Here is a 243,478-nt window from a genome sequence, read left to right on the forward strand (position 1 = left end):
TGACGATCTGCGAAAGGTCGCTGGTAAGAACTGGATGCGACAGGCCGAAGACAGGGTAAAATGGCGTATATTGGAGGAGGCCTATGTCCAGCAGTGGACAAAGATATAGGCTGATGATGATGATGATGATGATGATGGGCGATCGTATCGCTTACCATCAGGCGAACGGCAAGCTTGTCTCGACATTCAAAGCAATAAAAAAAAACGTTACTTTTCGATGCGTTAGGTCATTATAATTATTTTAACACGCTAAGAAACAATCTTGTCATATGGCATAGTTAATTCCGTAACTAATAAAAAAAATCATAATAAATTAAAAGATATAGATAAATAAAATCAATAAACAAAAAAGCAAACCATATCCATTTGACAAGCTATAAAAAATTTTGAAGTATAATTTCATTGTAAAATTGGAAACTACGCTAGACAGAGTTTTAACATTGTTTAAGATTTGCGATTAAATTCCGAAACTGCTTTGAGTTCTAACAACTTGTTCGGCGATGTGGATATTATATTATAAAATTAATGTATGAAATATTATATTCTTTGCATTTTTTGATCGGAAAATTTCCGAGTAGGTCACATCATGTTTAGTAAAATCTATAAACATATGAAATTCCAGACAAAAAAGCTTTAAAGTAATAAAATCATACGTTGCGGTTGCATTAAGGCCATCCCCGGAGTAAATTGGTTGGTCTCTCCTATGTGAGAGTTCGCCTCGGTAGGTACCACCGCAATGTCTACTTCTGTCGCCAAGCAGCAGTGTTTAGCCACGGCTATGTTTCGTTTCAAAAACATTGTAGCTAATGTAACTACTGGACATAATAAGACTTTAATATGTCTTAGGATATCGAGCGCAATGGAATACCAAACAATACTTTGTAATTTAGGGTTTTGAATGGTGTTTCTACTGTTTATGGGCGGTTGTATCGCTTACCATCAAGCGAACGACAAGCTCGTCTCGTCATTCAATCTCAACATTTTTTTCTATATTTTAGAAATTTCGAGTAGATAACTTCTAAAAATACGTTTAACGCGACGTTTTGCTGTAGGAAGCACCTTTACGTCTCATTGATATTATTTTTTTACATACATTACATATAAAAGCTACACTCATCACGATTGTACTTAGATACAAATAAACAATTACGATAGTAAAAAGTTGGTCGATTAGTATTGTTTTTGTCAAATTTATGATTTATTGCTACGCGGAAAAAAAAAGAAATTTACATACTTTTTCATGTAATGTAAAAGATATTACAAACAGCAATATAGTTAATACCTATCTTTGCATACAATAAATTTCAATATATGTGACTATTTACATAATATTAATAAACTCGTCGGTCATTGGAACATCGCTTGTATGTTCCACAATTAAATAATCCCCAGCTCCCAATTAAGCTAGCAACACTTTGTCATTCAAAATCTAAAATCTGATCTGTTTAGAATTAGAATAAGTCAAGTTTGTGCTTGTGTTACATGCAGCTTGTTCTAAACTTGTTAACAACAAACAACTACCCAACATACATTCCACATAAGGTAAGACGTGAGTTACCTTCGCCGCAAATACTTTACAAATTTTAATGACCAATACTGTATATTACTCTAACTACCTTATAAGAAGTATTCCTTGTTTCATAGTAAGTGTAACTAAATCCTTAAATGTTTACTCAACCTACATGTACGTATTCACTTTTGAATAAACTTCCTTCAAAGACCTTTCCTCAATGCTATGACTTCTTCAAACTAGGTTTAAAAAAAGTTTGTAACGATAGACTGCGGCTTAGCTGAGCCCTGACATTACTGACGTTTATAGACGGTCTAACTTCGAAGGCAAAATATAAATAAATAATTTACATTATATACCATCAAACTGTTATAAAAACATATATTTTGTTATAAAGATGAACCATCTTCAGGCATAATACATTGTGGTGGACTGACAAAAATTTACGAAGACAGAAACTACGATAGTCTAAGACCTTTTAAATTGTAACTTCATAATACAAGTAAGTAGTAAGTACATAATGATTACTATAACCGATAAAACAAATTTTGTCTATCACATAATTTTTATTGACCGTAAAAATCTATTTAGGTCTGAAATGTATATTTTTCAGCATAATATATATCCAATATTTTTCTTTTTTGTTTGTTGTAGTTTAGTAATACGGATTCGTTTATTCCTTTAAAAACTGAGATACATGTCAATACTCCGCGTTTCCAGACGGTGTTAAACCAAGATAAAATTAAATGTGGTGTCTGACACCACAATCCGTATTTTGATCTAGGGAATGAAACAAAACTAAACCAAAACTAAACGTTGGCGGTCAAGTAAAAAATGTGCAAACTCATTTTGCGTAAATAAAAAGGCACTGTTAAATTAATGTGTCTACAAAGTTTTATATACTACTTTGTTATTATTTTGTGTGGCTTTTAGCGAAGTTTTGGACTTTCTGTTTTACAATCACGTTTCGTAAGGGAATCAATTAAATACAAGGATATCGACGAATGGTGACAGTTAAATTGGATCACTTAGGTCACACTCAGCTATCTATATCAATAAGCCGCCTAATTCTCTTCTATTTCTGAATTCGAGAATAATTATAAACCAGAAGACTTCTCCTTAACGAGTTTGTTAGCGTGATTCCTCCTGTATTAAATTATAAGATTGGCATTGAAACAAGACAGTTCACGAGATCTACATTCCAAGTTTTTAATTGAGGCTTAATTTACTAATTGTTAATTTATTGAAAACTCAATAATTGTAATTACTTTTCTACCAATTTTCCCTCGATATTATGTTTTAGTTGAATCCATATTCCATAACGAATGGTATAAACGGTTAATAGTAGAGTCTAAGTATAGCTATAGGGCTTTAAATTTTGCTATTTTTAGATTTCAAACAAAGCCTCACCTTCCATTTCATTTCCATTATTTTGTGCCTATCCTAAGGTGAAAATGTTACCGTGATTCTTAAGGCATTGTGGTTATTGTTGGAGAATAATGTACACATAATATCGAATGAAACCAACATAACCGTTCCCCTGGCCCCCTAAGTGATGGTAACAAAGCATTTTTACCCGCGGACGAAAAAAGATACACTTGTCCAATAATTGGAAACTGATTCAGCGTACAGTCTGTCACAAAAGTAGATGAAAAAATACAAGTAATTTTATTTTGCTTTCTAAGTACTATAGAATTGTTCTGTTATTTATTTACTGCATCTTTCGAAAAAACAGTAAATTAAATTCCACCGCGTTTACTGATAACAAAGTAATATATTGCTACTTTTGTGAGTAAATACAGCGGGAATAGTTAGTGTAGTAATTAGTGCGGGTTAGCATTAATCCAACCTTTTAAAATATTGAAACTGCACTAACACCTGTTAAGAAGTATTTAATTATAATGCTTTTATATATTAGTACATAAATTGCCAATTTAGCTTAAGAATTAACTGGTAAATTATCTGAAACCAACTATCGTCTATTCTTTCTCGCGTCCCACCAGTTAATACCTTTGTCAATTTCTTTTCGATTCAAACTCAAATTTCAACCACCAACATTCTAACCTTTATTTTCAGATTAACTGTGGTGCCAGAGTATTAAAGTTGATAGTTAAATTAATAATAATATATTAACAACAACGTAGGGGTTTATAAAACTGATCGTAATAATTTATTAACAATTTATGGACTTCTGTATATTATTTCCTTTTAAAATTTTACACAATATCCATGAATAAAGAATAAAAGATCCGTTCACTACATGCTTGTCGAACATCGGTGCGTACACTCGGACCGTAAATAATAATTGAATTTCAAAGCAACTACATTAAATAGTTTGCAAAACACAAAGTACCAAGTAAACAGGATAATGAGTGCAGCACGCGAACTTCCTAACATTGCGTTATACGTGAAGTGAAGGTAAGTACATTTTCTTACCTGATCCACAGTATACAAACCTAAGATAGTTTAGAAAGTGCTGGTGTACCGAAACAAGCAGATTAAGTTAGAATATGCAAGTTCAACGCAAACTCTATGTTAATTTATTTACAAACCTAAGAGTGTGAATTCAGATTAGTAATCGATATTAGTCGTGTAAAATTCACTGTCCGTAACGCTTTTACAGGTAAACTGAAATATTATATTGGTGCGATATTAGCCTAAATTCTTAAAAGGAACATATTAAAAACTTTCCTCCAAAAACTAAATATTAAAATGCATTTATACCGACAGTATTACCAATAATGCAGGTCATGATAACAGATTTTTTTTTTATTTTTATTACAAACCTAAACTAATTCAGATTAGCTCTCAAAGCTGATATTTTTCATAATTCTGCGCAGCGCAGAAACTAAGTAAATATAGGCTTTGTATCAGTGGTGAAGGGTCCATACAACCCGATTCCTGCCGGCTTCCCTTTATGTAGAATATATGTAGTATCTAATTATCATTAGAACGATTTACAGACCGCATTCATGCACATTAGTACCTATATATAATGACGGGTTCCCCTTTTGGGAAATTTGACCTTTCACTACTGTTATGTAGATACTATATGCAATTGTGAATCGCAGTTATGCGAGCTAAACTAAACTAACTTGCTTAACTCTTAGTTTGCAACCTACATAAGTATAAAATAAAGAATTATAAGAGTAAAACAAAATTCGCTACCACGGATTTCAACAATGCATAATGAGAATATAACCAATATAACCACAAATAGTAACCATACAATCTCAAATGACTATACGCGCCGAATACCACGCCATCATATTAAAAAGTTTACAATAAATATATCGTTACGAAACCTGACATAATAGTCAACACTCAAAAATGAATTTTAATACTCTGTAATAAAGTATATTTTAAATTTAACGAATTATGTTTGAGAATTGTGTTGGTTACTAGATGACTTTGCGTACCTACGTGGCTTATTAACTACAGTTGATTGCTGTGGAAAATTGGATGGGGAGTTGCATACACACGGCAATACTAATGAACGATACTCACATCGAACCTCCTGTACAGCAAAGGGTTTTAAAAGGGTACTCGAATCTATCTAATTGGAAATGAATTGAACAATCACAGATACCAAATGGATAAAATATAATAATTGGATAAAATATTTAAGTGTAAAAGACTAGGGAGTAGTTACATATTGATTTTTTTCGAACATCGCAGGCCAAATAAGTATAACAACGTTGACTATTTAGTACTAACATTTAAAATACAATTTAATATTTTACTCGTATTCAAGACACATGAAAATTTTAAAATTATGGTCCTTTAACGATTTTTTTTTTTACTTAAACAGAGAATTTCCCATACAAATGAAAATTTCAATTTAATAGTACCTCGAAGAGATTTTTTTGTTTTAAACGGAATGTCCCTTAGCACACGAAAAGGTGTAGTTATATTTAATTCCGGTAGGCATACCCTTTTTCACTTACCGTAGCCTTGTGTCAGGCTTCCTTAACTACAAATACTATATTATATTTCAAGGTAAAGCGACTTCAACCCATTATGAAATTGGCCACATTGGTTTGATGCGTACAGGCGTCTTTTCAAGTAAGGAAAAGAAAAATCGGGTATCTCACTATGACCTAACACCTTTGTATTAGACGACACCACGATGCGTAAACCGTTGAATTGCTTTTGATAAAATTACGATATATTAAGTCTTAGTTTCTTGCCCAATAACTATGTAATTATTGTAGTTTTTTTTTAACAAATGTATATTTTTGTATTTAAAATGATCTTGTATATTCAATTTATGTACGAAATCGATTTACAAAACCGAGCTCTTCGAATTATTTTGTGTGATTCTTCGAGTCAATCGGACCAGTGCGCCAAAACTGTTAATCCACTTACAGGATTAACGAGTGCTTCCATTTCACCACGAAATTCACTAAAGGTTTCAAGTTTGCTTAAGATTTTTCCTGTTGTATTTTGTATAATTATTAATTAGGCATCGCGCAGACACTGTCACTTTATTGCTGAGAAACACTACACTACAGCTTCGACATTAATCATTTTTAAAGTTGCTGATACAACACCCCGTTTTATGATAGTGTAGTGTGCCTTATCAACCTGTTGACGGTGTCTGCACGGCATCCTTAAAAGCATCTATTTGCTGCTATCATTGCAACATATTTATTCCACATCTTAAACAAAGCAGCTAAAAGTTTTGTAACTGTTAAAAAATACATGTATACGCACATGTATAAACATTTGTTTAAGCCAAGCAAAATTTCGAATAAAATTAAAACAAAATGTATCCGTCAAACGATGTCGGAGAGTATTACTCAAGGTAAAATAACAAAGCATTTAATTATAATATACTTTTCGTCTAACTTACATAGGCAGCGCTTTGAAACGTTTCTAATTTGACATTTTATAAAAAGAGGTCCCTAATATAAATTGCTGAATGTCCCTTTGTGAAGGGAGAAACAAATTCGAGGTTGGCACATACTTTTTCATAAAAATTATACGTATTTCAAGCTTGCCAGAGTATAACAATGAACATCATGCAGAACGCTAATACTTGGGTAGTACTTATTCGATTAATATCGGAAAAATGACAAGACTACGTTTAGATATAGCGGAAGTCGCACAATAAAAATTAAGTGAGAACGGTGCTATAAGCCTACGTGTTGTTAGATTTTCTGTCTGTGCCTGACTGACAGTCATATTATCCTTCTTAGTATTAGCGTCGCGCACAGTCGACATGTTGTAAAGAAACATTAGAGTCATATGAAAATAAAAGATCCTTCATCACTTACTATATTGTAGTGTGTGGTGTTTCTTGACAAGTTAGCAGCATCTGCGCGGCGCCTTACAGCGTGGCTGCACGTCCAAAACGCGCAGTCTTAGTAAGAAATTGAACATTGTCGAAGCACGTACAAGTAACTAGTAATTAGAACCGCGCGAATCCAGGTAAAATGCCGGTTTCCACAGAGTCTGAACTAGCAGCTTTAAAGTCATAATAAAAAAAGATTTTATTTATTATTGAGAAACTGTATTTTTCTTCGTAATATAATAGTGGCGGAACACAAAACATTAAATGATGTGAAAGAAAACAACATTCTGCAGCTTAGTAGGCGGTAGAAGCCGGTTTGAATAGCAATTCCAATTAACGCTGACAAATAGCAAAATACAAGCACCTACTGTTGTTAAACCGAACGTCATTTATAATACAAAAAACTAAATACGCTACTTTAATAATCAATAATTACCTTAAACCGCCTCGTCAACACCTTTACCTTTAAAAAAACAAATTGAATGAACGTTTCTATATTCGTATGTATTCGTACAATTTGTATAAATGTGTATTATGTTTTATATATAACAAATATCACAAATTACCATGTTAAGCGTGAAATGAAAGAAGCTAAAGCGTAAAAATGTGTCGTAAAGCAGTGCTCGCATGTATTATGCCGGTACTTATTACACTCCGTGATATAATGTTGTATTTTACGAGGCGTAAAATGAACTGTTATCCGAGTATCCGGTTTTTTGTGTGCGGTATTTGTTTTTGCTCATGATTTGAATGTTACCATTCCGTCTATCAACTATTTTTCTATGAATATATGTACTTATTATTATAAGTAATTACTTACTCTGTAATATCAACCCAGTCTGAGATAGCAACAAACCAATTAAAGCTCTAAATGTAGTAAGTTGAAACTATCTCATTATTCTCCTTACGATTGTGACAAAACCTGGACAAAACAGACACGTAATATTTCATCCGGCCAGCTAACGTGACGTGGAGGGTAACTAGCCCATTACAGACGTCATCACTAACAAAGGGTTACCGGAGTCAATTAGCCATCGAAAACACCGAACCGTGACATTTAGAGCCGCAGGGTGGAGCTCTATTTGTCATTAATTTAGGGAATGAGGTGACAGAAACACAGGCGCGGCTCGGGAACAAATTAATATCACCATTAGATGACACTATACAAACTCCATTGCTATCTATTTCACTTCGACAACTCCAGAAGCCACTGATTGGTCGTGTCAATGACTCAGATATTAGTTTTAAACTCCGCTGATACGGTCTTCCACGTTCCATTTAAACTTAAGTTTTAACTTTTGTTAGTTCTAAGAAATTTCTATCTTGCTTAATCAAATTACTTAAATTAAAAATGAAGATGCAATGTTTCACGTCTAGACAAATAATACCTTATGCTCAGTTTTAATCATCTTAGCGCTTAGCATCTTTGCATTATTAAATTAAAAGTAAATGGGATAAATGTAAGTTTCCATCAGCCATACTAGTAAAAATACTGTGTATTTTATCAAAGTAAATTAATTTTTATAAATGTTGTCTACGTTGAATCCGTCTATACATTTTCAATATTATTCATTAAATACTTTTGAAGCGATACTAAACACTATTATATCAAAATTAATTTTGTAGCTCAAACAAACGACCTGATTATGTCCGTTCAATTTCACATCACGGCATAATGTGTAGACGAGGATACTAGTGGAAATCACTCACAAACATTAATTAGCAAATTGAACCGAAATCAGTTGACAATTTATCATGCGGAATTTCACACCGCAATTGCAATTGCATCCGGGCGGCAAGTAAATAAAATCCCACAGTATCCGGCACCAAAACTGCACACAGAGGGATGCGTTTTGGCACAAATTTTGCATAATAACCTTTTGAATGTTGGCTGCAGGGCGTGAAACTGCGAAATGCTGCGTACATTGGGCTCTTATTATTAAAACCCCCATATAACCCACCTATTTTACTTTAATATTCCGTGTTTCGTGCTAAAAATGTAATTACCCTTTATACTTAGTAAGCGGCATATTTGATCGAATGTGGACACGAAAGCAATTTATTTTAGGCACCAGAGTGTCCGTTTATCATAATCTAATTTCGCTGGATTTTAATAGAAGAATAAATTATAATGGATAATAGTACCTAACAGACATTCTGCTTTCGATTCGGCTACGTACGGAGTATGTTTGTGTTTTTATTACTTTATACTTGAAATATTATAGAATAAACTATAAAGAGCCAGCTATTTATTGTTTCTACTATTATCGCGGTAGCCTGGCATGTGTATTTTGGTTTAATGGAAAACACAAAATACAATAAATTCTATGACCAAATCAAACGCTTTAATATATATTATGCGGATTTGATTCTGCTGCACTGGACAATTGTGGGTATGTGGTATGCAAACCATGTCGAACTGTATAGTTCATCACACATACAGGATAAATTGTGCAATTTCACGTGGTGTGTGAGTTGCTAAAAAGTTAATAAAACTCATCATGTCCTTAAAAGCTGATGACTTAAGCAGAATATTTTATCATTTATAGCAATATACTGTGTATATTATGACCATTGTCATGCCGATCAGGAGCGTGAGGCAATCTTTAATCCAAAATGACTACGTAAAATCTCAAGAATTTTTCGAGAAATATAGTTAATTCCACAGTCTTTTTTTATAATATATCATAACCGAAAAAAAATAAATCGATGCAATTTAAGTTGTACATTCGTTCGTATCGATATCTATGTTTCCTCCATTAGACTGACATCAGCCTGCTTTTATAACATTAACTCGTACGTTCTAGTCTAGTATGTAGGCTATTAACAGTATATAATAGTTATTGTAAATAATAGCACTTAATTTTAAAAACAGTACAGTAACAGCAATATTTCATGAATAGCATTTAAAAACTTGGCTACGGCAAATTGTTCCAATCACACAACATCATTTGATCTCTTGAAATTAAACTTAGGTAAGTGCGTTCCGCACGATAAAATAAAATTGCACATTGGGCTATTCGTCACTTTGAGTTTTAAGTGTATTTTTTCCTACAATGTGATTTAATTGGGATTTAGAGGGGAAAATAACGTTGATAGGTCTTAACAAAAATCTATATCTACCAATATAAAACTATTAGAAATGGAATTGATGTAGTAATCTAAAAGACCGCCCTACGCGATAGTATTAGTATACCCTAGGCAATTTATTAAGACTTCTTTATTTAATCTCGCAAGTTATAATTTTTGTGGAAAACTTCACAAAAACTTGGAGATAAAGAAACAAAACAGCGGAAAGCTTTTTCATACTGTTATCAAAGGCCATTATCTTTTGACCTGAAAAGTGGAATTATATTTTGTTTCTTCTTATAAGGAGTAAATAAGTTAGCAAAACCAGAGACGTAATGTAAAAGTTACCTTCAAGTGGTCCTTCTTTCCGAGACTTAGTTATTAAGCGCCTACCTAAACAAGATTTAACCACAGGAAAAAATGCAAATATCTCGTTTGAAGGAGGAAAGTCATTTGAGAGAAATTCTCAATTACGAAGCATCTCTATATATTGTACACAGTATTCAGTCAGTAGCCGGTGTTCGCTTCGTGTAGGTATATGGCACGAGGTCAACCCACTGTATATTTTTTGCGATTCGGACGCTTTTAATTAATAAAAATGGTAAATATTATGAGTGACATTATTACGATACGTATTTACATGACATCGAAATTAAAACGAGCTCTCATTTCCGTTCCATCCATTTGCTTAATGGACTTATATGGCACGGGGGACTTTCGCTCAACTTTCATCACACTAAAAGCAACGTACGGAAAATGCCCTCAGATTAATATACTTCATAATATTTTCACTTTATGTGAGTTACGTGAAATTTCATTCTAGATTTTTTTGTGTGTATAAAAACGAAGTGCATATTTTAATGTATAAACATATGAACATGATTAAAACGTTCAAGCGTTAACATTGCATGACAAGTTGCAGACTGTTATGCTTTAAATTAACTTTGTCAACTTGATGCATACAGTAATATCGCTCGCAGATTCAGCCATCAATTATTATTCAACGAAGACTCCGTGTACAGTCCCCGAGGTAATCTCTAGTTTCACGCAGTAATGTTTGCAAGACGCCGCCATTGTCATTAAATCAATAAGCCGTCAATTATAATCTTAGCGTCTGAACGTAAGCGTTTCTAGTTAATTGATAACTTCTACGTATTAAATGTTTGTATTCTAATATTAGTTTCCGACGACAGTTTATGGTATATAATAGTAAAAAAGGAAATTAAATAAAGGTCGGATGAAGTTCATGCTTTATAATTTACTAACCTTTGCTCGCGGCTTCGATCACGTGAAAATGTTTCACGGGAAACGCCCCGCTATATATTTTCCCGGAATAGAAAGTAACCTATGTCATTCCCAGAGTTCCAAGCTATCTCCATAGCAAATTTCATCGAAATCTGTTGGGTAGTTTTTGAGTTTGTCGCATTCAGACAGGCACACAGATAAGGCGAGGACTTTGTTTTGAACATGTCCGTCATACGTGATTGTTGCGTAACTTTAACCGTTTACTCAGCATACACAACGGATGCTCTCAAAAGGAATAATTTGTCCCCGTTTTTCATCGTTACTCATTGATGCTCCGTTACTATTAGTCATAGCCTGATGTTATATTACGAATACTTACCATACTTGGGATGTACCAAACCTATAGTGATAAGTGATATCCCTCCACCGCCATAAAACCAGGTACTATTCCATAACCCGCAACGTATAGCACGATGTGTTGTTGTTGGATCTCTTCAAACGTAAATAACAAATGGGAGAAAATAAAACTTTTCTACCTCATCCTGTTTATATCGAAATTGTTAAGTGAGATTACACAGACATAGCTATGGGTAAGTGAATATACTACACAACATTATATAGTCGAGAAATTTCCAACTTTGTATTTTAGTTTATTTTTATATAATACATTATTATAAGATCAAACTGCGGCTAAATTATTTTCTCTCAGTTGTCTGAAACAAATATTTTATTTTCACAAACACACAAACAAATATGTTATTTTCAATTCATTATCAGTTAACAATTTTATCGTATTCTGTTCTTCCATTATGGTTAGCAATAATAGTAAGTTGATAACGATCATACGTAGCATAATATAATAAATTATACCATGCGTAAATACGCCACAAATTTGTCTTTAACACTGCCAAAAATCATCTATAAATAACAAATATTTTTACCAAAATTCCCGATTTTAGTTTTCAATTTCTTTTTATTATTTTGTTGTTAATTGCAACTAATCTAGTTTGTGTATTTCGGACTGAAAGTATAACGTTGCCGCTCCGACAAATTCTCTTCGTATAGGTAGTAGTAGTGGCCTTAGGGCATGTAAAATTAAAATTACTTTTTATCAATATTTATTTTTTTCGAAACTTACCCTCTTTATACCTCTATGGTTAGAATAACTTAAGGTAGTGTTGTATACAAAGAGAAAAGTATATATTTTCAATTATTAACGTAATGACAAAATAACCCTATATATATGGGTAAATTTTTGTTATCCTGACTAATATGCCTTTATGGATATGTAAAAGTAATCCAGTTCCATTTTTGAACATTTAAGAGTCCCAATATGCTTTCAGCTTTCAATCGCCTGAGATCTCAGAAATTTCATGTCAATGCAGGAATCGTACTCCACTATTCCTTTGCCGAAATGAATGCACCAAAGCTATTTAAATGTTTTGTGGAAAATAAAGTCCTTACATTTTAAGTCACGGCTAATAGTCATAATAAGATCTCAAAGTATTCTAAAGCCTTTTTAAATAAAATCTCTTGTATCTATAATGATGATAAACATCTAAAATCATTAGTGTTCAATTTCTCTGAAGTCAATTCTCTTTATGTTCATTATAACATGGTCGAAGAAAAATAGACCATAAAGTAAGTATGTACCTACTGACTGCGTCGTTTTACCCGTTGACAACATACAAAGGAGGTTTTCTGGATCAGTTTGTGATAAATGAAGTGAAACGCAAACAGTGCTCTTTCTCTTTCTTACAGCTTCGACGTGATATTAATCCGCCATTTGAAAGGACGTAACCATAGTTGTAATAGCCTCGTGACCACATCTAACAGTAATCCTTTCAAGTATTAAACTCTCACTTTAATATAACTTGAACAATGCGGCGACCCATGGCACAGCAGTAACAATGGCGAAGTTTTCGTTCTAAGACTCCGTTTTATATCTGCCCGGACCCTTTTGTTGTTCGTCGCTGCCAACAGCGAAGCGTCTCGTATATTTGTGCAAAACCCTTGTTATTATGCCAACACAACTAATTTTAGGGAAACTTCTCGCTATGTCACAAATTGCGCCGCAACAGTTGAAGAACAATATTAGCAACATAGTTGGGATAGATCAGCGAAATGTATTGTCAAACAAGGGCATGAAATAACAATAGAATATTTGGTGAATGTCTAAACTGTTATAAGATATAATGGCTTAGAGTTAGACAAAACAACTTTATTTAATTAGTTAAATTCAATTTTGACAAACCCGTACATACCATTTAAATAAGAACATACATATACGCAACCATAACAAAAATTGAACAGTAATACCAACACGAAGATGTTATCTACTTGATGTCAGCGGCAACAGATATTACGAGGGACTTCGCTTCTACAATATTATTATAACTGAGAAACCACTACGCAGACCACATACCTACCTCAGTATTTATCATATTATGGATATCAAACCTACTGTATTTGTAGGATATTCTAGTACTTTTGGTTTCTGTAGAAGTAGGGTAAGTTATGTTAGGTACTAGGGATAGCTGTGTAAAACTAAGTACAAGTAACAGCTTGCTGTAAAAGGCCTCTATGGAATTATTATGTACTACATGTCCTATCTCCATGAAGACGTTTGACGGGCAGCTTGAGATCTTTGTCAAGGCATTTACTATGCTAGTGCATGTCTAGATGTAATAGGAGACTCGATAGTCTCTATTGAATTTACATAGAGTTTTCGGTAAACATAGGTTTTGTAGCACTGGTCATAGATCAATAAATCAGGTGTTTAAAGAAGTCTTTTAATCTTTCCTTTTATTAAAAGTTCCCACAGATATAGCCTTTCCGCGATAGAATTAATTCTCAGTCAATTCTCTGGTAAGCAAATGTCAATTTTTTTCATTATGATTCCTTTTTAGTTTTTTTTTGACAACTGTTACAATGTACGGGATTAACAATGAATTTACGGTAGTATCATAATTTTTCAACGGACGAGTATGTATAAATACTACAATACATACAATAGACTTCATATTGTCTATAGATTGTTTTATTTTTCTGCCCCATCAACGAACTGATAAATCTCCCCTCTACACTAAAGCGGCGACAGCCTAGTTGGTTTTGGAACGGACTGTCGAGACGAATGTCCGCAGATTCAAAACCCAAGGGCACACACCTCTGACTTTCTTAAATTATATGTGTATTCTTTGTGAATTATCGTTTGTTTTGACGGTGAAGGAAAACATCGTGAGGAAACCTGCATACCTGACAAGTTCTCTATAGTAATTTCAAAGGTGTGTGAAGTCGACCAATCCGCACTAGGCCAGCGTGATGAACTAAGACCTAATCCCTCTCAGTAGTGGAGGATGCCCGTGCCCAACAGTAGGACAGTATATAATATAGGGTTGATATTACACAATATTATTTCATATAAAAAACGATCCGTATTGAAAATATGCATAAGCATACGTATACTTTCCTACATAGTCACTTCCTTCGACAATGAACATTTACACAAACGTTCATGGTAGAAGGTGACCTTACACCAATTGTTAACGCTTTCTTATGTTTACACGAATGTTAGACAATAAAATAAAACTATTTTGCGGATTTTATCACGGTTTTTTATATTATAATTTTCTCCCAATGTTTCAAAGACTTTGCAGCCTTCGTGTGTCTAGTCCGCAGCGTGACGTTGGGAGAAAATTATAAATAAAAAAACTGCGTTTAAATCCACAAAATAGTTTTATTCTAATATAAATTTAAAAAAATACGAAGTATTTTCCATACTTCACCAATAGAAAAATTTTATCCTATAAAATTCGTAGTACCCGATCAAACAGGAGCCAGATTGGAAGAATAGACAAGTGTCCACTTTGTCCGTCACCGCTGGTTATTCTAAACAATACTGTCTAATCCAATGGTCTAATCACATTGTGGTCTAATTAGTTCACCCGTTAGTATAGTCAATATTCCTCGAAATCCATGGACCGAAATATAAGCTGATAATGATTATGGTCTGGGCTGAGGCTGCCAAATACGCTTAATTAAATAATCTTGTAATTTAGTATAGGGCCTGCCTAACAAATAATTTGTTGATAGCCTTTGGCAAGTAGTAGTCACGGTAGATACCTACCTAAAACTCTTTAAAGATATGCATTTGCTTTATATGACCGCAAATTCCCTTTTTAATTAAAAATAAACACCATAAAAACAAATTATAAAGAATAATATTTGAGAAAACTTCTTAAAAGGCAAAGTTTCAACAATTTTCGTTTAATTTAAACATAACCAGACCAATTTAAACAAAGCAACAATTTCGTTTTTCCTTGGATATTATTATGTATTTTAAGTTGAAAATAGGAAAGTTTGTGTGACTTTTTACTCAAAATATCCCATCGGAGGCTTGAAATGGCATCTCCATACACGCTTCATTGTCTGGGGCGTAAATTAGATGGCCTAGGAAAAAGAACTGTCTAGAACATTTATGAATCTCCACTTAACCGAATATCGCTTGGATAGATATATCTTGTGTAATTGAGATATCTACAAAATACTTTAAAGTCTATCGGACATGCCTATTATCGTATAAAATCAGCCGTCCTTTACTACATGCAGTCCACCGTGTGGTCAAACGCTGGCCACATACCTATGTCCTCATGGTTCTATTCATTTATCCAATATTTATGTTTACGACAAGTTCATCTACTTCGTATACACTACCTTCCAATTCTAAAGTTTCTCCACATATTCTTCCTCAAAACAACATTTCCTATAGATATTATTAAAATAATATTATCGATTAATGCATAATTATAATCAAACGAGTCAATTCACAAAGTAAATATCCAGGTAAATTTTCGTTATTCAAAGGTTTTATTTTATTGTTTTTCTCGGGTAAAGATACCTTACCATCCACTCGGCAAAGTGAACCGGCATCCGCCCAACTTCGACAACTTTGTCTAATTAGTCGCAAAACAAACACGATCATAGAAATTGGGAGCTGGAATAGCCTTCATCATAAATCCCGTTTACATTGATTAAACCTGTGTCGGTAATGTAAAAATAATATATATAATGCATTTATAGACGTGTATTCAATAAAAAGTTCTACGGTTGATCATTAATAGGTTACGTCGCAACCAGTATAGCCGCTAGAAATTTTGATAGTCGATAGAATTTGTCGAAGATTTGTCTTAAATTTTCATACCGAAAACAAGCACAAAAATTAAAAACGTTACTTATAATGATCGTCAAACGTATGGTCTTGTCTTATATTATCTTATCTTACTAATAATATAAATGCGACAGTTTGTGAATATGTTTATATGATTGTTAAAAGTAAAAGCAAAACAACTGAACGGATTTGTATGAAATTTGGTACACATATAGAACCATGTCTAAAGCTACTTTTATCCCGGAAATTTTAGTCCATTGGAAATCATTTATTTTTTTTATTGACTTTTAAAGCGGCAAAGGCTTTGTTTGCACGTGAGCAAAGCCGTAAGCAACAGCTAGTAAAAAGTGAATATATAACATATATAACTTTTAGTTACAAATATCAGTAAATAGAAAACGACGTCTGTTATATTAAAATTCTCATTCTCATATTGCCTCCTTTCAGTTGCTTTAGCTCTGTAAAGCGCGCGTTCACAACATCTCGCCAAGTGGAAACCAATATCGCGTTGGGATTGGGAAACTTCCATATGTACGTTGTTTATTAAATTTATACCGTGAACTAACAATTAGAATTCATATTCTGTCTCAACTCCAAATGACTTTGTATTACATATTATACCCGATGGATCGAACTTACGGCTTTTAGTTTCGAGCTTACCTATTTACCCTGAGACCTGGTTTGTGTGTAATAGTTCAGTACTACGCCTTATTGTTGGTGCCCTAAAGAACCCATTTGAAGTACTAATTAGTTATACAATCAGAACCTCATCTATTGCTCGACTCGTTTCTCCTACGCTGCTTGAAATCTTTCTCCAAAGTAAAAGTCCCGCTGTTCATTGTTTCTGTTTACTTTTTATACTCTATGTTGATACGTCTATCTCTGGGTTCAATTTCATTTAAATGTCCGGAGTAGTTGGTTGTTTAATCGGTAACAAACGTCTAAACATTCAAACTTCACAAAGTTTTACACTGAGAATATTGGTAAGGATAATACCTAACATGATTATCTCTGCACCATCGTAAGATTTACTGGTAGGGAATTCTTACGGCATTAAATCAGCCTGTATACATTTGTATATGAAGTGGTAAATAAAATAAAAAACATAGTAGAACAAAACAATCTGTGTTTCGCTCCTCGTGTATGTTTTTGGTGCTGTTCGCATCATACTCTATAGTCGCTTTCTGAAGCCATCGCCTAAATTTTACTAATAACATTTCTTTATATGTACTTTTCGCTATCATTCTTCCCAAACGCTTGTCTCATTACTCAATAAAATGTAACATGCTCTCATAAAGTGATGTCGTAACACAATATTGAGTGTCATGTTCAATGTTCAGCTCAAAAGACACCAAAACGGGTTCATGTTTTGCTAAAACTTGTCTCTACCCTGGATAATAACACAGACATTTAATGATTGTAATTATAATAATATAACATACTAAGATACAGATTACTTTAAAACACAGGCGGCAAATATGATATTTAAATTTCTGAATAACAATCAGTTACTAACAAAAACTAGTCATCAGCCTTTAAAGTTGGGCATGTTATATTTAAGTACCATTTGATAATAATTGCACATCATTCATCATCAAGTGCAGTTGTTTTTGCTAATCGATTCACATCAAACAACGTAATTCCACCACAGAAGAAAAGACGTATTAGTGAGACCTGAACTATTATATGCCTGTATTTTGTTCTATATTATTTTTACATCAGAATAATGGGTAAGTTATAAAGGATTTTATATTATAATATTATATCATAATAAATCCAAAATGACGCGTGCACTGTGCGTGAACTCTAGAAGCGGCTGGGATATCAAAGCCATCATAATCCGCATTAAATCCGCTCGTCACACAAATTGTCTGTGTATCCGTTAACTTATCTCTGATAATGTTGAAAACTCTGATGTTTTAGGTGATACTTTATCTCACTTTGCAAAAGTTTCGTCCGCGAACAAGATTAAATGCAAAGTTTAAATTAATTCTAGGTTCCTGGAAATCATTTTTGATGCTTTACTATATTTTGACGTAAAATGTTTTTAGTAAACGTCAAAAAGTTTTATAATTATTAATTTATTTTCATATGCTTTGACGCGAAATTAGAGAATCTAGTGAATACTTCAAATAGGTGCCGCTTGCCAATACATCATACGTGGTCTTAATCCAAATGATGAAATGACAAGGTTCATACAAAATTATTAAAAAGTCATATGTACTTCATGTTTTATAATATTTGTTAAGCTAAAACTATAAACAAGAATAAGTTTCTTGTTTTGAAAAATGTGTGAAACTATATCTTTCATACCTCATATAATTGAAGCTTGTACTACTATCCAATTTACCAATTAAAATGCATGTAATAATGACATTGTAGGCAAAGCAGACGCATAACCAATGCATCCACTTTGCCCCGACCTAACTTTATTTATTTATTTAAAAGGTATACTAACAGCATACATATTAATACAGTTAGTTATACATAAACAATACCATAAAGGTACAATAGCTGATATACATGTCAGTAATAATAAGCATTTACAAAAACATAACGAGTTATATAAACAAAATATTATCATCTAATGATAAAATATATTACTTACTTTGTTCAGTATATTACATTCCATCTAATGTTGTAAAAACGGTGGTCTTGTCACCGTATTAATCCCACGAGGTGTTTTTTGTGTCGAAAAACACGTTAAACTCAACTGTGCGGCTTAGGAAGGGAAACCAGATCGTCACGGTTTACAGATCAACCTTAAATACACTGCCACTAAATCACTGAGGACATCGTTTTCAAAATTAGGTCTAAAAAACCTAGAATTACAGCCAAAAATGAAAAATATTAAACAAAAAAAAAGAATTTATAGACTTCAATTTAGGATTATACGTCATGGAAACATTATCTAAAATTATATAAATCAATGCTGATAAAATAGCGAACGTAGCGATCCGACAGAACCACCGAATTGAAAAACAACCCTAAATCCTTTATCAGTGAGGCACACGCCTGCTTTGCCATCCAGCCCGTGAATTTCCATACACTTATCGACGCACCACGCTTTATTGAAAGCAATACGACCGCAAGAACATAAATATTTATGATTGAAGCAAAAGCAATACTTGCAATATTAAAACATTATTATCGAAATCGCATTGATGGCATGCAAATACAGAACAATATTGCAAAATGAAATTAAAACGATCACTTCTGCGAAACAAAACTATAAATATTTATAGGATCTTAATTCAATCGATGATGCCGATGATGCCTTCGTTGAAAATAACTACGTACAATAACAATTCATTTTTTGCAAATGGTGCAAAGGAAAATGAACATTGATCCATTGAACCAGTGACCGATCATCTATTCATCATCAGACTGTAAAATTAAGACTAAACTTTTCATTTAGAAAAGAACAATGTAACAAAGTCCAAAAGGTCCAGAGACACAATAAAACAAGTCCTGAAACGATTTCAGTATAGTTGCTGTTCGCTAATTGAGCACAGTAATTGTTGAATAAATTTGTTTGGACAATAAAGACGCTTAAACTGAACTATGACCTATTGTCGAGGGTCCAAATTGCTAATTTGACCGCGGAAATTTAATTATGCATGCCGTCCGCTGCGGAGGGAGCGAGGGGTGGCCATAAAGGGGTGTCACAGGCAGGCTTGTTTATAATGTAGCAAGTAATGTGCAATCCTGCCTCGCTACTGCCGCCGCCATGTATTTAACTTTTTATTCTACTGAACGAACTTTCACGGTTCACAGCCGCTTTGGGAGGAACATGTCAAATTTTGAAGCGTCGGCTTGGATGCCAACGGGTTTACCGCGTAATCATATTTTTAATTATAACAAATAAGGTTTTAAAACTTTAATATTCAGCCAACTATTACATTTTTATACTATTTAATCGACAGTTTGGATCGGCAGTTGCTCTATATTGACAATAAAAAATAATAAATATTGTCACTTCCATAAAGCATAAGCATATAGCATTTAATAAATAAATAAACTTCGTACCTCAATTATATTCTAAAAGTTAAAAAACCGGCCAAGTTCGTGTCGGAATCACGCACCGAGGGTTCCGTACAAACCTGTGGGCATATAAATAAAAATTAACCCATCACGAAAATCGAGTCATAGTTATGGTATTTTATTGTAAAATGAAATCCATAACATTACATTTGGAAAGCTGAAGGCGCATAAGTTAAAGACAAAGGTCTAAAAAAAAGAAATTTTCGGAATTTTTCCTTTATATGTGCTATAAAACACTACTCCACACCAAATTTCAAGATTCTAGACCGATTGGCCTTTAGGTTTTGATTCCCTTGCGAGTAGTTGCGAGTTTGAAAATATGCAGCTTATATTGCTGTTTCTTTCGGTTGCATTGACATAGAAGTTTGATTTTGTTACAGCTTAAAAGTATTATAAACCTAAGTATTTGATATGAATTTTAATTTAATACCTCTACGCGTCAAATGAGTCTTGACAGACGGACGGATGGACGGACAACAAAGTGATCCTATAATGGTCCCATTTTTTCCTATTGAGGTATGGGAATCCTAAAAACTACGATATTAATCAGATACTTTATTGGAAACTTGTTACTTTACTGAGGCGTTCATTTTATTTATATACCTAGTCTTAAGGGACCATAAAAGTAAAACTGCACCCATTTTAGATCAAAATCAATACCGATGGTGGCCAAACAGAAACACAATAATCCCTTAAGTGGTTGTTTGCTTGTTCTGCACTAACTGTGGCACGCCGTGGCACTCTTGTGTAAAGTTAATCACTTGTCTGAAGAAAAATGTGGTTTCACTTAAAAAGGACCATTCAATTAAAATTAGTTACTTTAATTCTAAATCAATCACACCATATTTATCGACATAAGATACAATATTAATATATTCATACAAGTCTTTACGAAATTATTTCGACATACACTGTTTGTTCCGATGATTTTTTCTATTTCCAGGTTTTTAGATACGGCGGTCCAGGTTATTTTTACAAGCTTTTATTTAACTTTCAATGTATATACCATACGTATGTGTCCGTTTCAAAACTTGCAAATGAATTTTAAAGGAATTATCTTGAACCGGTTATCGTAAAATTTTGCATGCACGTTTAGTTTGGATAACAATGCATGGTCGGTTAGTGACGTTATTCTCAATCCACTATGTCAGACGGTCCAAGATGATGGACAAGTTATATTTTGTGCACGCCCATGGTATCGATCTCAAATGAAATGACTTGCTGAGAAGAATACAAAAATAAAATGGCTTCACTTTAAATCTAATATGGCAGAAAGCCGAACATGGCCGAATAGTAATTTTTTACGCACTCCTATAATGTGGGTAGCAAATTAAAGGATGTGCTGATTAAAAATGATTAGTAGAGACCATTTTTAAAAACGTTTATTTATTGGTACTTATTATGTGACATTTCCTTTCGATAGCCATATAACCAAGCAAGACCATTAAACGGAAGCACTAATGACGTGTGAATACTATTAACCCTTTCAACGTGTGTTTAGTGTGAACCCATACAGTCTTGATACATTTGCAATTTGCATGACGTTAATAAGCACATAGCGTCAGACAAAATCCGCTCATTGCATCTAACAAAACGGAACTATATAGATATATTACTACTACTTCTCCTCTATATATAGCTTACGTACGAACTTATATTATATCTGCAACGAAGATTTAAAAATGGGAAAATAATAAAATTGTACTGTATAAAGCAGTCGTATCGGATGATATTGCGCGCAAAATGTAGTACAATACGGACATTTCCATTGTATTCCAGCATTGGAGAATAAATAGCATATCCCGAAGAGTTTCCAGTGTTATCTATACTAGTCACAAGCAGGTCAACTCAAATAAGCTGTTTTAATTTATCTAAGAGTGTTATAGCGCTAATAGACTTAACTATAAGAGCACATTTTTTTTAAATATCAAGTACACTCAAAAAATTATTAACGGTAACTATTTAGAGATGTTATTGAAATGGTATTTGGTGTGTTTATTGCTTTATGCTAACCAAGTTCTTGAATTGCTTATATATGTTGTTTCTTTTATAGATTATATTAATTTTTAAATTTGTTAACTATTATACCTTGATTACATAAGCAGAAATTTTTCAGTGTCATACTATTATGTCTGTTCGTAATAAGTGTATTTGTGAATGTTGGTACATCTTTATTTGGTAAGCACATAAGAACAATACTATACTAAGAAAACTGAACTAATATTAATTGTATGTGTAAACTATTGATGTTCCTGTGTATAATAAATAAATAAATAAACGGTATTTTTCAGTCGAAAACAAGATTTGTTTTTAGGTAAGATTTTTTATGTGGGACTGTTGTGTGTATGTAGACAATAAGTTAAAATATTACAATATTTAATTCCAATAAAAAAAATATTAAAGCAGACGCAATGAACGCAACGCCACTTTGTCGTGCTTCAATAAAAATGTTACATTCATTATCACTTCAGGTGATTAACTTAATTATTAAACGTCTAAATCAATATACACATTTGTTAAACCAAGGTACGTTATGGACAGCATTATAAGATGATTTATATAGTTAGCCCTGATATACGCATAATTTTAAAATATTCACTATCATACAACTCTTGTGCACTTTACCTAACTACTTACATGCACACGTAAGCAAAATGCAACCGAACCTGAGCGACCTAAAGAAGCTTAGCGTCACGGGAACTCTCTCGCTCACCGCATCCCGCAAACAACGTTTTAAGCTGATTATGACGTATGTATGTGCCGTACATGGTGCCACTGAATTGAATCTACCTCTTAGGATTAAACTTGTATTTATCGCCGACATCAGAGCAAATTATTAAACTCTAGTTAACGAGAAAATTTATATAGCTTAAACGCTAACAAAATGTGAAAACCTCGATAAGACCGCCTGTAAGTGTATTAATTAACTATAATAAATTGAAAATAATCTATCAGCTTACAATGTAACATCATAACTCACATTGTAACAAATTGGAAGCCTGAGGAAAATATATGTATGTCAAGTTGAAGTTAACTAAAAAGTCTACTTGAGTCTCATGAAGCACTTTCAGGATTCTCTATTTGTTTGGAACGATAGCAAATCTGTAGTCTTGGTTATAAAATATTGATCGATAAAGCCGCACGGACCTCATACTAACAAGTTAATTTAAACTTCTGACGCTTATCTGACATAACTCGACGGAGGCTAATAATAATATTATTTATAAAATTGAAATTCAATGCTTTATTTAAATTCTACAAAGAAAAATCCATTGATGTCGGCCTAAACAAAAATCAAAATAACATTAGTTGTTAAACGGCACAGGCGAATTCGAAACGCGTTTGAACATAGAATAATGGGTAGTATAAAGTCGCGATCTGGCACGTAATTGAAAATGAAACGTTAAGATGTTTATAAAAATTCCACTTTACTGCGAAGGTGTGAACGAAATTGGGGTCCTGTTCTACCCATAATATCGTATGCCCGTGATGCGGCAGCTTAATAATAAATTCCTTTGTGCAAAAGGAGCAAAAAATTAAAATTCCTTACGAGTCCTAGGTTCTACTGCGACGCAATTTCGTCTCTGTTTGAAAGGATCTTGCATGTCATTGGCAAATTCCGCTACATATTTACAAAATTTTTGATGTATATACCGAATTGTGAATTTCTAAGCGAATGGTAATTTGTTTCATTTTATTTCAAAAATAAAAACTCCAATATTAAATGTAATTTTGTTTACATACAGAAAATGAACAAGTAATCTTATTGCAAGTTTAAGCTTATATATTTAGGTACTTGATTATGTACATACCTATGTACATCCGAATGAATCAAAAGTAGGCTCCTGTCCTATGGCTTCACGTCGTCTAGGGCTGTCAATACCAGCAAAAAATACCAAGAATTAAAACACTCATTTATTATTTAAAAAAACCTGTGGATATTAAACAAAGAAATATCTCCAATACCTTCACGTAACAACACCTGCAGGGCTTCGCCGAACTCCACGTCTGGAATATTAATTTACATTCTATTTTTACGATAAATAATATTTTTATACATTTCACTGAACTGTATATATTTTAATAAATATGGTTTTTAGATGGAGCAAATATTGCATGCAATAATCATCTTTTGTATATGTCAAAAGGTTCATGTATATCAACGCAGGTTCTCACCACTGCGCATGTTCAGACTACAAAATTATTTTCTTGCTTCTTTCTTTCGTCTATCACAGGCCTCTGGAGGATATTATAAAAACAACCTAACGCGCTAAAAATAAGCCTAATGTGAAAATGTGACCTAACACAATATATTTTCATAACGACAACTAATATTACTATTCTTATAATTTATGTGTCGGACAGATTACGTCGAACAAATGTTACTTTACTTTAGCTTTCTATGCAATAGCAATACTTAAGTACGTATTATGGTCAAGCAGTATTACGCAATTAATGCTGTAAAGTGTACACAAAACGATTCAGATTGCCTTTACCACAACCGTATAAAGTAGATCAAGTCAAAACAGTCTCTATGGAAACAAAGCTGTGGTATTTTAATTAAATATAAATTTTAGCACCATCTTATGTAATATATAAAACGTAATAACCATAATCATAAAACCAAGACCCGTGACATTCACCAGGACACTAGCCACTATTAGTATTCGTATCTACATTTATATTAATAGCAGCCTCTAAATCTATTTGCGCTCAACGCTAGAGAATTACAGGTCCATTAGGTCGATTACATTTGCAGAGTATTTTCTCCCGACCTCCTTGCTAGACGACCGTTTAAATTAAGACTACCACGCCAAGTTCATAATCCCATTGCTCACGTTGTCTTTTGCAAACAGTCGGTGAATTTTCATCTTCCCTGGTACGGCACTTAAATAAAAATTTACAAGTTTCATGGCGCGCGAGCTTAACTAATGCATTAATGTAGTTACAAACTCCCCTCGTTTCAGGAAATTACTTCCAAAACGAAGTAGGTATTCGTTAAGAAATTAAACAGTACCCCTTTCAAAGTAAATCTCTGGATGTAGGAACTTTATTTGGCTGTTTAAGCGTAAAGTTTTACTAAATTGGAGCAATATAAAAATAACCACACAAAAACGTTTATAAATGTCTATATTCAAATTAATTTTATAGTAATGGAAATATTCAACAAAAGATTTGTAAGAATAAAATTTGCACTAAAATCACACTGAATGTAAATACTTCAAAATGTGTCTGAAATAATCCGAGATTTGTCATTTTCGTTGAAATTGAATAGGATTTTCATGTGACAGAAATTTAAATGGACCGCTTCGTGGCACCGAAACTAATATTTTTAAATCAATTTTGAACTTCGGTGTTAAATCACATTTCTACTCCTCGAAGAAATAGTACCTCACGTGTTTGGAAGTGGGGTCGAAGTACTCGTTGTTAGGTAGATCTAGTGCCGATAAAGCCGATCCGAAGTAATGTCTTGTGAAGTTCAGGGCGTCGTGTGGTCGCAAAAGGAGGAGAGCCTGTAGATAGTCGCGGATCGTGCCAGTAAGTGCCCCGCTTTCTGTCACATATCGTCCGCCTTCCGATGATCGAATGCTCTGAAAATGGCAAAATTAAACGGTTGCTAACAGTTTATCAATGAAAACTTAGAACGTTAACCAGCGTTGGAAAAAGCTCCGCAAATGCATCAATCCTTGTCAAATTATTATAAGGCTTTGTTTTTGTCGTGTATAATGTACAATCGCTTAATGTTTGCTTCGTTTTTAACATGGAGTATACTGTATTGTAGAGACTAGTAATTTAACAACTATCTAACATTAAACTGCATAGAACATAGCTTAGAGTTTAAATTTTAAAAAATGCTGACTATTCCACTGTTCTTACGCATCTAACCGCCATTTTAAATGTAGAGGAAAATAGATAAATTTGATCCGCAGTAGTCAAATAACAAAAACTAATAGCTGAATGATGGATGAATCAAGTCACTTACGAGTATATATATTACACGTTCAATAATTTTATTTACCCAAATCACTTAATTAATTTAGTTCTATTTATCGGTAGGTATAATAAAATTTTATGAAACGTTTTCATATTTTTTCATTTACCAAATAACATTAAATAAGTGAAAATAATTTTTAATTTCGCCAACAAAGTTCTTGACGGATCATAAATTAGTACTGCGCCCATAATTTCAAAACATTTATTGTAGCAACTAAATTCTTAAACAAATATTGAAGAAACTTGTTCTACTTAAAAAAGTTGTGAAATTCAGCTTAAAATTTTGAATCCTGAGTTCGGCCTTATGGTCCTCTTTTATTTGATTTATTGTATGAAAATTTTGCAAGTAATAACTTTAGTATTCTACCTTCTCATCAATAAGCATTTTTTATCAATTCTACTATAACTTTGGCATTACATTACTGATGATAATATTTGCAAACTTTCCAAATAAGTACTAAAAATCAAACTAGTTTGACTAGTAAAATACTGCCTTAAAATCGAGACAGTTCACAAAATAGCTTGAAAAGCTTCACCTATTGTCACTGATTATAATTAAAATGACGAACAAACACAACAAACCCAACCACATACCTTGAAGTCCAAGTAATCTGATAACAGCTGGAGATCGTCACGCCACTTATCACGCAGCGGGGCATGAACCTCGATCTCATCCTTCTCAGGCACAACACGCAGAAGGGGATTCAAATGTAATATGTAGTTTGTATCAGCCCACTCGTGACTCACGATGTATCCTTATTTGAAAATATCACGTAAATTGAACGCATTCATACGAAACTTCATAAACCTCAGATCCTTGTATAAACAGGATTGTTCGATAAATGAATTCACATTTTTATATTATTGTAGTTGAGTAAGATTGAAATTGTTACTAAACAAAAAAATAGTATCAATTATAATCTTAGAGGAATCTTTATTCTTACTATTATAGGTAATCAATTAGCACAACGCGTTTGATGTTTTGAAGTTTACAAAATGTAGTACCATGCAATATTCTGTAAATTCAGAGCCTTCGTTGGTATCGATAGTGTATATGAGCATGCTTTACATCTACGTGCGCCACTGGTAAGCGGTCTGTCCGTACCTATAGTGTTCAGCAATTTATAAAAAGACTTTATTTCATCAAATATCATTCCGAGTACTGTAGTAATAATACATTTAATAGTATTGACAACTCTACGTACCTCTGAGAGTTAAGACGGTTAAAGTTTGATGAATGAATCCAGAAGGCGCTATAATGTGACGCTCCACCTTTACCACAAACAAAGGCTTACCATTCACAATAGCTTGACTCACTCCAAGACATACCTCAAATCAGAATAAATTTGCATTTTAAACTCACAGCAAAGAGGTTATATAAAAAATTTACGAGACTACATAATTTTATAGTGATAGATCAATTTAATCCATCAATAGTCCTATAAAAAAATATATATCACAAAAATTAAAACATTGAAAAATTTATTATACTTTACAATAGCAATGGCAATGCAAATGGCAATTATAATAGTTTAATTTTATTTTACAGTAGCTCTATCCGATCACGCACCCATACCAACTGTCATAAATTGCGACCTAAACAAAACAATCTTCCAAGATGTTTTTAAGGCCCTAGCTTGTAGAAATATAAGTTCCGATTCCTATTTTTTTCACTAGCTGCATTTTAGCCTTGAAATGAACTTTACTGCTGGTTAAATCGCAAATAAGAGTTATTACAGAATTACGAAGCAAAAATTACATGACATGCTAAGTGATTCTCAACAAACAATGAAAAACCTACATTTGTTAAGCGGACAGATTAAACTACGCAGCTCATTAGCAGAGCAAATTTGACGTAGTTACAACTGAACGTTATAATATTCTCTGGCAATGTGCTGCCTCAGAGATAATGAATAATTTTATTTGATGTTAAACAATCCTGATTGATTGCAAGATAATTAATTCATTCCTTGTTAAATTGTAATAGTCTTATTTGCCTACTTGCTAAATTGAGCCAACTGGTAATAGGTATTGATAAAAGTTATAAATTGAATTTTAATCATCGTTGTATTTCGAGTTTTCATTCATACCTAAAATCTGCACAGAAATAAAAAAAAATACACCTACGTTCATTTCTAATAATTTATTGATGGCGATCTGACGAGGCTATAAATTCGCCAATTGTCACACCTGATACGAAATTGTATAGCGCTGAAATATTATCAGTGAATTGTTCTCTACAACAAGATAGGTTCAAACAACCTCTACCCAACGAGAAATGGGGAAAATACAAGTAACACAACACATCAAATAAACTTACATAAATACTTTCGCAAACTGTCCCGTCCATTAGCACAGTCTCCGTCTTGATATTGCCTCTGTACCTGCGAATACCGAAATACCTAAGTAGTACCACGTTCGCACCTTCCAGTAGGAAATTATGTGCGGCTTCGAAGGTATGGTACAATCGCCGCACAACGTGTTGTTCGCCGCAAATACGCGTTACTTTATTATAGTAGCCGCTTTCACATATTGCTATGTAATTTCTTCGTTCTTTTGTAACATGTTTCTTTGTAATGTGCCTTAAAGAACAAACGTTGTTATTACATCTTTCTTGTTACAATAAATAATGTTTTTCGGAAAATATAATACTAAATAATTATTCCAGAAATTGTCTCATTTCATTGCTTGTTGAATTCCTGAACAAAGCAATCGCAAGTAATAATATTGAAAAACAAACGTAAATGGTCTGAAATTGGAATATATGGCTTATAATATAAATCATAAATTAAACCCTGTGTCATCAATAATCTTGGCGGTCTTAGGTTGCATTATGCCCATGTTCTATGTCAACCCCTACTGAAATACAGGACGGAATGTATTGCAAAGTATAAGATTACAACATCAACGCCCACTTAGAAAATTCACCTGTGTATAAATTACGAAGAAATAATGATTTCTTATGTTTACGCGAATGTTAGACATTGAAATTAAACTAATTTTCGGATTCTATTGCGGTGTTAGTATTTTATTTTCTCCCGACGTTTCGAAGACTTTGCAGCCTTCATGGTCGCGGGGGGGACTCACGGGGGAGAAAATAAAATACTAACACCGCGATAGAATCCGAAAATTAGTTTAATTTCAATTACGAAGAAATATTGTCTATATTGAAGTTCGTGGTTATGCATAATATTTCTTACTCAATTCTGCTTTCCTCCATTGTATGTAGATTAGTATCTAAAATGCTGACTAATTTAGACCCACTTTTAGCCCCTTCCTTAGAAGAATGCGACACAACTTGGACAAGGAATCTATCTTTATCTTCTCCGAGAGTCTCAACGCAAATACTTATACCTGTAATAAAAGGTTATTCGATATCTGATAATTTCTTTTAACTCCCACATTCACATAAGTCAAGTTATTTGTACCTCCAACGGAACTACAACAGTCTAAAGAAGGTTTCCTAATATTCTTTTTATATGGAGGGGCTTGAATTCCGTGCACTACACACACTTCTTCGTCCGGTTTTTCCTCGTTGAGTCCTAATATTTTGACTTTTTCCAGTACTGGTTCCTTGTAAGATATCTTATCATGACGTCCATAACCATAATCAAAATATGTATGTTTTGGATCAACTGTATGACACCAGCGATAGCCATGCTCGCCGGCACGCACTTTTTTTAAAGTTCTATCTTCTTCTTTTTTAACCGCGCATGTACACACGCCATCTTTGAGTCTCTTCGGCGTAGTTAAACAAGGACATTCCTCCGACTCAACATTTTTTATATGTGTATCGCAGATACATGGTTCTGTACAATCACAAATAGCAAAGCATTTACAATTCTCTGGATCACCACAAGTGCAAATTACTTTTGGAAAACATTTGCAGTTTTCAGGGGTATCAGCGTCACATGTACACATTTTTTGTTCCGCACAGCTGCAAACAGATTTCGTGTCATCGCCTAAACAAACTTTTTCTTTACTCTCAGTCGGCTCACAAATACACGGCTTTCGAATATCACAAACGCATACAGTCTCACATACGCATGTTTCACTTTTTAAACACAAGCAAGGAGGTTTCAATTCTATCTGTTGACAATCGCATGGCTCGTCGACTTTAATAGAGTTATCTGTTTCAATTGCATTTCCTTGTCCTCCTTCTCCATTCTCAGATGTTTTTTTAATATCTACCTCGTATTTAGGTTTATGTTTACAAACACAAATGGGCGTTGGAAATTTACCAGGAAGACAAACACAAGGCTTATTGACTTCTTCACATACACAAGTAGCGTGCATCTTATCACCAGGGAGACATACACATACATCGCTACCTTTACAAGAACATGTCACTTGCGGTTTTCCTTCGTTACAAATGCAGATGTCGTGCAATTTGGCACAAGTACATTCTTCCGCAACTGTTGCTCCACACTTACATGGCAATTTTACAAAACATGAACATTTTCCCGTATTGTCTACATCACATGTACAAAAAGTAAAATCTTGGGCAGCGGGATTAACTTTTGGCATGCCATCTTCTATAAGTATGCTTGCTTTACTATCTTGGGAAGGAAGCGGCTTATTGCAGTCAGGAAAGAAATATATGTGAAAGTCGTGCTCTTCCTCTGCGACTTCTTCCTGAGCAACCGCTTCCTCTTCAACATGATCTTTTACTTCAAACACTGTATCGTTTTTTACTTCCTCCGAACTTTCACTCTCTGTACTCTCATAGCATGACCAATCAGAATCTGTTGACTCCGTTTCAATGTCGCCTTCATAATGACCACAACTTATAACAAGTGTCTCACCAAAACATATTTCACTTTTTATGTTGTCATCTATCAAACAATATAATAGAATTAAAAATTCACATTTTTATCATAATAAAGATAATAAAAAGTTTTGCTTGATATATAAGTAATCTACCTAAGAAAATGAGAAAAAAATAGTGACCACATCAACCACCAGCCTTTAATTTAAATTGAACAGAGTGTAATTTAATTAATGTTGTGCTCTTACACTACGCCCGTGTCTTCATGTTATGTCTGCCACATGAACACGAGAAATCGTTATCTTGAACTAACTGTTCATACACTAAGGTACATCTTTATTCTATCTCAAACTAAAGTGGGATTTTAGAACGTATGGGTCACGGAAGTGTTCAGTTTAATTAGAAGCAATTTCAACTGATTTGTTTGATCGTAAAGGTTTTCTCGGGGCATAACTATGAGGTTGGAACTTGCATTAATTGAATACTGCAACTAAAGTGACTACTATTTTATTAGTCTAACTCATCGCAACTTCAGTTTCAATGCCTTACCTATATCGAAAGGAAGTTGCTTTCCCAAATCTATTAAAGAGACATTGGGATTAAAAGACATTATGAAGATTTATTTAATTTTTTTTTCAGTTTTCGTATGTTTTATTTACACTTTCTTTTGACATTTAGTGTCGAAGAGTATTTATGTCCTTATTTAATACTCCTTAGTCAATGATCAATACCTACATACTTTTTTCGCGAGGACATTGCAATATTTAATTACTCACCTTTATACGTCTGTGAATAATTTCAACTACCGTGTAGCTCAAACCACATGATAATACTATTTTGGGATCACCGATCTTACGGCCCAGCTACCGAAAAAGATCGATGAGCATTGGGTTACCGTTAGGGCATGCAATCCGATAATCTATAATCGATAATTTATCGGTTATCGGGCCATTTAAGAAGAATGATAAATATCTGAAAAAATTCCGATAAATATCGATTATCAATATTTATCGGAAAAAAATCCTGTAATGCCTCGATTACACTAATTTGAAATAATGCGCCAAATAACTTAGCCTGTAAATATAAATATGAATTATGAGAAATGAATACACTCGAATAAGCCGTTTTTATACACTCGTATAATGGTGATTATTCGTCTGTACTCAATATTTAACTTCGATGTAGGTTGTTAATCGTAATGTAGAATTACCTTAGAGAGTCAATATAGTCAATAGTCAAAAGGGTGATTTTATTTGAAATACAAAAGAGTGTTATATTATTATTTTTATTTCAGTATATTAAGTATATACTGCTCAAAACGGGATTGGTTCGTTGTGACAAGGCGCGACGATCTTGTCATTGGAGTCCCGCAGACGTTGGTCTCATTTCTATATATATGGGGTTCCAAGGACCTAGTTGAGTTCAACGCCAAGAAAACGCAAGTGTGTGCGATTACGTGAAAAAGATTCCCCTTTTCTTCTTCCCCAATCTTCAGGATATTTCATTCTCATTGTGGAATGGCCTGCGTATCCTCGTTGTGGATATCCGATGTGATCTGAATCCAGGTGCATCTTTCATTCTCGATCAACTGTATCGTGAATTCGCAGTTATCGAATACTACTCGCACCTTAGGGCCGGTTACGCCTAATACTCACTCGATGCCTTAGATGGATTGCAGCGGTAGACCATCTGAATAATGAATGATACAGACGTGACGAGCAACTAGGAGTCGCTGCAGTTGCGAAGAGATGTCGCTTCTCTGAGCGCGTTCTACCAACTGTATCATGGCGAATCATCTGACCAATTGTTCAATTTGAAAATCCTCTCCTTTAGAACTTCCCCAGCAGAAACACGTGTACTGGCATGTGGAGCTACAGCTTGATACATCACGACCCGAACGCATAGATTCACCAAAACTTTTCTTTGCCGCAAAATCTGACTTTGGAATAGTTTGGGTGGGCACGTGTTCCATTCTTCCTATAATTCTGAGTCCTTCAGCCGAAGCGTGAAGAAGCATTTTAGTAGGCCAACATGATTTTGTGAAATGGTATGAGATAGCCATTTATTGCCATACTTTATCTGGACGGCATCGCGCTTACCATCATTTGCAGTGCAGTCACTTTGCCGTGCCAGAAAAAAAAATAAAAAGGTGTTTATACTCTGTTGGCTACTTTATTGAGAACTACTAATAAAAAACGCCATCCCCCTTTTCATTTTTAATTATTCTTCATTGTTTATTGGTCACTCAGTTATAATTAAAACCTTAAAAAAAAGTTTAATTCTACTTTAAAGTATTATTCGTCCGATTGGTTTGAGCAATACATAACATAAATTACACGTTTGGCTATAGTAAAGCGAAAAAAAAAACAAGTTCTTTATTTTATTTTAAAAACCGATAATAATCGGTTTTATCAGAAAATAAAAACGTAAATTTTTTTTTATCGATTATCGAAATATTCCGATAATTGCATGCCCTAGTTACCGCTGTGCTGAATCTCAAAAACTAGAAGTAGAGAGTGGAACACAATCGACCGACCAAATGGAGCAGGTCAATGGAAGATCTCAATTGATACTAATTTATTCCCTACATAATATATGTTGCCTGACATCGCAAAGTTGAAATATTTTTTAGAATTTTGTATTTTGATAAAAGTCTTCTTCATCTCTTAACTACTTATTCATAGCTAAAATGTTATAACGTCTTGGATTTTAGTAAAGTAACGCTCTGTGATTGTAGCCCATAAATTAATATTTATGCTACTCTTTACGCCGAAAATAAACTATACACTAATTTTAAAGATCACCTAACGTATTTGGAACTTAATTAATCGTAAATATTACAACAATTAGAAAGAAAAAGTCACTGTCTGTAAACGCTGTAAACACAAATGAAGCTAAAGTACCTAAAATTGAGCTAAAATACATAAGAGCGCCTTCAATTTGTCGCGCGGCTGCAGCGCGGCAAGCGCGCGGGAGTAAAAATATGTATTCTAGCGACATCTTAAGACGTCATTGTCAAGCTCTAGTATAATTACAATTAACAAGATGGGGACACAAGTAAAACGTACGTAATAGTACAGGGATTATATTATTATATTTTCATAAATATATTAATAATTTTTCTTTTTTTATCTAAATAATAAAAACAATTTTTTTTGAGCTTACAGTTTTTTAAGCCGTCTGTTGCAGTTGTAATAGCTTAAACTTATATAACACATTCTGCATGTCACGAAACGACCGAACGATCGACTTGACAGATGATGTGGCCTAACGTCTTGTGAATTTTATAAAAATAATAAATTTTTAATAATTATAATGCCAAAATGATTGCATTCTATATTATTTCATTTATGTTATATATATCGGCTTCATTGGGTCGATTTCCCGATAAAGTGTATTGTGCCAATAAGGAATGCAGCGGTGAGTTACCATTCTGAAATCATATGCCAATCAGTTTTCGTGTGATAACTTTCTATTTTAAGTATTTTTATGATACTTTTATTTCAGAGCCGATATCAAAAGCTAGAACATCTCTAAACTACAATAGCCCTGATGCGGAACTTATATCTTTCCGTGCAAATTCTGAAGCTATTATATTCATGAAATCAGCTGGTACAAATGCCGACTTATGGTATGCTACTATTAACGGAAAGACTGGATTTGTTAGCAATAGATTCTTAAAAGAATACAAAATTATAGAGAGGAAGCCGCAGTTTATTTTGCCAATTGAAGAAGTTCAAAGAAACAGTCAAGTTCAGCCTGACAAAGTACAAAAGGCTCATGAAGTGATTGAAGGCACCACAATATACACAACCGAAGCTGATATTCAGACTTCCACCACAGAAGTTCCAAGTGAATCGGTATTAGTTGAAAATAACACACCATCTTTTGATAAAGAAACTGTTAAACAAAGTTTACATGAGAATGAAACTAATGATCAGGAAGGTCAAAATGATAACCATGGCACTGATACAGTTGAAACATCTGTAAAAACAAATGAAGAACAACATGTTAGTCAAGAACACACTGACAGTTTACCTGTTACAGATGAGCAACCGCTTGATAAAAATGTTTCTGACAACAATCTGTATGATTTGCTTAATGATGGAGATCAGGTTCAAGAAGCGGTGAATTCTCATTCAAATCATCTCAACCAAAATGTGAATGATGTGGAAGATGCCAATAATATTGCTCAACTAGAGAACAGTCCACAACCCAATAATGACAAATCAATACTTCAATCGGAACATCAACATACTGTATCACAACCAACTGTAAGTGATGTCATTACTGATACTTTATCTGAGTTATTATTAAACAAAATTGAAAATGTAGGTCAAGACCCAATACCGGCTATACCCTCTGAAGGAACAACTAAAGAAGAAGAAACAGTAGAAAACAACCATGAATCTATAGTAATTCCTGAAAATGTTTCAACCCCACAACCAGATCTATCTACTACAGCTCAAAATCATGTACCGGTATCTGAAAATGTTGAAAATATTCAAGAACCAACAAATATGGAACCTAATTATGCAATAACCCCTGATTCAGTGAGTGATAACAAACTTCCACCTTCAGACTCTGCCATAGAACCTATTCCAAATGACACTGAAATAACTCATCAAGAAACTGAAATAAATGATGAAGATCTCAGTGAAGAAAATAGTTATCCTGAGAGCTCTGAAGTTGACAATCAGTTACCACCTGCTAGTGACAGTAGTAATCTTAATAATCATGTTAATGAAATTCCAACATCAAATGATGATCAACCTATTACAACACAAACTATATCACCTATTTTCAATCCTGACTTTGGTACATTGCCTCCAATCTTCAGCCAAAGTGCAGAAACATTGCCTCCTGCTACTGAAGTTCCTTATGTTCCATCAACTGAACATACCACCCAATCCAGTATGACTTTAGAAGAAAATAATTGGATTCAAAATACTGAAGACAGTGCCAAAAATGATAAAACTATGGATAGTCAAGAAACAAATACAAATGATGTTTATACTGTGACTGAATCACCACCTCTGGTAGATGTTCATGTTCCTGTTACTACTGAATCACTACCTACAGAAAATACTTACGTTCCCACTACTGAACCATCACTTACAGAAGATATTTACGTGCCCACAACAGAATCAACTCCTTTAGAACCTGTCACGGAAACTTATGAAGAACCAACAACAGAATCTGTGCCTGAAAATGCTGATGGTATTTTGTCTAATGTGTATACAACAATCTCAGAAATGTGGTCAACAACAACAGAATCACCTGAAAAAGTTTACAATAAAGAAGAATATCCACCTTTTGAAAAAGAAAAAGTAGATGGTGAAGAGGGATTTTCAATATTGAAATACATAATAACTACTTACACATCAGTCATGGGGTCCAATGAACAAACAAAAGCATTCTTCCAAGCAACTGGTGAGTACATTATCTCAAAACTTATATGACATATACTGTTAAAGGGCTCGTTTTTCTACACTTTGCCTTTAGAAGGGTGGATGATGTGTATATGACATATAGCCATATTAAGAACCAAATAAAAATATATTAATTTGCATTAACTAGTTAGACCTTAATGATAAAGTAAGTAATACTTTCATAGATATGAAAAATCTTTTTCCAGCCTTGATTCCACAATGATATTTTTTAAAACCTTTCCCACCATAATCTACTTTATGTTTTAAGAACTCATCACTATTTTAATTGTTTTAGTATCAGCTGAATGCATCATATTTTATAATAATTTAGTCATTGTAATTATCTGTTGTACAAACCAATAGTGTTATTCAATACAAATATTCATTATGTAATCTACTTCATTAATTCAACATTGACTAACCAGACAATACGGCTTAAACTAATTGCTCTAGAAGCCCCAGATTTTATACCCAAATTCTTTATATAATGTAGACAAACAACTACAACTGGTTTTGATAAATTATTCTACAGTTTCTTTCAACTTATAGCTAGTTTTTAGAATTTATATGAGGTAACTTGCATATTAGATAATATTATAGTAGAATATTATTGATAGAAAAAGCTATGTTGCTAAACAATTAAAAACTGATAAAATTGTGCAACCACTTCTGAAAATCAAAGTATACCTACATTATATGATTACTTGCATTATCTATTATTACTTATCAATTTCATCATCGAAAAAATGAAGCTATTCATAGCTTGCTGCCATATTAAGGACTGCTGCATTAAACTATAAATAAAGTATTCTTTAACATTGATTACAAAAGTTATGTTATAGCTGTATTAAAATTAAATCAAATTTCTTCATGCATATTACGATGCCAATATCAAAGAGTAATGAATGTTATTTTCATTAGAATTATGTTCACCTGTAGTATAGTACCGGTTAGTTTATAAACACACAAGGCATGATGTTCATTGTGCAATATGCTTTTAAAACAAAGTATAAAATAAGATAATATTTCTTTATTTCTTGTTTTGGTAACAATTCAAATTCAAATTATTCAAAGTATATTTATTGTGGTACACAGGTAGGATTAAGGTGTTATACATAATATTACAGTACAGCTATGACACGCTATAATAGCATTCAACAAATATGTTAGTGATTAGAAAAAATAGGGCTTTCATATTAAAATCTGTATACATCTATCATTGTTATATTTTTATACCTCTCTATCGCTTTTATGCCTCAAATAGCCATTACAGACAAATACAGGGTTTATTGGTAAGATGGCTAACTATCAACCAAATTACTTATTATTTATTATTAATGAGCATTATATTATAAGCTTAAAAGTATAAAATGAGTTAATTCCACACAATAAAAAACAGATTTATTTTAGTTTTTTGCATTCTATATTACACATTACAAGGCAAGAAAAATATAATAGTGATGTGATATTCAAAGTAATATAATATGAGTAATTCCATGCGATTTTGTCCTTCAGGTGACACATGCTTAGATGGAGCATACCATGATGGTTTCGGCAATGATAACCAAAATCGGTTGCTAACATTCCTGCTGACTTCGGCTATGTCTGTCTTACTCTTCACTTTGGGATATTATTATATTGACAATAAAAGGCAGGACAGCCGACTTATTGGAACAATCAATTCACTACAAAGGGATTTACTTTTTTCTACAAAGGTCAGTATTTATAACTTTAAAATATTACAAATATTTATTTTTAGTCATACATATTCAAACTTCATGTATGAAATCATAAGTGTGCTAACCTAAATAATATATCATGAGGGTAGTGAAACTGGGCTGTGTTGTCTTAATTATAATTAAATTACAAATATTTGTTACATCACAACGATAATATAGTTATTGGATACCTAATACAATAGATACTTTCCACATATTATTATAACCTCTGCTGACCATGCTGATATAAATGTTTTCATATTATGTTTATAAGATCTAAAAATATGTCTTTAATATCTGGGTTTTAAAACTGAAAGTGTTGCTTCCTGATACCCAAAATTTCTTATCTCTCGCTATCTGTGAAGTTGTTCTCTACTCTCTAGTTGCGTTAACTACTTTGGCTTTATATTACATGCTGTATCTTGTTATGGTATTTTAAGTCTATTCTAGAATATTATGGTTCTTTATTTTACAATTTTAAATTTTATTACTGTTATGTAATTTCAATTAAATATTGTAGGAGTGTGAGATCCTTAAAGAGGAGCTTACATCTACTAAAAGTAAACTAGCTGGCATTGAAGACAATTCGTTTGGTATGGACGATATGGTGCAATCATTAAAGGAGGAAATAAATGAATTGAAGGCGCAAAATGAAAGACTACGAAATTCTTTAGATGACAATGAAAAACTGTTGAGGGTATCTGAAAATACTGCTGGGGAATTACAAAATACCCTGGGTGAAGTTGAAAACACTCTTAGTGAGCTCTTGTCTGAGAGAGCTAATTCTGAAGAGCAAATTGCTGAATTGAATGGTAATATTATAATGCTTATATTTTTAATCCAAATGCTTTACTGTAAGAAACTATTACTAGGGAGACTTAATTTAATCTAACCAATACACTTCCCTGGTCTCATACATTACTACATTCAAGAAAGACAGGCAATTTATTTATGAGACTAACTAAACGTAACCTTTTCATGTAATATATTATTTATTAGAGAAAAAATCCCTAAAAAATAATTATATACATTTTAATCATTGAAATATATTACACATATACAAACCTCATATAACCAGCACATTGTGTTAATTATGTAAAAATTTATCCTTGTTTAAAAAGGAAAAATTTACTAGACTGCCAAAGGAGGGTAATATTTTTTTCCATAAATTTCAACATTACCTTAATTAAATATGATAATTAAAAATTTGTTATAAAATGCCCATTTTTGGTTTTAGGAAAAGTTCAAGCTTTTGAAGAGGAATTAATTTCAGTGAGTCGTGATAGGGACAACTTCCAACTTAAATACGTATCAGCCGAAACAGCACTGGAAGAAGCTAAGAAACAAGTGAAACAACTTGATGAAAATAATAAACAATTTACAGAAGCAAAGAATACGATTGAACTGCAGAAACATGAAATTAATGCCTTAAAAGTAAGTTTGAGTTATAAATTATTCATTTATTATAATGATATATGTAATGCAGTATCCTATGCTCGGTAATGTAATTAGTGAGGTCATGTTTCTTCTGAATATAGATAGTTAAGGGGCTTTCCAAACGGCAAACAAAATCATTAGTCATTCAATTGTTTATAAAAATAACAATGTATATTATAGCACTTTCTCGTTGCTATAAAGGCAAAAGCAAGGCCTCACTGGCAGTCCCATAAAAAAGAAAAATATTTGTAATGTGTTGTACACATATTTAAACTTTTACTTTTTTTAGGAATGTTTTTTAATTAGATACATAGTGATCGTAATTCTCTTTAGATGTATTAATCCTTTAATTCGTTTTTAAGGATGCTATTAAGGAGTTAAAGAGCGGTTCATCATCAAATGAAGACGCAACATCCCTCATCGACCACACTGAGATTAAGGCAAAGTTGTCTAAAGCTTTGGAAGAGAAAAACAATTATGTGAACAAGTATGAGGTATGACTGACTCTTTTTTTTTCATTTTATCAAAGATTTTCTTCAATAAAAATTTAGTACACTTACAGTTTTTAGACTGTTAGGAGATAATGTGTAAAGATATTAATTATTCCCGACAAGGCAATGTCACTACTTACTTGAGAACAATATTGGACTTGTATGTAATATTATCATTTATAACAAGTTATCAACCACAGCTTCTATTTCGTATTAGCAAACATTGCTGTGAAGCAATATTTAAAATATAATTTGTCGACTCATTTCACAACAAATTTTGATACTGTTTATTAAATACAGAAAAGCTTTTTGTAGAGGTTAAATTAGATTTTGTACTGTTTTATAAAAATAATATGCAATATCAAATGTACCCTAATAACTGTTTATACACCATATATTAATAGAAGAACCTATGTAAACAAATTGTTTTACTATCTCTTCATCACGCACGCACTACGGATAAATAACATCGCTTGACTATTAGCGTATAGTTTTTCATTCAGTCGCCAATTATCCCCGTCAAACTTGAAGAATTGGAAATTGTATCTTTTTTTGTTTTAGAGTATAATATATAATATTAAATATATATAAATGTTTTTATATCCAGATAGAGCATAAAGAACGGACGCGTTTGAGTGAAGAGTTACAAATAACGCAGGAGACGTTACGTACAAGTACGCAACAGGCCACTGAAGCGAAAACCAGGCTGGAAGTCCTAGGCAAATATTTCCAAGAACGCGAAAGTGAATTATTGAAGTAAGTGAATTATTATTTTACAACTAATAAGTTCGTATTAAACTCGTTATTGTGTTATAAAAATATTTTTTTTTTTCTAGGGAGTTGAGTGCAAAAGAATCCCTTTGGCTCAGCAAACAAGGCGAATCGGCTAGCACTGTAGAAAAAATAGAATTATTACAGCAAGAAGTGCAGCGATTTAAGTAAGTTTATAATTTCGGAATTATTTTGTAATGTCTTGCTTTAGTTGTGGCGTAGTTGTATTGCGTTTGCGGTAGAAGTACTCTGAGGTTTCGAGTCGAATCAAAAAAAAACAGTGACTGGGTTTTTCCATCCTAAAAATTACTCAGTCGCAGATCTGAATCAAGAAATTAGCGCTATGAGAATCCCTATGTTTCAGGAAGCACGCAAAGCCATTTGTCCTACGCCCGATTTCTGCTTCTCTCTCTCGTGAGAGTAAAGGAACATAGAGTATACCTGTGTATTGCGAACACAGTTGTGCCCTAAAATACGTAATCTCCTGCGTACTTTTGATTGGCCGCCGTAGCCGAAATTCATTGAGGGGAAATTTTTATTTCTCAGCGGGGTATTTTTTCCTGAGAGAAGAATTTTGAAATTAATTAATTTGTCTGAAAATATAGGAAGAACTAACCACTAACTTGTTCGAATTCCGACGAAAATACTTAGCATCTGCGCATCGCCTAAAGCAGTGTAAATGATGGTCGCAGGGAGAAGTGCGACGCGCTGACCCTGGAGCTGGCGGAGGCGGAGTCGGCGCGGCGCACGGCGCTGGGCGAGCTGGAGGCGCGCGCGCACGCGGCGTGGCTGGACGCGCGCGCGGCGCGGCGCGAGGCGGACGCGGCGCGCGACGACGCCGCCACGCTGCGCCGCAAGCTCGCCGCGCTCTCCGCGCACTCCGCCGACGGCGCCGTGTCGCCGCACCACAGTGAGACCGCACACATACACCGCGCACATACACCGCACACATACACCGCACACATACACCGCACACATACACCGCACACATACACCGCACACATACACCGCACACATACACCGCACACATACACCGCACACATACACCGCACACATACACCGCACACATACACCGCACACATACACCGCACACATACACCGCACACATACACCGCACACATACACCGCACACATACACCGCACACATACACCGCACACATACACCGCACACATACACCGCACACATACACCGCACACATACACCGCACACATACACCGCACACATACACCGCACACATACACCGCACACATACACCGCACACATACACCGCACACATACACCGCACATATACACCGCGCTCATCGTCGATCACGTCTTGCTCATTTTCATTTTACATAGTAATCAAAACTAGTAGAATTAATTCCTCACTGCATAATTTATTTTGAAGTTAGTTAAATGACCATTAGGATTCATTACAAACTACCAAATGTACTTAGATCAATAAGTTTAGTAATTTATTGTAATGTCAACTGAAGCACTACATTCTCATTACGTCAATTTTCCTTAAGAGTCCTCGAAGCTCGCGCTTGGTCTGTACATAATATTACAACACATCCACAAACATCCACATCACGTTTCGTCCCACAAGAACACCGAGACAAACTAAATTATTCAGTTTTTTAATATCATTTTACTATAATTATTTTCAAATTAAAAATATGTTCTTATTTACTACCCACTCACCACTGGTCACTAAATAAATTCATTTTATTCTCATATCCCAAAATATTAATGAATTCAAATAATTTGTCTCTGATTTACAGATAATTTCCTCATGAACTGTAAAAAAAAACGACATAAATAATAAAATAAAGTAAAAAGACTATAACTAAAAAATAAAATAAAAATCATAAGATTTGCGACAACATAAAAAGAAAAGAAAAGTTGCCGCAACACAAACGGCATAATTTTGACAAAATAACAGTGACTGTCACTAGTCACTACTGGTCAACGAAGACACTGGCCTTTAATTAATGTCTCATTCTCAGAAATAAACTACCCCCTCTTCTAAATAAAATAATTAATGCATGTTATTTCAAAATATTTTTTTTGCAGAAGTGGCATCGCCTCTAGAAGGCAATGAGAACCAGGTGATACCACCTCCGCTGCCACCACTAGCGTTCCTCCCACCTCCACTATTGCCACCGCTGCCGCGTCCACCGCCGCTTGGCAGGTTACCATCTCCCCACCCACCTAGGTAAGTTATTGTCGATAAAACTTACATATAATATAAATACTTCACTCGAGACTATTTTATCTGTTTTAATCAATATGGATACCAACAGCTTCCTTTATCCTCTTTTAAAGATAATTGCTGCATACATACCTTGCGTTAGTCAGGCACTTGTTTACCAAATTAAGAATACCAATCATTTATTCTGTTTTCAACAAAGGTACAATGACAGGCGATACTCGCCGGAGAGTAGGTACTCGCCGGAGAGCAGGTACTCGCCCGAGAGCCGGTACTCGCCCGGCACCACTCGCTACTCGCCCGACAGTCGATACTCGCCGCGGCCACGCCGGTCGCCTTACTCACCGAGATCCAGGAGACGATCACGGGAAAGGTAACATAGTCTCCTTCTTATGGTATTGGCTCTTAATATTTGAACAATTCTTAATTATGATGGATAAGACTTTAGGACGATAGCTGGTCTTACTGCCAGACAAGGCTCGTTCAATCGTGCAAGAATATGTTGAATAGAAGTAGCACGTTGTTCGGTACATCTCAGGATATCTCGGTTTGATTCGATTCTTTTATAGATTATCACTTAAAACTGGCTGCATAAATAGCTGCCATTTAAAAATAAAATAATTTTATTTGGCACCAACTAAATAAATATAATTACAGATTTTGGCATCTCCTTTTAAGTATAGCAATACTTGTTTCAGGAGACACTGCTTTTCCATATCCATTAATTAAAATTTAGGCAGTTCCGATTACGATTAAAAGAACATGTCCGTTTTGTATAGGCGCTAGGTTAATTTAATTTAATTTAGTGAACTGTTAATGCCAATAATATTTTTATGTTTGGTATTTGAGTGGTATTCTTGTTTTTTACCCGTTAATAGAAATGAAAATGGTTGATTAAACTTCATAACACTTAGTTTTCTAGGGCAAATAAACAAAGATAATTAAACAACTAGCACACTATATATAACTGTATTAACATTATAAATGTATATACTTGTGATAATTTAACAGATATCAGGAGGGAAGAGGGTCGCGGTCGCGCAACATACCCGACACAGAGACCGAATACCCTTCAGATAGCCCGTCGCGGGACCCGCGACGGCGAAACAGATACTCGAGGCATTCTGGTGAGAATAATATTTTTATTGGTATCGCAAATATTCTCCCGTAAATTTTTAAAGTATTTTCTCTGAATAAAGTAAAAAAAAATATCTTATATTTAGCACCAATCACATTAGTAGTAGGTATACATTTTAGATATGGTTTAAGGATTACGTAGATTATCCCGTACAAACAACATTAAAAGCCGGTAACTCTTTATGGTCATGTAGATTACATTTGTTCACAAAGTTTTCAAACTAAGTCATTTTAAATTGTACTGGTTTATTACAAGAATTTACTTTTAACTTACATTAGCTAATATTGATACTTAGTTTAATATACATTATAAATCCATGCCAAAAACATATTTGAATTAAAAACTTACTATATTAATTATTAAAATCATTTCAGGCCCAAGTTCAGCATCGGGATGTTCATCAGAGTCAGATAAATAGTCTATTGTATTAAAATTAAGGTACGAATATCCAATGGACTTCAAGATAATGCTTGCGATAAAGCTAAAAGAAATGCTGGTGGTTTTGAATAGTTGAATTGCCTTTAAGAAATAAAAATATAAGAAGCTCACACACGTTTTTTAACCACCATGAACGCGAGTGAATAAAACGCACCATATAAAAATATGCCATAAATGACTAACGGCCGTTTTCAATAAATAATCGCAATCTCAATCTTTGATCCGATCTCAAGAATAAACCATTCAAAATCAGTCATTTATAAGAACGTCAAAACAACTTTGTTCTAATTGGACCATTTTTACAATGGATTAAAAATGCGTTTAGAATCGTTTATTGGAAACGGCAGTAAATACATGATCCAAACCCTCGTAATTTCCGTTTTATCAACGCCATTGTTCTGTGGCTTAGATCAGGTAATTGTTATCTGACAACTACGCTCATTTGTCGCGGTGTATTTAAATAAATTAATAAAAACTGTATATCATATAAGATGCATACTAGTGTGTGTAAAGAAAAACAACTAAGGCGTGTAAAGAAATGTAATGTAATAATACTCTCGCCCGTATTTAACAATATTTTAGACCATATATCCAAAAAAAATATACTATGTGAATAAGGCGGATGTTATATGTTATCTTATGGATTAGAATTCTCCTAAAATTTCGGGTTGGTGAGTAAATATAGTCATAGGACACAATAATTAATTTAAATGGACATTTCGGATGCTTATAGAAAAAACAATTTCCGTTAATTCAGTAAATAAAAAACAAAAAACGCTATAATTAAATTAACTAATTTTGAGATGCTTCACACTCGCTAAAGAGGCAGTGGCTACATGATTGAAATTGTGCTGTCAAAGTATTGTTCATTTGTAAAGTTTATTACTTGTGTACATAAATTTGTCTCTAAATTGGCTTTAGTAATGTACTAAAAAAAACTCGTTTCAATTTTATCTCTGTGTTGCAATAATGCCATGAAAAGAAATTTACAGTTTGAAGGCATTAGTAACAGAGTAGTTTATCAAAATAGGTTGCGGTTGACATAAACTTCGATACTTTACGAATTAATATTAACAATTAATTATTAAAAAGATACAAGTCTGTATAACAACAACAAAAAGCGTACACCTGGATGAGTTGAAACATTTCAATTAACAACTGAAGCTATGTTTGAAGCTTTGGATATAGCCAAATATTTGTAAAATATAATGTACCTGATTCTTACTTAACATCTTTGTAATGAAAAATTACAGATGTTCCTATTATCCACACTAACAGGCTCAAAAACAGACTAAATCGGTATTGAAAAGTACTTACGGAATACACAGCACACGTAAATATGCACTAAGGGACAACAAATCATCTAAAATAAGTAAAATATTTATTCCAGACTTGTCATTAAATAGTTTTGTTTCTTTAATTTATTGATGGCTTGTTTTATACGACTAGGCAGTTAAATGTAATATAATTTTTAGAATATTGAATAAATAAATTTTATGAATAAGTTTTTTGATATTTTTATCACCGATTCTTATTTTATAATGCCATTAGTTTTTGTCATCTTAAGGCTTTTTAAATTATTTTTTTATTTAATAGGAAATTTGTAAAATAAAACTATTGTAAATATATTTTTATTTTTTTTGTAACATAAATGACTAATGTTATTTTTTTGTATCTTGCAACTTATGTGATTATAAGAAGATATAAATATATAACTTTATTTGTTGTAAATTTATCTCTAGCAGGTATAAAAAGTCACAACAGTTTCACAACCTAAAAAAAACTGTAGATCATGGGACGACATTCCATGGGACATAGGTGCTTGGATCTGGTTCAGCAAGCTGAAAAAAAATTGAATGACGTGATGTCAATCTTCAACTTGAATTTCTTAGAACTACTTTAATAGCTGGTTATTATCAAAAGACAGTAATATGTTCAATTCCACTTAATATATGTTGGAAAGTGTACTGGTTGGGCGGTCGAAACATCTTTACTTTTAAAGCACCGGTTATGCCAATAAAGTCTTGAATTATCTATAAGTATAAATTGGGTTAATTTACTAAAACAGTTAGTAAAACAACGTGTACCTTCTTTGTGATATGGTCTTCACAAGCCATGCGGATACGCGGCGCAGTGGCGGGCGCGTCTAAACGGAATTCTAGAGGCACGCCGGCGTCCGCCCGCGCTGCCCTGATCGCTTCTACGATCGCGAAGAAAGCAGACGACGCCAAAAACAGCGGCGGCTCACCCACAGCCTTTGGAGACGGTACATTTTTTATTCATGGGTATCGTAAACATATGGGTCGTAGAAAGTAAATTGATGTAGTAATAAAAAAAGCATGATTAATATAGGTATGTTTACTTCTTGGTTTAAGTAAATGTAGACCATCTTAGTAGATTTGTACTATACGTATGATTGTATTAAAAGAACTTAGAAACCAGGACCTCCGACGCCGGAAGTCTAAGTGGGTTTTTGAAATACCATTTTCCTGATAGAAGCAGACGACCGATATTCGATAAACAAAACCAAATCTCAGACTGCATGCTAAGAAATTGTAGGTATATTCCAACCACAAATATTGGAACAGGAAAAGGAAAAAGATTGATGACAAAAACTTACCTTAGAAGAATATACAGCACGTGGATTCGGAGCGCCCTTAAGCAAAGATACATTGAACTCCTGGGGAATATCTCCAAAACCAGGTATTTTATAAGCACCGGGTCCTCTCGAATACAACGTTCCCGTGGGGGAGTAAATTAATTCTTCTATAGTAAATAGACCATATCCTTGTATAAACGCACCTTCTATTTGGCCAATGTCTATGGCGGGATTAATACTTTCTCCCAAATCCATGACGATATCCGTTCTGATAACTTGATGATCGCCACTTAGACAATCGATTTCCACTTCAGTACATGCTACACCGAAAGTAAAGTAATTGAACGGTTTCCCTATATTATTTTTGAAGTCGTATCCGATGTCAGGCGTTGCGTGAAATCCAGTTGCCGACAAGCTTACTCTTGCGACGTATGCCGCGGATACCCAATCTTCCCATTTTCCATTAGGGTTCTTTTCTTTGAAAGGTTGAAGACGTTTGACGAGGGTCTGACAGGCTTCTAATACGGCCATACCGTTCAAATCGGAGCCAGCGCTCGCTGCTGTGGCTGAAGTGTTAGGCACTTTGTCTGTAGATGTCTCGCTAATGTGAATTTTAGATACATCTATTCCGAGAACACGTGACGCCACTTGTATCATCTTTGTGTGTAACCCTTGCCCCATTTCCGTGCCTCCATGAGATAACAGAACAGAGCCGTCTACATAAATAAGAACCAAAGCACCAGCTTGATTCAACAGTTTTTCCGTAAATGCGATACCGAATTTTGTTGGTATTATGGATATTCCGCGTTTCCTCCATCTGTGTTGCCTGTAAAGAGTTTGTATTTTTAATTTGTAATACCTTAAAAATATAATGTAGCTTAATTATGCTGCGGATCGAAATAAAACCTGTCAAAACTACAACTTTTATTCTGCCAATCACTGATATCAGTATTTGATAGCGAAATCAAGTATTTCAATGGCTTCAAATGGACCTAGCCATGTGCATCAGTGGCCAGCCCTTAGTGTCAAGGGGACATCGTATTATCAATCTGTCCTACTGCCCTTTCAAGTCTCTTGGCTAGTGCGTCACCTGATGAATAACTATCTCACAGCAAAATATAAACACTCACAAAGTCATAAATAAAAAAAAACTTTAAAGAATTTCTAAACCCAACTTCAAAAACCACTACAAATGAAAATATAACTTGTAATAATAATGAACCTGGACTTACTTATTAAACAACTCAATGTTTGCTTTTCTCTCAACTAAATTGCTTTTTTCGATACATTCATCCCAACATCTTTGCAAAGTACAATGGGTCAATGTTTGGCCATAATGAGTAATGGAGTTTTCTTGATACAAATTCAATTGACTTATTTCAATAGGATTTTTCCCTAGCTTGTAGGCTATATCTCTTATCATATTCTCAGCTCCAAACATGCCTTGAGGGCCTCCAAATCCTCTGAACGCGGTATTGGATGGCAAATTAGTTCTACAGACGTGTCCAGTCACTTGAGAATTGGGAATGTAATAAGCATTTTCAAAATGGAACATAGCTCTTTCAACGACCTGAAAAGAACACATTTCATTGTATTTCACCATTTTTATTTAAGATATCCAAAATTTTATTTCAAATACTCACAGGACCCGAAAGATCAATGGAGTAACCACCGTTGTTATAAATATTGACTTCGGCTCCAACAATTTTGCCTTCTTTTGTGGTCGCAACTTTATATTTTATCAGGAAAGGATGTCTTGTACCTGTCATTTGCATGTCTTCATCGCGGTCTAGCATGCAACGCACTGGTCGGTTGAGTTTATGGGCTGCAAACGCAACAGGCAAAGCAACCAACATACCCCGAGATTCTTTGCCTCCAAAACCTCCGCCCATACGTTTTACACGTGCGACAATTCTATTCATGGGTACGTGTAATATGTGACTAACGAGTTTCTGAAAAATATAATACGCTTTTAATTATTACCATCATAATTTTAGTGATCTCATTATTTTTCTTTTCAATCACTGACCGCAATTTCTGAAGGATGTTGACTCGAACAAAATATTTCTATTTCATCATCTTCTTTCTTTGGAATCGCGAATGCCGCATGTGTCTCTAGATAAAAATGCTCTTGACCACCCATTCGGCATTGACCTTCGATGATAACGTTATTTTTGTCTTCAAACGCCGATTTTACGTCACCCCTTTTAATGGTTTTAGGGAATTGTGGATAAAATGAATTATGTTTAATGGCATCTTCTATAGTTACGATGATTGGATGTATTTCCTCATATTCAATCTTTACCATTCTAGCAGCAGCTTGGGCAGTTTCCTGATCTTCGGCCACAATAACACCTACGGTTTGACCTTGACTCACTACTTTCTCGCTGGCAAACAGTTCCTCATCGTGGAATATAGGTCCAATTTCATTTTGCTCACTTGTTAAATCTTTAGCCGAGAAAAATGCTACGACACCGGGTTGTGCTAAAGCATTCGTTGGATCAACCGATATTAATTTTGCATGCGCTTTCGTGCTTATAACAAAGGCTAAGTAAAGTTCTCCTTCTGCTGTGGGCATATCATCGCAATATATTGCTTCACCAGTTACTTGTTTATATGCCGACATGTGTTGCATAGGCCGACCAACTGCGTCGCTTTTAATTTGCTTGTCACCGACTAATTCAAAATATTGTGCACTTTTAGGGATGCTACCATGAAATTGATTGGCGCCGCTGCGGTGTTGCGGCTCAATAGAATTTTCCACATTATAATCTTCCGCCATCTCTTGTGATATAGCTAAATAAGCTTTCATGAATAAACTCATAGTTAAAGCACGACGAAATTGTATATTTCCACCAGGTGCAGAGGCATCCAATGGTAATTCGTCGACCAATAGTGTAAATGCTTGTTCAAGCATAGCTCTATCCCATTTTACACCTTTTAAACCATTACCTGTTTTTGTTGCTATTTTAGTTACAGGTGCCATACCACCGAACGCCAAAGTTATATTTTGTATTATATTTGAATTTCCTTGAAATTCAACATTTATTGCAGCGGTGACAATAGATATATCATCTTCTCGTCTTTTTGCTTGTTTATATGCTTTTATGTAATGATTTTTCGATGTAAAAGGTATTTCTATTGATAATAATATTTCATCCGGCTTTACAACATTTTTTCTATATCCCGTAAAGAAGGTCTCGTCCATTAATATCGATCGATGACCATTATCTTTACTTAGAAGATTCAGTTTTACTTTTAGAGACATTAAAATTGGATTTAAATCGGAAATCGGACTGCCTGTCATTATGTTTCCGCCCATGGCAGCAACATTTCGTATCTGCTTGCCGGCAAACCAGTTTAACATGTCCACTATAGTACTCAATGTTCGGGTTTTATAATGAGGTAACGACTGAATATATTTTCTAAAAGTATTTTCCATTTCCATAAGAGTTACTGCGGCGCCTATAGTTAACCCAGTATCATTTTCAATGATAGAATTTAGTTCTGGAATACTATTTGGCATTATTATAACTGGGTAAATACAATGTTTGAATTTTACTTCAACTCCAACTTCTGTGTTTCCGACAACAATTTTTGCATTGGGGTATTTATTTTTCAATGTCAACAGCGTACTTAATTCAGTAGGTCGATGCCACGTGGTGTTTTTTCCTCGAAATATCAAATATTGATCATCATACATTGACGAAAGTTTAAGTTCAGGTGGAAATATGGGCTCTTGACTTGGATCGTAGGGCAAAAATGACGATTTGTCGAAGATATATTTGGTTTCACTATCATCTTCATCTTTTGACTTGTTTTTACAACAATCTTTTCCCATTGCGCACACATTATTCGAATTTCCATTCGTTGTGCCATTAGCAATGCGCTGTGTTTCCCAATCCTCAATGAAGGTTTTATATCCTTCTATTATAGCTCGGTATCCAGTGCAGCGGCACAAGTTTCCTTGAAATGCCACTTCAATATCGGAATACTTGATGTGTCTACAACTTCTTAATAATGTGTACATAGACATGACAATACCAGGGGTACAAAACCCGCACTGTGAGCCATGAGCTTTGGCAATTCTTTCTTGAACTGGATGTAACTTTGTTTTAGTCGATCCGATACCTTCTACTGTAGTAACAGCTAATCCATGCATTGCGCATACTGGTGCCAAACATGCGTTTACTGCGAGGTGACTGTGCATATTATCGTTCAGAAAAAATATTTTAAATATTTATATACAAAAGTACTGGCTCTTCCTTTGACTAAGTAAAGTACGATACCAATTTATGTGCAAATATATTTAGAGGCTAAATGAGTTAAATATTCATTATATTCGGACAAATAACTTTCTTCAACAGTTGTGGCGTTCCATAATTGGCGGTGCGCGAATTGCGGGCGGGAATATGTAAAAATGTAGATATAATTTCTTTGAATAATAAATTTTGGACTTAATGAACATTTTAAACTACCAAATTCCATTATCTTTATAACATTAACTATCTAATAGTTTTGTTTGCAAATTAAAATTATATAGGTACATATTTAAGGAGAAGATGCACAGAATCAACAATTTTAGTAGAATATTCATTATGAAAATAACAAATGAATATTCAGAATATCAAAAAATTAAACCAACTAAAGTAAACATATTACATAAATGTGATGTTTTATAAAGTTTCTATATGTATTATAAATTTTGAATAAATAGCTTCTAAAAATGCATCGTTTTGCTGAGTATAGAGCTATAACGATGTTTGTATAGCTATGCATACCTAATAACAATATTATTATATTGATAAGACAAAAAATGTCTAAAACTAATAATGTACACTACTCATTAAGTATTATTTCAGGTACTAAGCCATAAAGACAAAAAAACATGGCCTAAATCAATACATACATACAAATCAGAAAAACTGTTTAGTGAATAAAAATATTCATTAATTATAATCCACTTTCAAATAATAAATTAGGTACCAAATTCTAAATCCGATTAAAGTTTTTAGTATTAAAGCTTTTTCTTATTTTAATTGCAATGTATTAAAAGGATACTTTATTTTTTTCTCTTTTCTGTGGTACTTGGATATCATAACCGTACAAGCCCCACATCCTCCTTCGGCGCATCCTAACTTGGTACCAGTGAGACGAAGTTTCTTGCGAAGGTACCACAGCAGGGTCCATGAGGGATCTGGATTTGGCTCAACGACCTGAAATCATATTTATTAACGCATTATCTATCAAAAATAATATTAATAAAGCAAGCAAGAACATTACAAAAAAAAACATTATATAAGTAAAATTAACTAATTCAGTTAGAACTGACTCGTTAGGAAGGTGTTATTGTAATATATTAAACAGTGACAATAATAGACAAACACGACACAAAAAACACCAAGTTTCTAGAATATACTCTACTTTTAATATTAATATCGAATATAGTAAGATAAACATGTTACTAAATCATACATTTAGTTTACCCCTGTAGGGGGCACGGGTCAGTTTTATCATGTCTCATCAATCAACCAACGACCCTCCATTATTTAAACAAACAACAATATCTTATTCTCAATGTGATGCAACAATGAGTTGAAGGTACAAATGAAGCGTATGTAAATTTGTCTTCTTAGTATTTTTACTACTATCTTTTAATTTCCAATTTGGTTCGGTTACCTATTATAATCTATTTCATTTTACGAATAAGTGACCAAAACATAATATGATTAAACCAACTATCTTACGAAATAGATACAACTTACCAAAAGATCATATACATAGATAGGGATAATTACAATGCATTTGTCAATGGAAGTAGCTGTATAAGGGATAAACGCTCTACGTCCAAACTCAAATTATAAACACTCGAGGCCATACTCACAGCATAAAGTGAAGAAATACTTCAAAAGCATGAGCAATAATAACATGAAGGTGGATTATTGTCTAATATTAAGATTCAAAGTTGATCATTGTACTACACCGAAAATAAATTCTGTGTCCATAATGGTCAATACATTTTAAGGAAAATTAAAACGGATTATCAGTGCACCTTTTAAATTTAAATGATTTCTTTGAAAAAATCAATAGTCACAATTTACTAATGACGGTAAAATAGACACGATAATCAGTATAATCATTATGCTTACCTTCTTGCCATTAACATAAAAAACCAGATCTGTGCTGACATCGTGGATTTCTTCATCGGCATTCAACAATCCCATGTTTAAAACTTTAATAAATTTAAGATACGAACACGTCCGTCCTCGATGTAAGTAAAATGTGACTGAGAGTAATAATCGCTCGTGTGACTATGCGGCAGCGACGATTTTCTACTTGGATGGACAATAATAAACTGTATAGAACTTGTTAGTCGACAGTACGTATGTATCTATATGCTGTGTTATCAGTTGTATTTGACATGCATGTGTTAACAAAGTACTAGTCGCTAACTATTTAATGAAAATAAAACATGATAAGATAGTGATGCATATCTTGTTCAAAAGCAAAATATGTTTTCGTTATGCGCTTGCCAGTGTTACAAACTAGTTTTACATTCATTTGGCCTTATTACTTATTGAGAGTAGATAAGGTCAACACATTCTTAGTACCTGATTACCTATTGCTTTCTTCGAATCTATGGGAGTTTAGGTACATACTTATCTATATCTATATCTATACTTATAATAAAACTTGTAGAGAGGTCAATTCTGTACATGAAATATATTTCCAAAATAACTATCAGGGGGTGATTAGGGATCGATACTGATGCCAAAAATGCAAGTAGTAAAATTTTTGTCTGTCTGTCTGTCTGTATAACCGTTATAGAATCAAAAACTACTCGACGGATTTTAACGAAACTTGGTACAATTATTTTTCATACTCCTGAGCTGGTTATAGTATACTTTTCATCACGCTACAATTAATAGGAGCAGAGCAGTGAAGGGGAATGTTGGGAAAACAGGAGAAGTTACTCCATTTTTTAAGCTTCCGTCGCGTGTGCAACCTTAATGGTTAAAGCTACACAGAAATCATGTATGACGGAAATGTTCTCCTTAAAATTATATAAAAAATATCCCACGACAGCATATGTCTGTCTTTTATGGTTGACTCACAATAACACGTGTAACTCCCGATAACTTAGCAGTTCGAAGCTTTCTCATTATATTTGTCTACTCTTACGTTTATAACACTCTCAGTCATCCCTAATTAAAAAAGTTAACATTATTTAATATTCCATAAAAAAGAATCATAGAAATCGGTATAGAAACACCAAAGTTATACATGAAATACGCTAATAATAAACCATCACGCGTGAATACTGAATCATGCTATATGCTTCTTTCGATTTCACCAGGATCCCATCATCAGACCCTGACCGGACAATCGGACCACCTGCATACCACCATACATTAAAAAAACATCCCGACAAATTGGAGCACCCCCTCCATTTTTGAAGTCCGAAATCCACGCGGGCGAAGCTGCGGGCGGAAGCTAGTACGTAATAAAGGCCTGTTAATCAAGCGATGGTCCGGATTAATTGATACCCATTAACCAATTATGCTTATAATTTGATACATGGGTTTGGTGGAAGGCTATTAAAAAGACTAAGTATAAATATAATATTGAAGTAAATGACCGGACCAGTATTTTTTTCAACTTTTCTCTGTATTTATTTGAGGTATGCTGGAAGATAGGGACAATTTTATTGGTGGCGTAACAATATGACGGACAAAATGTCTGAGGCCCGGGACTGAAAGAGTCCTCAGTTTTATAAAATTTACGTCGTTTTGTTTTTACGTATAGAAACCTAACAATAATGTCCAGATTTTACCATCCTGCCAAGATATCAAAATCATACGGAAAATAAATGTATGGCAGGATTGCCGGAGGTCCAGGATTGCCACAGGCTATGACCCAGCAAACCCCACCCCCTGTGGATAAGAACCTTTGCAGAAATCCACCATTGTATCCCCTGCCTGTAGTAAGAGGCAACTAATTTAGCCATCACGAGATTGCGGGCGGGCGGCAAAGAGAATACAAATACTACGGCGGGCGGCAGGAGGCCGTCTGCCGTTATTGTAAACGTGTTACCATTTACAATATTGCTGTGACGCCTAGGTTGGAAGGCAGCATGGAAGGTAGGCCTCATGCTGGCGTAGACGCCGAGGCCGTCCTTCATTACGTGAGGCTTCTAAGACACTGAATCCGGTAAAACAAAAAAAGGTTTCGACTGGTTTCCGGATCATTCCCGGCCATCCGATCAGTAGCAATTATTGTAATTTTATGATACTAAGATTACTTAACTTCTCAAATATTTTGTATCTATATTTATTTGAATTTCCGGCTATAGATACATTTGGGAACTAAGTAATATAAGTAATGATACTTTTGCGAGATCAGCAACTCATTTCCTCAAATGCCAATATGCGATGGAATCCATTGCAACCTAGACTCACACTATTATTCCGTATTCTTTTTGAATATAGGGACCTACATAAAAATAGTCATATAATATTCAATATATCATTTATTTATAATAAGTATATAAACACTTATTCGATTATTTCTACTTTTATCTAAAAGCATTTGTACACAATACCAATATTTCTCTCTTTATTATCGTGGATTGACCTACGAAGCAACATATAATATACAAAAGGGACTAATTACGCAACCACGTTCCACGGCACTGCGTTGCTCTTTATCGTCGGCTTGACCTGAAATACAATAATAATTCTAATTTTTTGTATTCTTATTTCAATCAAGTTGTGCTGTCATAATAGATAATTATAATTGTAAGATAACAACCGGAATAATATAATACGACCTTAATATTATAACGATTTTTAGAAAAAATACAGCGTCATTTTTTACATTACGTTATAAAATGAAGCGCAGCCTATTCACATAATATGATTTAAAATGGAAATATTACCTGTTTCGTAATTGTGTCTTCACAAGCCATTCTAATACGGGCGCAAGTTGCCGGTGTGTCTAATTCAAATTCTGGATGCACGCCGCTATCGATTCGAGCTGACTTAATGGCTTCTTTAATAGCGAAATATATTGAAGCCGCAAGAAACAGAGGCGGTTCGCCAACAGCCTAAAAGCCGAAAATCAAGAAAATATCATTTTAATAAGGTTTTCCTACTAAAGTCTTTCGTAAAACATATTAATGTTGGGATGTTACCTTAGAAGAATATACTGCACGTGGATTCGGGGCACCTTTAAGTAACGATACATTAAATACTTTCGGTATATCAGAAAAGGCAGGGATTTTATATGCCCCAGGTCCCTTTGAAAGAATGTCGCCACGTGGAGAGAATACCATCTCTTCAATCGTAAATAAACCATAGCCTTGCATAAAAGCACCTTCAATCTGACCTATATCAATAGCAGGATTTAAACTTTCTCCAACATCCATCACAATATCTGATCTCAGTACTTGATGGTCTCCAGTCAAGCAATCTATAATGACTTCAGAACATGCCACCCCGTAAGTAAAGTATTCATACAAATTGCCACTATTCTTTTCGCGATTGTATTCAATTTTCGGCGCTGCATAAAAACCAGTCGCAAATAGACTTACTCTATCCATATAAGCACATGAGATCCAATCTTCCCAAGATCCCGATGGGTTTTTCTCTTTATACGATGATATTCTTTTTTTTAAAATATTGCAAGCATTGATAACAGCCATTCCGTACAAATCGGAACTTATACTTGCAGCAGTAGGGGAAGCATTAGGCACTTTGTCAGTTGCAGTTTCGTTTATATATATTTTGGTGTAATCTATTTCTAGTGCCTTTGATGCGACTTGTATCATTTTGGTATAAAGTCCCTGTCCCATTTCTATCCCTCCAATGGAAAGTAAAACTGATCCATCCGCGTACACTAAAATTAATGCACCTGCTTGCATTAGAAAGTCAGATCCGAAAGATATACCATATTTAGTAGGAACTAAAGAAATGCCTTTCTTCTTCCAGCGATTAGACCTAGAAAATAAATTTAGCTCATAATTATTATGTTTAATAATTATAGTATAATAAATATGTTTTAGAGACCTGCATATCTTATCATTTACTCATTGGTTTCTTCAGTAACAAATTCACTACTCGTTTAAAGTTGTGTATACCATCAGGAACTTACTCTTAGGCTATAGATAATACATAGACATAACATAACTGTAATAATACAAACCTATTGAACTCTTCCACGCTCTTCTTCCTTTTTAAATAACCAGACGTTTCTATGCATTGATTCCAACACTTAGACAATGTACAATGTGATAGTACTTGGTTAAAATGCGTCAGATGCCCTTCTCGATAAAGATTGATTTCAACAATTTCTTCATACGATTTGTTAATGACGGAGGCAATGTGTCTTATCATAGTTTCCGCCGCCAACATAGCTTGCGGTGCTCCAAAACCTCTAAATGCAGTATTAGATGGCATATTTGTTTTGCACAGATATCCGTTAACCTCTATATTTTGAATAAAATAACTATTGTCAACATGGAATATAGTTCTATCTATCATCTGAAAAGGTTAAAATACTTGAATAACTCCAGCAGAGGTATAATTTATACGCCCGTATTTATAGACGTTTTTTATCTAAGGACGGAGCAAAGCTGTGATAACGAATGAAACAAGTTTCTCAATGCTGACGGCATGGCAGCCTTCGCAGTGCGTAGCCATAGGGACATTGTGATTAGCTAATATTGTTGTATCTCAATAAAAAACGTCTATGAATAAGGGGGTAAGTGGGTAAAAGAAACTTACGGAACATGAAATGTCCATAGAATATCCGGCGTTGGCGTACAAGTCGTATAAAACCCCAGTTATTCTACCCTCTTCATTAAAGGAAGCCTTGTATTTTATTAAAAAGGGATGTCTATAACCTGTAATTTGCATATCCTCATCTCTATCTAATACAGATCTGACGGGTTTCTTCAATTTGTAAGCCGCAATTGCAACAGGTACTGCCAAAACGCTGGCTCTAGTTTCCTTTCCACCAAAACCACCACCTATTCTCTTAACTTTTGAAATAACTTTGTGATTTCGTATTTGCAGACATTGTGCTACTGTATGCTGGAAAAGTAAAAAATATTTAAATTATTAGTTATTACTCTTATAAAATATCTCTGTGCTATAATTTGATATTATTATCCAATTAGTAACTATTTACTAACCCCAATCTCTGCTGGAGCTTGTGTAGTTGATATAATTTCGAGTTCATCTTCTTTTCTAATAGCATACGCCGATATTGTTTCAAGATAAAAGTGCTCCTGTGCTCCAATACGAATTTTACCTTCAACAACATGTTTAGATTTCAAAAATGCATTTTCAACATCACCTTTCTTTATTTGTTGAGGATAACCGGAGAAGTATGATTTGTGTTCAATTGCATCTTCTGTAGTAATTATTACCGGATCCAAACGCTCATAAGTTACAGTCACGAGATTTTTAGCTCTCTTGCTGACCATTTCCGATTTAGCTACTATTGCTCCTATAACACACGCCTGACTAATTACTTTATCTCTTGAAAATACTTCCTCGTCCTTTAATATAGGGCCCATTTTATTACACTGCTCACTTAAATCTTGAGCGGAAAAAAATGCAACAACACCGGGTAAAGCTAAAGCCTTACTAGGATCTATAGATACTATTTTGGCGTGTGATTCTGAACTAAGAATTAAACTTAAATGCAACTCTCCTTCTACAGGAAGAATATCGTCACAATATATAGCTTCGCCTGTGGCTTGCTTGAAAGCAGATAAATGAGGCAATGGTTTACCAACTGCGTCAGGTTTTTCAGCATTATTTTTCATTTCATAACATTGTGAACTATTAGGTTCCATCAAAGGTATTTCATCAATGCCGCTTAAATCATAATTATTTATTTTGAATCCATTAAATTTAGTGATCTTCTGTGAAACATATAAATAAAATCTAAAAAATAAACTTAAACACAAAGACTTTCTATATTCAGCCATTCCTCCTGGTGCATTCGACTCTAAATGCAGCTCTTCCATTAAAGAATCACATACATCGCTGATTACATTTTCTTTCCACGTTTGTCCCACTAACAAGTTTGAAGATCTTTTTGCATAAAAAGTTGTTGGTCCCATACCACCAAAACACATGAATGCTTCTGATACTATCGCGTTAGTCTGATCAAATTTAATATTAAAAGCAGCAGTGACTATGGATATGTCGTCGTCTCGCCGTCTAGCTTGCTTATATGCCTTAAAAAATTGCATACTTTCGGTGAACGGTATCTCTATTGATACCACGATTTCGTCATCATTAAGTGCTGTCTTTCTATAACTTTTAAAAAAGTTTTCATTTATAGTTACTTTTCTATATCCTCTCTCTAAACTACAAACATTTAATACAGCAGCACTTGCCATTAATATAGGATTTAAATCAGATATTGGACTGGCTGTGATTATATTACCAGCAAGTGAAGCGACGTTTCGTACTTGGTTACCAGCAAACCAGTGCAACATGCGCTTTATTGCTGAGAAAACTTTTGTCATATTAGAATCGACTTTGATATCCTGTTCTAAGAAATTTTGCAAATCTGTTAGAGATGTTGCTGCACCAATTATGATTCCTTGATCAGAAACTTTACAAGACATCATATCACATATTGTAGAAGGTGATAACAATATAGGATAAACTATTTTTTTAAATTTCATTTCAACTCCAATTTCTGTATTTCCTACTACAATTTTGCTTGTAGGGTATTTATGTTTAATTGAAAGCAATTCTTTAACATTTCTTGGTCTTATCCATATTACGTTTGGTCCTCTGATAAATAAAAAAGATTCATCGTAGTAGTTATGTAACTTTAATTCTGGTGGAAATATTGGTTCCTGCGTTGGATCATAAGGTATAAATTTCGATTTGTCACTTTCAATTTCATCTAGCTTAGTAGCTTTTTTATTTCTACAACATTCTTTTCCCATTATGCATGACCCTTGCTCTACAGGTACGTAATGTTTTTCCCAGCCTTCTATGAATGTTTTGAACCCTTCTAATATTGGTCTGTAGCCTGTACATCTACATAGATTTCCCTGTAAAGCCGTCTCTATATCATGGTATTCAATTTTATTCCTACTTCTTAATAAAGCGTACATCGACATAACAATCCCTGGAGTGCAGAATCCGCATTGTGAGCCATGTGATTTAGCTATTCGCTCTTGAACTGGATGTAATTTATCTTGGGTCGTTCCAATACCCTCTACTGTGGTTACCGCTAACCCGTGCATTGCGCAAACCGGAGTCAAACATGCATTGATAGCCATATGTCTGATATCGTTATAGGATTTCATTGTGAATATATTTTATAGTTATTTATAAATAGAATGAATAAAAATAAAATCATTACTTTTATTAAAGTTATGACAATCATGGGTCGATAGGTACTAAGTATCTGCTCTGCTCGATCTCATAAAACAAATCGTGGTAACAGGAATTTATATTAATGAGATATTGTACGTTTTATACCCACCTATTTTAATTTAGTTTATGTATAAATGTTTTAAAATTAATAAAGGATACTTGACGCGGCCTTCTTTTCTTAAATACTGTGAGAGCATGACGGTGCAGGCGCCACAACCGCCTTCCCCGCATCCATATTTTGTGCCAGTCAAGTGCAATTTTCTTCTCAGATACCACAGCAAAGTCCATTCCGGATCTGCATTGGGTTCTTCAATCTAGAAAGTTAAATAACAAATGAGAGACGACTTTACACAATAGCGATGAAAAATTGTGTCAATGAACCACAGAATATTAATATTCCACTTAGCAACAAATCGGCATTATTTTAATTACCATTATTTATATAAGCAAGTACCCAACAGTTCTGTAGTGCCAATACAAAAAGTAAATTAATTATGAGTACCTATTCTAAAATATTTGTACGTACTACTGTTTATTCAACTTCTACTCTAGCCCAGTAAAGCTAAACTATCTTTTTAACCTAGCGGTTTCATGTTACAGACTAAACTCATTACGAAAGTGACACTACTATATCGTTATTAAGTAACCATATCCCAGTAATACTTGTATTCTTTGAAATGTATCTTACCCACAGTTAATTACTTTGATTTGCGTCCTATATAATATATCGATACCTACTTATATTCTATGCGGGTACCAAGGAGCTTAAAGCATTTTCCAATCTTTTTGGCTAAGCTGAATATAGTAACAAGAAAGAAGGCTTGACAGTTATTGTTTTCAAAAAGTAACTTCTTAAATAAAAAGACCAAATATCTTTATTGGGTCTTGCGGGCTAACAAGCGAAGTCCTGCAAAACCATCAACTAATAAACGATGAAGACGATGCAATATAAGCATACAATATTGACACATGTGAAATAAGTACCTATTCATGAACAGAAGGTATAATATCAATTAAATCAAATCAATGATTATTGAAAGGGCAGTTTCGTTACTTGATACTTGATACTGTAACTTCAAAATGGGTGTCTGTCCATAAATAGTATTATTTAATTATTTGACAAACCACATAAGTACCTACCTATCTTATCAAATCGAATGCCGAGAAAAAAATTTGATGTACAATAAGTACTTCAAAATAAGCACAAAAAGTATAATAAAAAATTATCTTTGTTAAGCTCTGTTATAGTTATTTATCAATATAAAATATTATTCAATAATAATATTTTTTCTTGGTAAGTAGGTATACCTATATACTATATATAAGGAAAGTATGCACTTGCATAATATTATATTATGAAAAATAAACGTACCTTCTTTCCATTGACGAAAAAAATCAAAGAAGTTTGAGCACCTTGAGGTATTAAACTTTCCATTTCACCCATAACTATTGATAAAATAAACGATGTCGATACATCTGTAAGAAAACAAATATATTTACGTACGAACCTACTAAATTTGACATACACAAATTGCGTGCAACGAATTAATAATTATTAAGTACTTAAATGTTTCTGTACATATACAGATCAACGTGCGTAAGACAGCTCGTGGCGCTCGCTAAAGACAAATGCAAGCCAGACCAATCACAAATAGCAGTGACTGTAGCAAGGTTCGCATAACTAACTAAACACAGAAACGGACTCAGATGGCGAATCCTGGTGGTTACGCCCCATAGAAAAAATCCTTCGCAATGATACTAATATTCGATTTGAATTAAAATAAGTCGAATGATCTATGGCTTTTGATCTCATCGATAAATATTTATTAATAACTTCTAATCAGCATCCGGCGATTTTCCCCGGAATAAAAATCACAAAAAAATCATGTTTTTTTCGGGATATAAGAAAAAGTTTTGCGAATCTTCATCAGCATCAAATCATAGCAATCCGTGGTGTTAAATGATTAACCAAGAAACACACTTTTGCGTATAAACACAACTGTGAAACACAAATAGAATGTATATTTTCATTTGGGTTTAAACATCTATGACCAGATTAATAATTAAAAAATATAATTTTGAGCCAAATAAGTTACCAAAATAAACGACGCACTTATTACATAACTATTTCGTAACATTTTATTGTATACTTACCTATACTGTAGGCACTTAATGATATAATTGTAATAGCCACACCAATTAAAAACTTATAAATATTTTATAACAGATGGGTAATTATTTCAAAAATAAAATCAATTCAACAAAATTATTTCATTAGATTCATGTAGCTACTATTTCTTATGTCAGTGATAATGTTATACAAATATGTATATCCCCAAGCTCAAAAGTCATAGGAACTTAAAATTTTCACAGTGATCAAGGAAATTTTTAGTCATAACCAGAGGGATAGAGGGAGGGGTTTAGGGGTTCCAGACTAAAATAAAGTGTGCTCATCTAATAATTCATTGGTTTTAGACTCTTTAAGGCTGACAATCTTCTGTTATTTTTTTCTAATGAATATAAATGTTATTTAATGCTTATTTTTGTTTTTGCTTTTTAAACCAACTTTTGCTCACTACCGCGCCTGCAATGTCTTTTCGGGATTAGAAGTGTGCCTATTTCCGAGGTTAAAAGTATACAAAATACAAACCTATTTACTATATTACCTGCGTGCCAAATTTCGTATGAGTTTGAACAACGCTTACTTAGAAACTCTTTCTAACACAAGATTCAAACATTTTTACAAAGTTTCTAATTAGATTTGTGATGGTTTAAAATTATATAGCTAAAATCATAAACCAATCTTCCAGAGAATAAAATATGGGGTAAATTTTTTTTATTCTAATTGGTATATTGTACTATTAAAGGTAATATGACAATTTGTCACTTTTAATAGAGGTTGATACAATACTTACTTATTAACAATAACTAATTAGTCATGCAATAATCTTTTACATAAAATTAAATTACTAAAATATTATGAAAGATAATTTACACTAAATAATCAAACCACTTTTTATAACAATGCATTTATTTCTAAAATTACTAACAAAACTAACCAAAATATAAGAAACTAAGGTCACTATCCAACATATTAATGTTGTCAAATAATTTCCATTTAAATTACCATTATGTCAACTTCTGGTTATAATCACTTATATTATTTTGAAGAAGAAGAATATTACTTGTACAGATGAATGCAGTAATACTATGATTCTACATTATACATACATAATATATATTATTTGCAAAAATAAAGTTGAGTTCCATTATAATTATATACAAAATTGACACAAAGACTACATAATATTATATAAAAATAATAAAGGCCTGCAATTGTGTGTATCCTCTATATAATATACATATACAAACTGACTTTTCACATTATCTTCTTGCATGAATATAGAAATACAAAAATATCATACATACACACAAGTTATTACACTTACATTACTGTACTTATACTTGTCAATCGTCATTGTTTAATAATACATATGTAAATTGTGGATATAATCATTAATAGCAATTCTATACTAACAGTAACTTGAACTTGAATTTCATAAATGAACCTTTTAATTTAAAATAAATACTGACTATGCCGACTTTAGAACACCCTGTTTTTCTAATTCCTTTTCAACTACTGTTCCTTCATATAAAATTTTATCTTTCAAAGCGTCTTGCAATAATTGAGCGTCAAATCTTTGTTTTGACCATTGATATCTACAATATGACCAATAGAGCAAAGTTGACATGGAAAAAGTGCCCACGCCAACATGTTGGGAAAGCATTGGTCTTGATGTCTTGACGAAGGTAGCTAATCCCAATCCAACACCAGTTGCTATGCCATACAAGAAGCTTTCCCGAAAACATGGTATTTTTGATAGGTCCCTGCCGAATAGTACTATACCCTGCAAATAAATTTTACTTCAGAATTTGCATACGTAAAATAATAACTTATAACTATCATAAAAAGTAATTACTATCATGTCAATGTTGGTTTTGTCAAATATGTGTAGGGAAGTGATAAAAGAATGAATAAAATACATGTTATAATCCTAAAGCAAATTCATAAAAGTAATAAGTACACCAAGGCATCAGTTTTGTAAGTGCGCATCAAGTTCCTAAATGGATTTTTAAAAGAAAATAATGACCTGTAATGAATATCATTACTGTGTTTTGTAAAGGAGATGGGCGAAACTTCATAAAACCTTGGGCTTGGTGTCACAGAGATGATTTATGCATTATTTTATAGGAATAATAGAACCATTTCTAAATTTAAAAAAAAAATCTGTCTCTACAATGGGAGTAAAAAAATAATCGCTATAGAATATAGCGTAAAAAACACACTTTTCTGTGAATATCTTTGTGTTTACCCGATAGCACGAGATGTTCACAGCACCTAATTATTGTCCATTGGATTGCCGTGTTGACTAATTAACAGCTGGCTTAGATAATAACCAGAATTGAAATTATCGTATGGGATAGACAAGGACCGATATAAAGGTACTTATCGCAAGATGAAACTAAGTGTAGGTTGCATATCTTCTTTTATCTACGCCTTCATGGAATCAGGCATGAGTTTATACTGTTTTTATATTATTGAAAGAACTATTTCGTTTTCAATTGGACGAATTCCTTTATTGTTACAACGCCATGTAGCTATGCCACAATTAACACAATGGTGTTGGTGGTTCATTGTTACTTTTCGAAACCGGTAGAACAAGCAAAATCAATTGAGCAAGCATGAAATCAAAGTCGGTTGTTGAATAAGCGTGGGTAGTTCATTAAAGCAGCAATCGACAAAATATTCTCGAAAAGCCGTAGTCGTTAAAATAAAAATATCAAACCAAAAACATTCACTTGCGCAGAAGTACAGAAAGCGAATAACAATAATAATATACATTAATAAAAGACAGCCTGATATTCCCGATACCGGAAGTCAGTTACTTATTCATAATAAAAAATATTTTATTTTCCCATTGTAATACAATCTAATATTTTTTAATGGCTGATATAAAAATAAAAGAAGAATATTGATAAATGTTTCATAAGTGTACAGTCAAGTCCAATTTCGCCCGTCTCCTTTCATAAAAGATGTTTCTGCTTTATATCACATCAAAAATATAAATGGAAATCAATGATTATAAATTTAAGTACCATCTATATCAATTTATATTCGTTTATTCCTTTAGAATAGTTTTCCAACCAACTGTAAAGTAGGGCAAGTAGAATAGCATAGAATTATAATAAATACCTTTTTTTCCTCCTCTTCTTCATCTTCTAACATAGATTTTACTACTGTATCCATTATTAATACTAAGCAATTCAAGCCGCAAACGTAAAAAGTATTATAAATATGAAAATAACCTCACAATAGTAGTTAATGCTAACACTTGACAGCTGAACTGTCAAATTCAGATTACAGATAAAAATTGCGTCAAAGCACGATAGTAGACCTCAACTTTCCGGACCGGAACCCGTTCCGGTCCGGAAAGTTGAAGTCTACTAGTGTGCTTAATGCGATGCGACCCGTTGCGTCGCATCGCATTAAAAAACTCAGCCTCACATATACTTTGTATAGAAATGCGTCAATAATGACGGGTTGCAGCAGAACGGGGCAAGTCACTACGTCACATGTCGCGACTCATCCACCCGCCTCCAGCTTTGCCGATTTCTTTTTTCATTATGTTATTCTCGATAATATTTGTTTAGACCTTAGAGGAAGTAATTTAGAATAAAGCATCAACATCAACAACATCTTCGCAAATATATTTATTAGATTTTGTTAGCGGTTCTACGAGTGTCAATAAGTTTTTCCGATATAAAAGTCGCGCTATACATTTTCACTGTTTTTGCAACTTATTTCGTTGATGCTCAGCTCCTATTAGTTATAGCGTGATATTGTGTAACCTTCCTCGGTAAATGGGCTATCCGTCAGTACAATAATCTATCAATTGGAATCAGTAGTTCCTGAGATAAGCGCGTTTAAACAAACAAACAAATTCTCCAGCCTTAGATAATAGTATAGATATATAGATAGTAAAAAAATGTGTTTTAATCTGAGGTTTCAATTAAAATTTGATGTCAATAATGAATGCGATTACTTATTCATTTGTAATTTGTTTATAGTTGTTAGCTGCCATTTTTTATGAATTCAAATATTAATCTTCTCAACTACACATCGACTTATTATTATTATTATTATTAAGTAAAAGATAAATGTTAGCATTATTGTTTTAATGAAATATACATCTACTGGTTAGCGCCCAATATAAACTGATTGAAACAGAATGTTCAGCAGTCTTATATTCAGTGGTGGACTTCATGTGGTTGATAATGATAAATCAGATTGTGTTCCACTTCTGGAAGTATTCAGATTGTGTATGTAGTAATGCAGAATTGTATAGAATTTCAAGCATTCTGGATTAAGACTATGAATTTTATCCCAGAATTCAGACGTCCTTCCGTATGTGTAAACCCAAACGAACTCAGCTGTGACGTAAAAATTTTTAAGTCAGCCTATGGATTATCCTGAGGGATTATCGAATCACTAACATAATCGGTACTTATGTCAGTTTGACAACTTTGGCATTTCCTTCAGCAAAATTACCATAGTCGAAAATAACTACATTCAGTTTAATATCATCATCTATCTCCATCCCTTTTATTCATGAAGAAAAATAAAATAACCATCCTGCCTTCGCGAATTCAATCAAAATCTGTAGCTCTAAAATTATAGTAGCAGGGTGGGTGGTCGAAAGCCTTTCACAATTTTTCGAAAGTATCAGAAATGGAATTGTTTGTGTACTTATCATAATTCTGTATTGATTGCCGGTTAGAAATAATGTGAATATCTAAAACAAGTCTTTCATAATATGGATAATATAAAGTGGTCATTTTAGTAAAATTTGAGTGTCGTGCATGTAAGTTTAGATTTCAAAAAAGCTTACGACGTTTTGTTATCTTAACGCAGCTCTAAACGTGGACAATCCATAAACTTTATATTGAACACATTGATCGTTATACGGCTGAGGAAGCATCCCGGAAATTATTCCAGAATCTTACATAATGTGCCAGTAGGAAATATAACTACAATCTATAGTATTTTCTGATAGGTAAGTACATGTCTATCATATTATTTATTGTAATTATCTTAGTAGATATCTATGCTGTTCGCCTAGTTCACAGGGTAATATGCACTTTATTTGACATAAATAGCAATCAGTGAATATTATATTTACAACTTGTTGAGGAAATCATGCTTATTAGAATCTTATAAGAAGATATGTAACCTGTTTCAATTAGTTCTTATGAAGGAAGTTAAAATTTGATAACATTAATAATCCTATTTAGGTTTTGTTTCTTATCTTCTAATTAGTTAAATTCATAATAATATGGATAATTATTTTCAAAATAAAATTTCTAATTTATGTTATATGTAATATTCATTATTTTTGGAAATATTTAGGTAAATTCACCCATCCTTTACACAATTATTGACCCTCATGTGATGTATAGTATAGAAACAGGAATAAATTAATAATGCTAATATAAATATATCTTTATGCAAAATAATATGTATCTCAGTATTTTTAAGTGAATAAAATGAATACTTACAATATCTGTCTTGTATCAAATATTAATTTTATAAAAATTTGATACAAATAATTCAAATTCTCTCTTATTATTGTATCTCATGCATAATTTAAAAATAGCATGAATTATGTTAATCAAGTTTATAAAATATTATTTATTTGTAAAATTTAAACAAAAATACTCTTAAAGAATCACTTATACTATCAAAGTAGAACAACAGTTGAATGGACTATTAAACTTGTTTAAAAAATAGTTGTCCTAGGTCCAAGAGGGAATTTATTAAAACAGTATTATTAACTGGATTTAAAAATAACTCAAACTATGAAATATATATTTACTCTTTTATGAATTAAAAACTGCCAGATTTTTGGTCCATGCCAATCTCATTCTCTTTGATAAAGAACAATGATTTATTTACTTGTAATAAATTTGATTCAAGTATTCAATATCACTGCTCTGCCTACATACTTCACTCTAGAACATTGCATGCTTACACTAATAATTTTATTTATATTATACTGTAACTGTTGTGATGACAATGTCTTTTCAACACAAAAGTCTTTCATACTACTGTGTTGTTGTAAAATAGACCCAAATTCTTTTATGCGAGTGACCTACAAATTTCCATTTCTCTCAGTCAACATTTATGAAGCTGAGTGCAAATATTATTTCAACATATTGTAATTTTACTTAGTATAAATCAAAGTTTATTGTTACTACTAGTATTCATCATAAAAAAAAAAAAACTTAAAATGTATGAGATGACATGAATAAGACTTAATATATGAAATGTTTAAAAAAAGTTAACATAGATTAATATTAAAAGATCAATGTTTAAAGCCCTACCTCCAGCAAAACAGTGCACTAACTTTATATTGAGAAGTTATTTATATGAAATTAATAATACATATTATTTAAAAACAAATTATACATTGTTTTCTTGCAAGATATTTTCTTTAGTAATAGTTTGTTTATTACAGATTTTCAAAATATGGATACTGTTCTGTTAATTGTGTAACATAAACGCCACTCTTATTATTGGTTTTGTACATCTCTACCTAAAGTACATCATTCTAATTTGCAAACATTATTGGATAGACAATTTAATAAGGAATATTTTTTTCTCAAAAATACCTAAAACTGATTTTTTATAGAAATTATTCATTAATCTTTGCATACTCCCACATGTAACTCGTGGGTTGTTAAGTATGAATTGAATTGCTCAAAGCTGTTTGCTTGGGCGAGGCCTTAAGCATAGAAGTAAATTTTTAAGGCCCTTTACCAAGATAAGTAACTAAAAGTTTTGCACCATGTGAGGTGTGGTTCCATTATAATTACTTAACAGCGATAATTAAGGTCAGAAATAGTTTTTTATTCCAATGCTACTGTTTGAGAAATTATCAGTTCCCATTACTTGGCATAGAGCCATGCAAGTCTAATTTTATTTTTTGTATGTCACTTAGATACTGACATAAAAAAAATTAAATTAAGCAAATGTAGTGTATGGTTTCTATGGCAACTATTGATTTGTATGTCTCTGAATTGTCTAATATCTTTGTTACATAACACAGTTTTTTACACCTCTAGTTGCTATTTATTTTGTACAAACCATCTGCAATGTTGTCATTAAGATTTTGGGTATATTGTGATAACAGTTGTATATGTCTTAAAATTTCTTATCTCATAGTATGATTATGTGCATCATAAAAGTCTGATGTTAAATAACCTGATAAGTTACTGCATTCTTTCCACTCTTTAATTTATATGTGTAGGTTGACAGCTTGGAGAACTGTAGGTATACTACTTTTAGGTCTGCCTATCCTTCTGTAGTTAAGGCTGTAAATTTTAATGAATAGGTGTTAAATTAAGTTATTTACATATCTACAGGTTAACTATAGAAAACATGCTTTTTGTTCATTCAGTAAAAATAAGGCAAAATAACTTTAATTTAAATTAGATAACTGTTTTTTATACAATAAAATTACATGAGAGGTTTGAATAAAAAAATAATACCTAATACATGCTACTTCTTTAGATAGCTATTTAAGTACTTATATAATTTTAGACTCAGAAAAAAATCATGTTACCAGGAATATTAAAACAATAAAAAAAACCCTACAAACCTAAAATAATTAAGCTATACACACACAAGCAATATAAACATTCCAATTAATGTTTTTTTTATCTTTATAATATACAAATTAAATATTTTTTGGAGTTAGTGCCTTATTATTGTCAGCTAAGCTATGTAACAAAACAAATATATAAAAATTATGTTCACAAGTCGAAAGGTAGGAGCTAGGTACTTAAGAAACCGAAATCCCAATTTTTATACATAGTTAATGTCCAAAGGAAATAGCATGCCGAACAAATCTAAAAGTTATTACACTAACAGAATATTGCTTTTGCCCGTCGCGTAGTCGCAATCTTTCCTGTACTAGATGATTTTACGTCAAACGTCATTTGAATACCTACATGACCATTGGTCATCCCATGTTTCAGTGCGTTATTAAACATATATTATTATTTATGCAGGCTCTTTGTATGTCATATAAATCAACAGAGATTGATATAATGTACCTTGCCTTCTATATTGTAACCAATTTAAATCGAAGTCAATAGGGTGATTTCGTTTAATGTCTGGAACATGCTTTATTGACGTAATACTGCATATTGTAGTAAGTAAAGTATGTATATCAAATACATCGTGATAACTGCCGACTATGTCCTAGTAGGCTAAGCTATTCCCTTTCTCGTCCCAAACATGTTTTGGTAGATACATACAGTGCGGTCAGGAGAGCAATTCCCTTATCCAATTCCAAACGCAACGATATAAGTTTGACCGCACATTACTACATTGGATGCGTTGTCGATTCCTAAACTTTACACTGCCGAATTTGGTTCATGATGACTGTGGCACAAAAGCAACGTGGCGAACTAAGTAATTGCGCTACAGAGGCCTAATGAAATTGTCAGAAAAAAACATGGTCCTATCTTATTCCTCATTACCTTCCTGAATATTGGCAACTCCCAAGAGATCACTATATTGATGGTTGTAAATTCTATCACGTTTTACCTTCAGATAAACACATTGCCCCATTGTAGAGATTTATATAAAAAAATACGGATAAGTGTGAGTTGGACTCAGACATCGAGGGTTCCGTCCAAATTTGTAGGTAAGGTATTTAAGTACACAATATAATATGAGTACAAACTTTACAAACTTAACTTTTCCATTCCATCCCTAAACACGGTTGTTGCACTTACCGCAAAAAGTAAGTTTGTAATAATATTTTTTTTTTTTTCTTAAAGTACCTACGTATTTACGGCTATCAAATATTTTCCTTACATGTGCTATACGACATTGCTCTTTGCCGAGTTTCATGATTATAAGTCAATGGGAAATAAAACCTTGTAGGTTTTGATTCCCTTGTGAAATCGCAAAATATGCGACATAAACGGTAATATTTTTCGATCGTGTTTACTTACAAGTTTGGTTTTTTACAGTTGTAAGAGACTATTGACCCCAGCATTTTATACACATTTTTATTTGATACCTCTACCCGTTCTATAGAATAAGGGTCTTGACAATCAGTTTTTGTTATGGTGTTTGATATTGGTAGTAGTCGTATGCTGCCTCAACATTGGTTTGGCTCCACATAATTAACTCTGTATAACTAACATAACTCTGTATTGGACACGTCTATACCCGAAACCTTTAGCTACCTTTGGGTAAATTATTGTTCAACATTGGAACTCCTCAACTATACTAGTTTAGTAATATTTGGTCCTCTAACTGGTACTTTTTTATACGACTGCCATTTTTTTTTTTATAAATCACCAACAGTCCATTACAGACTGTAGATACTTCGCGCCTCCATAATCACCCACGACGCCGTTCACTGCAATCAACCTATTGACATAGATGTGCGCGGTTGCATGTAATATTAAATGGCATTGAATAGTACAAATATATTAATAAACAGCGCGGGCTTTAAGGAGCAGTTGTTTTCAACGGATCAACGTACTATGGGAGTACAAAGCCCTTTCAGAGATAAGAGTACAGCAGCAGTACTCTTTTAATCGCATTTTTAATTAGTAAGGAGTACTTACTACTTACATTATAAAACAAAATGTTTATTATGATTGCCTCGGTGACGGAGTTATGTAGCGTGTGCGGTACGACACCGCTCCTCAGAGCGGTTTAAATCCCGGGTCGGGTAGCGATATTGATTTGTTTTTGCTCAGTGTCGGCCGGGAATCTAGAATTAGTGTCCGACATGGCGATAAGCTCGCGTCCTATCACATTGTAGGACGGAACACAAAGGCGAGAAATAGGTGCCCTAGTTGCACATTTACCTACCTGTTCAGGGACAAAGGCGTATGTGTGTATGTACTATCATAGATATGTACACATAAAAGGCTCACGAATTTTCTCCAACGTTGAATTTCATCCATTAATATTCGCCTGGTGTCACTCGCTCAACTACACCACTACTTTAAGTAAATATATAAATTATAATATAAATTGCAAGCGGATTTTTTTAAATGTTCCCATTTTTTATCACTTAAGTAGGTCACATTCATTTTACTCGAGGCCAAAAAGACAGGCAACACTAATTAAATTGATAAACCAGGAAATTAACACTGGCCATCACAAGAATATCGACTCGAAAAGCACTCGTAAATATATTTTATTGCAATATACTTGCATACTTGGCGTTGGTCATCATATCCAGTATACACAGCCGAGTCCATCGCGATTCGCGACGAATTGAATAATCTCATAATATAGTCTCAAAACAACTAACGATTTTATTCTTTTGATTTCAAATTTGTGTAAAAAATAGAAAACGTAAAATCCAGTATAATAGGATTAGCATAAGCCATAGCTCCTTAAAAATATTTGAATTGAGTAAAGGTCATGAGTATTTCATATTATGCACTTGAATATGAATTATGAATTCACGCTCTTGGACCTCAGGTTATTATTGTGAAATAAGGAACCTTGTAATTTGCTGTGTATTCTGTCTGCTCTAGCTATTTATTTATTCACATAAAGTTATCACGTTTTCTATTTGCATAAGATATACATATAGTTGAAGAAAACCGTAACAAAGCAATTCATTTGTCCTGACTTCTACGAACTACAAGCTGAAACATTTCCATCGAAATGAGGTTCGGTGTTAATTCGAAAAATTTTTGTTGTTTACAAGTAAGAAATACTGGTTATGTGTTCGCTTTATATTCGAAAAAATAATTCAATCTAATGTGAGATGAAACCTTGCCCATTATGAGACTGCAGCTTAAACTCATATGCGATTTTAATGTTACCTGCAATTTACTAATGCGTACTACAAACGAATTCAAATTCACATATTTGAAAACAATTGCTGTATTTGAAAGCTCATGGAGGTCTGCTGAGTAAATGTTTGTTTTCATAACACGAATTTTTCCATTCAGCAACATGTTTGAAAAAGTGTTTTGCGCAAACCACACATCGGAGTACAGTGAGGGCAGATGGGCTGACATTTTATTGTTATTCATTAACACCTAGTATAGTAGATGTCAGGATCATAAGTCGTAAAATGTTCATCATGTTAAACACATTGACACAACTCTTGTATCAAATAGAAAGATATTTAGACATAACGTAACAATTTTCATAAAACCCGTTACAATTATTAGTCATTCACACGTCGTCAGTTACTTTGTCGTAGCGTTTCATATTTTTAGTTTAACATTTACAAGTGTTATTACGGGCAGGTCTATTTTATTGAATCACTCGAGCGACCTTCATCCGGCCGGTGTTGAAACTTTCAAGCCGTGATCGGCGTGAATCAGACTCAACTATTAGTTCACGTGTTCGCACGCCTGAAATAGTTAGTGCAGCCGAGTAATTAGTAACGTGTACATGTTATGTAGACGAACTTGGCACCTGGACAGTGACTAAATTAATATTAGGTCTCGGGTACCTAGTGTTTGAGTGCCATCAATGTTGGAACGCGGAAAGTAAACGGCCCTTGTAGTGCACACGTGACATAATACAAGTGTTTTTGTAAACATTTGTGTTTCGCTGATAAGTAGAGTGTTGTGTTTTGTTCTTTGATTGAAAACATTTCTAAAACGCGGTGGATTTGCATCGATATAAACATAAGTGAGTATCTTATTTTTCTTCCCATGATTTTAATTGAAGTATAACAATCCTTGTTACATTGCCAGTGCTAGAGCGGATTGCTTTAATAATATCGCAGAACACTATTTGGAATTATGCGTGCGATTTCATTAAAGCATCACGCTCTAACTCCGAACAAGGTAACTCAGCGTATCAAAGGTCGGAGCAGCCTGCAAGAATCACAACTCGAAAATCGTATTGAATTTTACTATCAATACTTTTTTACATTTTAAATCCATAGATTTTTATTACTGCCACAAAAATGTGTGCGTTGATGTGCTTTATAATAATTTATTTAAATATACAGGACAAATTAAACTACAAATATTATTTTGATATTAAAATACATAGTATATTTTGTTACCGAATTATTACAATATATTTTAATGAGATCAGCACTGATGCAAGATTGTTCCACTAACATAAATACTACTAATTGATCATTAATGTTTCCTCATGCGTGATTGAATAATACAATGCTGATTTATCATAATTATTAACTATGGCACACGTTACGATGTTAGTTTTGTACATAACACGTAGAAATTTTGCATAGTTTACTACTGTGGTCGAAAATAAAGGAATTTTACAATTGAAGATAATAATTTCAAAGATTCTATAAAACAATTTGAAATTCTATAAACAAGGAGCGGGTTTATTATGGCAGACACTTTTTTAAATATTTCTTCTAAGTAAGGTATACCAAGAATTTTCTATTACAGCATATAATATTGATAAAGGAGGAAATAGGTGTGGAGCCTTATGTTGTAGTCAATAATTTGCGGATCCGTTGTTCAAATATTTATAAAACCAATAAACATTGATTTGATAATTACTAATAAATTGTGATTAGACTTTAACAAAATATACATTTCAAATTATTTGAATACGAAAATATGCACTATTCAGTGGCAACATGTAAAACGCACGAAATTATTGTATTTATCATACATACTAAAACACTATAATTATAACCAAAATCCAGCAATTAATAGTCAATCTACAGTGAGAACTCTAAAGTCTAAAACAGGTTATACCTTTATATTGCACCGCGTATTTACAATGGTCGTTTTTAATAACAATTAAATATACGGTTAGTACTAAAACTGAACACCTTACTCGCGGTACTTGTCCCTTATAATCTCTGCAACGATGTCTCTGGGCAGCATTGTTGCGCTTGCTGTTTTTGAAAGTGCTACTTTGGCGCTCCTGCCCGGCCTCCTGCTGAAGTACACGTAAACGTTGTACACCAGTTGTCTCGTGTCGGCTGGTAGCTCCACGCGGGAATCCTCCGTGCCATCGCCGCTCCTGCCAGTGTACAATCTTCTCCAACTAAACATAGTCCATGCGGTCATCGCTTCGTCTCCGTATTGCGCCGTTTTGCTTAATAATAAGAAGCAGTCTTTACAAAATATTTGTATGTGCAGCATCCACGCATACGTTTTTTTTTAACTAATTTTGTACCATGTTTTTGTGGGAAAGTTGTAAATTTTGAATGTCGTGATTTGTTTTCACTTTTATTACGCTGTTTTTGTCTGTTCTACGTTTAGCTGTCACTCTGATCACGAAGTATTTGTCACAACGAGCATTTACGTAACAGTTTATCGAAAAATAATTTTGCAAATAATTTGATTGTGGGTTTGAAAATAACCGTTCAATCGGAAAGATCCCCGTCAACTGCTAGCATAAAGACCTGTGGAGTCCACGTTCGCAATCTGGTCACATACACGAGACTAGTCGTGACATCCGTTGTGTTACAAACTTGATCGTAATGCAGCGAGCATAGAAAATAAGCTTCAAGTGGAACGAAACGATACAACTTTGCATGCAAGCTGGCGCACTTCGACAACCTTGGCTAGAGATACTACGATATATATCCGTTATGAAAAATTAAATTGCACATCAAAGCGACGCCATTTATGAATACACCGTTGCTTTGTGCCTAATTGTTCTTTTTGTCTTTAAGTTATACATGAACGAAATAATAATAGATATAGACAATTAAATGGTACTGTTATAATAATTCTTTGTTAATGTTGCCAGCAGTAGCGAAACTCATGAACTTTCTAATGACAAACATCTAGCCAGACATTGATGAGTCAACTAGGATTTCTCTCATTTACTAGTCGGTATAAATAGATTTATGTGTAACATAACGGTGTACAGTCAAACAGAATAGCGGTTGGCGGAAATAGTTGCAGAATAGACAATAACACTGGACTAACTCATTTTACGCTTGCTGGCAGCGGAACAATGTCACTGTCCTCGTTGTCGATAAAGTGGCGCTTCCGTGCAATTCACAGATTTTAATCGCTATTTAATTGTCTTACACTTTAAATACAAATACAGTTAAACAAATCAGAAGCTAAAAGCAGATTTACGTGTTTCATAACAGTAAAAAGACCTTTTAGTTCGACTGCGCAAAGAAAACGGAAATCATTTTTGGGTTATGGACATAACATCTAACTTTCAATATGTTTTCCTATAGCGCTCTGTGAAATGTCGGAATGTCTGTCACCATTAACACTCTAAAAAATATACATAATGAGCAAAAGCCTGTGTTGATTTTTTGTATAATGCGACGCTTTCTTGTGAATAATGTGCAATCGAAAATCTTATTTAAAAGATATAATCTTTTGGCTCGTCGGGGCTATAAAAGAATAAACTATCTAAAAGAATAAATAAGAAAGATTTCTAAAACTGCTCAAATAGTTTTAAGTACCATATTAAAATTTTAAGGCTCTGTCTCTATTGTATAATCTGCATACATATTCCCCACTTCAAGGAATAGGTATGATCTAAGGAGGATGTATAACTGTATGTGTATGGATGTATAATTTATTATGAACTGAACTTTGCAAGCGACTTCGCACCCGTGAAAGAGTTTTTCGTTGATAAAAGTTCCCCTGCATATTCTTCCGTGATAAAAAGTAGCCTATGCCCTTCCTAGGTTGTCAAACTACATCCATGATAAATTTCATTTAAATCCGAGCTGTATTTTTTTCATTTGGCCCGCTTAGACAGATGGACACGGGAGGGGACTTTGTTTTGTAATATTAAAAGATATGGCCTGATAATTTTTTAGAGAATTTCGGCTGTGATCTGACACAGCATTTTAGTACATACTCATTTTAGGCATGTATTATATAAAAAAAAAAACGGGTTATCACATAAACGAAATATTCATTATACAATATGTAATATAATTTTAATATTATTAATTATGTTCGTAAGCGTATCTCTTCGATGATGATATGGGACTAATTGCAAATGGTATGTCCACGTTTTCAATGTAGTAGTAACGGGTATTCATATATTTCTAGATGACCCCCTCCACCAAAGATTGCAAACCTTTGTCGGTTAAAGTGCGACTATTTATGAAAACATAATAATGTGTCTGTACGTGCCATCCAGGGCCGCGCTTAGTTAATCGGGCGCCCCGTTTTCATGCGACATTTTTAGGTCCCAATTATGTTCTGCTTGGCATACATTCTCAATATTTCCGTGCCCGACATATTTTATCACCATGTTATTGGTACGCCATTCCTGCCCTACATCATTACAGGAATAATGTGCGAGGCGACATAACGCTAAATATTTGGTAGATTGCAAAGTTACGGGCAATAACGTAGTTTATAGGAATGTAATAAAGCACGCGGGCGTTGTTACACGTCCTTCGCCTGTTTGTTTCATTGATGTAGTTACGTTGCGTCATAGTTCCACGATTTCTAAATTTGACTTCAAAAGGTTAAAAAATGTTTATGACGTTTCCCTGATAACTGCCGGTTCCTTGTCTGGACTGGTCGTCGTTATCGGCCATATTGAAATGTAAAAAAGAAGGTTAATGTGACTCACGGGGTGGAAAAAATTTAGATAGAGATTATTACAAATACCATTTGAGTATGCACTGTTTGATTTATGTAAAAGTGAATTTAAACTCAAAGGCAATCTCTACTAGTTAACCTGGTATTAGTATACTTAAGCATATTTTCACAGAAATTATGATTTATAATTTAAGTGGATCCTAATCAATATTTTGTGTCTAATTATAATCTATGACTTCGATCACCCCGTCACATATACGTCACATAAATAAATATTACATTCCCCAAAAACAATTTTTCACGACTGCTAGATAAGAAGGAAGTTCGTAATTTTTTTTCATATCTAATCCCTATCTCACCAAATCGTGATCCGGTATTAATGATAATATTTATACATTGATGATTAAGATCTAAGTACTGGAACAGGAAACTTCGCATCGCGATTGAAATATTGTAATAGTAGATAAACATGTTAGCTTAGTTTTTCGTAGTTCTTAGTTAGTTTTAGTTGGCTGTATTGATTTCAATGCTGTATTGTGGCTAACACAATTACACTTATTAAAGTGGACATATGAGACCAAACATACTGCCTTAGGGTGTCAAGAACATTAAAGTGTTACGGTAGACCTTTATAATTCAAAGTTCTTGGTGTTGCAATCGTGTAGGGGCTGTCGAGTGTCGTGACGCTTCCCATTAGGTGAGCAGTTTATTGGTTTTACCATTTATTTTTACTTACATATGTATGAAAAAGAAAAAAACAGTCTGAACTGTATTTTGTTACTTAAAAATATGTGTGCACAAAACGCGTACAAAAACGCGCGTTGTGGGTGCGTAAAATATCCTACATATTCTGCGTGGGCACTAAGGCCTACATGCTTCTTTATTTTAATGTTTGTAGAAAAAACTGATACGTTAAGCAATAACTTAAAATGTTAAACGAGGAGATCGTAATGTGAGTGCCGAATCAGTGTACAGTCACTTCGTTTGGTATGTTCCGTATGACTCAGAATTAATGTAATGATGAGTCAGTGAGACATGTCTACACAGCTAGGGAAAAAAATAAAATAGCACTTATTCAAGTACAAATAGGAAGCATAAGGAAATTAAAATGTTATGTAACTTAACGTCTTATTTTATAGAATCTATATTATAGAAATCTAATTAAATTTCCTAAAAGAATTTTGTCGTTTGGCCAACGAACCCAAGTAATAGTTAAGAGTATACTTTCTAAAACATTTTCAAGTTTGTGTAACATTTTTGTAATGTAGGAAGAAATGTAATACGTGTAAAAATCTTCAGTACATGCTTACGTTGCTAATAATAATACTGTTGTACAAATATAAACCTTTTACCAAATGTTTCGCAGCCATATGTTCCACTAATAATGAGTTCTCTACATTTTGCACCTGCGTCCGTCCTACTCGCACGTGCCTATACCAGCTGCTGTGTAGGCGCGTATATCTTGGCATTATACTCCTACAGTGGTAAACAAATGCAACATTTAACAAACTATATAACAGAAATAGAAACTGGTTTAAACACTGCTGAATAGAATTCATTGTCGAAAATGTAGAGCAATTAACTTCCATAAAAGCTGTTCAATTATAAGAGCTTCATTGACTCGTCGAAACAGATTATGGATACATCGAATTCGAATTAAAGACCGGCTATTCGTATGATGATCTCACCAGTCGTCAATCTTGACAATGCAAAGGACCGGTCGCTAGCGCGGTGCGGGGCGCGACGGGACGGGGACTTCGCTGCAGGGTTTCGTCGATTCACGGCGCCGGCCATACGCTGAACGCACCACAGTCGGTAGTTGACAGTTGGGCGCTTAATGTGCAGCGCGCGCGCCTCATCCGGGAATTCCAACATTCCCCAAAAACATTAGCCAACATGGATTTTAAAAAGTGCATTAAAAACAAAACAAGTGTGATTATGAAACGCGAAAATATGTGTTAGTTCAGTGTTCATCACTCGCTACGGTCCAAAGAACAATGCTGTGGGAAAAAATAACGTTCAGCTGGCATCGGCAGTCGTTCCCAGCTACCTACCTAGCCCCTCTCGCCCCGCGGTTCGGGTGCCGGGTTCAATGCGCCTCTCTGCGTTTATTCATCGTTTGTGGGAAAAGTTGACCCCCATTTTAAAAATTATTGTTAACGAATTCACACGAATCGCGGTGTAACTACTACCGCATCTTAGAAGATCGCGTCATTGCCCGCCGTGTTGTGTTTATGTTTGACAAATGTTGCAAAAACAATCGCGTGGACAACTCTCTAACTTAAATTCATTATTTTATTTTGTAATATTACGTATAAATTTAAGTCCTTACCTAACGAGGCACCAGCGGTAGTTGGCCTTTAAGTAGTTTTTCATGCGCCATCTGCCAAGGTTGCTTCATTCGGCAGATCAAAACTATTTGTATTGGGCTTTGTCATGTTTGCCGAGTTTCAACACCGTCGAAATTATTATCTTGTACGGATAGTGTTTTTATCAAAAGAGGACAATATCTACCTGTTTTAAACAACGTGTTTCATACCAGTGAGTGAGCTTCTCGGATGGTTAAATTAAATGTGAAGATGTGATTGCCTAATTATTATTTTAAATCCACGGCAAGTGATTATGAAGTGTGAATTGTGAAGTTTTGGTGAAACTTGTGTTGGAATTCAGCAATAATGGGGAACCAAGGATCGTCACCGCACGAGCCTTTAGACCGCGCACAAGCGGCGCAGAATGTCGACTTGAAAATGGTATCTATACTCATTTGAATGCTTCATTTACAATTCAGAATCCAGCACTTGATTCATTGGCTAGTGACCATTATGCGATTATGCTACGGTTACTGTTTATTATTCTTGCTTAACACGAGCACAGACTATAGACGTAAGACATCCATGTGCGTCACTGCTTTGATTATATCACGTCGCAAAGAAACGGCCAGGAACATTATGCGCATTATTATCTACATAGGCATATCTATCTATTATATAAATAAAAAAACGTGTCTTATCAAAGATATTATTAATTCAAAGGGGCGTATTTGATAATAATTTCTGATGATTTAATGTAACACTACCTTTCATTAGCCTTATAAAACTATTGTTCACAAAAAAATTATATTACATGAAATTTTACTAACGATGCTTCGGAATTAATATAAAAATAATAAAAATTTTCCTAACTTGTCGTCCTTGGATACTTGGAGCTACGTCCTGTCTCGTTTTATTTTACTGTTGAGGGACGAGACGAGCATAACGGTCGCTTAATGGTAGAGGCACGTCTGGTCAACGCTCATACATTTTAATGTCGTTCAGAATTTTGAATTAAAAAAATATTTCCTGATATAGTAATGCATTGGTTATTCTGAGAATTTACGAATAAGAAAATACCATTCCATGGAGTTAATCAAATATAACTTAGTTTCATAGAGTCTCTACTAAGCCTTAGGAGAATGATCTATCAAGGATGTAACTTTTTCGAGGACTGAAGTATTATACAAAAATATAATATACTTAATATAAGAAAATCCTTAAGGTTTTTTTTTTTTAAATTATGTCTATTATTATCGTTTCTAAACTATAATGCATAAATTAAACACAGCGGTAATTAACAAAATATTTTCATCACAGGAAATTTTATAGGTCTTATTTATGGAGTTCGTACGTAGGTACTTACGCATTTTAACATTCAAGAATATTTAGTATAGAATACTGCAAATGATTTACTGTAACAAAGAAATTTTATAAGTAAAGGAGAATTCATATTATTAAAACGAATAACCAAGTTATGTTATCAATTAAGTTCCGGGTATTTTCCTTAAGGGATAGCCCGTAAAAACAGTTGAAAGCTTTAAGTACCTTGGCCATATCGTCACTTCCAGTGCAAGGGACGATGCATATATTGAACGTCAACATAGGGCTCTCTGTATTGTGGGCAACATGATTGCAAGGAAGTAAATAAATCATCACCTGACGTGAAGTTGACACTTTTTAGATCGTTTTGCCAGTCGTTCTACACGTGTCAACTGTGGACTAATTATACAAAAAAGTCATATGGCGGTATGAAAGTAGCCTACAACAACATCTTTAGGCATCTAATGGGTCTCAAACGCCACTGTAGTGCTTCTGAAATGTTTGTGGGGGTGGGTATTGATACATTTTACGCGATACACCGAAAACGCACCGCGTCCTTTATGGCGAGAGTTGCCTCAAGTAAGAACTCCATTATTATGAGTCTAGCTGATAGGCTGATGATGACGGCAACGTATCAGCGCTGGGTGGAGATGACCTCCAGACTATTTTGGTTATTCCTTTTTTAAATAAAGTAAGTTTGACACTAAAATAACATTTTTGTGATATGGATCATGGGTCTGCAATAAAGTTATTATTATTATTATATTATTATTATTAAATTTAAATCCAAGTCACAAAGTATATACAAACTGCAGTAAATATTAAAAAAGATGTACCTCCTTTGTTATGTTCCCGTATTATTTGCTGTATATTTACCTACTGGTTGCAGCTTTGTTGCGGTAATGCCGAACGTACAAAAGAAATGACCCTCGTATTGACTAGATGTGACTCTCCAGCACGGATTTGTGCAAGTGTTGGCACGGAAAATACACTAAACGGGCGTAGTTTTTGATACACGGCCAACAGACAGTCATACAAACTCAGATAAAAATATTATTAGCGATATATTTACTGAAACTTTTCAGACCCTTAAAAATTATTATACTCAATGTAACAAATCTCAATGGACTCTTAAATTTTTGGCGGGAAATCTGTTTTATTATATTTTTTTTTCTTTTGAGTAAAATTTATTATTACGTTGTTTTTTTTCTTTCATTATTGTTGCCGAAAAGAAATTAAATAAGGTCGATTAAGATGATCTTTATTTGCTGTATGCAATTCAACTTTTTTTTAATCGAATATTAACAACCGATGCAATGTTAAATTTACATCATTAATTTACACTCCGGTTGGTATAGATGTTGGGAATATTACGTATTCCATTATATAATGTAGCATATTTTTTAAAACATTGAATATAAAAATAATTGCTGAATATCCTTCATTGATAATATGACAGTCGATAATAATTATTCGATGAGCAAATAAGTACACGTCCCATTTTTTATCACAACACTAGCATATGGCTCGAGTGGCTGGATGAAATGCCGGTTTTCGGGAATGAATAAGAGTCCCCTTATCGATTACAATGACACATCTGTCCCGATTTTGCATCCTGGTCCCACGTTTCTTTGGTATTGTGCAATAGAGCTTCAGCATGTGTGCGTTTATAACTTATTTAGAGTGCCTAATTTATAAGTACTAGAGCAGCCGTGCTCAACTATTTTTATATGCAGGCCATAAAATAGTCTTAGTATAGGGCATTGGACCATAACGTAAATTAATTAACTTCAGTGCTTAAAAAATTACGGTTTTGTATTTTAATTATTTAAAATACAAGATTTTATTTATTTATATAGAGTTAGTAGGTCTATGTAGCTCAAGCGATCTTGGTAAAACAATCTTTAGTTATAGTGAGATTTTTTAAGTCAGATTAGCTAATTGCAAACTCCTCGGCCCGCAGATTGAGTATACCCTGTATTAAAGGATACCTATCACAGAATCTAAATATAAGGTCTTTCGATATCTTACTGTAAATATATAGAATTCAATTTTTTTTAATAATAATTATACTAAAATATTTATGTACTTGGAATGAACATGTATTTTGGCAAAAGATAAGATTATCTATATGAAAAAACAACATCATTTAAAACACTGCGACGAGGCCATTGAATACAAATTACTGATACTATCAACTAAAATTTAAAATGCTAAGGTAAGTACATGGAATGCTGGCCATTTCCGTGAGGAATTCTAAGTAGAGGCGTCTGGTTTTCCCGGCAGAGCGGCGTAAAGTTAAAGTACGAGTACTATAAATCACATCACGTGATATTTTTTTTAGACAAGAAAGGAAACACGTGCAAACAAATATGTAGATACTATTTTACTGCACATACTATACAAATAATGTCTGTGCAGAGAGAGACCTGTCGCATTATACTTATAGGATAATCAAAAGAAATCAAAAGATTTTTTTTTATTTTACCCTTTGTTGAATTTGGTCTATACTAACGTGTATACGCTCCCCTACGCTTTTCAATAAACAATAAGATTATTGTTAATGCGAGTAGTTAGTACAGCGTACTCTGGTATGAACTAAGACGAAGAATAAAATTATAAATACATATTTCTTTTTAGCCTATCTTGTGCCATAGACCGGTCTATTTATTCGATAATTATAATTATGTCGCCTAACTAAGACTACTGAAAAAGGTAATTAGACCATGTTCACCAGCTCATCGAGTGAACCGACTGTGTAGACTAAAAATATCTTCAGAATGTTAAATCAGCTTTACTAAAATTAATTTTATACACACACACTCAGGCCTTTATTCTCGAAGGAGTAGAAAGATACGCAACTGGTGCACCCATTTTCCGCCATGTGTATTCCGCCCCATAATGTGACAGGAGGCGAACCTATCGCCATATCGTGCATAACTGCCAGTTTCTGAGCTAATTCTGAGTAGAAAAATCTATATCACTTTACCTGACGCGGGGATCTAACCAGAGATCTCAGTACTGCAGTCGTACCGTAATAACTGCGCCAACAAGGCAGTGAAGTAATTTTATGTTCATACAAAAGCCATAATAATGTTGTAGAAAATGAAATATACGCTCAGGATATAAATAATATATTCTGGTTACAACAAGCTAATTAATTATATTGAATACTGGTTCCCCAACCGATTCGGTTGCCTCAAAAGTCCAATGTCGGTAGAGCAGTGACACTTTGTAATTTTCCGGGATGAAGAATACATATCTCATAATATTGCTTTAATTTAAAGCATGATCGATTTTTATTTAAATCCATTGATTTCAAGTTTACTTTGAACAACCAACTATGTAAACTCTCACATTTTTAATATCAAATAAAATTCGGAAGACAGAAATAATTACTTACACGTTTGTAGTGAGCGAAGCATAGTATAGCCGCAAACCAGTTTGCGGTAGATTTTCAATTAACTAATTGTAATTAATTCGATGTGTAAATGTATCACGAGGATGTTTGTAGATTCACGCATATAGATTCTTTCGAGCTGAAGTTGTGGCAACTAGGCTTTCGACTTGGTTCTTCCATGATCTTTCAAATAATAATTTGCTCTATAACAGTCACTAACGACAAACAGAATGATTACAAATATTTTGTTTAAATCTGTTACTTAACCAGTGTTCAATAGAGATAAGTAGTTGAAAGTTAGTCGAAATTTCATAAGAAATGTTTTATTTTTTCGTCCATTGAAATTAGCATGTGATAGAGGACATAGATAAATCGTATATGAAGAACCACAATATACATAATCCGAGTTTAGCAAATACTTATCTGCCTAGTGATTTTTTGACATGACATTTAATATGAAAAGGGTGATAAACGAAAATTTTGCTTCGTTTTCTACAATTTTAGTTCACTAGTTAAAAAGCATAACTAATTGCCATTGTAGAAAAAAAAACTAGGCTTTTATAAAATTACGTCTAACTCTATATCAATTGAAATACTCAATGTAAGTAGGTAATTCTACGTAAGTATAACTTATGGATGTAACAATAGTTCATCTCGAATATCTGGTTTAAGGTAAATGTCAAAGGACACAACATAGTAGTTGAATGTGAATGTCTGTTTACAGAAATCGTCAGTGCGTAGCTCGTTGAGGCGAGCGCGCGCGGGCGCAGCGCTGTCGCCGCCGCGCGCGGGCATGGAGAGGTTGCGCCGTTCGTTCCGCGAGTCGTTCCGGCGGCGCAAGGGCTCGCCGCCCGAGTCCGCACGCCCGCACCAATGGCACGCCGACGAGGCGGCCGTGCGCGCCGGCACATGCACCTTCCCGGTCAAGTACCTCGGCTGCGTCGAGGTGTTCGAATCCCGGGGCATGCAGGTCTGCGAGGAAGCCCTCAAAGTGCTTAGGGTTGGTACACTTTCATCGATGCTACAAATAGTTAAGGCGATTATAATGTAATTACCTGTTTATTGCTTACAAAGAGCTAGGGGTGATACAGCACGTATTACGATTAATTAAATTAAATTACACTATGTTCATGAAGATAAATCTGAGGTTAATAATTAACTACTTACCCTCTTTTGCATCAACCCCATTTTGTCTATAAGTGCCGAACAAAGGCATTATTTTGAAAATAACATATTGTTTACTTTTTCTTGCATTCAGTGTAGTGTATAGGTACCTACAACTAATATGTATATTTCAATATAAAGACCATTACTTACAAGAGAGTAGAGACTCGTTGAGATGTGTCGTTTTGCAAAAAAAGTAACACAAGTCTATGAAATGGACAAGTAATCTTTAAAGCTCTCAGTGTCGATGAACTAAACGACCTTCAAGAATACCGGTTGTTAATAGTCCTACACGCTCAAATGCTAGCTTTTTTTTGCAATTTTATTGTTCCTTGCCAAATTAATAACTTGAAAGAATTTTGCAGACAGCTTGATATTGGAATAGTGTTTAATATTCTTGGCAGTTGCGTCTCTTTGTGTATTTGCAATGTAAATTAACGGTAATGTAAATATATTTGATAGGAAAACCGCATTATTTACAACATGTTTTGACCTTCGTTATTGTCGGTCTCGATTATTGCTAAAAGACTAAGATCATTAATTTTAAACATATAATACGCTATAAGACGTATCAGTTGATTATAAAATCTGTCTTTGTTCAAAGGATATACTCCTATACGCATCTACATTTTTTTTTTTTTTTTTTACGTAGGTAAATCGTCAGTTGACTAGCTCCCGCCTTGGGATGGGCGGGAGAGCGTGTCAGACTTTTACTGACTAAGAACCTACGGTGTTCCCATTCTTTGCCTATGTGCCTAGGTCCAAGATCCGGTGGCATTGAGACCTAGGCAGGCACCGGCCCATACGCATCTACATCAAATGGTTTCATTATATTGCACTGCAGTAAGGGTCACAATAGATATTTACGTTGCCGTTTGTTGTATCGTACTTGAGTCTAACATTATAGCTGTATTATGTACACATTACTTGATGATTACAGTATAAGTAATGTTTACAATATTATGTTTTAATAAATTTATTTCTAAATTATTAACAGGAAACAGAAATCTAAATAATGTTTTCTGAATAATGACAATTTTAACTTAAACCGTAATATATATATTTTTTTCTTATCCCTTACAAATTGTTTACCAATGCGGCGAGTACAAATTGCCAGTTATACAAAAAAAATAATGTTATAAAAATGTTTTCAGAATTCCCGCCGGCGTCCAGTCCGCGCCGTTCTTCATGTAAGCGGTGACGGCCTGAGGGTAGTCGAAGAAGAAACGAAAGGGCTCATAGTGGACCAGACTATCGAGAAAGTGTCGTTCTGCGCGCCCGACAGGAATCACGAAAGGGGATTTAGGTAACTATAAACATTAAATGAAACCCCACAAGCGGGTTATCTAACTCCTTTCTGCAGGGGTGCGTCCTAATGAGGTCTGTGCGAATGTTATGTAACTTCCCCGTATTGGATTCGTTTCGCTGTATTTTTGAGTAATCTGCGGTTTTCTTAGTTTGTGTGGATACAAGCGTTTTATTTATATTATAAGTGTATTAGTAAACAATTGTTTCCATGAAATTGTTGAATAATTAGAACAAAGAAAGAAATTAATTATAAATGTAATATTATAAATGAACTTTCTTGCCAATGTTGTGATACAATGTTTTTTTTTTTACTGGGATGGTATAAGGAAATCCGCAACCATAACAGGCACTGAGAAAATATCTTATGAACCATAACTTTTTTGGAAAACCAATTTTTGCACGAGTAAAGTTTAGTTAATAAAATATTACTTTTATTAAAATATTTTTAAAATGTAATGTCGGCAACCTAAATCATTACTTTACACGTGATGTACAAGTATATCGATAAACCTATAAACTAGCCGTTTTCAAGTGTATGTAACTCTATATTAATAAATAAAGCTGAACAGTCTGTTTGTTTGAACGCGCTAATCTCAGGAATTACTAAAGCGATTTTAATTTTTTTTTCCTTAATCTGTTGCTACATTTCTACACTCCCGAGAGTTATAGACTACTTTTGATCCCGGCAAAGTTTTTGACGTTGGCTAAGAGGCAGACATAAGCCGTCGCCCCGCTTGCAGCTACATCTGCCGCGACGGCACGACGCGGCGCTGGATGTGCCACGGGTTCCTGGCGTCGCGCGACAGCGGCGAGCGGCTGTCGCACGCGGTGGGGTGCGCGTTCGCGGCCTGCCTCGAGCGCAAGCAGCGCCGCGACAAGGAGTGCGCCGTCTCCATGAGCATCGACGCCGCCAGCCACGCCTTCACGCGCCAGGGCTCCTTCCGCAAGTCAGGTCGGCACCCTACATACGATATACTAAAATATACAACTCACCCAGCATTATTACGATAAAAAACAAAAATTAAAACAGATAATTAGAGCAGTAAATAGCTGCACCGAGGTAAATAACAAGGATTTCACGTTGAAATGTTACTTGTTTTTAGCGTTTTTATTTTTTGCCTCTAAATTTGTTCTCAAGAGTATACGAAGGGTTTGGAATTTTGCAGATAACTTATTATTTGTGATATAATTTTTAGTTATAACATTGGACTTAAAATGAATCCTTATTTAAATGATTAGTGTACTTGCGCCTAAACCATTAACACAAATTTAATTAAGCTGTTGGATTTCCAACTTAAATTGTACTGCTATTGTTCAGCTGTAAATTAGTTATTTATACCTATGTAGAAAGTGAAACTTAAAATATTATGTAAACAGCAAAAGCAATAATATAAATGCAATGTTTGCAGGTATGACGGCGCGCCGCGCGTCGGAGGCGGACGCGCCGAGTGTGCCCACGCCGCCCGCGCAAGGCAACGTCAACAGCGCCGTGACGCCCGTCGCCGCCAACACCGCCAACACCGCCAACACCGCCCACCTCGCCAACGCCAACACCAACAACACTGCCAACACCACACGCGCCGCGCCACACAACCCGTTCGCGGTGGAGCGGCCACATGCCGCGCCGCATCTGCTCGAACGACAGGGCTCTTTTCGCGGATTCGCGCATCTTAATAACAGGTAATTACCGTAAATAGGAGCGTAAAGTTTAATAAGTAAGATATCTAGAATCAATTCTTTTAATCACTTTATTGATTGTTCATTGAATGAATATTATCGATTACATTACATGCTATAGTATAAATGTGTCGCCTTTCCAGTTCTCCATTCAAGCGTCAAATGTCGTTACGAATCAGCGAGCTACCGTCTAACTTGGAGCGACAGCGCGCGGGTCTGGGCTCCCCTCCGCGTTCGTTCCCGCCTGCGCCTGCGCCGGCGCCCAATATCACCACGGTGCTGGCGATGGCGCCCGCTCCAGCTCCCACTCCCGCATCAGTCGCCGCGCCGGTCGCCGCTATCGCTCCGCTCGCTCTCACTACTGCTACTTCACAGCCAGACAATGCGTCCGAGGTAAATTATACACATATTTTATCATACTCTATACTAGTGACAGAAGTGATAGACTCGGTTTAAAAGGAAATTAACAAGATTCGTTTGGTCTATACCAACCAGTCACTATTGACTGCTTTACCGTTTAATAATAAATAAAATTTGTGACTGTAGTAATACGGCAGTGATTCATAATATAATGTCCACTATTAAACAGTGTTCATGGTAATCGGAAAGTGCAGTAAGAAATGATATTGTGCAGATGGGTGGCGCGGCGGTGTCGGCGGTGTCGGCGGTGTCGGCGGTGTCGGACCCGGTGGCGGCGCTGTGCCGCCAGCTGCAGCTCGGGCTGCGCGCGCTGGCGGAGGAGCCGGTGCCGGCGGGCGGCGCGCTGCCGCACCCCGACGCGTGGCTCGGGCGCGTGGCGCGCGCGCCGGCGCTGGGCGCGGCGGGGCGCGCCGCGTCGTACGCGGGCCACTCCGCGCCGCGCACCACCAACCCCTTCTTGGCGCCGCTGTCGGACGCCACTCCGGCTCCGCTCTAAACGGATCTACACCTACTTGATTACCTCTCGATGCGTTCCCGACTTGACGACCGGCCCGGATCCTCGAACGAAACGCATAAATTTCGTGCGTAAGTACGCCTTCGATGAAAACGCATCAAGACTCAAGTCAAATTTATAACACTACGACACGGAATATGGGAACCGGAAATTGCCCTCTTATATTATATTTTAGGAATAACTTTCGAAACGCACTATTTTACTTGCAGTGGATGGCCGCTGTATTTTTTTCACCACTCATAGCAGATAGTGAAAACTATACTAGAATCCACGTAGTTTCCGTGTCTCTGTCCGCAAGCTTTATTAGCGCGATACGTCGCCGTTACCCCTATACTGTGTTCTCATGTTCCTATACTTAATATTACTTTGTTGCGACGTCGATGCGCAGTTTCGTTTTCGCGTCGTATCATCTACTTAACTTTTGCTACGTTAATGATGAGTGAAGTTTTGAAACTGCTAAGCTGGGTTAATAACTGAGTTAGGGAAATAATATTAGATGTTACAATCTCTGTTATTATAAAATATGTAATGAATTTAGTGGTAAAGCAATGTGCTTAAAAAATCTAGATAAATTGTGTGTCGAGTTACTTGATGAATGATGAAGGGTATTTTCGTGCATCTCTATTATTTGCAGATTAACATAAATAATATTATGTTTAATAGAGTATAGCGAATATGTGAGTGTAACACGCTTAAGATGTCACGCAAGATTATGTTGTTTCGAATGCGTTGCTTATTATGACCATGTTGTGGTGACTGTCGTGTTTAACTCGACAGTTCACTCCCAATTCTCAATTATCGACGTCAAATTTTATTGATTTCATTAATGACGTAAAAAAGGAATTTAATTGGTTTATAAAGGGATTCAGACCAACAGTTAAATTTATGTATATCATGTGTATACTCGCCACTGTTGGGACGTTATTTCTTATCTATTTTGACTCACTCAAATAAAATAGACTATATGGACGAGGAAATTATTTTTGTAATTTATTGTACCGGTGCCAGATACGAGTGATGCCGCTTCAAGAGAACTATTTATTTAGAAATTATACATGTTTGTTAAACTTGTAGTGTAATTAATAGTATGTACTTAACACGCACCGTGCTTTTGCGCTGCACATTTTTACTACACGATTTCGACTTATTGTATAATATACGTAACTAATTAATTCATGGTGAAAGTGATTCGTCCATGCAGTATTAGTTGGGCCGAGTGCATTGTTTACTCGCAGCGCGTTACAGAACAAATGAACAATGCAGTATTTTCGTATTTTTATGTAATTATAAGATTTTGGACATATTCTTTCCTTTTTGTATATGATTGTAAATTTGTAGGATACTTATTATCTCTTTATATTTCGTTGATCTGTTTTTTTTTATACTTTTTTAAAATGATAGGTGTTCGGGTCGGTTATTGCTAATATCATAATATCAAATATGTCTTAATCGGTACCTTTGCTTAGTTATTTTAGTGTCGTGTTCGTTTTAATAAAATTATAGGCATAACTCGCTTTTTATAAATCGTTCAAATACGACTTCTTTTATACTTGAAACTTTTGTAAATGTTTTTACGGTTTTCATATTCTTTACAGTGGGACACTACCTAAAATTATAAAATTTAAATGATATGCAGTGTCTGTTATTTCGAATTATTTATAATGTACAAACTAAATATCTTTAATTTTTAATATACGTATCATTCATGGAATCATTTCTTGACATTCCAGGTTGTACTTTTAAATTTACTTGCAATAACTTAAGTTCAAATAACACGTCTTGCTAGCTTTGCATTATATGCACGTGTACTTAAGAAATATATACACTTATAAAATAGTACTTAAATTATCTTGTGTATAATGTGAACAAATATACAATTGTATTACGTACTTAGCCACACCATTGATTAAAATTAAATGTATCCAAATAGTCAGTCATTATTGCCGCTGACATTAGCAACTGTACCTACTCGTAAATAGAATTGATTTTCATGTGGGATGTTAATAAAACTGACATGCCGAGATCTAAATTATGAAAGTCGCATTATATCATCCGGAATACCTCAAAAGGTAAAGATTGAATCCGTCTTAAACAACAAATATTTTTTTATTTTAATCTTGTAAGGGAATATTGATGTATCTAAGCGATCGTAATGACTGCATTTGTATATATAATATGTATAATAATATATAATTAATGTGATATTGTGAATTCATAGAATGTCTTATTATAATATGCACATAAGAATTTAAAATAATCGCACCAAATTGTTAATCGCTGTTACTTATATACAAAGTACATAAACTATTAGACGTACGAGACCGAATGTCATTTTGAAGTAATATATTCTCGTGTGCTTATTGTGATCCTATATTACTGGACTGTACTTAAATATAAATACGATGTTGTTTCGAAATTATTTGTTGGGTGTTATTTGTATATTAAACAGTGATTTATCTTCGTCGAGGTCATGTAAATATCAACGCGTATTATGTAGATATTTTAGATAAAAAGAGTTCAAATATTATGAAACATAATAAATTGTTTAGTTGAAAAGTTGTATTATTTCGTTGGTATATTGATAACCTTTAAAATTGTATTTGGTTATTTTTATACTATGCACGTAAGTCACTCACGCTTTTTATTCTCAGAGTTAAGACAGGCGGCTTTAGTGGGGGAAACGAGCAATCGCCCGGGAGCCTCTTACATACGGGCGCTCTATCCCGGTTCAACTCGTTACCAGGGTGATACTGTCTGTACTAATATATAAAGCTACATATTTTGTTTGTTTCAAAGCGCTAAACTCGTGAACCAATAAATCGATTTTGATTTTTTTTTCACTGATAGGAAACTACATTATTCCTAAGTGCTATAGGTTATTTTTGGAAATTTGGAAAATCACTTCCACTCGAGCGGAGCCGCAGGCAAAAGTTGCATTTAAATAAAACCAAGATTATTTGCTGCACCACTTTATTCATTTACAGGTACATGAATACATTAGTCAACGGCATAAACTTTCAGTGCCTACATACTACCTAAACAACGTATAATATTGTCAGTAAATTACTCATCCTATACAAGTTGGGTGACTAAGAAACATTTACTTAAATAGCCTAACATTATATCATAATCACTTAAACCGCTAAACAGCTCAATTAATTGTTAAAAGCAAGATTATATTTTCCCAAAATACGTCTTTTACATTGATCACCTAATGCTTTCCTATGATACAAATTCGTAGAAAATAGCATTTGCATATTTAATTATATCAACAAGTTTTACGAGCGCAAAACTTGTAATAGGCAAGAGTGGCTTTTATGAAGATAAGCTACCGCCGCGTTGCGTCTGTGTTTATAATATACTAAGGATTACTGTAAGTACTCTAAAGAAATCTGTATCTTAATTTACAACTCACGGATACATTTTTCCTCGATAATCTTTTGTTAGCATTAATATTGATTTGTAACAAAGTAAGTAGGCTATATTGTAATGATAATGTGCGGGGTAATATTTCACACCCCTCGACAAATGCACTACAGACTTAGAAATTCTTGAAAATATATTCTTGTTTTTTCATGATAAACTCTAACATAATACATTGAAAACAAAGAGTAGCTGGACTCTCCCCTAAATAAATACTTTGTACATATTGTATACATTACATTGATCGTATCTATAATGCTCCTAAAACAGATCAAAAGACATAAATACATAAAACTACTATAAACAATAAATATATATTTGAGTTGATAGAATTATTGAAATATTAATTTGAGAGATTTAGACGCCCGGGAATACGGGAATGTTAACTACAAATGCATTGTTATAAAGTGGAAAAACTGACACTGGCGTTTTTAGATTTTGTCAATATTATTATATATTACGATACGCTCGATGCGCGGAAGATACATTTTGGGATACATGTAAAGCCTAGATACAAAAATATGACTAGTACTTACGTTCAAATGAAATTCCATAGCAATTGGAATGAATTTGATAAAACTTAAAAATTTCAATTCGACTACTTTTGAAACTAAAAATTATATCACAATTCCCTAATATCATTTGAAAAGGATCGCAGGATTCGACTTTGTAAATAAATACAAACAATTACAGTCTATCGTTACTAACTTGACGCTTCGGCAATCGTTGGTACGTCCTGAAATATGGAGTTGCATACAGGGTGCAACAACAATAATATATTAATGTAGGTAATAAGACCATAGTATTAGTTTTTTTGGGTTTTAGCGGTCGTTCGAAAATTACTAAGTACTAATATTACCGATGCGCCAAACTAGTTGCAATAAAATGTACATATACTTATATAATATGGACACACGATTTATGATAAAGTCGATAAATACAAATAGTTTTCTTATAATACGCTTGAAAACATTGGAGATTACAAATTTATAATAAATAAAATTAACAATAATATTTTTTCTTATTTTATTAATACTGTTCATTTAATAAAATATATATTTAGTTTATATAGCACTAGCAAACGTGCAACACAACAAGCCGATATTATAAACATTTAGAAATAAATAGTAACAGTATACTTTGGTGCAACTTGCAAGCGATGCTTCAAAACAACTTTTAAACTTAAATAAAAATACGTTTTACATCTTATATCCTCTTACCTATTCTATTAGCTGCTGCGTCGGTATCATCTAAATGCATAATTCTAATAAATATCGATTACAAAAATGATAGACGTATGTTTGTCTTTTGTAACATCATATATGTTTTTCTACGAGATTGTTTTAGGTATATGTAAGCTAGTTTTGCCTTAATCGTAGCCGAGTACATTTAATTATGCATGCTGTAGATGTTGATTATAAGAGCCATCTATTTATGGATAACACTAGGAATTTAAATTTGCAACCAATTTATTGTACTTATTCGCAATATGCAATGGTTGTTGAAATTTCATTTTTTTATTATTTGATCGATAAAACCATGACTAGACCCACAATTACGCATACAAACGTACATAAATAATTTCATTATGACGAACTCAATACAGCAGATACTCGATATTCATATCTTATAATAATATATTGATTTGAATTACATTTTGTTGTTCCATCAGGTTGTATGATTGTCATAAATCATTTTAATAACATATTTTGTTTATTTGATAAAAATGAAGAAGTCGGGTGAAACGCCTTTCATTCGATTGTTGAATAAATCGATAAATTAGTTCAAATGATTTCATTAGTAAGGTGAATGATTTTAGTAGGTATATTAGATTTGATAAATATAGTTAAGAAAAATAATGTATAGACAAATGCAATATATTGATCTTCCTCCGTGTAAATTTATTTCGTTTTATAATAGCAAGACTAAATTTCTTTTCATCCATGACTTGCTAATATAAGAGTTTTTTAAAAAAAAAAAACAATTTATATTGATAGATAATATGAAAATTTTTGATTTCTTGCCTTAAGTAGTTAATGTGATCTAATAGCATTGGTAGGAACACAAACTCGTGTCAAAAAAGGGATGAAGTAAAGTTAATTATTGCCTCGTTATTCTTTGGCGAACATAGGCAAGACTGAAATTCATTAAACGTTGTCGCCGTGAGCTTTTAATTTCCATTCGTGTTTAGTGCTAGAGAGCTGATTAGTGGTAAAAAAAAATATTAACCGTATTTTCTCATGAAAAAAATAAAGAATTTTACAGATACAGCCTTAGTAATAAAACGTGTGAAAAAAATAAAATAAAAGCACTATGATACCTTATAAATTGATTGATTTTTCATTCTTTGTCGGTTCAGGCAATATACATATTATTTATCGTTGACAGACACGCTGTAAGATGTTATGAAACTTAACAAATTTTGGTCATGTACATCAATGTTAAATAGAAGCGTACTAGTTTCAACTTTTATCGCTGTAAAAAATCAACAGAAGATGCATATGTTGTTAATATTAGTGTAAGAGTGATGGCAGGCGGGTTACAGAGGCGTAACAAAAGCGTGGCATGACTGGCGAAATGCCACGGGTCTCCGGCTTGATGAGACCTCTACGCCAATGAAAGTGGGCCAAAGGGAGACTAAAAATATCTAGCAGTACTGATGAGGGTCCCCATTAGAATTTGCCACGGGCCTTTACGGTGTAGTTACTCCGCCAGCGGGTTAGTCTTTCTGTTGGTGTATGTTGTCGTGGCAGCGCTGGCACACGCGCACGGGCCGCAGCGCGCGCAGGCGCCGCACGGGCGCCTCGTACCGCGAGCAGCGCCCGCAGAACACCGCGCCGCACTCGCGGCAGTGGTGCCGCCGCTCCAGCGCCGTGAACCGCACCTGCACCGGCACGCACTTTACTACACCACTCGGTAGATCATTGTGTGTAATCTTTATTCATATTTCACATTAAAATAATTGTGAGGCGCGAGCACGCTTACATATTACTGAATGTTGTATACGATTTTTTTTTCATCTACTCACCTGACACTGCGAACAATGAGGCGCTGTGTCATCTCGAATCCAATGATCAGCGGGACCTCCTTTGGCACCGGATGCACTCGACATATCAGGTGCCGACCATCGGAATATCTAAAAAAGAATAATTCATTGTAATTAATATGACGTTGTGTTATCAAGTGCGTAAAGCCAGTATAACAGACTAAGCGTGGCTAAATTAATTAACAAGGGTATGGTGACACAAGCCGTGGACACAAAAAATTGCGCAACAGCTATACGACAAAATTCACACAGTATGTTTTGTGTAGTTAACTTGTCACTGGAAATGGACAATAATATTTATTTTGACATCGAGTTCATGTCATTAGAGGAAGTGCATATCAAATAGAAATGATAAAAAGAGAGTAATTTATTGACTGAACAGTGTTTGAATTCGTGGTGCATTACCCGTCCGCGCGCGTCCCCGACGGCGAGCCCGCGGCCGGAGCGCGCGGCGCCGGCGGCGGTGACGGCGGCGGGGCTGGCGTTGTCGCGGCGCTCGTACGCCGTGTGCATCGTCAGCTTGCCGCGCAGCACCAGCCGCCGCACCCAGCGCGTGCTCAACGCCGCGCCTGCACATCACAACTCACATTTAATATAGTCTCCAGTAATGGACATCCATAAGTCAAAATGTGCCCATATATAATTTCTATATAATTTTAATATGAAAATTACCATTCCTGTCATTACGCAGATAATTTGTCTTAAATGGAATAGATGATTTGATTGATACCAGACTCAGAACATGCACAAACCGGCATCCGTAGCTGAATTGATCTTTGGTTGCGGTTTCTGCGGCTTGTGCGCGGGCGAGGTGGGGGCGGAGACAAGCACGAAGGAGTCAGTGAGGCTGGTGTCGGACTTGCTGGCTCGCAGCCCCCCTTCCTCGCCGCCGGCGCCCGACACGCCCGCCTCGCCTGCGCCCGCCGCCTCCATCGAACTCGACTCGCTCGACTCAACGACGCTGCCACCGCCTGGGAGGTGCAACATGTATGACTTATTATGAATAGTGGGGGTGAGCTCATATGGATAATGTATACAGCTTCATGTATGTAATCCAACGACCAAATACTGAGGAACCAATCGCGCGAAACGACGGCGCGTTGCACGTAACTCACTTATGCTTCTCTCTGTATAAAGTACAGCTAGATAATAATGCTTAACATAAGTGTAAGTAAAATATACGTACTTTTCCTATATAGTGGGTTCGCCTTAGACTTCCGTCGCAACACGACGTTTCCTTGCTTCTGTAGTTTACTTCTATGCGTAATGTTCTCTTTTTCGCTTTCCATGTCTTTTTCATTGTCATACTCTTGTTTAACTTCATCACAAGAGTCGATAGTCTCCTCTTTTTGATCGGCATACGCTTGTTCTTCATTGTCACTGCAAATGTCTTTTTCATCATGTCTTCGAGCGGATTCTTTAGCGCTTGTTTCACAAGCATCTGATAGCGAACTTTCGGAGCCCGATTTTGTAAGATTGCCTAAAAATATTAATAATCTATATTTGAAAACGAACATAGTACGACGCAGTATGACGCGAAAATAATATTTTCAGCTTTTCACAAATATAAATGAAATTAATAAATATTCTTATGATAAAAAATTATGGGTCTCACCTTCATTCTCCTGTGAAAGACTCATCTGTTTGACTAATTCTTCCACCCGTTTGATAGCTGCTTCAGTTTCACTGGACTCAACTTCAGTCTTTGGTTTATTTTCTATTATATCTTCACTTTCTGTCTTCAAGTCTTCACTCTCCTGAGTTGGTATTGTTGTCTCTTCTTTATCTTTATCTTCCATTGAACTTGTACTAGGATCAATGGTTCCGACGTCTAGACTCTCTGATTGGTCTTCTGCCGTTTCAGCTATATAGTCTATAGACCACATCTACAAAAAACAATCATTTTTTTTTCTGGTTTTTATATCGAATGATCAAACAAACTTAATTTTTAGAGCAGTTTGTTAAAAAGGCTTATTACAAGATTTCAAGTTAACATACATACGCATTTTGAACTCCATATATTGCATTCATCGATAATTTATCTAATGTCCCAGTTGACTTGGTCTGCTTCATTGCCTATCACAACATTTTTTGATAAAAATGATGAATCCAATAACAGCTTTAACCCACAATATCTTACCCTGACAACGCCGTCAGAGGACCCAGTGATGATGACGTTGAGCGGGTCCCACTCGCGCGTCTGGCTGAAGGCGACGCACAGCACCTGCGTGGAGCGCTGGCGCCCGCCGGCCGTGTCCACGGCGCCCAGCAGCGTGCCGTTGATGGACCACGCGTACAGCCAGCTGCCACGGCACGTCGCTATGTCGCCCTGCATCATGGTTTTTTTGGACTATAATGCCGCAATAATAGGCATCTCACAGCACGTTTATTATAAGATTAAATTTTCAATAACGATACAATGCTTTATAAATGTGACGTCTTAAAACTTATTGTTAATGAGTGAAAAACTAAAGCGTCTTAAGTAACATGTACATCAGAAAACTGATAAATCATTCCGTCAGTCACTGATCTTAATCTCTCAAATGTATATTAACCCAGACACACTTCGACTTATAAAATTTTCTTAAACAAATAAACCTCGACGAATAAACTTACAGTGAGATCATCAATAGCCAAGGCGGAGATGGGCGGCGGCGGGCCGTATTTATGCGTTGGGACGAGCTGTCGCACGAACGTGCCGCGTTCTACGTCCCACACGATGGCCTGCCCGTCCCTGCTGCCGCTCACCACCAGGTTGTAGGCGGGACTCGCTGCCAAGCACGTGACCGCCTCCTCGTGCCCGTACAGACACACTTTAACTGCGAGTCGACGACGCCGCGCCCAGTACTGCCACACCGTCACCACCTTCACAATATTCAAATGTGTTAAGTAAACTCCCTATATTTATTACTGTAATGAGATATTTAAACGATACAATATTATGTATATATTTTTTTTTTGTAAGAGCTAGCCTATCTAGTAGTTTTAATAAAAATACATTGGCAAGGCCAACCACGCACTGTGAGTTAAACTGGTAATATCTCACACAAAATTCTCTGAAGTATTATAACATCCGATTTAGACTATCAATACTTACCGTGCTAGTTCCAGCAGTGACAATAGTCTTAGCCGACGGACACACACACGTCACGATTTCTCCGCAAGCTTGCGCCACAGTCTCACAGACGAAAACAGCTTTATCGTTATCGTAGTTCCCGATCCTAAGTGAGTGGTCCGCGAAGCCCCACGCCACGTACTTGTTGTATGACGGAGGCATTAGCACCTTGTTTTGTTCTACTGCCAGAATGGCCTTGTCTGTGTACAGAATTTGACCTACGGGACCTTTAACCTCTGAAAAATAAGCAATAAAGGATCAATCAAATTTAAAACTATAATTTACTGAAAGAAATAGTTCCTAAATGTATCAGTAATTTAAAAATAAACTCGCCTAATTTTTAAGCACTACCTTAAAATTAAATCAAAATCAATATAGCTTTATGACTTAATGAAATTCAAACCTTTCACGGGCTGCAGTGATGGCCTCAAGTTATCCAAATTATGGAAGAATAACTTCTCAGGTGGAGTTATACCTTGTGATGGTATAATATTGTTTGGGTCCAGAATGGTTGAGCTCCGTTGAGACATCTTCTTGCTCGGGTGAGCTTTCTTGAACAACTGCTTTGGTATTTGGCCGAAGTTATTTATGAAACCGATGGTCGCGTTTTTCTTCAATGGGTCATCAATGCTATTACACAAAAGAAACAATAATATAATGTACTATCACTGTAAGAACTGTCACTGACTCTATATATACATGTTTGGGTGAGCAAAATAATATATGTGTAGCGCGCTCAAGGACATTCGGCGCGGAGTCGAGTCGAATGTATTTGAAGCGCGCCGTCGTAAAAGCGCGTACGGTCCCGACTCCCCCCGAATCATCGCTCGGCAGTCCTCGCAACGCGCGCCGCACGCGCCGCGGCTCGCCAGTCGGCCCGCAGCTACGCAACGCGTGAATCGATGTTCCGTCCGTTGTATTGTGATCGCATATTGTATTACCTACTTATGTTATAGTTTGCAGCATTAAAGTGTTTTAACTCTATTTCGTTTTTGTATTCATATATGCCACCAGAGTATATTATATATGTTTTGTTTATTATGAACACTAGTTAAATAAATTAGTACATATACAAATGAATCTAAATGAAGGTAATTCAAACAGAAGATTGAAGACTAACTTGTAAATGTCGACATTCCCCTCGTAGAAGAGGTGATGGAAGACGTTGCAGGCGTCGACGGCGGGCTGGCCCTGCTGCTTGTAGCCGAACACGAGGTCGATCCAGTGGTGCAGGCGGTGCGACACGTAGTCGGACTCGAGCGCGGCGCGGTGCAGGCGGATGAACTCGCGCGGGTCGCCGCGCGCCCAGGGCGGCAGCACGGCGTCGCCCAGCGCCACGCCCGACTGCTTGCAGCCTGCGCCGGACCACACTCGCTACACATACTCAAGCCTGGGCCTTTCTGCACGATTACGAATATAAGCACGTGGCTCCGTGTTTGGTATATAGGCAATCAAATATTATTTTATGACTACGTGACGAAATACTTAAAGACGGTTAAGTTACGCAACATTGTGTAGTAAAAATTTATAATTACCGAGGTCAAAATTGTTGGAATTTAGTAAAAATTCTGGCAAATAAAAGAATTCGGGTATTAGTTCCTTCACATCCGCCATGTTGTGTCGCGATGCGGAATTCCATGCTTCCTTTATCGAATGGAACATTCTGCAAAAAAAAAAATATGTTACACCCATTTTTATACGCACAAAAAAGTTATTAAATATTCATATTTTATCATAACTAACCTATCAGCCAAGTCGAAATGTCCGCCTTGTAATCTCAAGAAGTGTTGCGTGAAAGGCTCCATCCGCACTAAGTAAGAGCACACGATCATAGCGGACGAGTAATGAGTTCCGTAGTGGTACGGAGGCGTTTCGCCATGAGGGTCGTCCCATTCCTACAAAATGTGCAATGAATAACAAATATATATTTTATTATTAAAATAAAAATAAAAATTAACAAGTATTAAAGACCATGTACTACTATCTCATGCCATATATTGTGTTGAGAATTGCAACTTATTGTAAATTTCATTACGAAATAAACAAAGCAATGCCCGTAATATAATTATTATTTATTACACTGTACCTTGTATCTTTTCCTAAACTGCTCTAATCTATCAGGACTCTGAGCGCCCATGGGTTTGGTGAGGTCGCGGAACGTAGCCGGGTCGTTAAGGTCCAGTTCCAGGGAGTCGTAATCAGCGAGTATCCAGGGGAAGACAGGGTACTGCATCAGATCATTGTAGGATCTTCCGGCAAGTGTGTTAAGGTGCATTAAGTATTGGAAGTTTGATATTTCACCACGCTGCGAAGTAATAAAAATAAATATCATGTCAGTACAGGAAATTAAGAAAATAAATATAAATAAAATAGTACTTGGCATTGAAAGTTAACAGTTCGTAGAGAGCTGTAATAATGAATATTTCAATTAACTAAGTACCCTTGAATTACTTGTAAACAACAATTTTATTGTTATAAGTACACGATATGGATACTCGTCTCGTCATTTTAATGCAATGAAAAATATGGTGGTAGTTTGTACGTACGAGCCACCGCTGCGTGACAGAGGTGTCTCCGATGAGCGTGGCGAGCAGTCCGCCGGGTTGCTCCACGGCGACGCCGCGCTTCTGCCCCGCCACCGACCCCGCCGCGCTGTCCGCCATGCCCGTCGCCAGCGCCGTGAACCGGCTGTACACCTGCACGCACACACATATTAATAACCCGGTCCGACGCCGATGTTGGAACGTGTCGAGACTATAGTGTTGGAGGGCAGGGGCGGGCTGGAGGGGGGAGGGACATAATCGAGTTCCAAGCAATATCCGTGATAGCGAAAATATTACGTGACCTCTAACGAAGAAGGTCACGGGAAAAGACTATGTTTAATTTTTTTCTCGAGTCGTCCAAGCGCTCTAACCCTAGAATGCTGGCTAAAGGCATATTAAAATACAGTTGAATTTGTAATAATATTATATACTTTCGAATGTTATACAAGAATTTGTGGTTTTATATTTTATGGTTTAAGTTAATGTGATAAAAATCTTTTACCTTGTTTCTCACTTTTCTTGGAAAAGCAAGCAAGTAATTCCTGCCATCGCTTGAAAATACTTCCAACGCTATGGGTTGCAATAAATATCTTCTCTTGTGGACTTCTCTGTAAAATAATCAATTAATTCAGTTTAACAGCCCCACACTGAAATGCACACACGAATATAGAAATTACCTTATATCTTCATACAAAAATTTGGAACATTGTCTCTGATTGCTTCTTTGGATTCCTTGGCTGGGGAGTATCGGTTCGTAGTCGTCCGGGCAACTATCAAGGTCCCGAATCTCTCTGTTCTTCAGCAGCGTGAAGCCGTCAATGACGTAGCAATGTTCGCGGCCAAATAGCAGTAATCCTTCTGTTGTGTCCAGACCTTGTATTCTTGCACATCGGAACATGTGAGATATCTATGACAAAATATGATGACTTTTATATTTAATATTTTGCCGTAACTTGTGTTAACAGTGTTTTATATTACCTTCTCATGATGTTCTAATAATCTCAAAAGTGTTTGATTATCGGGAGGTGGCGTCTGTTGCTCATCTTCATCCTCATTATCAGGCCCGTCTTCATTGGCTGCAATATTTTATCATGCGAAAATTATTGGAAAAGGAATTTAGTTAATTCAATATATACTACAGTTGATTTTGATATGAGTGGTTGGTTCATACCTTCACTAGAACTCTGATTAGTGCCGCGACTAACAACTCCACTACTCACTAAATCTGAGGGAGAACCATCTTCATTTGTTACATCTAAGGACGTTGCTTGACTGTTACTAAAAAAGAATACGAAATTATGTAGGTTAAGTCGAAAGTAGGTTATTTAGGCAGCTATGTGTTATAAAGGCAATTGAATTATTGCATAGGTATAATATTAAAAGTAGATCTTACTTGGCAGCTTGTTCTTCATACTCGTGAAGGTCGGAAGCCTCTAAGCCGTCGGCTTCTCCGAGATAGCTGCCAGCGGTCCGCCATTGTTGATACACGCGGTAATATTCCTTGCTGTCTAAGCTTTGTGCCACTTTATATTTTAGTTGTTTCTGGGTAAACACAAATTAAAAGAACATTATTGTCAATAATTAGAGTTTACAAAATTATTGTGAATTTTTTAACAGATTTAGTCAGTTCCGAAATTGATGTGCGAATATTCATTATTTAAGACGTTAATGGAACTTTGGTGTGGCTAATACTTTACAACAGAATCAGAGGGTTCATTTACAAAATAATAATTATGTGACGTTAAATTTATCCCAAACAAAATATGACTTCACAGCTAATTTGGAATGTTAATTTAGTGTGAAACTACAGTTTTGAATATCCTAAAAGGTCAGTAAGTATGATGTGTACAGACGTTGTCGGGGTGGTCGAGGTCGGGGCGGTAGGGGTAGTGCAGGTAGAAGAGGTGGTTGCGGCGCAGCATCTTGCGCATGCGGCAGGGCCCCTCGGTGCAGTCGAGCGCCCACTTGTGCAGCGCGTGCGCGCGCGGCGGGCCCCACAGCGCGCGCTCGCGCGTGAGCTCGCGCCAGGCGCCCGCCCACTCCGCCTGCACGTAGCGCGTCGTGTGCGCCACCGTGTTGCTCGCCGCGCTCCACATCGCCGACCACGCTTGTCTGCCGGACACGCGACCGTCTCACATACTATTACATGTTTACAATAAATAAGGTATTTAATATCAAAATACTTTATTCACATTGTACTTTTTTAAAAAAATGCATAATAATTGAGTCCAAATCATTTTTTTTTTCAATTAACGAGTTTTTGTAACATAAGCCTTTCACTTAATAAAACCGTGAAAAATATTTAAATAAAATCAACTGTTCTATTACTCATCTTCATTATTAGTATATGGATACAATATGTTTAACATAACATTTTAGGGCAGGTACAATGGATTACCTCACGAGTTGTACATGGTCCTGCATGTAAGCGAGAGCGTGGTCGCGAGGCGGGTTCGACCTCTGTTTCGCAGAGTCCTCCTTCTTTACTTTAGTGCGAGACGCTAATCTGGTCAAACCTCCCGTCACTTTCTGTATCTTTGACTGGATTTGATTGTGTAACTCCCAGGGCACCCTGTATATAGCCTACAAGTAACAGCAAAAAAACAACCTTAAAAATAATAAATTAACCAAAATTTCGACATTATTTTACTACTATTTTTAGATTAATCTTTTATACACTCAACATTCATAAAATATGTAAACAAATATGAAATTTAATTTATTTGTGTTGGTTGATAGCCGCGTAATTCCTGCACTACAGTCTGCAGGGCTTAAATCTACATTTTATGCTCTAAAATTGGGTTTAAAAGATCACCAATACAACTAACCTTTCTCTCAGTATCAATGTACGTAATCCACAGTTTATGTGCGCTCTCATTAAGTTGTTCTCTGACTGCAGTGAGGTCGGGTGCCCGAGCGTTACCTATGGGCGGTACTAGCGTCATTTTAAACACTTCCTCTATTGCGGGCTTTTTGCACGCGTACAGTTCCTCCCATACACGCCGAGCTGCACCAGCCATTAGGTTTCGACCTGTTGCAAGCATGTTAAAATAAGTGAATTGTATTTTTAAAGCAAGTAGAAAAGCATCCTTAGAATTTTTGTAAGTCGATCGTTTTTAATTGATTCCCTAAAGAATCGACAAAAACTTCTAAAACACAGCCACATTAGCATTGATATAAGAACACATTTTTTAATTTCATAAAATAAAAAATGCCCGTTACTTCATAAAATTGTTGTAGGCCCACTATAAGTACTGCCCTGTGGAATGGGGGCGTTTGGAGAATTCCACCACGGTATCCCCTGCCTGTCGTAAGAGGCGACTAATAGGGGCCACGAAGGGGGTCGTCGGCGGGCAGCAGGGGGCTGTCCGCCTTAGTGCATTTCTGTGCATCCTTTGCACATTTTTCGGTTGACCCCCGGGATGGACGGCAGTGTGTAGTTGGTCTCACGCTGCCGTAGACAACGACGACCAGTCCAGACAAGGAACCGGCAGTTATCAGGGAAACGTCATAAACATTTTTCAACCTTTTTAAAGCCTAATTTAGAAATCGGGGAACTATGACGCAACGTAACTACATCAATGGAACAAACAGGCGAAGGACGTGTAACAACGCCCGCGTGCTTTATTAAATTCCTATAAATTGCGTCATTGCCCGTAACTTCTCAATCTACCAAATATTTAGAGTTATATCGCCTCGCACATTATTCCTGTAATGATGTAGGGCAGGGATGGCGTACCACTGGCGTGCGGTGGCCCACTTCTGCGAGGTGGTCCTCTCGCAGAAGGAGAGTGCCGAGAGGGATAGAGAGAGGGAGGATCCCTCCCGCCGTCAGAGGAGACGTAGGAGGCGCCGGGTGGACGACTGACCGGCGTCTCCCGCCCTGTGGAATGGGGGCGTTTGGAGAATTCCACCACGGTATCCCCTGCCTGTTGTAAGAGGCGACTAATAGGGGCCACGAAGGGGTTCGTCGGCGGGCAGCAGGGGGCTGTCCGCCCTAGTGCATTTTTGTGCATTTTTGCACATCTTTCGGTTGACCCCCGGGATGGACGACAGTGTGCTGTTGGCCTCACACTGCCGTAGACGCCGAGGGCGTCCTTCGGTGCGCGGGGGCTTCTGAGCCCCCCCCCCATAGGAGACGGGCCGCAAGGCGGCACCGCGCAGGGGTGGCTGCGGTCGCAGGCTAGACACTTCAACGTCAGAGGAAGCCCGCAGCCGTCCCTAATGCGCCGAAGAGGGCCACCGCGGAGTTTTAGCTGGTTGGCCGTGCATAGGTTAAGTTGTATATAGGGTTAGGGACTCGGCCCGGCGGTCGCCCGAAGGTCACCATCAAATCCGGGCGGCTCAACGCCGGGCCGTAAGGCACGGTTACCCCAGCATAACCGCTCAGTCGACCCCCACGAAGGCTGGGCGGTAGTAATAAGGCACTTTCTCAGCGAAACCAAAAAAAAAAAGGCCCACTATAAGTATCTAAAAAAAATTATCAACAAATACCTTGATGCGTGGTAAGCCTGTCGTCTCTGGATTCTAAGTCGCCGCTAGGATTTACGTGCCAAGTGGTGCGCATGTGCGAGTCAAGGGCTATCTTCATGTTAGCGCTCAGTTGCAACAGACAGTATGTCAGACAACCAATGAATTCTAGCTCATGATTACCAGCGCCGAATATTAGCAATCTGTCGACAGTTATAGCGTTAATTTGATTGTATTCATAAAATGGTATATTATATTCTGAGCACATGTTTTTGTTAATATAACTATACTTAAATTCTGGGTTACTTATCAAACATCTATAACTATGAGATGCTTACTATTATGTTATATTACTATTTAAATATGTGGTAGACGGTCCACAACTGAAATTAATGAAATCAAAACGAATATAGTATCTGATTGACTAGTACCTGTTTGTTGTCAATTTATGTAATGCCTCTAATACCGACATTTGATCAGCGATAGAATCAGTGGAGCGCGACAACAAAAACAATATTGTTCTGTTCAAACAATGGTGCAGTCCCTCCAGGGATATCACGGACGATTTCTTCTTAGCTTGCGTTATTAACTTGACGATAAAGTCGAAAACCTGCAAGAGTAAATATTTGAAAATAAATTCGAATACTTTATATATTAAATCTATACTATTATATAAAGCTGAAGAGTTTGTTTGTTTGTTTGTTTGAACGCGCTAATCTCAGGAACTACCAGTCCAAACTGAAAAATTCTTTTTGCGTTGGATAGCCCTTTGTTCGTGGAGTGCTATAGGCTATATATCATCACGCTATACCCAATAGGAGCGGAGCAGTAATGGCTAATCTCAGGAACTACCGGTCCAAACTGAAAAATTATTTTTGCGTTGGATAGCCCTTTGTTCGTGGAGTGCTCTATGTTATATATCATCACGCTATGACCAATAGGAGCGGAGCAGTAATGGCTAATCTCAGGAACTACCAGTTTGAACTGAAAAATTCGTTTTGTGTTGGATAGCCCTTTATTTGTGGGGTGCTATAGGCTATATATCATCATGCTATGACCAATAGGAGCGGAGCAGTAATGAAACATGTTGCAAATACGGGTACAATTTATTAGTTTTGAGAGCTTCCGTTGCATGCGCTGCGTAAACGGTTAAAGTTATGCAACAATGATGTATGACGGGATTGTTCCTCTTAAAAAGTTCTAAAAGATATATTATAAAACAAAGTCCCCCACTGCATCTGTCTTCCTGAACGTCTTAAACTCAAAAACTACCCAACGTATTAAGATGAAATTTGGTATGGAGACAGTTTGAAACCCTGGGAAGAACATAGGCTCCCGGGAAACTACTATTTTTATAATGGAAAACTTTAGCCTGAAAAACTTTATAACGCGGACGGAGCCGCGAGCAAAAGCTAGTCTTATAATAAAGTGAAAAATTATAGTGAGCTATACTATCGTACATACACCTCTAAAATGTAAGAACTTCTTTCTACAAAAATATGTTAAAACATAATTTTTAAACCACTCCATTTAAAAAATACTCCCAGTATATTTCGGCTTGAAAATTAATACATTAAAGAAAAACATGCCAAACAATATAATAATCATGCAACTCACTTCGTGAGGATCTCTTGATAGTTGGCCTTGCCATAGTTTATCGACAAGCCTCGCGGCCAAATAACATACATTCGATATATTAGACTCCGATCCAAACAATTCAGTATTCAGTAAATTCTCCATCAAAGTCGTCAAAACCTCTGTTTGGTACTCAATTTGTTGCTGGCTGGTAGAATTTTGTGGAGATGCATCTAATACTAAATCGATTACCTAAAATAATAAAAGTAAATTAGACAAAATATCGATATTGTTAGTAAAGTACCCGCAGGTCAAATGCAGTATCTGTGAAGTGGCCAGGCTCAAATGTGCACATTCAAGTAGCTGTATGGGTGCACTTGGTTCTAGAAATATTAGTCATGAAGATAAGTTAAACGATTGTATTAGTAGTGACACAAACATTACCCAAATTCGTTAAAATTACACAAATTGTATAATCTATCATTAAGCATAAGAAGTCCAATATACATTTATTTTGAATGTGATGATGACGATACACATATTTCTATGTACTGTCAAATAAAATTGGACATAAACGTATGTCTCACTTACCTCTTTGATGAATTTTGACTCATTAATTATTTTTTTTACATGTGTTTGTGGTAAACAAAGAATACACAACATCTTCATGTCAGTTTATTTGTTACGAAATACATGTGTTTCGTTTAGTAAACTTTCGTTTACAATGCATCAAGTTCCCATGCTACAGGAAATGCTTGGACGGATGCTGTTACACAATCCGTATCTAATGCGTTGGCGCAGCGTCGTATGTTACATAACTTTAGATAACATTGCGATAATGAAGGAAGCATATTATATAATATATAAGAGTTAACAAAGCTTGTTTGTTATTCTGACATAAGACATACAGTGGAGTTAATAAGCAAAGTTAATCTGCAAGACAGTTAGTAACGTTATTGTATAGAGTAAGTTTCGAAATAAAAAATCCCCATATTTACGCAATAAAAGTATGATCTCCCTGGAGCGGAGCAGGGGCTACAGGGCGTACAAAACATTGACGGGGGCACTGAGTCAGTGGCGCTATCGGCGTTCTAAAACCAACGGGCAAGCTGATCGTCAGTGGGTTAGTCCGATTAACGGATTATAATATCGTCTAAACAACGTTTAGTTTTACTTCGTCAATCAGCATCTTATAACCACATGCATGTTTGCGTCCAGACCATATTTTTACAATGTCACGTTACAATATTTAAAGCGTTTTAATGTTATTTGAAAAAATAAAAATGGAATTAATTGAACTTCAAAACATAAATCCATATAAAAACATAAAGATGAAAAATATATAATTTAAACAAAGATCAAGATTTTGAGTCGATGATTTATCGATTATTGTCAGTGTCAACTCACCGGCGCGGTCTTCCCAGTGACGTTAAGCGGCAGAGAGTCGAGGACTATGACGCGGAGGAAGTCCATGACGCCTTGCCGCACCGGGTGGCTGGTGAGCGCCGCCGCAGACCCCACTAGCGCCACCTCTCGCTCCGAGCCGGGAGTCGACGCACCTGAGCTCTCACCACTCTCGCATATTGCTACAAATAAAATGGTTCGACTATAATTTTTCCAGCAAAAATAATTGATTTTAGAGAAAAACTAAAGTTTATTTTAATTACTGTTATAGTGAGTTATACTGTTACTTTTATCGATAAAATATACAAATATCGGATTATCGATATTTAATAATAATACATCAATCTAAATTTTCAAGCAAGCAAGAAAACATTTACATATTAATTATATACTAACGCATATGGATATCATCTGATGAGTTAGGTGGAAACAGTATCGATGCTAACGCAGTCAGGACTTCTGCTGTCATCATGATAGCCACGAAATCAGGTAGCGTATTGTACAATGAGAATAGTACCTAAAACGAAAATATAATTTTAATGTTATAATATAAGTTGACTGTGGCGCCAAACTGAGAAATTACCACCCGTGTGGCTTATAATGCGCCAACATTTTGTCCTGTATTTGCATAGCGAAACCAAATATCAGAGCGCTTTCACACACCTAGCGTGTAAAAATGAGCGCTAGGACCATGTGGCTTACACAACTGAAGTTGCAGCAAGATATATGGGAATTCTCATACATATCTTGCATACGATCACCGGTGTAGGCGCGTCAGCTATACAAAACTCAGTTTATGTGTTTGGTTGCATGGCTACGCTTATTTTTAACACATTGGGTGTGTGCTTTTGCTCTCTTGTACAGGTTTTTTATATTTCAATATGCTCGAGAATTGTAATAATCGCAGTTGAAGTAAGTGTGTTGTATACCTTAGGAAACGGAAATAAAGTTGCTTTGCATAAATAAAAAATATTGAAGTTGAAAGTGAATGGCATATTGATTTGAATGTGCAGTGTACCTGCACGATAGCGACAGGGTGTTCGGTGAGCCAGTCGGGCAGGCCGGCGCGGTCGTGCACGAGCGCGCGCGCGGCGGCCAGCAGGATGACCACGGCCTCGGGGCACAGCGTGATGCGCGCGGCGAGCGCGGCGCTGGACTGGCGCGCCGGCGCCGCCGCGCCCCACGCCGCCGCCCACACGCGCTCCACCGACACCGCGCGCTCCGCACTCAGCGCGCGCATCGGCTGCCCCAGGCTCAGCCCGAACAGCAGGTAGTACACCTCCGGGATTTGCAGGTGCGACAGTATCAACCTGTCGTGGTATCATTTAACATCACTAAGTTTCAAATATAAAGCGCTATAGAATTAAATTTCAAATGTAATATGAATGATTTTTTACGATTTGCATGAGTCATAAAACAGCTTGTGGAAAAGCCTTTAGTTTACATGAAAACCTTATGTTAAAGTCGATAAAAATTACAAAGTACCAGGCAAGTAGTGTAAATCCTGACGTATGCAGCAAAGCGGTATGTAAATGTGACTGCGAGTGCACGGCCGCTGTGAGCACGACGCCCGCCTGCTGTGGCGTTGCGATCATCTCTGTATGGCGCAACCATCCACCATTGCCTGCACCTTCGCGAAATCTGGAACAGATAATAACATTTAATTAATTAACAATCGATTAAACCAGCTTGTAAATGAAACATTTATGTAGGTGTTTACAAAGTTATACCTTTGCATAATCGCAGATTGTTGCCCTTGTCCCGAGCAAAGTATCACGAGTATCCTCAAAGCCCACAAAACCGTTGTGTGGTGGACATTCTCCTGCATGAAACTCAGTAGCCAGTCCATGCCTAACACTCTAGATATCTCCTCACAAACGATGGTGTTGACTAGATTGCGCACAGTGAACAACAAGCCATGTATCACGTTGAAACATTTGTTGCGAAGTATTATCTGTTCACCTTCAGACTCCTTCTCACAATCACTCTCTTTGAGATTCACGCCTTTTTCAGTCTGTGACGGCAGGGGTAATGTGAAGGCCATAAATTGGCCTAAGCATAGTAAGTCACTCGGCCGCGGTTGCCCCCCCAATAAAGCCGCCAATAATTGTATAAGTACGTTCTTTGTGCTAACGACTTTCACATCGTTTATAATATAGAGCAGCTTGGAAACTAATTGCAATTCTCTCATTGTGCGTAGGTTGTGCGTTCTGTGCGCTGTTTCAGTCGCAAGTTCTAGTAAATGTTCCAAAAGTGATTTTATGAGTCCACCCGGAGCGCCAAGCCACACGTCTAATTCACATATTAAATCCTACAAAACAAAAATAAAATTATACTATAAGAAGTCATGAAAATTTGCTAATGAAAAAATGCCTTCTTTGCAATATCAATATCAATGAGCGGTGGTGGCGGGTGACCGTCGGTCGGACCGTTAACTCTACTGTTGCAGGTGATTAAAAAAAAGCGTTATGTACCTGGAATGCAGTCAGATTGGGTATCGAAGAAGTTTCCTTCTGACTATCCACCGTGCCGACCAAACCAAATATGAGATGAAGTATATGCGAGTTGAGCAATTGTTTCTTTCTCTTCAGCAACATGGCGAGGGTCTGGTATCCTTTCCGCCGGTCCATCTCGGCCTGCGCCGACTTATTCGAGCGCACGACGCACACAAGCGCCTTCACGCCTGCGTATAAACATTCCACGTCTTGGGCCATTGCAATTAGGCCTAGAAGTACTGAGCAGCCACCCACTGTATCGATCTACAAGAAAAAAAAATGATTATCGATTTATCGATATGCAATAGTTTTGAGAAAAAATATAGACAATCGATTACAATTTAGAAATCCATAAAGAAAAAATAATCTGATTGTATTTCAAAGGCTCATTACCATAATAGCAGCTGGTTTAGAGCAAAATACTCTAACACCCAAATAGCCAACAACAGTGCCGCCCAAGCATCGTGCAGGTCCCATTAAATGGCCAGCCGAATTGTGTAAAATCCTTATAGGAGTAGCATTTTCATGTGAAGACATTCCCAACTGCTTTGCAATCGCTTTGTTGTCATTCTTGCTGTAAACTTTCCTTATCTTTGCTAACGTCAGCTGGGACATGGCGCGCGCGTTGATGCCAAATACCACCTTTTCTTCGGGCACTAAAGGGGCTAAAGGTTCCATATACTGTCCCGGAGGTAACGGCGCTTGCAACGTGCCCACGTAGTGCGGTCCGAGTTGATATATTATTGAAACGGTTTGCGCAGACAGTACCTGAATGTAAAGACATATTGTCAGTAATTGTTTGTGTTGTGATTCCTTTGTACTCGTGACTGTCCGAGAACGTATGGTGACAAAACTGTTGTAGTGGCAGAGACATGAGTTATGCCCCCTGTTCGCACTCAGGTAGAGCTTGCCAGAGTGCGTGTGTGGTCTGTGTACTCACATCCTCCAGCAGCAGCGCGGGTCCCTGGCGCCACAGCAGGCGCGAGTAGCGGCGCCACTGCGGCGGCGTGCCCAGCACGCAGTACACGCTCGACGCGCCCGACAGCGTCGCCGCGCCGCCGCCCGGGTTCGCGCTCACGTAGTGCAGCTTGCCAGAATGCATGTGCTGACCTACGATAAACACAGCCATACTCGTTTGGGTGTAAAGTCTAATATTTTTTTTTCCCTAAAATATAGAAATGTATAAAATAGCTTAACGACGAAATAACTTAACTAAATCGTAATAATAATAATATATAAGTGTAAAAATGATTTACCGTCCAAATACAGCGAGAAGGATGAGTTCTTGAGCACAGCGCGGTTGAGCACGAGCGCCAGGTGATGCCACTGGCCCTCGTGCTGCAGGTCGGGGCACCACACGCGCGCCCCGCACTCGCCCGAGCCCTCCGGCTCCCATTCACCTACGTCTGAAAATATTCAAACAAATTGTTAGATACACATGTAAGAAAGAAATAAGGCTTTCCACTAGAATATGGACGCGCTGACAGGCACTTTTTCGCACGCTCAAGGAATGCTTTAGCTTAATAATAATATTATCGGGCAGCCGCCTGCTTGAGATCCATCTAATTCTAGAGAAGCCTACCTCGGACGAATTGTCTTACAAAATGTCACACTATGTTATCTAACCTGAGAATGGAAATGAAGTCGCACACAATACCTATTGCCATTTGGTCTGTGATAAAGGGTGAACATAAAACACAAAAAAATCTTACTATGCGGTACCAAAGTCTCCTGTGTGGAAACAATGATAGCCTTGTCTCTGGCCGAGAGCACCATAGTCAAGCAGACAAGGTGTTCGTCGCGCGTGTTGTTGATGTTTCGCACTAATGTTAAGAGACGCACGCAGTGAGGGTCCGTGCGCGGGTCCGAGTATTTCTCTACGCAGATCCATGTTGAATAACTCAGTCCAGTTTGCGGGGGGAACACTCTGTCACCTAAACGTTAGATAAAAATCAGTAAATTTCTAATAATCTCATTATTCCGGTCGACAATAAACATAAAAAAAATAGGACATCATACTAAATCACTTTTGAATGAGTGTAAAATATTTTTAAAACAGCAATAGATTCATAAATTTTGGCCAATAGGAACAGTTCCACAGTAGGTATAGAAACAAGCAAAATTGCATTTAGTAAAAATACTTCAAGACGCAAACAATGAATCGACAATGTTATAAATCAATATGATAATCGTTTAATAATCAGTATTATAACTACTTATTACAGAACAGATATAATTACCTGAGCCAATCCCGCCCAACGTAGCATTATCTTGGGTCCCAATAGCATTTAAGTTTGCTGACTGCGGTGCTATACTCGGCATATACAGACATCCAAACCCTTCCGCAGACATGTCAAATTCGACGAATGGTGGTAAAGTGCAGGAATTTTGTGATCTGTGCAAAATAGTTTAGCATTAAGGTCACATTATATAATACAATGACAATGACATTAAAGATTGGATGTCTAATGAACGCATGGACCAAGGACGAGAATCGGTTATGATATTAGTGACTTTTAAAGGTGTCTGTCAACCGCTTAGATGATAAACAATGGAAGATAGTAAAACTGGAAAATATATAAGAAACTTATTGAATGTTAACACAATATAATGTCAACAAAACTGACCTGTAATCCCTTGGCGTTGTCATGGACACTAATGTTTTGATTCTGGTAAGAGGCACAGGTCCGCCAGGTTTGCAGGGCTGGCCTGGTTCAGGAGCAACGCAGTTTAATGGATTCCCCATCCGTAAGAATTCTCTGTTAATGAGGCAACAGTAACAAAATTTTTTAAAAACAGAGGAATATTTAGTCTTAATTAGAATTTAATAATTTTAGCATTATAGAAAAAAAAATCAATCCTTCTGTTTGTTTGTACTTACTGTCGCTTAAAATTGCAGCGTAATTGTCAAAAATACTCTCGGTCAGCATTAGCGCCGTAGATGTAATTTTGTATGACCATTATAATTTGGATGTACTAAAACTAAGTTGTGAAAATGCAGAATCAGACAAGAGAATGGGGGATGCTGTGGGCGCCGCGTTATGCTTGAGCTACTCCGCGCCGCGCATCACCTGGTGGTGGTGTGGTGGTGTAGTCGACGTGTGGCATACCTGAGCTCGATGGGCCTGAGCGCGTGCGCGGCGAGTCGCTCGAGCACGTACATGGCGGGCGCGTGCAGCGGGTGCCGCTCGCTGGAGGCGCCGCGCCGCACACGCCCAGCACCGCGCCCGCCAGCCCCGCGCCGCACATCACCTGCTGGTGGTGTGGTGGTGTAGTCGACGTGTGGCATACCTGAGCTCGATGGGCCTGAGCGCGTGCGCGGCGAGTCGCTCGAGCACGTACATGGCGGGCGCGTGCAGCGGGTGCCGCTCGCTGCGCAGCGCCGCGCCGCACACGCCCAGCACCGCGCCCGCCAGCCCCGCGCCGCACATCACCTGCTGGTGGTGTGGTGGTGTAGTCGACGTGTGGCATACCTGAGCTCGATGGGCCTGAGCGCGTGCGCGGCGAGTCGCTCGAGCACGTACATGGCGGGCGCGTGCAGCGGGTGCCGCTCGCTGCGCAGCGCCGCGCCGCACACGCCCAGCACCGCGCCCGCCAGCCCCGCGCCGCACATCACCTGCTGGTGGTGTGGTGGTGTAGTCGACGTGTGGCATACCTGAGCTCGATGGGCCTGAGCGCGTGCGCGGCGAGTCGCTCGAGCACGTACATGGCGGGCGCGTGCAGCGGGTGCCGCTCGCTGCGCAGCGCCGCGCCGCACACGCCCAGCACCGCGCCCGCCAGCCCCGCGCCGCACATCACCTGCTGGTGGTGTGGTGGTGTAGTCGACGTGTGGCATACCTGAGCTCGATGGGCCTGAGCGCGTGCGCGGCGAGTCGCTCGAGCACGTACATGGCGGGCGCGTGCAGCGGTGCCGCTTCGCTGCGCAGCGCCGCGCCGCACACGCCCAGCACCGCGCCCGCCAGCTCCCGCGCCGCACATCACCTGCTGGTGGTGTGGTGGTGTAGTCGACGTGTGGCATACCTGAGCTCGATGGGCCTGAGCGCGTGCGCGGCGAGTCGCTCGAGCACGTACATGGCGGGCGCGTGCAGCGGGTGCCGCTCGCTGCGCAGCGCCGCGCCGCACACGCCCAGCACCGCGCCCGCCAGCTCCCGCGCCGCACATCACCTGCTGGTGGTGTGGTGGTGTAGTCGACGTGTGGCATACCTGAGCTCGATGGGCCTGAGCGCGTGCGCGGCGAGTCGCTCGAGCACGTACATGGCGGGCGCGTGCAGCGGGTGCCGCTCGCTGCGCAGCGCCGCGCCGCACACGCCCAGCACCGCGCCCGCCAGCCCCGCGCCGCACATCACCTGCTGGTGGTGTGGTGGTGTAGTCGACGTGTGGCATACCTGAGCTCGATGGGCCTGAGCGCGTGCGCGGCGAGTCGCTCGAGCACGTACATGGCGGGCGCGTGCAGCGGGTGCCGCTCGCTGCGCAGCGCCGCGCCGCACACGCCCAGCACCGCGCCCGCCAGCTCCCGCGCCGCACATCACCTGCTGGTGGTGTGGTGGTGTAGTCGACGTGTGGCATACCTGAGCTCGATGGGCCTGAGCGCGTGCGCGGCGAGTCGCTCGAGCACGTACATGGCGGGCGCGTGCAGCGGGTGCCGCTCGCTGCGCAGCGCCGCGCCGCACACGCCCAGCACCGCGCCCGCCAGCCCCGCGCCGCACATCACCTGCTGGTGGTGTGGTGGTGTAGTCGACGTGTGGCATACCTGAGCTCGATGGGCCTGAGCGCGTGCGCGGCGAGTCGCTCGAGCACGTACATGGCGGGCGCGTGCAGCGGGTGCCGCTCGCTGCGCAGCGCCGCGCCGCACACGCCCAGCACCGCGCCCGCCAGCCCCGCGCCGCACATCACCTGCTGGTGGTGTGGTGGTGTAGTCGACGTGTGGCATACCTGAGCTCGATGGGCCTGAGCGCGTGCGCGGCGAGTCGCTCGAGCACGTACATGGCGGGCGCGTGCAGCGGGTGCCGCTCGCTGCGCAGCGCCGCGCCGCACACGCCCAGCACCGCGCCCGCCAGCCCCGCGCCGCACATCACCTGCTGGTTGCGTTCGCTGCGACAACATACACAACTTCATTATCACAACTATCATAAAAACACACACATATACATTCTAAAAAAGACCTCCACTACTCTCTGTGAATATAGTACTGGTTTCTTTAACATACTAAGAATTATTGACGTATAAATTATAGTGACTGAATTATATTAAAAAAAAAACATATTATTCATATTTAGGGGCGTGGTGTGGTTATCGGGCTATCCCTTTCTTACGCATGAAGCGTTATGGTCGGTGACACTCGGCGACGTCAGAGTTTGTTCGCAGTACCTTCTAACAAGACTCTTGAGCACGTGAGCAAGATAGTCCCGGAGCGCGCGCGCATGCGCCTCGTGCTCGTGCGGGCGCGGCAGCGCGGGCAGCAGCTTGGCGAGCACGATGACGACGCCCGAGTGGATCACCCACGCCTCGCCGTTGTTCGAGCCCACGCTCAGGTTGAGCGGGGCGATGCGACCCGCTGGCTTCGACTGTAATGGGACCTATTTTAAAGACACATCATTTACAACACTGTAAGGTGATATAATTAATGGACTATTCAGAGAGCTTTTAGTTTAAACTTTAAAGATTTTACAATAATAGCAGAAGAATTTCTAATTCAATAGCACTGTAGATATTAATACAAATACTCACTTCATTAATTGCTGAACTCTGCCTGGTCAAACTAGGAGACTTAACATTCAAAGATCCACAGAATGTCGGCTTATCAAAGGAATCCAACGCGACATCGTACAAAAGGCGTAACACGATGCAGGCATGAATAAACACCACCGGGACATTATCGGGAAAACTGAAAAAAATTAATAAAAACAGTCTTAACTATTACCAAATTCGATAACATTTTACAAAAAATTATAACTGTATAACCATGTATTAAAGTAATATCCTAAAAAATATGAAGGGTATAAAGTCTTACGTCATTTCTAAAATATTTCCAGTAAAAACTTCATGAAACACTTCGTATAGCTCGGTGTCGCCGGCTTCCGTATCGTTTTGCAACTCCCTATCGTCTGAGAAACAGCCCAAAAGGCGTATAGTGTCGCAAAGCGTTGTCATGCATATCTGAAACCATAATATCAGATAATTATTCATACAAGTGATTTTATAGCAGGGGCCTTATTCTCTATCCCGCACGTCATTTTAACGGTGCGTAACAAGCACGTAACACAACGCATCATGTTTAGGACTATAGAAATTTGGCTTACAGAATACCATTCCACGCACATTTCTCGAAGATAACATGACACGGCCGCGTTACGCGTTTACACTATCATACAGAGTAAGGGCCCAGTTCAAGAAGTTAAAATATTTTTTATAAGTGCATGGCAAAGTGACCCTACTGCACCTGATGGTAAGTGCAATAGAGCCCAATAGAGTTTCGGTTGACGAGAGATGATTAGTCCTCAACAGTCGACAAAATTATGCTGGCCTGATTTGTGTCGTTATTACTTACAATTAAAAATTATACTCAATCTCTTTCTTCACAACTAATAAACGTTGTACATGTCTTGCTACATTAAGTGGTATTTACAGTCAGAGAAAGCGAGACAATACATTGTATAACTATGACATATGTATATAACGTTTATTAGTAAGGCCCTTTATATATGGATGTCAGTACCTCATGGTGAAAAAACTTCGCATTAGCCGGTTCGAATCTCATCGCAGTGCTGATAGTATAGAACACGATATGTATCAACTGCAACATGTCGCGGTCCATTATCTCGTCTCCTTTCAATTTGCCTTCCAATGATATTAGTACACTGGTGACATACACAAAACCGCTCACCTAAAATAATTCAAAATATTTAAGTGTTTCTTTTAAATGTTTTTGATAATTTTAATAAGTTCGAGTGACTTACTTTCCTAAATATGGTTCTTGTCCGATGAGAGTCCCGCAGACAGGCCAGCAGCGCTTTGAGTATGTGTAGTTTGAGACGCAGCGCATCGTTTGGCGCCGCGTGCATGCCGCAGAGTAGAGTGGACATGTCTTCCTCTCCCGAACCACTTACTATCAGCTCTCTTACCACCCCTAAAACAATACATATATTGGTTAACATCAACTCTTACGTTAGTTTTTTTTTGAGAAACAAGATCTATAAAAACATTTTACGCATTACGAGGTAAGAGTTAATACCATTCTTATTAATTATTTACATTTCGGACAAGTCGTAAAATGAAATTATATAACATTAGCTTAGGCCTGCGGCTCCGCCAGCGTAAAAAAAATATTCGGGATAAAAGTACAAGAATAATGTGTATTCCTATTAGTGAAAAAAAGTCTATAATCGGTTTAGTAGTTTCTGAGATTAGAGCATTTTAACAAACAAACTCTTCAGCTTTTTATATAAAATATAGATTCCTACCACTTAATTATAGTAGTTACTCACCTAAGGCTTTGCTTCTACAAGACTCATATACAACCATACCGTGAACACATTTAGCACCGCCACAATCTCTGAACACGTTACAGTTATTCGTGTTACCATTCAGTAGTGCTGTCAGTCCTTCCATCACTAAAGCCCCAAGTTCCTCTTCTTCAGTGTCTACATTAGGATCTCTGATGAGGGAATCCGTTCTTCCCAATTTTTTCTTTCGTTCAGGCGCTTTTGGTGATTCGTTCGGTGCCGCTTCGCTGGTTGTCGCTTCGGGCGTCGATTTAGCTTTTTCCTCGTCTTGAAGTTGTTTGTCTTTTAGATACGCCGCGTATCGGGAAAGGCACGTGACAAACACTTCGAGCATACCCACTTCTCGGTATACGTCTTTGAAAATCGTGTTATGCCTGAAATAAATAAAAGTATTATAATTTTTGCTTAATTGTTTATTAACTAATTAAACGTTGTCAAAACTCCTCAGTCCTTATCAAGACTTACTTTAAAATGTTCAGAAGTGTTTTCATACACAAGATACTGCAACTTCTTGATCTATTAGCTTTTAATAATAGAGAGAGTGAGATCAATTCTTTACAAGGAACAAAATTTAGTTGAAATACAATAAATTCAAGCAATTCAAAGAATTTCTCTTGAATTTCAGCGTTTTTGGTATAGATCCGCTCTGAGAATTGACTGAGAGTATTTTGATTTTCCAGTATAAAATAGTTAGCATTGTCTGCATGGTATACGCTAGATATAGCATCTAATATGGTGCAGCAAAGTGCTGGAGAATTCGATTTCATAAACACCGATTGTAAAACCTGAAAAAAAAAAACAAGACATTTGCATTCATATTAGAATAATAAAATAAATAATATCTCATTTATGCACGAGTATAAAAATGTAAATAGCAGTCGTATAATATAGTCTGGGTCATATTTTTACTAAAAAGGTCAACGTTCGGCTGTAAGGTTAATCGCGCCAAATCTATACTTTGTATTCAATATAGTGGCTAGTCAGACGAAGTAACAGTTTTTCTATATAACTTAATGCTAGGCACTAGAATTTGACATGCGTTATAACTGCTGCTCTATTAACCCAATATAAAGTGAAATTTAGAGATTGATCCTATATAAGTAGTATTGGTACTGGCAAATAACTTCTGCATAATATAAGCATATAAGAAATCATAACATTTGGAAAATTTCCAGTAAGTATTATGCGATATTTGTCAATTCTTAGTCATGTATTATGCAATTAATAAATAATTTAGATATTTAGGAAAAAGTAAAGATCATTCGCGCAAACGATCACACCAGATTGTAACCTTTTATTAAACCTCCATATTTTTATAATCTGTTTGTGTTGTCCATATGCAATAGGTAAGTTATGTTGCAGCTGCATACCTGGAAGGCCTGTACGTTCCTGACGGCCTGGCCGGGCGTGGAGGGCTGCGGCAGCACGAAGCCCTGCAGCTGGAACAGCTCGGTGTTGGCGCGCGTGGGGCGCAGCTCCGAGAAGCCGCACGCGCACAGCGACGAGATCATCAGCACCAGGTTGCGCAGCGCCGCGCGGCCCTCCGACCCGCTCACGCGCTCCTCCTCCAGTCTGCGGGCACGTCTCAGTGAATATCTTGGAACTTGCAGCGGTCGCTTCAAAGCATACATATATATATCTTTCGCCCCATATTTAGCGTACATCTTCGATTAGGTAAAGAACACAAGCATTGAAATTATATTCAATTCATAAACAGTCTTACCCTGAGGTCAAAAAATCAGGCACACCTTGAGTTTCGTGTCTGTGATAAACAAAACAAAATAAGTAAAAACAAAAAAAAACAAAATACGAAAAATTGTAAAGAACATGCGCATGCACAATTTTATTGTGAATAATAATCTTACTTTAACAGAAACTCCGATAGAAATAAATATCCTTGACATGAGCGGAAATCATCCAACAATAATTGACTAACTTCACTGGAATCCTTTAGGAAACAGAACACCGCCACAAACATCTCGACAACCTGTTGAGGATATTAACAATAATATGTAACAAATAAATTATAATATAAAAACCACATAAATAATGTCAAAATGTAAAATGCAAATAAAAATATTACCTCCAAAGGAGTCAACTCTGGTATCCTCTGCATATTTTCTATGCATAATGCAACACATCCTTTATCTGTGAAAGTGGTAAACTATGTTATACTTAGAGTATTTAAAAAAACAACTTGTAAATTTTTTGTATACAAATTAGTAAACAACTGACTCAAACATTTTAAAGTTTCAATCACATCACAAATTATCGAAATGGGGAATACATTTCAATGTTTTATGGGAGACATTGCCAATAGAAAAATACCTTACACAAATTAATAAATACTAACTATGTATGTATTGTACAACAGACTGTGTCAGGCCATGTCTAGACAGAGTCATTAATACTTCAGCGGCAGATTTCCTCCACATGATGTTGTGCGAGGCGCACCACGACGTTATGGCAGAAAATAGTAAAGTGAGATCATCTTTTCTAGCCAATTCCTCGCACGGAAACGGATGACTGCATAATCTAACAAGAACCTGAAATATAGAGAACATAAAACAGTACAAAGTGACAATAATAAATGTAAACATACAACTGAATAACATTTTACTTATATAAATATATTATCATGTTCCTATTTGAAGTTAAAATGAGTTGTAAAAATATACAGCTAGTTATACAATGCAGATTTACTTAACTCATATTATAAATCAACAAAGTATGAGGTTATGAATAACACTTACATAGAGATCACATTTCATTTTATTATAATAAATTATACAGTAAAAACAACTACAAAATACAAGTAAGCATAAATACAAAATTGAAAATTTTTAATTACTGTCAACTTGCACTGGTTACTTGTTAGTTTTCAAGTGGATCACAATGATTCACAACTAGCAGAAAAACTATATATAATTTGGTTTTGATTAATAAAGGGTATTCTTTCTTTGTGTAATTTTTGAACTATAGACAACAATCAATGGCTTAAAGAACTTATTAATACTCCAAAAAAGTTTTTTGGAGTATTAATTTTAGTATAGTAAAAAATTCTAATTAAAGATTTTTATTTATAAATTATTATATTCACACAATTTGCTTTTCAATATGAATATTTACTACATCAAACAATAAAATGCTGTATTTTAATTCAAATGTTTAGCATGTTATAAATAAGAAACTTAATTATATTTGTGCTCTGATAATTATTGTGTAGTTAACATTAATTTCTATGAGGTGGAACAATAACTAAGATTGATTTATTATAAACATTTAATGCCACAGGTCAAATGACCCATAATAATAATCTGATAAATAAAGCAAAATAAGTAAATCTCATTCAAATACAATACTATGCTAATAAATGGATTAGAAAAGTAACAAGCATATTTGACACATAAGAATGTGATGTTTCTTTTGGACATTTGTTAAAAATACATAGTATACCAATAAGACTATAAGGGGTATAACAATGTAGGTACCTGTACAAATATCTTCTGCAATAAAATTCTCCTTTCTCTAGGTGTAAAGTCACTATTACCATCTTGTACATCTGCCTCAGATTCAGGTATTTCAGGGAGATCAAAGAATAAATATAAGCATTTCACTAATGTTGAAGGTATTGCTGCAGTTGTCATGACCTAAAATAGAAAAAAAATTGTTTTTGCCTACATTACACCTTGAACTCAATTTATAACAAATAACTTATTAGTGAGTAAGGTTAACAAAAAAATATGATTGGAAGAATTCTGGCCTGTATAATATGAACATAAACCCTGTTGTAATAATGATTTCTTATATTTACGCGAATGTTAGACATTGAAATTAAACTAATTTTCCGGATTCTATCGCGGTTTTTTGTTTTTTATTTTTCTCCCGACGTTTCGAAGACTTTGCAGCCTTCATGGTCACGGGGGGGACCTGTTGTAATGTTGTTGCTTGTAATGAGAAATATTTATAAACACTGAAGGCATTGCAATGTAAAATTAAGTTTCTGATTTTTGCCAGAAGAGGCAGACAAGCCTAATTAATAATAGTTGATGGTATATTGACTGTGGCAATGCCTGTGACATAGCCAAGTTTTCTACTAGTTCAAAATTAAAGATTCTTTAAAATATAATCAGTATAATTAAATAATCACCTGTATCAATGACTGATCACCAGCTGCTAAGAGATTTAATGTTGACAACAACATCCATCCATTACTAGACTCTTCAGAATTTTCTATTTCTAGAAATTTTGCTATAGCACAGCTGGCAGCTTCAGTGCTTTGGTTGCTAGCTCTCTTTCGTATCTCAGACACCATTAGCTTTGATACTTGCTGGCAGAATGATAATATGTCCCAAAACTTTTCATTCATTTCACTAGAAGGACTAGTACCAAACACCTAAAATATATGGCAACAATCAAATAAATAATACAATATATATAACAATAACATATACCACTGATTGTACAGACATTGAATAATTTAATAAACTTCTACAATTTATTATATTTATGTTAACTTCTTGCCAAACAATTTTTGGTTTAGCGACAATAAATATACTCACAAAAATGTAAAAATTGATTTACAAAGATTCAATAAATTTTACACTTATATTGAAACTTCCAATAATTTACTACATTGTCACATTCTAATGCTGACTTGTGTTTATTTTGTAAACAAAACCAATCATCATACATATAGTATAGTACAACCCATTATTTTTATTTTATTGATTAATTTAAATCTAAAGTCAATTGGTCCAGATGTATATCTTTAGATTGTGATATAAATTTCTCCATTTATTGTATTAGATTGCATATTTTTTTTACATGAATCTATCTGTTTTTTTGATTTTATGTACTTGCCTTACAAAACAGAGGCAGCATATTGTACAGTTTGTCATCTTTTTCAGCATCTGTAAGCGGCTGGGGCGGATGAGTATATTCTGCAAATAGCTTCTTGAGATGCATGAGTCCAAGCTGTACGTGAGACGAATTGGACCCTTCGACATTCTCCGAAGATGCCGAAGAAGTCGCCCCACGCAATTTGCGCATTAGGTTCATTATAAATGATTTTTAAAACTCTTTTGTTTACGCAACTAACAGCATTTTGATTTGATTGTAAGAAAAAAATTGTGCTTTATTTTATAATGGGATTACACACTGTAAATCAATTTTTAAAATCCTTTTCTTTATATCCGCGAACATCTTCCTACATGTTTATTTTCAAAAACAACTACTAACTACGTAACAGATTTTTTCCATGCCACGAAAGGATTTTTATTTTCACTCTTTCTGTAAAATTGATTTATTTTCAATAAAATTTATACGCCCACACAGCACTGAGCACAGTACCAGACCCGTTTAACTCGGCGAAAAAAAGTAACACAATAGCGATGAGCAGCTATCTCACTTTTCACGATTTTTCCATACATTTAATGAATCGTTCCTTAAATGTCTCCTTCTACACAACGTCCTTTATTAGTGTGTGTATTATAGTATAAGCTGTCATTCGATCGCAAATAAGCGTCTCTAATCTCGGATTTTGAAACGACGCGTAGCGCCATTTTTTATTGTGATTAACCTTTAACCGCTGCTTTGAAATTGAATTTTCCGTTGCAATTCGCTATTTTGATTTGAAGGCGGTTTTCATCTATTTATTATCTAATTATAGTGCTTTATTGTGTGTGAATGTTTTTGTAAACAATATATTATAAAAGCAATCATTTAGTGTTTACCAGTTTAAACGTGTAATTGTTTTCTTCGTATAGTTTGGTTTATTTGATAATATAATGGTTTATAAGTGCTCTGTTCCCGGGTGCAGTACTCGAGGCCGAGGTATTAAATATTATAGTGTGCCGTTCACAAATAAAAAAAGGTGGGAAGAGTGGTTAAGGTTATGTCCATTTCTACAAAATTATCCTCCTACTAAACGCGAAAACATTCGTTTTTGTCATAAACATTTTATTCCCGAACATATAAAACAGAATCTAAGATTAACACCTAATGCGATTCCTTTAGTAAACTTAGGAAATACAGATAAATATAAAGTCACAAACCGAGATTTGATATTAGAAATTGAACCCACTAGTAGCATTACTGAATAGCATTGCTGCTATTAAGTCATTAATATCAGATTCTAATGCTGAACTCCTACGTAGTAACAAATATACCAATGACACCTGTTATAAAATCGGCCCAAACCAATTGTACCATATCTATGATGTACCTTATTTATTGAAATGTTTTCGCAATAATTTTCAGAAAAAATCCTACTCATTGGCAACCAAAGGGCAAAGTGGGAGTATATTAAGAGACTTTATAAAGTGGATGGTTTTGGTGGCAGAGCAAGAAGCACCAAACTTACTGAGAAGCACATAAATCCAACTTCATATGACAAAATGAAGGTAAATAAATATACATTGTTCTATCACAGTTTTGTTTACAAGTCTTGACTGATTAATAAAAGATTGAAATTCTCCCCTTATTTAAGCATGATTATTGTACTTTGATAATTGCTCCTAATATACTTTTCAATATTGACATTATTAAAAATGACCCTTATACAAACTCTAATTGGCCTAACTGGCATCATATTTATTGTGCTGCTTCAAAGAATAATGCATCAACTCTAGGCATAGGAGTTTATCACCTACAAATTAATATTATAAAAAAAAACCTCCTGGACTGGATTTATTTTATCGACAGCTGCCATAACAGTTGATGACAGGTCAAATAATGCCATATGAATAGGACTGTGCTTATGAAAACCTTTTAGATCAGCACAGAATAATTTATGTTTTTCGAAATATGAGTAACGAGCAGTTAGTCTGTAAATTACTTTCCCAATAACTTTTGAAAATTACGAATTTTTGCTATAACAATAAAAAAACATTATAGACCTATAATTCTTCATATTACTTTTTTGGAATATATACACAAAATTATTCCTGTAAATATTCTCTTATATAATAATATGTCTTATCAATTAAAAGGTTTTTAATTTAAGTTTAAATATATCTATGTTTTCTATGTTTACAATACAACTTGTAATTTATTATATTATATTCTTGGACCCATGCAGATAACGCTCTTATCTAATAGAGCTGTATTGTTAGGTGGCATTTTTATTTCGTTTGCTATAATATTTAGTGTACATAATATATGTAGGTTTCTTTTTACAAATATTGAAATTTCGTATATAAATAAACTAGTTAATGTAAGAATTTTTCCTTAAGTTCCTTCCAGTTTTAAGTTGCAGTACACCTGGAGCCCTAAAAATCGTATGGCTTCTGCCTGTAAGTGATAATTTATAGAAAGCAATTTAGTTGCTGACCTATTCTTGAAAAAATAAGATGTTTTCTTTTAAAGTAATTTATAAATGGTTTTCTGTAAGCCAATTCACAATGTCCTCTAATGCCTTATTTACTCTAGCCTCTAGTAATGACTGAGTTTTCTCAGAGAATATTACCGTACTATCATCAGGAAATAAAATCATATCATCATTACTGATCCTTTTCCTTTCATGTTTCCAATAAATCGTATTCTGTGTTTAAAGTAACCACTTTCCCCAACTTGAAATTGGCATAATGTACAACAATTGTCATAAAAAAACCTTGATATAATATGTTAAATTGCCATATTCTTGTGAAAGTATTGGCCAGAATATAAATTTCTTTGGGCCATTTAATCAAATATCTTTAAGCTCATAACAGATTAAATAATCATACCATGATTAAAATCGTTCATTTATTAATTTACAAATATATTATTTATATTATTAACATTTCAGGTCAAATTTGCAGCCCAAGTTTTTAGCCGGCAAGTGGCTACATCACTAGGAATCCAGATGAAGTCTCTGCTATCTCTCCAGGATCATGATTACATAAGTTTAAATAAAGACATTGGAAATGGTTTGTTCACAGCAGAAATTCTTCTTTTTATAAATAATTTGTTTGATAGTTTAAATGGTTTTGGTCATTATGGGAATAAGTTAAAACATGCTCTTTCATATAATTCGGAGTACATTGCATTCTGGAATGATGCTGTGAAAAAGCTAGCTTCAATGCGCTTTGACGCTTCCAATGAAAGGGAAAGGAAGCCTTTATCACTGAAGCATTTTGAACATAATATAAAAACAATAAAACATTTGTGGTCAGATCTGCTGAGAATTGATGGTGTTAAATTTTCAAGTCTTAGACGTCTTAATCAAGATCCGATAGAAAACTTTTTTGGTCAAATAAAGGCACATGGTAATTTTACTACAAATCCTAATTGTACTCACTTTGTATCGGCTTTTAAAACCTTGTTGATTAACAACATTACTACCGGTAAATCTTTATACACTAATTGTTCTGATGATGATGACAAAATGTTGGGAACATTAAACATTTAGTCAGCCACCAAAAATATGGTTCATACACTGATAGTCTTCAATGTAATGAAACTAACTTTATAGAAATTTCTATACCTAACGAGAATATATTCCAACATATGTCTGTACCATATATTGCTGGTGCAGTTTGTCGTTTTTTGATGTCCAATTTGACCTGCACAGATTGTGATAATTGTACAAAAGCACTATTATCTCAGAGAGAGTCTAATGTAGATAGGTTATCTTATCCTTCTAATAATTTTAGTCAAATGGTCTGGCAGAGTATTTACATTATTGACAAGATGATGCCTTTCTTTGCAGTGTTTATATTTATTCTGAATTTAATTTAATAAAATATATTGACACTACTTGGTACAACTGTAATATTCACAAAACAGCTGTTATTAAAGCTTTTTGGTCCTGCATAGTTAGAATGCAAGTTAAGCAGTGGTGTATTAATTTTAATAATAGAATGAATAATATTGATTCAAGGCCTAAAGATATAGAAATGGAAACTCTAATCCGTGAGAAAGTCACAAAAGGATTGAGTTATAGATCACAAAGAAGGCGTAGTTCCTAATCTCACTTAATTAAAGTTCTTCATAGTATTTTGTCCACAATTATTACGATTTTTGCAAATGAAATTGATGTTTTTTAAAGTGTATTACCCACATTTTTGTGGTTTTAAATTAGCTATTATGCTTTCTGTTTATTGTATAAAATCATAGTAGTTTATAATAATCTTCATTATGGTGACTGTTAAGCAAATAGTTGTTAAAATCTTATATACATAATTATGCTTGTACAACCTAAAATGAGCCTACCAGATAATTGTCAAGTAAATTACATTTCTACAAAAAGTAGTATTATGTGTATGTTTCCCAAATTGTTCATATTTGTATTGATTTACATTGTGCAGAATTAGTAATTTTACCTTTAATTTAATATTATATTTTCATTATAATGTATCCAACATTTTTTGTATTTTGTAGCATTTTTAGTAGCAAATGTGCCATTATATGATATTGCAAAATGTTAAATTATGCATGGAATGCTTTTCGTGAGAGAATAATCATATTCAAATAAATTCTTAGTTTTGTGTTTTTAGATTAGTTATTATACCTAATGCATAGTGTATAATGGTGAATAGCTTAAGTATGTCTCCTTATATTGTGTAAAATTATAGTGCTAGTCTTCACAATTATCTTCATTTTGCTAACCGTTAAGCAAGCCGTTGTTAAAATCTCATATGCATAATTATGCTTGAACACGGTAAAATAAAAATGTTTATGTTTCCAAAATAGTTCATATTTCTATTCATTTACTATGTACAAAAATATTATTTTTACCTTTTTATTTAAAATCATGTTTTCAATATAAAATATCTAACATTTTTGTCCTTTGTAGTAATTTTTCTTACAAATGTGCCACTAGTCAGTCATTGTATTGTCATTATTTTTAATTTTATGTAAATTGTTATTGTTAAATTTATATGCAATCCAATTTTGTGTCTTGTATGTTATTGTTGATTTTATATGACAAAATATTAATAAGTGAATGACAACCAAAAAATCATGTTGCATTTGCCTTTATAATATTGAATTGTAATGATGAAAATTAAAATTATGTTGGTAAATGTAAGCAGCTGAACGGTGTGCACTATTTATGTATTTGCTTTATGCCAGTCCATGTTTTAATCCGTGCACCACCTTATATAAGCTATGTGACTACTTTGTATACAACATCTATAAAAAAAATGTGGTAATTGATGACAAAAAAATAAGCCCGGAGTTCCTTTCTGCCTTTCTTCTTCGGGTAGTCATCTCTTAGGTAGCTAGTGAAAGGCTGGTGGGTTAGCTAGGTAGGGGCCTATATTATATTCTTCGACGGCGAAGATCGTGATGCATTCCTTTTATTTTATTAAGATTATATCATATACCTTTTGGCCCGAGCTGACTTCTTTCGTTTTTTTATCCTTTATATATCAATTATTTTTTAAATTTTAGCTTCTGTAGTGACTTAGTTGTTTGTTCATTAATTTATTTGATTTGTTTTAAACGTATCATAAGTACAGCAATAACTTTGTTTACCTATATTTTATTTTATTGAACAGAAAATGCGACTGCAATTTTAAGTAAAAAAAATATTTTCGCTGGCTATCGGTAGATTCTGAAATTATGGTAAATTGGGCGTGAAAAGTAATGAAAACATTACTAATAAATCTTTATATTTAGATAAGAAAAGTTGTTTTATTTTATTTGTCAATATTTTAAATGGGTCAACACGTGACACAACATTTACGCCGTGTACTCACTGTAGAAAACCAATAACCGATTTTTTTGTATTAGTATGAAACCGGCCTAAGCACATCCCTAATTATTTAAAAATCGGTATATTCGGAAAAATATCGATTTTCAATACGGCTACGTCTCTAGTACTACGGCCATATTTAATTTTCAACATAACCTGCGTGTAAGTGAGAATAATAAGGGTCATAGGTTTTTCACACGGGAAAGAAAGAGAGTTCCAACTATTAATGAATTAATTGTATAACATAATATAGACATGGAACGCATGCTAGTGTGGGTTTCCTTATCGTGTTAAAATCAATGTATGAAGTTAACCGTCTCTCTAGTTTATTGGTCTCTGCACAGTACTTTCATGTTCTTGATTTTTTTGTGGCTGTCATTCCTTTGAACGCAGTTTCTTTATCATCAGTCTGTCAGTCAAATTGTACGGAAAATTTCAATAATTCAGTCCAAAATCTTTTAAAATTTCAATCTTCCAGTCTTGAAATGTTTTTTAACATTTGCCAATATTTTTTCTTTAGAGAATGCAACATTGAAGTAAAATCGATTGTTGTTAGTAACGATGGTAAAAAATTGTGTACCTAGGTAGGTACCTATTTAGGTATTTTCCATAATAACCTATCGTAAATAATAGCTAGAACATAGATGTTTTTCTTGTAAATAATTTTTGTGCTATCCGAAATATGTTGTGGGGTAAATGTTTATTTTTCTACCCATGTGATAATATGCAATCTTCACCCTAGGAGGGATTCATGCAATCTTCCTAAGTAAAAAGTGTGTAATTCTCACTTCTGCCTATTATTAAAATATAATATAAATTATATCTCTGTATTTAAATACATCCACACTAAAATAGTTTGTGTGTTATTTTATTGGCTTATAAGCATAATAACTTCATATTGAGCAGTTTCGTTTCGTGCCTTTGACACCATTGGGAAACTTTAGGTTATTAATTGGAATTATCGGCGACCATTTATCTAGAAATTGTAGTTTTTTTTACTTCAAGTGTTTCAAGTACATATGAATCTATGATATAATTTTAAATGATAGACGATTTGAACCGCTATCCATCTGGGAACACTGATTTGGAATTTGACTGATGACTGATGACAATCACAGATTAGTACTTGACAGAGACAAATGAACTAGGTACTTTGACTCTACTGTTGTCTGCTCAGAACAATGACAAGCTTGTCTTGTTCTGAGGTTGTCTGTCCTGAACCCTCTACCAAAGAGAATTATAATATATATGGAAACTCTACCCTTTAAAAAAGCTCCAGGTGTTAAGAAAAATAAGTTATAGCCTAAATTTTGTATTTACTCCAAAGAGATTTACTCCATATTAAAATGCCCGAAGATAGAAATCTAGTTTTGTGTTACAATCGTGGATGTGGACAAATGTTTGATCCTGCCAAGAACGACAAAGGTATTCTAGATTTTTCTATAACCCATAAGAATAGGGTTCTAACACCATTCGAAAATCGGAAAATGTCCTGTAACTTTAGTATTTTTATTGTTTTTAGATGAATGTCGCCACCATCCCGGCTCTCCCGTATTCCATGACGCCTACAAGGGATGGTCGTGTTGTAATAAGAAGAGTGTGGACTTCACAGAATTTTTAAACATCAAAGGCTGCACAGTAGCCAAACATTCTAACGTGGTTTGTAAAATTACGCATTTTAAAAATAAAAAAATTGCTTTGAAATACTAAGCATTTATCAGATTTTCCAAAATTAAAAATCTTATTTCCGTACTTATTTACTGACGAACGATTTTCATGTAGTTTTAAGTATATTTTTATATTTTAAACTTCCTTAGAAACCTCCAGAACCTGAAAAGAAATCTTTAGACAAAGAGTTGGACAAGAAGGAAGTGATTGAAGTGAGAGCTCCATTGGTAGGCCCACAGCTAGCGAGACCACCATTTGATTCACCCCTAGTGCAATTGGAATGCCGGATAGCTGACTCGTTGAAGGAAGCTGTACAAAAATCTGTACAAAAAGTCACTACTGCTGATGATGGGTAGGTTTTACTTTGTTTTGATTTAATATACTTTGTAGCACATAAATCTGTCATGTTTTTCAACATGCAACATTATTATACAATCATATTCAACAAGTATAAAACTCACGTAAAATAGTTATTCCAAAGGTTAGTGAGTCACAAGAGTAGATAATCATGTCAATAATATAGTCAGTTGTAATTTTATTATACTTTTATGTACATAGTCCAATAGATAATTGGTGTCAATCAAATTGTATGCTAAAACTACTCTACTAGGTGAATGATATGCATTTTAATTTTTAGCAATATAGCTATTGGCACAACATGCAAGAATGGAGGTTGCAGTACGGCATATGAGGGTCCACAGACAAATGAAACAATGTGTGTGTATCATCCGGGCTGTCCAGTCTTCCATGAAGGTCTCAAATTCTGGTCATGTTGTCAGAAACGAACAACTGACTTCAACACTTTCCTCAGTCAACCTGGTTGCACTACGGGTGCACATAAGTGGACTAAAGAGGTAAGATAGTTTTTAAACTTGACCAGACATTTACTTTCAATAAGGTTATTTATATTCCCAATAGGGGAATTGAATTAGCTTTCAAGTGTGCTCATAGTCTTCTATTACTTGAATTCAACATTCATTAGGCCTGAACTAATAACTCTTAATTAAATACAATGTTTAAATATTTTTTTCTTGTGTCTAAAATCCAGAATTTGGGTTACAGGGTACACCTGCTGGCACTGTGAAATGTCGTTGGGACTGGCATCAAACACCAGAGCATGTTATTGTCAGTGTCTATACCAAGAAATATGACCCAACACAAAGTTTTGTCAAATTGAATCCTATTCGCCTTTACACAAAGTTGGTTTTCCATGAAGAAGGGGATGCTGTGTTTGAACTGGACCTTGAATTAAGAGGAGTAAGTAAATGTAATGATTATTACTTCTCAATACAAAAAAAAAGCGATACCAAGTTTCCCCATTATAGTCTTCTAACTTTAAAATACATGTAAGCAAAAATGTTTCATCATTTCACAAATTGACACTTCCTTCCCTTCATCGAATAGCTTGAGGTGCACTTGAGTATACTTATAATTAACTGTTTTTTATTTTTATTTCAGGTAGTCAATGTACAAAGCAGCAGTGCTTCAATGTTAGCAACAAAGGTAGAAATAAAACTAAAGAAAGCAGAACCAGGTGCTTGGAGCAAATTAGATTTCCCGAGGACAGAGCCCAAAAAAGAAGTATCGCCGGCACAGCCAGTCCAGGAAGTAGAAGATGACTCTGTGGACTTATCATCAGTAGAAACCGTACAAATAAATAAAGTGAACATTTCTGCCGAATGATGAATAATTAGTAATATATTAGTTATTTTCGTTATTCAATCTCAGTGTAAGATAAACTTGTTTTGATTTTTATAAAAAGATGAGACTCTGCATTAATAAATGTATTGTAATGCAATGTAAATTTTTATTTTAAAATTTTCTTTTTAATACCTTGACCTTTGCTTTAACCCACTAAATAATGGTAAAATTAATTTGGTAGAATTAACTGCTAGGTAATTTTTTCAATATAATCATTTAATATATATTGATTATTCACATAAAATAATATGACAATAACATTTAACATTTACAATAATAATATAAATTATATATTTTTAGTTGACTAGAATAGATCTGAATGCACAAGATTATTTGACTAGTTTATGTTCTATTTACAAATCGTTCATCAAATTTTTCTGTAAACTGTATTATGATTGCCCCTAAATATTAATGAAAAAGTTTTAAAATTTCAGACGATTTTTTTTACAAAATTTTAACTACCCGTATTAATAAATATTACAATGATAGTTTTTTGGTTGTATATTCAACCTTAGGTGGGTACTTTTATGTTCAATTAGGAATAACGAAACCTACATAATCGATTAAAACACATTAAATTTAAACTTTTATAGGCAGAGAAGTTATAAGGTAATAACACTGATGTGAATTGGTGCTAACGGTCATTAGTAGTCGATATGTGAGCTGCATTATAAAAATGTTGAGCAGCTATATAATTTAATATAATACAGGTGACAACATTATGTTTACGGGGATGCACAATGTTCGGTTGAGGTGGGTGGGGCGGCGAACGGTGGTGCGGGCGCCGGCTGCATGCGGTACATGTCGTGAAGGAGCGTGGCGACAGACACGTCTCCTACTGTGTCTCGGAACAGCAGCAATTCCACGGACCGCGCCCTCACTGCACGCAGTGAAGGGAGTAACAGAAGGAGTCGCCCGAACCTGGAACAACTTGATTCGTCAATTTTGCCTACACCATAAATATTCAGATAAGGAAAAATTAAATATAAACAAATACCTATTTATAAAATTCCGAACAGTCATTTATGTAGATATTTATTTACTTAATTGCACTTTCATTATCCAAAGGAAGCGCTATGCAATTTGGACATTTATTTTTTGAAACAGGTAACCTGTGTCTCATTTTCAGGTTCAAGCTATAATGATACTAAACAGGGCCGTGTTTACTCATACTCGGGCTCCTGGGCACTTGAGTCGAGAATTCCTTTTTAGTGATAATGAAAAAGTTATTGAATATTTTTATTAGTACGTATTTTAAGTTGGTAGGTACACACACATATTACGCCTTTATCTCCCAAAGGAAAGTTACAACCAGGGCACCCAATTTTCGCCAAGCATGTTGTGATAGGATCCCTTTTACCAACCCGGGATTTGTACTCGAGACCTCAGATCGGTGTCGTACCATTACCGCGCATGAAATACATCTACGCCACCGAAGTAGTCAGCCATCTAAGTAAGTATATCTATATTTATGAGATTTCATGTGGTTTGAATTTCGGCGGCGGACCTTATATTAAGTACTTAGGTAGTTTCCCACGCGCTCTTAGGGAATCTTAAGCTAACTAAAAATATTTAAATAAAACGATTATTACATGAAACTACTTTTTGGACTCGCTGTTCTATTTTAAAGTAATGACACTGAAATTCTATCTTGAGTTGTTGACTGTGTTGTTAGCGATGTTCCATTGCCGTGCCGTCTATAGGTTTGCTGAGTTCGCGGGTTCCATTCCTAAGACGGGCATATTGATGTTCAGTTGTACTGCTCAGTACATTGGTATAGGCGATAGGCATAGGCGACCCTACTGCCAATAGTATAATAACAGATTATAGATTGCCATAATCTGTTATTATACTATTGGCAATAGGGTCGCCTCATAAGGGGAAAAAAAGACGCATTACTATGTATGTCATAATCATCATGATTTTGTATTGTAGAAGTAATATCTTATACTTTATAAGAGTTTAGAGTGCCAAGCATCTGGGTGTCTTATTGTGTAGATGACAACTATTAGTGAACTAGCGTAGAAACGGGATGAATAAGGGTATTAACTACATGGATGTAGGTACCTACTACCTAGAAATGTTTGCATATTATTGTATTTACCTGGTCGGCTGCCTGGTGTACCTGGTGCGCACGTAGTCCGCAAGAATGCACTGGGCCTGATCTTGCAACATCTCTACTGGTTGAGTTTCACTCAAACCAGGCGTGTCTGCACACATTAATACTTTTTAATTATGGTATTTCTGTTTTCACGTCGAACACACCACTGAACATGGTAAATACAGAAGGAAATAATGACGATCATTGAGAATCGTCTCTCAGTCGCCAGATCAGAATAAATAATATAACGTGCTTCTTGCAAAATGCAGGGGTATTGCTAATAATTAAATTTTCAGAATGAGCTATGGCTACCATCTGATGCTTACAAAGTCATAATATGGGAAGTGTCAAATACAAACCTGGTGAAAACAGTACAATAGCCTTCATGCAACCGCATTCGCTGCCGTCGGGCGCAATTTGTCGGAATCGACACAATATTTCCTGAAATGCATAAGATTTTACAATAGTTGGTATCTACTTTCTTTAATACTTACAAAAAAGCTGTTTAATGTGAATAAAGTAGTTACATATTGATATAAATTAGAAATGATTTATTTCACGGAACAATCTCGTTTTAATCTACTTAGATATTTAAATATCTAGGTATTTATATGATATGACTCATGACCTCGTGCTATGTGTATTACTGATCAATAATAACTTGTAAATCCTTTAAAGATTGTTAAGTACTCTTTTATATTTCGTGAATTTTCGAAACAAAGAGAAATAATTCATACAATAGACATAACAAAGTACTACTTACCTGTAAAGTATTGAGTTCTAAATCAGCTAACGGATCCGGCGGTAATCGCGCCCTCGCTGTTGGAGCAGTGAGTAGCGGAGCCAGGTCCCAGGGCGCGGACCACTGCGCCAAGTGCAATAGGAACAAGTCCTTCCACGCGGCACGCAGCAGCACCAACTGGTCACATGGTGCCAGCGCTTGGAAGGGGGCCAGACATCGCACCCAACGCACAGCCATGAACAACAATCGGGCGCTGGTTTCCTACGCAGAAGGAGCTTATTTTGACCATATAATTGTTATTTGTAAAAAAATGTGATTATAACATGGAGACCTATGGACATGCATACTGCACTATGATTTCATCAGTATCACCGATTCTTCCATTTTGCCCTCTTCGAGTGGATTCAATAAACTTAACGTTAATACGCGGTGAAACAATATGTCGCGACGTCGATTTAGCGTTGCGTTGTCTCATCATTATATTATGATCCCTTCAATTGCGTGAGGGAAGGTGACATGGTGTATTCGTTTTCGAATTTAAAACTGTCATTAAAAAAAGAACAAGAATTTTGTCAAGTACTACAATCCCAGCTAGACTCTCCTACCTTAAGGTACGTGTAGAGGAAGTTATTAAGTTATTGTAGAGTACAGGTTCATGAAGTTAGAAATAGAATAGTTTTAAACCGTACAGTATCCTATAACCTAATCTAATGTAGAGAAAGGCGGAAATATGTAGAGTTCCTTCAACGAACAAAGAATTTAGTCATTTTATGACAAAAATAATTTTCAAAATGTAGATTATAAAAAAAATATTAACTTTTGAGTGGATAAAAAATAAATGGTTTAAAATAATGATAATATTATTAAACACCGGTTTTACGGTATGTATGACAATCGTCTAGTCACGTCGCGAAGTACATCGTGGAGGATGGGCGGGGTAAGTCAAGGCGATAAGTCACCCTTGTTGCGACCAATCGCAAAGCCGCGCCCGCCCCTTCAGTCAAAAAGCCACCTACAGAATGACATTTACACACCCCTTAAACCGTTCTACCAAGCGGATTCCGTTGGACTTTCCTAAAACTTTTACCAAACAACGGTTTACACCCCCAAAATGAAAACAATAGGTATTTATTTTATTTACTACTGTTATATGTGAGTATGGGTCATTTATTAACAGATCGAATTGTATTTAGTATAAAAAAAATCAATCTACCTAATACAATAATGATAGTACTCAATTGGCTATCGCAATTTAATACGAACACCAAAGAATGGGATTCGAACTGAGTTCTATAAACCATTCGAAATTCAAATTAAAAATAAAATACGTGGGGTACCTGTAAAAGTTCCCAGGTTGGTGCCAAAGGTGTTCCGAGAGCGCTAGGCGGCGGCCGTAGTACTGTAGGATCTCCTTGAAGCTGCAATTGTTTTGCGCTCCACATCAGTTCCTAGGCAATCAAAAATCTTATTAATACTAGAGCAGAATACATTATTGAAGTTAGTTTCATTCAGTCGAAGAGGACCCCTGTCTTAACCGTCAACCTACCTCTGGGCATTACAATGTCAGTTTATTTTAGTATAATGAGGTGATTATTCTTGGTATGCCAAAAGTATGTTTTATATCTTAGTTGCTTTCATGAATATCACACATGTTTGTTAACAGCAGTAGACTCATTACCCGGAATCGCCTTAAAGTCTCAAATCTAAACGCTTCACTCACTCATGTGTTGGTTCCGCGCACAAGCGTCATTTAGCAGCCATATTGAGTTCTTCCATTTCTTCACGTTTGCAGAATTATATTACGTTTGGCATTCTTAAATGTAGGAACAACTTTTGTTGTTATGGCCATAGCACAATCAAATGCTAACACAATAACTTTTTAATGAAATCGAAATTTTCTACGGTGAATTAGTCCGGACCGTAATACACCTACGCCACTGAGGCAGTCTGTACCAAGTAATTGTAACATAAAAATAATTTTAACAAAAAATTAAACCGCCTTCAAAAACCAGTCAAAACCAAAAAAATATTTCACATAACAGGTGTATATTGGATACCAATTTTGGAGTCGGTGCCTAATTAAAATTGCTAGTTAGCTATATTTGTTGCATAGTCCATCTATGAGCTAAATTTCTTCCAAATCAATTAAAAGGAGTAGGTTTGCGTGTACTACAAACAAACATACTCAGTGAAAGGTGTAATACCAAGCACATGTATGGTGCTTCATCTTTTTATTTCCTCTTTTTTCGAGGCAGGGAGTGTAATACAACATTTGACCAGCTATATCTAACAAGGGAAGAATTTGGGTAGTGTACAGTTCACAAATTTAAATATATCCTTAATAGCTTCCATTTGCTGTGCTGCGGTGGTGCGTTCATCTCCGGTGACGATCTGACTTGCTAAGTTTTTACGCTGGCAGCACATTGTTTTCGTATATTCGTAAATGTATTTATCTAGCTTAACTAGCAATTTTAATTAGGCACCGACTCCAAAATTGGTATCCAATACATATCTGTTATGTGAAATTATTTTTTTGTTTTGAGTGAGTTTTGAAGGCGGTTTAATTTTTTGTTAAAATTATTTTTATTTTTTGCTTTTTTGTGTTAGTAAAAAATAGACCGTCTCGATGACGTAGTTGTGTTTTGTTCACGATACGACTATCGCGCTGAGGAGTTACACCTCTGAGTACCACTGAAAAGGGGAAAAGGTGATGCTATATATATGTATGTAAAAAGTAGATTCAAGCAAACCTAACGCAAAAACACAACTGATATATTCCGATCATAGTACAACTATTGCGCTGTGGTGTTACATCTCTGCCTATCCCTGAAAAGGGGAAAAGGTGTGATGCTATATACATATATGTACGCATGTAAGAAGTAGAGTCAACTAAACCCAACACAAAAACAAAACTGATATGTTTCACACATAGTACGACTATCACGCTGAAATGTTACGCCTCTACCTACCCCTGACACTCGGAAAAGATGTTATGCTATATGTATAAGTATATGAGAAGTATACTCAACCAAACTCAATGCAAAAACATAACTAAAAACGTCATAGGAAAGCCAAATTCGCGATTTCGTATTCTTGGACGACATAATTATTCTAGTTTTATTAGTTTTAAAACCAAACTACTGAAGCGATGTTGAAAAAAATTTTATGGGACCAATCTGCACAGATATTCTTTCGAATAACAAAAGAATTTACCAATATATATAACGGTTCATAAATGAGCGAGTTCTGAGGTAACAAACATACAAAAAAAATCACGTCGAATTGATAACCTCCTCCTTTTTTTTGAAGTCGGTTAAAAATAGCTTCTTACTTGACATTTGTCCGTGGACATGAGGATGTGCAGGAGGCCAGGCGGTGGAGGCGCCAGGAATGGCTCCGGGATGAGCGGCAAAGGGCTATGTGCACCTGCTCCACCCGCGCCGCTAGAGCCCGCCGACGATGCAGTGCTCAGCGGAGCCGGCTCGTTCATACCGCTTATACTGAACTGATCATTCATACTCATTTAAGGTGGTAGCTCAAGGTCCATTTTCATACATTTTGTTTCGGCTTTAATCTGGGTAACTAAACAAGTATTGGCAAGTAAAGAATTTAAATTCACGTCTAGTTAGTGATTAGTTCTCGCAGTTGAAGAAAAATGTAAAAATAATTAATAATCATGGATATTTCTGCCTTTAAAATTTCGTCATATTAAATTTTAAAGGCCGAAATATCCATGATTATTAATTATTTTTACATTTTTCTTCAACTGCGAGAACTAATCACTAACTAGACGTGAATTTAAATTCTTTACTTGCCAATACTTGTTTAGTTACCCAGATTAAAGCCGAAACAAAATGTATGAAAATGGACCTTGAGCTACCACCTTAAGCCACTATTTAAATAACATTCATAATATAATATTCGGTTTATTAAATGTACAATTTATTACCGTGCATGTCAGTATTCAGTTAATTTCACAAAGTAAAAAATACTTACTTGAAAATTAAATGGTTGCGGTAGTGGCGCGTACGGTGAGGGTGGGGATAGCTTCAAAGCGTGGGGCTTATGGGCATGAGTAAGCGTCGGGGCCTGGAGAGAGCTCAAGGAGCTCGCGTGCAATTTCGGCTTACGAGGCCCTCGCTCGTGCTGTACCGCTGGTGACAAAACACAGAAGCATCACAATGAGATGTGGTATAGTTACAGTTAGATTAGGTAACTGGATTTTATTGTACATTTTAATAAATTGTTTAATTTATAATTTATAAGATAATCAACGTCTAAAAGTACTATGAAAATAAAAATCAAACACCAATTAATAAGTCCTATAGTCGTAATAGATCTTAATCAATCGCAAAATTAAGAAGTTATCATTTTAATAGTCAGGTCTGTAATACACATTCTAAGTCTCCAATCACGTGTCGAAATTCAAAGGCATCAAGAATTAAGTACCTACATTTGTCTTGGGATCGTAATCGAATTTAAATATTGGACGACACCACGTTATTGTTGAAATTTGTACTTACCTACATGGGTACCATACTTACTAGCTACTATATCGTCCTAAAAGAATAATAATGGGTATATAAAGAATTGAAAGGTTTAAAATTTTTCAGTGTTCAAAATGGCAACGCCAAGTTGTTACTGTCAGTTACTTTTTGCATAACTTCGGCAACCGTGATAATTCGCTAACCTTTGAATGAGTACTTTGAGGCAAACTACAGCGTCGTCGTGTCTTCCGTCCCGGCGCGAACCAAAAGTTCATTAATTCATATTTCTGTCGGACCATTACGCTGGGGTATACCGAATAGTTTGCCAGCATACGTATTTCTTCCTTCATTAAACTTGAGGTTCTTCAAGCGGAACATAAAGAAGCAATTAAGCAGGCCGACATAACTGTGCCGACCGTCCGGTGATGTTTATCTCTTGGCGGTCGACATGTTTTTGGGCATCTCTTCACTTAACATAAGATGCAGTAAAGCCATTTTGTCTATATGTAGCACATCCACCGTCAAGCCACTCTAATCTCGTACCATATCTATGATTCGCAAATATTTATTTTCGTAACAAATGTTGGACTTAAAGACGATTGCTTTTTCAAATTCGGCGAGACTAACTTAGTGTGAGGTCGGGATTACGTATTTTGGAAAGTAGTAAATGTCCAATAATTTTCTGTAAGATCTCATAATGTTTAGTTACCATTGAAGTCGCAAATATAAAACTGTTATTGTAAAAATTGTATTGTGCGAGTAACTTCGTGTTGTTTTACACGTAGGATTATAGAGCCATGAACCGCTTATACGCCGGACCCCGGTAAGCCGGATCCCATTACATATCTATAACGTACAATTGAAGGGGCCGTGCTCACGCTAGGGTTCCTTTATTTACACTGGGCATTGTCTACATTCAAATTATGATGATTTAAGTCTGAATTATTCCTGAAACCGATTTCCTTATAAACTATAGGAAATTCGAAAGTGGAATTAGTTAAAACTAATACTTATTGTATTAAAGAGTATGCAAAAAAACATTTAATACTTCTGTAGCCATCAACGATTTCAATTACACTTATAGGAACACATTTGATTTTCTTTGAATTTTGAGTAATCTAGAACCGTGACAATTCTATTTCCTTTCAGGGTTACGTATTTGATTAAACATCTATTCCGCCATGTCCGTCCGTAGGACGTATGTAACGCTTATTTCACGCAGTAGTGCAGAAGAAAAAGAATTAATACCGACTTCATCAGGATTATAGAGAAATGTCATTAAAAGACAAACAAATACCTATCTATGGAAAAACCTTGAGCAAAATGGAAATACTTAGAGACCGCAAGATTTATCATATAATTTATTTTTGATAACCCGGACCCATGTTACTATGTTATTTATTCATAATAAAAATTTATTCTACCCATACAAGTGATTTTTCCTGTTGTACTATTGCCTTCAATAAAATTTCATAAAGCGACGACAAAGTAATTAATATGCGAAATATTTAACAATTTTCCGTATCGGATGTGCAACCCTGTTGCGATGACGTCACGCAATCAGCTTACCGCGGCTGAGTCCATGGGAATGCGGCTATTGTGCCCGCACATGGCGACGCAGCGCATACGCTGGGTTCCCGCGCGTCCGTCCGACGGTAACGTGCGGCTTAATTCGACGATCCGAATAGTGACGTCCGATGGCGATGTGAGCCCCCGATTATACTCAGAAGTCTCTTTATTTACGAATATGTATATATCTATATGTTCATGCAAATAATGGTTTAGGAGCAACACTCCATTTGGAAAATATAAAGGTAGTTTATTGACAAATTATATGTTTCCTACCACTATCTGGAATATACATAATATAAAAACGCCTTAGAAAAATAAGACGTATTTTAAATATATAAAAAGAAAGAATATCTTACGTATATTACGTATGACACATACGATTAATAAATATCATCAAAGTTAGCAATAACAGCATCGCTAGTATGTTAATATTAATATCCACACTCGTAGTAAGATCGACATGTCAAAATAATCGCAACTGACGCTATATTGTTAACCTTTTGTTTATAGGTCGCGTGTAATCCCAAATAGAACACGTGCTTTTTTCCTCAGCCTCCCCAAAATAGCCAGAATAAAGAATAATAGACTTTGTTTCAGAGGCAGTAAAAGCTAGTCTTGTACACCAGCCGTAAATAAGGGTTGGACACAGTATCTAACACGCTCAGTTTCCAGTATGACGCGGTTCAGTTTGATTTTAATTAGACAAAAGTGAAGTGTGAAACAAAGTTTTGATGTTTTTAGTGACGTCAGCTTTATTGTCTGTTACTTCCAGATATTTAACAGTAGTTTAAAAAGTCCAATTGCAGACTTCCTATGATTGTTCGATATTGAATATTTTCGACGTAAACCATGATGACTACAGGACTTCTCAGTGAACTCTATATTTGTGCACAATTTGGTAAAATTAATTACTTACCCAATTTTTTTACTTCTTTCCATTGCGACAGAGTTAAATTAATCAATTATTAATCTAGGTAAACAATGATTAAGTTTAATAGCTTTATTGACACTAGTTATTACAATATAATATACAAAAATGCACAAACCTATTAAGAGGTATTGAAGTTCCTACTTATCCCATACGGGTTTACTTATGTTTAACTTTAACCAATAAAAAAGCGAATACATTTCAGTCACACTCGCTTAAGCCATTTTCAAAAGGCGCTCACTGAATCACATTTTGAAGCGTTTAAAGGGAGATTTAACTTCAAACATCTATCAGCAAAAGCCCCTCTGTCGGTGAATTGAAAACAAACAAAACATGCTTTTCAAAAACTACATTTTTGTATTTGTTATTTTTTACCCGCGAGCAATCAACTCGCGTCGGAACGTCAATTAATTTACTGTTTGTTCGAATTTATGTTTGAGAGTTAAAAACATATTGCATTATTGAGCCATTAACGTAACAGTAGTTATTAAAGTCATATTGAATTTTTAAATTTTCCATGGTTTTAAATAATCTAGAGATTTTAAGTCAATAGTTATAAAAAACCGTACTTATAACTAGAAAAGCTACTGCAACATAGGCAGTATTTAATATTTAACGCACTCTGGTTCTAGAGTGCCATACTTGATATGAAAACATAGTTACTGAACTGTATACCGTATAGGATACAACAAAGTCCCCTACTTTGTTATATGAGGATACCGGATTTATGAGGTAATTTCTAGTAGGTATAGGTATCGGGCTGGTTGTAGCCTGTGTAAATGGGGTTCAGCGGTTGAATTCAAAGAGATGCTCAATTCTTATCGATATTCGATATATGCAATACAAATTTAAAATTTATAATTTTTGGTAGAGTCCGTCCTTGTTTCAATGTCACAATTGGGTGTAAAAAATTAAATAATATAGGTACTTAACAAGTATTACCTACGTGCAGTCGTGTACCTATACATTATTTATGTAGAGTCAATATAAATAATATAACTCATGGATAGAGTGCGGAAATCTATAAAGACCGGTATAATTCTACAATGGAGAGATACAGGACGGCAACATGTTTCGTTGCTAGATTATATAGATATATTTAGATTAAACTGTATTTACAATTAAGTCAACTAGATATAGTGACTTTGCCGTGCGGACATATAAGAAATCCTATCATACTTAATCCAGCTAAAATTGTTAAATAGAGGGGTCTCTAATATTGAAAAGTCTTTAAAACATAAAATTACTTAATTTCATATTACTGGTTGTATGGTCATTTACAGCTTTGTTTATGAACATTATTAATTTGCAACCTTTGAATTACACACTATCTTTTGTTACACAAAAACTTATCAACAGAATTGGTTTCGTGAATCAAAAATATGCTTTGTTTTATTAGCATTAGGTATCGATAATTTGGCACACAGCACGGCACCAATGTGGGCAGACGAGGAGGCACGAGCCACCGAGACGGCGGCGGTGTGAGGTGATTAATGACCCAATAATCCCGGTCGCTGCCGCCTGCCCCGTGAAAGCTTCACGAAGCCGAATTGGTGAGCGGTCAAAAGGTTTATTGACCAAAGACCAGCCGTGCACCAAGGTCTACGACAATAATTGTATCTTTAAGAACATTCTTAGATTACCGTTCCAATAACTATAATGCATGGTTAATAATTACATTAAACTTCAACAGTAATATATCCCATTGATGAACCTATAGAACACAGTCTATCATATGTAATCAAGAATCAGCGGTAAGTAGTAATAGAAATCTAAATAATAGTAAGTTAGGGAAAAAGATAGAAAGCCTTTTTGGTATATTTTTTGTGTTCTAATGCAAAAACATATAAATAGTAATATAATAATATCAGCCCTGTATTATATACTTGCCCACTGCTGAGCACGGGCGTCCTCTACTACTGAGAGGGATTAGGCCTTAGTCCACCACGCTGGCCTAGTGCGGATTGGTAGACTTGACACACCATCGAAATTCCTATAGAGAACTTCTCAGATGTACATAGTAATGGTACAACGCTGAACGTCATAAAAGGAGACATGGGATTTTTTAGTATTATATACCGAAGACCAGGCAAAGTGAGGCAGCTTAGTAATAAGGCGAAAATTGTCTCGAAGCTGGTAAATTACTGAACAAAAACAAAATTGTTTTAATATGAAAATAATTGCAATAGAACGATGGCAAGCAGCGACCTAACTTTAAATAATTAAGTAGAATCAACTGCTATCACTAGATCTAAAATTGTAACATAAAGGTACCTAACTAAAAACTATTACATTTGTTGTTTTACCGCAACCATTTACTATATTTTAAACCTTGTATGGTACGTCTTCGTTTCTCTAACGTTAGCCTCTTATTCAAAGATGATGACTCGACAAACGTGGAGGCCAAAAGGCGAGGTTTACCCCGACGCGGATAATGCCGACGTGGGATCAAGACATTTAACAACCTATTTTTTGCATCATAGGCTTTGCAACTGCTTTCCAAAGCGTATAAAAGGGAAGATAAAGAAGCAATGAAAAAGCAGTATAGCCTTTTGGTTGGCATATTTGGACTATTTTTAAAGCGAAAAAGTAATTGTAATCAATGAACACATTTTCTCACACTTCCACATGAAATGATCTTTAGTTGCGAACGAAGATGGAGAATCTCAGACATAAACTACTTTCTATACAAACCATTTTGGAATAATAACGTCAACATTAATTATAAAATTTATTTACCAGTAACGCATAAAGGCTACCTAGTCTTCCACCAGCATGAAAATCGTTAACAAACAAAATAAACCTCGAATTAAAACATAAGTATGGTAAGACCGTAATTTCCCACATTAATAGATTAAAGCAGTAAAAATAATCTCAGTGCTTATTAATTATTGAGTGTTGCATATACTTTGTATGTAATGTGTATCAACCTTCGTACGGTACATTATATAAAAGAAAGGATATGTACAGATAAAAGGTCGTCCGCAAATATTATTACCGCTCCATAGATGCGCATCAAAATCATCGCGTGGAAAATATCCGACGAGAGAACGACCCCGTGTTCCGACATTCGTTCTGACGCTAATTCCAGCCGCATTTGTTCCATTACATTTCCGACACAAAGTAGATACACGTTTGCCGAATTGACTAGGTGGATGCGACCAGTCGAGCGACAAACGAGCGAGACGAAGCGAGAACACCCACAGGAGCGACAAGGACGCACTATCAAAAGTGAGAAAGATGTATTCAGAAGTGAAATAGTCTGCTGGCTGAGCACATCATCATTAACGAGCCAGAGAGGGCGGAGGGCAGCGAAGAGGCAGAGGGGGCGCGTCAGGTGGGCGATGTCTCACGCTCAGGAACACCTGCGTGCAAAATTGCTCCTTACCGCAACTACCTCTAGGGAACTTATCTCTTTAAAGCTAGTAAGCGAGCACGACCGACCTCAGGGAATATTCTCGAGTGCACCGACATAAATATGAGAAATATCCAGGTTTTTACTCACCTTTCACCCCGCGGGGTCTGCACGGGTCCGAACAAACATCTCTTATAATAGATGTCCAACAATGTCGGAATGACGACAGGGTTTCTCACATGCAAATAATTTTGCCTTTATTTTTTGTTATATTGTTATATGACCAAATGCCTGATTCATGTTATCATTCACGGTCTAATGTCGTCTGGACGTGACCTCTGTAGGCAACAGTCGACAGCATTATAATCAATTATATTTATATTAAAGATCATAAATAAAGTTAAAGTTTTTTTGTTATAAATTTGTCAGCCGACATTAAAATTTTGTCTTTTTTGTAAAGTTTGCATCAACAGTTGCCGTCGCGGTTTTTGTTCGTCGAGTCTGTTTCAGAACTGTGCAAGTTGGAAGTGCTCCGCGCTACTTTGTTCAACCACTATAAAAATAACTTTCTTTCGTATCTACACAATAAAGTTTAAACATGATCTCAAAATACTGTATTAAATATTATTTGAGGAATTATGTTTAGTAACTTATAAATATTTTTCGTAGAGCAAAGGTTTCCTCGACTTTTCAGGATTAGGTACCTTAGGTTTTCTAGAGCGTTGTCCAATAATCAGCAGATTGGGTTGGTCTTATAACAAGAGGTGATTATTATATCATCAACAAACCAGAAACATTAACTAAAGTTTTGGTTATCAATTAATAGTCTTAGGTAATCTACTAATAAAAAAATAGGTAAATATTCAAAACCTATTTAAATTTAAAACCAATTTGAATCGACCATATGATCTAGTTATAATCTTCTAATACGTGTTGCCTAATTTGTTGCAATCTAAAATTAATTAATGCAGCGTTACAATATTTAATAAAATATCGTTCCGTGTATAATGTAATTAATCCACCTCCACCACCTCAAAATTAATTAAACATTTTGTTCAAATCTAAAAAATCCCCTAAACCAGATGCGATAGATTATCCCATTATAACATTTTAGTTTTACGTTATGACAATGCAATAATTTGTTCACGCACAACATTAAAATTAAATTAGACGGGTGAGATTTATCCCCAGGGGCGAGGGATGAATCACTCTGTCAAAATATAAGCAATATTTTAGTTGTAGAGAGGACACCGAAGCAACACGGCGGTGAATAAATCATTTAATCGGATCGTATATGAGCAGACCTCGATTGTTGATTCCTTTTGATTCTGATAGTTTAGATATCTGGACAAAAATAAGTAGTTATACGAATCTATGTTTATGTACTGTTTGATAATGACCGTTATGGTATGATATTGAAAACGATTCGGCCAATAGAGCGTGTAGAGCCATGCCTCATGTAGGAAAATCCGTAGCCGTTATTTCTATTTTTTTTTTTTTTTTTTTTTTCATTTATTTAAGGGACTTTTGTACTAGTTGTGTACATATCAGTCCCATAATATATTCTTAGTCTAATACAAACATGCATTACATTAAGAATTAACATAACAAAATCAGCATATTGTAGTAGTTATATAGTATTATTATTATTGTATTAACTAATATAAGGCTACAAATTTAAACAAATCCACCGCTGCCTTCGATGATGGATCAACTAAAATTTTGTGATAACTGCCTATGTCATATCTTTTTAAACCATATGTTTCCATAAGCTTTTGTCTCTCATGTTGGAAGCGAACACATTCGACCATTATATGATGTACATCTTCAACAGTCCCGCAGGTTAAACAATTCGGTGTTTCACTTTTTCGCATCATATATAAAAATTTGTTTAGGGGCATGTGTCCTGATCTCAACCTGTGTGCTAATACAACCAGCTTTCTAGACAGCATTATATTACTAAACCACGGTATATGAGGAGGCTCACATTGAATGGACTTATACCAGATACCCTTTTCCAATGATCTAATATTAAAATATTCTTTCCAAAGCTGGTAACAATTTACTTTATATTTTGGTAGTAATTCTGAATAATCGGGTAAAATGTCAAATTCTCTTCCCTCTAATATATCTTTTTTAGCCAGCTTATCAGCTTCCTCATTACCTTTTAATCCAATATGCGCTGGGACCCATTGCAATCTGATGACTCCGCCTTTCCGAGTAAAATCAAAAGTTGGGAAAGTACTGTGTATGCTATCGATACACCTCTGATACCAGAGGCGCATCGAGCAATATGCTGCAACGCGCTTCTACTGTCGGAGCAAATTACTGTGTTCCTTTGACCAAGACTGCTGCAGTACCGAAGTGCTTCAGATATAGCAATAAGTTCCAACGACATTATACTGATACTAGAATTAATTTTAAAACAATTTAGATAAGTTTGGTCACATTGTTTTACAGATGGATCATAGAAGGCAGCTCCTCGACCATTATTGCTTTTGGCACCATCTGTATAAATGACCCGCCATCCTAAATATTTGTTATTGAGTTCTTCTATTACATTACTTTTTAACAAATTAAGTTCCTGTAATTTTTTAGGCTCTTTTAAACAGTCCATCTTGAATACTATTGTATCATTAGAAACAATATTAGTAGCCCACGTTTCCATTGAAAACATAGTTAAAGGAGAAGAAGAATGTATATCATCTAAATAAACTTCCGCAATAGTCGTCGCCAATAAGGGCTTCTTTCTATTGTTCCAAAAACTGTTGTGTCTAAAAGAATACAAATGCGTTAAAAGATTGACCGTAACGTTGTCCTTCCAGGATCTAGCCTTTAAACAGTACTTTAAACCTAAGTATTTCCTTCTAATATGCAGTGGCGGTACACAGAGCTCGCTTTCCATCACATGAATGGGTGTACTTCTTATAAACCCTCCAACTATGCGCATTGCCTGATTCTGAACCCTATCCAATTTATTACAATGAACTTTCGCACTATTATCAAATAAAAAAGAAGCGTAATCTAACCTACTTCTTACTAATGATATATATATTCTACGTAGATGAACAGGATGAATTCCCCATGAAGTACCCGACATAACCTTTAACAAATTAATAAATCTTTGTGCTTTATCAACCGTTATATTTATATGTTTTCTCCACCGTAAGGAACTATCAAGCCATACACCTAAGTATTTATACGACTGAACAGATTGAATTTGGCATTGATTAACTTCTATTTGCAACTGTTGTTTTATTTGTCCTCTACTAAAAATACAAAACTTTGATTTTGAAGTTGATAATTGCAGTCCTAAGGAGAGAAGTATATCTACTAATATTGTTAAAGCGTTTTGGATTTTGTCTATACTCGTTGATATATTTTTACTTCTACTATAAAGAACAAAGTCGTCAGCATATTGACAAATATGTACAGCCTTTATTTCCCTACAAATCGAAGAAGTGGTTATGTTAAATAAAAGAGGCGATAACGGGTCGCCTTGTGCTAATCCTTTACTGGTATACCTTTTTAACGTGACACCACAATCATCTTTTATTTCTAAACACCGATAGCTCAGAAAGTTCCAGAGGTATTCGCATATTAATTTTCCAATACCAAGACTGTCTAATATGGTGGTTGTTTTCTCCACTAGAACATTATTATAAGCATTATCAATATCAAGAAAACATGCAATTGTGGGTATATTGTTTGTAAAACCTAATTGAATTTGAGTCACTAAGCGAACTAAACAATCAATGCACGACTGTCCACGGCGAAAACCGGTTGTAAACGGCGATAGCACGTCATTCTTTTCAATAAACCATTCAACACGTCTCGCGATCATAGAATTAAATACTTTACACAGACAACATATTAATGATATAGGTCTCAATTTAACGGGCTGATTATCAGTGCCACCATACTTTGGAATAGGAACAATAGTGATGTCTCGCCACTGATTTGGTACAACCCCAGTCTGTATAATTCTATTATATAGATACAATAAATAGTATTTTCCATTAATAGGCAAATTGTAAATCATTGAATAAGTAATTTCATCCTTACCTGGCGCCGTATCGTGTTTCTTAATGCAGTGACACATTTCGCTTAAAGAAAAATTCGCTTCTACCCTCTCATTCCTCGATCTAAAGGTCGGCTTACATGGTACGACAAAATCTGGTGCAAGACTACATAATAAAATTTCTTTATCCACTTTATCTATTACGACTTTTTGAGATCTATAACCTTTCATCCAACGTAAACGCCTCCACATGTTGGCGGCTGATACAGACTCGTTAACACTGTTGCACATTTTTTGCCAACCTAATAACTTAGCCCGATTTATGGCTATTTTAGAGGTTTTGATTTTTTCTTAAAGTATTTTTAAATTATTAGGGATAGAATTTTTTCTAAAACTCGCTAAAGCAAGGCGTCGCTCGGCCACTAATTTCGATAAGGAAGGGTTCCAGTAAGGTTTTGGTTTGAAGTTACTCGAAGGATTGTTACATATTTTAGTCATAGGGATACTCTTGTCAGCTGCGGATTGTATAAGATTAATTAATGTTTCATATAATTTTTGTACACAAGTCTCTTTAGTAGGATAGATAATATTATCATTAATAAAAGAAGAGTATTTTTTCCAATTCGCTAACTTTATATTTCGTTTTCTGGAAAATTTTAAAACGTCCTGATAGTTCAATTTCATTTTAATAAAGATATGGTCACTGCCTAAATTTTCACTTGTCACGCTCCAATCAAAATTAATTGCTATATTTGCTGCAGCAAAAGAAATATCTGGGGAGGAGCTCTGACAGTTATTGTTGATCCATTTAATTCTTGTAGATTGGTTATTATTGAGAGAAACATAGTTGAATTCTATCGCCGCATCATATATTTGCCTACCACGCGAGTTATTATTGGGGGACCATGTAGTATGATGTGCATTGAAATCGCCAGCAACTAAACAACTGTGTCGAAATAAGGAGAATATCGAATCCCAATCTGATTGAACAGTCCGTACCGTAGGGCGGCAATACACCAAAATTATATTTTTTAGACAACCACAGTTCATTAATTCAATACCTAATATTTCTATACCCTGATTCTGGTGAATGACATTACATACCTTAGCTTTGATGGAATTGTGTATCACTATAGCTATTCCGCCATATCCATCATTTCGGTCTTTTCGAAATATGTTGTACCCACTAATCCGCAACTGCAATTCTGTGTGTAACCATGTCTCTGAAATCAAGGCAATATGCACCTTATCTTGTAAAAGATAAAGCTCAAACTCTAATAATTTGGATTTCAAGCTCTGTGCATTCCACTGCATTATTGTCAAACAACACTGTTTTTGGACGTTATCCATTGTTACTCATGAACGTGACAATTCTGCTTAACAAACTTTCTTTTTTGAAATATATAACTAAACATCGTACACACTCTTCAAAAATCACACTACACACACAACTAAACTTTTCTATAAAACCTTTGTCTGATTTCAAAATGGCCTCCACTTTCTGTATTAATTTCGGTAAAATGTTTGTTGTAAAATTGTAATCAGACGTCTCCTTCAATTTGCTGTAATATCCCTGATTATCATTTTGTGTATATTCTGGAATTTCTATTTCCGATTCTGAAACTTCTACTAATTTCTTGCCGGCTTCTTTTTCTTTTGTTAACTTAGGTTTTCGTTTCTTTTTCTCGTTTATCTCACTTTGGGATCTATGCGATTTATCCTCTTTCCCAACTTTGTCGATTTTTTCAGAATCATTAGATGTTTCCATCTCTTCAGCGTGCACAATCGCATTTGTGATAAGTACATTTTTGTACGTTTGATTTTGAGTAACTACGTGATTGTACTTCCTATTTTGTTCTAGTTCTTCCGTTTCCGTGTCAGTTGTCTTCTTCTCCTCCAGATATATTACTAGCGCTTTTTGATATGTGCAGTTTTTGCTACTCATTATACTCCTTATCTCTTTTTCCTTTACGAACATTGGGCATCCCTTAAACAGAGCCATATGTGGACCTTTACAGTTAATACATTTAAAGGTATTAGTATCACAATTCTTATGTTTTTCTCCACATTTGGGGCATAAGATTTTATTCTCCGGGCAAGCTCGTATTAGGTGACCGAATTTCCAACAGCCAGAACACTGGCTTACTGGAAATGTGTACGGTTCCACTTTAAACCGACACCCGTATCCGAAGACATACGGGGGTAAAGTAGAACCTTTTATACCCAGTCGTACTGTCTCGCAGTCTACCCATTTGCCTTCTCCAGATAAACGTTTCAATCTTTTAAAAGAAACAATTTCTTGTTCACATTTTAAAATTTCCATAGCTTCTTTTTCATCAAAATCTAAGTCCACGTTCCGCACTATACCATATGAAATGGTTACCTCATTAGTCATGTGGCATTTGTAACCCATTGTCGTAAATTTCTCATGGTTCAACATTTTTTCAGCATTTAACTTGTCTCCAAAATGTATGAATACTCGATATGGTCCTTTGTAGGCAATTTTAACAATATTCTGAAAGTTCTCAGCTTGAAGAAGTTTCGCCATTCGGAATTGTTTCGGCAATATCTCCTTAGAAGTCATACTTATCACATATTTTTCTGCAAAAGGAGTTTGTAAGACATCAGTGACCCTTCCTGGGGGAGAGGATTCTTTGGAAAATCTTCTTGCAATTCGCTTACTCCTTCGTCTCACCTCCGTGAATTCATTTTCTCCAACTTCATCACTATCTTGACGTAATCTCTTTTCGCGTCTTTCATCGTGGTCTTCATCACACCTCTCACTGGTCTGTATCTGCTCATTCCCGTTAATTGTTACCTCCCCGGAAGCACTATCATTATCGCTCGAATCATAAATTCGAAAGTCTGCGGGCACCTCACTGATGCCACAAACTGTAGGGTATTAAACTTTTTTTTGTTGCCAACTAACCGCTAAAGAAGCGTGCGTTCGCCACGACGTTCGTTAACGAATCCCGTTATTTCTAATGACGTGGTCTTACTTTATGAGAACACATCGTCATAATCTTTAATTAATTTAAAGGTATTAGAGTTATGCATATATAATACCTAATTATTATAAAACAGGAGCGCCTCTAGTACATGTGTATTGGCAGACTTAACAGTCCTCCCCAACGTTCAGACTGGTCACGGATCACTGACATTCGTAGGTGTTAGCCACGTGTACTGATCCTTCGGAGAGTTGTGATATATCCCATTCGCGACGCTTTCGATACGCGTAACACGCAACAGAGGGTCTTCGTATCGCTATAAATATTTTATTTAGCGAGGGTGTGAGCAACAAAAAGAGTATAGTGAGAATTAATTAGTATTGGATCGTTTTGTATAATACTATTATAGTTTAAGAGCTATTGTAAAGCTCAAGGATTTAAAAAAAATCAAGAGCATCTCGCGCCATGCCAATTTTTCGAGTAAGTATCGTTAATACATATTGCCGTCGCCGGGCGAATTATACTAATCGAAATAGGAAATTAGGAGTAGACTATGTAAAACAAGGATCATAATTTCTGAACTCTATGAAAAACCAACAATTGGTGATTTTATGGTTGATTAAGAAGCTGATAGGTAGATGGTATGAAAAATGGGAGAGTTAATTACACATCAAAATGATTAATATAATTTATTTTTATAACTCAATGAGTATGTGTTACAGATTTATTGTTAAAGGACTGTCTACCCACGCGAGGGTTAGAAAAATAATTATGTTTCATTTGTTTCACCTGCTTTAAATTCTCTGTATAAAAAAACCTGGCAAGGTAAAACTGGAATCAAAATCAAACTCTCGAGCCGTTAAATTAAAAATAAATATTGCGAAACGTCAGCATGTTACGGTTTCGGTTCTCGGGAACCAGGGAAAAATCAAAAAACGGCAGAATGGTCGATGTCGGCTCGCAGGGGTCGGCGCGGGGTAAGGTGAATCTTTTTGTGAAGTGGAGAGAATTAATTTAACCCGCTGCGGGGTAACACGACATAGCGGTAATTGAAAAGTTTGCCCCTTCGACGGTCGACGCGTCGCGCCGCGCCGCCGACGGCGATGCGTCTTTGTGTCACTCAAGGCTGATGAGCATTTATGATAATATTTTTAGCATTACGAGATTTTACTCTTAGTGTTTAAGGTACAATAATTATTTGGTTAATAAACACATTATTTGTAATTCTAATCAGATATATTCTATATTTAAATTATGTTTTGATTGTTCTTTCCTCACATAGACTTAATTAAATTGGCTTTAAATGTGATCGAGCATTCTGGTCCATCAATATTATGAAGATTGAAGGTTTCTGTTAAGATTAAGTTATTTGTATTAAAATTTCAAATTCATTAATACAATTTTATAGACACGCTCAAATTCATTTTTTGACAGATAGGCAATTTAAGAAGGCATGATTTTCTTATTTAACTGAAGTTCAAAGACGGCTGATTAACTTCAGAGTAAGAGAACACTGAAAGCTTTTTGAAATCAACCCCTTAACTTTATTAATGCAAAGTAAAAAGTATAAGTTGAAGACGCGTGGCTTGCTCGAGCTCTGATCGATTTTAAATTAATTTTATGAAGTTAAATTGAGGATCATGTTTATTTGATCACTCAAAAGGGAGACTCGGCTGATAAATGTTTGTCATCAACCTAAGTAAATTTCTACCATCGAAATACTTTCACCATTTATATAAATGCTAGCTAAATCAAATTTTTAATTTGTTATAAACTTGTTTTGATGATGAAATTTATTGCTACAGAATATCGAGAAATAAAATACATTTTATCCTCTTGGTTCCACGACGACTACAAAAAAAGGCCAATACCATATCTACCTTTTGCTTTATAAAAAAAATTGCCGTTTTTCTTTATAAAAAATATTTTTTATAATAAAAATGGGATCTTACATAATAGACAATTCGGCTTTACAAAAGGCAGATCTTTATTTTTATATCTGGTATTTAGACTATGCAAGTCACTGTTTTTAATAAAAGTACTAAGGTTTTTACGTACGTACATTATATTCTGAAAAATATATTCGGCCGGCAAAGTCAGTATATTCACCTCCTTAAACAACAAGCGGCGATAGCCTAGTTGGGTGTGGAACGGTCTGCTAAGACGAATGTCCGCAGGTTCAAATCCCAAGGGCACACACCTCTGACTTTTCTAAAAAATCATGTGTGTATTCTTTGTGAATTTATCGTTCGCTTTAACGGTGAAGGAAAACATCGTGAGGAAACCTGCACATCTGAGAAGTTCTCTATAGGAATTTCGAAGGTGTGGGAAGTCTACCAATCCGCACTAGGCCAGCGTGGTGGACAAAGGCCTTAATCCCTCTCAGTAGTAGAGGAGGCCCGTGCTCAGCAGTGGGCAAGTATATAATACAGGGCTGATATTATTAATTTTATTTTATGCCGCTCCAGGTTTAGTCGATTGGATTTCATCTTATCCCATGTTAACGGTGATGTGCGTGCATTAGCTTATATAACTATTGTGACTATGTACAAGAAAGACTTGGAAAAAAAATACAAAAGAAGTGAACAATTGATGACAAAAAAGAAAGCCCGGAGTTTCTTTCTGCCTTTCTTCTTCGGGTAGTCATCACTTAGGTAGCTAGTGAAAGGCTGGTAGGTTAGCTAGGTTAGGGCTCATGTCCTCGCCGGTGAGGATCGCGACGCGTTACCCTTCTATTTCCCCCTACTTGCTAGCCCGAGCTGGTTACTTCGGTTTGTACCTTGTCTTTTGTATAAACTTTATCCCTAATTTAAAATGTCCATAGTTATATAAGTAATTTTAATAGTTGTTTAGAAATAATAATTATTCTTATTCTTTGTTTTGACGTATCATAAGTGCAACTCTGTTCGCCTACGTGATAAATAAAGTATTTTACTTTATTTATTTATTTATTTTATTTATTTTGTCTAAAAAGCTCAAGGGTACAGAATATACCTAAGATAAGAGGCTACAATTAGTAGATAGTGGGATCATTCTGGCTTGTATTGAACACTCAACACTGAGTACTTTAAACCGTTTGTACCTATTATATGGTATATATTTTCAATTAATAAATAAAATAAAAAAATAAAATAAAAATGAAATTAACGACATACGTAGTGATACCTAGTCTCATCTTACTAATATTATAAATGTGAAAGGATGTGAAAATGTATGTTAGAAGTGAACGTAGAAACAGCTGACCTGATTTTAATGACATTTCACACACAAGCAGTCCGAGTTTTGAATTGATATATAGGCTTCTTTTTATCTCATTACTTACTCCCATAGTAAATATTTGAACATGATGGCACTGCCATCGTACAGGTGGCGCTATAAACCACAGTGTTTTAGGGCCTACGTTAGCGAATAAGGCTTTTCACGTGTGTTTTTTTTATGCTTTGAATGGCGAGCGATACGACCGCCCACAGACATTAGACAGCAACACAAAGTATTGTTTGGTATTTCACTGCATTCGCCATCCTAAGACATGTGATGTTAAGTCTCATTATGTCCAGTAGTTACACTGGTTACAATGTTCTTCAACCCGAGACACAACTATAAGAACACGCTGTTGCTTGGCGGTAGAAATAGACATTGCGGTGGTACCTATCCAGGCGGACTCTCACATATGAGAAGCCTATCACCAGTATAACTCTTTATAAAGTGTAAAACTAGGAGTTATTTCTGGTTTTTATATCAATGTCAGGAAAGTGACGAGTATGTCCAAAACTGTTTAAGTTTTCGTTAAGTTTAAACATAAACTGGGATGTGAAATCTGGTGGCAACGTATCTAAAGAGACCTCGCGAGGCCATTTTAAGTGCGAGGTCGTGGGCAAGGGCCCACTTTGCCCACGCCTAGCTACGCCACTGAAGACAAAACTTTTACAACTTTATATATGTTTTTACAGATCTTTTTGTTAATTCTCTTGTATTGCACACCGGATTTGTTGTTTTCTCATAAGACTAATCAACACACCTTATTTAAATGTGTAAATATTTCGTTGATTTGAAGCACAACACGCACATCTTGTCATATAACAACGGATACACATAATTGTAGTATAGATATAGAGTATAGACAAGTTTGCCCGGTCTGTGTTGACGCACTGGCCAACATCGATTCGCTCTGTTTGTTCAACGATATTGGAGTTGGCTGATTGGCTCACTGCCTGTTGGACTTTATGAGTTCCTCTATATTCACCTAAAGTATTGTGTAATTCAAATAGCTAATCAATCTAAAATCCTACCGTAAATTTGTTTTTGTATAAAGAAATATTGAATATTGTGTTTTAAAATATCCAATTGTATCTACACGTACATAGGTACTTAAAAAACTTAAAGATTTTATTTTATACATTTATTTGTAGTTCAAAAGACTTTTCAGATGTTTACTGCTTAGGTGATGTTTTAGATATTTCAACAGAATATACATGTAAATGTTTTTTAAATATCTATCTATATATTAAAATATTATACGATTATGTTCTTTGAATGTTACTACTTTCATGACTGCTTGAGTAGCATTTTGCATCTTGATTTTCTAAGAGTCTATTTGGAGATTAATAAATACTGAATTGAATTTCTATATCCTTTCCACTAACTCTAACTAAAAACATCATAGGTCCTTACAGTAAGCTTGAAAGTAGTCGTTAAAGTATTAGTTATCATATTAGCAATCTGGGTTATGAGTTAAGACCTAAAAATTTAAGGCACTGGTTTCTTCTGGGCTTAATATAAATAACCTATGGTATAGTAGCATAAATGGTCATCTTTAGGGTCAACAATTAGGTTTGGTTAGCTCACTATGTTCCTAAAACGCGAATTTGTTCTGTCAAGTAAATAAATCAAGAATAAGGTGCTATGAGATATTTGTGTCAGAATTTCTCAACAATGATTAGTTCTATGTTGTATACATACACATCAATGTGCGGTAAAAATAGATACCAAAATATGAAGAAAAGATTAATACCGTCTGAAAGGGGGTCGTAACTGATTAATGAAATGATTCGGTATTCAGCGGTTGCGGTCGGTAAGCGAGCCAGTCGAACTGTATGCACATGAATACTTTATGCTGCAGTCGCGATTGCTTTCAATTCCCATTTGCTGTTTCACATTTCTGCACACTTATAGAAATCCGATATTGTGGGTATAAAATTTTATATAATATCACAAATATTAAATTATTGTCACAGCTATAATTATGTTATACATACATAGAGAAATACCTGATTCTGCTAGGCCCATAACCATCGTTAATTTAAAGATTTGCTTTACTTAACAGTTTTTAATTTTTAAGTTACCCAATAAGCAAAATATACAAATGACTTCAAATAAAATCTTTATGATACGTTTAAAATAATAACTTATTCCATGACCGCATTTACGGTTGTTGCGAAATTTTATTGTTTTTAGTCTTGTTTTAAAACCAAGTAGGCTCTTTTTGAAGCACAGTTAAAAATTTACATACATTTAATTTATGTAAATCCGCGTCACCAATAGAATATTCCATTTAATTTGTTGGAAAACCTGCCAAATAACACATGTTATATTTGAAGAATTGCACAACAGATATCAGAGAAATTACACTATTTGAGCAAACGAGGAGCTAAATCAAAAAATCACATAGTGACGCTTCGTGAACTAAAGACAGTTTGAACAGTCTATATAGATCAGTAATTATGGCGGCGCGTGTATTCGTCTCAGTTATTGGGACTTTCTCATAGAAGGCACAATAAAATGTAAGGAAGAGGGCAGGTCTTATATTAACCTATATTTTTTTAATACGTGTACGGCAAGATGATGCCACTGCACCTGATGGTAAGTGGAGTGCGGTTTAATAGATGGTCGACTACCGAGAGATGATTACCCCTTGGCAGTCGACACAACTATGCCGGCCTGTTTTTTTTTTTTTTTTTTTTTCTGGACTCCCTATCCAGGACAAGGGATGTTTTTTATTTCTTTATTTTTATTATTATGATTTTTTTGTTTTTTATATTTTTTCTATATATTCTGCTTATTTTTCTATATGTTCTTATCTTAAATATCTTATATGCAATACGTCTTGTATTTTTAACATTAACAAACTTTATCTTATATTACCAACACAGCTTATCTATTTATCTTACTATTAATCTATTTTTTTTTTACACTTATCTTATATTAATTACTATGGGTATATAATATTTATTATATACTTAGTAATTTTTTATTTTTACTTGTTCCTATTGTTTACACTAGTTATTATTTTCTTACAATATACTAAAAACTTGTTTATCTTATTTCTATCACTAACTATTTTGCTTAAGTTACTTATTACTATCTTATTTTCTATTAATATCTCCGTTTTGAAGCGTTCCACTGCGTGGATGGGACATTCGAGCAGGAGATGTGGGACCGTCTCTTGAGCATCAGGGTCACATTGGCACGCCGGGCTCTCCTTGCACTTGAACCGATGCAAGTACTCGAAGAACCCGCCGTGCCCCGTGAACACCTGCGTAAGTGTGGCGTCCAAGGCGATCCGCCTTACGACCCTGTGCGCCTCGACCGCGTCCGGAAAGAACAGCTTCGTCACCGAAGCCGTCTCTCCGTCCGCGTATCTCCGGCTCCATTCGTCAATCGAGTCCTTTCGGATCTGTCGTTTGACGAACGAAACCGGAGACATTTGTCATAGTGCGCACGGGTCTTCAGGTGTTGTGCGGCATCCTTAGCGAGTACGTCCGCCCTCTCGTTTCCCTCCAACCCCACATGTGCCTTCACCCAGAAAAGCTCAATTTTCTGGGTGCGTTTTTCGGCTTCTTTTAGCAACTTTTTAATTTCAAACGCTATGGGGTGGAGGGAATCACCTCTGGTGACGACGTCGAGGGCGGACCTTGCGTCGCTGAAGATGCCGCACGCAGGAAGCCCGCTACGGAGCGCCTCCTCCACGGCTTTGCGGAGGGCGAGAAGTTCCGCCTGATAGACAGAGCAGTATGGCTCGAGCCGCAATTTTCTGGTACTCGTCTCGGCGGCACCGTTCCATATGGATAGCGCCGCTCCGACTTTCCCATCAATCTTGCTTCCGTCGGTGAAGATGCTAAGACCCCCACCGACGTGTCGAGCCAATTCCGCCCCGTCCACCAGGCATTGGAAGCTCCCGCCCATCCGCTCCGCCGGGTGGTCTAAGTTGACGAAGGCCACAGGAACTTCCACTTCTCGGTCTCCCACCACTGCCCGAGAGTGCCCCTTCCTGACTTCATAAAGGAGTGCGGTTTCCCGCACCCTTATGTCAAGGGGGAGCACTCCCGCCAGTAGCAGGGCCGAGTTGAGCGAGACAGTCCTGTAGGCCTTCGTCATCTTCTGCGCGAAGCTGCGCTGGATCGCTCCGAGCTGCTTCCTAACACCCAGCTTCCGGCTGGCTGGAGCCCATGCGCTTGCAGCGTACAAGATCACGGGCTCCACCGCAGCCGTATAGATCGTCCTGATCACCTCGGGTCCCAATCCCCACTGGACCTTGGCTGACCTCGCGAGCACCTTAAACAGGCCGATGGCCTTGGCGCACGCCTGCTTCACGTGACCGTTAAAGGTCAGTTTTCGGTCTATTAGGAGGCCGAGCAGCTTGATCTCGTTTGACAGACCAATGTCGACTCCGCCCATGCGCAGGATCGGGGTGTCATACTTAAGCTTGTTCGTGATCACCATCGCCTGGGTCTTGTGAGGCGCGAACTTCAACTTGTTTCTGACACCCCAATCCCGCACGTAGGCCAGAGCCGCATTGGCCTGCCTTTGAGCTTCTCCTGTGAAGTCCCCATCGAACGCCAGGACGACATCGTCAGCAAAAGCTTGGCAATAGTCGCCCCGGCGCTCGAGACCCTGTAAAAGGGGGTCGAGGAGGAGGACACAGGATCGGCCCCCCAACAGAGCCTTGAGCACAACCTTTAACGGTCCTGCGTGCAGACTCGGCACCCGCATACCGAACCCTGACCATCCGATCATCCAGATAGCTGGCGACCAACCGTCTGATGTTTGGTGGGCAGCGTTCTTCCGCCAACCGGACCTTTATAGCGCTATCGAAGGCTCCCTCTATGTCCAACGATATCATAATCAGGACCTTCTTCTGTCGAAGCTTGGCCCTGACATGACTCATCAGATCATAGAGGGAGTCCTCGGTGCCCCTTTGTGGCATAAAGCCGTATTGGCGGTGGCTCATCCTCGGGAGAATGTGCCATTTGAGCCTACCCACCAGCATCTTTTCCAGGATCTTTCCCATCACTGGCAACTGTCCTATCGGTCGGTGCGCTTTGGGAACCGAGTAATCATCCTTACCCGGTTTCCTCAGCACAACGACCGTGGCCTCCTTCCAGATCTTGGGGAAGTAGGCCAGTTCTAGGCACTTGTTAGCCAGTGATAGGAAAGACTCCGGATCTTGGCTGATCGCCTGCGAGCAGATATCGGAGGTCAGGCCGTCCGACCCGGGCGCCTTCTTAGGATTGAAGGTCACCAGCGCAGCCGTGAGCTCCCCCAGCGTGAACGGCGGGTCATGTATCTCATCATGGACCGGCTCATTCACGCGTGAGGCGAGCTCCCGAGTGCGCCGGTGATCCTCATTATCCTCCTCGTGAGGGTCGGCCGGGTAGAAGGTCTCGGCAAGATACCTTGCCGATTCCTCCTGACCCAGGGTTTGCCCGTCCCTCACAAGTGGCGCATCTTCGTGCCGCTTGGTCAGCCTGCCCATTACCCGATATATCCCATCCCACAGTCCTTCCTTGTCCTGTTTCCCGCAGAACTCCTTCCAGCTTTTTATTTGCGCTTTCCCGGTCTCATTTTCATATTTCTCCTTGGCTTCTTTGTATTCTCTAATTACTTTTCCTTTTCTTACAGGTGCCGCCCACCGGATTCTTCTTTTCTTTCGCATCATCTTTTTTGAGGCATTCGAGTTCATCGGACCACCACGGTATGTTGAATTTATTCTTATTTTTCTTTTCAGGTATAGTTTCTTTACATATTTTAGTTATTAATTCTATATATTTTCCTACTGTATTTTCTAATTGTTGTTTTGTTTTTATTCTACATATTTCTGCTCCGTTAATTTTATTTTCTATCATTGATTTTTTAATTTTGATGCCAAATTCTCTCCAATCAGCTTTTTTTGTATTATACTGCCTCGTGTTATTATTGATTTTAATGCTTGTTGCTTTTGCTAGTCTGATATTAAAGATTATAGTGTTGTGGTCCGAACTCGTGATGTCCTCCTTTACCGTCCAGTTTTCTATTTTATCCAGAAGATCGACCGAGCAGGCGGTGACGTCCACCTGGCTGGAGTATGCCCTGTCTCCTCTGACGGTGGAAAACGTTGGTGTGGTTCCTTCATTCAGCACGTGGAGTCCGGCTTCGTCGAGCCAGTTGGACACCTCCTCTCCTCTTCGATCGATCTCCTGGCTCCACCATAGGCTTCTCGCGTTGGCGTCTCCACCTATTAGTAGGTGCCTCGAGCCCACTCTGTTACAAATGTCCCTCAGTTGGTCGAGGTACCCGTCCACCGGTCTGTCCGGTTCGAAGTAGTACGAGACCACCACGATCTTCCAGGCGCTAGTGCGGATTTTCACCACGACAATATTGGTCGTGGTGAATTCCGGACAGATCAAGGCATCCATAGTCTGGTCGAAGACCGCTATGGCCGCTGATGCCGGCCTGTTAGAACCGGATATACAGAGGCTGAACCCGGAACGCGACACACTTACGTGGGCCACTATGGCGGATTTAATATCTTGTGTACGGTGGTCGCTATCTAGGCGGATATAAAATATTTTGCACCACCAGTAGTTGTCAATGGGTATTCAAAGTATTAGAAAGAAAACAAAAAGTATCTAATTGCTTTATTATTGCTACAAATTTTTAAATACCTGAGAGTTTTTTGTGTAATTTTCGCGACTTTTATACATATGTACCTATCATCATAAAACTGGTCTTCTTAAACAATGATTTCACGTAAAGTTACCAACAGATTTACCGTACACACTAGCACGAAGCTAGAATGGAAATTCAAAATAATATGTACCCAGCGGGGTGACGGTTAAGTTTCGTGAGGGCGTATAATTACGCGAGCGAGTAAACATATAAAGGTAATCCGGGCCGCGGCGGCACAAAGTGATGCTCGTGAATAAATTGGCGAGAGAGCACCTGCGATGCGACCGCAACGCAGTTCGCGCTCAACCTACCTAGGGCTACTTATCTATACGTCATTTATACACTAATAAAATATCATCACTTATTCCTTTTAAATAGTAAAGCCTACCGTCTTCAATTATACGACTTCGAACTAGTAAACCAAAAACTTGAACATTACGTTTATATTATGTATTTGTGACAGAACTGATTTATTTTCTTAGTTTTAACGCCGTGAACTATGGATTATACCGCCAATAAGCATCTCAGGTATTCGTATTAACCGTGGTAGTTAGATACTTAGGTAGGAAATTACCTATTTTAATTAACAACACCTATTTGTGTTTAACCTTATAAGTTACAACAATAGTATTCTCAATTTTGTTAATCTATAATGTTTTTCATATACAAATGGATGAGTGGCAGCCCTCTCAAAGATAAGATTAAACCGTATCTATACAGTTAGAGATAGTTGATACTTAAGGGCTTCGTCACATGGTAAGAGGACCCGACTTGCGGACGACGTGGCACCGATATGAATATTCACAAGATTTTACTTAGGGACAATTTGGATTTAAACCATACCACGCATATTATGATGATTTGAAATTGAGAATCTGAGTATCTCGGTTATAAATTTACTTCAGTTAGATAATCGTAAATTATTTGTTTTATGAATTGACTTATTCTTATTTTAACGACTAATTAGGCTAACACGACGAAAATTTTGACTTACTGTGTAAAACCCAATATTACAGAATTTCCCTAATTGCGTGGCAGTGATCCTTTTATATTGTTTCTAAACTTTGGTAGATATCTTTAACTAATACTTGCTACTTACATCTCGTTTTGTCATGAATGGAATAAACAAAAATAAAAGCATTAGAATTGTTAAAACACTAACACGATAAAGTCATATCATGTGCCTAAATACAATCGATATTGAAAATAAAAATAATTTTAACAAAAAATTAAACCGCCTTCAAAAACCACTCAAAACCAAAAAATAATTTCACATAACAAGTATATATTGGATACCAATTTTGGAGTCGGTGCCTAATTAAAATTGCTAGTTAGCTATATTTGTTGCATAGTCCATCTATGAGCTAAATTTCTTTCAAATCAATTAAAAGGAGTAGGTTTGCGTGTACTACAACATACACAGTGAAAGGTGTAATACCAAGCATATGTATGGTGTTTCATCTGTTTCTTTCCTCTTTTTTCGGGGCAGGGAGTGTAATACACCCACATTTGACCAGCTATATGTAACAGGGGAAGAATTTGGGTAGTGTACAGTTCACAAATTTAAATATTTCCTTAATAGCTTCCATTTGCTGTGCTGCGGCGGTGTGTTTATCTCCGGTGACGATCTGACTTGCTGACTTTGTACGCTGGCAGCACATTGTTTTCGTATATTCGTTAATGTATTTATCTAGCTTAACTAGCAATTTTAATTAGGCACCGACTCCAAAATTGGTATCCAATATATACTTGTTATGTGAAACTATTTTTTGGTTTTCAGTGGATTTTGAAGGCGGTTTAATTTTTTGTTAAAATTATTTTTATTTTTTGCTTTTTTGTGTTAGTAAAACATAGACCGTCTCAATGGCATAGTTGTGTTTCGCTCACGATATGACTATCGCGCTGAGGAGTTACACCTCTGAGTACCACTGAAAAGGGAAAAAGGTGTGATGCTATATATATATACTAGCTTTTGCTCGCGGCTCCGCCCGCGTTATAAAGTTATTCAGGCTAAAGTTTTCCGTTATAAAAATAGTAGTTTCCCGGGAGCCTATGTTCTTCCCAGGGTCTCAAACTGTCTCCATACCAAATTTCATCTTAATACGTTAGGTAGTTTTTGAGTTTAACACGTTAAGGCAGACAGATGCAGCGGGGACTTTGTTATATTATTTAGAACTTTTTAAGTAAAACAATCCCGTCATACATCATTGTTGCATAACTTTAACCGTTTACGCAGCGCAGGCAACGGAAGCTCTCAAAACTCATAATTTTCCCCGTTTTTGCAACATGTTTCATTACTGCTCCGCTCCTATTGGTCATAGCATGATGATATATAGCCTATAGCACTCCAGGAACAAAGGGCTATCCAACACAAAAAGATTTTTCCAGTTCAAACCGGTAGTTCCTGAGATTAGCCATTACTGCTCCGCTCCTAATGGTCATAGCGTGATGATATATAGCCTATAGCACTCCACGAATAAAGGGCTATCCAACGCAAAAAGAATTTTTCAGTTTGGACCGGTAGTTCCTGAGATTAGCCATTACTGCCCCGCTCCTATTGGGTATAGCGTGATGATATATAGCCTATAGCACTCCACAAACAAAGGGCTATTCAACGCAAAAAAGAATTTTTCAGTTTGGACCGGTAGTTCCTGAGATTAGCCATTACTGCTCCGCTCCTATTGGGTATAGCGTGATGATATATAGCCTATAGCACTCCACGAACAAAGGGCTATCCAACGCAAAAAGAATTTTTCAGTTTGGACCGGTAGTTCCTGAAATTAGCCATTACTGCTCCGCTCCTATTGGGTATAGCGTGATGATATATAGCCTATAGCACTCCACGAATAAAGGGCTATCCAACGCAAAAAGAATTTTTCAGTTTGGACCGGTAGTTCCTGAGATTAGCCATTACTGCCCCGCTCCTATTGGGTATAGCGTGATGATATATAGCCTATAGCACTCCACGAACAAAGGGCTATCCAACGCAAAAAGAATTTTTCAGTTTGGACCGGTAGTTCCTGAGATTAGCCATTACTGCCCCGCTCCTATTGGGTATAGCGTGATGATATATAGCCTATAGCACTCCACGAACAAAGGGCTATCCAACGCAAAAAGAATTTTTCAGTTTGGACCGGTAGTTCCTGAGATTAGCGCGTTCAAACAAACAAACAAACAAACAAACAAACAAACAAACAAACTCTTCAGCTTTATATAATAGTATAGATATGTAACATACATATGTATGTAAGAAGTAGATTCAAGCAAACCTAACTCAAAAACACAACTGATATTATTTGTCTCACAGTACAACTATCGCGCTGTGCGGTTACACCTCTGCCTACCACTGAAAAGGGGAAAAGGTGTGATGCCATACATATGTATGTATGTAAGAAGTAGAGTCAACTAAACCCAACGCAAAAACACAACTAATGTATTTCGCTCGCAGTACGACTATCGCGCTGAAATGTTACAACTCTGCCTACCCCTGAAAAGAGGAAAAGATGTGATGCTATATATATGTATGTAAGAAGTAGATTCAAGCAAACCTAACGCAAAAACACAACTGATATATTTGGCTCACAGTACAACTATCGCGCTGTGGTGTAACACCTCTGCCTACCCCTGAAAAGGGTGAAAGGTGTGATGCTACATATATGTATGTATGTAAAAAGTGGAGTCAACTAAACCCAACGCAAAAACACAACTAATGTGTTTCGCACGCAGTAAGACTATCGCGATGAAATTATACGCCTCTGCCTACCCATGACACGGAGAAAAGGTGTGATGCTATATATATTTATGTAAGACGTAAGATTCGAGGAAACCTAACGCAAAAATACGACTGATATATTTCGATCATACTATAACTATTGCGCTGTGGTGTTACAGCTCTGCCTAACCCTAAAAAGGGGAAAAGGTGTGATGCTATATACATATATGTATGCATGTAAGAAGTAGAGTCAATTAAACCCAACCCAAAAACACAACTGATATGTTTCACACACAGTACGACTATCGCGATGAAATGTTACGCGTCTGCCTACCCCTGGCACGGGGAATAGATGTTGTGCTATATGTATAAGTATATGAGAAGTACAGTTAACCAAACTCAATGCAAAAACATAACTAAATACGTCACAGGAAAGCTAAATTCGCGATTTCGTTTTCTTGGACGACATAATTATTCTAGTTTTTTTAATTTTAAAACCAAACTACAGAAGCGATCTTGAAAAAAAATTTATGGGACCAATTTGGAGAGAAATTCTTTCTAATAAAAAAAGAATTTTCCAAATCAGTTCATAAATGGGCGAGTTCTGAGGTAACAAACATAAAAAAAAAATTCACGTCGAATTGATAACCACCTCCTTTTTTTTGAAGTCGGTTAAAAAAAACGGACAAGTCCCAGTTGGACTCACGCACCAAGTGTACCGTACAAACTAGCAATTTTTGTTATTAAATTACATTTTTACGGGTTTCAGAATTTTGTTTTCGTGTGTTGTAAGAGTTTACTTCTTGCCAAATTTCATAATTAGGTACCGTATAGGTTTTGATTTTGTTTTGAAATTTGTGAAGTTGAAAAATATGTGAAAATATGCGACATAAACGGTGGTATCTTTTGATCACGTTGATTTACGAGTTTTATTTTTTTACAGCTGAAAGAGAACCTGAAGTATCTGTAGTAGGTCCGAGTATTTGATATAAATTTTAACTTGATATATCTACACGTTTCTGAGAAAAACGGTCTAGACGGACGTCTGTCCGTCTTTGTGGAATCACTTTGTTCTCAGGAACAAAGTGATTCCACAAAGGGCTCCTTTTGAGGTATAACTCTAAAAATAAATACTTTGATTGCTACACGTGTTGCGGCACTAGCAAGAATACCACACGTGAATGTTTCATATATATACAAACGTCCCTTTCAGAAGCCCACGCTCAATGGACACATCGATCGCTATAAATAAAAGCGACAAAGGCTGGCGCAACGATCGGAACACAATATTGGTTGTATCGAGATGACGTAATGACAGATAGGATTCGATACGACGCGCCACGGTGAAAATTGAAACGACTGCCGGGCCACGCTATAATTTACTCAATATTTGTGCGGACCACGGACTGCGGACAATACGACATGCTGCGAGTGTGATGAACGAAACCAAAACGTATGAGCCGGACAGGTGAACTATTTGCATTGTGAAAATGTATTTGGAAATTTGGAACATTTCTACATTGAGACACTCTTAAGAATTATTGTTATTTTTTAATACAACTGTATTTCGATACAAGTAATTTGGTGGTAAGCGCTACAACGCGTCTGTCTATATTGTACAGGAGCAAAACTACTTTGTTCTAGTCATTCGAAGCCATTAAAGATTAATAATTTCCTTAGATTTAAAGACATACATAATTTTGAAATTATAATTATAATTTAATTATTAACAAACAAATTATAGGAAACACTTACCCCCTTATTCATAAACGTTTTTTATCTAAGGACGGAGTAAAGCTGTGATAACAAGCCTGTTTCTCAGTGCCCAACGGCACTGAGAAATAGACATTGAGCCGTTGTGATTGGTTATTATTGTTGTATTTCAATATTAGCCAATCACAACGTCCCTACGTCTACGCACTGCGAAGACTGCCATGCCGTCAGCACTGAGAAACAGACTTGTTATCACAGCCTTACTCGGTCGTTCGATAAAAAACGTCTATGAATAAGGGGGTTAGTTTTTAAGAGGTTTAGGGATACAAATCAGACAAACGCGCCCTTTTATACTCTAGGTAACTCCTAAACTCCTAAATTTATTATTTAAATTTCTTTATTTTCTGACGAAACACATTACAGCCAGATTTCATTTCGTATCGTTGTGTTCGGAAATCAAAGTAGATTTGTCTTTCAATATGTAGATAAAGGACAAAGTTATGATGCGGGGAAGAAACTTTCGAACTATCATTTTAAAGCTGACACCAGCTAATGCGTTAGTGAGGCGGTCTATTACCGCAATTGCTATTTACACCTTTAGCACAATTATTCACGATATTACGATCCATATAGACTCTAACTAAGAAACTTACCATCCTTATTCATGTTGGCCTGGAAGCATTTGGCGAGCCTGCAGGCGCGGCACTGGTTGCGATGAGTCTTGTCCACAGGACAACGGCCTTTCATCTCACCGCCGGCTTTACATGTGTACACGCGGTTCCGGTGGATCGATCTCTTGAAGAAACCCGAACATCCTACGAGTTGAAATAAAGTTAAATGTTATTCAGAGTAAAACAAAAGAAAATTTTATTGAATGAATGAATTCTCTAGGGCCCTGCAAAATATATGTTTATGTTGTAATTTTGTATATTTATTTTTTACAAAATATTTGCATGTATTTTTTTAATTATATACAGAATTTAGTATGTTTAGAAAATTACATAGATATAAACTTTTATTCTTGTTTGTAAAACAAGAAAGTTGTCTCTAGAATTATAACAGAATCAAATGTTACACAGGTAAGTATTAGCTACAGAACATGCATAAAGACGAAGAGACATAGAATGTTGAGAACAGATTCATGCAATGCTTGTTGGTAAAATAAAATTAAAAAAATGCTAACTCTGAGCCATATAAATGTATTTAATTTGTGCGCTTATTTGGAAACAACAAATGATTTGGTTTTATATATATTGTGCCCTTACCGTCACAGCTGTAAATGCCGTAATGTTTTCCGGAGCTTCTGTCCCCGCACACGTTGCATGGTATATCGAGGAGTCTGTCGCCTGAAACGCGCATTCATCTTATACATTTTATAAGCAATAAGGGGTTAGATGATAAAGTTATATAGCGATGAAAAAACTACGTCTACTTATTTTGTAGATTTTCATTATATTGAATGTTACACGATGTATTAAAAAAACACAATGTATTCAATATACTGCAAAAATAGTACTTAATTGAGAGACTTAATTATAATAGAGATTCAGAGAACATAGTTTATTTACACTCCTTTAGGTTCAGTTATGTGACTCGTTTTCGTACTGATGTCAGCGGCAAATACATCTTGCATATAATTTGTGTTTGTGTTTTGACATACGTCCGTCGGCAGTCAGATTTAGTTCTTGTTCCGTATTATCAACGATATCAGAATGCTATCTTGGTTTACAAAATGAATGCTACCGTCCTTTAGATTAAATTGACTGACAACAAAAGTCTCCCAGATATTTTTTTAACACGGCGCGGCGCGCGCTAGGTATACATAAAACTTAATAATTTATTTTATAAATAATGTATTACAGTGTGTTAAAAGCTATTAAACTGTATTTATGATTTTTATCGTCTCGACAAGGCAGTGTTTATTTATTAATTGACACTCGGAAGGAATGCTGAGCGCCCCTTTTCCAAAATAGATTAGTCAGATTACACCAATCTCGCTAATAACGTTGGTGTTTTTGTTCAGTTTACTGAAGGCTTCCCCTTCGCCCCTTTTCTTAACGCTTACAAAAGCCTTCATTCACACCGAACGCTTCACACGTAGAACATAGGCTTTTACAATATTGCTTAGGAAACAAATAAGTTGTAAACATATTTATATTCTGAAAGAACTACAAAAATTATCGAATTTAAACTATTAGATACACTCACTACCACATACCATACCAATAATAATTAACGTGATTTTGTAGCTTTTCGTAAATCTTACTTCCAAGCAAACACTTCGCCTTTCTCCCATCGTTTCGGCTTCTTCTCAGTGTTCACATTCGTCGCCTTAAATTATTATATTAAATATAGCTTTAGCCCGCGGCTCCGCCCGCGTTATAAAGTTTTTCAAGCTAAAGTTTTCCCTTATAAAAGTCACGTTATATATTTTCCCGGAAGCCTGTGTTCTTCCCAGGGTCTCATACTGTCTCCATACCAAATTTTATCCTAATACGTTGGGTAGTTTAACACGTTCACAAATTCAGTGGGGGACTTTGTTTTATAATAAATTTTTGTATAATTTTTTAAGAGGAACAATCCCGTCATACATCATTGTTGCATAACTTTAACCGTTTACGCAGCGCACGCAACAGAAGCTCTCAAAAATAATATATTTTCCCCGTTTTTGCAACATGTTGAAACTGTTATTGCTCTGCTCCTATTGGTCATAGCGTGATGATATATAGCCTATAGCACTCCAGGAACAAAGGGCTATCCAACATAAAAATATTTTTTCAGTTTGAACCGATAGTTCCTGAGATTAGCCATTACTGAACCGCTCCTATTGGGTATAGCGTGATGATATATAGCACTCCACAAACAAAGGACTATCCAACACAAAAAGAATTTTTCAGTTTGAACCGGTAGTTCCTGAGATTAGCCATTACTGCTCCGCTCCTATTGGGTATAGCATGATCATATATAACCTATAGCACTCCACGAACAAAGGGCTATCCAACACAAAAAGATTTTTCAGTTCGAACCGGCAGTTCCTGAGATTAGCCATTACTGCTCCGCTCCTATTGGGTATAGCGTGATGATATATAACCTATAGCACTTTACGAATAAAGGGCTATCCAACACAAAAATAATTTTTCAGTTCGAACCGGTAGTTCCTGAAATTATCCATTACTGCTCCGCTCCTATTGGGTATAGCGTGATGATATATAACCTATAGCACGCCACGAACAAAGGGCTATCCAACACAAAAATAATTTTTCAGTTTGAACCAGTAGTTCCTGAGATTAGAGCGTTCAAACAAAGAAACAAACTCTTCAGCTTTATAAAATAGTATAGAGTATAGATGTCGCATTAGTCAAAGTTGCGTTAATGATGAAATGTGTATTCGTCTGCCAAGTTTGAATTTCCCGCCCTCTAAATTCGCCGCCCGGGGCACGGGCCCTGGCTTGCCCCCCCCCTAGATCCGGGGCTGACTGAGAGTGTTATAAACGTAAGAGTAGACAAATATAATGAGAAAGCTTCGAACTGCTATGCTATCAGGAGCTACATGTGTTATTGTGAATCAACCATAAAAGATAGACATATGCTGTCGTGGGATATTTTTTATATAATTTTAAGGCGAACATTTCCGTCATACATGATTTCTGTGTAGCTTTAACCATTAAGGTTGTACACGCGGCGGAAGCTTAAAAAATGGAGTAACTTCTCCCGTTTTCCCAACATTTCCCTTCACTGCTCTGCTCCTATTAATTGTAGCGTGATGAAAAGTATACTATAACCAGCACAGGAGTATAACAAATAATTGTACCAAGTTTCGTTAAAATCCGTCGAGTAGTTTTTGTTTCTATAACGGTTATACAGACAGACAGACAGACAGACAGACAGACAAAAATTTTACAAATTGCTTTTTTGGCATCAGTATCGATCCCTAATCACCCCCTGATAGTTATTATTTTGGAAATATATTTCATGTACAGAATTGACCTCTCTACAGATTTATTATAAGTATAGATAGAAGAAGAAGATAGGAAAATTATGAAATCAATTATTATATTAAAAGTATAAATATGCGACGGTGTAAGGGTACGCCTGCCTTAATGCCACGAATCCTTTCAAGGAAAGATCTTTTATTTTTTCGCTGTAACAGACTTAGACGACTTAACTGCTCGTCTTTCGAGCCTCTAAGGAAAGCCGCGAAGTGTCGTAATTATCTTCATTTTCGGCGAAATTTATAAACAATTTAAGGATAATATGGTAGAACTATTTGTAAGAAAAAAAATGCTTTTAAATAATCAGGCGGTAATGGATAGCGTTTTAGACAACACCAGGAAAATTCTACAATGAAAAATTTATAAAAAATGAAGCTTAAATATGACAAAAAGACAAATAAATTGCAAAGTAATTGTAATTCTACCCAAATTCGATAATATATTCAAGTTTCAATAACTAGTATAAACACGTAATTACCGTCACAATGAACAAGATATTTGTAAACTCAAACAGGAGAGTGAGAGGTGTGCACCGATGTGTGTAGGGCGAAGGGCGTGCGCGAGCATCGAACCCCATACAACAATTATATCGACACTCGTGTGAAACATAACACTCGTTAATTTATCTTCTATTTTAATACGATTAAATTAACACTCTAACCACTAACAATAATAAATATTATAAAGGTACTTACATTGATTATGGACTTCTATAAAGGTCTAGTAAAACGATTGTTCCGTAATAATTGCACTTGACGCCAGAGTACTAAGTTTACTTCAAATTTTCATAGCCAAGCTAGTGAAGTGTCGGAGTAGCTCCTATGATCTAAGCCTAGTGATATTTTAGACCTTTACCAATAACTAGCTTTTGCCTGCTATTCCGCCCGCGTGAAAAATATTTTTACGCGTTAAAAAGCCTATAGAACTCGGGAGTAATGTAGCATCCTGCAGTGTATATCCTATCACTCCTGCCTAGGATGATTTAGAAGGCTATTGAAATTAAAGAACATCCAAATTTCAGTAGATAAGATGGTTGGAAGCTTGCACAAGCCTGAGACACAGTTCTGCATTTAACTATATCAGAACCCAACCCGTTGTTAGACTTCAAGACACTGTAAGCTCATTCTGCGTAGATTGAACCGTCAACAGATATATATTTTTTATTTTATAATTGTAAAGAGTAGATAGATATTGTCACTGTCACTTGCGGATGACCAACACCTCAGTCCGCCCCGTGACCATAAAGGCTGCAAAGTCTTTGAAACGTTGGAAGAAATAATAATATAAATAATCGCGATAAACTTAATACAAATTTGATGTTGCTTTAACTGTCGTAATTGAGCAAGCACTAAAACTTCGAAATAAATTTTAGACGGTATGGTTTCTGTTTAAAAAGAGAGCAAAAAATAACATATAACGGATTATCAATGTTACAAAAGGGGTAAGTACACTAATAAGACAGAAGTTCAAATGTGTCATAAACCAGTAAAATTATGGCTACCTCCTACAACGAAAAAAAAAAATGGTTATACAATATCTAGCAAACAACTTGAGCACAAAATCCACGGGTTTGATATAAGAAAAGAGATTGAGAACAAATGATTGGATGTTTAAAAGTACAATATTCCTAGCCAAGAATGGAACCCGTTGATTTTGACAAAGAAAAGCGACAAACTGTATAATTACACCATTCGATAGTGTCGCTCATAAGGCTCAAATTCTGGGAAGTAATGACATGCGGCAAACTAAAGAAAAGGGCTAATTTTCATCGATTTTTTAAAAAATATATCTTTTCGAATGCAAATATACCTGGTAAAGGCAACCGGAAAAATGATTTGTTGTTTTATTCTTCAACTCTTATATATATTAAAGAAGGACCACATAAAATAAATAATTCTTAATAGTTTTTCCACTCCGATTTTTTTAAATTTCATTAAAGATCTTAGTAGTTTAGCATAATATGATGATCTAAGCTGTTACAGCCTGCTACGGTAAGGCCTAGTTGCATTGTCACGCGAATCTAAAAATTGTATAACTCTTTAATTTGCTTAATCTTAGTATCGCCCCGAAATGGGGTGGATTTCTGTGGGGTTAAGGTGAAATATTATTAGGTTAACGTTATCTGGATATCCAATAGCGATCAATGTTCATATCCTTGAACAAAAAACAATACCTACACAAAAAGTTTACTGTTAAAAAATGTTATAAATGTCTCTGCATTACTTTTAAATATAAAGATTTAAACTTCTAGCTAATTATATAATATTTTAAAGTTTATGAATAGTCAAATCAATTATCCTGCACAATAGAAGTCCATAAAAACTTCTTTGGCTTAATATGACTAAAATTGTACAAAAATTTCGGTTGTCAACAAATAGGTACTTAAATGTAGGCGTATATTAGATTAACGCGATCCCTTTGTCCAAGAACCGGCGGTGGAGTGTGAAACTAACCAAGTTTCTGCCCCGTCCCTAAGTTACATTTGTACCCGCGCCCGTCCGTCTCAACGAACTTATTTGTTAACTAACTAAATACTCTTAACTGTTATAAGTCTATAACAAAGACACATTCGACAATAATCCCCTTATTCAATGATACTGTACAATTCGTATGATATTATTTAATGAAATAAGGACTGCATCAATCGTATTAAATCAATGGGTTTAGTTTACCTACATGGTCATTATAATATATGCTGTTAGTCGACCGTTTCAAGGAGATAAAGATATAGAAAAAAATAGTCTTTGTAAGAGACATAAAAAATTGTAAGGTTTCTATTATCGGATAAAAAGAAGTAGAATTTATATTTTATCATTAATTTCGAAGTAAATGAAGGTTGAATTCTTGAAATTTCAAGTTTTATTAAAAAGATTTAATGACATCAAATATAAAATATTCTTTATATATATTAAATAATACGGTTTAGAATTGTTGTTTTATAATTTTATGACCAACTGGGTAATGAACACGGTATGAAAATATGGTAGAAAATCTAACAGTTGCTCATTCTGACGAAACGGGTTTCGCTGATGTATAATATAGTTAGGTGGATCTTGGCCGTCTTTATTTGATATCTATTGAATGAAACCAGTGTTTCATGTCGGGCAATAAAGCCATCATTCCGTACGAAAACCAATATTTATTGGCTAAACTATAATTATGAGTATAAGCGGCGATAGCCTATTTGAGTGTGAAACGAACTGCCGCGACGAATGTTCACAGGTTCGAATCCTAGGGGCACACACCTTCGACTTTTAAAATATTATGTGTGTATTCTTTGTTTATTATTGCTTGCTTTAACGGTGCAGGAAAACACCGTGAGAAAACCTGCGTATCTGAGAAGTTCTCTATAGGAATTTTGAGGATGTGTGAAGTCTACCAATCCGCACTAGGCCAGCGTGGTGGACTAAGGCCTAATGCCTCTCAGTAGAGAAGGATCGATCCCCGGGTGTGGGGCAGTTAATAATACAGGTCTAATATTATATTACTATAATTACAACCACTATTTTAAGGTATAGTTGGTGACGTTTCGAACGAATCCTTAGCAAATCGTGAAAATGCTTTTTTATAATTATTACGTACGACGTAATCGAATTCCTAATTGTTACGTGTAGGTGTGTACCGTCCTTTTTTATGCTAATTGAGATAATTAAATTTGAAAGTACAAAATAGTGCATCATTAGCACTTTTTAATATATTGCTAGAAGAGCTGATTTACACAACACGTTGAGCGTGCTGGCACAGTAAAATATAAGGCACAGATTCATAAATAATATTTCTCATGCATTTGATTGCAGTACATGCCGACGAAGGCTCGGTGCATCGAAGTATTAGTCATAAGGTTAAACAAATAAATGCGGCAAATCATCTAAACTGTATTTTTTGTTAAACTGACAAAATTTTAATATTTAAAATTATAATAAAATTCTGTGTATAAATTTACACAGAATGTTCTTCAACAAAGTAATAAAGAATAAACAAATTGTTGACGTATCCAGATAAATTATTTAGTTATATAAAAAATATGGAATTCTAGGATGTGCAATGCAATGTAACTACAGCACTTTTTCGAGTTGTTAAATGATACCTATAATACAATTAAAAAATAGTTAAAAGGTGATACAGGGTGTGTCCACATTATCTGTTGTTCGTATTCATTAAGGAATGTGTAATGAAGTATGTACCCAATTCCACTTGGAATACATGAATATGAAATATTAAAAATACCGACAAAGATTTATTACTACTTTATTTATTTATTATTACTCGTCTCTGTTAATTGTTGAAGATAATGAACATCTGAAGTAAATTTGAAATAAATGTTTTTACATGCACAAAAATATGTTACTAAAACCTTCCCTATACGTATGCATTTATAAAACCGAAAACTCAATTAAATAGGATTAGTAATTTTTGAAAATATTGCGAATATACAAATGTGAGTTTGTATATAGGTTGAATAGATAACCTCCTTATTTCGAAACGGTTAAAAAGACAGATTATCTAATCTCAAAGTTTTCTGTGCTGTCAGTGAAAGAACGATTACAACTTTAGGTACGTCAGACAATAGAACAATATTAATATGGGGGAACAAATTAGCGTGGAACATTGTAAATTTCAAATCATCTGACCTGTTCCCATTCTCCGGACTGCCACGGCCGGCGCCCGACTTTTCTCCCAAAACGTAGACAGCTCGATTGCTGAATCCACTTCTTTTGTTAAATATCTTTTCCACTTTTACTTTACATGGAAAACATTTTAAAATTTATTTCACTATCACATGTACTGTAAGCATTAAATACGTCACACCCTCATTAGCAATATTTAATATTCCTACAACTATAAAACATGAATGACCGCTACACGAAACTTTGTATGACTTTTATTGGTGACTTCGCTACCGAAACGCGGCTTTCGGCAGACTGCTCTGATAATTGTGATCTTTCGAGCTTCAGAGATCGCGAGTCACATCATCCCCTGATTACATCGAGTCCCACCCCTCGAGTGAAAGAGAGATAGGGTGGGGACGTGGGTGTGAGTGGGATGGCATGCATGCATCTTGTGTCCCGGTCCACAGGCTACGTTGTCAGGGTGCCGCGCCGGTGACAGCATATCTGACCGAATTACTTACAAGTACAAACATTGGGTACGTTACGTGATAAAGCGTAACTTACGCGACATTACACCGCTATTAAAGTTACTTCTCATGGTAATTATATCAAAGTTCATGTAACGGTATTCTAATTTAAATTTTTCTACTATTATATTGCTATGAAATTATACAAAATTATATAATTTCATAGCATCAACTCATGTTATCTAAGGAATGACATATTTTTTGTTTCTTAAATAGTAAAAATATGTTTTAGTAGTAAGTTTTCAGAAAAATGTTGGTTTAATGTTTAAGCCAAGTCAAACAGTTTTCACAAACTGTCTTAAAACGTAAACAAAATATATTAAATTTAGTTTTACAAATCTGTCTTTCTTAGCAATTATTTTGTATACTTATAAGAAAATATTTGTTTAATTAAAAAAAATAATTAAGTATGACTTGTGAATACAATAAAGCTAAGATTGCGCTTAGTCAATGACGTATTTAATAGAATAGGTGAGAAAAACGAATGTTAATATTCTTGTGAGACGGTAAGGTAAACATTAAAATGTCAAGTTAGATTACAGACGAGAGGGAGCCTAATTGTCTGGGCGGCGGGCGGACCAATCACAGGCAGCGAAGCGCTGGGGGCGGTGCGTAGTGTTTGAATTCAAACCGAGCTACGAAGCGAAGTGGAAAGCTACGTGCTACGGGTCCGTGCTACGTTCTGCTTGCTACGTCTCGATACGCGCCGATATTGTAATAAAACTTTTAGGAATTTTAATCCTTGTGATTATAAATTACTAGCTTTTGCCCGCGGCTCCGCCCGCGTTATTAAGTTTTTCAGGGTAAAGTTTTCCGTTATAAAAGTAGTAGTTTCCCGGGAGCCTATGTTCTTCCCAGGGTCTCAAACTGTCTCCATACCAATTTTCATCTTAATACGTTGGGTAGTTTTTGAGTTTAACACGTTCAGACAGACAGATGCAGCGGGGGACTTTGTTTAAAAAAATATTTTTTAGAACTTTTAAAGTGGAACAATCCCGTCATACATCATTGTTGCATAAATTTAACCGTTTACGCAGCGCAGGCAACGGAAGCTCTCAAAACTCATAATTTTCCCCGTTTTTGCAACATGTTTCATTACTGCTCCGCCCCTATTGGTCATAGCCTATAGCACTCCAGGAACAAAGGGCTATCCAACACAAAAAGATTTTTTCAGTTCAAACCGGTAGTTCCTGAGATTAGTCATTACTGCTCCGCTCCTATTGGTCATAGCGTGATGATATATAGCCTCTAGCACTCCACGAACAAAGGGCTATCCAACGCAAAAAGAATTTTTCGGTTTGGTCCGGTAGTTCCTGAGATTAGCCATTACTGCTCCGCTCCTATTGGGTATAGCGTGATGATATATAGCCTATAGCACTCCACGAACAAAGGGCTATCCAACGCAAAAAGAATTTTTCAGTTTGGACCGGTATTTCCTAAGATTAGCCATTACTGCTCCGCTCCTATTGGGTATAGCGTGATGATATATAGCCTATAGCACTCCACGAACAAAGGGCTATCCGACACAAAAATAATTTTTCGGTTTGGACCGGTAGTTCCTGAGATTAGCGCGTTCAAACAAACAAACAAACAAACTCTTCAGCTTTATATAATAGTATAGATTTTTTTATACGAAATTAGGAATTAATTTAATTTAATCGTCTCTAGTGAATCGCAGGTGTATTACAAAGTATGCGACTCTGACCTGAGTTTTACAAAATATTGTAGTAAACATTTTAACAATAATGGAAAAATAAATATTTTTAAAACTTATGGTTGATTATAAAATTATTATTCTATCAATCATTTAAAATAAATATATTTTAGAAAATTCAATGTCTATGTTAACAGTAAACCAATAAAATACCAGATATTTTTACTTACTCTACAATGTTTAACTATGATGTTATGTGCAATATTTTCCTTTTCTTACTTGTGCTAAAACTTAAACTAATTTTCCAACAATCGTTGGTTTTCGAAATGAGGTAAGAAAAGTGTTTTAAGTCAACTTAGGATAGATTTGGTCAGAAAGGAAATTAAACATTTTTAATAATCCACGCACAAGTGATAGAAATTTGTGTAAACCATTTGAATTACATTTAGTTTTTAATATTGACTTAAACGTACCAGAATGTCACGCTCACTAACAATTTAATTTAGTAAATACATAATGTTTTTCTTTATATTGGGCAACAGATAAATGGTCACAATTCACAATATAATATATAGGACAAGAAACTCAAAGTAATATATCTTATCAACTTATTTTTATACCAAGAAACTAATTATTAAATAAATATTGTATATTAATTGCAAGGCTATTTGAATAATTATCAAAGATTAAAATTGTGAGAACAGGATTTACAGTTAATTTAAGTATTGATATTCATTACATTTCCACAGAATTATTAAAAACTCCAAAAATTGTTGCTACACGGTTGCGGTTAAAATAATTGTGACGTTCGAAATCAATGATATAAATGAATATAAATTTGACAAAATGAAATTAAGTAAAACTTAAGGCTCAAAATGCTCTGACTATAGTTTCCTCCAAATCATTACCCATAACTCCACACTGTTACATTTCAGCAGAATTAAGCAATACGATTTTACCTAGTACCTACCCAGACGGACTGTTGAACTTGAAAAGATGTTTTAAGTAGCTCGAATAAGTCAAAACCCTATTTTATATATTGTCCTCATATTAATTTATATTTTTTAATAAGTAATGTAGCGGTGAGAAAACAATGTATCTTGTATGAAATATATTTGTATACAGCATGAATGGATCAGTTAAACTAGGTCAAAAATCGAGATAAGCATCAATCCTATGAATTTATTTATCTACCAGCCTATTGCTGTCCTCAGTTGAAGGTAGGCTTTCTCTATTTTCTCAAATAAGCTCTGACCGTCGTAGTCATGATCAACTCGCATTCGTAAAATACCCGCCTTTACTTTTTGAACTATACAAAATATTTAGTTTAGATTAGTTTTCCATGAACTACAAAAATACTTCTTGATCCATAAATCCTTGGTGATTAGTCGAAGCATGTTGTTCCACAGCGGTGCGCGGCGGACGGCGGCCGATAATCCCGGCTAATAAAACTACCCCACCGCACTCGGGCACGAGCTTGAACGCGCACTCTCCAAATAAGCTGTTTTTCTTCATTGACAATGTTATGTTGAATGCGTAATCAGATTTTTTGTTTTATCATACTTGGGTATAAAAAAATAGTGACGTGCGTACTGCGTAGTTAATAATGCAACAATTGTATAACTTATTTGGATACAAAATAATACTGTTTTTGGCAAATTAGGTAATTTTAGTTAGTTATTTCTCACAGTGCTCTCCGCATAAATTCCGTTCTCGAATCTATACTGAGATACAATACCCCGTTAATTTGGGACTTGATCTATTTATCTACCAAATTTCATACAAATAGTCAGACGAATCGTTAATAGGTTAATAGATCTACTTTTAAAAAATATGTAAGTATCTTCAAAAACATTCACATTAACATTTTAAGTATCCAATTTTACATTTTCAGATATCTTTAATAAACACTGATAGGATCCCCCTTCGTCACTCCATGATTATAATCCATCCATTACGATCAATAAATCTAACATTTAAAAATTCACAAAAAAATACATTAAGCTAATAGGTTTAGAACACCTGAGATAGACAAAGTTTTATTATTATTAAAAATCAAAATCTCTCACTCAAACCAGTTATGTACTTAAAAACCAAACTTTCCCACACGATTGTTTTCAAAAGATTTAAAATAAATTTTAAATAAGCACTACATAATAAAAAGAAACATTTTAACCCGTCGCTGGTATCCTGAATGTGATGTGGTATTTAAAAAAAATATGGTCACTGCGCCTACAAACAGATATAAAGGGGTGACACGCTGCAGTGTTAAATTGAAAAGCACTTGAAAAATTTAAAATTAAACAATGCACGCGTGGCCGTTCCCTTAATAACGTGATTCTGTACGTAAACAATATGCTGTGAAAATTAATTTTATAAGAACACGATACTATATGAATAGTATTCCGATAGAATTATATTTTTTATTAAGTACTATCCTATGCTTGGGGCTCCTTCCGTATAAAAAAGTTTTTTGTGTTAAAGTTTCGCTTTATATTTTTCCGGGATATAATGAAAGCCTATATTTAAAAATAAACCTCCAGCAATTCATCGTGTAAATTGCATACAATTCCATGCAGTAGTATTTGCGTAATGCGTGTACAAACATACAGACAGACAAAAATTCTAAACACTGTTGTTCTGGCTTCTGTTGCTCTGATGAAGACCTCATATAAGTTTTTGTTTAATATTTATTAGGTAGAAACATCGGCCTGATACAATTATATAATAATATGTAACAATAGCGTTGACTGTTAATATATTTTTCATTAAGTATAGCGCAAACTGTAATAGTAACTAGTGACAACAAATCATAGGCGTAGCCAAGGAGGGGGATAAGCATAGGAGTTCAAAACTTGCCATAAAATAAAGTTTGTTCAACTATCACTTGGTTTTAGTTTTTAAGACTAACAACCTTCAAATTTGATGTACAATAAAGAGTTTAAATAAATAAATCGGTTACTTTTTTCAACTGAATATGAATGTCAGTCAGTGCATATTTTTATTGTTTTTATGTTTATATCTTGCCAAGAGATGTTATAAATATTAATACAAGCCTTCAACATGCCTCACATGGTATTGATTGATTTATATCGTCTATACTAGAGTAGTTTCATGCCTCACGACAATCGTACCCGATGCTAACGTTTCCGTTGACCCCAACATATATTACAAAATGATGGTCTGACCTGCAAACTCGCCCATGGCTGAGAAGTGTAACTACCACTGAAAGCATGAAATATTCCCATTTTCTGTAGTAGGTGACTATTAATATGTATTAGAATATGTGCCGATTCAGTTCATTAGAGACAGGTATATCTCAGCGATTCCGTGAGCCATTATCTTACAACGCAGTGCTGGATGTGCTGTCACCGTTCAAACGACAACTCATTCAATATCACCACACTTCACCCTTCACTAGATATCATTAAGGGAATACCGGGTTGAAGAGTTACGAAACTTGTTTATGGATAAGTTAGTTTATTGTAATTTTATTTTTCAAAATTGTGCGCTATATTTTTATTTCCTATACATTAACTAAATGCCAAACCTAAAAAAATTTACAATCCTGTATCTTTTATATAGCGACGGCGTACGTTAAAGCGTACTTAAAAAAATGAATTGTATTGATATTTGTGATACTGTATAATGCATGAAAGAAACAAAAAGCAATTAAGTACCGGCTATTGTATGAGATGTAATAAAACATGCCTAAATTTCCTTTATAATGTAACTCTAATTATTACCTATACATATTTTAACTTGATTTCAGATATTATGGTTATTTATTGATACTTCCATACAATTGCGACTTTAATACAATCCATGGTAGAAACAAAAAATGTTACAAATTACCTACCACAAACACATACCTGCACCTTCTCTAATGCGAGACACAGACCGAAAACTAATCTATTTTAATTAAACTCGCGTGGCTGAAATATTTTTTCTTACTTAAGTGCAGACCGCAAACTATCTTAATTAGGCTATGCACTATGTGTATTTTCTCCGCTAACTCGCCTTAGTTCTACGTCTACAACCTGAATAAATGCCATATCCACGTACACCCAGCATTTTTGGTTGTATGTAGTGCTTTTAGGTGTGCGACGATACGCACCTGTAAACGCTCGCGCGGCGCGGAGGCACGAGGCTGGTGACAAATGAGCATCAAAAGTAAAAATCGCGCCGCTCTTGCTGCTTTGGCTGAATTAATTCGTCTCACGGTCCTTTAGCGTCACTGTACTAGCGATATAATAAACGTATAGAGCAGACACGTATAATATTCGGGATTTAAAACAAAGATCTACCATTTTTTTGTTATAAAGAGAAAGTGGTTATTTCTACACTCGTATTTTAGGTATTGCGCGTATTGGTATAAAGTTTAGTTTCATATTTTGACGATTTTTTTCTTTTTATAAAGCAGTCATTTGTATCTGATAAGTAAATTATGAATAATAAAAAATTATCACCTATATTTTAAGATTAATTTATTTTATTTAGCACAGGTCTTTTATTTTTTATTTAAATACCTCTGGCGTGTGTAATATTTTGTTTTGATAAATTTTATTGCTGCACTTGATAGTAGATTATATTTTATACTAAATTTAAACGATTCATGAAAGACAAAAATGTCAAATTAGTCCATTGAAATGTTACATTTTTTAGGCCTTACATTGCGTTTTTTAGAGGACGCAATTTTATTTTTTTGAAGTGTAGAGGGGGTCAGTGTAAAGCTAAAACCAAGTTTGTGGGGTCGCCACCCTTGTCCTACGGCCGCCATCTTGAAAATAGGGGTTGAAGTGGTTTTTACGATATATCTCTTAAACTATTTATCTGACAAAAAAAAAATTATAAACATTTTTTGTTGCAAACTAAATTCTCTACAACTTTGGTCCAGTAACTTTTTGTCGTAGAACTATAAATAATAAAGTTATAAGCGACAATGTTAAGAAATTCAATGTTAAGCAATGTCCTTTGCAACGTCATCAGAACGTGTGTTTATAAGGTTCATAATACTTTTTTTGTACTCTCATTACGTACAACACAAACCTGCGGTTGTCGCCTTGTACGCGAATTACTTGGATCCTGAATCGCTTTGGTACAGATGAAGCAATTGTTCACAAAATCAAAGTCTGGCTCTGGAGCTTCTGAAACTGACGATAAACTATTGGAGCTGCTGCAGCGACGACGAACAACATTATCGGTAAAACAAATTTTTACGAACTGTTTCGGAAGTTACGGTACATATTACGTGTTATTGTTATTACGTGGATAATCGAACCGATAATGTTGTTCGTCGTCGCAGCAGCAGCTCCAGTAGTTTATCGTCAGTTTCAGAAGCTCCAGAGCCAGACTTTGATTTTGTGAAAAATTGCTTCATCTGTGCCAAAGCGATTCAGGATCCAAGTAATTCGCGTACAAGCCGACAACCGCGCGTTTGTGTTGTACGTAATGAGAGAAAAAAAAAAGTATTATGAACCTTATAAACACACGTTCTGATGACGTTGCAATGGATATTGCTTAACATTTAATTTCTTAACATTTTCGCTTATAATTTTTTTATTTATAGTTTTACGACAAAAAGTTACTGGACCAAAGTTGTAGAGAATTTAATTTGCAACAAAAATGTTTATAATTTTTTGTCAGATAAATAGTTTAAGAGATACATCGTAAAAACCATTTCAACCCCTATTTTCAAGATGGCGGCCGTGGGACAAGGGTGGCGAACCCACAAACTTGGTTTTAGCTTTACACTGACCCCCCCTACACTTCAAAAAAAAATAAAATTGCGTCCTCTAAAAAACGCAACCTCAAATGTAACTTTTCAATGGACTAAATATATTACTACTACTACTACCTACACATTTTGCATGATTGTTTTATGTGCATTTATGCATAGGATAAAAAAGGCTAAAATACAATGATGGTTACATTCAGTGTTTTATTCAGATGTTATCGTCACAAGCCTTGTCTAGTCATTACAGTGGCGGCAGAAGCGAAGCAGGCACTTAGTTGGTCGCCCGAGGCGCTCTGATTTATGTGTCGGCTACATCCAGTTGTGACAATTTATTTCAATTAACGCTCGACTACGCCTCTAGCGCTCTTCTCTACGATACAATGTTTTTACACATAGCTACCTACAATTATATCAAAATTTATTAAAGAGCGTATAATAGTCTTGTATAACGTTAATAAAATTGGCAATGTTTATAAATGACGTGTCCTTTGTGAGTAGATTGCGAAAAACAAACATCGACTTAATTAATGCGACCCCAAAAGAAACGTGGACGTTAGAAAAACAAAAGATTTTTATACTTGGCAATGGTGCGCTAAACGGTTTGCTCAGTGAATCCCAATCATTGGAGAGAATTCATTTGGTCGTTAAAAGCGTGACAACTCTAAAATCCGTGTTGAACTCGAGAACGGTACACAAACAGAGTGGAGGCTCGCGAAAAAGTCCTTTTAAAAATGTTGCGGCACGTACGGTGGGAAGGCACCCATTACTGTGAAGTGGCGATTGTTGGTTTTAAGATTTAGCTGTGAACGGCGAACGCAATATAAACTTCGCATGAGGGTATGCGGGAAACAGTTCAGACACGAAATTAACTCACATTTATGGTTGTTTTGTGAAATATAGAAGAAATTTAATTAATCTTGCTTCGTAACTACACGTTACCTTTATAATATGTTACAATGAGTTCTTAAATTATTTTATATACAGTGGATCAGATATACGCTTAGTCATATTTTTTGTACAGACTTCAATTGACTGTTTTTGTCGTCACGACATCAATTCGAGAATAGAACCCTGAAAAATATTATGCAAATCGTACTAGAAAATGCGAAAGTTTCATTATATATGAATTTTATTGTATTCTGTGTAATTATTTCTTTATTGATTTAAATTCTTTATTGTGCATCAATTTGAATAGGAAAGTAAATATACACTAGAAATGAGAAACAAAGAGGAAGTACAAATGACGTTCTTATGGAAAATAGAATATAACTGCGATTTCTTCCAGTCAACCTATGGATGAGTTATGATAACTAGGAACAAAATGAGTGGACGATCATTTTCGAGTAATAAAAGGCATTGGAAATTCGATGTAAAGTATTAACATATGTAATATAACACATATAGCATAAAATAACAATAATATATAACATTAGAGAATAACTGCACAATATAACACATAAACTAAACAATTAAAAAGTCGTGAATAAAATTAAGTTTGGTAACAATTATTTTATTTTAATAATATTCCATTCTCAATGTAAAAATTGCATTACTAATTATTAATGATTAATAATACAATGGCATTAATCGTTACAATATTAAGGTTCTGACAAGTTTCAAGTAAAATTTATTTGAGTTATAGTATTAAACAGCTAATGTAGTACATAGATGGTACTCATTTAATTCCCATTTATTTTAGAGCACAGAGAACAGTCTGACTGATGACCATTTATTTATGTTTATGAATCATTTATTCACAAGTTTTGAAAAAGGCACAATATTACAGCTCATTTGACAGTGTATTTAAGCCATTTCACAATTGTTTTTGTACTTTTACTTCGTTGTAAATTTCAACAATATAAGTGGCTGTGAATATGGGAAATGTTAAATTCAATGGTTAATCAAGGCTTAGTTTATGATTTATAGGATTAACAGTTGATTTAAAAAAAAAATATCTCTGCCGCTGTACTCGAATCCATGTGAAATGGAACTAATCAGAAAAATCATTTTGACATATGGTTGATTTATTTTGATTGGTTTATTTATATCATTCATGAACAATTTGAAATTAGCGACTGGGATTTTTTATTGATATTTACTATCATCAAAATAATACGTTTTTAATCGGCTGTGTAAATCAGATAACTGCTTAGGTTGTCAGCAACATCGGCTGCAGGAATCGACGCAAGGCTCTCAATGATGCTCTGGTAGATAGGGATGCCTTTCAAAAATACTTCTATATCTAATCTTTCGTTGACAGAGTGCAGTAAAAAGGGAGTGTTAGGCATAGGAGAGAACCCAAAAGCAGGATACCCAGCTCGGCGAACGTGACGTGCGTCTGTTGAACCCGGCGGCACCATTGGCATGATCGGCAAATTTCTGAAAAAAAAATTCTTAAATTGAACTTAAATTTTTTGTTAAATTAAGGGCTTCGTATTTAATTATCGACTAGAAATAAATTAACTAATATCATACGCAGGATTAATAATCTATAATGTGAACGTTGTCTCATATTAATTTATACAATATTTGAATATACTTAATTCCAGCCCTATATTATATTATTTTGCTATCCACTGTTGGGAACTGGCCTAATCTACTACTGAGGAGTTTAGGCCTTACCTCACTTCGCTGGCCTAGTGAAGGTTGGTAAACTTCATATACTAAACAGTTTCATGTCAATTTTATTTGATACTTATCACATTAAATAGCTAATATATCATTTATTTCTTTGTTTGTAGAAACAGACACAAACCTCGTAAGCGTAAAAATACCCTATGACCGTAAAAAATCCGAGAACTAGCTAAAGGCGGGAACTCTAATAGACTAGATTTTGCGCGCGGCTTCGCCCGCGTGGAGTTTCCCGGATAAAAATCCCGCTATATAATTTCCCGGGATAGAAAGTAGCTTATAACCTTCCCAGGGTCAACTATCTCCATACGAAACTTCATAAAAATCCGTTTAGTGGATTTTGAGAAAATCGATTACATACAGACAGACAGAAAAGGGGACTTCGTTTTATAATATGTATAGGTTACAAAGAAGACAACCTTTATCTACATTAAGGTGGTAGCTCAAGGTCCATTTTCATACATTTTGTTTCGGCTTTAATCTGGGTAACTAAGTACAAGTAAAGAATTTAAATTCACGTCTAGTTAGTGATTAGTTCTCGCAGTTGAAGAAAAATGTAAAAATAATTAATAATCATGGATATTTCTGCCTTTAAAATTTCGTCATATTAAATTTTAAAGGCCGAAATATCCATGATTATTAATTATTTTACGTTTTTCTTCTCAACTGCGAGAACTAATCACTAACTAGACGTGAATTTAAATTCTTTACTTGCCAATACTTGTTTAGTTACCCAGATTAAAGCCGAAACAAAATGTATGAAAATGGACCTTGAGCTACCACCTTAAATACTTAAAGCGATAAATATATTTATTTTGATAAGACTTTGATAAATATTCTAAAATGCGCATTTATTTATTATACACAGGAATATCAAAAGTTTACATATACAATTAATATTGGTTCAGTTTTCTTAGTATACTACTAAGAAAATACTTATTGTAAAAAAAAATATTCGATTTAATTATAGTTATGGGTCACTATGTTGGCCATAGTGGCTTCCACACAAAAGGTAGATATAGGCTCTCGTGGATTTTTGTTTAGAACTATTTAAGCCAACAATCATACGATACATCATCTTTGTCTCACTCCAACGGTTTAGGCAGCGTATGCCAAGATAGCAATTTTCCGACTTCTTGATATGTATATTACGACCAAATTAGACACAAACATTATTAATATGTGTTATTATGATATGTAATCAATATAACTGTAAAGTTTCATCCAAATCCATTCAGTAGTTTTTTCGTGAAAGAGGAACAAACATACATACATATGTATATACATCCATATATCCTCACAAACTTTAGCATATTTTATAATAACACTAATTTTATTATTGTTTATTTGGGAGCATATATTTGAGTGTGACTCTTACGGCTTACCTATATTTAGTTGGCTTATAAACTTATGTGATGAGAAATAGTTAATCAAAAGTTGTGAAACAGACCTTTATTATAATCCAAATTATTTATGGTATAAAAAAAGTTTGTCTTTTATTTAAATGTTTCACATGTAGGCACAATTCTGCTCTTTTATCTAAGGGTAGGTAGATAGTTTCAACACGATCGAAATTCAGATATCTATAACTGATATAAAAACATATGAACATGTCATCTTAAATAGTCAGAGGTGTGAGGGCCAGGGCCCGGAAGCCTCGACGTCTGTCTGTTAGGACTAAGCAATAGACTAACCAAATCAAACGTAGACCTATAAATAATCAAACTCCACAGACTTACATTTATTGAGTAATACTTACATTTTAGCCGCTGCCGATGAAAAAGCTTTCCAGAAAGGATTGGAATCACTGATAACTGTTGCTGGAGACTGATGATTCTTGTTAATATAAGTCAGCGTAATGTTATCTCCCGCTTTAGCGATCCATTTATTGATCTGGCAGAAATATAAAATGTAAACATTTTTAGGATATTTACAATATAATTGTTTATTTTTTTTTGCCGTGCTGAAGTTAATTATTATAGCTTTGTTCCGTTAATAATGAACTCATTACTTAGATACTTAGCTCAGGTCAACTCACAAATCAACTTGTCAATATTGTAGAGAAGATAGCTTTTTTAATAATTATGAATGAAACCGAATATGTTTTAAAAACAAGATAGAAATATTATAATGGTCTTTATACCCGAGCTTCAAATTCTTCCTCATTAACAGAAGTACCCAAACGAATATCGAAGGTGAGGCTGACGCTGGCAGGAATTACGTTATTAGCCACACCACCCTGAAATATTTGTAATTCATCTTGATTTACAAAATAATAAAAAAAAATGCACTTTTTACCATAAAACCAGTACTTTTTGTGTTATAAAATAAGGCTAATCAGATTAAATAATGATGACGAGACAGTGACGAAGAAGCAATACAAGACTGCATCATGAAATAACTGGTACATTTGCTCAAACAGAAATATATTTCGCCACATTGTTTGCCATTGCCGCAAACCGTCGACATTTCCCATCGGACCCTATCCACAAACGTTCTTTGAACCAAATTTTGCCTTACATTAATCCTGTTCAAGTTGACTGAAGTATACGGTCCCGCGTCGGTTATTCCCGCTTTGGTATATTTTGCATATTCTTCATCTCTGAATTTTAAAAACCGATTAATTACATTGGCGCACTGTAAAGGAGAACAACCAAATTGGATTAATTAGGTATTATGAAAACATATTTTTTTGAGCATAGCAAATTCACAAATAAAATTTGTGGCATGTTGATTGCTTCTTTTTATATATCAGCAATAGTAGTACGAGGTCGAAGTAAAAAAATCTACTCTATGCCGAAGCCGTAGCTAAGAAATCTTTCTAAAATCGTTAACGCTAACGATATGTGTGAGAATGACATATTATAGCGATACACTAGCTGTCAGTATATGTCATTCCCATCCTTAATTTGTTTTTTATTAGTTAGTATTAATGTTATTGTAGTAAAACATCTTGGCGTCGGCCGCCGGGCACCGGTCCGTAACTCAATACGTGGCTACTGCATTTATTGCTTTTTTTATTTTTTGTATCGAAGGAAGTGCTAACACTTCCGTCATTAGTTTGTCTTATCATAATGTTTTATACGGAGCTTGTGTAAGAAAAGATGAGGACATTGGCGTATGTCGATTTTAAGGAGACATTATAATACCAACCTTGCCAGTAGCTGTCGCGCTGTTCGGAGGGAAGGTAGAACCGTGAGCAGCAACGCCGTGACAAGTCACTTCAATTTCTGAATAAGTTAAACGTACATTATATTATGAACCTATGCATATACATACGTATTAATTATATCCCTACCGAAATCAGTAATAATTAAATCTACGCAAAGTATAATATCGCTTCGTTGTTTGATGCGATGTGATATTAAAAATAAACCAACAAACACTATCAAACTTTTATTAGTAAGCAATACTCACGCCACACAACTTTGTCTTGATAAAATAAGGGAATGGAAGGTATATCATACGAAGTTCCTTCGTCAAGTTCAACTCCAACATTTAACTTCGCAAACTCCTCAGATTGGAGGAATGGAATCATACCCTTCTCAGCGCCCAATTCTTCATCTGTGGAAAAGAAATAAAAATACCATTAATTATAATTTTATTATTAAAATAATGTGTACATACAATATAATGTATAATTTCAGCATTCTTAGCGCAGTCATTCGACGATATATATGGTATTGTTTAAATCAACCCAGTTTCCAACTACGAGTACTACTAGCTGTTAAGAGTTATTCAGTGATCCTAATATAAATGATATTTGTACTTATGTATGTTCTGATAGAAAAATAAAATGTGACGTATACAGGGATGCTATCGTATAGGGAAGCAAGGCTCTCGCGTTGATAAAGAGGAGAATCTACATAATGTTGATAAAAGATTTTTTGCCACTAAGTGCAGTGAGCTCACTTTGCTGTGTACATATAAAAGAGTAATATTATCTGCTGCGTAAAACAAAGAGTCTTATCTCGATGCCTCTATACATTATTTTATGATTAGGATTAGGTAACTCTGTAATTTTAATAAATAACTAAAAATGAATATATATTGTAACGCCTCTTTCAGGGGTCAACATTGGTGTTCAACCCCCACATTTCACCAATTATATGAAGCTTCATGTAACATGTGGAAAGCATATGAACATTTATGGGGCACAATTTTTGACTTTGGACTGATACTCAGCAGAAAAATACAATACACCTTTGTCCGACTTGGGAATAGAATTCAACTATCACACCAAGGTGGTGTGGTAGTCGTATTGCGTACAAATCAATATTGCGCCGCCTATGTCATAGGCATAAGCAGAAATACATTAATATATTTTTTCCTACTCACCTGGCATCAAGGTCATGTACACGTCTCTTAGTAACGTAACTCCGTTTGCTTTTAGGCGACGTAATGCTTCGTAGTACTGAATTGATACTGATTTCATGTCCTGAGTTCCACGTCCGTACATAACTCCGTTCTCTATGTGAGCAGAAAATGGTGGGAATTTCCATCCATCCTAAATTCCAAGGATTACTGTCATTAATACGTGTAAAACAGAAGTGGGTAAACGTTTTTAAAATAGGTTTTATTTATGGAATAATATTGAGTGAACATTAAATAGACTTTAAAAATATGAACTTTGAATTGTGTTCAAAATATTTTTATATCAAACTATCTTTTCACCCGCGTGAACAGTCTTTTCCGTATTAGGGATCCGTTATATATTTTCCCACTATATATGTACCCAGAGTCTCAAACTGTCTCCATAGCAATTTTCATCGAAATCCGTTCAGTAGTTTTTGAGATTTTATGGATTGTATTTATTAAAATAAACCATACTTCTTGTTTCGCGGGTACCACATCCATATGTGAGTTGAGCATGATGCTGGAAATTGAAGAGTTGCTTCCAGCCCATTTGATCACGACTATCGGGTAGCCTTGGTTCAACTCAACAACGTTAAAAGGCAAGCCTTCTGCATCTGCCAACTTCTTCCAAAACGCTACTGCTGGGGCTGTAAAATAACATCACTAATGAAGAAGATGAATGTTAGAAGTAAAAGCCGCTGTAGTTTTGCCTCACGTAATGAACCAATCGAGTTATATTGTAAGGTTATTACTGATATTATGGGACAGTACAGAAGAGGGTCGTGGGCAAATTTCTGAAATTAAGTCACATTTTGTTTAAGTTTTCTAACACGCTTTAACCCTGTATATATATACAGGGTTACAGGTTATATATGAGAATTTATGAGAAAGATATATCAGGTGCTAGATTAGTATATTTAGGACCTTTGGAAATATCACTGAGCACATACATAGATATTTGTATAAGATTTTACCATATCATAGACCTATGTGGTTATTAATTTATCCTCAATATTTTTATTGTTAAAAACGGAAATATTAAAACACTAAGAACATTTTATAAGCGTGTGTTCTTATAACTCCATTCATAGTTTAATATTATAAATGCTAAAGTAACCTTGTCTATTACGCTTTCACCGATGAACCTCTTAACCGATTTTGATAAGATTTGGTGTGGAGTTAGTTTGAGAGCCTGGCATAGGCCACTTTTAATCCCAAAAATATATATCGGGACTATTATCTAGGAAAAACTTTTTCAAGTAGTCAGAGCCGGCGAGCAAAGGCTTGGTATTTATGAATTAATAGATACTTTTAGATTACTCACATATTAGAACCAAGTCATGCACGAGATAGTGCCATGGCGGCTAATAAAAGTCAAAACTTTATTATAGGTCTACAATAAGGTCTAAAGTGTTAAAGATAACATTCCGATGATTAGTATTTCTCGATAACAATGTATAATGTAGATATAATTTGTACATACTATTTTTTTCGGGAATTGGCAGTTGGTCATATTTTATGGCAAAATTTCAGAAATAGGATCCTTAATCTTTATAGCACTCAAGCTAGGACTTTATAATAGGCAAACAAACGTACCCACCTATCATTGTACCATAGCAGACTATCTAAAATTCAAAACATTTGTCCTCCACATCATACCTTTTAACATGCAGACTAAATAAATAGTAATTTGCAACAGTCATTACACGGTAATATTATAATTTTGCTGTTCTTTTTCCTCTCCGCTGTTACGTCGCAACGGTGAATCATAGATGCTCTACTTTTCGCATGTTGCTGGAACGATTTAGCTTACTTTTCTGACCAATCGCTGTGATGGCTTTATCCCCTTCCTGGAGAATCCAATCTCGGGCAAAGCGTGTTAGAAAACTTAAACAAAATGTGACTTAATTTCAGAAATTTGCCCACGACCCTCTTCTGTACTGTCCCATAATATCAGTAATAACCTTACAATATAACTCGATTGGTTCATTACGTGAGGCAAAACTACAGCGGCTTTTACTTCTAACATTCATCTTCTTCATTAGTGATGTTATTTTACAGCCCCAGCAGTAGCGTTTTGGAAGAAGTTGGCAGATGCAGAAGGCTTGCCTTTTAACGTTGTTGAGTTGAACCAAGGCTACCCGATAGTCGTGATCAAATGGGCTGGAAGCAACTCTTCAATTTCCAGCATCATGCTCAACTCACATATGGATGTGGTACCCGCGAAACAAGAAGTATGGTTTATTTTAATAAATACAATCCATAAAATCTCAAAAACTACTGAACGGATTTCGATGAAAATTGCTATGGAGACAGTTTGAGACTCTGGGTACATATATAGTGGGAAAATATATAACGGATCCCTAATACGGAAAAGACTGTTCACGCGGGTGAAAAGATATATATATATATATATATATATATATATATATATATATATATATATATATATATATATATATATATATATATATATATATATATATATATATATATATATTTTATGAGAAAGATATATCACATACACAGATATATAACCTGTAACCCTGTATATATATACAGGGTTACAGGTTAAGTCGACCTAGATCCTTTAAGAGTAGTGTTGCCCAAATTCAGTCTTGGTCTTGCAGTCTTGGTCTTGTTCTTGCGTTTTTGCAAGACCAAGACCAAGAACAAGACCGCGTATTTTTAGCAAGACCAAGACCAAGACTGACCGTGCAAGACTTGAGCAAGAACAAGACATAGCCTGCAAGACTCTTGCGTCTTGCAGCTAGGACTTAGCGCTATTTCACTGAGTAGTTAGGTGTAACAGTTCGGTGTATAGGTAGGTACGCTTAGGAATTCTATGAGACGCAAAAATCTGTATCAAAGAATATGAAAAACTGGACCTATGCGCATTACGACTAATACCATAAACATAGCGAATAAAAAAATATCTCTTAAAATCAAACTGAGTGCATGCATAGCTATGTTTTAACCATCGGCACTTTGATAATGCGGCATCAAAGGTTTTGTACTTACTTCTCAAAGAAATTTGCCGCTTTTCGGAAGTACATGGTTATGATACACGCGCCGGCGGCTTCTTTTGAAATCTAAAACAATCGTTGCCGCCACGCCGAAATCATAACATTTGACACTATTTGATTGCCGCCATAGGGCGTAGGTATACTCATGCAAAATAATTTCGAATTTTAAGAGTACCTACAGGTGTTCCAAAGAATAAATAAGTTTCAGAGTGCTTAGAATGAAAATGAATACATTATACTGATCACGCAAGTAGTATTATGATTGGGATAAAATGGTAAGGATAGCACGACTAGAAATTTAAAAGTGCGACCAATGGGGCCCCTCTTGGGCTTCTCTCTTGGGGCCCACTTTGGGATGTCACGCAAAGCCCTCTTGGGCCCCCATTGGGAAATCCCAAATGGGCCCCCATTGGGAAATCCCAAATGGGGCCCCATTGGGAAATCCCAAATGGGGCCCAATTAGAAATCCCCATCAGATCCCAATCAAAATTTATAAAAAAAATAAAATTACAAAAAATCAAAAATAATTTTGAATTACGGACTCTGATGGTACTATAACTTTATATTTCGATTAGAAAGTGAACTATTGGTTGAATGCATCCTTGTCGTCAGTTGGGCTCGAACTCGGGTCCTCTTGATCATCAGTCGTTCACGTTACCACTGGTCCAAGCGGGAATATTACATTCGTCGCTTTATTTGATGTACATCGAATCAACTAGATGATATTACTAATATTGCGGTTAAATGTTTAATATTTGTTTCTGTTTTTTCGTTTATCTTAGTTAGATTTATTCAAGCGGAACTATTAGCAATAATTTACTATTTCAACGTTGGGATTTCCCACTTAAATCCCACTCAAGCCCCAATTAGGAAATGTTAACAATAATTTTTTCATTTTTACTTTGGGATTTTCCCACTTTGGCCCCACTCGGGTCCCAATTGGGAAATATTAATAATAATTTTTCATTTTTACTTTGAGATACAATGATAAATCGTAAAACTCTTTTATTAAATTTCTTATAAGTTGAAGGTTCAATCTCTTTCTAGACAGATAAGTATTGTTCTTTAAAATACAGTCAAGTTATTGTAATTAATTTGTTTTTTTACATGTTTTAGCAAATGTAAGCTTATAAATCATAAATGTTTATTAAGAAACAGTTACTTCCATGGAAAACGACATATAGGTCAGTTGATTTTTCGAATTTCTTATCAAATCTTCAGTTATTTATTAATCTGCTTGATCTTTACTATGGCTATGTTAATTCAAGCTCACAATGTTCCAATTCTAATACGTTTTTCTAAGATTTAAAGTAAACTTTAATAAATAGTAATAGACTAATAGGTAATTGCAAGACTTGCAAGACTCTTGCTGCAAGACCAAGACCAAGACCAAGACTGGGAGCGCAAGACCAAGACCAAGACCAAGATCAGGTGTATTGGCGCAAGACCAAGACCAAGACTGGCTAAGTCTCGTCTTGTTCTTGCATTTGGGCAACACTATTTAAGAGGTTATAGTTTCCAACATTTCTGACTACTTTCACTATGAAACACCATATCCCAAAACGAACCGTTTTCATTCCTTAGGTCTACCTGGAAGCCTTTCATCAATGTTTTTTCCAAAAGTATAGATAAAACCCAAGCTTGTTATACCTTGTTAGATAGCTACTGAAACGTAGATACTTTTAAGCACATCTGCCGAGTATCTTTCATACATGTATTTTTCAATATTTCAAATAGATAAACTGATAAGAGTAAAGTCGTTACGGAATTATTTAAATTTTTTATAATCAATCGTCTGCTACAACGCAGTCGGTTCATTAATCTAAAATTTTAGTGTTGATAATAATAAAACAACTTGTCTCCGACACAATAAGAGCAAACAGACGTAAATCAAATGATAGAAAGTAAAAAAAATATAGGTAAATAGAAAAAACGACTGGATTTTCTAAAAAAAACTGTGAATCATAATATGCGGTAGTATTCACTATCTCTCAGATATCTTAGTAATTTGTTATCGGTTTGCTGCTGTGAGAAAGTAGACGTCGCGCAGTCATTAATTAAATTTTTTATCACGCACGCGTTTCCGTTGTCAGTTGCTTGATATCAAATTAATGAAAAACCTGAACGAAGTTAAAATTATAGGTTCTATTTTATTTGGTTCATGGTGTCGAGGCCTTGTGTAATGTGTCTTGTATGTATATTAATACACTAGCTTTTGCCCGCGGCTCCGCCCGCATTATAAAGTTTTTCAGGCTTTCCGTTATAAAAGTAGTAGTTTCCCGGGAGCCTATGTTCTTCCCAGGGTCTCAAACTGTCTCCATACCAAATTTCATCTTAATACGTTGGGTAGTTTTTGAGTTTAACACGTTCAGGCAGACAGATGCAGTGGAGGACTTAGTTTTATACTATATTTTTTAGAACTTTTTAAGAGGAACAATCCCGTCATACATCATTGTTGCATAACTTTAACCGTATACGCAGCGCACGCAACGGAAGCTCTCAAAACTAATAAATTGTCCCCGTTTTTGCAACATGTTTCATTACTGCTCCGCTTCTATTGGTCATAGCGTGATGATATACAGCCTATAGCACTCCACAAATAAAGGGCTATCCAACACAAAACGATTTTTTCAGTTCAAACTGGTAGTTCCTGAGTTTAGCCATTACTGCTCCGCTCCTATTGGTCATAGCGTGATGAATGATGATATATAACTTAGAGCACTCTACAAACAAAGGGCTATTTAACACAAAAATATTTTTTCAGTTTGAACTGGTAGTTCCTGAGATTAGCGCGTTCAAACAAACAAACAAACAAACTCTTCAGCTTTATATAATAGTATAGATTATTTTTCTACCGCCTCGTATTTGTTCTCTATTTTGGATTTACACAATAGATTTCGTTCATGCATAATATCTAAATTTGCATCTCCTTCTTTTTCTTTGCTTCATCCTACTTTATATGGAGTCGACTCTCCTAATAAATCTTCGTCAAGCTATTCTGTCTTTGGTTGTCGGTTCAGATATTTTATTTCAATTTAATGTTTCGGTTATAATGTTCCAACAGGTTAAGGGAAGTCGTCCTCGTCTTAATTTGTGTTCTGGAAGGCTTGACGCTTTTTTGACGATGTGATTTTCGTCGCTGCACATAATGTGACCTTACCACCTCAGGCATCTCTCTATAAGTCTCTCGAGCAATTTGCATGTTTGCTGTTTGCAAGCACTTTGTTAATAAAGGCAGGTAACATTATTCAGACATCCTTTTTCTATTTCCTTCATTCATAGAGCGAGCCTCTATTATGATGTACATGTTACACACCAAGAGTAGCACAGCTTTATTACATGATGTTGGCTTTAGTACATGATGCTAGCTTTTAATATCCGATACGACACGCGTCTGGACGATTTCGGTAACATTTTTATTCTTAACTAATCGCGCGATACATTTGTAACATTCTCAAAAAATAATTTGATTATTACTAACTGAGAAATTTAAGGAATAAAATATAATCTGCCCTGTTACCTTTTTGTAACTCTTACTTTAATGAAAATGATAATTAACCTTCCTTTGAATATTCTAGAATTAGTCATGGCGAAATTAACCTGCGTCCTCAACGATTATAATAAAGACTCTTTTAGACTTTAAAGGCTGAAGTGCAGCCAAAGAAGTAAAACAAAATGATAATTTCCTCAATATACAAAAACATTTTAGCATAATATTTCGGTGTGGTTGTTGCTACCAAGCCCGACTTTTAGGGCAGTTACTGTTACTGAGAATACGGAAACGGAACTATTATAACGGGAATAGACCACAATGCCGAAGCTCCACCATAATTTTTAGATAATTTCATCTACGAGAAGCTAATATTCAACTTATTTACTTACTGAGGTTGTTATTCGAGGTAGTGTTAATTTGAACATATTCTTGTAACAGAAGCACGGCCGGATCAGACGCCAATGCCGCTGCAGTCACTTCTTGCAGTGCCAGTATACATGTCGATACTATAATTACTGGGAACCACATCTTTATCGGCTAGAATAAAATAAATTATTATTCTTTAATTGATATCAATGTATATGGTTCGGTGTTGAGGAACAGAAAAACTTTATTTAGTTGTTTCAAAGCTTTATATTCTCCGTATCATTCAAACGTTTTGTATTAAGTACTTGTTAATAATTTGACACGCACCACCTAAATAAATGTTCAGCTATTATAAAATATAACGAGATAATAGCAATGTAGCAAATAAAGATCGTGCTGAAATAAAGACACACAATTGCGATTTCAAGGACGACGCCAGTGAAAGAGGTAAATTGATTGGTTGAGGAAAACCGAAAATATATGGATATTGAAATAAATATTTAGTAACCGTTATTAATCGATTCAAAATTTATGGAACTTGTATTTTTTTAAATCAATCACTATCATAGCAGTTAGCTGCAATATTAGTCCTTTTTGGGTAAAAAATATAGATTTATTTATATTTAATACGTGAATACAGTAAAAATAAATATTACTGAATGCATAATAACAATTATGTTCAAATGTAAACGTGTCCAAATAAAAAATGCTTATTCAAGTGTGTACCTTAAAGTAATGTAAACTAACATGTTGCGAACTGTATACTGCAAAATATTTAGTTATTAGCCTTGAATAATAATATAGATAATACTCACAACACGTGCCTTCTGGTTTATGGGCTGGGGGTAATGACCATGCCTAAAGTTGACTCTCTACTTCAGGGGCTTTTAAATTAATTTATATATCTTGTGATGTGATGGTAGAGACTTATATGAACTGCGAGAAACATTAGTTGCCAAACTCTGAGACTTAATACTTATAATTGCAGATATCTCAAATGTGCGATACAGACCCCGAAAACTCTCATTTTAATTTTGTATCTTCACCCGCCACACTATGAAGATTTTTGTATACCAATACGTAATTTTATAATTCGATTTTATTACGTAGAATTTAAAATTGAACGTATATTTTTTTAATGATACCACGGCACTCCCCTTTTCGTATGAGGAGAAGTCAACTGATTGATGTACTTAAATGATTTACACCGCACAAAAATAAAGTATCGAGAAATACAAGTAGCTTTTTTGTGCCTATTCAAGCTGCCGAGTAATATATCTACTATGTAGGTCTATTACTTCTTTTAATACAGAAGACAAACAAATGAAACTACACATTGTAAGGATTCAAGGTAATTTTTGTGTGTAGTGGACGAATCTCTATAATATTTTATTGTCCAATTTTAAACAACGCATGTTAAAAATAAGATCTTTTAAAGGGTTGTAAAAAAAGTAAGTACACTTACCAGTTTGTATTTATTTTATTGCAATATTTGACGGACGTAAATAAATGGGTATGCGTTTAAAGTCACAAATAACAATAAAACTGTCTGAAGAAATATATTTAAAAAAACAATGGACCTGCTATTTAATTTTAATAACTACAATATAAGTACATTTATAATTCGTACATTGCAAAGCCTAAATACGAAATACATCTCCACATTCTACTGAGTTTTATTATAAAATATATTTCTTTTATTACCTATTTCCTATCAAAATCTTGAAAAAGAATTACAGATCAGATAACTTATCACATAACATTTCTCGGTTTATCGCTCGTCATCTGTCGGGCCCGTTTACTATTTATTAAGATCATATAAATTTAATTTGCAACTGTGTAAAACTAATCTGCATTTGAATAAATCTTTATTAGAGCAGTAAATATTAGTATCCACTGTTAACTATTCCGCCATAAATTTGATGAGCTGCAATAGAATCCTTTGTGAATATTTTACCGATGTATAGAGGTGACAATTACCTATCGGTTATTAACCGACTTCAAAAAAGGAGGAGTTTATTAATTCGACGTGAATTTTTTTTTATTTTTTTTTGTATGTTTGTTACCTCAGAACTCGCTCATTTATGAACCGATTTGGAAAATTCTTTTTTTATTCGAAAGAATTTCTCTCCAGATTGGTCCCATAAATTTTTTTTTAAGATCTTTAGACTCCAAAATTGGTATCCAATATATACTTGTTATGTGAAATTATTTTTTGGTTTTGAGTGGTTGTTGAAGGCGGTTTAATTTTTTGTTAAAATTATTTTTATGATGTAAATAATACTTGTTATTACTTCGTGATGCAGGTCTTAAAGTCTGTTTCCCGGTATAAAAGTCCCACTGAACATTTCCTAGAATAAAGTTGACTAGATAGTACTTTCCTATATTTCATTTTATACATCGTTTTATATGTAAAAGAAATGAATATAAAAAGAAATCCATGTGTGAAATCAACACCAAAAAAGGTAGAAAAAGAAAGCAGTTATTAATATTTGAAAAATAATATTGTTCCTTTACAATAACAAAAAAATTACTAAAATCGTCACAAGAAAGCAAATTTAAGAAAATGTATTAATCTTGTTTGTATGTTTTTTTTTAACAATGTATTTGTATTTTGAAAGCAAAACTCACAATTCGTTTATCTAATTGTATTAGTTTTAAAACCAAGCCACTGAAACTTTTTTGAAGAAAATTCTATGAGACCAATTTGGAAGTATATTCTTACGAAAAAAAATATTGTATCATAAATGCTCGAGTCTGGTTAAAAAACATTTTAAAAAATACACGTTGAATTAATTACTGATTGTAATGAAAATATGCGACATAAACGGTCATATCTTCTTGTCGTATTGACTTACAAGTCTTATTTTTTTTACAACTGAAAAGACCATAGAACCTATTGATTAATATAAATTTCAACTGGATGCCTCTAAACGTTCCTAAGAAAAAAGATCTTGATGGACAGACAACTAAGTTATTGTATATTAGAGTTCCTTTTAACGTAGGTACGGAACCCTAAAAATAAGTAAGTACTTAGTCAAGTATCCGATATGTAGTGTGCCAAAATATGATAATAGCTTTAAAATCGTTCCGACCGTTATTTTTGTTATTTGCTTGACATCTGCACTAAGATAATAACTAACTACGTAAGTTCCCGTGCTTTAAGTTTGCGCTACTCAGAGTTTTCCACAGGATATATTATAATGTGTGACGCAAAACCAAGCATCTGAGACAGATCGAGACGGGAAGTATGCAGAAGTGAGAGTTGTAGACGAGGCTTACCATACTGAATAGTACCTAAGTAATCTAAGTATCAACACTATCTAACGGTGAAGGAAAACATCGTGAGGAAACCTGCACATCTGAGAAGTTCTCTATAGGAATTTCGAAGGTGTGTGAAGTCTACCATTCCGCACTAGGTCAGCGTGGTGGACTAAGACCTAATTCCTCTCAGTAGTAGAGGAGGCCCGTGCTCAGCAGTAGGCAAGTACATAATACAGGGCTGGTATTATTATTACATATATAATCTAAGTATTATATCCCCTCGAGGTAATTCTTGTGCGTCGGTCTTCAAACCGAATGCACGCCCTTGCACGGGAGGACTTTACCGCGGCCCTAGACACACAGTGCAGTGTGTATATATACCTCATCATTGTACCTACACATTGAGGCCTATGACACCTCGCGAACATTTCCTGACCTTCTCCCTTCCGCCTATACTAAAAGGGTTCCTTTTCCTTCCCCCACACCTCCCTCCCCCCTTCCCTTATATTGTCCCCTTCCAACTTTCCTCCGGTCCCCCATGCAGTCGTTAAGCCGGGCAATTCCATTATCCTATTCCCGGGTTTCCTGTGGGATCCTATACACAAAAAAAAACCTAAATAGTAGGCAATTCTTGTGCGCTCGGTCTTCACACCGAATACACGAGGTGGCAAGTATCCTCTGATAGAGGCTAAGCCTGGGGATTTCAGTATGCCATACGCAAGTTTCCCCCTGTATTGACTGCAATAACAAGTACTTAAAAAAAATAACCTACGTCCCTATTTTGTATTATTGGGTAGGTATAAGGCTTTTGGCATTCGTTTTTGTCACAGGATGATGTACCTATCGGATAAACAGTCAATTGTTATTGTGATAAATCTCCCATTATGTTATTTTAATATTGTTATTTATTGTAATGCATGACTGGTGGCGTTTTTGTATTGCGTGCGCGGAATGGCACAGCTCTGGGGTTCCGAGTTTGAATCCCGGCTCGGCCAGTGATATTGGGTTTTTCTGCTCTGTATCATACCGGATACAGGAATTTATGCCCAATATGGATCGCCATATCAGACATAATCTATCACACCATAGGGCGAAATATACAGGTGAAATGTTTTTGCCTTGATAGTATCTGTGCCTACCACTTCGGAAATAAAGGCGTAAAGTATGTGCGTGTCTAAAAAAGGTCGCAAGAAAAAGGAATGTCAAAAAACATTTTGCTAAGGTCGGCCCTGATTGTAGTAATGTAAATGGAAAGAAACATTCGAAAATCGGTTATAGTTTAGGCATTCCTTTAACCAACTGCATTTTAGTCAACAGTTCAGTCTAAAAGAGGTACCTAACCAGTAATGGACAATATTCTTTTCAATAAAACAAAATACTGTAAGTTTAGAGATTTTTTTTATTAAAATTGTATATTAGACAGTAGACACCTTGACACATTTGAAAAGCATGATAATCGTTTTAATACTAGAGTTTATTGTTAGACTTGAATCGCATATTCGGCTACTAAGTATTCGGTATTAAACTACTTTTATCCTATTCGGCGGAGTAGCCAATATCTAGTTATTAGTCGTAGACAGATTATAGGTAAAATAATAAAATAAGATTTAGTTTATAGTAACGTATTTTAATATTGATCTAAATAGTCAAACATATTCAACAAAAATATCACACAAATGAATTAGAATATTTATCATGAATATTTTGGGACGCGTAGACAATTTTTTCTGCACTTTTAGGTAGTAGATAGCTAGTTTATACAACAGCCCCGCTCCCCTACCTGTACTTTTTAATGATATTTTTTTGAAATTTCCTTTGGGGCCACTGCGTGTCTCCATAAAAAAGCCCTGTCAATAAGTATAATTATCACGCCACGTGCTCGCCAAATATTTTCGGCTGTTTTTTTTGCCGAATAGACATATATTCAGTACTTATTTGGCGTGTACCTGAATATACTATTCTTTGCAAGTCTACTTATTATCTAATACATAATTTAAGTCTACGGGTAAGTTATAAACTTATTATAATTGAATAAGTACTTAATACACAGAGGTTAATCACAATTATATTTGGTTCCAGAACTTTCTTGATGTTTCGGTAGGTTTCCTAAGCTCTTAATAACCTCTAAATAAATATCTATTCCCCTTAGAAATGTTTCCACGTTTAAATACTCGTTTTTGCTATGAATCCGAGATTCAGTGTGTACTTTAGTCGAAAATCCCACGGCAGGCACTCCTCGATTACGCAACACCAGCATGTCCGATGTGGCAGGGCAGATGATTGGCTTTATTTCGTAACCTCTGAAAAAAGAAATATTCTATTATTATTATAAACTACTTTCGCCCGCGCGTAAACATTTTCCATTACAATTAATATCCCTTAGTAAAGTTATCCGTAGCGTCATCTGTATAATGCCAGCGCATCTTTTAAAAAACATCAAATATTTTCTACCAGAGCAAATTACCGATATTCAATATATATATTAATACTAGCTTTTGCACGAGGCTTCGTCCGTGTAATAGGGTTCTCCGGTAGAAAACTCCCGCTATATATTTTTCCGGGACAGAAAGTAGCCTATGTCTTTCTTAGGGTCTTAAACTAAGTCCATACCAAATTTTATCGAAATTCGTTAGGTAGTTTTTGAGTTTAATACGTTTAGATAGACAGACACAGCGGCGGCGAACTTTGTGGTATAACATATTGCATTTTATTTTATTAGAGAAACAATTCCGTCATACATCATTTTTGCGTAACTTTAACCGTTAACGCAGCGCAGGCAAGGGAAGCTCTCAAAAGGAAAAAAAATACCCGTTTTTACAACAATGTTTGTTGATGCTCCGCTCCTTTTGATAAAGCGTGATGTTATATAGCCTATAGCCTTCCTCGATAAATGGGCTATCTAACACTAAATACTAGATTTGGAACTAGACTCTTTTAATTCGAATCAGGTGTTCCTGAGATTAGCGCGTTCAAACAAAAAAACTCTTCAGCTTTATATAATATTATAGATAGTATGTAGAAGTACAGATTGGCTAGAAAACGTCAAAACTGTTAAATAAATTTGGATGAAACTTAACACCTACATTAGCTGACTACTTTTCATTCTGGAAAAAAACCGAATACACACACACATCACGCTTTTATCCCTGAAGAAGTTGACAAAGATGCAACCAGTGCACCCACTTTTCACCTGCGTGTTCCGTTCTATGATATGATTAGGGGCGGGCCTATAACCATATCAAGCACAAATTCAAGACCCCAGTCTGATATGGAGTAGAAAGTCCCAATATCAATTTGCACGAACTAATATTCGAACCCTAGACCTCAGAGCCGTATTAACTACCGCCACCGACGCAGTCAAAATCAAATGAGACTTTTATTCCTGAAAATAAAGTTATTACGAGCTACAGCGTATGTGTGTGTGTTTTGGGACGATGTTTCTTTGTCTTCCGAAAAATTTTAAGTCTGTGTTGTGTACGTCTGAAGATGCGTTATCGTAATGCGATGTCAATTATCGGAGTACGCCACGAATTACGATAGACGTAATATGATGGAAATTTATGAATATTGGGCGCATAGATTAAATAATCTTAATCAAATATTTTTATCTTAATCTTACTTAGATATCAATACATATTATAAAACAAAGTCCCTTTTTCCATCTGTATGTTATCGATCTTCTCTACTGCACGGATTTTTATGATATTTAGTATGATATGAATATACGGCGGGACTTTTATCACCGAAAACTCCTTTACGCGGGTGAAGCCGCGAGCAAAAGCTAGTATTATTATAAATGCGGGAAATCATATCCGCAAGAGTTTGGCTGTTTCAATATTTGTTCAAATTAAAGTAGAACCCGATGAACTAGTTTATTTTGGTATTCGGATAGACGGCAACATTTTATTGTGGTATTTTACTTTTGAATGTAATATTTAAATTTGCAAAATATGTAATGCTGGATTCACATAGAGTGCGATATGGATCGCAACAGTAGCTCAGTTGGGATAGTGTAATATTGTCTTGTGCTTTTTAATCTTTTAGTACGAAAAATGATTTTATAAGCGGGCGTAGCCGCGTGCAACGCTTAGTTAAATCATAATATATTAATCTCACAAGTAACTACCATGTTGTATGGTACACTAAGAATACAAAAACAACAGATTTTAGGATTTTTTTTGAAAAATTTACAAATGGAATTTTTAATAAGATTTCGCTACACTTACAATCTGTTAACCGTCCCTTTTAAAGCAGTCCAATATAGATTTGAGTCATCGAGTTTCGTTGTACCAGACACGTCCTCGCGCCTTATAAAACTAACTTCTGTAGTATTTCCAGTCACTTTAAGCCATTCCTGAACCTGAAAAACATTTAAATGAAACTAATACTACTAATTTATTTCCCAACATAGCACTATCGTAATAGCGCTGAGTGCAATTTAAATTCTAATATCAGTATCCATCCACTCTGCTTCCACCCGCACTTCCTATAAAGTGGTATTAATGGAACATAAATACATTTTGCGATTATGTTGCAGGATGTATTTGGCTTAGTTTTTACGAAAATCTGCCCGCGTGACATAATCTCCTCACTTCGAGAAAATCGTGTTAGAATAAAATTTAAAACATTATATGGAACTGGGAATAGAAATGGGACAACCCGGCCCGCAAACTGCACTCGCTCTAACTGCACATTAAATAAATATTGCCACCATGTTTAATTGTAATTAAACAACTTACTAAATCTTCTATATCTGATATGTTCGCATATGATGCTAGTCTCATGTCCATGACCACTGACATCTTAGAGGGTATAACGTTCTCCGCGTAGCCACCCTGAAATTTTTTTAAAATTTCATGAATATTTCTTCCATTATACGAAATAATAAAATATTGCCTTTCCAATACGGTGAACAATCTAAATCGTAATCGCAATAACTCATGCACGAAAAACCTAAAATTAAGTAGGTAGGTAAGTTAGCTACAACAATGTAGCTCTAAGCTACGTAACAGTGGCGAAGAGTCCACATAACCTGACTCTCGCCAGCTCCCCTTTCATAATTTATGTTAAATCCAATTGTCATTAGAACGATATTCAAACCGCATTTATGCATATTATAACCTTAAGTTGTGTCGGGTGGCGTTTCGAAAAATTTACCCTTCGCCACTGCTACATAACAGTAGTTTTTACTTGTCAAAAACTGCAACCAAATATAAAAATGATACATGTCATAGTGACTATCGTAAAAGCAGTTATGATTAGATACCCATGCATTGACAATACAGGTCATTGTTCTACTGTATTACGTATGTGCTAAAATCATATTCGTCATGAACACTACGAGGTAAGCACCCTAATTCTAGTATAGACATGATATCTCATGTCATAAATACACTTAAAAAAAATAAAACCAAGTGCAAGTTTGCAAGTGCATTCAACATTTAACTAGTATGTTTCATAACTTAAAAATTGCAAAAATATCAAGACAGTTGTATATTATTAATAAACTAGCTTTTGCCCGCGGCTCCGCCCGCGTTATAAAGTTTTTCGGGCTAAAGTTTTCCGTTATAAAAGTCACGCTATATATTTTCCCGGGAGCCTATGTTCTTCCCAGGGTCTCACTGTCTCCATACCAAATTTTATCCTAATACGTTGGGTAGTTTTTGAGTTTAACACGTTCGGGCAGACAGATGCAGCGGGGGACTTTTGTTTTATGATATATTTTTGTAGAACTTTTAAGAGGAACAATCCCGTCATACATTATTGTTGCATAACTTTAACCGTTTACGCAGCGCGCGCAACAGAAGCTCTCAAAACTAATAAATTGTCCCCGTTTTTGCATCATGTTTCATTACTGCTCCGCTCCTATTAGTCATAGCGTGACGATATGTAACCTATAGCACTCCAGGAACAAAGGGCTATCCAACACAAAAATATTTTTTCAGTTCGAACCGGTAGTTCCTGAGATTAGCGATTACTGCTCCGCTCCTATTGGGCATAGCGTGATGATATATATAGCCTATAGCATTCCAGGAACAAAGGGCTATCCAACACAAAAAGAATTATTCAGTTCAAACTCCTAGTTTCTGAGATTAGCCATTACTACTCTGCTCCTATTGGTCATAGCGTGATGATATATAGCCTATATCACTTCACGAATAAAGGGCTATCCAATACAAAATGATTTTTTTAGTTCGAACCGGTAGTTCCTGAGATTAGCCATTACTGCTCTGCTCCTATTGGGTATAGCGTGATGATATATAGCCTATAGCACTCGACGAACAAAGGGCTATCCAACGCAAAAATAATTTTTCAGTTCGGACCGGTAGTTCCTGAGATTAGGCATTACTGCTCCGCTCCTATTGGGTATAGCGTGATGATATATAGCCTATAGCACTCCACGAACATAGGGCTATCCAACGCAAAAAGATTTTTTCAGTTTGGACTGGTAGTTCCTGAGATTAGCGCGTTCAAACAAACAAACAAACAAACAAACAAACTCTTCAGCTTTATATAATAGTATAGAAGTATAGATAAGACATATTTTTAACGACTTCCAAAAAAGAGGAGGTTCTCGATTCGTGTATTTTTATTTTTTATTTGAACGTGATTCTGTTTAAAGCTAAGATGTTTTTATTACATAGATACGTTTTCCGAGCTCATTATTAGCAAAACGGAAAGCTAGGTAATTGCCCGACATTCACGTAGTCAAGCTCCAACCACTGTCGCGGCTAGTCGGCTTACTAACTTTTTGTATTTTTATAAATAAAGTGCCTTCCTGTGTTTTTAGACGATGTAGTACAAATTATACTCCAACAGTGAATGAAAAAAACGTTTCATTTCATACTTTATTAATAAGTATACACTACTTAACTTATTTTTAACTAATAAATTCATTTATTCGACTGTCAAGGCGACCAGAGACCAACAATCTAGATGGCCACAGCGGTGGACGCTCGGGCCGTATCAATGCGAGCTGCTAGGACTGTAACAGTATTTGACTATAGTAAATAGTGCGCTGTTTTTATGTGCTATTTTGTTAGTCTATGACGCGTCCATTTGTAAAAGGTCATTGGTTTTAAGTACATTAAAACACTCACCTTCAAAATATTGATATTTATGCTGGTATATGCTCCGTAGTCAGTTCGCCTTGCAGACCTCATTAAATTCCTTTGGACATCTCTATACTTCGTGATGACGTTCATCAATTTAACTACCTGAAAAGTAAAAAGAAAGTTTTTGTAAGAAACAAAAGGTTAAAGAATCAGTAATAATTAAGACATAATAAAATACTGAACGTTGCTTAAACTGTTAAGTACATCACTCTTTATCAAAAATGTATTCTGTACGCCATTCTTAGCATAGTTATGTATTATATTTTTTTATGTACTTAATTCCGTTAAAAATTAACAATGTTGATTGAAAGCAAACTTTAAATTAATAACATTTAAATATTCTATACTATCACCTTTACTGCCGCGGTCGCATCTGGCATAGTAAACCCATGACCACCCTCACCGTGAACTACAAATTGTATTTCTGAAACATACCATTGAATTTTTAATTAATTTCAGTTAAAATGGACAATGGATATGACTCAGAGTATGGTTCGTACAAATGACATTTTAAATGCATAATACAATTTGCATTGTTATGGATTCGTATTCGAATAGTACGTAGAGAAAACAAATTGGTTAAAAGACAGTAATTACAGCTGCGAATAAACTTTTACAAGTTTATTTCTAAACGTTGTATACTTCGTAATAGTTATTTTGTGTTTTGTCTTGCTACGTTGAATGCCATTTATCGTCAGTGGAACTGAGACAAAACATTATGAAAGGCGCAAATAGCGTTTATTAGCAAGGTCTTTAGAATGGATACTAATTGTAAATATATTTCTGATCCATGCGGAAACACGAGAGCGCAGAGCGGAGAAAATGCTAATTAAACTGCCAATCTGGACATTAAGAGATTCGTCTATGATTTCAACGTGACGAATGCCATAGGTGTTGTAAAATGTTTGTTTCAAACAAACGCAAATGTACTCACGCCAGGGTCGTCTGTCTTCATAAGTAGCATAAAGCACGTCCTCAGATGAAGACATTCCCTCATCTAAGGCAAAACCCACGTTTAGCGCCTGAAATTCTTCCGTGTCTATAAAAAGCTTAATCCCTTCGTAGCCGCCTGTTTCTTCGTCTGTAAGAAAAGTTTATATTTGAAATAAATAAAATAACGTCTATTATTCTAATCATTCACATTCAGAGGTCATACTATAGACCGAGCAGTAGGCGTTTTCAGTCTACTCGGCCTATAGTAAATCTATACTATTATATAAAGCTGAAGAGTTTGTTTGTTTGTTTGTTTGAACGCGCTAATCTTAGGAACTACCAGTCCAAACTGAAAAATTCTTTTTGCGTTGGATAGCCCTTTGTTCGTGGAGTGCTATAGGCTATATATCATCACGCTATACCCAATAGGAGCGGAGCAGTAATGGCTAATCTCAGGAACTACCGGTCCAAACTGAAAAATTCTTTTTGCGTTGGATAGCCCTTTGTTCGTGGAGTGCTATAGGCTATATATCATCACGCTATACCTAATAGGAGCGGAGCAGTAATGGCTAATCTCAGGAACTACCGGTCCAAACTGAAAAATTCTTTTTGCGTTGAATAGCCCTTTGTTCGTGGAGTGCTATAGGCTATATATCATCACGCTATACCCAATAGGAGCGGAGCAGTAATGGCTAATCTCAGGAAATACCGGTCCAAACTGAAAAATTATTTTTGCGTTGGATAGCCCTTTGTTCGTGGAGTGCTATAGGCTATATATCATCACGCTATACTTAATAGGAGCGGAGCAGTAATGGCTAATCTCAGGAACTACCGGTCCAAACTGAAAAATTCTTTTTGCGTTGAATAGCCCTTTGTTCGTGGAGTGCTATAGGCTATATATCATCACGCTATACCCAATAGGAGCGGAGCAGTAATGGCTAATCTCAGGAAATACCGGTCCAAACTGAAAAAATATTTTTGCGTTGGATAGCCCTTTGTTCGTGGAGTGCTATAGGCTATATATCATCACGCTTTACCCAATAGGAGCGGAGCAGTAATGGCTAATCTCAGGAACTACCGGTCCAAACTGAAAAATTCTTTTTGTGTTGAATAGCCCTTTGTTTGTAGAGTGTTCTAAGTTATATATCATCACGCTATGACTAATAGGAGCGGAGCAGTAATGGCTAAACTCAGGAACTACCAGTTTGAACTGAAAAAATCGTTTTGAGTTGGATAGCCCTTTATTTGTGGAGTGCTATAGGCTGTATATCATCACGCTATGACCAATAGGAGCGGAGCAGTAATGAAACATGTTGCAAAAACGGGGAAAAAATATTCGTTTTGAGAGCTTCCGTTGCGTGCGCTGCGTAAACAGTTAAAGTTATGCAACAATGATGTATGACGGGATTGTTTCTCTTAAAAAATTCTAAAAAATATATTATAAAACAAAGGCCCCCGCTGCATCTGTCTGCCTGAACGTGTTACACTCAAAAACTACCCAACCTATTAAGATGAAATTTGGTATGGAGACAGTTTGAGATCCTGGGAAGAACATAGGCTCCAGGGAAACTACTACTTTTATAACGGAAAACTTTAGCCTGAAAAACTTTATAACGCGGGCGGAGCCGCGGGCAAAAGCTAGTGTAGTATAATAGCCTATAGGACGTATATACATACCTATATTAAGCGGTCATAGCCTAGTTGGGTGTGGGACGCACTGCCGAGACAAATGTACGCAGGTTCCAATTCCAAGGGCACACACCTCTGACTTTTCTAAAATGATGTGTGTATTATTTGTGAGTTATCGCTTGCTTTAACGGTGAAGGAAAACATCGTGAGGAAACGTGTATACCTGAGAAGTTTTCTATAGGAATTTAAAAGGTGTGAGAAGTCTACCGATCTGCACCAGGTGAACGTGGTGGACTAATGCTTAATCCCTCTTAGTAGTAGAGGCCTGTGCCCAGCAGTGGGACAGTATATAATACAGGGCTGATATTATATGTTTAACTAATAAATTCATTTTATTAGTTAAACATATAATATCAGCCTCAAACGAGCGAAAACTGTTTTGATCAAAGTTCATATAAATTATAATTATTGTAATAAGTGGCATTATTCAGCGTTAGAAGATACGACATTTATATTTTATGAAATATTTGTTAAAATAAGACATAAAATAAGACACATTATTGTTTGTTTAGGTCTCCACTGACATCTATTACTATTTTAACAAGTGTTACTATAACACATATATTGATTTAAGCATTTATTGCAAAAAATTAACTTTAACATCATTGCACTGTATCTATATTTAATTTATATGTAGATATATGCTAATTATTTTAAAAACAAACTTAAACAAGCGAGTTAAAACAAGATTTAAACTAAACAATATTTTACCAGGCATCAAGGTAAGATGTAGTGTTCGCAGTAGAGTTATATTATCTTGTTTGAGCCTTCTGATGGCTTCCATGTATTGCATGGCCACATCCTTCGTGTCTTGCGCACCACGAGCAAAGATATCCCCATATTCATCCATGACCGCGGCGAACGGCGGATGTTCCCATTCCGTCTATAATTTAAAGTAACATCGCGATTATTCTACAATTCCAATAATGTATGCAGATTTCTTGAGTTCTTATCTATTTTCAAGGTCTACTGTACCTATAGGTAACTAGTACCTTGACACAGATATTGTGTTTTCATAGTCAATTATATAAAGCAAGCAAAGGTCCACCTTTGCACATTAAAAAATGTGCCTAAATCCATTTAGGCACATTTTTTAATGTCCAGTCTTATTAGGACAGCAATAAAAAAATAAGTTAACGTAGCGCGTGCAAAAAGTGCACGAGATTTGCGCAATTGCATTCTAACTACTATAGACTAGACTTTAGACTAGAATAATTCCATACTATTATTATGTTTACTGTACAGAAAAATTAAAACTTTATATTACCATAAACCACAAATATTTTTTGGACCAGGAAAAAACAGAGGAATAAAATTGTGTAAAAAAAACGAGCTAAAAACCGTAATGGGCTTTTAAACAATATCCGAAAAATGTAAGCGGCGTTCTGTAATATATGGTAGTTATAGTAGTAAGTAATATAAAACTACAATAAATAAATAAGAGTAAGTCAGAAAAATGCAGCACTGAAACGAGTATTGATTGATCACATTTTTATTTACCTCATCAGCTTCCACTACATCCATGTGAGAGTTCAACATAATAGTAGGCAAGGAGGGGTCGAGGCCTTCTACTGTGATAACCACCACTGGCATGCCCTGGGGCTGATTGTACACAGCAATGGGCAGGTTCAATTCTTTCGCTTGACGAGTCCAGAAATCAACAGCTTGGTCTAAAGAGAAAAAGGTATTCTTATGGGTAGTCATTTTTTTGTACATGTATATTTAGATTTATAATTAACTAGTTACCATAAACTAGTGGGAAAATAAACTTATTGTGTTAAAAATACATTGCCACTAGACCATTGTGGAAATTATACAAAATAAAAAATGTAGTACACAAAACAACTCAAAGAGTTAAATAGTCCTGTAGGTAAACTACTATGCAGAATTGTGTATGCTGTAACTTATATTATAATTGTAATTAAAATATTACCTATGTTTTGATACCTGGTGGATTACGAAACCACGTACCTATCGTGTGCGCTAATAAGCTGTCGGTCAGCTTTAGTTAAGATAATAATTTGACGTCTGATAGGAATAAAAAATCATAACAAATGTTTATAGTAAGTATAACTTTATTTTACCATTTAGTATTTACTAAAGCGAGGCCACACGCGTACGACGCGGAGGTTACGGAAAAAAAGATAAACAAAATGTTTTTATCTCTTTCAACTTCCAAGGGATGATACGCATTGTGTTAATAGCCCACGGGCGTTTTATCTTCTTGTATCGCATCTAAAAAGAGGAGTCCGCTGTATACCAGAATTGTGACAACAAGCATGAGTACATGGTCCAACACACTTAAAGAGTGTCTAGTCTGTGACCTAAAACTGAGTATTCTCAGGTAGTCGTCAGAGATCTCTCGCTGCCTTAGAGTTCGGCGGTCTCTAGTCCTTTCGTACAGAGGGTCCGCAATGCGGCATCGGTTTTGGTTGGTATGGCGGTATAGTGTGTGTACTAATGTGGTGGTAGCGACAATGCGTCTTTTTTTGGCGGGAAAAAAGGGAATTAGTTGCATTAAAATGCACTTTCGAATCGACGCAAATATCTACTTAATATAATACAATATAAGTTACGATATAATAAAGAAGTAGGTACCTATTAAATAGATCAAATAGGTAAGTACCTACTTTTTGTCACTGTGTGTATTGATTTGTTACTTATCCATTTTATAAAATTATATGCCAAAGGAGACCTTTGTTACATAGTTTTCAACGTTACTTACCTCCTTTATATCTCTAAGTGGAAGGAACTTCAATTGTATCCTCAGAAAAAAACAAAATAAAAATATTTAAGACTAAAAAGATACGCGCCTAGATGCATAAAAAAATAACACAAATTATAAGTACGTGATTGAAAGCATTCTCTTTTGCCTCGCTTTATACTTAATGTTTAGGTTTTAAAAGCGAAGTAGAGTGCAAAATTTTATTTTCTAAAAGTTATATAAGAACATTATACAAAGATTTAGCGGTGAAGTTACATCACTCGAGACCTATTATCTAGTATTAATATGTAAGTATAAATACTCACGTATATTTTCTTCTTGACTAGTGTCTATTTGCAGATATTCCCTAAATCGTTGCACAGGGGGATATGACAAAAAATGATCATAACTTTTCTTCAACGGACCACTAAACACTGCAGCAAAGTTCACAAACACAAACAGAAACCAACTCAGTGAGGCCATTATTTACGAGCACAGACACAAGTAGTAGCCTGGAAAGAATTTGATAATATAAACTTGCTTTAATACAATTGGCGCTTTTATACAATACAACAAAGTAGCTCTTGCCTGCAACTACGCCCGGGCAAAAATTGTAATGAATAAGGTTTTAAATGAATACTATGTTACACCTACTTTATAAACAACAGCAGACACTGGACAGCGGTCGGGATTAATCACTTAGTTTTTCACAATAGGTGCTAATATACATCTACTTGTTTTTAAAATTTATAACACCACTGAAAATAAAAACTACAAATTTCTAGACACGTAAAACTAATTGAGTTGCAAACATGCAGTAAGATTTTATTGGTACAGCTGTTATCATATTAGAATCCAAATCTATTATTACATCGTTTGAGAGAACTTAGATATAGAGGGGTAATTAAAATTATCGACATGCATTTATTCCACTCCAGAGCATGATAAGTACTAGTTGTTGTATCTAATAGTGTAGAAGTTAATAACATATAGAATTATGTTGCCCGTTCCACTCTATATTTTCGTTCTTTAGTTTAGATTTCTAACTTAACGCAAAGGGGGCAACCATCCGCGGCCTCAAAATGTCACACTCTAACTATGAGTAAGAAAACTCAGCGCGATTAGCTGCAAGGGCTTTTTTTATTAATATTATTCTTTATGTCACCGCCCTGTGAACCAGCTTAGAATCTTACCTAGGTACAGTTTTTTGCTTCAGGCCCGGGCCTTTTGCATGAGGGCCGCCACTAGATACAGACTTTATTATGATTAGAACTAAACCCTGTCGATGGAATACAGATTGTGTAGATTTATCAATGGCAAAACAAGCACCTATGTTTAAGGGCGGTGGAAAGTGGAGATCATGCTGCACCTATTTGTTGAGATATATGCAATTAAAAATTTTCAAATATGTCGAATCGTAAAAACACGTGCCCAACAAAAAATGGACGTAATGAAATTACAATTTTAATTCAATTTGATTTCTAGAAGTTCGCTTCTATTTTAGATGTTCATGGTCAAACAATTACATGGTTAATATGGCAGTATTTTGAAGCTATATTAAACCCAAAACTAAAAAGACACTAAAATTCTATTTGAATGTACGGACTTCCCCTCTGCATCTTCAAAGTTCAAGGTCCTATACTTACCAATTAATTTAAAATTGGCCATTTCAAAACTATTCGGAATTGAACACAAAAATAATAATTTAAATCCATTGTTTAAATCGGACTACGGGGTCAACGAACAAAATTAGTCACGATGAATAGATAAACCTTGGAATCTATTTAAAAATGGCAATAAACTCATTAAACAAGTACCTACGTATCTTATCAATATACAATTACGTAATGTAAAATACTGAAGCAATTAGAATTCGCGTACCTATGTACTTGCTCAAAAAAACGCGATGCGAAGTCGATGTCGTTTAATTTTAATATTTGTGATTGATCGAAAGACCCAAGCCCCAGTCACGTGTTAGTCTCTCATCCAATCCCAATGAAACGACACGTTCAGAATAGTGTTTTATGTTGGACCAGTCTAGCGACTCAACATTAGTTACCTGCAGTTTGAATAAATTATCCAAGCGATACACTATTTGCCAAAATTTGGGGGTGCAACTACTCCTGGGAAAAAGATAGGACTGGCGAGTTTTTATTCATTTTATATAGAAATTTGTAACTGTTACATTGTAATATACTCTCTCGCTCTGAAATCACAAATTGTTAAAAGGAAAAATATAATATGTAATATATAATATTCAAATTAGATTGTTATGTTTATAATATGTAATATATAATATTACATATTATAAACATAACTTGACAGACTTGTTATCACAGCAATGCTCCGTCCTTCGATAAATAACGTTTATGAATATGGGCGGGAGATTCTAGATGTAAGGCAACATCGTGTCTTCTTAATGAGTAACCTAGTGCAAAGCATGAGGTGATTATGATACATGTTTCCATTATCTTTTGCATTTGCCGGTAAACGAGCATACGTTTCACCGAGTCTTAACTTTTACACCCGGATGCAATATTTTGCAGATTAAAAATCCCGCTATGTACCTACCTCCGAGATAAAACAGATATATAGAAGTAGTTGCGGTACCTATGTACTTTGTGGCTGAAAGTACCTACTGTTAGTATGTAAGCGATTTGAAATTTTGAATTCGTTCAGTTAGGTACTTATGTGGGTGACCATGCCTCTTTTCCATCAGGCAAACAGTTTTGTTGTCATTTAGTTAAAGGTAAACACTTACGTGTATTCTTCTCGAAATACCAATGACTAAACACCGTCACAAATATTCAAATTTTATTTCTTTCCCTATATTTTTGTCTTCGAATATGCGCGTGTGATGCTCTTGTGAGTATTGATTAATATAGGGTTTAATATATTTTTTATATCCTTAAGTATGCATTATAACGTACATATAACGTTTGTATTATGTTCCGTGTTAACATAAATATATTTATAAGGTAAAGGTTAAATAAACTTGTTTGCAATCTAAGGTCGCCGCCCATATCTTACCAAGGTTTTAATGAAATCAGGGGTCACAATTCACGGTAACCAATTGAAAAAACAATTCTGGTATGAGCACTGCTTTTACTAATCCGCAAAACAAAAATATCATATATTTCATGGAAAATAGACTATGACTATGAGCATAAACATTACATTACATTCGTTGAGAGTAGGTACTATATCGTATGTGAGGTATGTCGAGGGCCCCGTTTCGATTCGTGTACCAAATATATTAATTACAAGGTTTTCAAGTTGAAGTATGAAAGGAAAACTGATCACACCTAAAAGTAGTATTCATTCGTAATGATCGATAAGATTGGTTAAACAGGTCATTAACATAAGGGTATCCACACGTTGGGAACATTTTTAATGTAGTTTATTATGTCATTTATCATAGCATAAAATGCCATTTGTTTGAATAGTTTCCTTAGTACTGTAATGCTCTTTGGACTAGGTCTATCAACTAAAAGTGCATACTGTAAGCATGAGTATGCAAGCACTATTATGTTCCCAGTATAGTATCCCATAATTTCCCATTATGGGACTAACTTCTTATACCTCAGAATGACGAGCAGGCGGGGTATGGTCGTGACTCGTATCTCTTACTCGTACTCTTAAGCGTTCGATCGCCACACGGAATTCACGCCCATGCACGGCGGAACAGTTACCGCGGCCCTAAGCACAAATTACAGTGTGTATACCTCTTGGTTAGCAATAAACAGTGAGGCCTATAAGGGCCCGCGAACATATCCTGGCCTTCTCTCCGCTCATCCTAAGAGGATTCCTTTTCTTTCTCCTTCCCCAGATATAGAAGTTCCCTTTCAACTTTCCTCCAAGCCCCCATGCAGTCGCTACGCCAGGGGATTCCAGTATCCTATTCCCAGGTTTCCCGTTACATTGACTGCGGGGTCAAACAAAAAAAAATATCCTTGTAACAAACGTGGGACGTTAATAATAAATTATAAAGATATCTTTTAATTTTTTAGCTATTTATATGGAATAGTAACGACATACGTCTATAATCGCTGTATAAGACAAAGTAGTTTATTTTATCGCTAAATCCTGATACAAAATACTCTGTACATAACGGTACCTTGCCATAAATTGTGGTCATAAAATAGGTAATATCACTGTAAATTAACATTACAGTGATATTTACGATCTCACTTTATCACCGTTTACGATCCCACTTTATCACCATTGAATATTTAGAAATTTTGGGCCTGTTTAGCAAGTATCAAGTAAATTTTATTTGACAATTATAGTTAAACAGTTAATGTAGATAGACATTTGATTCCTATTTATTTATATTTCGGCTAATGCATTTATGAGACAAATAGCATTTGCTGAGAAATAACGCGCGTCGCAGTGCGAAACAATAGACTGCAAAAAACTTACCGACAGTACATAGAAATACGTTTCTATCGATATAGATATTCTTCGCTTTATTCATCAATAATTAATTAGTATGTAAATGTATAATTTTAAAGTCATAATGTCACGCACTTATTATTCATATTATACTCTTTACTAACAGAAACACATTTCTCTACTGATACCTCGGTAGGTTTATTGGTCTTTATACCTTTTTTATAATGCAGATTATAGGGTTGATACCAAAGACTTATAAAAGCAAATAGTATCATGCACTTATATGCAATATGCAGGTAACCATAAATACGGTATCTTATCATTTCATGAAACTTTCAAGAATTTTTTAAGGTAATGGGGTCCTGTGTATGCAACTTACATACACACATAACATACCTGCTATTGAATGATCAAAACATATCGATAGGCGACATATTTTTCGAAAAAATTGGACTAAGTTCCAAATGAAAAATACTAGGTAAATAAACAAATGTATAAAGAAAATGTTTCATTTTAATTAGTCATCGGTTCCAAAATTAGTATCCAGTATACACCTGATATATGAAATATTTTTTTGGTTTTTAGTGGTTTTTGATGGCGTTGTAATTTTTTGTTATTTTTTTTTTCATTGCTATATTATTATTTTGGAGTTTCCTCTTGAATTTGATAGTTTTGTTTTTCATTCCAGCAAAAAGCTGCAACGTGTTAAAAACTTTCCCTTGATCTACCATTGAGTGTTTCTCCTCATAATATATGTTGGACAACCTCACTCATTCTCTAATATAATGATGGCGTCGAGTTTAAGGAAGGTTTAAGGTTGAATTGAGCACAGAGCAGATACGAAATTGAGATGCTAGAACGTTTCCATTAATTGTAATTATACTATCATTTAGGGCAAGGGTCAGCAATTAGTTTCGTTCGGGGTCCGTTTTTAAGAAATGAAATGACCATCGCCGTCGGCGCAACATTTTATAGAAAAAAATATTTATTAAACAAACGTTATTACGGAAATAATGAAGGTATTTTTTTACATATCAATGAGAAAAAAAAAAATTTTTTGTTGGGGACTATGTCTGTCTGCAATTTGGAGTAAAATTCGCAATTCGCGAACTGTTTCTCGCTTGTTTAGCGCGTTACATCGCATGACCCATTTCGAATTGACGCCAACAAAGATAAAGCGGAGATACATTTTTATTAAATTACGTACTATGTAGTTCAATTTGGTGTGTACTCGCGGTGCGCACATAATGTGTCAACGGTCCGCCATTTGGCGACTCCTAATTTAGGGTCTAGTTAATATTATCATTTAGTAAAAACGCACAACGTCTACTAACGGCGGACGGCCCCCTGCCTACGATTCGGTACACAGACACTCACCGAAGCAGCCATGCCTGGTCAACTAAACTAAAAGGTTACCATGCCGCGATGGGTATCCAGCCACAGTAATAAAATCTTGCTTTGAACTGTTGAAAATATTTTGCATTGACTGAGGTTTAATCTTAGATCATATGATCTAACCCCCTTATTCATAAACGTTTTTTATCTAACGACCGAGTAAGGCTGTGATAACAAGTCTGTTTCTCAGTGCTGACGGCATGGCAGTCTTCGCAGGGCGTAGACGTAGGGCCGTTGTGATTGGCTAATATTGAAATACAACAATAATAACCAATCACAACGGCCCTATGTCTATTTCTCAGTGCCGTTGGGCACTGAGAAACAGGCTTGTTATCACAGCTTTACTCCGTCCTTCGATAAAAAACGTTTATGAATAAGGGGGTAAGTCTCTAGATCAAGTTTTGGAACTTGATATGGAGGGGCCCGATATCTAAAATTTGTTGGGGGCCCTTCAGGGCAGTGCGAACTTTTGTGCGCTTGCTTAGTTTAATGTAGGTATGGGCCAAGAGGGGCCCCAAAGCTAGAGGGTCCCGTATCACTGATACGGCTGATACGGCGGTAGCTACGCCCCTGATTCTAATATACGGTTTTTAAAACTCAAAAAGAATGTGTAGGTATATTCTAATTATATCGTCCAAACATGAATATGCAAATGATTCAAATATGGCGTCATAGAATAAATTTTATGAAGAAGCAAACACAAGTGAGCCTGTATGACGTGTTTCTTTGTTAATTCTTTTCAATGGATTGACGTCAACCATTATTTGCAATTTTATTCACCGTGACATTTTAATAATTATATCAACAATACATCCAATAGTCATTTCGGGTATTAACTAGATTAAGAACAAACGGATATACAACGTAGTAAAAACTGTGTCAATATATTTATTTGTCAATCTTAGATAACATAACATATTATTTAAGAATTTTTAGTTAATAAAGTGGTCGATTTAATATCCATGTCACTATCAAAGTCGTCTGTCAAATTGAAATTTTCGTGTTCCATGGACACATTATTACTATCTTCGCCGGCGTCGCCTCTCCTTTGTTCCTTCTCATTGTAGGCCTGAATATCTTCTAATGCTGAGAACACTGCTTTCTTTTGCATCTTCGCGAGTATTTTTTTATCGTGGAAAGAATGGTTGTGAGGATTAGCTCTGAAAAAAGCGAGTACCTTGTTCTATATTTTGTTTTACCGCCGAATGTATCATTTGACTTAAAAAGTATGAACTGCATAACAGTGTTTATTACTTTGATTGAAGAGCTAGCCATTCGCCTGATGGTAAGCGATACGACCACTCATAAACAGTAGAAACACCATCCAACACCTCGAATTATTAAGTATTGTTTGGTATTCTACTGCGTTCGCCATCCTGAGACATGAGAAGTTAAGTCTTATTATGTCCAATAGTTACACTGGCTACAATGTACTTCACGTTATTTCTATCGGAACACACCATTGACAACACAGTGCTGCTTGGCGGCAGAAATAGACATTGCGGTGATAACTACCCTGGCGGGCTCACACATATGAGAGACCTACCACTAGTTGTGTAGTTTATTAAAGAATATTAAGTAAAATAAAGCTAAGATCAATATTAAAAAAGCTTATTGCAAATATTTCGGGAAGACAGCCAACCTAACCGTAGAGCACCTTAGCGATTAACAAAGTTATGACCTCTTGGCCCGCGTGTAGTTGTTATAACAGAACTATCGCGATCTAGTATATTATATACAGTGACAAAATGCGTATTACTGCACAGAATGGCAAGATTTTCCTAAAACGTCAAAATGAAAAAACCCATCATCACGTCATCATTGTCGTGGACCCCAAGTCCCATAAAACAGAAAGCCTCAATTTTGTTTCAGACCACAGTGATGCTTAGTCACTGTATATTTCGTAACGCGCCATCAAAAGATTTTTCTCGATATTATTCATAAAGAGTTAGTATCGCCAAAAAGCCACCATCACAAACAGTCTGTCTCCATTCAACCACATAATCCAAATTGTAGGAGGTGTTGAAAGTGATGAAGAATACGTCTTAGATATTGATTTTTACACAAAAAAAAAACAAACCGACTTTCATACAGGATTGATATAAATCATTTATCGTAAGTAACACATTCTTATCTACCATAAGATTTTTCATTTTTTAATTTAACCAATTATCTTAATAAAGAAATTTGTTTTTTCTTCTCTCTTCTCTAATATATAGACGTCAACGACAAAGCTATGAAGCCAAATACGGCACACACTTACAACTTTCATCCCCGACGGGCTGGATAGAAACGCAACTAATGCACCCACTTTTCGTATTCCGTAGTCTAATGTGATAGCCTATCGTCTTTTAATTCATATTTTTTTTATACACAGACATTTCCACTCACCTTTTTAAGACCATGCTCCCTCTGGTGACTACGAATGCCGAGCACTTATTGTTCCTGTAGTCGACACACCGCCAGCGCCTCACGCCGGTGCGCGTCGTGGTGGAGTTCAGATTGTAGATGTACCGATTCAGTATCATTTGAAGGGATCCACGTATCGACACCGTGAATTGGAGATTTGATGACGTTGATTCTGCGAATTGGAATGTGTTTTTATTATTGCGAACGATGCTAAATTATTTAATTTCAAATATTGCGAAATCCTATGCTTACGCAAATGTTAGACATTAAAATTAAACTACTATTTTTCGAATTCCACTCGTGATCACGAAGGCAGCAAAGTTTTCGAAACGTCGGGAGAAAATTAAAATATGAAAACCGCGATAAAATCCGAAGAAAAAGTTTAATTTTTATTGAGATATCTGTGTGCATCGCGCAAGCTCTGTAGTGTTTTCCAAATATATGTAACTAACCACCATTTTCATTTGATTGGTTTATACACGTTTGTTGAAAACGGCCGTAAAAATGCGCTCCCTCTACGGTATACAACAAATTAGGATTCAATTGTACTATGTATATACCTTTTTCTGTATGTTTTCCGGTATTCGTAGTCAAAGATTCCTGGACGAAAGGCTCGCTATCGTCAGCGGGCCAATCGTCCATCATTTCGGGATAATCTTGTACGTCATCTTTAGGCGTTATCGTCTTCACCGATCCTGATTTGCCGGTTCTGCAACAAATTGAATAACATAATAAGAATAACTTAACTGCTGGTAAATTGTCACTTTTTTCAAATAAATTATTAAAATTAGTCTGGTCTATCCATTCTACTCCATGCGTCAATAGCGTATTTTGCTATGTTCGGTTGTAACAATTATTCCATACATAAAAGCAAATAATAAGAAACAAAAGCTCTTTTGTGAAACCAGCAATAAAATTAGTTACAAAATGGGGTAGCAATTCATATTTCAAATATTGCAATCTGCAATAGAAGGCGCCTAATGAGGTAATGGTTTTATTTCTTTCTTTCGCGCACATCGTAATTCACTATGACGTCACAAAGATATTATTGCCTCCTTTTTTTGGCACCTAGCCCTTCGATCTGCTTCCAGAGTTTCATATCTTGTTGATTTTTAACTGGATTTTGATCGTACTTTCTATGTTAGATTTAGAAACCCAAAATTCTGATTATAAATTAGCCTATTGGTGAGTTTAAATTTATTTGCCCTCATCGTTATACAAAACAAATTATTATTATAATTAGTGGTACATATTTTGCTATAATAAAAAATAAACTTATAGGATGATTTTTTCCGCCCCAGGAGCAAAGGGCGCAGTTACTAGGCCACCCACACTTCTCTGGACAAGATTTTACATCAGTCCCATTACGTAGATAGTAGCATATTGCCAAAACATTTCTTGTAAACACAGAATATGTTTAATAAAAGACTGCAATTAAACTTACGGTACAGAAGAAATGTCTTGTTTTAAGTAAATCCTTTTAGTAGTTCCTGGTAAATTACTCTGTTGAAATAAAAAAATATATAAATATATATAATTTTGTAATATTTATTTACTTTATTACAATATTTAATTATCATTACTGCAAAATAAAAATCTACAAATTAGGCTAATTATATTCATTAGAGACAAATATTTTCACATTGAGTCCGCGTGAGGTAGCAGCCGTGCAGAGATAAATAATTAAATTAGTAATTTAACAAACCTGCTCTGTTGGTTCTAACGATGGAAGAACCAATCGTTTATTTGAATGCGTTATTTGTATACTATGCTCATTGGAAATAGGTACTTCTATTGTAGGTTTTATATTCTCATCACTTGCCTGAAAAAAAAACATACATATTTGAAAGAAGAGCATACAATGAAAATGCCTCAGTAATACAATATAATGTTAAATTCTTTGATCTCAATAAAAATATTCCTTGAGTTCTTTGAGGAAATCAAAAAGAAAATGAACTGCAAAATTTTTGTTGCCCTAAAAAGTGAAAATATATTGCCGCATACATACATATTACATAATCTCAATTACCATTTTATGAGTCTACTTTCCTTTAATTGGCAAAAACCAAAAAAAAAATACTAACAGATTTGATGAAAGATATACTATGTAGTGATTAATATATGAAGAAATAACTGTGTACCTCTCTTTAAGCACATTGCTTGCATGGAGATGAGGTTTCACATAATTAAAGTACATATAGAAGAGTTCAGAAAAATATAAGATGTGTATAAGTTACAAACAGAGTAGACAGTTGAATTTCGTCCCATTGGTCGAAAATTCAACTTTCTTGCCCAGTGACAAGCACTACTTAGAATTAGGAAGCCATAAAATATGTCCTTTTAACAGCAAATAGAAAAGAAAAGCAACAATACTAATTAGAAAGATCTCAAAAATTTTAATAAAGTACGAAATAAAAAGCTACCAAAATATAACATCTCTTTGCAATATACATTTGGTTCAAATATGTGCCAAGTCTCTAAGCTATCATTATTTAAAATGTAGTAAAATTTGTATCTATAGTGTGTAAAATAACATTACGATGGTCTCACAATATTCTCAAGGCCTTTGATATGAAGAGCCCTAGCAGCTTCAACAAAGGCTGTCAAATTATCAGCTCGAACAAGCACTTCTCCTGTGTATATATACTCAAGCAATGAACACAATGTTCTGTTGGATATATTCTGGAAAAAAAATAAGAAATATGTAAGTTGTCTGGTACCTGTTCACTGGTATTTTTAAAGTAGAGAAACTTTTCATGTTTTTGAATAACACCAAAATAAGATTAAAGTTTTTTATAGGTCTCCCATTAAAAATTGACAAGTATAATTTTCCTCTAGAGCACCTTAACAGTTTATCAAGCCAACAATTACAATTACATAGTCATCATACAAAAACAATTTGAGAACAATTAAGTCTCTAAGGCAGTTTTACTAAATTTTAATGGGTATTGTTTAGTAGTACCTGTAAAATCTTAGGAATTTTACTGTAACATCAAACAAAAAATTATATTTTAAAATGTTATGTTTATATAGGAGATTAAAAATGTGTAATATGTTTGATTTACTGCCTGTGTTCATGCTGTGGATGTATGGACTTGTAACAGAGAAAACTTATCACACAAGAGAACCTGGGAGCAACATCTACACTGTAATCATTTTTTAATCTGATTCTGTTCAGAGGTGATAAAAGTTCCAGAGCAGAAAATAATTTAAAATACTTGGCTCTATTTTCCATTAGCAATTTTAGTTGTAGGGTACACATTTTTAAAAATATATTGAATGTTTTACATTTAAAAATATTACAGGATGTTGACATGGAGCCGATGTAATTAAATCCTTAAGGTATGGGCTAGCTAATGCAACTAATATTTGGTGAACTTTCACAAAATGTCCATCTGCTGCAAGGGTCATGTCCACAAACTCCCCATTCTGAAATTAAAATATAAGTCTAATAATCATATTTGCTACCATACTCGGAGACTTATCTTAATCTAATAATAATTGATCATTTTTTGAAAACTAATTGTTTTGACAATTCACACCCAGAACAAGTTAATGTTTTTTTTTTACTGTTTATAGAAACAAACTAATTAAATGGTTTGATTTAATTTATAGGTTAAATCTTTTGAATAAACAATCACATTCAAAAAAAATGTCTAAGTAACATTACAACTAAGTGCTGTCTCATGGTAAAGCAGTTAAATAAAGAATATTCTATAGTTAGGTAACTGTATCCAGTTCATAATTTCATAAATAAGATTTTAAAATCTTAAAATTTTTGCCAATTCTATCAAACTCATAGAATGGACACTAAAAAGATTTACTGAAAACTATTGCTCCCAAAATGTGTTCTTTGTTTTTACTTGTCATACTATTAGGCAAGATTCAGTTGTTCACTTAGCCCAATAAGATTCTAGGATTGACCGTATTTTTGTAACAAGTCTAAATTAGTAATTCACTTTAATTTAACTGCATTTTTTCATATTTATTTTGCTTGCTTTATTATAACGATACGGAATACTTTGGTTAACATACTAAACTCTGTGAGAATTAAGTCACTGACCTAATGTTAAAGTAGTATTAAGTTAAAAATTAGAGTACATTTTCAAAATACCTGTTGAAGTGCACTAAAACCATTGCAAACAGTAGTTTTGTACGAATCCCAACATAACGAGAATTGCGACTGAACCATATTTGATCATGAACTCCCCTAATCTTCCCCGAATATTCGTATTATTTGATATTTAATAATACAATTAAAATATTCACTAACAAATTCAGCGTATTGTAAAAACAAACAAAATTCACACAATTTTTTTTTTTATTTATTTATTACGGCTCCAGTGATCTTTGTTGCCAGCCTTATCATAGGACAAAACCATAGAGTGTAGTAATATACTACGTAAGAAAGGACGGCACTTAATACATTGATTTTAAGCTCACGCAGCCACGTACTACACTCATTAGCTAAGTTTAGGTAAGATTTTATACCAACGTTACGCATAAAAGTGATGTAAGGCTGCCAACTTACTATAAATCTGCTCCTCTTTAAGGACGTTCCTTATTCGATCGATAATATGATATCGATAAAAATTACTGACAATAAATTTTACACAGGTATAAATTGTGATTTAATTTTAAATATTAAAAGTAAAACATCCAAAGTTTTAAATAATTCCTTATATTTCATAACAAATTATTTTTGGAAAATAAACAATCGTGTTATGCGAATTTCTTATGTATAAATTGTATACAGTTTTTAGGTATCTTATTCAAAAATTAATTACAGTCTAATTTTCCGTTATTTATTTCTAATTTTAAACAGAAATTGAACATTATGATACCCTACAGATATATTATTTACCGTCCAATCTAGCGTCAATAATTGCAGCCAATTGTTAGCTTTCATGATAGCTAATAGATTTTTAGGTCTATTATATTGGTACTAGTTGTAAGCTAAAGTTTTGTGAAATCTAAACTCTATGCAACGGAATTAAGATACAAAAGAATTCTTAAAAAATCCTCACCCAAAAATCATTACATAAAATGTTTTAAGTACCTCGGAACAAATCATAAAACTGACGAACAGTGTTGCTACTTACGATTTTGATTTTATTCTAGATTTAAAAAAAAGAAAATTCCCTGAAATTACTCAAAGATCTCAAAATCTCAGTTCAAATAACAATTACTTACAGACTTTTTGTTTTATTTATTTAATTCAATTCATCTAAAAGAAATAAAATTAAACCTCTAAAGGTTAATTATATCCTTAGCTTTCCTTCAGTCATTTTTAACCTCCAAATGTTTAAGTCATAATTTTCTTGGAGTCATTTTTAGTTAGTTAATAAACCAATTAACCTTACAAATGATGAGATGGGCAAATAAATGTATGTCCTCATCCATTTCTCAAGGCCCAACTTCGATTCAGGTAAAACGTCGGTTGCACGCTGCCCTTCTTGCCGACAAGAATGAGAGAGATAGCAATAATTCGATCTCTTATCCTCTCGGCCCATTGTAATCACAGGTAAAAGCGTTACACCCACGTTTAAAAACTTTAAACCACTAAAACGAATCATGCAAAATTAATTGAATTTAAAACAAGAATATGCCAAATGTTTAATTTATAGCTTTCTTGCAGTCAGTTTCGGTTAGTTTACAAACTAATTAACCTTAGGAACGACGAGAAATCAAAAAAATAATTGTAATCTAATGGCCAATTTTAAGAATTTTTCACCTTGCTGTCCTTTAAGGCTGATTTTAGCAAAAATAGCCCCCATGAAGGACCATATTTTTTTTAATGAATATGTAAGTTGAGAGTCTGGAGAAGTTTTTGACCTACCTTAGAACTACGAAGTCACCTGTTTAGTTTTTTTAATTTAAAGAAGAAAATTTAAGTTATAAATTCATAGAACGTAGTTTTTCTCTTTACACCAACATTTTCATAATTTTCATTAAAGTTATGGAGCTGATTGTTTTTAGCAAAAAAGTACAATTAATAAAAATGTAGTTGCAATAAAAAAATCTCGAATAGAGTTTCTAGTTTCTACTCTTTTAAAAAGAAAACATTTAATCGTTTAAATCGAAAATTCTGAAAAATATTCATAACTCGAAAACTATGAGAAATCGCGGAACATACATGGGGGTGATTCGGATACCCCAAGGGGTGCTCTATCTTTGGAGCTCCGCTTGACACTACTTTCTGGGACACCTTTTATATAGATAAAGATTTTGTTAAAAAAAACTATCTCAGGTCTTTTTGAAAATTTTAAGCTACCAAAATATTTAAATTTGGTCGCAAATTAAAATCACGTACTTATAGAGGTGGTTTACGGAATCAATACCAATTTCATTATAAAATAGACGAAACTATAAGTATCCACATCATAAAAAAAATAAACAACCAAATGAAACATAATATGTTGCACAAATATGTTTATTTGTCTCGAATAGGTACTTTCTAAAAATACAATTAGAGCGCCGTTTTGTTGGAATAGTGTCTTGCCTTTTCTGGTTACCTAGATATGTATATTTCACGCATCATGTATTTCTTAAATAAGCATTCACAGAAATAATTCACTTTTAATATTCTATTACAAATGCTATAAGTACCTAATGTAGGTATGCGATGAGTATTTCAACTCGTACGTATTTTAATCGGTACCTACCTACAATTTAGGCATTTCATTTTTTATTAACAACATGTAAGTGCTTATACAAGACAAATTACAAGTAAATTTATTTCATTATTTTAAAAACAAGTTCATGTACACTTGACTACGTTTTCACGGCTCACTACATACATAATATGTAATAAAGGTACCTAAGTAAGTACTGTTAGACATAATTACCTACCTTAGTACATTTGTTATAAATTATAATGAGATTATAATAAAGTACAGTTACACCACACTAATATTACACATACAACACTTACTAACACCCACGAAGCTTATACCCTACACCCGTATTCATAAACAATTCAAAGAGGACGTAACTCAAGTTATTGTTCTGACTTCTGAGAAACGCACAGTCCGATTATCTGACAGCAAACAGTAGCAAAAATAGTTTTTCAATTTTAAACCAAGAACAGCGCTCCGTTATATTCCTAAACACTGTGAAGGCTGTCACGCAGAAAGCACTGAAATACAGACCTTATTATATACTCAGCTATATACTCAGCTAAGTAACTATGTGTAAATAAAATATACTATCTATATGTAAATAAAAGAGTATTGTCAATCAATATAATACTCAACAACAAAACATCACCCAACAATCATTATTTTTGTGCTAAATACTTAGTTATAAAAGCGGGATGTAAAGTGTCAATCCTCCGTAAAGCGGTATGATAATATAGCGTTGCGAACCGTACCATACTTAATACATATTATTGTACTATATTTTGGGTCTGCGTACTATATACTATTTATGAAATTTATTTTCCAACACCTCAATCTAATAAACAAATCCTTCATTTTAAATATATATGGATGCTCCTTTACCTTTTGAGTGATGAGACTGCGTGTATGCGAACTTTTATAGAAACAGAACATTAACAAATATAAATTTCTCTATTTTTTTATTTTTTCCATACAATTTACTATATTTTTTTAAGTGTACTATATTTTTTATACCTTGTTTTAAAAAATACTAAGTATATTTCATCAAAGAATTGTTGGCAACCCTATGTATAGGTGCCAATAGTTCAGAATGCTTCGTTCTTTTATTTTGGTTTTGTTCCTTTATTTTATATACTTAAATCGTAAGACGGAATTACATTTACTCGTAATGAAAAAGATATTTAAATATTGAAAGTGACAAAGTAATTCAACTTGAATGTGTGGAATCTGTCTATACTATTATATAAAGCTGAAGAGGTTGTTTGTTTGCTTGAATGGGGTAATCTCAGGAACTAATTCCTAAAATAATATAGGTAAGTATATTAAAACAAAAGCCGTCGCCCAATGACGTTTTAATAAAAATATCTTAGCCGTCGCCACATCTGTCTGCCTATCTGGCTGCGATAAACTCAAAAACTACCCAACGCTGCAACGGTTCGATGAAATTTGGTATGGAGATAATTTGATATATTTGAAAGTTAATAGGGCCTATATAATAATATCAAAAAAATTCAGCCTAACGTCTGTTAACCAATAAAAGTTATGACGAAATTAAACCCGTTTAAGTAAATTACGTTTGAAATTTATAATCCATTTTTCTTTATCGTATTAAAATAACATTAACATAATAATAATAATATTTAATGCTACAACGATTTTAACATTACCTCATTATCAGCTTGAGAAACCGCGAAAAAATTTTCAAAATTCCTGTGAAAGTGATTCTGGTTTTTTCGCCCATAGTGCATCTTTAGCCCCGTATAGCGGGCTGCGCGCCGAAACACATAGAATCGGAAATGTGTCAAACCTTCATCAATTTTCAAGATAATTAAAAATAATTTCACCATAATTGTTTGTAAATTTGATGTGATTTATAAAAAAAAATGGAAGCTTCCCTATTGAATATTTAATTCTAAGTCTGTTTCATACAGACCTATGTACCTATCAAAATGGTTTTTAGGTAAGAGTTTTTAGTAAATCTAAATTTCGTGAAATCAGTTCAGTAAGTAGGTAGTTTTTACCACATAAGTAACAGTAGTGATGTGGTATAATTCGATATAATATTTTGTGTGCATAAGAATTAAAATTAATTAGGTTGGTAAGTAAGTAGTTTTTGTTTGTATTCTGCATTATTTAGATAATTGCCGAGTAAAGACGAATAAGCCCAAATATGAATAAGTAAACAGCTTATTCGGTGTATATTTTGTTACACTCGACAAATATTCGCCCGTTATCGGCTCTCGGCACGGTGTTAAGTTTTTTTTAGCTCGAATTAAAGGATTATCCGTCTGTATTCGTGCGCGGTGTATGATACGTATTCGTTATTGTTCAGTTGACTTTGAAGTTTGTGGCAAGCAATTGTTCAACGGGTTTATACATTCCGGTGGATTGAATGAATGGTTATAAGAACTAAAACTTATATTTCATGTATTTATTATTGTCAATTTTATTCTTCATCGTGATATAACATGCTACACCGTTAATGTTAATCAATTTCCTGATTATGAATTCAGTCTAGGACCCCGGTTAACTCAGTACGCAAACCTCATAATCCAGTCATATATGGGGTCGTCGCGTACAGATTTCTATTTCACACCAAGACAAATTTACAATAAAAATTACGAGTAAGTAAGTATGTAAAAAGATAAAATAAATTATGTCATTTTTATAAATAACTTACAAACTTGTCTCTTCTTTCTTATTTAGCTCGATGTGCGTGATATTTGTGAGAGTGATATGAGATCTAATATTTATACTTAAGCCTTAGCAGTAAGTTGCACGTCATCCACATTTGAAAGATAGCTATTGAATATAGACGAATATAATTAAGTAAGTATAATATATATACGGGTCTTTACGTGGCCAGTGGGCATATTCGTGCACGAATGATTTGCCAAGTCATTCTGCGAGTTATGTTCACAAATAGTCTAAGTGAGGCTCTATAGCAGCTGTACTCAACCTGCGGCCCGCCGCGCCGGGCTTTTTGATTGGCCCGCTTGAAGTTCCTATGCTCCGTTCTATTTTAAATTTCGCGCCTCTAAGAGAACGAGTGATTTGGGGGTCGGAGCTAAAAGACAAAAAACTAGCTAGTAATTTCTTGTCGTCAAGATTACCATGTCTTAAAAAGAAGTGAAAGTATCTACTTATAGGTTTCTATCTTCTTCTCATAAGGAAAGTAAATACATCGTTACCTTTGATTTACGTTTTATTTATGACCTAATAATTTCTCGCTTGCAGCCCGGGATCCCATGACTGAAACGTTTTTTGGCCCTAATAAAAAAGGTTGAGTATGGCTGCACTATAGGTACCTCACATGACTTTCGAAACTTCAAAACGTAAAAAGTAACGAGGTCGAGAAAAAAAAAATACTTTTCACACCACGCGCATGCGGTTCTTAAAGGACATAAAGATTCAAAAGTTGTAAAGTACTTATTTACTTCCTTAAATGCGTATTCCTCTCATATTTCGGGTTTCAAAAACATTTCATGTATAGACACGGATACTTAATTTAAGCAGGTATGTATATTGAACACCTTTTAACCTAGATAGATATGTAGAATATTATTCAGATACTCCTGACAAATTATTTTACCTACACACATTCAGAATAATAATATAATAATAATATCAGCCCTGTATTATATACTCGCCCACTGCTGAGCACGGGCCTCCTCTACTACTGAGAGGGATTAGGCCTTAGTCCACCACGCTGGCCTAGTGCGGATTGGTAGACTTCACACACCTTCGAAATTCCTATAGAGAACTTCTCAGATGTGCAGGTTTCCTCACGATGTTTTTCCTTCACCGTTAAAGCAAACGATAAATTCACGAAGAATACACACATGATTTTAGAAAAGTAAGAGGTGTGTGCCCTTGGGATTTGAACCTGCGGACATTCGTCTTCGCAGTCCGTTCCACACCCAACTAGGCTATCGCCGCTCTTCAGAATTCTCAACACACATTCAGAATGCTCCATTATTAATATTACAATAGTACTTAATTTATAGTTCTTCAACAATCACATCTGAAAGAAAAATCTTGTTTACCTTAAATTTTTGTAAGATTTTGTCATTATGATTCTCGTGATTGTGGTCCCTCACCCTGAAAAAGAAAAATTACAAGCTTTCAATACCGGTGATCTACTTGTTTTTCGCAAATAATAATACTTAGTAATTTTATGACTACGTGTCTGTAACTAAGTATTCCATCATTATATTTGTGTATGTGCTATTGCTATTACAATGCACCTAATTATAATCACATGCGTGTTTTTATTTCATGCAAAACCACTATGCAACCAATCAAATCACTATCTACAAACAATCAAGTTTTATTAGGATAGGAACCACAAACGTTCTGTTCAAGGCTCTTTGAATACAAAAGATTATGTTATAAGTACTCAATTCTGTAGTGTATGTACTATGTAGTTAATGAGTTTACGCGGGTCTAGTGCTACATCGATTTCTATTTCCTAGAAAGACGCCGCAGGTGATATTATTCTAGCGATTATTATACAGGGCTTTTTCCTTTTGTAATTTTTATTAAGTATATATACTAAAGTTTTATAATCCGTATGCTGAATCTTACCTAACACATACGTACAGCAAATAAAATTTCTCGATATTATTGTGCGTTTCTATGCAGATTTCAGTCAAGACGAAGGCAGAATAGTCCATAAAAATAAATTCTTGATTTGCTTGCTAATACAACTTAATAGGCCTGCTGGAAGGTCAACATTGGATTCTTATAGAGGGTTTTATGACCATACACGTCTAAGCAGCAATGCATTCTACCCGAGCTAATATTTCGCTATGCGGCAAGCGCATAGCTACTGACTTAATTCGCCGGTGCGTGTTCACGTGGTTCCATTTATTATATTGCAAAGCTGATTAAAATAATTATTACGTCCTTTATTTTACCAATACGAGCTAAAAAGGCAGAGTCATAATTTACGAATGGTACACATGACAGGTGTGATTTCAGCACGGGTTAAAACTATTTTTCTCTAACGGCGTATAGGTTGACGCCATTGTAGAGGAACAGATGTTTTCGTTACTCTATGGAAGGGGAAGATTTCCAGCAGGCAGATGTTGTGCCTGACCGGCTGCGGTCCCTCCGACGGTTCCTATTTGGAGGTGCTACATATGTTGCAGCCAGCCAGTATCGTCTATCGCCATCTAGTGATTGCTGTGCGATATCATTACAATTGTGTCAATACCACGTCAGTCTACTCGCAGTTCCATCGATGTTGATGAGATGGTGGTGTATATAAATTTTACCGCCATATCACTCCCCCCTGGAGACTGGAGGTCGAAAGTTTTCAGGTCTTCAGTTAAGTCTTCGATGCTAAGCATATAGCTTGCAAGTGCCAGAGAGTAGATGCCCCAGTGAGTCTGGGTGTGGTCCCAGTGAGTCGGAACCGGGCGCAATAGGGGACCGTCCTATGCTTGATTTTGTACATTATTTTATATTATGTAAAGATAATTATTAATACGAAAAAGAAGCACTCCTGAGAAAACTGCATAAAAATTGTTAAAAAAATGAGCCAGTAATTTATGTTTCAAATATTGCAATTTGCAAAAATGGGCGCGTTGCGGGGATATCCCTTATCGTAATTCCTGATGACGTCAAATGTGGATATTGTGCTTCTTTTCTGTTTCTTGTTACTTGCCCCTTCCACCGAAATTCAAACACTCATAACTTGTTGATTTTTTATCGGATTTTAATAATTCCCTCTGTGTTATAATTTATATAAGGTAGGTAAATATTTGATAATAGTAAAGAACAAAAATGAGTCCGGTACCCTATTGGCCCTAGTGAGTCAGGGCTGTGCGCGGATAGTCAGCTCCTTTGAAGCGTAGCTGAGAGTTCGGTGAGTCGGAATCGATGCTGCGACTCCGCGATGAGTTCGGTGCGTCACATGGCCACACGACAACCGGCGAATGCTGCCCGTAGATGAACCGGCCGTAACGCAGTTGTACCGTGATGTTGGAGTCGAAGTCCGTGCAGGAGTACCGTAGGTATCGAACTTGCATTGGCAGCATGCATGTCGTAACCTGAATGGCGAGTGCTGGCTAGCTGTGCGGAGTGGCTGATGGCGATGCGGTGCGAAACGATGATGATGCAGGTGTGGTTGGTCTCGTTGATGGCGGTGCGATGATGTTCAGCTTCAGGAGTCAACACTTTAGCGGCGTAAAGGTAGCCACCGCTGTAGAGGAACATATGGTTACGCTCCTCTATAGAAAGGAAGATTTTCAGCCAGGCAAGTGTTGCGCCTGACCGGCCGCGGCCCCTCCGACGGCCTCTAACCGCAGGTGGTATATATGCTGCGCGACGCTCAAATTCTGCTTTCGCAAGCCAGTGTTGTCTATCGCCATCTAGTGTGATTGCTGTGCGATATCACTACAATTGTGACAATACCATATCGGTCTTCTCGTAGTTCCATCGATGTTGACGAAATGGCGGTGTATACAAATTGTACCGTCACATTTCCTTTTACTGGAGCATACAAATTTTACTATCCTTTCTTCCATGTATTCCATACTATGCAAGTATTCCACATCCGTGCGGCGCGTCATAACGCTTTACCAGCCCCGCGGCTCACGCTATGCGTATAAAAATAGTCGCTACGAGTTAGCGGCCAGAACTAAAAAAAAGGACTTAATTGAGGCGTTTTAAAAGAATCGCATCTGCAAAACTTATCATAATTTGCCGTTCTAGATATCTACTGTAACACGCGCGAAAAATACGACAAGTTTGTGCGCTTGTATAATTTGACCCTAGTACACATGTTTCCATTGTTTGCGAGTCGCATACCTACGCGTAGCGCTCTTAATTATTAAAAACTTAGCAGGTATATGAGCTGCAGGCTTCAGTCTGCAGGTCATGACTTTAATTTACTTACCTGACTGTCAGAATTTGGTTCTCCGTATCAAGACGTGCTCTGCAATGTACCCGGCGGTAATCGACGCATCGCCAGCGACGAATGTGACCCGATTGGGATTCATATATTATGGAGTATATATAGTTATCGTAAATTAATTGGATTGCGCCTCTGTTGGAAAAACTGTACAGACATCTCCGTTCTAAAACAAAAAAGTGCCAATGAAAATATTCAACAATTAGATTACAGGTATACAACCCTGATTCTTCACAATAATATTTTTAACAGATAAGTAACATATTTTTTTATTAATTTATTTACATGGTATCCATACCTAAGTCCTTATTGGTTCGCAGTGTATAAGACATTAAAGCATCCAGGTCAATTGTAGGATAATTTATATTTTTATTCCAATTTTCATGCTGTACGCACAGGGATTTTTCAATTGGTATTATTTCTTTGCCTTTGCTTTTATCAACATCACATTCTTTCTTTCCTTCACATGCAATGTCGATATTGAACGTGTTGATAGAGAATAGATCTGGAATATCTATATCAAATAGACTGTCAAAAGACTTTTCTTGAGCTCCGCAGTCTAAATCTTTGGTCTTAGAATTATCAATATTATATTTTCGTACAATATCTTCACATGTATAGTTAATATTCTCAAATGTGGTGTTTTGATTGATGCTATCGAATAAAAGACAAGCATCATTGTAATCGATATGTTTTAAGCCGCCTTCATTGTAACTGAAAACATATAAGTTAATGTGTATTAGACTCAGTGGTGTAATTGTATGGCATGCCCGGCATGGCTGGTTCGAAGTTCGAACTTGATGTATCACCGGACGGCCAAAGTGATATTAGATTTTTCTATTAGCTTTAGTTCGGAGTTTGTTCTCTCCGATATGGCGAGTAGCTCGCTCCCTATCACAATATCATGGGACGCAACACACGTCATGGAGAAAATGGTTGCCTATTCCTACCTCTTTGGAGATAAAGGCGTAGTGTGTTTGTTTCTATGTATTTTACAAAAAATATATACCTGGAATTAAATATATAATAATAATTAAGTTAGGTATTTATTACTTTATTGATAATTGTAATAGAAAAATAAGTAAGTACGTACCTATCACTCAAAAGCTTGGCGAGATCGTCATATTCGTCCTAAAAAAATAAAATTGTGGTGTTATATGAATGAGTAGTATGAAAAAAAATCAAATTTTAGTATTTTTTTCAAAATTTTAAACTACCTAAATATTCTTTATTAAATTGGCCTTTTTTTATAGCTTTGAATGAAGAGACTAGCTTGTCGTTCGTCTGATGGTAAGCGATACGACCGCCCATAAACAGTAGAAACACCATGCAACAATTATAATTACAAAGTGTTGTTTGGTATTCCTCTGTCCTCGCCATCTTGAGACATGAGGTGTTAATAGGGTATTACACTCTTTTTTGAAAAGCGTCTCAAATTAATCTTAAGGTGATAAAATACCACTAGAAATTATATAAAAAAAGATATTCAATGAATTAGTGCCATTGAAATACATTTAAATATTATATTTTAAATTTTCCCGCGTGAATAAACGAAAACGCTAGAGGTCACGTTGCTGACGTCATCTCGACAGTAAACATCAAGTAACAACGCTGTGCTTATGCACAGCGTTCTTACTTCATGCGCAGCGTTTAGGGAAAGAGGAAATTATTACAATTAAAATGAGCAGCTACCTATCCTTATCATTAGTGTGTTGTTCCTGAATCTAAGAATACTAGTGCAAAAACGCCGAACAAATTGTGGATTCAAGTGCCAACTGATATAACTATAAGGAAAACTTGGTTACAACTTGCGATAAGAGATTTATTGTCCGAAAAATTTGTATATTTCGATAATTTTGAAATAGTGCATGCGTATTCACAATTCTAACAGTTTACTACTTTGATGACGTCATGTCACGGCGGCACTCGTTTCAAATATTTGTAAAACAGATAAAAAAAATGTCATAACTTTGAATTGAATTTAAAAATTTAAGTAATTTATAATTTTATAAACTGAAACTACTATTTTCCGATTGGTTTTTGATTAAACTATCTTATTTATGTATTTTTGGATTTTTTCTCACATACACTCAAATACCCTATTCATATTATGTCCATTCTTATTATGGCTACAATGTTCTTCAAACCGGTACACAACAGTAACTACACACTGCAATTTTTGTCGTCAAGCACCAGCTTGACGACAAAAATAGACATTGCGGTGGTACGTACCTAGACGGACTTTCATATATAAGAGACCTACCACCAGTAAAACAAAGTGAGCATCAATAAAAAATATTACAAAACGGGGAAATTTATTCCTCTTGAGAGATTCCGTTACGCGCGCTGAATAAACGGTTAAGGTACAAAATATATATATGTATGACGGATTTTTTTCCCTTAAAAAGTTCTAAAAAAATATATTATAAAACAAAGTCCCCCGCCGTATCTGTCTGCCTGTTATAGTAGTCCTGATAGTTTGAGACCCTGGGAAGAACATAGGCAACTTTCTATACCGAGAACTTACTATAGCGTGACTTTTATAACGGAAAACTTTAGCACGGAAAAACTTTATCACTCCCACAGAGCCGCGGGCTAGTGTTTTATAAATTTCTAGAAGATACTTTCTAAAAATACGGTTAGCGTTTTGTTGAGGGAAGCACCTTCACGAGACAATATATTTTTTAAATAGGTATTTATATACAGTTAGTGCTAACCTGATGTAAATTTAGGTGGTTCGTTTGAGTTTCATATAATCTATTATTTGATTCCATGCTTGAGAACAAGTCTATATTTTGTTTTTCTGCAGATGGAAAATCGTTGATATCCATTAAATCTTGCAATGTAATATCACTGTTTTGAATATCATGCGTTATATTATTTGATTCCGACTTTACCGCTATGCCGATATTTTCTCCCTGTTTTTGCGCAGACGAGAAATGTTCAATCCCTTTAATGTTCAAATCTTTCGATATTTTTATAAACGATTCTAACGTTTCTACGGGTACTTGCACTTCACCAGAATATATATACTCAATTATATAATTTAAAACTTCGTGGCTCACATCCTGCAATAAATTAGACTTATTATTCACACGAAAATATGTTAATTGATTAAAGTTGATAACAGACAATTTTGAACATAAATAAAATTAAAAGCCTCAATAACTCCCGACACAAAAATCTGTTAAAAGTAAATAAATAAAATGTATTTGATACTAATATTTAAAATATCACAATATTAAAAATAAACTTACGTGCAAAAATATTATTGGATGAGGGCATGGCGCAGATTGCAGTAACTGTTTTATGTATGGACTGGCGAGAGCTACCAAGTTCTGATGAACCTTCATAAATTGACCCTCTGCAGCAAATGTCATATCGACGAACTCTCCATTCTGAAATTTGTTAAAATTAATCTTAATCGCGAAATTATCTGATTTCTTGGATTTCTTAAATTCATTTGACACTTTTACTGATATTAGTATGGTGATTAGTTATTATTATTAGTAATTACAGTATGACTAATTGCTAGCTAGGCTAAGTAGTACGTAGCTATTAGGCTGTGTTCATCTCAGATTTGCGCGGTGCCCATCTCGGAATGTAGAGCCACATAAATATAAACAAAAATAACACTCATAGTCAAATGTTTACCTATCTCTATGTGAACATTCCATAAGATTCCTCAGAACTCGCGCGCAGAATAGAAGCTTATTACCTATCTTGATAAAATTGAAATTGATTGAAATCTTGATAAAAAAAAAGGTACTCAATAAGCATGTCCAATGAAAAGTGACTAGTACCTAAGTTTATCTATGTGTAGTATGTTATTTGCAAGCACTGAGAATAATCTTACCTTTAGTAAATGTGTAAATCCTTTGAGCACTTCTTTTTTACACGAGTTCCAAGTTAACAAAATATTATTGGACTGCATTTTTCCTTTTTATGTATTTTAAATGCAATACGTAAAAATTATATATATTGCTGTATGTATTAAAAATTTAAAATTATATTGTATCATGTACCTCTTTTCATATTTTTATAGCAAAAGTAAAGTGTAATTAATTTAGCCATTTCTTATTACAAATTTAACAGACGCATGAAAACAAGTGCGCACGTCTTTAATATTTGTACACACACGCTTTGTGAATATCAATGATGAAAATGACAACAAGATTGGTGCTCCGAATTGGTGCCTACTGTCTAGTACAAATTCATTTGTATAGTGTTTGTGTAAGTTCTAAAATCAATAACCAGCATAGCAAGTACTGAATTCTGCGTAGAATGGAGCATACTGTTGCTCGCTGCACAATGTTTCTGAATTCTTTATGGTTTTTGCTGACAGTATGAAGGACAGTATGCTAACTGGTATCTTTGAATCACGGATTGAAGCGATGATTTGACAACCCGCCATGATCTAGCATAAGCCAGAATGTAAAATCTAACTAGTTGTATTATAATGTTGTATGCACCTAAGTAGTTACGTGGTCTAAAGTTGTAAATAAGTATAGATAATGCAGTAAAAGTACTTTGGCTTTTATGTATCTACTAGCTTTTGCTCGTGGCTTCGCCCGCGTGAAGGAGTTTTCCGGGATAAAAGTCCACTGTATGATAAAAGTCTTTCTACATATTTTCCCGATACTGATAGGTTCAAACTAATTTTATCCTCATGGGGGTTCAATTTATCAAAATTCTATTTAAGCGAACGTCTTCATCATAGTAGCTCCAATCTTTAATTTCAGTTCAATCAGTCGAAAATCTAAGAAGATTTATACAAACTTTCATGCCCTTTTTATCCCCTTAGGGTTGAAATTTATCGAAATCCTTTCTTAGGGGATGCCTACGTCATAATAGCTTTATGTATGCAAAGTTTCAGCCCGATTTTATCCCCTTGGGGGTAAAATTAATCAAATGTTAGCCCAATCTGTCCAGTGGTTTGGGCTGTGCGTTGATCGATCACTATGTCAGTCAGTCACCTTTGAGTTATATATATTTAGATAGAAACGTTTTATCAGAGAACAACGCGCTGCGTCAAATCATGTCGATAATTAAGTATTATTGTTTTTATAAACTAAACTGGAACTTGTCTTTTGTGGAACATAAAATAAAATATTTCTCGACTTCTAAACTAAATACTCATAGTAATCAATGATAGTAATGCCGTAGGCGCGGCGCTGACGCAGGTGCGGCAGTAGCAACAACAATGTCTGCACCTTTAATTATGCTAGGCCAGGCTTATACTTACATCCGTTTCCAGATGGTGTCATTTTAATTTCGTTGGCATAGCACCTTGGACTTTGAAAATACAGAGGGAAACTCCTCAAAATCAAAGAGGATTAAGTATATTATAGATAACTATGGCGATTATGCCTATATTTCGAGTAGCTTACAATGATGTAATTAACTGGGGTATACTTGAATTAATATACCCCAGTTAATACGAGCGTTAGATTATTATTATACGTAACCCCACCAACAATTCCCGGTTACGACTTGCACGACATCCGCATCCGCAAAAAATCCGCATTTATTATTGCGGATTTCAAATAATACGGATATTTAGCGATTGCGGATGCAGATATTCGCAATATCTCTTGATTTATAATTATTAGTGGATGGGATTTTTTGGGAGCGTAGGATTTAAATAAAAAAGCGTTTGTTACCTACCAGTTTTACTTTTATAGGACTTTCCTTATTAACTTAAAAACAAACTCTGACGTGCCTGTTTTATTTGTCTTTTCCAAAATTATGAACTAGTCTAGCCAGCGAGTCGTTGGCACCGAAAGTATGGCGGCAAATTCAAAAAAATATACCTTATGAGTTATGACCCCGTGTCAACATAAAACTAATTAAGTATGTTTTATTTAAGGTTGTTAAAATAATATTTATTTTATGGATAAAAATATAACTTTAAGATAAACTCATCTCTCTAGTCTTCACAGGGTTACAAACCGTTGATTTTTTTTTAATTTACCGCCATATTTCTGTGTCTCGACTCTTATGCCCAACTCTAAGAATATGCTGGAACTTGTTTATTCGATATAAAAAGGTGAAATCTAAAGACGAAAATAACATTATATTTAGGG

General features: G+C 35.5%; 12 protein-coding genes and 1 long non-coding RNA gene across 21 annotated transcripts; 4 read left to right on the forward strand and 9 right to left on the reverse strand.

Moving 5' to 3' along the window:
- Positions 1-25,444: 25,444 nt before the first annotated feature.
- On the reverse strand, positions 25,445-31,767 carry LOC115440463. 3 transcript variants are annotated; one of them, XM_030164780.2, is made up of 7 exons: positions 31,643-31,767; positions 29,754-31,160; positions 29,526-29,679; positions 28,646-28,907; positions 27,531-27,654; positions 26,920-27,080; positions 25,445-25,922 (listed from the first exon to the last, which is right to left on the reverse strand). In XM_030164780.2, the coding sequence occupies exons 1-7, from the start codon at positions 31,701-31,703 to the stop codon at positions 25,701-25,703; spliced, it is 2,391 nt and encodes a 796-aa protein (XP_030020640.1). In that variant the 5' UTR covers positions 31,704-31,767; the 3' UTR covers positions 25,445-25,700. The 3 variants fall into 3 exon arrangements, with proteins under 3 accessions (XP_030020640.1, XP_030020641.1, XP_037298449.1); XM_030164781.2 differs by lacking the exon at positions 25,445-25,922 and adding an exon at positions 27,331-27,430 and having other exon boundaries at positions 26,938-27,080; XM_037442552.1 differs by lacking the exon at positions 25,445-25,922 and adding an exon at positions 27,270-27,430 and having other exon boundaries at positions 27,022-27,080.
- A 2,544-nt stretch (positions 31,768-34,311) lies between these two features.
- Positions 34,312-44,820, forward strand: LOC115440451 (transport and Golgi organization protein 1). The gene is made up of 13 exons (XM_030164767.2): positions 34,312-34,513; positions 34,601-36,526; positions 38,041-38,240; positions 38,764-39,055; positions 39,481-39,677; positions 40,043-40,174; positions 40,779-40,927; positions 41,008-41,109; positions 41,635-41,852; positions 42,999-43,140; positions 43,337-43,507; positions 44,146-44,261; positions 44,647-44,820. Exons 1-13 carry the CDS (start codon positions 34,417-34,419, stop codon positions 44,688-44,690), a joined length of 3,786 nt encoding a protein of 1,261 aa, XP_030020627.2. The 5' UTR covers positions 34,312-34,416; the 3' UTR covers positions 44,691-44,820.
- Positions 44,821-46,325: 1,505 nt separating this feature from the next.
- On the reverse strand, positions 46,326-53,533 carry LOC115440452 (xanthine dehydrogenase). Its single transcript, XM_030164768.2, has 8 exons — positions 53,459-53,533; positions 52,371-52,525; positions 49,339-51,511; positions 48,953-49,261; positions 48,542-48,879; positions 47,331-48,135; positions 46,798-46,965; positions 46,326-46,551 (listed from the first exon to the last, which is right to left on the reverse strand). Exons 1-8 carry the CDS (start codon positions 53,531-53,533, stop codon positions 46,501-46,503), a joined length of 4,074 nt encoding a protein of 1,357 aa, XP_030020628.1. The 3' UTR covers positions 46,326-46,500.
- A 2,288-nt stretch (positions 53,534-55,821) lies between these two features.
- LOC115440464 (xanthine dehydrogenase) lies at positions 55,822-62,390 on the reverse strand. Of its 2 annotated transcripts, none has more exons than XM_030164782.2 (9): positions 62,285-62,390; positions 62,094-62,197; positions 60,881-61,035; positions 58,504-60,628; positions 58,094-58,402; positions 57,513-57,850; positions 56,503-57,307; positions 56,248-56,415; positions 55,822-56,029 (listed from the first exon to the last, which is right to left on the reverse strand). In XM_030164782.2, exons 2-9 carry the CDS (start codon positions 62,163-62,165, stop codon positions 55,979-55,981), a joined length of 4,023 nt encoding a protein of 1,340 aa, XP_030020642.1. In that variant the 5' UTR covers positions 62,166-62,197; positions 62,285-62,390; the 3' UTR covers positions 55,822-55,978. The 2 variants fall into 2 exon arrangements, with proteins under 2 accessions (XP_030020642.1, XP_030020643.1); XM_030164783.2 differs by having other exon boundaries at positions 62,301-62,365.
- A 1,344-nt stretch (positions 62,391-63,734) lies between these two features.
- On the reverse strand, positions 63,735-66,135 carry LOC115440465 (cytochrome c oxidase assembly protein COX20, mitochondrial). Its single transcript, XM_030164785.2, has 2 exons — positions 65,976-66,135; positions 63,735-64,629 (listed from the first exon to the last, which is right to left on the reverse strand). The coding sequence occupies exons 1-2, from the start codon at positions 66,027-66,029 to the stop codon at positions 64,315-64,317; spliced, it is 369 nt and encodes a 122-aa protein (XP_030020645.1). The 5' UTR covers positions 66,030-66,135; the 3' UTR covers positions 63,735-64,314.
- Positions 66,136-67,438: 1,303 nt separating this feature from the next.
- Positions 67,439-92,987, forward strand: LOC115440459 (protein numb). 3 transcript variants are annotated; one of them, XM_037442526.1, is made up of 7 exons: positions 67,439-67,836; positions 86,073-86,348; positions 87,667-87,818; positions 88,561-88,772; positions 89,230-89,500; positions 89,641-89,890; positions 90,132-92,987. In XM_037442526.1, exons 2-7 carry the CDS (start codon positions 86,142-86,144, stop codon positions 90,411-90,413), a joined length of 1,374 nt encoding a protein of 457 aa, XP_037298423.1. In that variant the 5' UTR covers positions 67,439-67,836; positions 86,073-86,141; the 3' UTR covers positions 90,414-92,987. The 3 variants fall into 3 exon arrangements, with proteins under 3 accessions (XP_037298423.1, XP_037298424.1, XP_037298422.1); XM_037442527.1 differs by lacking the exon at positions 67,439-67,836 and adding an exon at positions 74,181-74,474; XM_037442525.1 differs by lacking the exon at positions 67,439-67,836 and adding an exon at positions 80,095-81,066.
- Positions 92,988-93,384: 397 nt separating this feature from the next.
- On the reverse strand, positions 93,385-126,233 carry LOC115440468 (WD repeat and FYVE domain-containing protein 3). The gene is made up of 55 exons (XM_037442528.1): positions 124,868-126,233; positions 124,155-124,400; positions 123,496-123,654; positions 122,358-122,550; positions 122,088-122,152; positions 121,870-121,991; positions 121,728-121,766; positions 121,375-121,576; positions 120,470-120,789; positions 119,987-120,378; positions 119,459-119,628; positions 119,218-119,385; positions 118,513-118,658; positions 118,230-118,386; positions 117,870-118,066; positions 117,435-117,593; positions 115,130-115,261; positions 114,743-114,897; positions 114,215-114,436; positions 113,759-113,908; positions 113,443-113,612; positions 112,896-113,270; positions 112,482-112,766; positions 111,738-112,318; positions 111,493-111,648; positions 111,026-111,317; positions 110,404-110,524; positions 110,011-110,189; positions 109,602-109,694; positions 108,646-108,855; positions 107,460-107,638; positions 107,053-107,231; positions 105,387-105,589; positions 104,957-105,141; positions 104,412-104,670; positions 103,952-104,100; positions 103,730-103,836; positions 103,537-103,634; positions 103,236-103,465; positions 103,061-103,166; positions 102,562-102,711; positions 102,102-102,320; positions 101,759-101,910; positions 101,551-101,678; positions 101,136-101,370; positions 100,419-100,645; positions 99,998-100,251; positions 99,517-99,765; positions 99,041-99,229; positions 98,516-98,786; positions 98,087-98,380; positions 97,653-97,871; positions 97,306-97,469; positions 96,883-96,990; positions 93,385-96,738 (listed from the first exon to the last, which is right to left on the reverse strand). Exons 1-55 carry the CDS (start codon positions 125,063-125,065, stop codon positions 96,574-96,576), a joined length of 10,773 nt encoding a protein of 3,590 aa, XP_037298425.1. The 5' UTR covers positions 125,066-126,233; the 3' UTR covers positions 93,385-96,573.
- An 8-nt stretch (positions 126,234-126,241) lies between these two features.
- Positions 126,242-130,618, forward strand: LOC119190505. The gene is made up of 2 exons (XR_005112946.1): positions 126,242-126,408; positions 127,794-130,618. It is a non-coding gene; the product is annotated as an uncharacterized LOC119190505 (long non-coding RNA).
- A 1,231-nt stretch (positions 130,619-131,849) lies between these two features.
- LOC115453975 (cysteine and histidine-rich domain-containing protein) lies at positions 131,850-134,151 on the forward strand. The gene is made up of 6 exons (XM_030182713.2): positions 131,850-132,110; positions 132,208-132,344; positions 132,503-132,705; positions 132,991-133,207; positions 133,416-133,610; positions 133,812-134,151. The coding sequence occupies exons 1-6, from the start codon at positions 132,032-132,034 to the stop codon at positions 134,034-134,036; spliced, it is 1,056 nt and encodes a 351-aa protein (XP_030038573.1). The 5' UTR covers positions 131,850-132,031; the 3' UTR covers positions 134,037-134,151.
- A 142-nt stretch (positions 134,152-134,293) lies between these two features.
- Positions 134,294-171,239, reverse strand: LOC115453976 (nuclear receptor subfamily 2 group E member 1). Of its 3 annotated transcripts, XM_037442448.1 has the most exons (10): positions 171,126-171,218; positions 170,823-170,903; positions 170,211-170,372; positions 140,894-141,051; positions 140,229-140,402; positions 138,235-138,345; positions 136,919-137,158; positions 136,515-136,596; positions 136,159-136,264; positions 134,306-134,975 (listed from the first exon to the last, which is right to left on the reverse strand). In XM_037442448.1, exons 3-10 carry the CDS (start codon positions 170,302-170,304, stop codon positions 134,780-134,782), a joined length of 1,161 nt encoding a protein of 386 aa, XP_037298345.1. In that variant the 5' UTR covers positions 170,305-170,372; positions 170,823-170,903; positions 171,126-171,218; the 3' UTR covers positions 134,306-134,779. The 3 variants fall into 3 exon arrangements, with proteins under 3 accessions (XP_037298344.1, XP_037298345.1, XP_037298343.1); XM_037442446.1 differs by having other exon boundaries at positions 170,823-171,239; XM_037442447.1 differs by lacking the exons at positions 170,211-170,372; positions 170,823-170,903; positions 171,126-171,218 and adding an exon at positions 151,305-151,594 and having other exon boundaries at positions 134,294-134,975.
- A 16,201-nt stretch (positions 171,240-187,440) lies between these two features.
- On the reverse strand, positions 187,441-201,638 carry LOC115449346 (aminoacylase-1). The gene is made up of 10 exons (XM_030177126.2): positions 201,415-201,638; positions 199,973-200,120; positions 193,539-193,711; positions 193,047-193,215; positions 192,126-192,272; positions 191,862-191,938; positions 191,229-191,345; positions 190,852-190,947; positions 190,468-190,601; positions 187,441-188,456 (listed from the first exon to the last, which is right to left on the reverse strand). The coding sequence occupies exons 2-10, from the start codon at positions 200,109-200,111 to the stop codon at positions 188,198-188,200; spliced, it is 1,311 nt and encodes a 436-aa protein (XP_030032986.1). The 5' UTR covers positions 200,112-200,120; positions 201,415-201,638; the 3' UTR covers positions 187,441-188,197.
- Positions 201,639-204,592: 2,954 nt separating this feature from the next.
- LOC115449340 lies at positions 204,593-228,236 on the reverse strand. Its single transcript, XM_037442386.1, has 17 exons — positions 227,968-228,236; positions 227,142-227,282; positions 226,404-226,535; positions 225,559-225,675; positions 225,298-225,356; positions 224,414-224,562; positions 223,836-224,025; positions 222,370-222,604; positions 215,981-216,140; positions 214,451-214,620; positions 213,662-213,833; positions 211,263-211,409; positions 210,682-210,752; positions 210,314-210,430; positions 207,953-208,048; positions 207,440-207,573; positions 204,593-205,513 (listed from the first exon to the last, which is right to left on the reverse strand). Exons 1-17 carry the CDS (start codon positions 228,043-228,045, stop codon positions 205,267-205,269), a joined length of 2,415 nt encoding a protein of 804 aa, XP_037298283.1. The 5' UTR covers positions 228,046-228,236; the 3' UTR covers positions 204,593-205,266.
- Positions 228,237-231,938: 3,702 nt separating this feature from the next.
- Positions 231,939-241,874, reverse strand: LOC115449337. Of its 2 annotated transcripts, XM_037442555.1 has the most exons (8): positions 241,249-241,867; positions 240,650-240,790; positions 240,110-240,460; positions 238,486-238,523; positions 237,691-238,106; positions 237,378-237,558; positions 234,434-234,574; positions 231,939-234,073 (listed from the first exon to the last, which is right to left on the reverse strand). In XM_037442555.1, exons 1-7 carry the CDS (start codon positions 241,324-241,326, stop codon positions 234,475-234,477), a joined length of 1,305 nt encoding a protein of 434 aa, XP_037298452.1. In that variant the 5' UTR covers positions 241,327-241,867; the 3' UTR covers positions 231,939-234,073; positions 234,434-234,474. The 2 variants fall into 2 exon arrangements, with proteins under 2 accessions (XP_037298452.1, XP_030032972.1); XM_030177112.2 differs by lacking the exon at positions 231,939-234,073 and having other exon boundaries at positions 234,360-234,574; positions 241,249-241,874.
- Positions 241,875-243,478: the final 1,604 nt, after the last annotated feature.

The sequence above is a fragment of the Manduca sexta genome, chromosome 24 (genome assembly GCF_014839805.1).
Source record: "Manduca sexta isolate Smith_Timp_Sample1 chromosome 24, JHU_Msex_v1.0, whole genome shotgun sequence".
NCBI lineage: Eukaryota > Metazoa > Arthropoda > Insecta > Lepidoptera > Sphingidae > Manduca > Manduca sexta.

What these genes read in the sequence shown, in the direction of transcription:
- LOC115453975 (XM_030182713.2), top strand. Translation starts at nt 132,032, where the DNA reads ATGCCCGAAGATAGAAATCTAGTTTTGTGTTACAATCGTGGATGTGGA. An exon ending in GTCACTACTGCTGATGATGG is followed by an intron (nt 132,706 to 132,990) that starts GTAGGTTTTACT and finishes TTTAATTTTTAG; the next exon opens with CAATATAGCTATTGGCACAA. An exon ending in CACATAAGTGGACTAAAGAG is followed by an intron (nt 133,208 to 133,415) that starts GTAAGATAGTTT and finishes TTTGGGTTACAG; the next exon opens with GGTACACCTGCTGGCACTGT.
- LOC115440465 (XM_030164785.2), bottom strand. Translation starts at nt 66,029, where the DNA reads ATGGATACAGTAGTAAAATCTATGTTAGAAGATGAAGAAGAGGAGGAA. An exon ending in AAGAAGAGGAGGAAAAAAAG is followed by an intron (nt 64,630 to 65,975) that starts GTATTTATTATA and finishes ATTTATTTGCAG; the next exon opens with GGTATAGTACTATTCGGCAG.
- LOC115440459 (XM_037442525.1), top strand. Translation starts at nt 80,992, where the DNA reads ATGGGGAACCAAGGATCGTCACCGCACGAGCCTTTAGACCGCGCACAA. An exon ending in AATCACGAAAGGGGATTTAG is followed by an intron (nt 87,819 to 88,560) that starts GTAACTATAAAC and finishes CCCCGCTTGCAG; the next exon opens with CTACATCTGCCGCGACGGCA. An exon ending in AGCCAGACAATGCGTCCGAG is followed by an intron (nt 89,891 to 90,131) that starts GTAAATTATACA and finishes GATATTGTGCAG; the next exon opens with ATGGGTGGCGCGGCGGTGTC.
- LOC115440464 (XM_030164782.2), bottom strand. Translation starts at nt 62,165, where the DNA reads ATGGGTGAAATGGAAAGTTTAATACCTCAAGGTGCTCAAACTTCTTTG. An exon ending in CTATGGACATTTCATGTTCC is followed by an intron (nt 57,851 to 58,093) that starts GTAAGTTTCTTT and finishes TAACCTTTTCAG; the next exon opens with ATGATAGATAGAACTATATT. An exon ending in AGCGTGGAAGAGTTCAATAG is followed by an intron (nt 57,308 to 57,512) that starts GTTTGTATTATT and finishes TTTATTTTCTAG; the next exon opens with GTCTAATCGCTGGAAGAAGA.
- LOC115440463 (XM_030164780.2), bottom strand. Translation starts at nt 31,703, where the DNA reads ATGTCTTTTAATCCCAATGTCTCTTTAATAGATTTGGGAAAGCAACTT. An exon ending in ATGGAGGAAAGCAGAATTGA is followed by an intron (nt 28,908 to 29,525) that starts GTAAGAAATATT and finishes TTGTTCTTTAAG; the next exon opens with GCACATTACAAAGAAACATG. An exon ending in CAGTTTGCGAAAGTATTTAT is followed by an intron (nt 27,655 to 28,645) that starts GTAAGTTTATTT and finishes TTCTGATTTGAG; the next exon opens with GTATGTCTTGGAGTGAGTCA.
- LOC115449340 (XM_037442386.1), bottom strand. Translation starts at nt 228,045, where the DNA reads ATGGTTCAGTCGCAATTCTCGTTATGTTGGGATTCGTACAAAACTACT. An exon ending in CGTTAGAACCAACAGAGCAG is followed by an intron (nt 225,357 to 225,558) that starts GTTTGTTAAATT and finishes TTATTTCAACAG; the next exon opens with AGTAATTTACCAGGAACTAC. An exon ending in ATGTAGTGGAAGCTGATGAG is followed by an intron (nt 213,834 to 214,450) that starts GTAAATAAAAAT and finishes TTTAAATTATAG; the next exon opens with ACGGAATGGGAACATCCGCC.
- LOC115440468 (XM_037442528.1), bottom strand. Translation starts at nt 125,065, where the DNA reads ATGAACCTAATGCGCAAATTGCGTGGGGCGACTTCTTCGGCATCTTCG. An exon ending in CTTCTCGCTGTATTTGGACG is followed by an intron (nt 113,613 to 113,758) that starts GTAAATCATTTT and finishes TGTTTATCGTAG; the next exon opens with GTCAGCACATGCATTCTGGC. An exon ending in CAATCTGCGATTATGCAAAG is followed by an intron (nt 111,649 to 111,737) that starts GTATAACTTTGT and finishes TATCTGTTCCAG; the next exon opens with ATTTCGCGAAGGTGCAGGCA.
- LOC115440451 (XM_030164767.2), top strand. Translation starts at nt 34,417, where the DNA reads ATGATTGCATTCTATATTATTTCATTTATGTTATATATATCGGCTTCA. An exon ending in AGCATTCTTCCAAGCAACTG is followed by an intron (nt 36,527 to 38,040) that starts GTGAGTACATTA and finishes TTTGTCCTTCAG; the next exon opens with GTGACACATGCTTAGATGGA. An exon ending in CAAGAAGTGCAGCGATTTAA is followed by an intron (nt 41,110 to 41,634) that starts GTAAGTTTATAA and finishes TGATGGTCGCAG; the next exon opens with GGAGAAGTGCGACGCGCTGA.
- LOC115453976 (XM_037442446.1), bottom strand. Translation starts at nt 170,916, where the DNA reads ATGCGCGTTTCAGGCGACAGACTCCTCGATATACCATGCAACGTGTGC. An exon ending in TAGAACTCAATACTTTACAG is followed by an intron (nt 136,597 to 136,918) that starts GTAAGTAGTACT and finishes TATGCATTTCAG; the next exon opens with GAAATATTGTGTCGATTCCG. An exon ending in TATTGTACTGTTTTCACCAG is followed by an intron (nt 136,265 to 136,514) that starts GTTTGTATTTGA and finishes TAATGTGTGCAG; the next exon opens with ACACGCCTGGTTTGAGTGAA.
- LOC115449346 (XM_030177126.2), bottom strand. Translation starts at nt 200,111, where the DNA reads ATGTGGTTCCCAGTAATTATAGTATCGACATGTATACTGGCACTGCAA. An exon ending in GTACATGACCTTGATGCCAG is followed by an intron (nt 192,273 to 193,046) that starts GTGAGTAGGAAA and finishes TCTTTTCCACAG; the next exon opens with ATGAAGAATTGGGCGCTGAG. An exon ending in TCAAGACAAAGTTGTGTGGC is followed by an intron (nt 191,939 to 192,125) that starts GTGAGTATTGCT and finishes TAACTTATTCAG; the next exon opens with AAATTGAAGTGACTTGTCAC.
- LOC115449337 (XM_037442555.1), bottom strand. Translation starts at nt 241,326, where the DNA reads ATGCAGTCCAATAATATTTTGTTAACTTGGAACTCGTGTAAAAAAGAA. An exon ending in ACCACCTAAATTTACATCAG is followed by an intron (nt 238,524 to 240,109) that starts GTTAGCACTAAC and finishes TTATTTTTTTAG; the next exon opens with GACGAATATGACGATCTCGC. An exon ending in AACCAAATTCTGACAGTCAG is followed by an intron (nt 234,575 to 237,377) that starts GTAAGTAAATTA and finishes TTTCTTTTTCAG; the next exon opens with GGTGAGGGACCACAATCACG.
- LOC115440452 (XM_030164768.2), bottom strand. Translation starts at nt 53,533, where the DNA reads ATGGGATTGTTGAATGCCGATGAAGAAATCCACGATGTCAGCACAGAT. An exon ending in AACATTGAGTTGTTTAATAA is followed by an intron (nt 48,136 to 48,541) that starts GTAAGTCCAGGT and finishes AACTCTTTACAG; the next exon opens with GCAACACAGATGGAGGAAAC. An exon ending in AAGACCATATCACAAAGAAG is followed by an intron (nt 46,552 to 46,797) that starts GTACACGTTGTT and finishes ATTTTTTTTCAG; the next exon opens with CTTGCTGAACCAGATCCAAG.